Source organism: Hyperolius riggenbachi, chromosome 4 (assembly GCF_040937935.1).
Source record: "Hyperolius riggenbachi isolate aHypRig1 chromosome 4, aHypRig1.pri, whole genome shotgun sequence".
Taxonomy (NCBI): Eukaryota; Metazoa; Chordata; class Amphibia; order Anura; family Hyperoliidae; genus Hyperolius; species Hyperolius riggenbachi.
Window position 1 is genome coordinate 61781306 of NC_090649.1, and position 288358 is coordinate 62069663.

Genomic DNA, 288358 nt, shown 5'->3' on the forward strand with positions numbered 1-288358 from the left:
TGTCTCTAATACTTTTAGCCGCAGCCCCTCATCAAGCATGCAGATCAGGTGCTCTTACTGAAGTCAGACTGGTTTAGCTGCATGCTTGTTTCAGGTGTGTGATTCAGCCACTACTGCAGCCAAAGAGATCAGCAGGAAGCCAGGCAACTGGTATTGTTTAAAAGGAAACATCCATATTCCTCTCAGTTAAGGTTCCCTTTGAACTACCACCAAGCAAGAAAATAGACTAATTTTGACATTTATTTACCTACTTTTCTCCATTTCAATTGCAGGGTGTAAAAGTTATATTAAACAAAAGATACAAAATGATTTCCTAGGAGAAAAGTGAAAAAGTGAGTCCAGGGTGTGGATCCTAAACTACAACTGTGATAGTCTGATGTTTGTTATAAATAAAGCTCTACAGCTAAAAATAAAAACCTGAGACTTTTTTCTTTGCTACTAATGTTCTATTTATTATCCATAACACACATACAATTCATTATCTCATTAGTTTATTTTGCCTCAGATTTGCTTTAATCACAATGAATCATAAAGTTGTTTATTCAAGCTGTTATCAATAATACAGTTTATACATACATAAATAAAAAAAAAACGGGATAGTTTAATTTATGTTTACCTCACTAAAATCAACAATTACAGTGTACAGCTCGAATAAAATTGTTAAAGTGTACCTGAAGTGAAGAAAATATGTTCATAGGGATACGTACCTTGGGAGGGGGGAGCCTTTGGATCCGTGCATGCATGGCAATTTTATGAGGTGCGGCAGAGGGGAGATGGACATTATAGGAGGAAGAAGCCTTTAAGCATGCGTAGAGCGAACCCGCAGATTTTCTGTTTCCGTGTCATAGGATGACTTTGTGCAGAGTTCAATGAAATTCAAATCGGACAAACTGGGAGGAGGAACATTTGTCAATCTGGCCATTGAGTATATGCACAATGCCAAATATATACATGGGTATGCTTAAATTCATACCCAGAAACTCTGATCAGGGTCCCTATAAAAGATAAATGAGGTGACATGTGACATGATGAGATAGACATGTGTATGTACAGTGCTAAATACACAAATAACTATGCTGTTTATTTTTTTCTTTATCTGCCGGACTATAGTGTAACCATCATTGATAAGGAATTACAGCAAAAAAACTCTTTCCCAGCAGAAAATGGCTTCTGAGAGCAGGAAAGAGATAAAAAGGTTCAATAATTCATAGATTTTAGCTCTAGCATACGTCAATGTGTGTGTCATTGAGCAGAGACAATAAAACAGTAAAATGTAGATTTAAAAGCAATATAAAACTGTGGGATGTCTAAAAAAGGTCATGTTTAGGAGAAAAAGAATAGATACAATTGTTTATCTCATAAGTTTATTTTAACCTTGTGTTTCCTTTCAGCCTGGTACACACTTTCAATTATGATTGGCCAATCATTGCCCAATTCTAGTACCTCCATGTAGTATTAGGACCTGTTTCCAGATTGGATGCAGAAAAACGGACTCCAATGAATGCCTATGGGAAAATCTGCATCAGAAAAATCACATTTAGTGGAAAAAGGCCCATAGGCATTCATTGGAGTTTTTCTGCATCCATTCTGCATCCAATCTGCGTGTAGCGGAAACAGGCCCTTAGAGTTTACCTACACATCTTCTGACCCTCATACTACATGAAGATGCTCAAATTGTATAGCGATTGGCAAATAAAAATATATAGTGTCTACCAGGCTCTCAGTCCGGCCCAACCTCCATAGAAAAACACGTTGCTAGCCTAGGGGTGTGTCTGTATAGCATTGTTCCCCAAATTGTTGCCCGCTGCATCATTTCCCAGTCACCAATGATTGGCAATTATTGCATGTGTGTATTTAGCTTTAGAGATGATCTAATTAACATTTAAAGGATACTCGAAGTGACAAGTGAAATGATGAGATAGATATGGGTATGTACAGCGCCTAGCACGCAAATATAACTAGGCTGTGTTCCTTTTTTCTTTCTTTGCCTGAAAGAGTTAAATATCAGGTATGTAAGTGGCTGACTCAGTCCTGACTCAGGAAGTGACTATAGTGTGACCCTCACTCATAAGAAATTCCAACTATAAAACACTTTCCTAGCAGAAAATGGCTGCTGAGAGCAAGAAAGAGATAAAAAGGCACCCACTGAATGGAAGTTGCTAAGTCTAAGGCCCAGTGCACACCAAAATCTCTAGCAGATCCGCAAAATGCTAGAGGTTTTTGAAGCAGATTTTCAGAGTGATTCTAGACATGTTTAGAGAGGTTTTCTAAACATGCCTAGTGTTGTTTTTTTGAGCGTTTTTGTGTAGCAGATTTCATAAATTGTTACAGTAAAGCTGTTACTAAACAGCTTCTGTAAGAAAAACGCCTGGAAAACCGCTCTGATCTAGCGTTTTTCTAAGCGGTTTGAGCTTTTCCTATACTTTACATTCAGGCAGAAATGCATCTGCAAACTGCAAAAATGCTGCAAGTGCCACGTTTGCGGTTTGCTAAAAACCTCAAACCGCTGATGTGCACCATCCCATTGAGATACACTAGCCAAGCCTTTTCACAGGCAGCAGCGGTTTTGAAAACGCTACCAAAAACGCTTGGTGTGAACCAGCCCTGACAGCCAAAATAGTGTGCCAGTGAGTAGGCTGGCTGGTATCTTATCATCTTGGAAGTTTTATTTAGCAACTGCCATTCAGAAAATGCTTTTGAAAACATAGAAAACCCTGATAATCCTCCCATGAGGAGATGGAGTAGTCCAAAACATGTCAGTCCTGTCGCATTTTAGCAGCATAATTGTTTTTTTTCACTATAGTGGTCATTTAACCAAAACAACCATAACAATTTGTAGATTTGCTTTAGGGTAAAAAACAAACAAACAAACAAACGAAGCAACAAAAAAATATTTCAACTGACTGTTCTCACTAGTTGTATTGCGTTTAATTCATTACTCTTTCTGCCAATTAAGCATTCAGTCCATTTTCTGAACATCCAGAAGAAGAGCTTCCTCAGCCTCTTGTTTGAATAAATTAAAAAAATGGAATGCAAAATTGGAAACAAATTCCAAATCATGAACCATCCCAAAATGCCAACTGCATCCATATAAAATATGCATATCGAAGCAGTCAGGACTTGTAGGAGATAGTTCAGAAAACAGCAAAATGTGGCTTGTATCACATAGTAGATTGGCGTCAGTCGAATTGTTCCATTGTTGCTTGATCTTATGCTGCATACATGGCGCTGCAAAAAAGTAACTGAAAGTACAGTCGAAACTAGATGGGTAAAGAATGCTGAACTGTGCACCCAAGCATAATAATATACCACAAACAATAGACATTCATTCTTGATTTTATCATTAGTTAGGTCATCTGTTGAATTTTCAAACCTGAGGCTGGTTGCATTATTTATGTGAACGGTCAACAGAGTTTTGAATAGTGGGAAATTGATCATAGAAACAAAGAGAGCAGCTTCAAAAATAGAGAGCAGGGATGCAGCAATCATCAACAGTACAATCTTTTGGTTTACAAAGGTCTTTAGACGTTGAAAGAAGAGGTTGCCAAAGTTGGAGATCTTTAAGCAGCTGACAGCTGATATCAGAGCAGAAGAATGCACACACATGCAATCGGCTGCAACCTCGCTAAAAGCAAAGATGTAAAACCAAACAACTCGAGGGGAATTCCACAAGATGGCCAGCATTAGACCTGAAGACAGAAAAATCAGCCTGGAAATTCCAACAAAGGTGATGACATGGTGAAAAGCAGACAATGGTTTTCTTTTCATCCAATCAAAAATGCTTGAAACGGCCACAAATAAATGTGCCGAGAATCCTGCTAGGAAGAAAATCCCCATTGCAATGGGAAAAACCAGACCTCGGATGTCACTCTGTTCATTCACTAAGTTAGTCATTTCTACAGTTGTGTAAGTGAGAGACCTCGGGAAATGGACAAGAAGCTTACTGAGTTTATTCCATGAGTGACCTTATTATTTGACATCCAGTATTAAAATAAATAATGCAAATCTAAATGCAAAATACTGCTACTACCAATGTATATGCTAATCTCATGCAATAACCAGATAACATGCTTTGCATCGGGAAATTTAACTAACACTTGTCTCCAGTCAAAAGCTGAAATAATTTGTAAGTAGTAATGAATGTGCACACAGTTTCATTTTTTCGTGGCGATGCCTTTAGTATATGCATTTTGTTTTTTAGAGGATTTAAAGGAAACCTAAAAGTAATTGAAAAAAAGTCAGATTAACTTACCTGGGGCTTCTACTAGTCCCCTGAAGCCGCCCTGTGCCTGAGCCATGACAAAGCGAATCTCCAGTCCCCCGCAGTGACCCACTTTCATTTCCAGCAACTGAGCAAGTCGATGGCCACTGCATTAAAAGATAATCTAACCCTAAAATCCTGCCTACCAAAACCAGGATTGAAAGCTTTCATAAACAAATGTGCATTTATGATCGGTAAAAAGATTTACAGCATAAAATTTACTACCACAAAAAGTTGTAGAAGAACAACATTCAAACAGTTAAACACAGCACCCTGTTTTTCAGTGAAAAGCTCCTTGCTTCAGTGGGCAGCTTCTGGCCATATCCGAAGAGGTGATAACATTGTCTTTTGTTTACATTACTTTGTCATATGCATTTAGTAAACAATAAGCAAACTGCTGAAACTGAGCTGTACTGAGCTGAGAAGCAGAGAGAGCTGAGAAGTGATTACTAAATAGATTTTAATTCATAAATGCAGCAGCTATGCAATGAAATGCACAGGCAGCTTTCAGAGTAGATCAACTGTAATTTAACATTTTTAGACAGCCAATATTACTATTACTTGTGCACAAAATCACATATGATAATTGTATGGGTAATAAAAAGTAGGAAAATACATTTTTATTGAATGTTATGTCAGAGTTTTATCCCACCCAAAGAAAACTGAATGTTTATAGGATAAAATAAAACAAAAAATATCTTCTTTGTAAAAGTGCTAACCTATGTAAGTTTTTTTTTTTTTTTTTTTTTTTTTTTTTAACAAACCAACCAGCTTAAGAAAACCCAACCAATTTAGACAGACTTCATGAAACTTTTAGTGTCGGGTTTAGCATCTCATCATGGTTTGCAAAAAAAAAAAAAAAACACACATGGCAAAGGTGAAATGATGTGGAAATTTCCATTGTGGTTCATAACTTTGTAACTTTGTGCCTATTACTTTCATTTATTTGACTTAAAATCATGCAACCTTATCTACCTAATCTACATTTTGGAGAACGTCTAAGTGGGATGTGGGTAGGGATTAGTGTTGCTCATTACAACATCGTAATTACAGGTAACTGATAATTACGGGCTGACAGAGCCGGGACAAGGTCCTCAAGCACCCAAGGCTGAGACACCAAAGTGCGCCCCTCCATCCCTGCCACCCCAGCCATCACACACTGATTGCTATTAGACTAAGAGGTGCCACAGGGCCCACAACCTCCCCAACACATTAATATCTACTTATCTGGCTTGCAGTCACTGCTATGTATCCCCTTTTCTTATTTCTTTCTGCTTCAAACACAATTAGGAATGACAGCTGAATGAATTCTGCGCTACCTCCTACACTGCGCCCTGAGGCTGGAGCCTCTCCAGCCTATGCCTCGGCCCGGCCCTGCGGGCTGATTAAGCAATTACGGAGCCAGAATCATCATCCGTGATCAGCCACAATTACGGATGGTGATTCCGAATGCATCCGTAATTCTATCCGCATGATGTGACCTGTAATACGGGTTTATGAGCCGTAATTACGAGTGTCAATATACTGTATATATAATTAGTGGTTAAGAGCAAAGCCCCCGTACATGCCAGAAATACCAAATTTGCAGGGTAAGTTAAGGGGGACAGTGGGTGTAAGAAGAAAAAAACGTTTTTAATAGTTTTTGAGAAAATCAATTTTAAATTTCTTGAGCTGAAAGAGGGAAATGTTTTAATGGCTGCTGATTTTAGCAGTTAATAGCAAAGCCGCTGAATGTGCTAGAAACAATACATTTGCAGGATATGCTAAGAAAAAAAAGTGGGAACAAGAGGAAAAAATAAAAAAAAAACCTTATAGTTTTTGAGAAAACGGACAATACAGTTAGAGGGGAAAAAAAGTAGCAAATCACTGTTCTAAAATGACAGATAATGTATTAACATGTACAGTATATAAATGTATTTATCTTCAATATATTTGATATCGATTTGATTCGAAATTTCGCGTTACTATAATTACGCATGCGAAATTTGCTATTACGATGCGAAATTATGGTAGCGTAATTTCCATTAAAATCGTAATTGAAAATACCGTAAGCGTAATTTTCAACGCGTAATTTCGCGTTTTGTTCATAACGTAATTTCGCTTTAAACCATAACGTAATTTCGCGTTAAACCATAACGTAATTTCGCATTTCTTCGTAATTTCGCGAATTTCGTAATTACTTGTTAGCAGGGTTGCTCGCGAATTTTTGCCAAATTTTCGTCTGCATGGCGAATTTTGATGCGAAATATTACTACATGGCGAATTTTATATGCGAAATAGCATTCCGTAACGCGAAAACGAAGCGAAAATTAACGCTTACAGTAATATGGACTATCGCGAAATTACGTTATGTAACTACGCTTACAAACGGTTGCATGCAAGGCAAACGTAATTTCGCGATACCCACTGTAATGCGAAAATCACGCGAAAATTACGCTTATGCAGAATTTCGCGAAATCCTTCATTACGATTATGTACTTACGGCCATAATCATAATTACACTAATTATGCGAAATTTCGCGAAATCATAATTAAGTTATTACGCTCATCTCTAGATTTGACCCTTGCTTTTGGATAACGATGACGATTTGATTGCCGCCTGGATTGACCCTCGCTCCGAATAACGACTTTTTTTCTGCCGCCTGCCCTGCTATGGCTTCCAGCTCCCGTAGACGCCTCTCCCCACGAACCCTGATGCAGGAGTTTGATGACAGCGAGGATGAGCAGCTGTTTTTTTTCAGACTCAAGTGACAGCTATGTGGCGAACATATCATCTGACTCAGAGTCTGACAGCGATGACTTCACCGAAGAGGTTGAGAACATCCGCACATGGATTGTTATAGACCCTACCCAGAATAATCCTGCCTCCCCACGATTCCCATTTACAGGCAAACCCGGCCAAAAAGTTCCCTGTGACCCTAACCCCCTGGCCTATTTGAAACTTTTTTTGGACGAGGCCATAATCCAAAATATAGTGGAGGAGACCAACCGCTATGCGGAACAGCAGCCTGGTCCAATCAGGAGGTTTGCTAGGGGAAAAAGGTGGGTACCAGTCAACCAGGATGAGATGTGGCTATTCCTGGCCATCCTCATCCTCCAGGGAGTTGTGGGGAAACCCCGCCAGACAACATATTGGAGCACCAACCGACTGATTGCTACACCTTTTTTTGGGACTGTCATATCACAAAACAGATTTAGCCTCATCATGAAAAACCTGCATTTCATGAATAATGAGACCTTTGATGAGGCCACCCATCCTGCCCCAAAACTGTGGAAGATCTACGACCTATTTTAAATGGTCATTCGCAAATTTCAGTCCGTGTATGTTCCAGAACGAGACGTAAGCGTGGATGAGAGCCTAATGGCGTATAAGGGGAGACTTGCCTGGAAACAGTATATCTCTTCCAAGCGTGCCAGATTTGGAATAAAATCGTTCCTATTGTGCGAATCTAATTCCGGATATATTTGGAATGCCATTATCTATACTGGCAAAGGCACACAATTTGACTCCAGCTACAGCCAGTTTGGCCTTGCATCTGCCTCTGTCCTCTCCCTCATATCACTGCTTCTTGGTCAGGGATATTGCCTGACCACAGATAATTACTACACCTCCCCTGAACTATATGAATACCTCATCAGACACAAGACTGATGCATATGGCACTGTCCGGCCTAACCGTCGCGATCTGCCTTCAGCCTTTTCTGCTCAGAAGCTGAAGCCAGGGGAAATCGTGGCGTGGCAGAAGGGTAAGATGATGGCCCTCCACTGGAAAGACAAAAAAGATGTTGCACTTATGTCCACAGTGCATAACACTGACACTGCTGAAGCCAAGAATCGTGCTGGGAAGACAATCCAGAAACCCCAGGTCATTCTGGATTATAATCAGACAATGGGTGGGGTGGACCGTGCTGACCAGTGCATAACATTCTACCCCGTTGTGCGCAAACAGCAGCGCAAATATTATAAGAAAATCTTTAGACATCTGGTGGAGCAGTGTCTTTGGAACTCTTATGTCCTCTACAAGAAACAAAATGACAGGCCTCTTCCTCACTGTGACTACATTTTGAAGGTTTGTGAGGAAATATGCTTACAACATCAGAAACCACAAACTGAGGCAAATAGACCAGGACGTCGGGGCTCCTATGTCGTAAATCCAGTGCGACTCACAGGACGTCATTTTGTAGAGCACGTGCCACCCACCGAGCGCAAAGCAACACCTACCCGCATGTGCATGGTATGCTGCTCTAAGAGGGGGCCGAATGGAAAAAAATTGCGCAAGGAGACGCGCTTTTACTGCCCGGATTGCGATGTGGGACTTTGTGCTGTCCCTTGCTTTAAAATATTTCATACTCAGGAAGTGTATTGATGTTTCAATATTTTTTGTGCTGCAACTGCTGCTTAAAGAGAACCCGAGGTGGCTTTGTATAACGTTAGTGGGGCACAGAGGCTGGTTGGGCACACTAACACCAGCCTCTGTTGCCCCATGGTGTGTGTCAAAGACCCCCCTGCTCGCCGCTATACCCCCGCAATGCTGGCGACACGCAGCGTGTCGCCAGCACAATGTTTACCCTAGCGCTGTCTGTCAGCGCCGCTCCGCCGCCTCCTCCGCATCGCCGCTACCCGCCCTCGTCCCTTCCCTCACGCTGATTGGAGGGAAGGGACGAGGGCGGGTAGCGGCGATGCGGAGGAGGCGGGGGAGCGGCGCTGACAGACAGCGCTAGGGTAAACATTGTGCTGGCGACGCGCTGCGTGTCGCCAGCACTGCGGGAAGGATAGCGGCGAGCAGGGGGGTCTTTGACACACACCATGGGGCAACAGAGGCTGGTGTTAGTGTGCCCAACCAGCCTCTGTGCCCCACTAACGTTATACAAAGCCACCTCGGGTTCTCTTTAATCTGAATTAAGATGTTTTTTCTGTTTACGTAATGTTACTATTAAATGTTTTTTTTTTGCCATGATTTTAGTGTTTTATTATTTTATTATGCTTAGGATAAGCACCAAAACCTTGTTTGGTAATGATTTGGTAAGTTACAGGCCTGAAATATAAAAAAAAAATATTCAATGGAAAATCCCATAGACTTTTTTGGACAGAAATTAGGGGAGAATTGAAACGCCCAGGAGGTTAAAAAATGTTCGCATGTCAATATCCTCAGAAAAGTCCCACGCCAATATCATCTAATGCTGCGAACTTGATTGCAGATGTCCGCTGCTCCGTGCACCCGATGCCACACAACGCCGCTCTCCACACAACTCTAGCTATACTAAGTATAGGTGTCCCTTATGTGTTCTTCTGTATCCCTTATGTTTCCTCTATGTGTCCCTTATGTGCCATCTGGTGTCCCTTATGTGTCCTCCATGTGTTCCTTATGTGCCATCTGGTGTCTCTTATGTTCATTTGTGTCCCTTATGTTTCCTTCATGTGTCCTCCTGTGTCACTTATGTGTCCTCCATGTGTCCTCAGGTGTCCCTTATGTTTCCCCTGAAGTGCTATCCTGTGTCCCCTTATGTGTCCTCCTTCCTGTATCCCCTTCGGTCCCTCATGGGTCCCTGGTGCCAAACCTACTCCCCTCTCTCCTCGTCTATCTACAACCCCCCTCCTTTGTGTCTCCGCCCCCCCCCCCCTCCCAGTGTAAGTGTAGAAGTGATCGGGCAGCCACAGTCCATGCCCCCGGGGATTGCAGACATCCGTCTAGTGAAAGTCTTGTACTGATGACACAATCAGTACAAGACTTTCACTAAAGTCAGCCAGATGGATGAGAAGCAGGTCTGCATTTCTCGTGGGCACATAGACTAGATTAGCCCGATCATCACTTCTACACTTACACGGTGGGGCACGGAGACACAAGCAGGGGGGGGGGGTGCAGGCAGGGATTCCCCAACATAGCGGCGGATCGGTGGTTTGTATCGGCGAACGTCTGGAAGATGGGGATTCCCTGCCTTTGCCATATAAAAACCAGGGACTTTTTCACCCCATTTTTTGGGAGAAAAAGTATGTCATATACGGTTGAGAATACGGTAGTAAACAGAGATCGTCAAGGAGATGCAAATAATTTTGCGTTTATGCAGAATTATACAAATTGTGCATGCAAATGTATGTAGCTTGAAAATGGACCGATTTAATTTGACCTCAGCAGGATTTAAATGTTTTATGTTTAAGCTGCATATGTTTGCATACCAAATTTGTTCGATCTGACAATAATGTCAAAAACACCTGATCTGCTGCATGCTTGTTCAGGTTCTATGGCTAAAAAGTATTAGAGGCAGAGGATCAGCAGGATAGCCAGGCAACTGGTGTTGCTTATAAGCAAATAAACATGGCAACCTCCATATACCTCTCACTTCAATTGCCCTTTAAGTATAAATACACTAATGCATAAACAGGTTAATGATTTTGCCACATTTTTGGGGGGGAAAAAGAAATAAATCATATCCATTCACTTTTTACTTTCTCTAAATAAACATGCTCTACATTCACTATGTATGAAGACTATTTGCAAACCAGGTACCGGCAGCAGATGGTTTTGGAAAACAACCACAGTGGGTTGTTTGCATGCTGAAAAGAACTCGGCAGCTACTGTTTTAGGCTAAATTTGCATGCTGGGATCCTATCAGATGTGGAGTCTGATCAATCCAACTGCTTTATCTGAAATGAATGTAACACAGCAATCATAAGATCCTTGTGTCACAACTATTTTGTACTGGTAATTTCACACATCCGCCCATTTCTCTAAAGGTGTATCGTATTTTTCGGAATAGAAGACAATGTTCTTCCCCAAAACTGGGTGGAAAAATTGGGTGTGTCTTATATTCCCAAGAATATTGTGGCCCCCGGAATATACTTACTGTTGTGCTCCTCACCTCCCCGTCTTGCTCTGGTCATCCAAGGGCATTGCCATTCAGAATAATGCTTTTCAGGATCCCTGCTGCCACGCTCCCTTTCACCACAGCCTCTGTCTGTAGACTGCAGCAATGCGGTGTACACCGCTGCCACCACCATCCTCCCTGGTTCCAGCGTTCTCCTCAGCACTTCCTAGTTACAGTCCCTCAACTATGTGACCTGCAGTGCATGTGTGCCTCACATCGTGCGTGACCCCAGGGCACATGTCGCAGGTCATGCAGTAGAGGAACTGTAACCAGGAACTGCCGAGGAGGACAGTGTAACCAAGGAGGATGGCTGTGGCATGTGTACACCACATAGCTGAAATCTACAGATAGAGAATGTTGCCCTGAGGAGCAAGGCTGATGGAATCCTGAACACCTTCATCCTTAATATACTTACCGCTGTGCTCCTCTCCTCCTCCATCTCACTCTGCTCATTTGAGGGCGCTGTCTGAATAATACTCTTCAGGATGCCAGCCGCCACACTCCCCTTCTCTATCTGTAGACAGCAGCCTTCCAGTGTACAGGCGTCGCACCATCCACCCTGGTTAGTTTCCTCCTCTTCACTTCCTAGTTACAGTCCCTCTACTGTGTGACGCACGTCTGCCTCACATCACGTATGACCCAGGCCAGGACACGAGTGCTGCCGCAGGTCACACAGCAGAGGAGCTTCAACCAAGAAGGGCCGAGGAGGACGCTGTAATAAGGGAGGATGGTGGTGGTGGCGCGTGCATCCTGTATTGCTGCAGTCTACAGACAGTCTACAGACAGAGACTATGGTGTAGAGGAGCATGGTGGCTGGGATCCTGAACACCTTCATCCTCAATACCGGTGCACCTTTGGATGACCAGAACGAAACAGAGAAGGAGAGGATCAAGGCAGCAGAATCAGGTGAGATGTTTTATGCGTAATTAGTGAAGTGTAATGTAGAGCAGTTGGTGGTAGCAGTAGGGGTTAGTTAGTGAAGTGCAGTGTTGTGTAGTTGGTGGTGGCAGCAGGAGTTAGTGAAGTGTAGTTGATGGGAACAGTAGGAGTTACTGACTTGTAGTGCAGTGGAGCTAGGCTGCACTATCAAAAAACCTAGGTTTAGGTAGAGATGTCGCGAACCTCCGATTTTCGGTTCACAAACCCTGTTCGCGAACCTTCACGGAAGGTTCGGTTTGCGTAAAAGTTTGCGAACCGCAATAGACTTCAATGGGGAGGCAAACTTTGAAAAATAGAAAAAATTATGCTGGCCACAAAAGTGATGGAAAAGATGTTTCAAGGGGTCACATGGAGGGGGGCATGGCGGAGTGGGATACATGCCCAAAATCCCGGGGAAAAATCTGGATTTGACGCAAAGCAGCATTTTAAGGGCAGAAATCACATTGAATGCTAAATTGCAGGCCTAAAGTGCTTTCAAGACAAGACAAGACAAGACAAGACAAATAACATTTATATCGCGCTTTTCTCCTGGCGGACTCAAAGCGCCAGAGCAGCAGCCACTAGGGCGCGCTCTATAGGCAGCAGCAGTGTTAGGGAGACTTGCCAAAGGTCTCCTACTGAATAGGTGCTGGCTTACTGAACAGGCAGAGCCGAGATTCGAACCCTGGTCTCCCGTGTCAGAGGCAGAGCCCTTAACCATTACACCATCCAGCCATCTTGCATGGGTATACATCAATCAGGAAGTGTAATTAGAGTTCTGCTTGACACTGACACACCAAACTCACTGTGTAACGCACCGCAAACAGCTGTTTGCGTAGTGACGGCCGTGCTGGACTGGTGAGCACCGTGGCCAGAGTGTAGGCCGTGGCGTTTTTCAAGCACATATGGTCGCCGGGCTGTGGTAGCTCAATGATAGAACAACAGTGACTGTCCAGCTGATTAAATTTGGTCTGACCACAATGAAGCAACAACCTTATTATCTTTTGTGTGCCACCCCCACCCGAGACACTCAAATAGCCGGCGTTCATTGCTTCATTGTGATACGCAAGCCCCTTCACCGCGGCAAGGTAATGATCACGAAGGGGGATGGGCACATGTACATGGCTTTTGTTTTTTTGTTGCAACCGCCCGCAGTGCAGCCAGAAAAATTAGCCAGGCATGTACACGCACCAGAAAAATTAGTGTAGCGGCCGCTGCTAGCAATGGCCTTAAAAATTCAGGAATCCGCCTAGAGTCCTGGACCCTGTTGGTGGTGGCGGAGAAGGCAGTCAAGCGGCCTGCAGGCAGAGATGCTGTGTGTGGGGACTGACTTAGTCTTCGGTCGTGCAGTAGCCCTCCGTGATCCATTCCTCATTCATTTTGATAAAGGTCAGGTACTGAACACTGTCGTGACTTAGGCGACTTCTCTTCTCAGTAACTATGCCTCCAGCTGCACTGAAGGTCCTTTCTGACAGGACGCTTGCGGCAGGGCAAGAGAGAAGTTGTATGGCAAATTGGGACAGCTCTGGCCACAGGTCAAGCCTGCGCAACCAGTAGTGCAAGGGTTCATCGTCGCTTTTGGTGGAGGGTGGATCCAGAAGGACTATGGCGAGGAGTTGGACTAAAGAACGTCCGCATGTCCAACATCACCCTGAGATCGCTGGAGCGTCCTGTCCTTGCCCGCGTGGACTTGGGAGGAGGAGGGTTACTGCCAGTGGTACCTTGATTGCGTTGTGCAGCCACATCACCCTTAAACGCATTGTAAAGCATCATCAACAGCTTGTTCTGCAAGTGCTGCATCCTTTCGGCCTTCCGTTGAGTTGTTAACAGGTTCGCCACTTTGTGCCTGTACCGAGGGTCTAGTAGCGTGGCCGCCCAGTACAGGTCATTCTCCTTGAGTTTTTTGATACGGGGGTCCCTCAACAGGCTGGACAACATGAAAGAGGCCATCTGCACAAAGCTGGATGCAGATGTACTCTCCATCTCCTCTTGCTCTTCCTCAGTGATGGGACGCAACTCCTCTTCCTCCCCCCAGCCACGAACAATACCATGGGAACGTGGAGCAGCAGAAGCCCCCTGTGATGGCTGCCGCAGTTGTTCTCCTTCCACCGCCTCTTCCTCCTCCACAGAAACACCTTCCTCATCATCACCATCATCAGAGTCTGACTCCTCTCCTTCCCCACACGACTCCTCTTCTTCCTCCTCCTCCCCCCTCTGTGCTGCCGCAGGTGTTGTGGAAACATCGGGTTCGGATGTAAATCGCTCCCACGACTCCTGCTGCCATAACTCTCCACAGCTGTATCCACTCTACGCACGGCACGCTCCAGGAAGTAGGCGTAGGGGATCAAGTCGCTGATGGTGCCCTCATTGTGACTCACCAGTTTGGTCACCTCCTCAAAGGACTCCCTGACCCTGCATGCATTTCACATCAGTGTCCAGTTGTTGGGCCACAACATCCCCATCCTCCCAGATTGTGCCCTTGTACTGTAATGATACAGGTACTGGGTGACGGCTTTCTCCTGGTCTAGCAGGCGAGAGAACATCAGCAGGGTGGAATTCCAGCGAGTCGGGCTATCGCAAATCAGGCGTCTCACCGGCAAGTTGTTTCTATGTTGAATGTCTGCAATGCGTGCCATGGCCTTGTAAGAGCGCCTGAAATGCCCACACAACTTCCTGGCCTGCTTCAGGAGGACGTCCTCTAAGCCTGGGTACTTGGACACAAATCTTTGCACAACCAGATTCAGCACATGTGCCATGCAGGGTATGTGTGTCAGCTTTCCCAAATTCAATGCAGCAATGAGATTGCTGCCATTGTCACACACCACGTTGCCGATCTCAAGCTTGTGCGGGGTCAGCCATTGCTCCACCTGTTTGTTAAGAGCAGCCAGGAGAGCTGCTCCAGTGTGACTATCCGCTTTCAGGCAAGACATGTCTAACACTGCGTGACACCGTCGTACCTGGCATGCAGCATAGGCCCTGGGGTGCAGGGGCTGTGTAGCTGGAGAGGAGATCGCGGCACCAGCCAAGGAGGAGGAGGAGGAGGATGACGACAGCGAAGCGGTGATAGCAGGTGGAGAGGAGGTGGCTGGAGGCCTGCCTGCAAGCCGTGGAGGTGTGACAAGTCGGTCCGCTTCACAGCCACGTACTCCCTGCTTGCTGCCATCGGTCACCAGGTTGACCCAATGGGCTGTGTATGTAATGTAGTGGCCCTGCCCATACTTGGCAGACCAGGCATCCGTGGTCAGGTGGACCCTTGACCCAACGCTGTGTGCCAGAGATGACACCACTTGCCTCTCAACTGCACGGTAGAGTTTGGGTATGGCCTTTTGTGAAAAATAATTGCGGCCTGGTATCTTCCACTGCGGTGTACCAATGGCCACAAACTTACGGAAAGCCTCCGACTCCACCAGCTTGTATGGTAATAGCTGGCGAGCTAATAGTTCCACCATGCTGGGTACTGCTGTGGGCAGAGGAGAAGGAACCGCTGAAGGGAAGAGGCGGTGTGGAGGAGGGTGGCTGTGAAGGTGCAAGGGAGAAAGTGGATGAAGACGATGCACCTGAAGGAGGAAGAGGAGAAGGAGGGTGGCTTGTCTTTTGAGGGGTGCTGCTTTTCCTCAGGTGTTCTTGCTATAGCTGTTTGTGCCTTCTCTCCAGGTGCCTTCATAAGGCACTTGTCCCTACGTGAGAGTTGGCCTTTCCACGGCTCAATTTTTGCTGGCAGAGACAACAGATGGCTTTGCTCCGATCTGAGACACACACGTGAAAAAATTTCCAAACCGCTGAGCCCCCCTGGGGAGATGGCGCTACGGTGGCATCAGCAGCTGTCGTTGAAGGGCATGTTGGCTGGCTGGCCATAGCTGGCGATACATGGCGCCGGACACTGCCCCCAGCTGTTTCTGAGTACGAGCTCCCTCTGCTTCTATCATGGAGTTGTCTCCTCCTACTCCTCTCTGACTCCTCCTCTGAACTGTCCCCCTGGTCATCTCCTCTACCGGGAACACATGTAGTATCCGTATAATCATCATCATAATCCTTCTGGCCAGCTGCGCTTTCCTCAGACACCTCCTCAACTGCACCAACTTCAGGTGGTTCATCATCCCCCTCCTTCATACTATCGCCACCTAACTCAGACGTAGGAGGTGGTGTACCTGCGCCTTCTTGTTGTTGTTGCAGTAGTGGCTGGGAATCGGTGATATCACCACCAAATAACTCCTGCGAAGTGTCAAATGCAGCGGATGTGGTGCTTGTTGTAGCACTGGTGGCTGCGGGAGATGAGGCGTTCTGTGTTAAATACTCACGCACCTCCTCACGATTTTGGGAAGTGATGGCACGTGCCTTCTTCTGAGCACTGTATTTTGGGGCAGGTCCACATGAAATCACAGCAACACCACCTCGCACAGCCACAGACCTGCCGGTGCCTGGTGGCCTTCCTCTGGGTCTGCCTCTACCTCTTCCTCTACCTGGTTTGTCCATTTTGTCCATCTCGGGGGGATGCTAGGTATATGCAGTGAGGTGGGTTCACTCAACACAACAGGTAGTTGGATGCAGTGAGCTGGGTTTGCTGAACAATAAAGGTACTTAGATGCAGTGAGGTGGGTTCACTGAACACAACAGGTAGTAAGATGCAGTGAGCTGGGTTCACTGAACAATAAAGGTACTTAGATGCAGTGAGGTGGGTTCACTGAACACAACAGGTAGTAAGATGCAGTGAGCTGGGTTCACTGAACAATAAAGGTACTTAGATGCAGTGAGGTGGGTTAACTGAACACAACAGGTAGTTGGATGCAGTGAGGTGGGTTCACTGAACAGTAAAGGTACTTAGATGCAGTGAGCTGGTTTCACTGAACACAACAGGTAGTTAGATGCAGTGAGCTGGGTTTACTGAACAATAAAGGTACTTAGATGCAGTGAGGTGGGTTCACTGAACACAACAGGTAGTAAGATGCAGTGAGCTGGGTTCACTGAACAGTAAAGGTACTTAGATGCAGTGAGGTGGGTTCACTCAACACAACAGGTAGTAAGATGCAGTGAGCTGGGTTCACTGAACAGTAAAGGTACTTAGATGCAGTGAGGTGGGTTTACTCAACACAACAGATAGTTGGATGCAGTGAGCTGGGTTCACTGAACAGTAAAGGTACTTAGATGCAGTGAGGTGGGTTCACTCAACACAACAGGTAGGTTAGATGCAGTGAGCTGGGTTCACTCAACACAAAGCTAGGTATATGCAGTGATGAGGTGGGTTAAGTAAACACAACAGGTACTGGGGTATATGCAGTACTGGGTAGTACAATGTGCAGCTCGCTGTCACACACACAGGTAGTCACTGAATGTGCTGGGCTGCTGGCAGTGGCACACACAATATCAATAAGCAAGGCTGTGCATGCAACAAAAGTGTCAGTTTGACACACAGAAAAAAAAAATACAGGATGAGCTCTGAAAAGAGCTATTGAGGGGTGCTGTAAAAGCAATAATAATAATCCAGGAGCAAGCTAAGAAGCCAAGAACCTTACTAATCTGTCCCTAGAAGAACAAGTCTGCAGCAGCTGTCCCTACTCTCTTTCTAGCAGACACACGAGTGAGGCTAATGGCCGCCGGACCCTGCCTTATATAAGGGGGGGTGGGGTTCCAGGGCTTAGTGTAGCCTGAATGGCTACAATGTGCCTGCTGACTGTGATGCAGAGGGTCAAAGTTGACCCTTATAGTGCATTATGGGGCGAATCGAACTTCCGGAAAAGTTCGCCTGGTGCAGGCGAACGCAAACCACGGAAGTTCGCCTGGAACCGTTCGCCGGCGAACCGTTCGCTACACCTCTAGGTTTAGGTTATTTTTTTTTCTTCCTGATTTTTGCCCTCCAAACTTAGGCTCATCTTATATGCCAGAGCGTCTTATATTCCCCAAAACACAGTAATTCATGTTTTACTCTTCTCCAGACAATCAAGCCCCTTTTCAGATCACCTTTTCTTTTGAGAATACAGAGGCGCCAATAGGGTAAAATCCCAACAATAAAAAGTTTAAAATGCTTCGGAGGCAGTGGTGGGCTTACCTCCTATAAGCAGACACTGGAAACTGTCTATTCAAGCAAAAACATTTTATTGGTACACTCCAAAGGGGCTGCAACACATTCCACAGGCAAAAACCTGCTTCCTCAGGCAATAAAATATTGGCGTACACAACAGTATAAGGTCTGGGTAACACCTGTCGCCTCTGAGGCCTCTGAGGCACCAGGTGTTACCCAGACCTTATACTGTTGTGTACTCCGATATTTTATTGCCTGAGGAATCAGGTTTTTGCCTGTTAAAACGCATTGCAGCCCCTTTGGAGTGTACCAATAAAATCTCTTTGCTTGAATAGACAGTTTTCAGTATCTGCTTATAGGAGGTAAGCCCGCCACTGCCTCCGAAGCATTTTAAAACTTTTTATCGTTGTGATTTTCCCCTATTGGCGCCTCTGTATTCTCTATATTGCATTATTATCCACCCTTGGTGGAGGAGGATACCCTCTTTTTTCCTATCTGCAGAGGGTGACTTCTTAATCCTGAGTGGGGACAGGACAATCTCCTCACCTGCCTATGCGGTGGTTGCCTGCAGGTAGCCCTGGTTTGTGAGTATATCTATTGTACTATTTTCATTTATCCAACTCCTACAATGCTTACTACACTATATTGGGCTCTCGGCCTTTTTCTCTATATCTCTACACCCTTTTCTTTTGAGTTTTCTCCTAGGTAGTCTTTTTCCAACTTTATTAATAAAATGTTTTTTATCCACTTAAAGGGGGTTGCAACATCAAAAATTATTTTTGCCCTCAATAACTATGTATACTCCTTTAATTTTGTAAATGGGGTATGAATATGTCTCCCCCACATTTTTTTCCAACTCACCTATGCCTGTGCCATTGCTGAATTCACTGGCCTAGAAGGTTGTGGGTAAGCCTGATGGATCGTGGGGAAGATTTTTTTCTCCCTCCTCCTCCCCTCCTTTGCCATTTGAAAGTCTTGCAAGACTTCTGATGACATCAGCAGCTGCGAGCTTTCACAGTACATCATGACACGCAGAGACGGAGGAAGAAGGAGAACCAGCAGCAGCTTTTAGTCTATTGACCGCGCTGCAGCAGTGCTACAATCTCTGTGAGAGAGAGTGACAGGAGGAAGCCAGGGATGTTTGTACTACCCGTCCACCCTCCCGTCCCAGATCCACAATCGCTTCCTATTATGAGGATCTTCCCGTGGCAGCGCTAGCATACAGGCGGGGATGAGTTTCATATGTGTCTTATGACAGATGGCAATACATTGTAAGTGATCAGAGCTGTATACTGGCATGGCTATAATTCTGACATAACTGTGAAATGTAGCCGCACCACTATACAGCTGTGATCAGGGCCAGATTTACCATAAGGCATTGTAGGCACGTGCTTACAGGTGCCTGATGATGGAAAGGTGGCTCACTTCCCTCCCTGAGTGCCTCCTTCCTTCCCTATACAGAGTCCTGAGCTGAGTGTAAATGAGAGGCTACTTACCCGACTCTCAGCATTCCACTGACCAGATCTCCCTTTAGTCAGGGGCACCTCTAGCTACTTAGTATTAGCAGGGGCATTGCTAGCCCCAGAGATCAGTAGCACGTGCCCCGGATCTATTTTGGGGTGCCCCAGATGTCCACAAGGCAGAGTCAGGTAACAGGCGGCAGTACCCATCTCTGGCCACTTGTCTCTGCAGACATCTCTTCTGGACTTCTCTACTTAGTGTCTGAGAATGAATCAGTGTCTGATTCTTGGATGCTAGGGGGAGAATCAACAGCTACAGAGGATCTCTCCAGACGTAGAGAGTATATGGAGGAGATGAGTAGTTCCTCCAGCTGTGCTACTCTGCTGGGGAGGGGCTTCAGGGGGAGTAACAGTGAGGACACACACAATGATTCATGCTCCCTATGGAGGCTTTACAGCTTCCAGTATGTCACCACAACACCCAGTATATCCTATAGAAGCACCACAGCACCCAGTATGCCCCATTGAGACACTACAGCACCCAGCATGGAACCTCAGTGCCCAGCATGCATTTTTTGGGGGGCTTCAACCAACATTTTACTGGGCAGGCCTACTTAGACCTCTATTAAGTTCATGCAAATTTTGTTCCATTCATGACCACACCAGTGCATGACCACACCCATTTTTGGCTGGAGTGCCCAAAAGTGCCCAGTATCTCTTAGGATCCTAGCAACACCCCTGAGTATTAGGTAGCCAGAGGTACCCTCAATATTAAGGGGTACCTGTAGCTACCTAAACCGGGCAAGGGAAATAGGGGTGAGATGACAGATGGGCAAACCAGCACACTTCCTGTGCAGTTCGGCGGGGTTTGCAGGTCGACAGAGGGAGAAGTCTAAGATGCCAGGACATCTGTGCCTACAGGCTCCTGTGATGTAAATCCGGGCCTGGCTCTGATCAGTTAGGGCCAGAGCATGCCAAAAACCTCTTGCAGATCCTCAAAACGCTAGAGATTTGTGCAGCAGATTTTCAGAGCAGTTCTAGGCATGTTTAGAGAGGTTTTCTAAACATGCCTAGCGTTTTTTGGAGCATTTTTGTGTAGCAGATTTCATATATTGTTACAGTAAAAGCTGTTACTGAACAGCTTCTGTAACAAAAACGCCTGGAAAACCGCTCTGATCTAGCGTTTTTCAGAGCAGTTTTCAACTTTAACATTGAGGCAGAAATGCCTCAGAAATCTAAAAACTGTTGCAGTCCCCAAGTTTGCATTTGGGGAAAAAAAGAACTGCTCTGGTGTGCACCATCCCATTGACTACCATTAGCCAAGCGGTTTTCTATCCCCAAGTGTTTTTAAAAACGCTACAGAACCGCTCTGGTGTGCACCAGCCAGCCCTTACAATGGATTGCCATCTGTCATATGACACATATGAAACTCATCCCTGTCCTGCCGCAAGGAGACCCTCATAATCGGAAGCAATGGAGAATCTGGGATGGGAGGGTTGATGGTAGTGTGCGGGCGTTCCAGGCCTGCTTCTGTCTCTCTCAGGCCGGATCCATTAGCGCTTTTGGGAGTGTTTGCGTTTGATTCGTGCTTTTTAAAAATCGCTTCCATTCACTCTTATCAAAATTTTGGTAAAAATTGCAGCAATTTTTACCACAATTTTTACCGCAATTTTAATGAAAGTGAATGAGGTTTTTAAAAAGCACTCAGAAAGCGCTAATCAAACACTCCCAAAAGCGCTTATAGTGTGGATCCGGCCTAGATTGCTGCACTGCTCCAGCATCGTCAATACGCTAAAGACAGCTTCATCCTCCCTTTAGAAACTGTAGCCACACATATAGGGCCACCTGTCAAATTACACATATAAATATGGCCACCAAATAGCAGACATGATGGGGGTGGGGGTATTTATGTTGTGTGGTCTGAGGCTTGGGGAAGATTGTGGTGTAGGCTGGGAACACACTAAGAGCTCTTTCACACCAGAGCCCATATCCTGCATTTTGACGCAATGTCAATACTTTGCGTTAACCAAGGTTCACATCCGATGCTGCGTTTTGGTGTGCTGCGGTTCGACGCACCCGGGAGCTTTTAACCGTCCGGAGCTGGAGTTTTCCTGTCAGGGTGAATTATAACTACTGCTGCTAATCAGTCCACACCGCAGATCATAAAGCTTGCAGGAAATCGGCTTCTGCAAGCATTCTGTAATGTCAAAGAAGCCTTAGCAGAAATGCTAGCATTGTGGAAAACACAGCGTTTTCATTGGAAGTCAATGAGCCGCATTAAAAAACGCATATGCGTTTTGTATGCATTTTCTAACATGTGTTTTTAAAAACGCTGGTTTTGTTGCGTAGTTTTCAAAAACACAGATAATGAAAGTCAGTGGTAACGCAATGCAATACGTTTTATATGCGTTTAAATAAAACGTTTTTAGGATGCATTTCCGCTTCCTGTTGTCTTCCTAGTGATTTGCATAAAATGCTATATAAAAATGCATGGAAAATGCATGCAGAATGCATATGCGTTTTGTATATGCGAACCACAAACGCGTAAAAGCGCACGCAAAATGCTAGAAAACCGGATATGCAGAAAAAAACGGAACCACTAAAAATGCTCACACAAAAAATGCATTCCCATGCGCGAAAATAGTGGAAAAAAAAAACACCATAGAAAAAATACACCTTTATTTCCAAATGATATATTGTCACCATACTTTGTACTAGGGACATAATTAAAATCTTGTGATAACCAGAACAAATAGGCAGATAAAATGTGTGGGTTTTATGTACAGTAGCAGAGTTTATATAAAAATATAGGGGATGAAATTGGAGAAATAGTGTATTTTTTTTTCATTTTTTTCATCCCCCCCCCCCCTTTAAAATGCATAGAAGATAAAGTAATTACTGAAAACAAATATCAACCCCAAAAAGCCCAATTGATGGTGAAATAAACAAGACATAGATCATTTCATTGTGTTTAGTAGTGATTAAGCTATTGGGAAATGAAAGGGATGAGCACTGAAAGGTGAAAATCACTCTTGTCCGTTAGGGTAAAAACCCCTTTGGGGTGAAGTGGTTAAAGTGTATCCAAGGCGACGTGTGACATGATGAGATATAAACATGTGTATATACAGTACAAAACATAAATAACCAGGGTGTTTTACTTTTTTACTAATTTTACTGCCTGAAGGCGTTAATTTTTAGGCATGACAGCCCCTTTATTGTCAGTACCTTGTCGGGAATATAGTGTTACACATCACTGATAAGCAGATTAGAGCCATAACAGTTTTCCTGGCAGAATACAACTTCTGAGAACAGAAGGAGTTAAAAAGGCCAATAGTGTTTAATAGTAATAAAAACAACAACAGTGACAATTGTCATCATAATCATACCAAAAAATACCCATCTGGCCCCCAATAAATATATATTATATATATATTATATAGATTGTGGTGGTATGCATATACTAATAACTTTTCATTTATATATTCAGAAGAAACAGGTGGAGGTAAGTATCTGTTTCACTACAGATTTACTTTAAAGCTGTCCCTGGGGGCCCCTAGGGATGGTCGTAGTCGGCCAACTGCGCTACGCTGGAACTACGCGTCGTTTGACGCAATTACGCTTCGCCAAACTACGGCTTCGAAATCAAATATTCGCTTTGTATGCATTTCAAAGACTACGCGTTAAAATACGCAATTACGCCTAGTGCGAAGCGTAGTGTATGCGGATGCTTATGCCCATATGCAGAAAGTTTTACGCATAAATTCTTCTGTAAATCCTTAAACCGGGAACTCTTCTGTGCGTACATTCCCCTTTCCATTGCGTACATTTGTAAGCATACAATCGCATGCGGAAAAAAATAGACGCGAGTAACACATTCGTAGTTCACTACGCAATACACATGTTAACTACGCATACTGGGCGTACGCTTCGCGTAGCGGTACTTCGCTACATGTAAATTCGTAAGTGTAGTTTTGAAACTTCACCTACGAACTACGATGCGTAAATTCGCACTGGCGTACTTTCTGCTCATCCCTGGATTTATCCTCAAGGTATAGACATTCACAGATGTCCCTGGTTCAAGAAGTGAGGCAAAACAGGGCGTGTAGGAGCCCAGACAGCCATTAAAAAAAAAAAAAAAAAAAAACTGCCCAAACTGAATTAAACAGTTTTCTCTAGTTGAATTTACATTGAAAACTTTCCATAAAGGTTCTCAGTTGGCCTTATCAAGGTATGTCCAAAATATGGCAGAGTCAGCTAAAAAAAATTTCTGTTCTAAAATGAGTTAAGTAGTACAGGTATTTAAAGTAGACCTGAACGCTTGCGCAAGGTGCAAGGAAAACATCACGGAAATGCACCCTGTATGTATTTAAAGAGTTTCGCCTGTGTAATTCCCCCTTATTTGTGTCTAATCACTAGTTGTAATTTGATATCCCCCCACTTGTCACATGACTGTCTATGACAGATAAGCCCATTTAAAAGTACAGGCTGTAAACGATATGTCTGCTTCCATGAATCATGAGGTAAACTGTGAAACAGTGCAGATTCATTTTAGGATTTGTATCAGCTGTAACAAAGAAATGTTTTTTGTTTAAAAGTTATTATGCTGCTGTGTATCTTTTAGAGCAGAGAGGAGTTCTGAGTTCAGGTCCACTTTAAAATAAATCTAGTAAACTGTCTATAGTTTTAGCGCTGCAGTTTCCTTGGGTAGATATTCTAGATACAGTCAGGTACATGACACTGTGTAATTTGTCTCTGGTGGATCTCTGGACCAAGGTCTACGCTTGAGGATCTTTAGAACCTTCTCCTTTAGCTTGGCAGCTGTAAAGATAATAAAAAATGTGTGGAGAACTTGAAAGAAATTCCACAAGACATAAGCCAACATGGTGTTGAGTGCATAGTAATATTTAATGACTGCCAGGCTGGAGATGACATGGGCACCATTTAAGAAAAAACAAATAGTCATGTTTTTTATCGCATAATGGAAACCTGCTAGGCGGACAGGCGCCTCTGCATTTGATTTCATGTTCGCCATATGATGACAAACACTTTCTATAAAGAGAACAGTCCCAACCCCGTACAGGAGGAAAGGCAAAATACGCCCAAGCGCTATTAACAGATAACTATCGATGTGCAGATCAAGATTCTCAAAAGTGTTATAATCGTAAACATTAGTCCAGTTTCCGTTGCTGTTGGATTTGGTCGCCAGTACTAATAAAGTGAGTACAGAATAGCAGAATGAAAGCAACAGAATGGCAATAATCAGATGATTGGCTTTTTTGAAAACAATGTTTTTAACTTTTAGATAGTAGAGTTTTTGAGAGCTGCAAATCTTTAAGCAGACTATAATCCCGAGAAAGGCTGAAAACCAGATGTTGGACTGGGTGGAGGTTTCTGCAATTAAGTAAAGAATGATGTCCCTGATAACCATGTCCTGGTCGTCTTGGGGGAAAGTCACCACCAACATGTCAACCAGGCAAAAGGCCGCCAAAATCCCTCTCGCTGTGGCAATGATGGTGATCAACTGGTCAGGCAGGGTCATCGGTCTCTTCTTTAGCCAGTCCCTGACATTAACAACTAAAATAAAAATGTTCACTGAAAGTCCAATCAGGAAAAAAAGGACTATGGCACTTATGAGGCACAGGTCGCTCCAGTTATATTTTCCTTTCTGATACGAAACCATTGCTCTGTGGAGACCAGCCACTTGCTTTGGGAGGAAAGTGGAAAAGAGCTACAATGATACATTTCCTAAGGCTAAGGTTTCCAGTATTCAAATCTAGAATGCAAAGCTCAATGCAAAATACAGTAGAGTACATATTGAAATGTATACAAATGATTTAGAGGTGAGTGAATTTTGCACAACAGCGTATCAGAAAAGGTACCGTATTTCGGGAAAAAGAAGACACAAAAATATTTTTATCTTGATCCATCCATCTATGTCTCTATCCATGTCGTTAATTCTCTAACCAGCAAAGATCTACACACATAGCATTTTTTTGAACCTCCTGGCAGGATGCCCGATACTGTGTCAAGCAGGAAAATTTTGTTAAGGGCTTGTTTAATTTAAGGACTCTTTCGGGATTTTTTTTAAGCACTGGTGATTTTGAAAATCACTCTAAAAGCGCTTGTGCAATGATTCCCTATGAGAATGTTCACATATGAGTGGTTCGATTACGAGCTGCTCACCAAAGTGCTGCCTTACCATATTCTGAGTCATGACTGTGCACCTGATTGGCTGACTGGTGCCTGCTGGCCAGATAGAGGTAGGAAAATGCCTGAACTGGTAGTAAGCAATTGTGTGTGTTGCAGTTTGCATTCAGTTTGGAGGTGATGAAGTCCCTGGAGGTGAGAGAGCCAGGGCTCGCCCACATTTCCCTCTGGGAATCGGATGGTGGTTTGGGGGCCCCAGCAAGTGAGAGATGCTGGGGCCCCCAGCTGTTGTGCGAACCAGTGTTTGTGATTTTAAATTTCTGTTTTTGCAGCTACCAGGATGCGGTTGACAGGTGAGTGGTTAGGGAGGGGACTGTGTGGGAGATGCCTACATGCGGCGGTCCCTGTAAAATATGTAATCAATGATTACGTCCAACCAAGCCTCCCACCTGAATGCTAATTTGTGCAGATCCTGCTAGATCGGTATGGCAGGAAAAGGGTGTATGACTGTGCACCTTATTGGCTGACTGGCGCCTGCTGGCCAGATAGAGGTAGGAAAATGCCTGAACTGGTAGTAAGCAATTGTGTGTGTTGCAGTTTACCTTATGTCTTTGCTCAGAAATCCTTCTTGAGGGACACATCTATGTTTACGTATGCAAATAAATACATGAAAGTGTATGAGGAAAGTTTTGTGTACACAAACCACATTTTTCAAAAATATGCCAAAGTTTGGCTCAGATATATTGATGATATATTGTGTGTGTGAGCAGGGCCACGTTTGACCCTTGATGACTTTGTTTCTCATTTGCACCAACAATGCCAAGCTATCCATTTTATGGTTCATTGCGATCAATCTAACCTTAGTTTATTAGATACTATGGTGTACCTTGCCAACGGAAGATTACACACCGATTGATATACTAAGTCAAATAATCGCAATGCAATCTTATCATATTATAGCTTTCACCCCATCAACACTAAATGGGCAATCCCTAAAAGTCAATTCCAAGACAAAGCGCGTATAGTAGACAATGACGAGAGACCAGATTTGAGGAGATGTCAAACAAATGTGTTACAAGACGATATCCTGTGACATTAATTGACGAGGCACGCAGAAAGACAATTGGGACACAATCTCAGCGCAGAGGCAGGCAAATCAGAGATAATCGCATCCCTTTTTTTCACAATTTAATATATGGAGCGATTCCATAGGTTAAATAGTTAAAAAATATTGGCATATTTTATCTGATTCCTTTCCCTCTGTTGCCGAGTTTCAAAATGTACCTTTGCTCTCCTATAAACGGGCCCCTACTCTGCGTGACAGATTGGTTCACGCAGAAATGAGGACTCTTGTTAGCCCTCCTGATAGTCAAAGGAGAGGCAAAAGCACATTCCCTTGTCTCAACTGCGTGCACTACCATTCTATTATTAAGAGTCCCTTTTTTGTTCACTCATATACGGATAAGAGGTATGAGATTAAGTGGTGCTACAACTGCGACTCACAATATGTGATTTACTTATTGAAATATCCCTGTGGACTTATATATATGAGTCAGACTGCTACTAAATTTAAAATCAGATCATATGCCCACAAATCTGCTATTCAAAATCGTACAATTGAACAATCAGTTGCTGCACATTTTGCCACATGTGGTCACCAGGTCAGTCAGTTGCGCTGCCAGATCATAGGAGGTATTCCACCGATGAAAAGAGGTGGACATAAACTTAAAAAACTTCTATACAGATAAGCCTACTGGATCAGGACATTGAATTGCCTTGAACCCAGAGGTTTTAATCGTGAATATGATCTGGGACCACTTCTCTGATCTGGGTTACAACATGTCTGTATGTTTGTTTATTTCCTGTATGTCATCTGTGTGTCACTTCTTATAGTTACCCCTAATGTACCTCTTCTCTTTATTCATAGAGCATTGTGGATTATTGGTTACTACCGCATTGTGGATTATTGGTCTCGCTGATGCGAGCGCTGCATCCCCTCCTTTCCAAATGACGCTGCAAGACTTGTTCTTCCACTCCTACTCTGGCGGCCAAATGCGCCTGCTCTCCCCTTTAATTAGGGGTGGAGCTGTGCACAGATGGCTGTGGTTGGTGTGGCGGTGCGGTGGCGGGACTGTGGGGGGCGTGGCCCACACAGAAGAGCATTCTGTCTGTCCATTGACTCCTTACATTCCTGTGTAGTTCCCCATCAGGTCCGCCTGGTGTTTGAGGACCTGTGATTGGTGGACCTTATACATTGGTCCATGATTGGTTGTTGAAACGATAGGGGGGATATAAAAGATGGATATTTTAATGTACACTTCATACTGTCACCAACTTGAAAAAGGAGCGTCATGCTCTGAAACGTCGTTTCTCTTTGATAGCCTGATTGCTATGAAACAATAAAAGAGCATAATACTATTGGATGGCATACGGGGAGTACATTTATACACTAGGAGGGTAGTGGTGAATTCAGGGAGATCTGCCGATTCCTGAGAGATTTCATGCTGAAATTGATTGGAAATCATTCTGCGGTGTATGCGCAGCTGACAGATTTCTGTCTCTCTGATCAAATTTGATCAGAGAGAGATTTGTCTCTTGGTCGAATCTGCCCACCATCACCACCTGATGTATGGCTACCTTTACATTCATGTGAGTGCAGGTTGAGCAGCTGCAGCTTGCAAACCTTACAGTTTTTGTCATATTATTTTGTTTATATGTACAGATTTTATGTTTTCAAAGGTATTATCGTTTTATGCGTAAAAGGGCGTTTCTCCAGAGGGAGTGGCTAGGGTTGGGCACCACCAGGGGGAATGGTTAGGGCTAGGCACCACCGGGCGGAGTTTAGTTTTAGGCAACACCAGGGGGTGGTGGTTAGGGTAAGGCACTACCAGGGGGTGTTAGGGTTAGGCACCACCGAGGGGGGTAGTTTTTGGCACCACCAAGAGAGGGTTCAGTGTGAGGGTAGGGTTGGGTTAAGCTGTATCATTGAATTACGTGATGATATTTAGCGTTAATATCTTTTCGTTATTATTCCTCGTCTGTTTTTACAACTGTATTTATCGTTAACCAAGCTTGACAACAATGTTTATCATTATCAGATTTTGTTGTCCACCGACGCTCTTTTGTTATCAAGTCGGGCCCCTTTTTCACTGCGCCCTTTTTCATGCACGCCTTTTTTCCGATCTACAGAGAGCGACTTTATTAATTCTGAGTAGGGAAAGCTCTAATTCTCCCCACCTGCCTACATAATGGTTGCCTGAGTGGTAACCTTGGTTTGAGAGTATTGATTTATAGTTACATAATCATCTCCATTCTCCAGTACATACTACACTATATTGGGTTCTCAGTGTTTCCATTTGTATCGTATCCACGAGATGAACAACTTGATTGGTCCGCCTACTCCTGCTCCAAAGGGAGGGCAAGTCTGGGTGCAATGGCTTCAGGTGCCAGTAGTCATGGATCAAGTAAAGGTAGGGGAAGTGATGTATACCATAGAGGGTGCTGAGACCAATGGTAACGGGATAACCACTAGATCAGAAGAGTAAATAAATGGTCAGCACTCTAATCATAAATAACCTGTCTTTATTGCTGCATGGTAAACTATTGCCTAGCATCCCTTCCTGTGTGGCTCTTCTTGCCTTTTCCAATCCACTCAGTTTTCAGCTGTGATAGGCAGTATCCAGCTTGTCACCAAATTATCAGGGCATGTGCAGGCTCATTCCCTTTCAGTACCTCAATATAAGTAAATATGCCTTCATTACACAATAAAATTACATAAAAACTGACATGTTATATAAAAAAAAATGTTTAACCAGTTTCCCCACCACTACAGTATATCTACGTCAGCTGTGGCACCCTCCAAGCCACAGTGACTTAGGTATACTGACCTGCTTGAAGCCCTGTTGTGCACAACCGGGTGCACTTCAGAGCGTACCCCCCGGCACTGACAGCTGCCTTACTAATTGGAAAAAGGGAACATGTTCCCTTATAGCCAATTAGTGACCCCCTCACGCATGACCGATCACCGCTGTAGCCAACAGGGTGATCCTTCATCTCTCCCCCTCCGTGGTCGGATCGTTAAAAAAATGCCCCTGCAAGTTGAATATCTCACCTGAACTAGTTCCTGTGATCATCCTGCAGCTCCAGCCTCCATTTACCGCTCTTCACTCAGCCCTGTGACGCTTAATATCCGGGTCCCGACTTGATGACATCATCTAGCCGGGACCCGGGTGTTCGGTATCACAGGGCTGAATGGAAGCTGGGGCTGAAGGATGATCGCAGGAACCAGGTAAGGTGAGATATTCTGCAAAGGCATTTTTTTAACAATCTGGCCACGGGGGAGGGGGGGGGGGGGCTAAGTGTTAAGGGGGGCACATCTGGCTGCCCATAACAGAGGGTGGGGGTTCTAAATCTGGAGGGGGGGTTTAAATGATTATTGGGGCCCATCAGGGTAACGGGCAGGGGGATTTCATAATGGAGGGCACATCTGATGGTCCTGAGGGACATAACTTAACCACTTCACAACTGGGGGGTTTTACCCCTTCAGCATCCAAGCAATTTTCACCTTTCAGCTCCTTCCATTAATTTGCCAAAAACTTTATCTCTACTTTTCAGAATGAAATGTGTTAAATGTGTTTTTTTTAATCACTAAATTAGGCTTACTTTGGGTGGTACATTATGCCAAGAATTATTTTATTCTAAATGTTTTTTAATGGAAAAATAAGAAACATTTTTTGAAAAAAATACTTATTTTTCAGTTTTTGGCCATTATAATTTTTAAATAATGTATGCTACCGTAATTGAAATCGACATAATTTATTTGCCCATTTGTACCGGTTATTACACCATTTAAATGATGTACCTATCACAATGTCTGGCGCCGATATTTTATTAGGAAATAAAGATGCATTTTTTTCAGTTTTGCATCCATCACTAATAAAAAGCCCATAATTTATAAAGTAACAGTATTATACCCTCTTGACATACATATTAAAAAAAAGTTCAGTCCCTGTAAAAACTATTTATGCATTTTTTAGAATTGTAAATTTATTTTATTTTATTTTTTTACAAAAAAAAAAAAAATGTTGGTAACTATTGGGGAGTGTGGGAGGTAAGGGGTTAATTTAAAATGTAAAAACAGGTCTTTGCATTTAAAAAAAAAATGCTTTTAGATGTAGTTTTACTATTTGGCCACAAGATGGCCTCAGTCTTTTTTTTTATACATCCTGTAAGCAAAATATGTATGCTTACAGGAAGTGTACTGAGGATGGAAAACTTTTATTTATTAATATGATCGTGCAGCGACTCATAAAAAGCACAGATCATTGCTACGGGGACTTAGATCAATGATTAGGAATTGCTTTCCCATTCATTGATCTCCTGGCGGGCAGATGGCAATATAAACGAGCGCACAAATAAGCGGAAGCACGTACAGCAGTGGTAGCAGTGGGAGTATGTATATTTACTCCCCTGGGCGGTTAAATGAAGTCTGCAGGGGAGTAGATATACTGTACTGAAGCTGTGAAGTGGTTTTAATGTTGGGGGCACATATGGCTCTAATGGGATGGGGACGCTAATCCTGGGGACACATCTGGCTATAATGAGGAGTGCTTTATTGGGGCACGCAGCTGTCTATATATATGGGGGGTAGCAAATGCGGGGACATATCTGGCTATAATGGAGGCTGATATTGGGGGGCACATCTGGCTATACTGGGTGGGTCTGATACTTGGCACACATCTGGCTATCTATCCTTGGGGACTTAAAGGAATACTATCGATGTATGCATTTATTTTTAAATGCTGTATGTTGTAGCACACATTAGGGCAAGTACTAGGAGCAATTTGATTCCTCACACAGCTGTTCCTCTCAGCTGTAAAATCCTCCGTCAGTTTTGGCGTCAGTGTTGGATACAAATGTATCTAATACTGAGCTCCCAGAGGGCTAGACCATGTCTCTGCAAAGGGGAGTTGCTATCAACTCCTCAGTTTATAGTTCAATTATCACCTTGCTGAAAGAATCTTTTTGATATGGTGGTAAGGGGTTAAAGATTCTAGCAATGTGTGTTTAATATCTTTGCTTCTCTTGACTGATAAAGATACTAATAATGCTAATTGTAGACAGTGGTCTGCCCCTCTCAGCAGCTTGTAAAGTGGATGCAGCCTGGAGTGAATCACCTCAAGCAGGCAGCCAGTCTGAGTGTAAACACAGACTTGTGGTATAGCTAGTTATATTCCAGCAATATTCCAGCTCATTTAGTTACCTGTTACCACCTCAGATCAGCCTATTTCTCCTCATATCTGCTGCATGCTGTGAGTGACACCGTGAAATATATTTGTGAGCTGTGTGACAGAGTAACCAAGCAGCTTCAGGGTGACTCAAACTACTATAAGCTGTGTGAGAAATGAATTTTTAAGCAGGGATAGTGAGAGAGAGACCTGGGTGAAGAAATAAAGTGCCTCTAGCACTAGTGGTAATGTGTACACTAATATAGAGTATTAAAAAAAAAGTCGTTTCAATCGATAGTATTACTTTAATACTGATGGCATGTCTTTTACCTACAGTAGCACTTTTTATTTTTTACTAGAATTAAAGAAAACCTGAGAAATAATGCAATTTTAACGGTTTTCCCTCTTTTTTCCCGCTAAAATGCGCAGAAAAAAAAATCTCAGGACAAAATATCCCCCAAAGAAAGTCTAGTTTATCCTGAAAAAAACGATAATTTAGGTGTCGTGAGTAGGGATAAAGTTATTGCTGATTGAATAGGGACACAGCTAAAACGTCAAAACTGCTCTGGTCAATAAGGGGAAAACAAGGTCTGGAAGCTAAGTGGTTAATATCAAGACCATAGTCATGACATCACGCTGTGGGAAGAGTTTCACCACAATATCAGGCATACATATGAAATCGGCGCCGGGAGACTTGGGTGCAGGATACAGCCGGTATGGCTTATACTGCTGCTGCTGCACGAGTTCCCAGCGATGTTAATTACTATTCCCCCTCCAGGTCCACGTGGATGGTGGGGAATGAAGTAATTCGGCTTCCAGCTATAGCTGGAGGAAAAATTATAGTGTTTTAAAAGCAACTGCAGCTCCGTCTTCTGCCGAGGATTCCCAAAGACTTCCAAAGCCTCCCGCGTAGTGTTGAGTCGAAATTTTCGTAATTTCGTGTTTTCTTAATTACGGACACAAATTTTTCCACTACGACACGAATTTGTAATCTCGTAATTGCTATACAAACCATAATTTGTAATTCCGTAAGCGAAATTTAGGTTTCGTAATTTTGCGTTTCGTCACAAATTTGTGTGTAACGCGACATTTAGTAATTTCATGTTTTCTATAGAAACAAAGTTATTTTAGTTTCAAAAATGAACGTAATTCTGTTCCTAATAGTAATTATGCACATTTAGGTAATGACTAAACTCAGGAAAGTCACGCATCGATAGCACTTACTGATCGCAGTTACTGATAATGCAAAGGCACCTGCACGTGCTGTCGCTTTAAAAGTATCAGAAGGCTCTATCTGCAGCCACTTCTAAGACAGGTGCTCTTTGCCATGGTGCACTTAGCAGTCATGTTGAGACACTTGGCTTTCTGAGCCTTGCAATATCTTATAATACAAAGGCCCCTGCACGTGCTGTCACTTTAAATTTATCAGTAGGCTCTACCTACAGCCACTTCTAAGACAGGTGCTCTTTGTCAAGGTGCATTTAGCGGTCATGCATGCTGAGACACTTGGTTTTGGGCCTTGCAATATCTGATAATGCAAAGGTACCTGCATGTGCTGTTGCTTTAAATGTATCAGGAGGCTCTACCTGCAGCCACTTCTAAGACAGGTGCAAGAAAACACACACACTAAGTTTAACAATTTTTTTTTTACCTACCTTTTACTCTAGTTTCAATTGCTGAATGCCGAAAACATATTTTTAAATAAGATGAAAAATAATCGCCTGGGAAAAAACGTAGGAAAAAAGTTCATTAAGGCCGGTTGAACACCTAATAGCAGCGGTGCGAGTCAATAGAAATCAGCCTCCATGGGGTTGATTCACTATAACAAATAGCGCGCCTTATCAAAGTTACCATTCCTCATCAGAGTAGCATAGCGAGCGCTATGAACTTATGCCTGCTAATAATTGGCAATGACGAGAGCTCCACTCATCCTGCCCTGCAGTGTAATGTATTGCGAATGTAAAATCGCAATCACGATAAAAAAATAGTACTTGTGCAATCACTATAATACAATACAATACAATACAATAACATTTGTAAAGTGCTTTTCTCCCATAGGACTTAGTGCTGGAGCTAGCGATTGCTAGTGGAAAAGAGCCCTAAAGGACATTATCTCCGCACTTTAATTAGTCCAATAGGCTGCCTGTCACTTGACAAGAAACTTAACAGGCAGCCTATTGGCCAATCAAAGTGCAGTGATAATGTCCTTTAAAGTGATTGGACCCGCAGGGGCTCAGGGCAGGATGAGTGGAGCTCTCGTCATTGACAATTAGCAGGCAGTTTTTAGCGCTTGCTATGCTACTCTGATAAGGAATGCTAACTCTGATAAGGCATATTAACTCTGAAAAAGGCATGTTAACTCTGATAAGGCACGCTATTTGTTATAGTGAATAAACCTCATATGACTTTGCACCACGGTGCCACTACAAGGTCATATGCATAGTGCGGCCCCCAGCTAGTGATGGGCAGGAAGGACGCCACTGGGATTCCTGTCGGTCCACACATGCACGCCGAGTTGCATTGAGTTCCCATTGTGCACACTTACTGCGTTGTCCATTGACTTGCATTAATGTATGGCCCATGCGGTAGGCATGGATCATGTGGTAACGCACTGCAACCCTTACATCACCATTGCGGGAATTTGGGTACTTCTGGCACACCGAGTTGCATCTCGTGAACTGTGCAAGTCTCCATAAACTTCCATGGCCCTAGTGACAAACTGCGTGGGGAAACACTACCACAATGCAACGCAACCCATCTATTGTGCAAGGGGCCTGAATAAGGGCCTCTTATCTGCAGTGGTGTAGCTAAGGAGCTGTGGGCCCTGATGCAAGTTTTACATTGGGGCCCCCAAGCACTCTATACATAACAATTGATATGACACACCAAAACCTACCAATGGCAGCTACAGTGTCAGAGGTGCAAGAAGGGGATGGGGAACAGCTTGTTAATGATTACCACTATTCAATGTATCTATAGAAGTGATTATTACCAGCACAGGACCAATAGTGAGATAATATTGTGCTTGAGGGAGGACCCCACGGGGCCCCTCTGTCCCAAGGGCCCCGATGCGGTCGCGACCTCTGCAACCCCTATTGCTACGCCACTGCGTTTTTCTCCTAAATTATCTCTTATTATTAAAGAGAACCCGAGGTGGGAATTTATTATGTTAGTGGGGCACAGAGGCTGGTTGTGCACAGTAACACCAGCCTCTGTTGCCCCATGGTGTGCCTCCAGGACCCCCCTGCGCGCCGCTATACCCCCCGCAGTGCTGGCGACACGCAGCGTGTCGCAAGCACAATGTTTATCTAATCGCTGTCTGTCAGCGCCGCTCCCCCGCCTCCTCCACATCGGCGCTACCTGCCCGCGTCACTTCCCTCCTATCAGTGGGAGGGAAGGGACACGGGCGGGTAGCGCCGATAAGGAGGAGGCGGGGGAGCGGCGCTGACGGACAGCGCTTAGGTAAACATTGTCGACAGCACTGCGGGGGATATAGCGGTGAGCAGGGGGGTCCTGGAGGCACACCATGGGGCAACAGAGGCTGGTGATAGTGTGCACAACCAGCCTGTGCCCCACTAGCATAATAAATTCCCACCTCGGGTTCTCTTTAAATGAAAAGATTAAAAATAATTAAGGTGAGGTTATTTATGAGACTTATCCTAATATGTGTTTAGATTATTTATAAGACTTATCCTATTATGTGTTTAGATATATATATTTTTTTGTTTTGTTTTAATGTAATTAATATTTATTGACACAAAGCTCAAAAATCGCACACATACATACATAGATAGTATATATCAGTACAAAGTAAATCCTAAACAAAACAAAATAAAAAGCAACCCCCCCCCCATCCCCCAATAGTACCCCATACCTTCAAGAAACATCCACACCAGGGAACAGCATGACCCATATGCAAATCACTTTTTCTCCTCTGTTTTCTCCTAGGAGATATTTTCACACCTTGTAAATAAAATGCTTTTTAAACCACCATCAAGCAAGGAAATACTTAAAATAATTTTGATAGTAATTTGTCATCTACTTTTTGGGACTTTTTCAATTGCAAAGTGCTGAAAAATCAATTTAAAAAGAAGTTGAAAAATGATCTCCTAGGAGAAAACTCAGGTGAAAAAGTAAATTGCATATAAAAAAAAAAAAAAAAACATTTGTATAGCGCTTTTCTCCTGTCGGACTCAAAGCGCTCAAGAGCTGCAGCCACAGGGACGCGCTCAAGAGGCCACCCTGCAGTGTTAGGGAGTCTTGCCTTGAACTCCTTACTGAATAGGTACTTGACCTAGCCAGGATTCAAACCCTGGTCTCCCATGTCAAAGGCAGAGCCCTTAACCAGTACACTATTCAGCCACTGCATATGGGCCCATCTCTTTATAGTTATCCGGTGTGTAGATTATTTATGAGACTGGTTTTGCAAAACAACTTTTAGCCAGTTTAATGTAGAATTTTACTCATACTCAATATGTGTATGTCAAAATTAAAAGAAAAAAGGAAAGAAAAAAGAACATCCGCAAATAGTGTGTGTGAGCGTAGCAAGCAATTTCTGTGCCCAGCGCCAAACGCTAAATCTGGGTGCAGTCATGCAGCAATGCTATGCTGCGTGCCCCACATAACAGTAATTTGGGGGCTCCGGTGATCGCCAGACCCTGAATTACACCTCCCCTCCCAGTTGCTACAACTCAGAGGGGGAATAGTATTTAAAGCCATTTACCCTAGAAAAAGTTTTTAAAGCAATTTAAAGGCCACTTCCGTTTTTTCTATTCAGATATCCGAATTTGCCTAGATACCCCAGATACTGGGGTCGGATATCCGATTCGGATCAGAAAATTTTGAACTCTGATATCCGACCCGGATCGGATATCTAGGTATCCATATCCAATCCGGATTTTGAAAAGGGGTATCCGAGCAGCACTACTTATAATGTCCTATTTGTGTTACTAGATATGCACTTTAAGTACTACTCAAATAGTTTGGCTAGCTGTTTCTGTTTGGTCTCTAGGCTTGGCTCTGGAACATCATCCGCTACGGACGCAGCTAGTACATGGCTGGAGAATCTTCAGAAAATGTTCCCTAAGTTTATTTGTTCTGTAGATCAGATAAATGGAATGTAAAGTTGGAAACGTGTTCCAAATAGTAAAAAATGCAATAATGTCTAGGCAATAATAGTATTGTAAGACCACCACATTGGCGCTCATTAGCAGAACAAAGCACAACAGGCAGAAGCTCATGAACTTTATGGCTTCATAGTAAGTATCCAGACTGGCTGTGACATTAGCATTAGACTTCATCTTTTTTAGGTGAAGGAGAAGAGAGACAATGAGAAGAACTGTTGACGTGGAATATATAATCATCGGAACACTATTTCCCATTGCTACAAAAACATACACATGAATTTCCGGTGGTTTAAAAGTACCATTTGATGTAAGATTATGTGGTGGTGGAAGATTTACTTTTATATTATGGTCTATCCACATAAAGAGCGAGATATAACAAATGGATAGCAAGATGGACCCTAAAATCAGACGGACAACCTGTTTGGAGAGGGCGTTCTTCAGACGTAAGAACAAGGCATTGTGGAAGTTGGCGATTTTCATGCAAAAGACAACGGAAAACACAGTGGTGAGCCAAATGCTGGATAAGTTGCACGAGTTCACCATCAAATAGAAAAATATGCTCAGGGGGGAAAACATGAAATTTTGCACGAAGAGAATCAAACTCATCTCAGCCAAGGAGAAAATCAGCAAACATACTCTGACAAGTCCGAGCGAGAGCAAGATTTGGTCAATGGGAGTCAACAGTTTTCTCTTCAGACAGTCAAGAAGGTTCACCAAAATGATGAAAGACTGAGTTGTGAATCCTACCAAAAAGGCAAATATTGCCACAGCGATGAGGCACAGATATTGAATATCATCTGTTTTGTCCGAAGACCTGGCCATCTTTCCAGCTACGAAAACTATTTCTCCGCAGTCAGAGTTTGTTGCAATTGTTAACTTAGCAGAGTCTGAGAGTCCACATATTACACTGCTTGGATATATAATGCAAATTGCAATGGGAAAGAAAAATATGTGGCTGCTAATCTGTAGGCATTAAGCTTCTTAAAACGATTTTGCATTTGCCAAGAAAACGTTCCACATCAAGTACTGAACATTTTTGCATGAAAAGTCTACATTTAGCAGGTAGAATCTAAAACGAGAGACAAATAGACAAGAAATCTTCAATAAAGGGAAACTCCACATTCATTAAAACAATAATAATTGTGCATATTTCAGCTTTATGGAAACACAAATCCTTTTATAATTTAAAGTGTACCTGAGGTGATGAGAGACAAGATAACGTGTATGTGTATGCACAGTGCCATCAAGGCTGATTCTAGACATTTTTGGTTCCTGAAGCAATACATTGTGAGGGTGGTACTTACCTCAGTAAAGAGAAGCCTCTGGATAATGTAGAGGCTGAGACAGTGCAAAACAGTGCAGGGAAATTTTGGTGCACTATGCACCGCCATAGGTTGTAATGTGAGTTACGGCTATAGTAGCGGTCAGCAGTGGCAGCTCTAGGAATTTTTTTTTAGGGGGTGCTATGCAAGTGCAAGGCGAAAAAATGGGCATGGTCATGACCGGATAAGGGCGGGGTTAACTGTAATTTAAAGTGAACCCAGGGTGAGAGTGATATGGTGGCTGCCATATTTATTTCCTTTTAAACAATTCTAGTTGCCTGGCAGCCCTGCTGATCTATTGGCTGCAGTAGTGAACTGAATTACACCAGAAAAAGCATGCAGCTAATCTTGTCAGTTCTGACAATATTGTCAGAAACCCCTGACCTGCTGCATGTTTGTTCAGGGTCTATGGTTGAAAGAATTAGAGGCAGAGGACCAACACGGCAGCCAGGCAGCTGGTATTACTTAAAAGGAGATAAATATGGCAGCCTCAATATTATTCTCACCTCGGGTTCCCTTTAAAAGTGCAACGCAAAGACAGAGGGCCCAAATTTTGGTGACCCTTTCCCCAGAAAATTCACATAATTGTGCAGGTTTTCTCAAGAAAATTCACATAATTGTGCAGGTTTTCTCAAGAAAATACACGTAATGTGAGCAGATTTGAACAAAAAACACATTCAATGACCCCAATATGCACAATCGTTATCAGATATTACCCCAATATGCACAATCGTTATCAGATATGACCCCAATATGCACAATCATTATCAGATATGACCCCAATATGCACAATCGTTATCAGATATGACCCCAATATGCACAATCGTTATCAGATATGACCCCAATATGCACAATCGTTATCAGATATGACCCCAATATGCACAATCGTTATCAGATATGACCCCAATATGTACAATCGTTATCAGATACGACCCCAATATGCACAATCGTTATCAGATATGACCCCAATATACACAATCATTATCAGATATGACCCCAATATGCACAATCGTTATCAGATATGACCCCAATATGCACAACCGTTATCAGATATGACCCCAATATGCACAACCGTTATCAGATATGACCCCAATATGCACAATCTTTATCAGATCTGACCAAAATATGCACAATCCTTATCAGATCTGACTACAATCAGCAGCACCACCTGAAAAACCCATTTACTCACCTAGTCAGAAGACCTACGGTTCCGACCTCCTTCTCTTCCGACCTCCTTGTGGCGCGCAGCTCAGCTCCCACGATCCTCTTCCTTCCTGCAGCAGCCTGCATACGGCGAGCAGGGCTACAGGAAAATGGCCGCCCGAAGCCCTGCACTGCAGACTCCAAGTCTGCAGAGCAGGGCTTCGGGCGGCCATCTTACCGTAGCCCTGCCTGCTGCTCTGGGCTGCCGCTGTGAACTGACTCAGCGTCTCTTAGACGCCTGAAGTCAATTCACGCCAGGGGGTGCTTTGGGGGTTCTTGGACAAATTTAGGGGGTGCTTGAGCACCCCCCTGGCGTCGACACTGGTGGTCAGACAGTAGTTTGGGCACCGTCCGAAGATGGAACCCAAATTACTATAAAAGCAGTGGCCTGGAGGGGAAATAGTCCACTGGGACTTTTGCAGGAGCAGGGTGCGCCTGTTTTCGGCTTTGCCCTGCGCCAACATTTCCCAGTGCCCTTTTTGCATGTATGCTCCAGAGACTTCCTGCATCACTCTCAAGCTCACCATTCCCATATTGGAACCCTCAACAAGGGTTTGTTGAATAGGTTTGCATGGTTGCACTGCACTGGAACTGCTCGTGTATAGCTTTTACCTCCATACATAAGCAGTTCACGCTATGGGACTCGAGATCACTGCCACTGCCCAGGACCCCTTCTTCTTCACGGCCGCACTCCCTTCTGTGAACAAGACTGCCTGTGAAGAAGAGCGTCCATCACAGTGGTGGTGGTCTCGAGGAGGACGTTGGATGCCTCTGGAGGATCCAGAGACTTTCCTCTACTCAGGTAAACATCTAACTTTTCCTTTGTTTTGTTCCTGTTCTGAAGGATGAAACCCTCTATCAGAGATAGTGCAGTGGCAATTTGGGGCCCCCTTACAGCTCTTCCTATTCCCCTCCAATGGTTGCAGGGTTGCTCCCCTGCAGTTAAAGTGTACCCCAGCCAAAGCTCGGGTACAAAATTACACACTTACCTAAAGAGAGGGAAGCCTCAGGATCCTATTGAAGCTTCCCTCTCTATCCTAATTTTCCACGTCACTGAGCGCAGCCACCCAAACATTAGCGACAACGCACTTTCGCTTATCACATAGGGGTTGCGTAGCTCTTCTCCTTTTATGTGCAGTAAGCTGGAGCTGAGGACTCTGTGCTACTGCACATGCATGGCTCGCGTGTCTAGTGCACGCCCACATTACATAGTTACATAGTTATTTGGGTTGAAAAAAGACATATGTCCATCGAGTTCAACCAGAGAACAAAGTACAACACCAACACCAGCCTACTCCCTCACATCTTCCTGTTGATCCAGAGAAAGACAAAAAACCCTTACAAGGCATGGTCCAATTAGCCCCAAAAGGGAAAAAAAATCCTTCCCGACTCCAGATATCAATCAGATAAAATCCCTGGATCATCATCATTAGACATTACCTAGTAATTGTAGCCATGGATGTCTTTCAAAGCAAGGAAAGCATCTAAGCCCCTTTTAAAAGCAGGTATAGAGTTTGCCATAACTACTTCCTGTGGCAATGCATTCCACATCTTAATCACCCTTACTATAAAGAATAGTGTTGATCGAACAGTGTTCACCACTGTTCGTTATTCCCCGAATATAGGGGTGTTCGGATTCTGCTCGAACCCATCCGAGCACATCATGGTGCTCGGCCGAACAGCGGTGGGGGGCGCCCAGTTGGAGGGGTAGCAGGCAGGATGGGGTAATTGGGCAAAGCGGCGGGGAGGGGGGTCAGATCCCCCCCTCCCTCACCTGGGTCCCCGACCTCCGCTCCCCTCCAGCTTTAAAAAGTTAAGTAGCATCGCTACTATTAAGAGGTAATAGGCGGGGATCACTCACCTCTTCCGCATTCCACCACTGACGTCACTTCTTGCAATGCCGCCCACAGTATTGTAAGTGGACGGCGTTGCAGGAAGTGACCGCGGCATTGAGTACGATTATTTAACTTGTCGACGAGTACTCCGAAGTCCTTCTCCAAGTTTGATGTCCCCAACTGTATTCCATTTATTTTGTATGTTGCTAGACCATTGGTACGACCAAAATGCATGGCTTTACATTTTTCAACATTGAATTTCATCTGCCATGTATGTGCCCATATAGCCATCCTATCCAGATCCTGTTGCAATATGACACTATCTTCCTGAGAGTTGATGATTCTGCACAATTTTGTATCATCTGCAAAAATAGCAACATTGCTCACTACTGCATCTACTAGGTCATTAATAAATAAATTGAAGAGCACTGGACCCAGTACGGACCCCTGTGGGACCCCACTGCTAACAGTCTCCCATTTTTAGTATGATCCATTGACCACAACTCTTTGTTTTCTGTCCATGTAACGGTTGGTGTCAGCACACAGAGAGTATCTGATTATTGATGATCTGCAGTATCACCAATAATACAGAAGTATACCTGATTATTAGTGATCTGCAGAATCACCAATAATACAGATATGGCTAACCTCTGGACACGTAATAACGTGTAAGTGATTGGGTGCAACCGTAACTTTAATGGTAATGAAACCTCACCAGAGGGGCTGGTGAGGTATAAACAGTACACTGAGGGTGTACTAACGTATAACTTCCAGCAAACTGGAGAGACAAAACTGAAGAGGCCGAATCTCCTGAGGAGCGGGTGATTCAGATTATACTGCAGGTAATGAAGGCTAAACTATAGCCTAATAGAGCTTCTGAACCAGCGGAGCTCGTGCAGTAAAACCTCACCAGTGGCGAGGGCCCACTGGCAAGTAGGATGGTCAGACAGGCAAGGTACGGCAACAGAGAGGTAAGTATAGGTACCAAATCGTGAGACAAGAGAGAAAACGGTAAACAGGCAGAGGTTCAGCAACAGGAAGGTACGTATCGATACAGAATCGTGAGACAAGAGAGTAAACGGTAATCAGGCAGAGGTTCAGCAACAGGTAGGCAGATAGGCGAAAGTACAAAAGCGATCAGAGCAAAGAGTAGTCAGGGATAGCCAGAGTCAAACACAGGTAAATATACAAATACAATCCTAATCTAAGGTGTGACATCCTTGGTATCAACACCTGGGAAACTGGACTAAGGTCTGAGCGCTAACACGAATGTATTCACGACAGCAGACGAGGAGTAACTGAACACAAGCTCCTTATATGCTGAGAGCGCATCTGCAGCGCCACCCAGCCGCCCAGCCAATCTGTCCTCCACACCATACCCCTTCCAATGGACCAGATATTGCACAGAGTTCTGTACCAGCCGGGAATCCAAAATTTTCCCAACCTCGTACTCTGTCTGGCCCTCTACTACCACTGGGGGGGGGGGGGAATCCACATACACTGCTGGCTTCAATAAAGAGACATGGAATGATCTCCCACTTCTCATGCTGGCTGGGAGATCGATCACATAAGAGACATCATTGATCTTTTTGGCCACCGGATAAGGCCCTATGAACCTGAGACCCAACTTGGTGGATGGTTGTCTGAGTGCCAAATGTCTCGTTGACACCCACACCATGTCTCCAGGAGCAAAGTGCCACTCAATAGACCATCTCTTGTCGGCCTGTTTCTTCTGATACATTTTTCTTCACTTGTCCCCAAAGTTCCTTCAAAACCTTCTGCCAATCCTCCAGGGCTGGGAAGGGCGAGGAACACACCGGCAATGGGGAAAATTTAGGAGACCTTCCTGACACAACCTGAAAAGGGGACAAGCCCGTTGAAGAGCTTTCAGGTTGTTGTGAGCAAATTCTGCAAAGGGTAAAAACTTAACCCATTCAGTTTGCGCATCTGCCACATAGCATCTAAGGAATTGTTCCAGTGCCTGATTAACCCTTTCAGTCTGCCTGTCGGTGTATGGATGATACCCAGATGAAAAAGACAAGTTCATACCCAAACTACGGCAAAAGGCCCTCCAAAACTTCGATACAAATTGGACTCCTCTATCCAGTACCACATCATCCGGAATTCCAGGTAACCGGAAGATGTGTTGTATGAAGAGATCTGCTAACTCTTGAGCTGAAGGAAATCCTTTAAGAGGAACAAAATGGGCCATCTTGCTGAACCTGTCTATGATCACCCATATGACAGTCATACCCTCTGACCTGGGGAGTTCGCTGACAAAGTCCCTGGACAGGTGGGTCCATGGTTCACTTGGCATAGGCAAGGATTGTAGGGTACCCACTGGAGCCTGGCGAGAAGGTTTGCTCCTGGCACACACCACGCACTCTCTGACAAATTCTTTACAAGCAGAGGCCAATGAAGGCCACCAAACACACCTCGTGAGTAAATCCAGAGTGCGGGTAACCGCAGGGTGACCTACGTTCTTATGGGCATGGAACAGCAGCATGATCTGTAAACGGAACGGAAGTGGAACAAAGAGAACCCCCTCGGGTTTCCCTTCCGGGGTATCTAGCTGGTGAGTAGCTAATGTGGCTGCCCAATCCTCCCAGGTCTCAACGGCCGCTAGTACCACCTTGTGAGGTAAAATGCTCTCGGGAAGTGCGGGCTGAGCTGTCTCAGGCTCGAAACATCTGGAGAGAGCGTCGGCTTTGACGTTTTTAGAACCTGGAGTGTACGTGATAACAAATCTGAAACGCGAAAAGAATAAGGACCAGCGGGCCTGCCGAGGAGTAAGCCTCTTGGCCCCCTCAATGTACTCCAAGTTCTTATGGTCACTATATACAATAATGTTGTGTTCTGCACCTTCGAGCCAATGACGCCATTCTTGGAAGGCTAGCTTGATGGCCAGGAGTTCCCTGTTGCCCACATCGTAGTTTCTCTCAGCAGGGGAAAACCTGCGTGAAAAATAGGCACAAGGATGTGTCTTGCCCTGCAGACCCGAGCGCTGAGACAACACAGCCCCCACCCCGATTTCCGAGGCATCTACCTCTACCATGAAGGGAAGAGTGACATTGACATGTCTCAGTATGGGTGCAGAGCAAAATAGTTTTTTCAAGGCATTGAAGGCTGCCTGGGCCTCCAATGACCAATGATATGGGTCAGCCCCTTTCTTGGTAAGATTGGTAAGGGGGGCTACTACTGAAGAAAATCCCTTGATGAATCTCCGGTAGTAGTTGGCAAAACCGAAAAATCTCTGAAGTGCCTTCAAGCCCACCGGTTGAGGTCACTCCAAGACAGCAGAGACCTTTTCTGGTTCCATAGAGAGACCTGTAGTCGAAATAATATAACCCAGGAAAGGAATTTGAGTGACCTCAAAAAGACACTTTTCTAGTTTTGCATACAGTGAATTCTGTCTCAACTTCTCTAGAACAAACTTAACATGCCTACGATGCTCTCCCAGGTTTGGGGGCCCCGGCCTCCCCTCCCCGGCCGCTTTGGTGACTCTAGATAACCTCGGGCCGATCGCACGTCCCCGTGACGGCGACGAGGTTTGGAGAGAAAATCAGTATATCATCAAGATACACTAAGACAAACTTTCCCAGTACTTCCCTGAAGACCTCGTTTATTAACTCCTGGAAGATGGCTGGAGCGTTACACAACCCGAAGGGCATAACCAGGTACTCGTAATGCCCGTCGGGCGTGTTGAAGGCCGTCTTCCACTCGTCACTGTCCCTAATGCTGATCCGGTTGTATGCCCCACGTAAGTCTAATTTTGAAAAAATACTGGCATTGGTTATCTGAGCGAAAAGATCATCTATCAGAAGCAAAGGGTAGCGATTCTTTACAGCGATCTTGTTCAGACCTCTGTAGCTTATGCAATACACGGTCTAAGACCACCGTCTTTCTTTTGTACAAAAAAGAATCCGGCCCCGGGCGGTGATCGGGAAGGACGGATAAACCCCTTTGCCAGATTTTCTTTAATGTACTCCCGCATGGCTAGCTTCTCTGGCCCTGACAAATTATAGAGATGCCCTCTAGGGGGCATACAACCTGATCTTAAGTCTATGGGACAGTCAAAACTCCGATGTGGTGGGAGTTCATCCGCTGACCTAGGACAGAATACGTCAGAAAACTCAGCGTATTGTATCGGGACCCCTTTTACCTCTAGCGTGGTGGCACAGATAGCAATTTTCTCTAGACAATGGCTATGACAAAAAGATGACCAACTGAGTAACTGGCCAGATGCCCAGTCTAGCTGCGGGGAGTGGAGTTGCAGCCAGGGCATTCCGAGGACAATGGTGGAGGTTGCCATGCGTAGAACAAGGAACTGTAACTTTTCTTTGTGTAAAATGCCTATAGTGCAGGACAACATCGGAGTCTGAGAGAGAGGTTGTCTGTACTGTAATGGGGAATCATCAATAGTGGTAACCACTATTTGTCGATCCAAGAGATGTATTGGAATTCCCAGCCCCTTCACAAAGTCATAGTCAATAAAGTTGGCCGCGGACACTGAGTCTATGAAGGTCTGAGTGCAAGTGGTCAAATTCCCCCAAGAAATTGAACACGGGAGGAGTAATCGATTATTCTTATTTAGAGGTAACCTCTGCTCGTCTAGGGTATTACCTCTAACTACACCTAGACGGCAGCGTTTCCCGACTTCTTGGGGCAATTTTGAGCAATGTGGCCCTCCTCTGCACAATATAAACAAAGTCTCTCAGCTCTTCTGCGTTCTTTCTCGGCCCGTGTCAGCCGAGAATGTCCGATTTGCATCGGTTCATCAGTAGGTGGGGTAAGTGAGGAGGACGCATAAGAGAGTGCCCTTACTGCATTCCTTCCTCTTGATTGACGCTGATAACGTAACCGGCGGTCCACTTGCACCGCCAATGAAATAGCGTCATCGATGGACTTCGGTTCAGGATGTCTTAACATTAACTCAGAAACTGTGTCTGATAAGCCTGAAAGAAAGCAGTCTAACAAGGCATAAGACCCCCACTTAGATGACACAGCCCACTTTCTGAATTCTGCCGCATAAACCTCAACCGTATCTCGACCCTGTTTGAGAGTTTTGAGCTTCCTCTCAGCAGTGATCGAAGCATCGTCATAAATGATGGCCATTGCTTTAAAAAATTCCTGGACGGAAGTTAATGCCGCATCTTCAGACGGGAGACCATAAGCCCAGGTTTGTGAGTCCCCGGACAATAACGACTTTATAAATGTCACCCTCTGAGACTCGGTACCCGATAAGTTGGGTCTCAACTCAAAATAAGACAACACTCGGTTGCGAAAGTTCTGGAAGTCAGACCTGTGTCCTGAAAATTTCTCAGGTACTGACAAACGCAAATCTGTGACTGGAGGGGATTGCATTGTAGCAACAGCCGTCTGGAGGACCTGCACAGATCCAGACAGTTTAGTGATCTGGGTCTGTTGCGTATTAACCACATCGATGAGGTTATTTAATGAGGTGGTTAAGGCCTCAACCTGGCTGCGTAATGCATCAATAATATCGGGTCTGCTGTTCTGTAACGGTTGGTGTCAGCACACAGAGAGTATCTGATTATTGATGATCTGCAGTATCACCAATATTACAGAAGTATACCTGATTATTAGTGATCTGCAGAATCACCAATAATACACATATGGCTAACCTCTGGAACCTAATAAAGTGTAAGTGATTGGGTGCAACCATAACTTTAATGGTAATTATACCTCACCAGCCCCTCTGGTGAGGTTTCAACAGTACACTGAGGGTGTACTAACGTATAACTTCCAGCAAACTGGAGAGACAAAACTGAAGAGGCTGAATCTCCCGAGGAGTGGGTGATTCAGACTATACTGCAGGTAATGCAGGTAATGAAAGCTAAACTATAGCCTAATAGAGCTGCTGAACCAGCGGAGCTCGTGCAGTAAAACCTCACCAGTGGCGAGGGCCCACTGGCGAGTAGGATGGTCAGACAGGCAAGGTACGGCAACAGAGAGGTAAGTATCGGTACCAAATCGTGAGACAAGTAAGAAAACGGTAAACAGGCAGAGGTTCAGCAACAGGAAGGTACGTATCGATACAGAATCGTGAGACAAGAGAGTAAACGGGTCTGCTGTTCTGTAACGGTTGGTGTCAGCACACAGAGAGTATCTGATTATTGATGATCTGCAGTATCACCAATATTACAGAAGTATACCTGATTATTAGTGATCTGCAGAATCACCAATAATACAGATATGGCTAACCTCTGGAACCTAATAAAGTGTAAGTGATTGGGTGCAACCATAACTTTAATGGTAATTATACCTCACCAGCCCCTCTGGTGAGGTTTCAACAGTACACTGAGGGTGTACTAACGTATAACTTCCAGCAAACTAGAGAGACAAAACTGAAGAGGCTGAATCTCCCGAGGAGTGGGTGATTCAGACTATACTGCAGGTAATGCAGGTAATGAAAGCTAAACTATAGCCTAATAGAGCTGCTGAACCAGCGGAGCTCGTGCAGTAAAACCTCACCAGTGGCGAGGGCCCACTGGCGAGTAGGATGGTCAGACAGGCAAGGTACGGCAACAGAGAGGTAAGTATCGGTACCAAATCGTGAGACAAGTAAGAAAACGGTAAACAGGCAGAGGATCTGCAGTATCACCAAACTGCAGAGGATCTGCAGTATCACCAATATTACAGAAGTATACCTGATTATTAGTGATCTGCAGAATCACCAATAATACAGATATGGCTAACCTCTGGAACCTAATAAAGTGTAAGTGATTGGGTGCAACCATAACTTTAATGGTAATTATACCTCACCAGCCCCTCTGGTGAGGTTTCAACAGTACACTGAGGGTGTACTAACGTATAACAAACTGGAGAGACAAAACTGAAGAGGCTGAATCTCCCGAGGAGTGGGTGATTCAGACTATACTGCAGGTAATGCAGGTAATGAAAGCTAAACTATAGCCTAATAGAGCTGCTGAACCAGCAGAGCTCGTGCAGTAAAACCTCACCAGTGGCGAGGGCCCACTGGCGAGTAGGATGGTCAGACAGGCAAGGTACGGCAACAGAGAGGTAAGTATCGGTACCAAATCGTGAGACAAGTAAGAAAACGGTAAACAGGCAGAGGTTCAGCAACAGGAAGGTACGTATCGATACAGAATCGTGAGACAAGAGAGTAAACGGGTCTGCTGTTCTGTAACGGTTGGTGTCAGCACACAGAGAGTATCTGATTATTGATGATCTGCAGTATCACCAATATTACAGAAGTATACCTGATTATTAGTGATCTGCAGAATCACCAATAATACAGATATGGCTAACCTCTGGAACCTAATAAAGTGTAAGTGATTGGGTGCAACCATAACTTTAATGGTAATTATACCTCACCAGCCCCTCTGGTGAGGTTTCAACAGTACACTGAGGGTGTACTAACGTATAACTTCCAGCAAACTGGAGAGACAAAACTGAAGAGGCTGAATCTCCCGAGGAGTGGGTGATTCAGACTATACTGCAGGTAATGCAGGTAATGAAAGCTAAACTATAGCCTAATAGAGCTGCTGAACCAGCGGAGCTCGTGCAGTAAAACCTCACCAGTGGCGAGGGCCCACTGGCGAGTAGGATGGTCAGACAGGCAAGGTACGGCAACAGAGAGGTAAGTATCGGTACCAAATCGTGAGACAAGTAAGAAAACGGTAAACAGGCAGAGGTTCAGCAACAGGAAGGTACGTATCGATACAGAATCGTGAGACAAGAGAGTAAACGGTAATCAGGCAGAGGTTCAGCAACAGGTAGGCAGATAGGCGAAAGTACAAGAGCGATCAGAGCAAAGAGTAGTCAGGGATAGCCAGAGTCAAACACAGGTAAATATACAAATACAATCCTAATCTAAGGTGTGACGTCCTTGGTATCAACACCTGGGAAACTGGACTAAGGTCTGAGCGCTAACACGAATGTTTTCACGACAGCAGACAAGGAGCAACTGAACACAAGCTTCTTATATGCTGGGAGCGAATCTGCAGCGCCACCCAGCCGCCCAGCCAATCCAACAGCTTGTTGGAGTCAGCTGACCGGCAAGTCAGCTGACTCCCCATCTAGCTGCATAAAGGTCCTGCTGCCGGGCGCGCGCACGCGTAATGCGTGCCCTGTTTGCGGCCGAAGGACCTTTGTGTGACAGCAAGGCAGGGACCGCTGATACGTGGAGACGGCGTCCCTGCCGCTTTCCGCCGCGGCGGTATCCCCGCCGGCTGTTACAGTCCATTAGCCAGTTCCCTATCCATGCACACAGACTCTTCCCCAGTTCTTGAATCCTCAACTTTTGCACCAGACTTTTGTGGGGAACAGTGTTGAAGGCCTTTGCAAATTTTATACTATGAAGTCATGTATAGTATCTTTTAGTAACCCCTCAAATAGTTTGCATATAACTGATGTTAAGCTTACAGGTCTATAATTTCCTGGATCTGATTTTTTGCCCTTCTTAAATAATGGGAAAACATGGGCTGTACTCCAATCCACTGGGACTCTGCCAGTTGAAAGAGAGTCACAAAAGATAAGATAAAGGGGTTTATCTATAACTGAACTTAATTCCCTTAGGACCCGAGGATGCATGCCATCCGGGCCAGGTGCCTTGTCTGTTTTTAATTTATTTAGTCTTGCCTTCACTTCTTCCTGCGTTAAGTATTTAATATTACAGTTGGAAGATTGAGACTCTTCTGCCTCTGTAATTTGCAACAGTGATGTTTCCCTTGTGAAGGCAGAAGCAAAGAAAGCATTTAATAACTTGGTCTTACCTTGGTCATCCACCATTGAGTTTCCCCCTCATCCTTTAGGAGTCCTATACAGTCAACCTTTCTTTTTTTAGAGTTGATGTACTTGTAAAACTTTTTTTGGGTTAGATTTAATATCCCTAGTGATTTGATTTTCAGCTTCAGTCTTTGCCAGCTTAATTTCTTTTTTACAATTTTTATTGCACTCCTTATCATTGCTTAATGCAGCCTCGGTCCCCTCCTCTTTTAGGACCTTATAGGCATTATTTTTCCTCTTCATTTTATCTCTAACCTTTCTATTCATCCATAGAGGCCTTTTTTTATTCCTAGACATTTTGTTTCCACATGGGATATACATACTACAATATTGATTGAGAATAAGTTTAAATGCTTGCCATTTCCCTTCAGTGTCCTCCCCTTGTAGTACATTATCCCAGTTCACCAGACTTAGTGCCTGCCTGAGTTGATTAAACTTTGCTTTTCTAAAATGTATAGTTTTAGTGGTCCCGCTGCCCCGTGGCCTATCAGTCACCAGATCAAACGTTATCATGTTGTGATCACTATTTCCCAAATGTTCTTGAACCTGCACATTTGCTACATTATCTGGTCTATTAGAAATTATCAGATCCAGTAACACATTCCCCCTAGTTGGTTCCGTTACCATTTGAGTCAAGTAATTGTCCTGTAGTGATGCCAGAAATCTACTGCTTTTACCAAAATGGGTAGCCTCAATATCCCAGTTTATGTCTGGAAAGTTGAAGTCACCCATAACTATGACCTAATTTTTACTTGCAGCTTTTTCAATCTCCTTTAGTAATTGCAGTTCTGCAGCTTCATGAATATGAGGTGGCCTGTAGCATACCCCAATAAGAAATTGGCAACCTTTATTTCCACTATGAATATTTACCCAAAAAGACTCCACATCTTCACAATCTTCCTCCATCTCATCGTTGAGGACAGCTGTAAAATAATTCTTAACAAAGAGACAAACCCCTCCACCTTTTTTCCCTGTTCTATCCTAAACACATTGTATCCCTCTAAATTAGCTATCCAGTAATGGCTTTCATCCATCCATGTCTCGGTTATTCCCACAATGTCATAGCCTTTGTCATTCAGAATGAACTCTAGTTTGTCTATTTTATTTGCTAGGCTCCTAGCATTGGTTACCATGCACTTTATATTTTTACCACCACATTTACCAATTTTGTTTACATGAAATGGTCTACTTGAATTTTTACCAACCTCCTTAATCTTTACACTGTCCCCACCCCCCTCTCCTCCCCCCATAATGTTAGGCTCCCACTGTCTTTTTACCTTATCTTGTCTACATATTGAGACTTTATCCTCCCGCCTCCCCCAGATCCTGGTTTAAAATCTCCTCCAACCATTTAGCCATCTTCTCCCCCAATGCAGCTGCACCCTCCCCATTAAGGTGCAGCCCATCCCTGCTGTAGAACCTGTAGCCGACTGCTAAGTCTGCCCAGTTCTCCAGGAACCCAAACCCTTCCTTCCTACACCAATTTCTCAGCTACTTATTTAACTCCCTAAGCACTCTCTGTCTCTCAGATGTAGCATGTGGCACTAGCAGTATTTCAGAAAACACCACCTTGGAGGTCCCTGCTTTAAGTTTATCTCCAAGTACCTGAAAATCATTTTTGAGGACCTTCCATCTCCCACTAACTTTGTTATTGGTGCCAATGTGTACCCTCACAGCCGGGTTTTCCCCAGCCCCACCCAATAATCTGTAAATTCTTTCTGCTACATGCTGAACCCGAGCACCCGGGAGGCAACAGACTGTACGGCATTCACGGTTTCTTTGACAGATTACCCTATCTGTGCGCCTAATAATTGAATCCTCTACCACCAGTACCTGTCTAGCCTTAGCTGTACTTCTATTCCCTTTCTCGTTGCAGCAGTCTGCCCCTTGGTTGCTAAGGGACACATCCTGCTGCAGCATTGCTACTCCAGAATCATCCTCCCCAATATTGTGCAAACAAGCATACTTATTAGGGAGGGACAACTCGGGACTAGCCTCCCTGCCACTTTTTCCCCTACCCCTTCTAACTGTGACCCAACTAGCAGCTATCTCTGCTTCTTGCTCTGACTGTACTCCACCCACCTCATCTTCACTGGTTCCATCCAGTGTCTGGATCGTGAGATCCAAGCTCTTCTCCATGTTGTGTATGCTTCTCAGTGTTGCGAGATGCTTATTTAGCTCTGCGACTTCCGCCTCTAACTGAGCAACACGCACACACCCAGGGCAACAGTAAACACCCTCAATCTGCTGATCAGGGCATGCATACATGTTGCAGGATGTACACTGTACTGCATTCTCCAACATGATGATTTTTGTGTGGGGAAAATTACTTAAAGTAAACTGTGGTGGTAAAAGATGAAACTGGAGAGTCAGTGAAGCTGTGGAGTGAGAGTAGAAGGAGAGCAGCCCCGATCTTAAGGGTAGCCATGCTCAGCAATGGGGGACATCTGAGTAGAAAGGGAAACCTCACTAGAATCTTGAGGCTTCCTTCTCCTACGGTGAGTACCTGAATTTGATTCAGAGCTTTGGCTCGGTATTGCTTTAAGCCCCTGAGTGCCAGAATGAATCAAACGTACACTGCCTTGATGCCTGAAGACATCTGGAATGTATCGGAGTCATGTCCCTAGTGTCTAGTGTAGGAATCTGCCTGCAGTGGCTTTAATCATCTATATATATATATATATATATATATATATATATATATATTCTTACCAAGTATTCATGTAGTGTAGTTACCTGCTTAAAGGAAAGGTTCAAGCAAAAAAAGAAAATGAGTTTCACTTACCTGGGGCTTCTACCAGCCCCATGTAGCCATCCTGTGCCCTTGTAGTCACTCACTGCTGCTCCAGTCCCCCGCTGGCAGCTTTCTGACCTCGGAGGTCAGGGCCACATTGCATACATTTTTACGCATTCCAGCTAGTGCAGGAACAAAAATTTACGCGTTGCACCACTAACGCGTAAAAATGTATGCGTTAATGTTCCTGCACTAGCGGGAATGCGTAAAAATGTACGCAATTCGGCCCTGACCTCCGAGGTCAGAAAGCTCCCAGCGGGGGGACTGGAGCAGCAGTGAGTGACTACGAGGGCACAGGATGGCTGCATGGGGCTGGTAGAAGCCCCAGGTAAGTGAAACTCATTTTTTTTTTTTGCTTGGACCTTCCCTTTAAAAACGTATTTGTAGTTACAATGTATGTCTCTTATTTGCTCACGTTGACGTTGTGGTGTAAGCTGTAATGCAAAGTGCAAATACAAATACGAGGTTGTTTGGAAATTGTTTAGCTCCTGATATGAATTTGCATGCAGCTAGTACACTGAGCAAAATGTCCTCATATTTTCTTTGAATTACTTTGCATCTACCTCTCCCTGTGGTTTGTTATGTTGGAAAAAGGAAAGTGAGACATAAAAGACTAGAAGTAAGTAACAAAAATAATAATCATTATTTCAGGGAAAAAAAGTGTCTGTTTTACAAAGCTCAGCTCAAGATTATTACCTGAAATGTTATATCATTTGATTTTTTTTTTCGCATTTTCGCATAAAAAATCGATCTCAAGAAGATTTTCGATGATATTCTACTGCGATTATTTGCAAAAAACTGCAAACCACAGACAAATGATATTTTTACCATGAAAATATTTACAGTGAAAAGTGAAAACCCCAAAATCAATATTTTTACTGTCAAAAACACACAAAAAATATTATTGATGCCTTTTTATCTCAGAAATAGAATTCAACATTATTTTTGCAAAACTCAGAGAGACACTGAAGCAAAAATAAATAATAAATGATGATATAATGAATTGCTTGTGTAGTACTGATAATTACTAGAACATTAGTAGCAAAGAAAATATTCTCATATTTTTATTTTCAGTTATATAGTGTTTTTATAACTGTATCACTCTCTAATATTTGCAGTTTACACACTAATCAGCATTCTAAATGACTTTACAGAGCAGGACAGTGAACTTTTGAACTGTGCTCTGGAGAGAAAAAGAAAATACAGTGACTGGCAGTTGAGATAACAAGCTTCAGAAGACAGAGCTCTCTCTGACTTTGAAAGTCGTGGAGCTCAATGGCTCTTTTGCATAGATAACAAATGGAGTATCTTAACTATTCCTGTACTGGAAACAATATTAGACTATGTCTCTGCTCCTAATGTTTTATTTCTTAGTTGTACTACACATACAAATCATTATATCATTTTTTTTTTTTTTTTTTTCGTTTCAGTATCTCTTTAATGTGAAAAGAATATTGACATTTCTGCTCATCTCTATTTACCTACTTGTCCGTATGGAATCTTGTATGGGACTTATTAAAAGCTACAGTTTTACAAGATATTACTACTGTATATGCATTGTAAACCGTTATGAGTGATGTTCTTTGTACTTTTAGCATGTGCTGACCACCACAGTGCAAACCCAGTGTTTTGCAGCATACACTGTCCCCAGTTTGTGACCCATGTTTTCTAACAAGTAATGCTTATGATTATGATCCTGTGTTTTACAGTTTGCACTGTCCAACATTCTAAACCTGAGGTTTATAGCATGCACTGTCTACAGTGCAAACCCTGTATTTAAATTAACAGTATGCTGAGTCTTATTGCCATGCTTTTGATAACATGCACTGTCCACAGTTTTGATTAGTGTTGTTGCACATAGCATGTATTGTCCAAGGTTCTATGTATATATATATATATATATATATATATATATATATATATATATATATATATATATATATATATATATATTGCAAAAAGGGTGTGTGCATCAAACACCAAGTGAACCCTTATATACCTGGCTTTGCAGATAAGGCCTAATTAGCTTATTCATGAGACACTGCTCAAGCAAATCTGCATTCGCTTTCGCATGCCAGGACATGCAGGGTTTTGCCAACTAACTCACCGCAAAATTTTTGCCCTGCGGGGGATTAGTTTGCGCAGCATTTAGCACTTATCCAGGATCACCAAGTGGAGGCCCCCCCAGGATCCCAGGAAAAGGGGGGCCAACAGGGCACTCCAAGCACTCTCACTGCTTAGAGACTCTGTAGCCGCCCCCCGGCGCTGCCACTGCCCGCACTTCTTAACCTCCCCCCAGGGGGTCAGCTACAGAGTCTCTGAGCAGTGAGAGTGCTTGGAGTGCCCTGTTGACCCCCCTTTTCCTGGGATCCTGGGGGGGCCTTTACATGGCGATCCTGGATAAGTGCTAAATGCTGCGTAAACTAATCTCCCGCAGGGCAAACATTTTGCAGTGAGTTAGTTGGCAAAACCCTGCATATCCTGGCATGTGAAAGTGAATGCAGATTTGCTTGAGCAGTGTCTCATGAATAAGCTAATTAGGCCTTATCTGCAAAGCCAGGTATATAAGGGTTCACTTGGTGTTTGATGCACACACCCTTTTTGCAATACGTTTTCAGTTTCTTTCCTCTGGAAGCAGGGGGTGGATGACCCTCTTTACATGGGCTGTCTGCAGTCTGTTTCCTCATTGGGGTGTGGAGCTGTAGAGTCACCCTTGAGCTTTACTAGGCTTGGGGTGACCTATGCTTCACTCCCCCCCCTGTTGTAGTGCTCCAAAGTTGCGCACATTTGGCCTGGCATAATAATGCACTTGGATGCAATACGAAATAAGGTAGGTCCTATCCTTTGGGGGGTGGGTGCGGGCGGCCCTCCCTGGCGGTGGCAGAGCTTGGGGGGGGGGGGCTCCCCGCACTTCTTAACCTCCCCCCAGGGGAATGGCTACAGAGTCTCTGAGCAGTGAGAGTGCTTGGAGTGCCCTGTTGACCCCCCTTTTCCTGGAATCCTGGGATCCTGGGGGGGCCTCCACATGGCAATCCTGGATAAGTGCTAAATGCTGCGTAAACGAATCCCCCGCCGGGCAAAAATTTTGCGATGAGTTCAATGGCAAAACCCTGCATATCCTGGCATGCGAAAGCGCATGCAGATTTGCTTGAGCAGTGTCTCATGAATAAGCTAATTAGGCCTTATCTGCAAAGCCAGGTATATAAGGGTTCACTTGGTGTTTGATGCACACACCCTTTTTGCAATACTGTCCAAGGTTCTGACCCTGTGTGTTATAGCATGCACTGTCCAAGGTTCTGACCCTGTATTTTATAGCATGTACTGTCCAAGGTTCTGACCCTGTATTTTATAGCATGTACTGTCCAAGGTTCTGACCCTGTATTTTATAGCATGCACTGTCCAAGGTTCTGACCCTGTGTTTTATAGCATGTACTGTCCAAGGTTCTGACCCTGTATTTTATAGCATGCACTGTCCAAGGTTCTGACTCCGTGTTTTATAGCATGCACTGTCCAAGCTTCTGACTCTGTGTTTTATAGCATGCACTGTCCAAGGTTCTGACCCTGCATTTTATATCATGTACTGTCCAAGGTTCTGACCCTGCATTTTATAGCATGCACTGTCCAAGGTTCTGACCCTGTGTTTCATAGCATGTATTGTACAAGGTTCTGACCCTGTGTTTTATAGCATGCACTGTCCAAGGTTCTGACCCTGTGTTTTATAGCATGCACTGTCCAAGGTTCTGATCCTGTGTTTTATAGCATGCACTGTCCAAGGTTCTGACCCTGTGTTTTATAGCATGTACTGTCCAAGGTTCTGACCCTGTGTTGTATAGTATGTACTGTGCAAGGTTCTAACTAGTGATGTAGCGAACATGAAATTTTTGGTTTGCGAACCTCGAACGTGAATTTCAGCAAAAGGTTGGAAACAGGCAAACCTTTCAAATCACAAATAGACTTCAATGGGCAGGCACATTTAAAAACCTATAGGGCATGTTTCTGGCCACAAAAGTGATGCAGACGTTGTTTCAAAGGGCCTAAAACCTGGACTGTGACATGCCTGAGTGGGATCCATGGCAAAAGTCCCACCAAAAATTATGAATTAGACGCAGACTCGTGTTTTAATATCTAAAGGGCAAAAATCACAGTACATTCCTAAATGTGTGGAATTAAGTGCTTTAAAACATCCGCCGTACGTACATGGCGATAAGGTAGTTTATGGGTTATGCCAGTTCACACTGACAGACTAAACATTGTGTTTAACACACCACAAACAACCACAAACAGCTTTAGTGATAACGTCAAGTGATACCTCCACGACATAAATGTTAGTCTTCTCTATGGCAGTCTTTGTGTAGTGGTGTGTAGTGGTCTGTGCTTGTGCACTCGTTCACAGGATTGTGGTTTTCCAGCCCCTAAGGTCGGGCCGAGGTAGTTCAAAGACAGTTAAGTGACCAAAAAAAAACTGATTCTGCACTGAGGCCTTATACAGGGGGCAGTAGTGGATACTAGATGTCAGAAGTGGTGATAAAGGATTATTGGGTAATGGTTGGTGCACTACTAGGACCAGCAGACCTGTCTCCAACACCTAACATGTGCACTGGACACACAGGATTGCAATATAACAATAGCAATAAAAAGAAAAACAGCCAATCAGAAGGGTGAACTATTGTAGCACTAAGCACTGGCTGCACCTGTCTGCAACAGCTAAAGTGCACTGTGTGGACACACTGAACATCAATATCATGAGATCAAAACAGAGACTTTAGAAGGCTCTGGCCTTATGAAGATGGTGAATTGGTATTGTAGTAGCAATAAACTCCACTAGAGACACAGAACACAGGCCTAACTAACGGTTTCCCTATCTGCAGCACACTCTCCCTGATCTCCCTACCACAGAAGCCAAACACAGACTGCAAAATGGCTGCTGTTCTGGGTTCCTGATAGGTGGTGGTGGTGGGGTGGGAGGTCCAGGTGTGCGGGGGGGGGGGGGGTAGCTGATTGGCTGCCACGTGTCTGCTGACTATGGGGTGAGAGGTCAACGTTTGGCTTCATTATAATGTATGGGGGGGGGGGGGGGTTCTAACACGCCAGGTGTTCGACTGAGAGGGAAACACGAACACCCGTTGTTCGTCACAAACTATTCGCTGGCAGAATAGTCTGGGCCATCTCTAGTTCTGACCCTATGTTTCATAGCATGTACTGTCCAAGGTTCTGACTCTGTGTTGTAGGGCATGCACTGTCCAAGGTTCTGACTCTGTGTTGTATGGCATGCACTGTCCAAGGTTCTGACTCTGTGTTGTATGGCATACACTGTCCAAGGTTCTGATTCTGTGTTGTATGGCATACACTGTCCAAGGTTCTGACTCTGTGTTGTATGGCATGCACTGTCCAAGGTTCTCACTCTGAATTATATGGCATGCACTGTCCAAGGTTCTGACTCTGTGTTGTATGGCATACACTGTCCAAGGTTCTGACTCTATGTTGTATGGCATGCACTGTTCAAGGTTCTGACTCTGTGTTGTATGGCATGCACTGTCCAAGGTTCTGACTCTGTGTTGTATGGCATGCACTGTCCAAGGTTCTGACTCTGTGTTGTATGGCATGCACTGTCCAAGGTTCTGACTCTATGTTGTATGGCATGCACTGTTCAAGGTTCTGACTCTGTCTTGTATGGCATACACTGTCCAAGGTTCTGACTCTGTCTTGTATGGCATACACTGTCCAAGGTTCTGACTCTATGTTGTATGGCATGCACTGTCCAAGGTTCTGACTCCATTTTATAGCATGCACTGTCCAAGGTCCTGACCCTGTGATTTATAGCATGTACTGTCAAAGTTTCTGTTCCTCTGTTCTTTGGTAGGCACTCTCCAGGGTTCTAACCGTGTGTAATAGCATTTACTATCCAAGGTGCTCACCATGTTTTGTATAGCATGTGCTTTCCATGGTTGTAACCCTGTGTTCTATTGCATGCATTGTCCAAGGTTCTGACCCCTTTCTTCTAAGGCATACAATGTTCAAGGCCCAAACCCCTGTTTTATAGCATGTACTGTTTAATGTTTTGATCTGCTGTTCTTTGGCATGCACTCATCAGGGTTCTAACCCTTTGTTTAATAGCACGCACTGTGCAAGGTTCAGCATACACTTTGCACAGTTCTTTTCCTGGTATTTCTAGCATGGACTTTTCACATTTTTATCCTGTGTTTTATAGCAAGTATTATGTGCAGTTCTGTTCCTGTGCTTTATAGCATTTCACAGTTTTAGTCCTGCTCTTTATAGCATGATGCACATTCCACAGTTGTCACCCTGTATATTATTACTTGCACTGTTTGTAATGTCAATTACGTGTTTAATAGTATACACTGTCCACAGCTCTGGTTTTGTTCTATATAGCATGCACTGCCCAAAGTTGTGACCCTGCTCTTTATAGCATGCTCTTCCCATGTGACATTTTGTTTTAAAATGTACACTTTCCATCCAAACAAAAGAGAAGGATAGGTGCACAGGGCCAGCTAGTGCAGCATATTTGGAGTGTTCAAAGCCCAAGGAAAATTCTTCACCGTAAACCAGGACCTGATGAAGCACTCCACTTGAGTGAGAGCGAAACAACTGTCCACCTCCCTACATGCTTGACTCTCTCTCCTATGCGGCTGTGTTTTGTACAACTTGATTGATTTTAATGGTATTTAATAAATTGGCATTTTATTTGGAGGTGCCCAGCCGCTTTTTTCTACCTGGTTTATACTTACACTTTCCATATTCCGGGCCCTCTGTTTTACTATCCAGCACTGGCTGGATAGTGTACTGGTTAAGGGCTCTGCTTCAGACACAAGAGACTTGGGTTCGAATCTTGGCTTTTTCTTGCAGTAAGTTAGCACCTTTACAGTAAAGAGATTCCTAAACACTGCTACTGCCTACTGAGTAGGAAATGTTCATAATGAGCTAATTCTGATTACCTAAATCTTTGCAATTACGCCTATATGTAATTACGATTCGTAAATTCAATTGATTTCACAGTCATTCGTAATTTTGCGTACTATTTTGCATACTTTTTGTGTAATTTCTTGCCGACTTTAGCAGTGGATAGCAAAGCCCCCATGCATGCTATTGACACCAAAATTGCTGCATATGTTAAAGGGGAACTGTCGCAAAAATCTTAAAATTTAAAACACATACAAATAGGGAGTACATTGATATCATAGTAAAATGAGCCATAAATTACTTTTCTCCTATATTGCTGTGACTTACAGTAAGTAGTAAATGGGTAGAAAAAAACAACGTTTTGTAAAAATTAATACCTTTTAATGGCTAACTAATAGAGTTAAATGATGCAAGCTTTCTGGGATCTAGTCCCCTTCTTCAGGCATATTTCCAGATGGACTAGATCCCAGAGAGCTTGCATCATTTAACTCTATCAGTTAGCCATTAAAAGGTATTATTTTTTACAAAACATTGTTGTTTTCTACCTATATAATTTATTTGGCTAACACGGTACAGAAACTTTTTTGCTACAGTAAGTTGTAGAAATCTGACATGACCAACAGATTTTGGACTAGCCCAACTTCTCATAGGGAGGTTCTCAAGGTTTTTAAAAGCAGTGAATGGAAGTTGATCTGTCCAACTGCCAAAATATTGTACGGTGAGCAGGGACGCTGGCCAGCATCTTTGTATTAATCATTTTCAGGGAATGTCTTTATAAAGAATAAAGGCCATGCTGAGAATCTCCCATGAAGAGCTGGACTAGCCCAAAACCTGTCGGTAATGTCAGATTTCTACTACCTGCTGTAAGTGACAGCAGCATAGGAAAAAAAAGTAATTTATGGCTCATTTTACTCTGGGAGAAATACAGGTATACTTCTTATTTACATGTGTTTTAAATTTTAAGATTTTCGTGACAGTTCCTCTTTAAGGAGAATAGTGGGTACAAGGCAAAAACATTTTTTCCAAAAAGACTTTTTAGTTTTTGAAAAAATCGATTTTAAAAATGCAAAGAAAAAAATTGTTTATAAAACTGAAAAATTAAAGTTTAAAAACCATTTTCTTTGCATTCTTAAAATCAATGTTCTCAAAAACTACAAGGTCTTTTTGAAAAAAAAAAATGTCCACTTGTTCCCACTGTTCTCCTTAACATATGTAGCAATTTTGGTAGCAATAGCATGTATGTAAGAGCATGTATAGTAATATTATGAAATATTACTTTTACATACAAAATTAATTACAATTTTCTCTTAAATGTTGCATTACGATTATGATGCGTTATTGCAAAACTCCGGCCCACAACTGCTGCTTAGCATACACCTAGTGGCTGCAGCTCTTGTGCGTTGTGTCCAACAGAAGAAAAGCGCAATATTAATATTATTTGTCTTGTCTTGTTTCACATCATGCACTTTCCATAAATCTGATTCTGTGTTTTTTACTGTGCACTGTCTTCACTAGCCATTCCATGTATAGCTTGACCTGTGTATGGCATGCTTGACCTGCTCTGTTGTATGGCATGCTCTGTCCAGGGTTCTAACCCTGTGTTTAACAGCATGTACTGTCCAAGGTTCTGACCGTGTGTGATAGCATATACTGTCCAAGGTCCTGACCGTGTGTGATAGCATGTACTGTCCAAGGTTCTGACCATGTGTGATAGCATATACTGTCCAAGGTTCTGACTGTGTGTGATAGCATATACTGTCCAAGGTCCTGACCGTGTGTGATAGCATATACTGTCCAAGGTTCTGACCGTGTGTGATAGCATATACTGTCCAAGGTCCTGACCGTGTGTGATAGCATGTACTGTCCAAGGTTCTGACCGTGTGTGATAGCATATACTGTCCAAGGTTCTGACCGTGTGTGATAGCATATACTGTCCAAGGTCCTGACCATGTGTGATAGCATATACTACTGTCCAAGGTTCTGACCGTGTGTGATAGCATATACTGTCCAAGGTCCTGACCGTGTGTGATAGCATATACTGTCCAAGGTCCTGACCGTGTGTGATAGCATATACTACTGTCCAAGGTTCTGACCGTGTGTGATAGCATATACTGTCCAAGGTTCTGACTGTGTGTGATAGCATATGCTGTCCAAGGTTCTGACCCTATTTTGCAGGATGCAATTTCTGTTAAGAACATACCTTTTTTTCTGGTGCTGATCCTATTTTGTTATTAAGTGTCCCATCCAGAGTGCTAATCCTAAATTGTTGCAGGGTTCCCTGTCCAAAGTGCTGATACTATTATTTTATAGGATCTCCTGATCAGAATGCAAACCAAAAGGTATTTGGATTATTCAGGTTGGAGTGAGCATATGGGGTTCCATGCAATGCATTACTGCTGAATATGCAAACCACCGATTTGTTGTCCCTGAAAGCCAAAACACACCTCCAGAACCACTGGAATGCAATGATGTGTCAGCTAGAGATGGCCCGAACGGTTCGCCCGCAAATGGTTCCAGACAAACTTTAGGTGGTTCTCATTCGCTGGCGAAGGTGAACTTTTGCGGAAGTTCAATTCGCCCCGATAATGCTCCATTGAGCACAACTTTGACCCTCTACATCACAGTCAGAAGGCACATTCTCACCAAACAGACTACACACACCCCTGGAGTCCCACCCCCTCTTATAAAAGGCAAGGTTCTCCTGTCGTTTTACTCACTCGTCTGCCTACAGTAATTAGTTAAGGGACAGCTGCTGACAGACTCTGCAAGGGAGAGTTTAGTTAGGTTCTTGTAGGCTTGTTCCTAGCTGATTGGTATTCCTTGTACTTCTCTATCCTCCCTCCTCCCGGAGGGAGGAGGGTCATGTTTTCCAGGGAATTGTAGTATTTCAAAAGCCAGCTTACATACCTTGGCCGGGAATTGAACCCAGATCTGAGTGCATGGTAGGTAGCTCACTTCACCACTATACCACAACCATCACCATCACTACATGCTGAAGCAAGCCTAGCATGTACCATTATGATATATCCAAGAGAAAAATGAGCTTGCGTAAAGATTTGTAGTATGTCAAAAGCCAACTCACATGTAGTGTTGGTGGTGGTATAGTGGTGAAGAGAGCTACCTACCATACACTCAGACCTGGGTTCAATTCCCAGCCAAGGTATGTAAGCTGGCTTTTGAAATACTACAATTCCCTGGAAGACAAGACCCTCCTCCCTCCAGGAGGAGGGAGAACACTTCCTGATGTTGTAAAGCATTGTAGGCCTGCAATTGAACATTCAATGAGATTTCTGACCTTAACACTGCTTTGTGTTAAATCCAGATTTTTTCTGGGACTTTTGATGTGTATTTCACTTAACCATGTCTTCCTCCAGGTATTAGACCCCTTGAAACCTCTTTTCTATCATTTTTCTAGTCAGCAGAAATATTTAAAAAATTTTAAGTTCGCCTCCCCATTGAAGTCTATTGCGGTTCGCGAAAGTTCTCCCGAACCGAACCTTCCGCAAAAGTTCGCAAACCGATTTTCGGTTCGCGACATCTCTAGTGTCAGCTTGTTAATTGTACAAATCCACAATAATCCAACATGCATGCAGACAATTTCAGACCGGTTGGTTCTTGCACTCCAGCCGTTCTGGAGGTATGTTTTGGCTTTCTGGGCCAACAAAGGAACAGTTTGCATATTCAGCAGTGATGTATTGTGGGAAACAGGATATGCTCACTCCAACCTGAATAATCGCAAATACCTTTTGTTTTAAGTAGAGTTGGGCCGAACCTCCGATTTTAGGTTCGCGAACCTGGTTCGCGAACTTCCGCGGAAGGTTCGGTTCGCGTTAAAGTTCGCGAACCGCAATAGACTTCAATGGGGATGCGAACTTTGAAAAAAAAAATAATTATGCTGGCCACAAAAGTGATGGAAAAGATGTTTCAAGGGGTCTAACACCTGGAGGGGGGCATGGCGGAGTGGGATACATGCCAAAAGTCCCCGGGAAAAATCTGGATTTGACCCAAAGCAGCGTTTTAAGGGCAGAAATCACATTGAATGCTAAATGACAGGCCTAAAGTGCTTTCAAACATCTTGCATGTGTATACATCAATCAGGTAGTGTAAACAGAACAGGTATACAGTGGCGGGTTCACTAAACAGAACAGGTATACAGTGGCGGGTTCACTAAACAGAACAGGTATACAGTGGCGGGTTCACAGAACAGGTATGCAGTGGCAGGTTCACTGAACACAACAGGTATGCAGTGGCGGGTTCACTGAACAGGTATACAGTGGCGGGTCCACTGAACAGAACAGGTATGCAGTGGCGGGTTCACTAAACAGAACAGGTATACAGTGGCGGGTTCACTAAACAGAACAGGTATACAGTGGCGGGTTCACAGAACAGGTATGCAGTGGCAGGTTCACTGAACACAACAGGTATGCAGTGGCGGGTTCACTGAACAGGTATACAGTGGCGGGTCCACTGAACAGAACAGGTATGCAGTGGCGGGTTCACTGAACAGGTATGCAGTGGTGGGTTCACAGAACAGGTATGCAGTGGTGGGTTCAATGAACAGGTATACAGTGGCGGGTCCACTGAACAGAACAGGTATGCAGTGGCGGGTTCACTGAACAGGTATGCAGTGGTGGGTTCACAGCACAGGTATGCAGTGGTGGGTTCACAGCACAGGTATGCAGTGGTGGGTTCACAGCACAGGTATGCAGTGGTGGGTTCACAGAACAGGTATGCAGCCAGACAGGAACAAGTTAAGCCTAACTAATCTTTCCCTGAGAGACAGTCTGCAGCAGCTCGCCCTACTCTCACTAACGCAGGCAGCACACGAGTGACCGTAATGGCCGCCGCTGCCTGCCTTATATAAGGGGGGGTGGGGCTCCAGGGGCTAGTGTAGCCTAATTGGCTACACTGGGCCTGCTGACTGTGATGTAGAGGGTCAAAGTTGACCCTCCATGTGCATTATGGGGCGAACCGAACTTCCGCTAAGGTTCGCCTGCGGGACGCGAACGCGAACCACTGAAGTTCGCATGGAACCGTTCGCAGGCGAACCGTTCGGCCCAACTCTAGTTTTAAGAAGGCAAATTTCGGTTTTGCATAACATTTAAATAGGAGGGCTTTCTGTTAAGGTAGCCACTAACTGTCTAATTTCTAGTTAAAAATTGTTCGAACGATCAGACATTCTTTTGTGTGTTGTCAAAAATCTCCGTTGATGAGCACAATCGATTACAAATGATTATAAAAATAATCGTCCATTTGGATTTTGGTCAAATAAAAATTTGGATTTTCTTGTTGATTGTGATAGATAGGAAGCAAAGATTGGTTCATTGGTGGTGTAATGAACGATTTTTCTTCCGATCAGAATTATCTGATAGCTCGAAAGATTTTTCACTAGAAATTGGATCGTTAGTGGCCACCTATCACAACCAACTGGAAAATCCAAATTTTGGTTTGACCAAAATCAAATTGGACGACTATTTTTATAATCGTTCATAATCGATTGTGCCCATCAATGGAGATTATTTATAACCTATCCGATCAGAACTTCTGATCGCTCGAACGATTTTTTGCTAGAAATTGGACCATTAGTGGCCACCTTTACCCTGATCAGAATGATGATTGGGTTTTGCTACAGTGTACCTTGTTTAGAGTGCTGATCCTGTATTGATATAGTATGATACATAAAGAGAGGTGCTCCCAAAGTAATTAACCAGTGATATACGTATATCCAAGTGACTGCTGCTGATGTAAAGATGTGAATAGACAACTGAATATGTAATCACCAGAAAATGCAACCCTTAAAGAGGAACTCCAGCCTAAACAAACATACTGTCATTAAGTTACATTAGGTATGCTAATTAAAATAGATAGGTAATATAATCTCTTACCCACCCTGTTTTAAAAGAACAGGCAAATGTTTGATTTCATGAGGGCAGCCTTTTTGGTTGAAAGGAGGTGACAGGGAGCATGAGACACAGTTCCAACTGTCCTGTGTGCTGATCACCCCTCCCAGTTGCTAAGCAATGTGAATAACAACATAGGAAATCCCATCAGGCTTTGCACAGCATCAGGGGAAAAAAGCCCGTCCAGTTTTCTTTGATGGGTGGAGCTTAGCTAAAAATGCAGCTAAAATGATGCTTTGGTAAGAAAAACAAAGTTCTGATGCTGTGAAACTGTTAAAGAAACACCAAGCCTTTTCAGTTTTGCTGAGTAGATTTTTAGTCCGGAGGTTCACTTTAAGTACATATGCAATTCAGGGGAGGACTGGCCAGGGGGGAAAGGGGGAGATTTCCCCCCAGGCTGCCTCCCATTTAATGATTTAGGGCTGGTACAGTGCCTGCTGCATTCAGGTTTTTGTATAAAATTGGCCATACACTCGTTAGATTAGCAGCAGATAGATCATCAGATAGATTTCTAATCTATCTGATGTGTTTAGGAACATTTTTTACTAGAAACAGATTTCCAATAGATTTCAGTTTGAAATCTATTGAAAATCGATCTGATGGCATTTTTTTGCCATCAGATTTCCATTAGGGCCAATGCAAAACAGATCGACCTAGATTTTCCAGCTTGTCAGATCGATTGAAATCGATCGAAATCGGCCACAAATTGGTTGATTAGTCAATCGATTTGCAATCCACCAACCGATTGATCGGCCAAAAATCGGCTGAGTGTATGGGCCCCCTTAAGGCAATGTGAAACATTAGGCTGGCTGAGAGAAATAAAGGTGCAATTACGGAGCAATTAGAGGACGGGTAAGCTGGTAAATGTACACAGCAAGATGCAGAGCAGAGGCTTGCCTGCAGGGTCCATAGAAAAAAAAACTCTGTCTGCTTTCACACCATTATAGCTCCCAACTGTCCCTCTTTTGAAGGGAAAGTACCTCTATGGACATAAGTGTGTGTGTGGGGGGGGGGGGGGGAGAGTCTTGGGGAATTAATATGGCCATAAATCTGTTGTCTCGGCGATCAACCAACTCTTTCGATAATTACTATCGGATTGGGTGAAAATCAGTGCCGCCACAAGCATGCCCAATTGACGATTTGCCTGATTTTGGTCGGAAATTGGTTGAATCTGAGATGCTGGGAAATCTCAGGCCGATGTGGTTGATTTGGTGCGCAGCGGTAACGAAGTGCGATAATCACGTACGCCGGACACAATGGAAACCCTTTGCTGTCATCCATCCAAATGTATTATGTGATCCCCAGTGCCTGTGCAGTTATACTTTACCTGTCACACTGCCCTGGAAGTGTCCTTGCTGTATTTCCACATGGGCGCCCCACGTGACTACCAGCATGTAGCACGTGGGGTGCGTGTCTGACGTCATTTGGGCTGGGGCTGCCATGAAAACGGGCCTCTGGTTTGTGTTCCCCCCCAGGCTGAAAGGTCCCAGTCCTCCCCTGTATGTATTATACCTACAGCACAAAAAAAATGGTCACCAGACCAACACACATGAACAGCATTAAAATCCCATTTATTGATCACAAAGCCCATCATTTTGTTTTTATATAAAATAATGAATGTTTCTAATTGCTGGATGCAATAACATTGCAATGGAAATTAAGTAGAACTCTTTGCATTGGGTTCCGTTTGCATTGAATAGCTGTGCTGCAGAGATTGCAATACGAGAAACTCTCTAATGTTTTAAGACAAGGCCTGACAAATATTGTTCAATGGTTCAGCGGATCCAATAACTGGAGAACTCACATGTGCATAGTGATGATTGTAATATGCGAATTACGATCACGTAAAATTGTTGTGCCATACGTAATTACAATTTGGACATTCAACTGATTTCGTGTAGTCCATTCATAATGTTGCCTAATTTTCAAGGCAAAAATTTAATTTTTCAAAAAGATCTTGTAGTTTTTGAGAAAATCAATTTTAAGAATAAACAGGAAAAATGTGTTTTAAACTCAGAAAAATTACAGTTAAAAAAAAAAAACATTTTTCCATTTCATTTTTAAAATCGAGTTTCCTTGTTCCCACTTCCCACGACTCCCCTTAAAACACATAACATGTATGGTGATGATACCATGTATGGGGGCTTTGCTATTAACCGCTAAAATCAGCCCAAAATTATGCACAATTGTGAAATTATGGTTCCTGATTACATTTACAAATGAAATAAATTACGATTTTAGTAGGAGGTAGAGGAGATGGAACTCCAGCACTCTCAAGATTGCAGCAGGGGACTGGACTTGACCTTCCTTAGCATATGACTGAAGCAGTGTAATCCCCTTTAAGAGCGTGCATAGGCTGTGTGGCAATAGACAAACTTGTGTTGGAGGGAGAGACGAGGTGGAGCCAGCACTGCAGATAGGGTAATTTATTGAGTCAAATATAGCAGAGACACTTACAGTCAGCGAGATCAGATGCAAATGCGGGGAGGTGGGCGCCAGGTCTATGCCCCCCTGCGGACGTCCGTTTCGCGCAGCAAGCGCTTGTTCACCGCAATGGGGAAAGAGTTGGGGGCGGGCAGTTTCAGCGTGGGTTACATACCCACGTAGCGGCGGCACTTCCGCCTGCGTCAGCCTGCCACGCCCCCTGGTTTCTAGAGCAACCACTGACGCCCACCTCCTCCGTAAGGAGGACGGAGAGCGTCCATGTAACTAGGCAATGGGAGACCTATGCAGCGGCGCCACCCACCACACCAATCAGGGCCCAGCTCACGCGTCTAAAATGTAAACAAAACGTAGAAGCAATCAGTGCTGCGTTCACGTTTATAAATATTAGCTAACTGTATTAGAGGCATGTAGGACGCAAGAGCGCGGGCAGTGACAGGACGTGCTAGGGCACCGCAGCACAGGAACTCCATCCCAATGTTTTAGCACATTAAAACCAGCTGAACTGAAGCTAAAGGAGGGAGAGGGAAAAGGGAGAGAAAGGAAAGAGGGGGGGAGGGAAGGAAAGAAGGGGGGTGTGGAAACGGGGGGGAAAGAAAGAAAAGGGAAAAGGGGAAAAAGGAAAAGGTATAAGGGTGGGGGGGGGGGGGCGAAAGGGAAATGGAGAGAAGGGGAAAGGGAAGGAAGTGGGGAAGAAAGGGAGGGAGGGGGAGGGAGATGAAGGGACGGGGAGAGCAAGAGGAGCAGGGTAGGGAGGACAAGGAGCGGACGGAGGGAGATGCCTGAGGCATAAAGGAAGCGCAAGGAACAGCAAAAAGCCCAAAATAGTCCCCAAAGGAGGTAAGAAAAGTGCAGGGTCAAGTAGAACTGCACATGCATGCGCAGCAAAGACATGGGGGGCTGCGCAGGCATGTGCAACTACGAAGAGGAGGCTGGGGCATCGCGGCGGTCGAATCGTATCTCAAACGCGGCACTCGAACGGATGCTCACTGTGAATACATCTGTGAATGCCTGCGATTTGTGCTTACCCACAACTCCTTCTTGTTTAAGGAGAAGTGGTACCAACAGGTGTCAGGCACCGCCATGGGTACAGCGGTGGCCTGCACGTATGCAAACCTCTTCCTGGCTCGCTGGGAGGAGATTTGCGTGCACGGCAGTGACAACCCGTTTCGCGGGTGTCTGCGGAGGTGGTCGAGGTACGTGGACGACGTCCTGGTGTTCTGGTCAGGCACTGAACAGGAATTCTCTTCCTTCATGGATTACTTAAATCACAATCAGGTCAATATGAAATTTACATCAGAGCTGAGTACAAGTAACATCAATTTTCTTGATCTTGAGATCATGATTCAGGATGATCACCTGGTGACAAAGGGATATCGAAAAAGTACAGCCACAAACTCAATCTTACATAACGGAAGTTTTCATCCGCCCTGGGTGACGAAATCAATCCCCTATGGGCAATTCTTGCGGCTCAGGAGAAATAATAGTGAAGATCTGGAATATCTAAGACAGGCCGGAGAATTGAAGTCACGACTACAATCTAGAGGTTACGATCCCTCACTACTAGAGGAAGCTAAAGAAAGAGCCTTTAAAAGATCTAGGAGTGAGCTGGTCAAAAGAAAACGCCAATCTGGGGCCCCAAAGAATCATCCGGGCACCAATACAAAGCAGGTGTTCGTGTTTGAATACTCGCCAATGGCGAATATTATCAAAAAAACCATTCGTAAGAATTGGCATGTTTTACAGGGAGACCCACTCCTTGCAGATGTTACCATGATGCCTCCCCTGGTAACCTTCAGAAGAGCCCCCACGTTAGGTGACATGTTGACCAGCAGTGAGTATAAGAGATCACAACCAGCCAATTGGCTGAATACTCTTAAACAGCCAGGGAATTATCGCTGCGGCACATGTGGCATCTGTAACCAGATCCTCAAATATGGACCACAGACGTTGGGAGGCATACCAGTTAAGATCAAAGATGTCCTCTCATGTAGATCTAAATTTGTAGTCTACTGTCTACTATGTCCATGCAAGAGATTCTATATCGGCCAAACTACCCGAGAACTGCAGACTAGGATTAAGGAACACTTCCGTTCCCTTAAGTCCAAAGATAAGCATACAAGACTGATAGAGCATATGGCTGAGTGTCACAGGAGGGATCCCGACTGCTTACACTTTTTTGCTTTAGAAACCATACCCTTTACAACCAGAGGTGGTGACAGAGAACGTACTTTATTACAGCATGAGGCCCGCTGGATCATGCGAACAAATGCTCTTGGACCGCTTGGATTTAATGACAAAAATGAGCTAGCCTGTTTCTTGGAGAAATAATTCCTGAACGCTCTTTATGTTTGTTATGCTTTCTTTGCTCTCTCCACTTCCTCACCTGGGTCCCAGAATATGAAATATCAGGTGGGACTCATGTGAGACCTTTTACCTACACCCTTTGGGGTATCTTGATCTCCGGCTTTTTGGGTCTTCGGCCTCTATATGCCCCAGCCTCCTCTTCGTAGTTGCACATGCCTGCGCAGCCCCCCATGTCTTTGCTGCGCATGCATGTGCAGTTCTACTTGACCCTGCACTTTTCTTACCTCCTTTGGGGACTATTTTGGGCTTTTTGCTGTTCCTTGCGCTTCCTTTATGCCTCAGGCATCTCCCTCCGTCCGCTCCTTGTCCTCCCTACCCTGCTCCTCTTGCTCTCCCCGTCCCTTCATCTCCCTCCCCCTCCCTCCCTTTCTTCCCCACTTCCTTCCCTTTCCCCTTCTCTCCATTTCCCTTTCGCCCCCCCCCCCCCACCCTTATACCTTTTCCTTTTTCCCCTTTTCCCTTTTCTTTCTTTCCCCCCCGTTTCCACACCCCCCTTCTTTCCTTCCCTCCCCCCCTCTTTCCTTTCTCTCCCTTTTCCCTCTCCCTCCTTTAGCTTCAGTTCAGCTGGTTTTAATGTGCTAAAACATTGGGATGGAGTTCCTGTGCTGCGGTGCCCTAGCACGTCCTGTCACTGCCCGCGCTCTTGCGTCCTACATGCCTCTAATACAGTTAGCTAATATTTATAAACGTGAACGCAGCACTGATTGCTTCTACGTTTTGTTTACATTTTAGACGCGTGAGCTGGGCCCTGATTGGTGTGGTGGGTGGCGCCGCTGCATAGGTCTCCCATTGCCTAGTTACATGGACGCTCTCCGTCCTCCTTACGGAGGAGGTGGGCGTCAGTGGTTGCTCTAGAAACCAGGGGGCGTGGCAGGCTGACGCAGGCGGAAGTGCCGCCGCTACGTGGGTATGTAACCCACGCTGAAACTGCCCGCCCCCAACTCTTTCCCCATTGCGGTGAACAAGCGCTTGCTGCGCGAAACGGACGTCCGCAGGGGGGCATAGACCTGGCGCCCACCTCCCCGCATTTGCATCTGATCTCGCTGACTGTAAGTGTCTCTGCTATATTTGACTCAATAAATTACGATTTTACCCAAAATTTTGCATTATTATTTTGCATCATAATTGCTACTTACAATGCAAAATTATGAATGTGCAAAATTTGTGCTCATCGCTATGTGTGCATAATTGTTCTGACGCAGATCAACATCCGCATATAAAGCCTTAAAGTGGATCCGAGATGAAAAACTAACTACAACTAACTAACTTGTCTATATATCTTATCTAAAGTTTAGATCAGGCATGGGCAAACTTGGCCCTCCAGCTGTTAAGGAACTACAAATCCCACAATGCATTTGCCTTTATGAGTCATGACTGTGGCTATCAGACTCCTGCAATGCACTGTGGGACTTGTAGTTCCTTAATGGCTGGAGTGCCAAGTTTGCCCATGCCTGGTTTAGATAGTTTACATAGCAGATATAGCTGCAAACAGCTTCAAAAGTGTATGATTATTTATTCCTGTGATACAATGAGGGCAGCCATTTTCTGTCACAGGCTGAGGGCTGGAGATGCTATCAGCTTGCCTGTGTGTAAATTCAGTCCCCTCTCCTCCTCCCTCTTCCCCTCTGCCTCTGAAATAAAAGGCTAGTAACCTCCTCCTGCCCAGACTGAGCTCCCATAAGCCATTGCTACAGTGCCAAGGCACAAAAGGGGCTGTGGGCAAGGCTTGTTTAGTTTATATGGAATTAGAGTATTAAAATAAAACAAAAATAGTATTTGGCTTGAGGAATGCCCTATAAACTATATAAAATGAACACAATTATGCAATGAGTAAACGTTTATCTCGGATCCACTTTAGCAGATGTTTCCTAATTAAAGTTATAAACTGACCTGAGGAAGGGCTCCCCCCGAAACATGTTGTGTTTGTGCCTTTACATGCTTTGAATACAGCTTGTTGCTGAAGCCTTTTGTGTGCAGTCTCCATTTTTGAAGGTTATAAACTGCAACCCTGTGAGGATGTGGTCATCACTGACTAAAGGGGTCGTGTGTAAGCTCAGTCACTGGCTGCCAATCGGGGGAAGCCACATCAAGGGAAATGATCACTTAGAAAGATGTGATATAGTCACCAAATTATAGTAAGGTTTATCTACAGCTCAAGGGCTTAAAGAAAAACGGTGACCAAGAATTAAACTTCATCCCAATCAGTAGCTGATACCCCCTTTCCCATGAGAAATCTATTCCTTTTCACAAACGGATCATCAGGGGGCGCTGTATGGCTGATATTGTGGTGAAACCCCTCTCACAGGAAACTGTGAGGACCATGGTCCTGGCAGTTTCCTGTCTGTAAGCCTTGTTGCATTGTGGGAAATAACAGCTTTTTACAGCTGTTTCCAACTCAGTGCTGGTCGTAATGGAAAAATCTACGCTTACGGGTCATTACGCGTAATTCTACGCAATTACGCATTACGCAATTACGGTTACGGCGTACTAAATTATCTACAGGTCATCACTGTAATTACGCGTAAACTTATGCAGTTACGCGCAAGGATACCGTAATGTAGGCGGTTACGCTACGATGTTACGCGTAGTGCCGTAATACCCTTTAATGTGTATTTTTTGACGCATACGGACGATGTGTACGCAATAGCCGTCAATGTGACAGCTATTGCGTACACATCATTTGTATGCGTCAAAATGTACGCTTATATACTGAAGGGCGGGAGAAGATACTATTGGTTGCTTAGGATGTTGACTGATTGGCTACTCTTAGAAAAGGGGAGTTTTTACATTAGTAATTACGCGTAAAATGACGCGTAAGTCTTCGTAAAATTACGCATACCTAGCAATTACGATAGACAGCGTAATTACGATACCCCTTTTCTACTTACGCGTAAATAATTACGCGCAAGACCGTAAATTACGCGTAGCGCTTACGCGTAAATTTGCATTGAATTACGATGCGTAATTACGCTCATGCGTAATTTCGGCCCAGCACTGTTCCAACTGCCAAAAAAACAAGCAGCATCTCCTTCCACTGACATCACCTGCCAGCAGTAAAAATGTCCCCATGTAATAAATGTCAGAATGTAAATCAGGGAGAGGAAAACATTTTACAATGGACAAATACTGACTAAATAATTTTTATACATAATTTTGTAAAAATGACAAAAAAAAATGATTACATGATTTTCACTGGAGTTCCTCTTTAAAGGGACACTGTAGGGGGGTCGGGGGAAAATGAGTTGAACTTACCCAGGGCTTCTAATGGTCCCCCCCAGACATCCTGTGCCCGCACAGCCACTCACCGATGCTCCGGCCCCGCCTCCGGTTCACTTGTGGAATTTCAGACTTTAAAGTCTGAAAACCACTGCGCCTGCATTGCCATGTCCTCAATCCCACTGATGTCACCAGGAGCGTACGGCGCAGACACAGACCATACTGGGCCTGCGCAATATGCTCCTGGTGACATCAGCAGGATCGAGGACATGGCAACGCAGGCGCACTGGTTTTCAGACTTTAAAGTCTGAAATTCCAGAAGTGAACCAGAGCCGGGGCCGGAGTATCGGTGGGTGGCTGCGCGGGCACAGGATGTCTGCGGGGGACCATTAGAAGCCCCGGGTAAGTTCAACTCATTTTCCCCCGACCCCCCTACAGTGTCCTTTTAAGTCTTGCACCTCACTGTCAGTGTGGGGTCGAACGCAGTATCTAAAGTTCCTCTTCAATTCCTCCAAATTATGCTGATCCATACATAGGTCAATTTTGCCACTCGGCCTCCTTATTGGTCCTGTGGTTTGGTCAAATTTCAATGGAGGGAGGGCTGAGGCCAGGGAGTTCATGTAAGGCAAAAGTCACAAATACGATGGTACTTGAGTATAGAAGCAGTGAGTGTCTCTTAGATGGGCACCAGCTCACTGCCCCAGTAGGTATTGGCTTGTCCCTCTTTCTTCATCCTTGTGGGATCCTTGTTGTGCAGTAATTTACTTTAATTTCTGCTGCAAACACTTTGCAAAATGTAAGAAGAAATCTCCCAGAAATGAAGGGAAATTCACAATCTACTCGGATATTTCTGAATCAAGTACTTTATTAGGAGATTTAAAATTTACTCTGCTCCCCATATCAATGGCAATAGTATATTACTTTCTCTCCCAGTGATAATAGTCTTGGGGACAGGAAGATAAAAGAAATGTTCTGGCACAGAGACAGCAATAAAACTTCACTTTCTGACTGTGTATTGAGCTTCGAAGGCGGTGGACATAGGCCCGTGCAGGCCATGCAGCTGCACAGGTGCCCCATGTCCTCTAGGGCCCAAGATAATTGCTTGTGGTCCAGTCATACACAAATATAGAATGTGTGCTACATTATTACAGTTCCTAACAGGGGCGATGCTAGGATCCTTAGTGATCCGGGGCGTTTTTGGGCACTCTAGCCCAAAAAAATGGGTGTGGTGATGGGTGGAGACAAATTTATCTGAACTTAACAGTGGTCTACACACTTCCCCGAACAGCTTCTGTCATTGCTATGGCAACGATCGAACACAACGTCTGACTTCATTGACGTCATGACGTCATGCGCAGTCCCGATCCTCCCCATAGCGAGGCCTGGAGGCTATTGGAGAGGCTGCGCCATCGCGGGTTCCGGGGGGAGCTATGTATAAGGGCAGCGATCGGGGGGATCAGAGGGTGCCGGAAGCGATCGGGGTCAAATACTTGATAGCCAGCTGGAGAAATTTGGCAAGACTCTTTCTCAGCTTGGCCATCGCAAAGATCAAATAGACAGACTGCAGAATTGGAATGGAATCCAGAACTGTATAAATAAGTGCACTGCCCAGATCATGAAAGTAATAATAATATATAGTGGCTTGAGCTGCAGTGGCATGGATCATATAATAAGCAAAGGACACGGCTATGAATTTTAAAGCCATATAATAAGCACCCAAATGGACTGCAGTGTTGTTGTTGGCTTTTACGCTGCGAATGTGATGACACAAAGAAACGGCAAGAAACGTTGACGCCAAGGAGAATATAAGAAATGGCACTGCATTTCCAAACACGTATATTAATAAGAAAATTATATTCACTTTATAAGCATCAGTTTCACCTGCTGTTGCATTGAACGTTGAAATGATAAAATGGTTTTTCCAAAATTGAAGTGAAGCATAGCAGCCGGACAACAGCACAGAGACAAAAATTGAATGGTTAACCTTTTGTAACATAAACCTTTTAAGATGTGAGAAGCCCATGTAGAAGTTGGAGATCTTCATGCAGAAGATAACGGAGAGGAGGGTTGACAACCAAAAACTTAGCTGTTCACTAAAAACTACCACCACATCGATGGTGTACCGCACCGGGACCAGGTCCAGGCAGTCTTGGAAGAAAGTTGAAAGAACTGCATAGAAGAAAGACCCAGACTGGAGAATTATTCTGGTTATGCCCAAGCCAATGAGAATCCTGTCAGTAGGAGTTATTGCCCTTCCTTTGAGTCCATCCATCGCACTGACAGTTGTGATGAACACATAAATCATAATACCCACGATAAAAAAAATACATGCAAAAGCAATACTTATGCAATCTATAATGTAATTTTTTGCGAAAACGGTGGTAGTCATCATAATGAGTTATTGTGCTCAAGTCAAGGCAACAGAACTATATTACCGATGTATGATGCTACTCATGTGTTTACTGATTTTTGAGGTATTTAAATATGTATGCAAACTATGATTCAAAACATCAGAGGTTGTGCACACATGTACTAAGGTAATAATTAATTCATTTCATTCTTTTCGAAAGCCAAGTTTTATTAAGGCATATTAGGTGTGACATCAGTAATGGTTACAACAACATCCCTTATAGTAATAAAGCCATGGCCTAAATTAACAACAGAAATAAAAAAATCAAACGCAACTTAACACTGCGGTTAAAAATGGATAGCAATTTTAGATACTATATCAGATATTATCCATACTTTAATAGTAGTAATGTGTGTACTGCCACTCTGTGTACACGGCTCAGCCAGACTATATAGCATTGTTTACTGCCACTCTGTGTACACCGCTCAGCCAGACTATATAGCATTGTGTGTACTGCCACTCTGTGTACACCGCTCAGCCAGACTATATAGCATTGTGTGTACTGCCACTCTGTGTACACCGCTCGGCCAGACTATATAGCATTGTGTTTACTGCCACTCTGTGTACACCGCTCAGCCACACTATATAGCATTGTTTACTGCCACTCTGTGTACACTGCTCAGCCAGACTATATAGCATTGTGTGTACTGCCACTCTGTGTACACCGCTCAGCCAGACTATATTGCATTGTTTACTGCCACTCTGTGTACACCGCTCAGCCACACTATATAGCATTGTTTACTGCCACTCTGTGTACACCGCTCAGCCACACTATATAGCATTGTTTACTGCCACTCTGTGTACACCGCTCAGCCACACTATATAGCATTGTGTGTACTGCCACTCTGTGTACACCGCTCAGCCAGACTATATAGCATTGTGTTTACTGCCACTCTGTGTACACGGCTCAGCCAGACTATATAGCATTGTGTGTACTGCCACTCTGTGTACACCGCTCAGCCAGACTATATAGCATTGTTTACTGCCACTCTGTGTACACCGCTCAGCCACACTATATAGCATTGTGTGTACTGCCACTCTGTGTACACCGCTCAGCCAGACTATATAGCATTGTGTTTACAGCCACTCTGTGTACACGGCTCAGCTAGACTATATAGCATTGTGTGTACTGCCACTCTGTGTACACTGCTCAGCCAGACTATATAGCATTGTGTGTACTGCCACTCTGTGTTCACGGCTCAGCCACACTATATAGCATTGTTTACTGCCACTCTGTGTACACCGCTCAGCCAGACTATATGGCATTGTGTGTACTGCCACTCTGTGTACACCACTCAGCCAGACTATATAGCATTGTTTACTGCCACTCTGTGTACACGGCTCAGCCAGACTATATAGCATTGTTTACTGCCACTCTGTGTACACGGCTCAGCCACACTATATAGCATTGTTTACTGCCACTCTGTGTACACGGCTCAGCCAGACTATATAGCATTGTTTACTGCCACTCTGTGTACACGGCTCAGCCAGACTATATAGCATTGTTTACTGCCACTCTGTGTACACGGCTCAGCCACACTATATAGCATTGTTTACTGCCACTCTGTGTACACCGCTCAGCCAGACTATATAGCATTGTGTGTACTGCCACTCTGTGTACACCGCTCAGCCAGACTATATAGCATTGTTTACTGCCACTCTGTGTACACCGCTCAGCCAGACTATATAGCATTGTGTGTACTGCCACTCTGTGTACACCGCTCAGCCAGACTATATAGCATTGTGTGTACTGCCACTCTGTGTACACCGCTCAGCCAGACTATATAGCATTGTGTTTATTGCCACTCTGTGTACACCGCTCAGCCACACTATATAGCATTGTTTACTGCCACTCTGTGTACACCGCTCAGCCAGACTATATAGCATTGTGTGTACTGCCACTCTGTGTACACCACTCAGCCAGACTATATTGCATTGTTTACTGCCACTCTGTGTACACCGCTCAGCCACACTATATAGCATTGCTTACTGCCACTCTGTGTACACCGCTCAGCCACACTATATAGCATTGTTTACTGCCACTCTGTGTACACCGCTCAGCCACACTATATAGCATTGTTTACTGCCACTCTGTGTACACCACTCAGCCACACTATATAGCATTGTGTGTACTGCCACTCTGTGTACACCGCTCAGCCAGACTATATAGCATTGTGTTTACTGCCACTCTGTGTACACGGCTCATCCAGACTATATAGCATTGTGTGTACTGCCACTCTGTGTACACTGCTCAGCCAGACTATATAGCATTGTTTACTGCCACTTTGTGTACACCGCTCAGCCACACTATATAGCATTGTTTACTGCCACTCTGTGTACACCGCTCAGCCAGACTATATAGCATTGTGTGTACTGCCACTCTGTGTACACCATTTAGCCAGACTATATAGCATTGTTTACTGCCACTCTGTGTACACGGCTCAGCCAGACTATATAGCTTTGTTTACTGCCACTCTGTGTACACGGCTCAGCCACACTATATAGCATTGCTTACCGCCACTCTGTGTACACCGCTCAGCCAGACTATATAGCATTGTTTACTGCCACTCTGTGTACACGGCTCAGCCAGACTATATAGCATTGTTTACTGCCACTCTGTGTACACGGCTCAGCCACACTATATAGCATTGTTTACTGCCACTCTGTGTACACCGCTCAGCCAGACTATATAGCATTGTGTGTACTGCCACTCTGTGTACACCGCTCAGCCAGACTATATAGCATTGTTTACTGCCACTCTGTGTACACCGCTCAGCCAGACTATATAGCATTGTGTGTACTGCCACTCTGTGTACACCGCTCAGCCAGACTATATAGCATTGTGTGTACTGCCACTCTGTGTACACCGCTCAGCCTGACTATATAGCATTGTGTTTACTGCCACTCTGTGTACACCGCTCAGCCAGACTATATAGCATTGTTTACTGCCACTCTGTGTACACCGCTCAGCCAAACTATATAGCATTGTGTGTACTGCCACTCTGTGTACACCGCTCAGCCAGACTATATTGCATTGTATACTGCCACTCTGTGTACACCGCTCAGCCACACTATATAGCATTGTTTACTGCCACTCTGTGTACACCGCTCAGCCACACTATATAGCATTGTTTACTGCCACTCTGTGTACACCGCTCAGCCACACTATATAGCATTGTGTGTACTGCCACTCTGTGTACACGGCTCAGCCAGACTATATAGCATTGTGTGTACTGCCACTCTGTGTACACTGCTCAGCCAGACTATATAGCATTGTTTACTGCCACTCTGTGTACATGGCTCAGCCACACTATATAGCATTGTTTACTGCCACTCTGTGTACACCGCTCAGCCAGACTATATAGCATTGTGTGTACTGCCACTCTGTGTACACCGCTCAGCCAGACTATATAGCATTGTTTACTGCCACTCTGTGTACACGGCTCAGCCAGACTATATAGCATTGTTTACTGCCACTCTGTGTACACGGCTCAGCCAGACTATATAGCATTGTTTACTGCCACTCTGTGTACACCGCTCAGCCAGACTATATAGCATTGTTTACTGCCACTCTGTGTACACGGCTCAGCCACACTATATAGCATTGTTTACTGCCACTCTTTGTACACCGCTCAGCCAGACTATATAGCATTGTGTGTACTGCCACTCTGTGTACACGGCTCAGCAAGACTATATAGCATTGTTTACTGCCACTCTGTGTACACCGCTCAGCCAGACTATATAGCATTGTGTGTACTGCCATTCTGTGTACACCGCTCAGCCAGACTATACAGCATTGTGTGTACTGCCACTCTGTGTACACCGCTCAGCCAGACTATATAGCATTGTGTTTACTGCCACTCTGTGTACACCGCTCAGCCACACTATATAGCATTGCGTACTCTGCCAGTCAGTGTGTATATTGCTGGGATCAGTAATACTCCACTCACAGCCAACCACTATATGAGCTCACCATGAGTTCCTCAGAGACCTCCGCTGTGAGCAGCACTCCCAACAACAGCAACAGCCAACGCCCCACGCAACCTATAACATCCACCCCAGCAGCCAGTGGTCAGCAGCAGCCCTCCCCGGAGGAGAACGTTGTGTCCATCGGTCCTTCGCCAGAGCGATTAATGAGGGCTGCCATTGAGGAGATGATGGGGCCTGATGTGGAGGAGGAGGTCTGGCTCAGGCCAGCATCCCAAGTTAATGTTGAGGACGATGAGGGGTCTGTGTCTGGGGATGTTGGGGTGGCAGAGGTGGTGGGTGGGTCAGACTCAGGAGAAGAGTTGTATGATGAGGATGATGATCGGGACCATCTGTATGTGCCTCAGAGTCCGACCCCGGAAAACATGTTGTATCGTGTGTTTAGGTACTAAAATCTGCGTTCCCAGTAGTGTTGGGCGAACAGTGTTCGCCACTGTTCGGGTTCTGCAGAACATCACCCCGTTCGGGGTGACTATATAGCAGACTATATAGCATTGTGTTTACTGCCACTCTGTGTACACGGCTCAGCCACACTATATAGCATTGTGTTTACTGCCACTCTGTGTCTGCTGGGAACATTAGTACACCGCTCACCCGCCACTGTATAGCATTGTGCTCTGTGTCGCTGCTGGCAATAGTGGTACACCGCTCACCCACCACTGTATAGCATTTCTGTACTGCCACTGTACTGCTGCCAGTCAGCGTGTACTTTAAGGATAAGTGAAATGAGGAAGAAATCCGGTGAAAGAGGGAGGGGCAAGGGAAGACGTGTTTCCCCTGACGGTTCACGTACAGGCCACAGGGGAGCACCCAAGAAAACCCACTCAATACCGCCCATGTTGTCCAGGACAACCACCCTCACAGATCCAAAAGAACAGGACCAGATAATTACTTGGATGACCTCTCAAGCATCCAGCAGTGGGTTAAGCAGCACCAGCACATCACGCACGAGGTCCGAGTCCTCAGCCAGTTACAAGGATCCAGTGGGCACAAAGCTGACACAACCGGCAGCGACACCACGCACACAACTGCCAGATAACCAGACGACGTTGGAGTGAGCTGCGCAGAGGTTGTTCTGGGGAGCTCTACTCCACGGCGGCGGCCCCCCACAATGACATATGACGAGTTTGAGGAGATGGAAGAGGAGGGTATGGACAATGTGGACATAGACCCAGATTTTGTTTGTGAACGAGAACATCGCCGTCGTAGCAGCAGCACAGATGAGTCTGTTGAAGAACCCACTGCTGCACGAGTTCGCCTTGTGCCACAAGGTAGGCGGCGCGCAATTTCAGGCACCACAAGCGTGGAAGTTCAAGTGAGAGGCAAAAGAGGCGCAAACAGAAATCGCCAGCAAGGCAGGTGCTCCAAAGTCTGGGCTTTCTTTGAAGACTGCACTGAGGATGTTACCATGGCGATTTGCAAGGTGTGCAAGACCCGCCTGAGCAGGGGGAAAAGTATTAACAACCTCTCCACCACCAGCATTAGCCGTCACATGCTATCCAAACATCCCACTCTGTGGGCAAACTCGACAGGACAGGGTACCAGCAACACTGCCTCCCTTGGGTTCACCAGACTCACCACCAGACCCGCTTCAGCAGCAGCAGTAGCCCAGCCATTGCGTGGTTCACAACATTCACAAACATCAGACGACGCTGACACTGTCACTTTCCGGAGTAGTGCTCTTGAGGTCTCCCAGTGTTCATCAAACACAACAACCAACAGCCCTTCAGTGTGCAGCCCTACGGTTCAGTTGTCTGTCTCGGAGATGTTTGAGCGCAAGAGGAAATTGCCAGCAAATGACCCCCGGGCCGTGGCAGTAACAGCCAGCATAGCCAAGCTTCTGGCCTGCAAAATGCTGCCATATCGAGTGGTGGAGACAAACAGCTTCAAGGGCATGATGTCAGTGGCCATCCCACGTTACGTGGTTCCCAGCCGCTACCACTTTGCGCGCTCTGCAGTGCCTGAGTTGCATGAGCACGTGGTCAGCAAAATAACCCGAAGCTTGAAGAATGCCGTTGCCTGCAAGGTTCACTTCACCACTGACACCTGGACGAGTGCGTTCGGCCAGGGTCGATACATCTCCCTTACCGCGCACTGGGTGAACCTTGTGGAGCCTGGCAGCGATTCCTCACCTGCTACGGCGCGGGTGTTGCCCACGCCGCAAACAGCTGCACTGCCGTCCCTCCCACTGGATAACAACAGCAGCACCTACCTCTCTGACTCCTTCTCCTCCAATGCATCTCAAAGCTGTACCTCATCCGGAAACGCTAACCCAGCACCAGCAGCAGTAGGATCGTGGAAGCAGTGCAGCACAGCTGTTGGCATGCGTCAGCAAGCGTTGCTGAAGCTGATCTGCCTTGGGGATAAGCAGCACACAGGGGAGGAAATTTGGAGGGGAATAAAGGAACAGACGGATTTGTGGCTGGCACCGCTGGACCTGAAACCAGGCATGAAGCTAGACACCTGGCACGGACTGGCAATGTACGCAATAGAGGTGCTGGCTTGCCCGGCAGCCAGCGTTATGTCGGAACGCTGTTTCAGTGCTGCCGGAGGCATCGTCACAGATCGGCGTATCCGCCTCTCCACAGAAAATGCAGACCGTCTGACTCAAATTAAAATGAATCAATCCTGGATTGGAAACGACTACGCAACACTCCAGGACCCCAACCAAGTAACATGACCAATGAACATCTGGAATGGTTTAGCGTTTCCGGTCCCTGTTTATTGAACCTCTCATCTGTATTACATTTATGACTGCATGGCGGCAAAAAGCATTGCTGCTATATCCGCACGCTTTTTGTCCTCATGCAAGGCCTGTGTTGTTGTGTCTCAAAAAGCATGGCCTTCTCCTCCTGCGCCTGCTCCTGTTCCATCACGTGTGCTGCTGCTGCTGGGTTAGCATTGCCGGTCCCTGTTTATGGAACCTCTTATCTTTATTACATTTATGACTGCATGGCGGTACAAAGCATGCTATCCGCACGCTTCTTGTCCTCATGCAAGGCCTGGGTTGTTGTGTCTCAAAAAGCGTGGCCTTCTCCTCCTGCGCCTCCTCCTGTTCCATCACGTCTGCTGCTGCTGCTGCTGCTGGGTTAGCGTTGCCGGTGACGGTCCCTGTTTATGGAACCTCTTATCTTTATTACATTTATGACTGCATGGCGGTAAAAAGCATGCTATCCGCACGCTTCTTGTCCTCATGCAAGGCCTGGGTTGTTGTGTCTCACAAAGCGTGGCCTTCTCCTCCTGCACCTCCTCCTGCTCCATCACGTCTGCTGCTGCTGGGTTAGCATTGCCGCGTGGTCCCTGTTTATTGAACCACTTATCTTTATTACATTTATGACTGCATGGCGGTAAAAAGCATGCTATCCGCACGCTTCTTGTCCTCATGCAAGGCCTGGGTTGTTGTGTCTCAAAGCGTGGCCTTCTCCTCCTGCGCCTCCTCCTGTTCCATCACGTCTGCTGCTGCTGGGTTAGCGTTGCCGGCGCATGGTCCCTGTTTATTGAACCTCTTATCTTTATTACATTTATGACTGCATGGCGGTACAAAGCATGCTATCCTCACGCTTCTTGTCCTCATGCAAGACCTGGGTTGTTGTGTCTCACAAAGCGTAGCCTTCTCCTCCTGCGCCTCCTCCTCCTGTTCCATCAGGTGTGCTGCTGCTGGTGCTGGGTTAGTGTTACCGGTCCCTTTTCCTGGAACCTCTTCTCTGTATTACATTTATGACTGAATGGCGACAAAAAGCATGTTACCTGTGCAAAGAAACATGACATTTTCCACATTTAAAAGACAGTTTTTCCTTCGAAACTTTACAATCAATTTTCTCAAAAACTATAAGCTCTTTTTCAAAAAAAAATTTCCCTCTTGTTCCCACTCCCAAGGTGCACATACCCTGCTAATTTGGGGTATGTAGCATGTAAGGAAGCTTTACAAAGCACGAAAGTTGGGGTCCCCATTGACTTCCATTATGTTCGGAGTTCGACGCGAACACCCGAACATTGCGGCGCTATTCGGCGAATGTTCGCGAACCCGAACATCTAGGTGTTCGCCCAACACTAGCAGTATGCAGAATTTGCGGATGTGTTCTGTCCCAAGTCTGCAGACAAACTTCCCCCACACCAAAGTTTTGATTGCCCCATTGAGTTATGGTCAGGTTGTATGCCCCTAGGGGTCACTTGTATAACCTTTCTGGTCCTGAAAAGCTTGCTATGCAGGATTACATTAAGGAAAACCTGGCCAAAGGGTTTATCCGTCCTTCTAGGTCTCCGGCCGGAGCAGGGTTCTTTTTTGTTAAGAAAAAGGATGGTGGCCTTCGGCCTTGTATTGATTATCGGGGTTTGAACAAGATTACTGGTCCCAGGTGACTAATGCAAGTATCTTCTCTAAACTCAATTTGAGAGGGGCATACAACCTGGTACGCATAAGGGAGGGTGATGAATGGAAGACAGCGTTTAACACGCCCGACGGGCACTACGAGTACCTTGCATGCCCTTCGGGTTGTGTACCGCCCCTGCCGTTTTCCAGGAGTTGATCAATGAGGTGTTCAGAGAAGTCTTGGGAAAGTGCGTCCTGGTATATTTGGATGATATACTGATCTTCTCACCTAATCTGACTAAACATAGGGAACATGTAAAGTTTGTATTGGAAAAACTTAGGCAGCATTCCCTGTATGCTAAGTTAGAGAAATGTCTTTTTGAGGTGTCTGAAGTTCCATTTTTGGGGTATATCACTTCTAGCTCAGGTCTTTCCATGGACCCAGGAAAGGTCTCTGCCGTTCTGGAGTGGCCACAACCCGTGGGATTGAAAGCACTCCAGAGATTCATAGGCTTTGCCAACTATTATAGAAGATTTATCAAAGGATTCTCTTTTGAAGTAACACCCCTCACCAAGCTCACAAAGAAAGGGGCGGATACTTATAACTGGTCAGCAGAAGCACACTCTGCTTTTTCATCATTAAAGCAGCTGTTTTGTTCTGCCCCTATCTTGCGGCATGTGGATATCACTCTTCCCTTTATTGTGGAGGTGGATGCATCAGAGGTTGGGGTCGGGGCTGTACTGTCACAACACTCTGGTTATCAAGGCAGGTTGCACCCCTGTGCATTTTTCTCATGTAAGTTCTCCCCCGCTGAGAAAAATTACGATATTGGAAACAGGGAGCTTCTGGCCATTAAACTTGCATTTGAAGAATGGCGCCATTGGCTTGAGGGGGCAGAACATGTGATCACGGTCTATACTGATCATAAGAATTTGGAATATATAGAAGGGGCTAAGAGATTTAGTCCTCGACAGGCTCGCTGGTCCCTATTTTTCTCAAGATTCAGGTTCGCGATTACCTATATAAACCAGGTAGTAAAAATGTTAAAGCAGATGCTCTGTCTAGGTGTTTTGAGCCTGAAACGGCCCAGTCACCGGATCCTGAGAGCATTCTTCTAGAGAAGGTGGTCTTAGCGGCACAGACATGGGAAGATTGGTCCACCACTTTAGGCCCCTATCAACAAGATGTTCCCGAGGGGAAACCTGAGGTAATTCTATTTGTACCACTTCCCTTTTGCCTGCAGATATTGCAATTGTTTCATGCACATAAGAATGCAGGGCATCCCGGGGCTGCTCAGATACAGGATTTGCTTTCCTGATGTGTCTGGTGGCCATCTTTAGCTCTTGATTGTAAAGAGTTTGTGAAGGATTGTTCCATCTGTGCTAGGAACACGCCGTCCCATCAGGCTCCTGTGGGCACTCTGCAATCGTTGCCATTGCCTAAGGAGCCATGGACCCATTTGTCCATGGACTTTGTGGGGGAACTCCCCAGGTCCGAGGAAAAACCGTCATCTGGGTGGTAGTCGACAGGTTCAGCAAGATGGCTCATTTCATTCCTCTGGACGGATTCCCCTCTGCCCAAGAATTGACGGATCTCTTCATTCAGCACATTTTCCGGTTGCATGGCATCCCGGAGAATGTGGTGTCAGATAGGGGAGTTCAGTTTGTGTCCAGATTCTGGAGAGCCTTTTGTCATCATCTGGGGATGGACCTGTCATTTTCCTCCAGCTACCACCCACAGACCAACGGCCAAACTGAAAGGGTTAACCAGTCCTTAGAGCAATTCCTGAGATGCTATGTGGCTGATGCGCAATTGGAATGGGCGAAATTCTTACCATTCGCAGAATTTGCGCATAACAATTTGAAAAGTTCTTCTTCAGGCTTTTCTCCCTTTCAGGTGGTAACGGGGAGATCACCAAAGTTTTCCCCATTGTCAGTGGTTTCTTCTCCTTTTCCTGCTCTGGAGGATTGTCAGGGAGCATTAAAGGATATTTGGATTATGGTTAAAAGGAATTTGGAAAAGGCCTTTCAGACCCAGAAAAAGCAGGCAGATAAAAAGCGGTCAGTGGAATGGGAATTCCTGCCAGGAGATATGGTATGGGTTTCAACCCGGCATCTGGCCCTGAAACAGCCTTCAGCAAAGCTGGGCCCCAGGTTTATTGGCCCATACCCTGTTTCTAAAAAGGTTAATAATGTCTCTTATGTCATTTCTCTGCCACCCAGTATGAAAGGTGTAAAAACATTCCATGTGTCTCTGCCGGCTGTGCATGTGGATTCCTCCCCCCCCCCCTGTGGTGATTGATGGTGAACCTGAGATTGAACAGATTTTGGATTCTCGTCGGGTGCGTAACTCGATACAGTACCTTGTTCATTGGTTCAAGGGGTATGGGCCTGAGGAAAGGTCTTGGGTGCCGAGTTGTCGCATGCATGCTGAGGAACTTAGGAAAAAGTTTCATGAGTTGCATCCTGAGAAGCCATGCAGGACGTGTCCGGAGTCCACACCTCGAGGGGGAGGTACTGTAACAAACACGGAAGAGACGGCTGCGGTGAACAGTGATACTTCCGCCGCCGTCTCCATTTCTCTGCCTAACGATCTATCCGCTCCTCAGGCATCTAACATGCCAAGGAAGGGTTTGTCAGCAGCAAATAGGGTTGCATTGTCACGTGCGCGCGCACATAGACGAGACCTTTATGCGGGGAGGAGGCACGTCAGCTGAACAACTGGTCGGCTGATGTCAGAGGAGACGCTCGCCGCTCCTCATTGGTTGATGAGAGGGGGCGTGCCGGAGGGGTCTCCTCTGCTTCTTAAGCTTCCCTGAATAACTCTCAACTTTTCTGCTGTTGCGAATACTTCGTGTTAGCGCTCAGACCGTAGTTAGATCCGGTGTGCTTTGATCCGAGAGGAAACCGGGGATGTCAAACAGTGATAGGATTGTTTGATAGCCATAATTATAACTGTATATTGTATTATCTGTGTATGACTCTTGCTAGTTCTGACTAATCTTACTCTCAGTGATTCTGTACTTCTGCCCATCTGATCTTGTTGCCGACTCTGCCTGTTATGACCTTCCTGCCTTTGCCTTCTAACTTTGTACCGTATCTGCCAGCCTGTTGCCAACTAGCGCTGTGATTGGCCGAACGGGTCACGTGGTTCGGACCCGAACGCGCTCTGATTGGCCGAACGGGTCACGTGGTTCGGGTAAATAAATACCCGATCCACGTCATTTCTCCACCATTTGTCTGTGGGTTTAGCTTTGGGTAGGCAGGCAGGGTAGTTCTCTCTCCAGCCAGGCTAGCCAGGGTCCCCCCAGTCATTGTGTCACTGCTGGGAACAGTAGTACACCGCTCACCCACACTATATAGCATTGTGTTTACTGCCACTCTGTGTCTCTGCTGGGAACAGTAGTACACCGCTCACCCTGTATAGCATTGTGCTCTGTGTCGCTGCTGGGAATAGTAGTACACCGCTCACCCACCACTGTATAGCATTGTGTTTACTGCCACTCTGTGTCTCTGCTGGGAACAGTAGTACACTGCTCACCCACCACTGTATAGCATTGTGCTCTGTGTCGCTGCTGGGAACAGTAGTACACCGCTCACCCACCCACCACTGTATAGCATTGTGCTCTGTGTCGCTGCTGGGAATAGTAGTACACCGCTCATCCACCACTGTATAGCATTGTGCTCTGTGTCGCTGCTGGGAACAGTAGTACACCGCTCACCCACCACTGTATAGCATTGTGCTCTGTGTCGCTGCTGGGAACAGTAGTACACCGCTCACCCACCACTGTATAGCATTGTGCTCTGTGTCGCTGCTGGGAACAGTAGTACACCGCTCACCCACCACTGTATAGCATTGTGCTCTGTGTCGCTGCTGGGAACAGTAGTACACCGCTCACCCACCACTGTATAGCATTGTGCTCTGTGTCTCTGCTGGGAACAGTAGTACACCGCTCATCCACCACTGTATAGCATTGTGCTCTGTGTCGCTGCTGGGAACAGTAGTACACCGCTCACCCACACTATATAGCATTGTGTTTACTGCCACTCTGTGTCTCTGCTGGGAACAGTAGTACACCGCTCACCCACCACTGTATAGCATTGTGCTCTGTGTCGCTGCTGGGAATAGTAGTACACCGCTCACCCACACTATATAGCATTGTGTTTACTGCCACTCTGTGTCTCTGCTGGGAACAGTAGTACACCGCTCACCCACCACTGTATAGCATTGTGCTCTGTGTCGCTGCTGGGAATAGTAGTACACCGCTCACCCACCACTGTATAGCATTGTGCTCTGTGTCGCTGCTGGGAATAGTAGTACACCGCTCACCCGCCACTGTATAGCATTTCTGTACTGCCACTGTACTGCTGCCAGTCAGCGTGTACTTTAAGGATAAGTGAAATGAAGAAGAAATCCTGTGAAAGAGGGAGGGGCAAGGGAAGAGGTGTTTCCCCTGACGGTTCACGTACAGACCACAGTGGAGCACCGAAGAAAACCCACTCAATACCGCCCATGTTGTCCAGGAAATCAACCCTCACAAATCCTCCTGCGCCGCCCTCCTCCTGTTCCATCACGTGTGCTGCTGCTGGGTTAGCGTTACCGGTCCCTTTTCCTGGAACCTCTCCTCTGTATTACATTTATGACTGCATGCCGACAAAAAGCAAATTGCTATCCGCACGCTTCTTGTCCTCATGCAAGGCCTGGTTTGTTGTGTCTCAAAGCGTGGCCTTCTCCTCCTGCGCCGCCCTCCTCCTGTTCCATCACGTGTGCTGCTGCTGGGTTAGCGTTACCAGTCCCTTTTCCTGGAACCTCTTCTCTGTATTACATTTATGACTGCATGCCGACAAAAAGCAAATTGCTATCCGCACGCTTCTTGTCCGCATGCAAGGCCTGGGTTGTTGTGTCTCAAAGCGTGGCCTTCTCCTCCTGCGCCGCCCTCCTCCTGTTCCATCACGTGTGCTGCTGCTGGGTTAGCGTTACCGGTCCCTTTTCCTGGAACCTCTCCTCTGTATTACATTTATGACTGCATGCCGACAAAAAGCAAATTGCTATCCGCACGCTTCTTGTCCTCATGCAAGGCCTGGGTTGTTGTTTCTCAAAGCGTGGCCTTCTCCTCCTGCGCCGCCCTCCTCCTGTTCCATCACATGTGCTGCTGCTGGGTTAGCGTTACCGGTACCTTTTCCTGGAACCTCTCCTCTGTATTACATTTATGACTGCATGCCGACAAAAAGCAAATTGCTATCCGCACGCTTCTTGTCCGCATGCAAGGCCTGGGTTGTTGTGTCTAAAAGCGTGGCCTTCTCCTCCTGCGCCGCCCTCCTCCTGTTCCATCACGTGTGCTGCTGCTGGGTTAGCGTTACCGGTCCCTTTTCCTGGAACCTCTCATCTGTATTACATTTATGACTGCATGCCGACAAAAAGCAAATTGCTATCCGCACGCTTCTTGTCCGCATGCAAGGCCTGGGTTGTTGTGTCTCAAAGCGTGGCCTTCTCCTCCTGCGCCCCCCTCCTCCTGTTCCATCACGTGTGCTGCTGCTGGGTTAGCGTTACCGGTCCCTTTTCCTGGAACCTCTCATCTGTATTACATTTATGACTGCATGCCGACAAAAAGCAAATTTTTATCCGCACGCTTCTTGTCCACATGCAAGGCCTGGGTTGTTGTGTCTCAAAGCGTGGCCTTCTCCTCCTGCGCCGCCCTCCTCCTGTTCCATCACGTGTGCTGCTGCTGGGTTAGCGTTACCGGTCCCTTTTCCTGGAACCTCTCCTCTGTATTACATTTATGACTGCATGCCGACAAAAAGCAAATTGCTATCCGCACGCTTCTTGTCCGCATGCAAGGCCTGGGTTGTTGTGTCTAAAAGCGTAGCCTTCTCCTCCTGCGCCGCCCTCCTCCTGTTCCATCACGTGTGCTGCTGCTGGGTTAGCATTACCGGTCCCTTTTCCTGGAACCTCTCATCTGTATTACATTTATGACTGCATGCCGACAAAACGCAAATTGCTATCCGCACGCTTCTTGTCCGCATGCAAGGCCTGGGTTGTTGTGTCTCAAAGCGTGGCCTTCTCCTCCTGCGCCCCCCTCCTCCTGTTCCATCACGTGTGCTGCTGCTGGGTTAGCGTTACCGGTCCCTTTTCCTGGAACCTCTCATCTGTATTACATTTATGACTGCATGCCGACAAAAAGCATGTTACCTGTGCAAAGAAAACAGACATTTCCCGCATTTAAAAGACAGTTTTCCCTTTGAAACTTTAAAATCGATTTTCTCAAAAACTATAAGCTCTTTTTGCTAATTTTTTTTCCTCTTGTACCCACTCCCAAGGTGCACATACCCTGTAAATTTGGGGTATTTAGCATGTAAGGAGGCTTTAAAAAACACAAAAGTTCGGGTCCCCATTGACTTCCATTATGTTCGGAGTTCGGCTCGAACACCTGAACATCGCGGCCATGTTCGGCCTGTTCGGCCCGAACCCGAACATCTAGATGTTCACCCAACACTTTTGCCAACTCGTTTAGTCTGACCACTCTACTCTCACCAGAGGGCCCTAGTCTCTGGTGAGGGGTTTTGTACTGTTAGTGCCCACTAGCTCCTCTGGTGTGGCATAGCTGAACCGGTCAGTCCTACTGTTGCACCAAGCACTATACTTTGCTATCACATTAACTGTTGGTATACCTGTATTATTGGTGATTCTGCAGATCATCATATAATCAGGTATATATCTGCATTATAGGTGATACTGCAGATCACCTAATAATCAAAATCCAGTTCTTGCTGACACCAATCGTTACAAGGGATTCTGGAAATAATAACTCCAAGATATTTAAATGAGCTAACCCATTGTAATAGGAATGTTATTTGGTCTTGCATGGGGGAAAGATGTCTACTGGCATTAAATAAGATTTAGTCCAATTAATTTTTAGGCCAGCAAAGTGACCAAAGGTCGTAATTGTAGAAAGGGTAGTTTTAAGTGATTCGCCTGGGTCAGATAGGTACAGTAGCATGTCATCAGCATACATGCTTATTTTCTCATGTAAGTCATCTTTTTTCCATCCTCCAATCCCAGGATGCGATCTGATCAAGGCTGCTAAGGATTCTAAAGTAAGATCAAAAAGAAGAGGGGAAAGGGGGCATCCCTGTCGGGTTCCTCTTTGTAACTCAGAAGATTGTAACAGCCATCCGTGGAGCTGTCGTCATTGAGCCAATCAGAGGGCTCTCAGCAGAAGCCCTAGCAACCAATCACAGAGGGGAACTCTGGCCAGCCCCCCCCTGACCTCATTGAGCCAATCAGAGGGCTCCCAGACTAAGCCCTAGCACCCAATCACAGAAGGGAACCCTGGCCAGCCCCCCTGTATAATAAGGAGGGCTGGCATGATGAGACATATCGTCCTTGCTTGTGTGGCTGCTCACTGAGAGACATGCTCCAGTGCTGCTGGCTTAGCAAGTGCTGTATACAGTGATAAACCTAAAGCTTTTGAGTGCCAAACACCTTCCCTACACCTTGGTTCTATAGTTTTTTTAGCCAGCTAGCTTGTAATTGTTTGATTTCATTCACTCAGTTAGGTCCTGTCTGTGTCTGTGTGTGCTGCTTAGGGCTGATCGGAACAGCTGAATTCCGATTTCGTCGAAATTTCGTGTACCGCATGCGAAAACCGAGTTTCGTGTTCCGAATTTTCGTGTTCCGAGTGCATTTCTATTGAATTAAATAGTGTTAACTTCTGTGGTTAATTGTAAAGCCCTCGTACATGCTATCATTACCAAATTTGCCATGTTTATTAAGCAAATGAGTAGGAACATGGTAAAAAAAAAATTGTAAAAAAGAGCTTATAGATTTTGAGTAAATCGATTTCAAAGTTTCATAAGAAAAATGTTTTTTAAACTGTGTAAAATGACACTGCTGCAGAACAGGTTACTGCATTCTGAGTTCTGTATACATATTGTATACATTTCATGAAAACAGACAGCGTGGGGTCCCCCCTTCCAAGCCTCCTTAACCCCTTGTCCCCCATGCAGGCTGGGATAGCCAGAATGCGGAGTCCCGGCCACGTGGGGCTTCGCACCCTGAGCTATACCAGCCCGCATGGTCCATGGTATGGGGGGGCTCTGGAGGAGAGGGGCGGCAAACCTCCCCCTCTCCCCCAGAGCCCTTGTCCAATGCATGGACAAGGGGCTCTTCCCCACCTCCGGTGCCCCAGGAGGAGGTGGGGGGCGCCGACGTCCTGGGGGGTTCATGGTGCCATCCGGGGTTCCCCTTTAACAAGCGGACCCCGGAAGCCGCCCCCCTCCCTAGGAGAAATGAGTATAGGGGTACACGGTACCCCTTACCAATTTCAGCAGAGTTAAAAAAAGAAATAAAAACACGACAACGAAAAAAGTCCTTTATTGTTCTAAATTAACCAGGGATACTTACCTTGGGATAATCTCACGCCAGTAACCTCAGGAGTGGTCCCACACCAGTATCCTCTTAGGACATCTCCCCACCCTCCCACACTGTCGAACTCCCACCACTGAATGGTCACAGTCAGCCTCTGCATCTGTATAGCAAAGGCTGAGAACACGAAAATTTTGCCTTTAAAACAAGAAATTTCTGCAAACAGTGATGCAATCAAAATGGCCACTGGGAAATCCCCGATTGCTGGAGGCCACACTAGAGTGGTGAAACCAGTGATTTTTTACATAGATGGTGGGTCCAGGTGACCAGAGCAGGAGGTGCCCTAATCCCCTGGACCCACCCATTCATGTGAAATAACGCGTATTCTGACACTCTAAAGTGGCCTCCGAGGAACGGGGATTTCCCAGCAGCCATTTTGTTTATGACACTGTTTGCCGAAAATTCTTGTTTTAGCAAACAATTTTCGTGTTTCTAGCTTATGCAATACAGATTGCAGAGGCTGTCTACAGCCATTCATCCCCAGAAGTTCTGCAGGATCGGCAGGTGCGCGGGACCTCCTAAGAGAATAGAGGGGGGCACAGCACAGGAAGGTGGGAAAGTGGGCACAGAGCGGCCGAACGGTTCGCCTGCGAACGGTTCCATGCGAACTTCCGTGGTTCGCGTTCGCGTCCCGCAGGCGAACTTTTGCGGAAGTTCGGTTCGCCCCATAATTCACCATGAGGGTCAACTTTGACCCTCTACATCACAGTCAGAAGGCCCAGTGTAGCCAATTAGGCTACACTAGCCCCTGGAGCCACTCCCCCCCTACTAAAAGGCAGGCAGCGGCGACCATTACGGTCACTCGTGTGCCTGCATTAGTGAGAGTAGGGTGAGCTGCTGCACACTCTCTCTCATAGGGAAAGATTAGTTAGGCTTAGCTTGTCCCTGGCTGCATACCTGTTCTGTGAACCCACCACTGCATACCTGTACTGTGAACCCACCACTGCATACCTGTTCTGTGAACCCACCACTGCATACCTGTTCTGTGAACCCACCACTGCATACCTGTTCTGTGAACCCACCACTGCATACCTGTTCAGTGAACCCACCACTGCATACCTGTTCTGTGAACCCACCACTGCATACCTGTTCTGTGAACCCACCACTGCATACCTGTTCTGTGAACCCACCACTGCATACCTGTTCTGTGAACCCACCACTGCATACCTGTTCTGTGAACCCACCACTGCATACCTGTTCTGTGAACCCACCACTGCATACCTGTTCTGTGAACCCACCACTGCATACCTGTTCTGTGAACCCACCACTGCATACCTGTTCTGTGAACCCACCACTGCATACCTGTTCTGTGAACCCACCACTGCATACCTGTACTGTGAACCCACCACTGCATACCTGTTCTGTGAACCCACCACTGCATACCTGTACTGTGAACCCACCACTGCATACCTGTTCAGTGAACCTGCCACTGCATACCTGTACTGTTCAGTGAACCCGCCACTTCATACCTGTTCTGTTCAGTGAACCCGCCACTGTATACCTGTTCTGTTCAGTGAACCCGCCACTGCATACCTGTTCTGTTCAGTGAACCCGCCACTGTATACCTGTTCTGTTCAGTGAACCCGCCACTGCATACCTGTTCTGTTCAGTGAACCCGCCACTGTATACCTGTTCTGTTCAGTGAACAGTTTGGTGTGTCAGTGTGAAGCAGTACCTTAATTACACTACCTGATTGATGTATACACATGCAAGATGTTTTAAAGCACTTTAGGCCTGTCATTTAGCATTCAATATGATTTCTGCCCTTAAAACGCTGCTTTGCGTCAAATCCCGATCTTTCCCGGGGACTTTTGGCGTGTATCCCACTCCGCCATGCCCCCCTCCAGGTGTTAGACCCCTTGAAACATCTTTTCCATCACTTTTGTGGCCAGCATACATTTTTTTTTTCTTTCAAAGTTCGCATCCCCATTGAAGTCTATTGAGGTTCGCGAACTTTAACGCGAACCGAACCTTCCGCGAAAGTTCGTGAACCCGGATCGCGAACCTAAAATCGGAGGTTCGGCCCAACTCTATCCCTCACCTAGGGCCCCCCCTTGCGCACTCCCCCCCACCTCCAGAATTCCAGCCAGCCAGCGGAACGGCTTACCGAGAGCGATAGCTCTGTGTGCCGCTGGTCTGGTATTCTGCACTGACACTGTCCAATCACGCTCTCGCAGTACTTCCTGTGAGAGCGTAATTGGACAATGCAATGCAGGAGACCAGACCAGCAGCGGCACACAGAGCTCTTCTCTCGGTAAGTGATTCCCGCTCGCTGCCAAGTTTCCAAGTTTAGGTAGGCAGGTATATAGGTGTCCCCAGTATAGATATACCCAGGTCTATAGGTGTTCCCAGTTTAGGCAGGCAGGTCACCAGTTAGTGGGGGCCCCCATGCTGGAAGGGGGGGGCAGTGGGCACAGAGTGGCGGGGAGGAGTGGAAGCCTTCCCCCCTCCCTCACCTAGGGTCTCCCTTCCGTGCTCCCCCTCCAAAATTGCAGCCAGCAGCGGCAGCGAGCGGGAATCACTTACCGAGAGAAGAGCTCTGTGTGCCGCTGCTGGTCTGGTCTCCTGCATTGCATTGTCCAATTACGCTCTCACAGGAAGTACTGCGAGAGCGTGATTGGACAGTGTCAGTGCAGAATACCAGACTAGCGGCACACAGAGCTATCGCTCTCGGTAAGCCGTTCCGCTGGCTGGCTGGAATTCTGGAGGTGGGGGGGAGTGCGCAAGGGGGGGCCCTAGGTGAGGGAGGGGAGGCTTCCCCACTCCCCGCCGCTCTGTGCCCACTTTCCCACCTTCCTGCGCTGTGCCCCCCTCTATCCTCTTAGGAGGTCCCGCGCACCTGCCGATCCTGCAGAACTCCTGGGGATGAATGGCTGTAGACAGCCTCTGCAATCTGTATTGCATAAGCTAGAAACACGAAAATTGTTTGCTAAAACAAGAATTTTCGGCAAACAGTGTCATAAACAAAATGGCTGCTGGGGAAACCCGGTTCCCCGGAGGCCACCTCAGAGTGTCAGAATACGCGTTATTTCACATGAATGGGATTAGGGCACCTCCTGCTCTGGTCACCTGGACCCACCATCTATGTAAAAAATCACTGGTTTCGCCACTCTAGTGTGGCCTCCAGCGATCGGGGATTTCCCAGTGGCCATTTTGATTGCATCACTGTTTGCCGAAATTTCTTGTTTTAAAGGCAAAATTTTCGTGTTCTCAGCCTCTGCTATACAGATGCAGAGGCTGACTGTGACCATTCAGTGGTGGGAGTTCGTCAGTGTGGGAGGGTGGTGAGATGTCCTAAGAGGATACTGGCGTGGGACCACTCCTGAGATTACTGGCGTGAGATTATCCCAAGGTAAGTATCCCTGGTTAATTTAGAACAATAAAGGACTTTTTTCGTTGTCGTGTTTTTATTTCTTTTTTTAACTCTGCTGAAATGGGTAAGGGGTACCGTGTACCCCTATACTCATTTCTCCTGGGGAGGGGGGCGGCTTCTGGGGTCCGCTTGTTAAAGGGGAACCCCGGATGGCACCATGAACCCCCCAGGACGTCGGCGGCCCCCACCTCCTCCTGGGGCACCGGAGGTGGGGAAGAGCCCTTGTCCATGGATTGGACAAGGGCTCTGGGGGAGAGGGGGAGGTTGGCCGCCCCTCTCCTCAAGAGCCCCCCCATACCATGGACCATGCGGGCTGGTATAGCTCAGGGTGCGAAGCCCCACGTGGCCGGGACTCCGCATTCTGGCTATCCCAGCCTGCATGGGGGACAAGGGGTTAAGGAGGCTTGGGAGGGGGGACCCCACGCTGTCTGTTTTCATGAAATGTATACAATATGTATACAGAACTCGGAATGCAGTAACCTGTTCTGCAGCGGTGTCATTTTACACAGTTTAAAAAACATTTTTCCTATGAAACTTTAAAATCGATTTTTTTCAAAAACTATAAGGTTTTTTCACAATTTTTTTTACCATGTTCCTACTCATCTGCTTATCAATTGAAAGGATCCGCACCGTCTAAAAACGTAGAAATTTATTTAAAGCTCTTTAAAACATCATGGGCAAAATCTGAATGCGTTCCGGGTCACCATTGACGCATAGCGTTTCGGATACAATCCTTCCTCAGAATGGTTCCAGTACACACTGACATACTCACTCAAACCAAGCCCATTAAATATACAGATAGAGGACCTGATAGAAGACTACAACATGTCATGACAATTTGCATACATGCATATTCATAACAGCACAAGCCAATGAAAATCAATCTGATTCTGAATCAAACAGTACAACAAATCACTGTGCAGGAAGCAATCGAGCAGAGACTCACTTCCAGCCGATCAGACTCAGAGGGATTGCCTAAAAAGGTTTCTTGCATCAGAGGCACCTCCTCATGTGCCCCAAGATATGTTACCCCTTGAAAAAGGACAATCCCCCCTGTCACTCAGCCTATCCACAAGTCCCCCATGTCTACTCAGCCTATCAGCACATCGCCGCCAACGTCCGCTCCATAAGCCTACAGCCAAAAATTATGCATGGTTGTCCGCATGTACGCATGGATGCTGTAGACTGGTTTCTGATTGGAGCCAGTCGGTACGCATTGTGTTGTGGCGTTACGCGTAGTCTTTGAGGTGGACGTTGTAGGCGCTGTCTACATTGGTTAACCGCTGTCCATCCGTATATGCGGAGAACCATGCGTAATTTGTTAGCTACGTGTTGCGGACGTTGTAGGCACTGTTTTGATTGGTTCACCGCTGCTCATGCGTACATGCGGACAACCATGCGTAATTTTTGATGCGGACGCTGTAGGCGCTACGCTGATTGGCCACAGGCGGAACAGTCTTCCCAACAGACGCTTAAGGCGTCTTTTGGATTGGCTGCTGGCTGTAGGCTTATGGAGCGGACGTTGGCGGCGATGTGCTGATAGGCTGAGTAGACATGGGGGACTTGTGGATAGGCTGAGTGACAGGAGGGATTGTCCTTTTTCAAGGGTAATGCGGTGATTAGTCGGCAGAGCTTGGGATCAGCCGACACCGCTGTTTGGCATCTATGGCATGAGGACTGAAGCGTTTCTTTAGATGTGTTTTACATATCTTGGGGCGCATGAGGAGGTGCCTCTGATGCAAGAAACCTTTTTGGGCAATCCCTCTGAGTCTGATCGGCCGGAAGTGAGTCTCTGCTCGATTGCTTCCTGCACAGTGATTTGTTGTACTGTTTGTAAACATCAGATTGATTTTCATTGGCTTGTGCTGTTATGAATATGCATGTATGCAAATTGTCATGACATGTTGTAGTCTTCTATCAGGTCCTCTATGTGTATTTAATGGGCTTGGTTTGAGTGAGTATGTCAGTGTGTACTGGAACCATTCTGAGGAAGGATTGTATCCGAAACGCTATGCGTCAATGGTGACCCGGAACGCATTCAGATTTTGCCCATGATGTTTTAAAGAGCTTTAAATAAATGTCTACGTTTTTAGACGGTGCGGATCCTTTCAATTGATATGCAAGGTCCCTGTGACTCCAGGGGTGATCACAGCACGTCATAAATATTCCACCGGTGCAGATGCAAGTATACAATTTGATATCCTACTCATCTGCTTAACATACATGCCAAATTTGGTGATGATAGCATGTACGGGGGCTTTACAATTAACCATGGAATTTAGCACTATTGACTTCAATGTAAACGTGAATTCGGTACTCGGAATTGCCGAATTTTCGGGTTTCGAGAGCTTACTCGGAACTGCCAAATTCCGATGGCAAACTCGAAATTCGGAATCCGAGAGCTCAGCCCTAGTGCTGCTGTGCAGGCCAGCAGGACAGTATAGGTTAGGGAATATGATTACTGTGTTATTGTATAGTTAGTACTGCAGTTAGTTGTTAGAGTAGTACTGTGTTAGCTTACTACAGATTACTGCAGTGCTGCTGTGCTGAGCACCTCAGCAACACGCAGGGGAAGAGCTTTACAGACAAATTAAGCGGGCAAAAAATATGAAAACCCAAAGGACTCATTGAGGCCTGGCAGGGTGGTGGCTATTAAATCATAAATCCATCTCGCCTCCCTCTGTAAGAGGAGGCAATCGAAATTCCCTCCTCTAATGTTACTATGTACACAATCTAATCCAATGAAGTGGATGTGATCGGGATTGCCCCCTTGGGCGGTTTTGAAATGTCGAGCTACCGGAGTCATGACAGACAGGTCCTTTTTCTTCTTGCTCCGAATGCTGGTGATATGTTCACCGATTCTAGAGCGTAATTCACGTTTAGTTTTTCCAATGTAAAAGCTGTCAAGTGGCAGTGTTTAGAGCTGGGACCCGTGCCCCAAAAATGGCTACTCACCAAATGATCCCTTAATGAAGAGGCCTTACAAAATGTAAGGAGTAGTTTAGGGGGTAAATTAGGACCCAGGTGGAGGTCGTTGTGAAGAATGTGCCAGTTTTTTGTAATATGTGTAAAATCTCAGAATGTTCAATACAGAAACGAGTTACAAATCTTGAGACATCAAAGTGAGACTGTCTCTGAGGTGATGATTTGCAGTCCTGTTTGCAATGACGCACTCTTTCATAAGCCTTCTTCAAAGATCTGTCGCCATATCCCCTCTCCCTATGGTAAATCTAGATCGAAGTTGATTTGCTTCCTGTTGAAAAGTCCTTTCATCAGAGCAATTACACCGTATACAAAAATACTGACCCGTGGCGGGAATGCCCCTGATGGTATGTGATGGATGGAAACTGTCAGCTCTCAAAAGAGAGTTAGTTGCAGTACTCTTCCTATAGAGAGTTGTAGATATACCACCAGAGGCATCCACTGAAATCAGCAAATCGAGAAAGGGGATACTGCGGCATGAGGAATCAAAAGTAAAACGCAAATTGCGTTCATTGATGTTCAAAATCTCAATGAAGGCATTAAGGAGAGATGTGGTACCAGACCACAGTATGAGGATGTCATCTATGTACTTGTGCCACGACAGAACGTGGCACAGGTATATAGAGAGACTCTCATTAGAGAAAATCTACCTTTCCCACTCCTCCAGGTACAGGTTGGCATACGACGGGGCACACGTTGTCCCCATCGCTGCCCCCTGCACCTGGAGGTAGTGGGTCCCCTCAAACACAAAATAATTATTTGTCAATATATAGTGCACCCAGCACAAATCACGTCCCTAACTACTCTAGCATTGGGTGCTGAATCCTCCCCCATCCTTCGAAAAAGAGGTAAAAAGGCCCTGGGTAGTTTATTGTGTTTCATGTATTTTTTTTTGGTTTTCTTCAGAGGAACACAAGTGCTTGCTTATGAAGTTATCAGCTGAAATAATAATGATAATAATTCTAACATTTGTATAGTGTTTTCCTCTTGTCGAACCCAAAGCACTGCAGCCACTAAGGACATGCTCAGTAGGACTCCCTGTAGTCTTGGGGAGTCTTGCCCAAATACTACTTACTAAATAGGCACTAGCTCACTGAAAAGGAAGAGCCAAGATTTACATTATGGTCTCCTATGTCAGAGGTGTTCCTATAACCAGTACACTACCCAGCTACATAAGGCAAGACATTCTGGGCATTATATATATGTGAAATCAAGCCTACCCTTATGTAGTGTTGGGCGAACACCTAGATGTTCGGGTTCGCGAACGTTCGCCGAACATCGCCGCGATGTTCGGGTGTTCGACCCGAACTCCGAACATAATGGAAGTGAATGGGGACCCGAACTTTCGTGCTTTGTAAAGCTTCCTTACATGAAAGTCTATGGGGGATTTTACCAATTTTGGACCCCTGTAACTCTGGTTTGCAGAGATGTAGGGACCCCATCTTTGGAATCCAAGTCTAACAATATGTCTTCTACCTGCTTGAGACATTTCGTGAAATTCAGACGTTGCTAACGGCCATAGCTGAGATTTATGTACGTCACCATCACTACCATTGAAATAGCCCAAATAAACAGGTTTTTGTGACCCTAGGCTATGACCTCTTTGGCCTAGGGGCCAGAAACTCACCAGTCATGTTCCCCCTAAGGGTCCCTACAATGCTAGAAAATTTGGTACTGCTGAGCCATTGCCCTTTGAAAAGATGTGAGATTTTGGAAAGTGAAATAGGGAGGCAATGAAAGTCTATGGGGGATTTTACCAATTTTGGACCCCTGTAACTCTAGTTTGCAGAGATGTAGGGATCCCATCTTTGGAATCCAAGTCTAACAATATGTCTTCTACCTGCTAAGACATTTCGTGAAATTCAGATGTTGCTAACGGCCATGGCTGAGATTTATGTACGTCACCATCACTACCATTGAAATAGCCCAAATAAACAGGTTTTTGTGACCCTAGGCTATGACCTCTTCGGCCTAGGACTGCATTGAACGCAACCCACGCATTGTGCGCATTCTGGACAACACCAATTACTGGGTTTATACCCTTCTGGATCCACGGTACAAACACAATGTTCCAAAACTGCTTGAAGAAAGAGTCCGACAGGTCAAAATGGAAGAATACCAGCAGGCCCTTGTGGAGACTTTAAAGAGGAGATTGACATCCTCCCCCTCCTCTAGCCAGTTGTTCGCCGACAGACTCACTTCCGCAAACCCAGGACGACCAGGAGGGCAGCAAACAACACAAGCCGCAGCTAGTGCCCAAAAGGGAATGGTATCGGCAGTGTCCTTGGAGTGGGAACATTTTCTGACACCCATGCAGCAGCACACAGAACAGCAAGCGTGCAGATCCACCTCCAACACCGATCGCCTGGAGAAGATGGTCAAGGACTACATGTCAGATGGCATAGCTGTGTTGAACAATCCATCTGCACCCTTCAACTATTGGGTATCGAAGCTAGACACCTGGCGCAAACTGGCAATGTACGCAATAGAGGTGCTGGCTTGCCCGGCAGCCAGCGTTATGTCGGAACGCTGTTTCAGTGCTGCCGGAGGCATTGTCACAGATCGGCGTATCCGCCTCTCCACAGAAAATGCAGACCGTCTGACTCAAATTAAAATGAATCAATCCTGGATTGGAAACGACTACGCAACACTCCCGGACCCCAACCAAGTAACATGAACAATGAACATCTGTGATGGGTTAGCGTTTCCGTTCCCTGTTTATTGAACCTCTCATCTGTATTACATTTATGACTGCATGGTGACAAAACGCAAATTGCTATCCGCACGCTTCTTGTCCTCATGCAAGGCCTGGGTTGTTGTGTCTCAAAGCGTGGCCTTCTCCTCCTGCGCCACCCTCCTCCTGTTCCATCACGTGTGCTGCTGCTGGGTTAGCGTTACCGGTCCCTTTTCCTGGAACCTCTTATATGTATTACATTTATGACTGCATGCCGACAAAAAGCATGTTACCTGTGCAAAGAAAACAGACATTTCCCGCATTTAAAAGACAGTTTTCCCTTTGAAACTTTAAAATCGATTTTCTCAAAAACTATAAGCTCTTTTTGCTAAATTTTTTTCCTCTTGTACCCACTCCCAAGGTGCACATACCCTGTAAATTTGGGGTATGTAGCATATAAGGAGGTTTTACAAAGCACGAAAGTTCGGGTCCCTATTGACTTCCATTATGTTCGGAGTTCGGCTCGAACACCCGAACATCGCGGCCATGTTCGGCCCGAACATCTAGATGTTCGCCCAACACTACACGTAAACCGTTCGGCCAATCACAGCGCTAGCCGAACGTTCGGGTAACGTTCGGCCATGCGCTCTTAGTTCGGCCATATGGCCGAACAGTTTGGCCGAACACCATCAGGTGTTCGGCCGAACTCGAACATCACCCGAACAGGGTGATGTTCTGCAGAACCCGAACAGTGGTGAACACTGTTCGCCCAACACTACCCTTATGGCACTTTGTGACTATCACATTACTTGACAAAGACGCCATCTTTATCTTCAGGGTTGTAAAGAAGGTTGTGATTGAATGTACATGTAAGCCCCTCCTACTCAGACAGGCCATCAACCCCCAATCACTAATTTCAGATATTTCTTTCAATGTGAGAAAAGGTTATTTCCCTTACTCTTTTATTGGATCCCGTGACATTTTCTAAGTCACTTCATCCAGTCTAGGCAGCTACTAGGGTGCCAAAAGCAAACAGCTCTCTGGTAAGCAGCCTAGTCTGCCCTCTGGAGAGGACAATTGGGAAAAACTAGAGGAGTCTCACTGCAAACTCTTTGTTAATCTACAACAACAATTGGCTAAGGATTTTCTAGTATATCCAATCACAGGAGAGGAGGTAACAGGCATCAAGAAGCACCTGAACATACGCTTAACAGTCATCCAAAACAATTATTATTTATTGTATTTATAAAGTTCCAACATATTACGCAGCGCTGGACAATAAATAGGGGTACATACATTGCAGCAAGGGGTGACAGACAGAGAGGTAGCAAGTGATTATACAACATAGCACAAGGTTATACATGCAAACAGGGTATAAAATGCATTTTACAGAGACCCAGCAAATCGAGTCAGAGTTAGTCCATGAGAAGGGTGTAGTTGCTGGGGTAGCAAAATTAAGAAGCACACACTAAAGGATGGGGGGGGGGGGGGGCTGCCAAGGGCTTACAATCTAAAGGGTGGGGGAGGGACACATAAGGTAGGGTTGTGGAAAAGGTGGTTGACTGAGAGAATTAGAGTGTGGTAGATGCGGGGTATGCCATTTTAAAGAAATGTGTTTTGAGGGCGTGTTTGACAGTGTTGAAGGAAGGAGCGAGTCTGAGGGGAAGTGGAAGAGAGTTCCATAGGGCAGGGCCAGCTCTTGAGAAGTCTTGTAGGCATGCATGGGATTTAGAAATGCATCAGGAGGTCAGGTAGAGATCATTGGAGGACCTGAAGGGGGCAGGCAGGTATACATCTGTTGTAGCAACAAAATATCTCTGTTGGGTCTGGGTTTTTTTTTGTTTGTTTTTAATTATTAGTATTTTTTTTGTTTATAATTGCTGTTACTGTATATTCCTTTTGGATCACCCCTTACCCTATTATTTGTATTGTACAGAGTCACAACTCTCAGCAGCGCCCAGCTTGTATGTCTATTCAGAGATTACTGTACAAAGATGTGTCTCTGGATCATAGCTGATATCATTATGTCCAGAGAATTACAGTGGTTGGCCATGTTCACAGTGAAGGTTGCATTCCCTGTGACAGCAGAAAGGCAAATCAATGGATCACGACAGCGGCGCTGCATGTTATGTTCGCATTGCGTCCAGAGCAGTAACGCATTCAGTCAATAAAGGGTATACTTCACCACTTCTGTTGACATGGCAATGCACTGCATGCATGTGTTACCATGCCACAACCCATTATACTGAAATGCACTGGCCGCACTGTGAACTTCACATAGATGGTGCATTGCAGTGTGGTAGAAGCATCTGTTACACCGCACTACTGTGAACGCGGCCTTGGCATTTTTCTGTTTTTCATGGACTAATGCAATACTGGTTGTACTGTATTGCCCTGGGCGGGTACTACTTTATTATACTGGCTCTACTATAACCAGTTCGGCCTATCTGGACGAGTTTCCTCGTCCAGATAGGCACTGCTGTTTTCCCTGCGTGGTGCGCGCGATCGGGCGCGCGCCCTTGCGCGCCCCCGCCGCCCGCTGCTAGCCCCCCGATCAGTGAATGGGAATATAATTCCCATTCACCGATCTAACTTCCCCGCAGAAATACCGACGCTTTCTCTCCAGAGAGCGCGGTATTTCTGCCCCCAGGAAACTTTTCCCCAGCATTTTAGTTCCTGGATGCGAGATCGTTCGCATCCAGGACTTTTTTCACTGTGGTCATCTTGTGGCCAAATAGTAAACCGCACCCACATACATTTTTGATAAAAAAAATAATCTAATTTTACATTTAACCACTTCCCAACTGAGGGGTTTTACCCCTTGACCACCAGAGCAATTTTCACCTTTCAGCGCTCTTTCCATTCATTCGTCTATAACTTTATCATTACTTATCGCAATGAAATGAACTATATCTTGTTTTTTTCGCCACCAATTAGGCTTTCTTTAGGTGGGACATTATGCCAAGAATTATGTTATTCTAAATGTGTTTTAATGGGAAAATAGGAAAAAACGTGGGAAAAAAATATTGTTTTTCAGTTTTTGGCCTTTATAGTTTTTAAATAATGCATTCTACTGTAATTAAAACTCATGAAATGTATTTGCCCTTTTGTCCCGGTTATAAAACCATTTAAATGATGTCCCTATCACAATGTTTGGCGCCAATATTTTAATTGGAAATAAAGGTGCATTTTTTTCAGTTTTGCGTCCCTAATTACAAGCCCATAGTTTATAAAGTAACAGTGTTATACCCTCTTGACATAAATATTTAAAAAGTTCAGTCCCTAAGGTAACTATTTATGTATTTTTGTTTTAATTGTAATTTTTTTTTTTTAAATTACAAGAAAAAAATGTGGGCAGTGTGGGAGGTAAAGGGTTAATTTTGTGTGTTAAACTAATTAATTTCTATGTGAAAAATGTTTGGATGTAGTTTTACTATTTGGCCACAAGATGGCCACAGTAACATTTTGTTTATGCGACCTGCAAGCGTCCGGAAGGACGCTTGCAGGAAGTAGAAAGAGGCTGAGAACTTTTTTTTTTCCCCACAATGGTCGCGCTGCTCAGCTGAGCGGCAGCGGATCATTGCGGGGCTGAGATCAACGAACGGGAATGGATTTTCCCATTCATTGATCTCCGGGCGAGCGGGCGGCGGCGTGTTTACTAGCGGCGGGCGGCGTGTTTACGAGCGGGAGCGCGGACAGCGGCGGGAGTGCGGAAAGTACGTATTTCTCTGTCCGTGGGGGTTAAAGGATGGAAAAAGGGACGGAGAAATACGTACGCGCGGGGGTAAAGTGGTTAAAATTAGCAGTTTCCCTCCCACACCAAAAATTACCCACATACACTTTTTTATAAAAAAAAAAAAATACAATTAAAAAAAACAAAAACAACATAAATAGTTACCCAAGGGTATGAACTTTTTAATTATGCATGTCAGGAGAATATGTTATTATATTATTTAAAATTATAAGCTTATAAATAGGGATGGACGCAAATTGAAAAAATGCACCTTTATTTCTAAATGAAATATCGGCACCATAAATTGTGATAGGGACATAGTTTAAATGGTGTAAGAACCGGGACATATATGCAAATAAAATACATGTGTTTTAATTACAGTAGCGTATATTAATTTCAAACTATAATGGCCGAAACTGAGAAATAATGATTTTTTTCCGTTTTTTTCTTATTCTTCCTGTTAAAATGCATTTACAGTAAAGTGGCTCTTAGCAAAATGTACCCCCCAAAGAAAGCCTAATTGGTGGCAGAAAAAACAAGATATAGATCAATTCATTGTGATAAGTAGCAATAAAGTTATAGGCGAATGAATGGGAGGTGAACGTTGCTCGGATGCATGAGATTTTCGGCACTGCGGCGCTGAACCGGATATTACCCTGGTACTATTTTTTTTATACTGGTTCTACTATATTACCCGGGTACAACACTATTACATTGGCTGTACTATATTACCCTGGTGCTACTATATTATACTGACTTTGCTATGTTACTCTGGCACTTCCATATTATACTAGTTCTACTATAAAACCCTTTTACTACTTTATTATACTGGCACTACCATATTATACTGTTTCTACTACATTACCCTGGTACTACCATATTACACTGGCTCTACTATATTACCCTGGTACTACTACTATATAACCCTGATACTACCATACTCTACTGATTCTACTATATTACCCTCATACTACTATATAATAGTGGTCCTACTATATCATACTGGAACTACCATATTACCTTGGTACCCTGGCTGGTACTACCATATTACACTGGTTCTACTATATAATAAACCAGATACTACCACACTCTACTGATTCTACTATATTACCCTCATACTACTATATAATAGTGGTTCTACTATATCATCTGGGACTACTATTAGTGGTGCTCATCCAGATTCCGGATATCCGAACTACCTAGATAATCTGAATTTTTCCACTATCCGAATATTGAATAGCAATTTGGATAATTTTTAAAATTGACTATCTGGGCAAACTCGGATTTACCAACTTAAATCCGAAATCCGGGCGGATAGTTAGTTCAGATATCCGAGCAGGAGCCAAAATCACCTTCAATGGCAAAAATCCCTTTCGAAGAGAGAGAGAGAGAGAGAGAGAGAGAGAGAGAGAGAGAGAGAGAGAGAGAGAGATTTTTGACCTTCCAAAATGTTTTGGAAGCATTTTAATTTAAAGCCTACTTCCGGTTTTCTATTCGGATATCCGAATCTGACCGGATATTGGGTTCGGATATCCGATTCTACTCGGATACCCTAAAGTTCGGATGCGGATATCCGATTCGGTTCTGGAGATCTGGGTATCCGGAACCGAATCTACGCGGATTTTAAAAAGTGGTATCCGAGCACCCCTGACTACTGTATTACCTTGGTACCCTGGTACTACCATATTACACTGGTTCTACTATATAATAACCCAGATACTACCATACTCCTACTGATTCTACTATATTACCCTCATACTACTATATAATAGTGGTGCTACTATATCATACTGGGACTACCATATTACCTTGGTACCCTGGTACTACCATATTATTCTGCCTCTACTATATTACTCTGGTACTACCATATTGTACTGGCTTTACTATATTACCCTGGCACTACTATATTATACTGGTTCTACTATATTGCCTTGGTGCCCTATATTATAATGGTTCTGCTATATTGTACTGGTACTACCACATTATACAGGCACCACTAATGTACAAACTCCTTGCTCAGCTGGGATTCAAACCGTGGACCCAGCGTAGCAAGGCCAGAGTGCTAGCCATTATTATTAAATGAGCAGAGGAAGGAGGACAGCAGAGGTTAAATCTAACCACTGAGAAGCTGTCAATATATTATACAGGAGAAATGTTATCACTGTGTAAAGTACTATGCAATCATCATATGTTTATTTTGGTCTCCAGTGAGCCAGACAGCATTAGACGGCGTGATGCAAATTATAACGTTAACCACACGGCATACAAATATTTAGAAAGACGACTCATTTTGTTACTTGTCTGCTGTGTAGATATTATGAGGATAGTGTGGTTAAAATGTAAATCATGTACAGCGCTTGTGTCTCAAACATTCAGAGATTAAACAAATCCCAGGACAGAACATTTTCTACAGATTTGCAAAGTGTTTTACATGGAAAACGACACAAGTGGATGAGCTGAACTGAACCACTCACTGTATGAAACTTAAACTGCAATGAAAATAAAATATAAAAATTAAAAATATAAGGGCAATGGAAGCTATATATTAAAGCAAACCTGAGTTGAAAAAAGAAAAAAAACACCTTATGATATAATGCATTGTATGTTTAGTACGGATAATGAATAGAATATTAGTAGCAAAGAAAAAAGTCTTATATTATTATTTTCAGTTATATAGCTTTTTTAAATAACATTGCATTATTCTGTCACAGTTGCAGTTTTAAAACCCCACTCTGTCTTTCAAACTATAAAACAAAGCAGATGATCCTTTGAACTTTCCTGCAGTAATACCTTATCTCAGGCTTTCTATCACGGTTTCTTGCCTGTTTAAAGTAAACCCACGTGTGACAGTATTGTCAGAAACATCTGATCTGCTGCATGCTTGTTCAGGGTCTATGGCTGAAAGTATTAGAGGCAGAGGATCGGCAGGATAGCCAAGAAACTGGTATTGCTTCAAAAGAAATAAATATGGCAGCCTCCATATCACTTTCTCACCTCACGTTCACTTTAACCACTTCAGCCCGCAAGCGATTTTCACATATCAGCACTTCTCCCATTCATTTGCCAATAATTTTATTACTACTGATAACACCTAAATGATCTATATATTGTTTTTTTTTCAGGACAAATTAGGCTTTTAGTGGGGGACATTTTTGTTTAGTAATTACCTTATTTTCTATGTATTTTAAAGGGAAAATAAGGGAAGAAACAGAAAAAACAACACCATTTCTCCATTTACATCCATTATAGCTTTAGAATAAACTGTGCTAACTATAAGTAAACCCACAATTTGTATTTGATGATCAATCCTGGCTATTACAACACATTTTTTTTTGGTTTTTCATTGTACACTTTTGATGATTACAAAATCTTATTTGCAAAAATAATAGTAATGTACCCGCATGGCATATATATTTTAAAAACCAAGCTCCTAAGGTAACAGCATATGCATTTTCTATTTTTATTGTTTTATTCTGTCACTTTGTTTTCATTTTACAGGTCTTTTATTTTGGTAAAGAATATGCAAACATTGTATTGCTTTTGTTTCAGTTTGTCACTGAAAATATAATTCAAGACATGGGCCTCAACCCAAAAACACTCTAAAATCTATTCTACTATTTATTACAGTCAAAATGTCAAAGCTCTTTTGTATAGATAACAACTAAAATTGTATTGTTTTTTTTTAAATCTTGCAGTACTGGAAAACAATACGAGACTCTTTTCTTTGTAATTAATGTTCTATTTCTTAGCTGTACTACACATACAATTCATTATCACAGATGCTTATTTTTGCTTTAGGTTTGCTTTAAAAGGAAGAAAGAATATGAATTATAGTTATCCTTTTGAATTGTCAATTAAGGAGGAATCCAAACACCATAAGATCAACAGGTTTTCTTTTTTTATTACAGGCAATATTAAAATAAATGAATAATAGTGGTTTTATTTGTTTTAATATCAACTGTAATAAAAAAAAAAAAATACTTTCCTTAAAAACAGAGGCATGAGTACAAATTGTGGGGCCCCCCAGCTAAACTTTGATGGGGCCCCCATGTTCACTCCCTTTCCCGTGCCTACCTCTGGTGACCCTCACAGCCCGGGGTCAATCTTTCAAGGTAAAAAATGTAAACAGGTAGATTTGCGCCCACTCAATATAAAATGAATTCAATTGGCTGCAGTCAGTGATAAATGGGGTTACTCACACCCCCACCATTCAAGCATTCATAAAGTTTTAAAAATCACTCATGCGCCTATATATACCATCACATATACAGTTTTATTCAATTCATAAATTCAAATTCATATATATTACATTAATATGCAAGCAAACACTAGCCAACTTTCTCAGTCCCACCTCCCTATGGTAAACAGTCTGGCACACGCCACCACATATACCTATAGATTGATTCGCTGAGTAAACTTCGTTTTCTAGCATAAAATTGCAACAATCCCTATAGCACCTTTCCAATGTTAAAAAGTGTTTTTGCACCTTAAAAATGGCAATAATAGCCTTTCTTGTTCAAAAATTAATAAAATAAAAATAACGTCCTGTGAGCTCACAAAGGTATAATTCATAAATCCAACAGGAAAAAGTTCATGTTAAATAGCTTGGATCTCGTCTTGCAAAGCTTTAGGCATACAATTTCATATACATCCACCAGGAGTAAAGTGGCTAATTCCCGCATTCCTTGGTATGCAAATTAGATCTTGCAGGATTTTGTATAAGCAGATTGCATTTGCACAGACCTCTAGAAACAAATAGCGTCCTGCAGAACTTTACAAAAGCAGAACTTTTCAAAAACAGATAATGTCCTGGCTAATTCCGCATTCCTTGGTATGCAAATTAGATCTTGCAGGATTTTATATAGGCAGATTGCATTTGCACAGACCTCTAGAAACAAATAGCATCCTGCAGAACTTTACAAAAGCAGAACTTTTCAAAACTTTTCAAAAACAGATAACGTCCTGCAGACTTTTCAAACTTCTATTTCTTTGCATAACATTCAAGCAAAATAGCGTGCTGCGGGTCCAAAGGACAGTTCAAATAACTCACGCAGCTTAAGGGGTAGATAACTGATTCCTTTATGCTTACGGTTCCGCTATGTCTTCTGGCAGCATGAGCCCCGGCCGGTGGCTCCCGTGTTAACCTGACGTCTGCCGCGGATGTTAAGCACTTTGCTGAAAAATCGTTCCTCAGATTCAATCTGGAACTGTAGAGGTGACGTCACCACTCCGACAACCTAATGCCCTGGGCATTGAATCTGAGGAACGATTTTTCAGCAAAGTGCTTAACATCCGCGGCAGACGTCAGGTTAACACGGGAGCCACCGGCCGGGGCTCATGCTGCCAGAAGACATAGCGGAACCGTAAGCATAAAGGAATCAGTTATCTACCCCTTAACCTCCCTGGCGGTAAGCCCGTGCTGAGCACGGGCTATGCCGCCGGGAGGCACCGCTCAGGCCCCGCTGGGCCGATTTGCATAATTTTTTTTTTGCTACACGCAGCTAGCACTTTGCTAGCTGCGTGTAGCATCTGATCGCCGCCGCTACCCGCCGATCCGCCGCAATTCCTCTCGCCGCGGCCGCCCCCCCCCCCCAGACCCCGTGCGCTGCCTGGCCAATCAGTGCCAGGCAGCGCTATGGGGCAGATCGGAGTCCCCTCTGACGTCACGACGTCGATGACGTCGGTGACGTCATCCCGCCCGTCGCCATGGCGACGGGGGAAGCCCTCCAGGAGATCCCGTTCTTTGAACGGGATCTCCTGATCTCCGATCGCCGGCGGCGATCGGAGGGGCTGGGGGGATGCCGCTGAGCAGCGGCTATCATGTAGCGAGACTTTGTCTCGCTACATGAAAAAAAAAAAAAAAAAATTAAAAAAAAAGATTTGCTGCCCCCTGGCGGATTTTTTGCAAACCGCCAGGGGGGTTAAGCTGCGTGAGTTATTTGAACTGTCCTTTGGACCCGCAGCACGCTATTTTGCTTGAATGTTATGCAAAGAAATAGAAGTTTGAAAAGTCTGCAGGACGTTATCTGTTTTTGAAAAGTTTTGAAAAGTTCTGCTTTTGTAAAGTTCTGCAGGATGCTATTTGTTTCTAGAGGTCTGTGCAAATGCAATCTGCCTATATAAAATCCTGCAAGATCTAATTTGCATACCAAGGAATGCGGAATTAGCCAGGACATTATCTGTTTTTGAAAAGTTCTGCTTTTGTAAAGTTCTGCAGGACGCTATTTGTTTCTAGAGGTCTGTGCAAATGCAATCTGCTTATACAAAATCCTGCAAGATCTAATTTGCATACCAAGGAATGCGGGAATTAGCCACTTTACTCCTGGTGGATGTATATGAAATTGTATGCCTAAAGCTTTGCAAGACGAGATCCAAGCTATTTAACATGAACTTTTTCCTGTTGGATTTATGAATTATACCTTTGTGAGCTCACAGGACGTTATTTTTATTTTATTGATTTTTGAACAAGAAAGGCTATTATTGCCATTTTTAAGGTGCAAAAACACTTTTTAACATTGGAAAGGTGCTATAGGGATTGGTGCAATTTTATGCTAGAAAACAAAGTTTACTCAGCGAATCAATCTATAGGTATATGTTGTGGCGTGTGCCAGACTGTTTACCATAGGGAGGTGGGACTGAGAAAGTTGGCTAGTGTTTGCTTGCATATTAATGTAATATATATGAATTTGAATTTATGAATTGAATAAAACTGTATATGTGATGGTATATATAGGCGCATGAGTGATTTTTAAAACTTTATCAATCTTTCAAGGGTCAAAAAAGGAGTGTGGACATCATAACCTTCACACCCATACCAAGTGTAGCCACAAAAACATCTGATCTGAAGGTTGGATCCCTGTATAAAAGCAAGTGAAATAGTACTTTTGGCCCCCTTAAACCTCTGGGCCCCCCTGTAGCTGCTCCCCCTGTAGTTATGCCCATGCTTACAAAGCTGTGATGGTCTTATCAATTACCAAGCAGTTCTGATCTGCTGATCCTTGTCACATGACAAGTGTGAGCTCTTGAATCATACTGGCTTCTCTTTAGTGGGGTGAGCACCCAGCAACATACTGTATATATATTTACACACAGGAAGCGCCACGCCCTATTTCCTTAAATCTCTTCACAGATCCTCCCTTTGGGTGGCTGCATACCTGTGTTTTTAATACAAAAATATTTTGTGTCAAGGAGGCATGCTATTTAGTGAGCTCCCACTAAGTTTGTGACTGAAATGTACAAACCAATACAATTCTAGCAACTGTCCTCAGGAGAGATGACTTTTAAACCCCACTTGTGATGAGGAGAAGTTTTGCATAATCGAAATTTTGCAAAATCATAATGCAAAATGTCGGGAAACATCGTAATTATTTTCATATGTAAATGTAATCAGGAACCGTAATTTTGCATAAAACCCCCATAAATGCTATTGTCAAAAAAATGATTATGTACTGTATTTCAAGGGGAATAGTGGGAACAAGACAAAAAAACAACAAAAAAATGCATTTTAGAAATGCAAAGGAAAAATGGTTTTGTAACCTGTTATTTTTCTGAGTTTAAAATACATTTTTCCATTGCATTTTTAAAATACATTTTTGAAAAAAAAACTACAAGGTCTTTTTGAAAAAAAAATTACTTGTTTCCACCATTCCTTTCAAGTTTCAACATACATAGCAATTTTGGTGATGATTGCATGTACAGGGATTTGTTATTAATTTAACAACTACATTTGGCAAGAAATTACTCAAAAATTAACCCTCCCATCATTTGGTCCTGACGAAGCGCCATGCTATCAGTGCGAAAAAGCTGTCGACCCTGGGCCATTCTGTATATCCCTCTCTCTCCAATGTTCAGATAGGAATTGTTTGCCTATACACCTTCAATTGCCTTTGCATTTTATGGATTTTTGGAATAAAATGTTTTTTAACAGTGGATGTGCACTCTGCTCTTATCTCTAAATGAATTGCTGGTACAAGCTTTATCTCTGATTAGCACTCTGCTGTGATTTTTTTTCACCTATTCTCCTATCTACTACCTATTTGTACTAACCCCCACCATTGTCAAGCTAATGTTCTACTATATTATTATTAGTATGTATATGTATATGCTGCAGGAGGTGTCGCGTAAGGTATGGGACCTGGCGGTGGTCCCATGGTGGTGGATTTGGCGCTGCAGGAGGTGTCGCATAAGGTATGGGACCTGGCGGTGGTCCCATGGTGGTGGATTTGGTGCTGCAGGAGGTGTCGCATAAGCTTTGGGACCTGGCGGTGGTCCCATGGCGGTAATTTTGGTGCCGCAGGAGTTGTTGCATAAGCTTTGGGACCTGGCGCTGCTCCCATGGCGGTGGTATTGGTCCCGCAGGAGGTGTCGCGTAAGCTATGGGACCTATACAAAATGGTTGGGATAGGTGAGATAGCTAAGGAGCTGGTTGCTAACATAGGATTGATTGGTTTTTGTTAAGACTGTAATTGGTGCTGAAATAATTCCGATTTTCATGCAGAAATCCATTTGGGTGGTTTTTGTAAGCCTCTGATTGGTGCAGAAATTCCGATTTTCATGAAGAAATCCTGTTGTTCTCACTTTAAGATTCTTCTAGGGTCTTCCTTGTGATTGGTGTACAGAAATCCGCATTCTGCCGGAATTACGCATCGTTCCGCGGAATTTCTGCTATAGCAATTCCGTTCCAATGCGAAGGAACGGAACCACCATATTCCGTCCTGAATTGCAGAAAAGTTAATTCCGCGGAATATAGTGAGCATCCCTACACCCACCGCACACCCAGCCGCCCGCTCACACGCTGCCTGGCTCCCTAGCCCTGTCTCTGTCCCTGTCCTCCTGTCTCTAACACATGCGCAGTAGCAAAAAGCACGGACCCAGCTACACAGGGACAGCGTGACGAAGGGACACAGGGGTTTTATTATAGAGGATATATATTTATATATATATGTTACTCTCCAAGATAAAGTTAATTGTACACTTTATTCAACAGCACATTGCTCACCTGGGATTTATATGGAGAGCGTGAGCAAACTGTTCATAGTGCCAACATCAATGGTCATGCAGAATCGATAGCTGTTATCTATTATTTATGTAGTTAGTTTGACTTATTCCATATGATACGAGTCTAAAAATGCATCATATCAGTGTCTTGAGCGTGGTGGTGATTTCCTGCAATAGAATACCTACTGTATGTCAGTCAGTTGGTCAATGTCTACTTGTGGTACTACAATGTACTGTATAAATAAAACATAATAACATTTTTAAGCCCCATGTTGGGGAAGTTATTGACATTAATCTTTCACCATGTATTATGTATAAGATGCTGATACCGTCTTTTCCCGGAAATAAAACACTGTCTTATATTATTTTGTGCTCTAAAATATGTGCTAGGGCTTATTTTCCGGGGATGTCTTATATTTCTATTAGGAAGTGTCTCTCAGCAGAACATTTCCTGTTCCTGTGTACTGTGATGTTCATGGATTTGAAAGTATGGTACGGTACTGATCAGGCACCTGCCTTGTCATCCCTGCACATAGCTGATAACCTTGCTGTGTGCTGGGATGACAGGATCAGTGCCCAATTGGCACTGCACCACTGTGTCCCCACTTACTGGCTGCCTCTTCCTCCTCTCCAACTTCCGCTAGGGCTTATTTTCGGGATAGGGCTTATATTTCAAGCATGCTCAAAATTTCAGGTAGGGCTTATTTTCAGGGTAGGTCTTATTTTCAGGGAAAGAGGGTACTTTTTATTGACATTTCCAATAAAAAAAGAGTTTAAAAAAAAAATAGATAGACAATATATATAAGGCCTGGGACACACTTTGAGTGATTTTGTAATTTTGAGAATCGCCAGCGCTTTTAAAAACACTTTGCTAATGAAAGTGTATGGGGTTGAGCCCACTAAAGCAACTGCAATTTTGAAAATTGCAACCACAGGCCATGCAGCATTTTGTGAGTGTTTGGCTTTAATACATAGTATATGAGTTATCTTAATCGCCAGAAAACGTAGCTCAAATCGTTCCGAAAACGCTAACACAACCGCTAGCGATTATGTTTTGCTATTTCAATTGTGTCCCATCCCTAAAGGATGCATTATACAGGAAGTAAAAAATACACATATTAGGGTTAAATCATAAGCGTATACACAATCTATAAGTAACCCAATTTCAACCGTCAAAAAAATCAGAATTTAGACATTTATCTATATTCGGTATATACAGTGGCTTGCAAAAGTATTCGGCCCCCTTGAAGTTTTCCACATTTTGTCACATTACTGCTACAAACATGAATCAATTTTATTGGAATTCCACGTGAAAGACCAACACAAAGTGGTGTACACGTGAGAAGTGGAACGAAAATCATACATGATTCCAAACATTTTTTACACATACATAACTGCAAAGTGGGGTGTGCATAAATATTCAGCCCCCTGAGTCAATACTTTGTAGAACCACATTTTGCTGCAATTACAGCTGCCAGTCTTTTAGGGTATGTCTCTACCAGCTTTGCACATCTAGAGACTGAAATCCTTGCCCATTCTTCTTTGCAAAACAGCTCCAGCTCAGTCAGATTAGATGGACAGCGTTTGTGAACAGCAGTTTTCAGATCTTGCCGCAGATTCTCGATTGGATTTAGATCTGGTCTGGACTTTGACCGGGCCATTCTAACACATGAATATGTTTTGTTTTAAACCATTCCATTGTTGCCCTGGCTTTATGTTTAGGGTCATTGTCCTGCTGGAAGGTGAACCTCCGCCCCAGTCTCAAGTCTTTTGCAGACTCCAAGAGGTTTTCTTCCAAGATTGCCCCGTATTTGGCTCCATCCATCTTCCCATCAACTCTGACCAGCTTCCCTGTCCCTGCTGAAGAGAAGCACCCGCCCGAGCATGATGCTGCCACCACCATATTTGACAGTGGGGATGGTGTGTTCTGAGTGATTATTATTATTTATTTATAAAGCGCCAACATATTCCATGGCGCTGTACAATGTAAGAAAACAAACAAGGGATACATAATGATACAGACAATGATATACATGAAATATGAACACTGATACAAGATACAGCACTGCTGATTACAATTTGATTTAACATGATGACTAAAATGTATAAATGTCTAACAGTGTGCAAGCAATTAAATTAATAACATTCTATGACACAAAAGGGTGAGAGCCCTGCCCTTGCGAGCTTACAATCTAAAGGAATGGGGTGGAAACAAGAGGTGGGGAAGTATACAGTATATGTACAGGCAGTGCGTAATTAGGTTATTTAGTGGGTGCATGGCCTAAGCTAGAGAATATGCTTGTCGGAAAAGGTGGATTTTGAGGGAGCGTTTAAAGATTTCAAAGGTGGGAGAGTGGTGGATGTGTTGTGGAAGGGCATTCCAGAGGGGGGGGGTGAGACACGTGAGAAGTCTTGTACACGTGAATGTGAGGAGGTAATTGTAGAAGAGGATAGAAGAAGCTTGTGTGCAGATCTGAGATTGCGGTTGGGTTGGTATCTGGAGACTAGTGAGGAGATGTCCAGGGGAGAGAGATTGTGGAGAGCTTTGTAGGTTAGGGTTAAGAGTTTGAACTGAATCCTCTCATTAATTGGTAGCCAGTGAAGAGCTTGACAGAGAGGGTCAGCAGAGGAAGAGCGAGAGGAGAGATGAATGAGTCGAGCAGCAGAGTTCAGTACAGAATTGAGCGGTTAGTTGAAAGTCCACCAAGCAATATATTGCAATAGTCCAATCGAGATATAATAAGAGCATGTACTAACATTTTGGTTGTGTCATGGGAGAGAAAAGGTTGGATACGTGCTATGTTTTTCAGTTGGAAATGGCAGGAGCTGGTTAGGGAGTTAATGTGAGGAGTAAATGAGAGAGAAGAATCAAATATTACCCCGAAGCAACGTGCTTTGGGAACTGATGTTATAGACGTGTTGTTAACATTTATTGTAATATCAGGCAAAGGGGTGGACAGGGATGTTGGAAAGACTATTAGTTCAGTTTTATTCATATTAAGTTTTAAGAAGCGAAAGGGCATACAAGAGGAAATTTGCAGTGTTAGTTTTCCGCCACACATAGCGTTTTGCATTTTGGCCAAAAAGTTCCATTTTGGTCTCATCCGACCAGAGCACCTCCTTCCATGTTTGCTGTGTCCCCCACATGACTTGTGGCAAACTGCAAACAGGATTTCCTATGCTTTTCTGTTCACAATGGCTTTCTTCTTGCCACTCTTCTATAAAGGCCAACTTTGTGCAGTGCATGACTAATAGTTGTCCTATGGACAGATTCCCCCATCTGAGCTGTAGATCTCTGCAGCTCGTCCAGAGTCACCATGGGCCTCTTGACTGCATTTCTGATCAGCGCTCTCCTTGCTCGGCCTGTGAGATTAGGTGGATGGCCTTGTCTTGGTAGGTTTACAGTTGTGCCATACTCCTTCCATTTCCAAATGATTGTTTGAACAGTGCTCCTTGGGATGTTCAAGGCTTTAGAAATCTTTTTGTAGCCTAAGCCTGCTTTAAATTTCTCAATAATTTTATCCCTGATCTGTCTAGTGTGTTCTTTGGACTTCATGATGTTGTTGCTCCCAAGATTCTCTTAGACAACCTCTGAGACTGTCACAGAGCAGTTGTATTTGTACTGACATTAGATTACACACAGGTGCACTCTATTTAGTCATTAGCACTAATCAGGCAATGTCTATGGGCAACTGACTGCACTCAGACCAAAGGGGGATGAATAATTATGCACACCCCACTTTGCAGTTATTGATTTGTAAAAAAATGTTTGGAATCATGTATGATTTTCGTTCCACTTCTCACATGTACACCACTTTGTATTGGTCTTTCACGTGAAATTCCAATAAAATTGATTCATGTTTGTGGCAGTAATGTGACAAAATGTGGAAAACGTCAAGGGGGCCGAATACTTTTGCAAGCCACTGTATATATATTGTGCTCAGATTATGCAGAGAGAGGATAGTAGAGGTTAAAATAAGTACTGAAAGACTGTCACTAAAAGAAATATTATTGCAGTAAAAGTACTATGACACAACCATGTGTTTATTTTGGTCCCCAGTGAGCCAGACAGCATTAGAAGGCAAGATGCAAATTGTAACGCTAACCACACGGCATAGAAATATTTAGAAAGCCGATTCATTTTGAAACTTGTCTGCTGTGTAGATATTATGAGGATAGTGTGGTTAAAATGTAAATCATGTACAGCGCTTGTGTCTCAAACATTCAGAGATTAAACAAATCCCAGGACAGAACATCTTCCAAAGATTTGCAAAGTGTTTTACATGGAAAACGACACAAGTGGATGAGCTAACCTGAACCACTCACTGTATGAAACTTAAACTGCCACGACAATAAAATACAAAGATAAATAAATAAAAATAAAGGCAATGCAAGATATGTACTAAAGGGATGTACTTTCAGATGGGGAATTTGTCAGTTTAAAGTACCCCTGACATGGTTCCCCCCTCCCCTTAAATTTGTAATAGTATTTTACTATTGGTGTTGTGACTAAGTCACTGCACCATGCTCCCCCTCCAGTATTCCCTGTTTACCCTGCTCTGCTCAGTCATCGTCTTCGACTGAGGCAGAACGTTGATTATGAGTAGTGTTGGGCGAACACCTGGATGTTCGGGTTCGCGAACATTCGCCGAACATGGCCGCGATGTTCGGGTGTTCGCGCCGAACTCTGAACATAATGGAAGTCAATGGGGACCCGAACTTTCGTGCTTTGTAAAGCTTCCTTACATGCTACATACCCCAAATTTGCACGGTATGTGCACCTTGGGAGTGGGTACAAGAGGAAAAAAAATATTTGAAAAAGAGCTTATAGTTTTTGAGAAAATTGATTGTAAACTTTCAAAGGAAAAAATGTCTTTTAAATGCGGAAAATGTCATTTTTCTTTGCACAGGTAACATGCTTTTTGTCGCCATGCACTCATAAATGTAATACGGATAAGAGGTTCCAGGAAAATGGTGGGTGAGCGGTGTACTACTGTTCCCAGAAGCGACACAGAGCACAATGCTATACAGTGGTGGGTGAGCGGTGTACTACTATTCCCAGCAGCGACACAGAGCACAATGCTATACAGTGGTGGGTGAGCGGTGTACTACTATTCCCAGCAGCGACACAGAGCACAATGCTATACAGTGGTGGGTGAGCGGTGTACTACTATTCCCAGCAGCGACACAGAGCACAATGCTATACGGTGGTGGGTGAGCGGTGTACTACTATTCCCAGCAGCGACACAGAGCACAATGCTATACAGTTGTGGGTGAGCGGTGTACTACTATTCCCAGCAGCAACACAGAGCACAATGCTATACAGTGGTGGGTGAGCGGTGTACTACTGTTCCCAGCAGCGACACAGAGCACAATGCTATACAGTGGTGGGTGAGCGGTGTACTACTATTCCCAGTAGCGACACAGAGCACAATGCTATACAGTGGTGGGTGAGCGGTGTACTACTATTCCCAGCAGCAACACAGAGCACAATGCTATACAGTGGTGGGTGAGCGGTGTACTACTATTCCCAGCAGCGACACAGAGCACAATGCTATACAGTGGTGGGTGAGCGGTGTACTACTATTCCCAGCAGCGACACAGAGCACAATGCTATACAGTGGTGGGTGAGCGGTGTACTACTATTCCCAGCAGCGACACAGAGCACAATGCTATACAGTTGTGGGTGAGCGGTGTACTACTATTCCCAGCAGCGACACAGAGCACAATGCTATACAGTGGTGGGTGAGCGGTGTACTACTATTCCCAGCAGCGACACAGAGCACAATGCTATACAGTGGTGGGTGAGCGGTGTACTACTATTCCCAGCAGCGACACAGAGCACAATGCTATACAGTGGTGGGTGAGCGGTGTACTACTATTCCCAGCAGCAACACAGAGCACAATGCTATACAGTGGTGGGTGAGCGGTGTACTACTGTTCCCAGCAGCGACACAGAGCACAATGCTATACAGTGGTGGGTGAGCGGTGTACTACTATTCCCAGTAGCGACACAGAGCACAATGCTATACAGTGGTGGGTGAGCGGTGTACTACTATTCCCAGCAGCGACACAGAGCACAATGCTATACAGTGGCGGGTGAGCGGTGTACTACTGTTCCCAGCAGAGACACAGAGTGGCAGTAAACACAATGCTATACAGTGGTGGGTGAGCGGTGTACACAGAGTGGCAGTAAACACAATGCTATATAGTGTGGGTGAGCGGTGTACTACTGTTCCCAGCAGCGACACAATGACTGGGGGGACCCTGGCTAGCCTGGCTGGAGAGAGAACTACCCTGCCTGCCTACCCAAAGCTAAACCCACAGACAAATGGCGGAGAAATGACGTGGATCGGGTATTTATCTCCCCGAACCACGTGACCCGTTCGGCCAATCAGAGCGCGTTCGGGTCCGAACCACGTGACCCGTTCGGCCAATCACAGCGCTAGCCGAACGTTCGGGGAACGTTCGGCCATGCGCTCTTAGTACGGCCATATGGCCGAACGGTTTGGCCGAACACCATCAGAACTCGAACATCACCTGAACAGGGTGATGTTCTGCAGAACCCGAACAGTGGTGAACACTGTTCGCCCAACACTAATTATGAGCAGAGAGGAAGTGACCGTTCTTCCTCCCCACCGTGCGTCCTTAACTCTGCCCCCTACACCTGCCACTTTAGGTCCGTATATGTTTCAGTTTCATTGCACACAGCACGCAGGGGAGCTGCACTGTGTGCAGGCTTGTAATAATTGAGGTCGGAAGGATATTCAACCTCAATTATCACAAGCCCGCACACAGCGCAGTTACCCTGCGCACTGTGTGCAGTAAAACATACATGGATCTAAAGTGGCAGGTGGAGGGGGCAGAATTAAAGGCGCACTATAGCGAAAAATGGTTACATTTAAAATATGTGCAAACATATACAAATAAGAAGTACATTTTTTTCCAGATTAAAATGAGCCATAAATTACTTTTCTCCTATGTTGCTGTCACTTACAGTAGGTAGTAGAAATCTGACAGAAGTGACAGGTTTTGGACTAGTTCATCTCTTCATAGGGGAATTCTCAAGGATTTATTTATTTTCAAAAGCACTTAGTGAATGGCAGTTGCTCTGTCCAACTGCCAAACAACTGTGTAGCGAGCAGGCAGGGCTACCATAGGAAAAAATGGGCAATTGCCCCAGGGCCCCAAAGCCTGTAAGGGCCCCCAAGATGTCCCTCCGCCATCTTAACTGTTGCTACCCAGGGACTCTGGGATTCTCTGCTCTTCAATCTTGGTCTGGCATGCTGGCGCCACAGACAGCGACAAGTACAAACTACTAAGGGTCATCAAGTCAGCGGAGAGGATCATTGGAAGAAACCTCCCCTCACTTGCCACACTTCACAACACAAGGCTGCGATCTAGAGAACTGAGGATTGCAAACGACCTTTCCCACCCAGGCAACTGCTACTTCAATCTGCTCCCATTGGGCCGGAGGCTTCGGACCATCTCAACAAAGACCGCTAGACTAGAGTTGGGCCGAACGGTTCGCCTGCGAACAGTTCCATGCGAACTTCCGTGGTTCGCGTTCGCGTCCCGCAGGTGAACGTTTGCAGAAGTTCGGTTCGCCCCATAATGCACCATGGAGGGTCAACTTTGACCCTCTACATCACAGTCAGCAGGCCCAGTGTAGCCAATTAGGCTACACTAGCCCCTGGAGCCCCACCCCCCTTATATAAGGCAGGCAGCGGCGGCCATTACGGTCACTCGTGTGCCTGCATTAGTCAGAGTAGGGCGAGCTGCTGCAGACTGTCTCTCATAGGGAAAGATTAGTTAGGCTTGGCTTGTTCCTGGCTGCATACCTGTTCTGTTCAGTGAGCCCACCATACCTGCTCTGTTCAGTGAGCCCACCACTGCATACCTGTACTGTGAACCCACCACTGCATACCTGTTCAGTGAACCCACCACTGCATACCTGTTCAGTGAACCTGCCACTGCATACCTGTTCTGTGAACCCACCACTGCATACCTGTTCTGTGAACCCACCACTGCATACCTGTTCAGTGAACCCACCACTGCATACCTGTTGTGTTCAGTGAACCTGGCATTGCATACCGGTTCTGTTCAGTGGACCCGCCACTGTATACCTGTTCAGTGAACCCGCCACTGCATACATGTTGTGTTCAGTAGTGGTGCTCAGCAGAGCTCGAATATTCGAGTAGCTCGAATATTCGAGCTCTTTTTCAGCTATTCGAGCTCGGTATTCGAGCTCCGAATAGCTGGAGCTATTCGAATGGGCTATTCGAGTACACTCGAATAGCCCATTCACTATTCGAGCTATTCGAGCAAACCGGCGCTATTCGAGCTCGGTACCGAGCTCGAATAGCGTCATAGCCCAGATTGATGTGCTTAGAGCCAATCAGAGGGCTCCCAGGCCCTCTGACGGCAGCCAATCACAGAGGGGGACCCTGGCCAGCCCCTACCCTATAAATAGCGGCCGCCATGTTCGGGTTTTCCATGCTTGCCTGAGACTTGTACAGAGAGAGATCTGCTCCTTTGTGCTTTGGCTTAGCAAGTGCTCTATTGTGTTCATTTACCTAGCGTTTTTGCTCACCTACACCTGCCATATACACCTGTATTGTTGTTATTTAGATAGACATTGTATTTTAGTTAGTAGCTTGTGTGTTACATTAGAGACAGGCAGCTGCTGCAAGCTTACAGGTTTAGGCCTCAGGGGGGCCTTGCCTCTGTGGGCAGCTGTCCTCTGTTTATTTCTCTCATCATCTATACCAGTATTTCTGCTGTCCTTTACTAATAGTATTGTAGTTATACTGTACTAGGAGTAGGACACTCACTGACTGTCACTGTTTATAGGCTACTAGCTAGCTCCTGCGTGTGTGCACTCACTCACCGTCTGTGTGTACACACACTCTATTTCCTTCTGATTACTGATAGATTATTGTTAGTTGTACTTACTTACTACTTACTCTTACTGTACCCGTAGGGACACTCACTGTCACTGTTCATATAGGCTACTAGCTCCTGCGTGTGCGCACTCACTGTCTGAGTGTACACACACAACACACACTCTATTTCCTTCTGATCGCTGATTGATTATTGTAATTAGTTAGTTCTACTTACTGTTACTACTTACTCTTACTGTACTAGGAGTCTAGGACACTCAGTCACTGTGTTCATAGGCTACTAGCTCCTGCGTGCGTGCACTCACTGTCTGAGTGTACACACACCCACACTCCATTTCCTTCTGATCGCTGATTGATTATTGTTATTAGTTAGTTCTACTTACTGTTACTACTTACTTACTCTTACTGTACTAGGAGTCTAGGACACTCAGTCACTGTGTCCATAGGCTACTAGCTCCTGCGTGCGTGCACTCACTGTCTGAGTGTACACACACCACCCACACTCCATTTCCTTCTGATAGCTGATTGATTATTGTTATTAGTTAGTTCTACTACTTACTGTTACTACTTACTGTACTAGGAGTCTAGGACACTCAGTCACTGTGTCCATAGGCTACTAGCTCCTGCGTGCGTGCACTCACTGTCTGAGTGTACACACACCACCCACACTCCATTTCCTTCTGATCGCTGATTGATTATTGTTATTAGTTAGTTCTACTTACTGTTACTACTTACTCTTACTGTACTAGGAGTCTAGGACACTCAGTCACTGTGTCCATAGGCTACTAGCTCCTGCGTGCGTGCACTCACTGTCTGAGTGTACACACACCACCCACACTCCATTTCCTTCTGATCGCTGATTGATTATTGTTATTAGTTAGTTCTACTACTTACTGTTACTACTTACTGTACTAGGAGTCTAGGACACTCAGTCACTGTGTCCATAGGCTACTAGCTCCTGCGTGCGTGCACTCACTGTCTGAGTGTACACACACCACCCACACTCCATTTCCTTCTGATCGCTGATTGATTATTGTTATTAGTTAGTTCTACTACTTACTGTTACTACTTACTTACTCTTACTGTACTAGGAGTCTAGGACACCCAGTCACTGTGTCCATAGGCTACTAGCTCCTGCGTGCGTGCACTCACTGTCTGAGTGTACACACACCACCCACACTCCATTTCCTTCTGATCGCTGATTGATTATTGTTATTAGTTAGTTCTACTTACTGTTACTACTTACTTACTCTTACTGTACTAGGAGTCTAGGACACTCAGTCACTGTGTCCATAGGCTACTAGCTCCTGCGTGCGTGCACTCACTGTCTGAGTGTACACACACCACCCACACTCCATTTCCTTCTGATCGCTGATTGATTATTGTTATTAGTTAGTTCTACTACTTACTGTTACTACTTACTGTACTAGGAGTCTAGGACACTCAGTCACTGTGTCCATAGGCTACTAGCTCCTGCGTGCGTGCACTCACTGTCTGAGTGTACACACACCACCCACACTCCATTTCCTTCTGATCGCTGATTGATTATTGTTATTAGTTAGTTCTACTTACTGTTACTACTTACTTACTCTTACCGTACTAGGAGTCTAGGACACTCAGTCACTGTGTCCATAGGCTACTAGCTCCTGCGTGCGTGCACTCACTGTCTGAGTGTACACACACTAAATTTACTTGTGATTACTACTACTGATTATTGTAACTGCTAGTTGTACTTCCTGACTGTTAATACTTACTTACTGTACTAGGGGACACTCACTCAGTCACCTCACCAACCAACCCACTCCATTAAAGTACCCCACTTTTCACCCGCCCTTTTACAAAACTTTTGTCTATACGCCCAAAACATTGAAGATGTCTGGAAGTGGCAGCCAGCGCGGTTTGGGCAAGGGGAAGGGCAGCAAGGGAATCAGGAAGAGAGGGAGCAGCATTGTGGCAAGCCGCGGCCGCGGGCGCGCCACCATGCACAGTTCCGCAGCAGCAGCAGCAGCGTCAGTGGCTAACATTCCTCCCATAGCCACTGGCCGTGGACGCCTTGGGCGCCGCCCAGGAGGAGCATCTGCAACTCACGCTGCAGAGACACAGCAGCAGCAGCGTGTAGCACCTGCTCCCATTTTCCTCCAGCCGGGTCGGAAACGTCCCATTGAGGAAAAGGATGCAGACACTGTGGTGCAACTCATGACGGAGGATGAGCAGCCCGCCATCAGCTCTGCATCCGAGGCCTCCACCCTCACCACCACCACCACCACCACCCCTGTTCGCAGCAGCCGCCCAGCAGGGTCTGGGGAGGAGGCCAGTTCACCGTCAGTCGCCGACCTCTCATTCAGCACTCTTTTGACCCCAGGCATGATGAGTCAATTGAATGCTGTTGTTGGCGATTTGGAGGAGGAGATGCTGATGGGCACTTTGGGGGAGGAGGGATTGGACAGCAAGACTGTGGCGACAGTCAAGCGTCCCATCCATGCATCAGCAGAGGAGTTTGGGGGGTCATCATCAGAGCAGGACATGTTTCAGGAGGGGCATGATGATGATGACCCGGTGACAGACAGAGACTGGGTGCCAACACATCCAGAGGATGTCGTCCTCAGCAGCTCTGAGGAGGAGGAGGAGGATGCGGTTGTGGGCCTTGCAAGGAGGCGCATCATTGCAAGCATTGGCAGCGTCCCACAGCCTGCTGGTGTCTCAGGCTCAGCAGCAGCAGCAGCAGCATCAGCCAGTACCACCACCAGCCGCACCCAAGACCCCCCCCCCCCCCCCAACCACCACAGGGAAACAGGCAGCAGCGCTTCCATGCCGTAGGGGGATGTTTTTGTCACCAATCTGGCGGTTTTTCACCATGCCCACAGTGTACAGCAAGTACGCCACTTGCAACCACTGTCAGCGGAAGTTGAGCAGAGGTGCAGACCCCTTGAAGTTCAGCACCAGCTCGCTGATCAACCACCTTTCTGCGAAACACTTCCACCAGCATGAGGAGTTCCAGAGGCTGAAGGCATCTGGTGCTGGCAGTGGCACCAATCCCATCACTGCACAGCCTTCAGCAGCAGCAGCAGCAACAGCAGCCACCCGCCCTCCTGCTCCTCCAGCAGCACCAGCAGGAGTGCGGAAACGCCCTGCTCCTCCCCCCTCTGCAACTCCTGCCGCCGACACTGAGGCCTGTTCTGGCAGCCAGTCCTCATTGGCCTCCTCTGCTCCGTCTGCTGATTCCCGTGCCAGCAAAAAGGCACGCCAGAGCCTTTTGAGCGAGTCCTTCCAGGGGGTGGTTAGGGCTCTGCCTCCCAGCAGCCGTCGCGTGCGGCAGCTGAACGGCTTGCTGGCACGGGCCATGTGCTCCCAACTCCTGCCGTACACGCTCGTGCAGGAGGGGAGCGACATGCGGGCGCTGCTTGCTTGTGCAGCCCCAGACTGGCAGCTCCCCAGCAGACACTTCTTCGCCCGCAAGGCCATTCCTGCACTGCACCGCTTTGTGATGGCCAATGTGGAGCGAGGGCTGGAGCACGCGGTTGGTGAAAGGGTCCACGTCACCATGGACTCCTGGAGCAGCCGCTTCGGGACAGGCCGCTACCTGTCCTTCACTGTCCACTGGGTCAGCTTGGTGGAAGGGGGTGAGGATGGGAGAGCAGCAGCGGGCACAGCAGCAGCAGCAACACAGTGGGTGGTGCCACCCCGCAGGGTCAGGGGAACTGCAGCGGGTTCCTCCGATCCTCTGCCATCCTCCGCCACACCTGGCCAAACCCCCCGCCTCAGCAGCAGTGTGAAGGCCCGCCACTGCCAAGCGCTGCTGCACTTGGTCAGCCTTGGCAAGACCAAGCTGACGGCAGCCCACGTGTTGGCCAAACTCCAGGAGCAGGAGCGGATTTGGCTGACCCCCAGAGGCCTCAGAGTCGGAGAGGTGGTGTCCGACAATGGGGCCAATCTGGTTGCTGCCATAGACAGGGGAAACCTGACCCACATCCCCTGTCTTGCCCACGTGCTGAACCTGGTGGTGCAGAAGTTCCTGCGCACCTACCAGGGGATGGACGAGCTGCTGGAAACGGCAAGGAACGTTGTGCGTCACTTCCGGCGCTCGGCTGCAGCCTGTGCGAGCCTGGAAGACGTGCAAAAGGAGCTGGATCTGCCACGCCATCGGCTGATCATTGACGTTCCGACTCGCTGGAACTCCACCCTGGCGATGTTGGAGCGTCTGGTTGAACAGAAGCACGCTGTCAACCACTACCTTGCCCTGGCCACTGTTTCCGCAGCTCAGAGAAGGGACAAGACCAGCAACATCCCGTCCATCGTCCCCGATGATGACTGGAGGCACATGCAGCAGGTGTGCTTAGTGCTGGCTCCCTTCCTGCAGGCCACAAACATGGTGAGCAGGGACCATGCTATGGTCTGCGAGTGGGTGCCCCTGGTTTCTCTGCTGAACAGGGCACTCGATGCTTTGCTGGCACAGGGAGCGGCAGCCTTGGACCAGCAGGAGCGGCAAGCAGCTGCACAGTCCACCTCTGAGGGGGAGGAGGAGGAGGACTTGGTGGAGGTCCCTGACCTGGCTGCTGATGAGGGGGATCAGCGCAGTGCAGCTGAGTTGGTGCGGGGGTGGAGAGAGGATGAGGCAGCAGAGGAGGAGGATGAGGAGGACAGCACTGACGTCGATGTGCCAGCAGACGTGGCCCGCCTCTTCCCAATGGCAGCGCACATGCTGACGTGCCTGCGCAGGGACCCCAGGGTGATCCAGATGAAGCAGAGGGAGGACATCTGGATCAGCATGATGTTGGACCCACGCCTCAAGGGGAAGTTGAGCCAGTTCCTGCCGCCTGCAGGAGGAGACCCAGCGCAACAAATAAGGAGCTTGCAGCAGGCCCTTGTTGAGCGCTTGGAGGAAGCCTTCCCCCAGCCTTCCACCCCCACTGTCCAGCAGCCAGCACAGAGGCAGCAGCAGGTGCCTGCATCCAGCAGCAGCAAGCGCCCCACAGACCTGCTGTCTCTCAGCCACGAGCTCTACAGGACTGTAGAGGCTCCGGCAGCAGTGACTAGAGAGGAGATGCATGCAGCAGCATCCTCCTCCGGTCACAGCCAGCGCCTGACCCGCATGGTGGCTGACTACATGGGGTCCTACAGCGGGCTTGACAGCGATGCCCCTGTTGATCCCATGGAGTATTGGGTCAAGCGCATGGAGATCTGGAGCGAGCTGGCGCAGTACGCCCTGGAAGTGCTGTCCTGCCCCCCTTCCAGCGTGCTGTCCGAGCGCTGCTTCAGTGCAGCTGGTGGCGTGGTCACCGAGAAACGCTCACGTCTGTCTCACAAGTCTGTGGACAGACTGACGTTTCTCAAGATGAACCAGGCGTGGGTGGAAGGCGAGTTCCTGGCCCCTGTTGTCGGCGAGAGGGGGACATGAACTGGCTGCCGGAACTTAGTACCATCGTTAATGTGCCTTACCACCCTTTACCACCTCCTGGCTCCTGCTCACTAAGCCAGCCTGGTTCACTTTGACTATTACGTCGCCTGCAGCCACACATTTCACACCTACAGTGGGCTGCTGCTGTGTACTGCCCTTCTGCTGTCTGTCTGTGTTTCCCACTGCCAGGGTACACAGAATTACCGTCTGCTGCCACTCTGCCACCAGCTATTACGTCACAACAATAGCTGCTCACACTGCTCCTCCATTCCTCCTGCTGCTGCTGTCTGTCTGTGTTTCCCACTGCCAGGGTACACAGAATTACCTTCTGCTGCCACTCTGCCACCAGCTATTACGTCAAAACAATAGCTATATTGGTTGTAAAACCAAAACCAAAAAAAACCAATAAAAAAAAAAAAAGGTTTAATTTTTCTGAGGTGCCCGGGTTGAAAACTGTGTTGTCCCAGTTGTGTATTGGACACAATGTGGGCTGCACGACCGCTGTCTGGGACCTCCTGTTGTGTTTATTTACAGCCCTGGTATCACCGCTAGGTACCAGGGCTATTATGTCACGCTGCCTACCTGCTGCCACACTCACACTGCTCCTCCATTCCTCCTGCTGCTGCTGTCTGTCTGTGTTTCCCACTGCCAGGGTACACAGAATTACCGTCTGCTGCCACTCTGCCACCAGCTATTACGTCACAACAATAGCTGCTCACACTGCTCCTCCATTCCTCCTGCTGCTGCTGTCTGTCTGTGTTTCCCACTGCCAGGGTACACAGAATTACCTTCTGCTGCCACTCTGCCACCAGCTATTACGTCAAAACAATAGCTATATTGGTTGTAAAACCAAAACCAAAAAAAACCAATAAAAAAAAAAAAAGGTTTAATTTTTCTGAGGTGCCCGGGTTGAAAACTGTGTTGTCCCAGTTGTGTATTGGACACAATGTGGGCTGCACGACCGCTGTCTGGGACCTCCTGTTGTGTTTATTTACAGCCCTGGTATCACCGCTAGGTACCAGGGCTATTATGTCACGCTGCCTACCTGCTGCCACACTCACACTGCTCCTCCATTCCTCCTGCTGCTGCTGTCTGTCTGTGTTTCCCACTGCCAGGGTACACAGAATTACCGTCTGCTGCCACTCTGCCACCAGCTATTACGTCACAACAATAGCTGCTCACACTGCTCCTCCATTCCTCCTGCTGCTGCTGTCTGTCTGTGTTTCCCACTGCCAGGGTACACAGAATTACCTTCTGCTGCCACTCTGCCACCAGCTATTACGTCAAAACAATAGCTATATTGGTTGTAAAACCAAAACCAAAAAAAACCAATAAAAAAAAAAAAAGGTTTAATTTTTCTGAGGTGCCCGGGTTGAAAACTGTGTTGTCCCAGTTGTGTATTGGACACAATGTGGGCTGCACGACCGCTGTCTGGGACCTCCTGTTGTGTTTATTTACAGCCCTGGTATCACCGCTAGGTACCAGGGCTATTATGTCACGGCGAGCTGCCTGCCTCATTGACTGCCTGCTGCCACACACTCATCCTCCTCCTCCTGCTGCTGAATTTACCTCCTGCTGTCTTTGTGTTTCCACTGCCAGGGAGCACATACAATGGCGCTTCCAACATGCGTGCGCCCACCAGCTATTTGTTACGCTCAAAAATAGCTGCATTTCTTTAAAAAAAAATTTGAAAAGAGAAATACGTGAAGAAGAAGAAGAAGACGATATTGAAAAAGAAGGAGAAGGAGAAGATGAAGAAGAAGATGAAGAAGAAGATGAAGAAGAAGAAGATGAAGATGAAGAAGATGAAGATGAAGAAGAAGAAGAAGATGAAGAAGAAGAAGATGAAGAAGAAGATGAAGAAGATGAAGATGAAGAAGAAGAAGAAGATGATGAAGAAGATGAAGAAGAAGAAGAAGAAGATGAAGAAGAAGAAGATGAAGAAGAAGAAGATGAAGAAGAAGATGAAGAAGATGAAGAAGAAGATGAAGAAGATGAAGATGAAGAAGAAGAAGAAGATGATGAAGAAGATGAAGAAGAAGAAGAAGAAGATGAAGAAGATGAAGAAGAAGAAGAAGAAGATGAAGAAGAAGAAGAAGAAGATGAAGAAGATGAAGAAGATGAAGAAGATGAAGAAGAAGATGAAGATGAAGAAGATGAAGATGAAGAAGATGAAGATGAAGAAGATGAAGAAGATGAAGAAGAAGAAGAAGATGAAGAAGAAGAAGAAGAAGATGAAGAAGAAGATGAAGAAGATGAAGATGAAGAAGAAGAAGAAGATGATGAAGAAGAAGAAGAAGAAGAAGAAGAAGATCTAGAAGAAGATTAAGAAAGATAAAGAAGAAGAAGAACAAGTATATACAGTAACACTACACTACTGAACCAAATTAAGGACACAACTTCTCTTTCCACATTTTTTTTTAAAGGAACATCCCCACATAATCACTTGCTGTTGTTACTTGGAAAAAAAGATGTTTCTTGCATCATTCACCCTCAAAACAAGTGTTGGAAGCTATTTTGGGCCAATTCGAATAGTCAGCTCGAATAGTGAGCTCGAATACCGACTCGAATAGTGAGCTCGAAGTCCGAGGTCGAATCGAATAGTAAAAAATATTCGACTCGAATATTCGACTGACCTCGAATAATTTACTATTCGAATTCGACCAAATTCGAATTTTTAAAAGGGGTATTTGAGCACCACTGGTGTTCAGTGAACCCACCACTGTATATCTGTTCTGTTCAGTGAACCCGCCACTGCATACCTGTTGTGTTCAGTGAACCCGCCACTGTATACCTGTTCTATTCAGTGAACCCGCCACTGCATACCTGTTGTGTTCAGTGAACCCACCACTGTATACCTGTTCTGTTCAGTGAACCCGCCACTGCATAACTGTTGTGTTCAGTGAACCCGCCACTGTATACCTGTTCTGTTCAGTGAACCCGCCACTGCATACCTGTTGTGTTCAGTGAACCCGCCACTGTATACCTGTACTGTTCAGTGAACCCGCCACTGTATACCTGTTCTGTTCAGTGAACCCGCCACTGTATACCTGTTCTGTTCAGTGAACCTGCCACTGTATACCTGTTCAGTGAACCCGCCACTGCATACCTGTTGTGTTCAGTGAACCCACCACTGTATACCTGTTCTGTTCAGTGAACCCGCCACTGCATACCTGTTGTGTTCAGTGAACCCGCCACTGTATACCTGTACTGTTCAGTGAACCCGCCACTGCATACCTGTTCTGCTCAGTGAACCTGCCACTGTATACATGTTCTGTTCAGTGAACCCGCCACTGTATACCTGTTCAGTGAACCCGCCACTGCATACCTGTTGTGTTCAGTGAACCCGCCACTGTATACCTGTTCTGTTCAGTAAACCCGCCACTGTATACCTGTTCAGTGAACCCGCCACTGCATACCTGTTGTGTTCAGTGAACCCGCCACTGTATACCTGTACTGTTCAGTGAACCTGCCACTGCATACCTGTTCTGTTCAGTGAACCCACCGCATCAGTGCGCATACCAGTGCAGTTAAGTGAACCCACCTACCTACGTGAGTGCACGCAGTGTGATATACCACTCCGTGCATACCCGATATGGACAAAACAGGTAGAGGAAGAGGTAGTGCCAGAGCCAGAGGAAGGCCACCCGGCAGGTCTGCGCGAGGTTGTGTAAATGTAATTTCGTGTGGACCTGGCCCACAGTACAGTGCTCGGAAGAAGGCACGTCCCATCACCTCCCAAGATTGTCAGGACGTGGTTGAGTATTTAGCGACACAGAACATCTCATCTTGCTCAGCCACCAGCGCTACTACTAGCACCACTTCCACTGCATTTGACACTTCGCAAGAATTATTTAGTGTTGAAATTACTGCTGCACAGCCATTGTTGTTACAGTCAGATGAATTTTCACCTGCTCATATGTCTGAGTTACGCGGCAACACTATGGATGTAACGTGTAAGGAGGATGAAGGACCTACTGATGGTGCATGTTTGGATTTTTCTGAGGCAAGCGAAGCTGGGCAGGATGATTACGATGATGACGATGATAGGGATCCTCTGTATGTTCCCAATAGAGGAGATGAAGAGGGGGACAGTTCAGAGGGGGAGTCAGAGAGTAGTAGGAGGAGAGAAGTTGCTGAAAGAAGCTGGGGCAGCTCTTCGTCAGAAACAGCTGGTGGCAGTGTCCGGCACCATGTATCGCCACCTATGTACAGCCAGCCAACTTGCCCTTCAGCATCAGCTGCTGAGGTCCCCACAGTGCCCACATCCCAGGGTGGCTCAGCGGTGTGCAAATTTTTTAATGTGTGTGCCTCAGATCGGAGCAAAGCCATCTGTTCGCTCTGCCAACCAAAATTGAGCTGTGGAAAGGCCAACACTCACGTAGGGACAAGTGCCTTACGAAGGCACCTGGAGAAAAGACACAAACAGCAATGGGATGGCCACCTGAGCAAAAGCAGCAGCAGCACACAAAAGAAAAGTCACCCTCCTTCTCCTCTTCCTCCTTCAGGTGCATCATCTGCTTCTGCCGCTTTCTCCCTTCCACCTTCACAGGCACCCTCCTCCACTCCGCCTCTGCCCTTGAGCGCTTCCTGCTCCTCTGCCCACAGCAGCAGTCAGGTGTCCGTGAAGGAAATGTTTGAGCGGAAGAAGCCAATTTCGGCCAGTCACCCCCTTGCCCGGCGTCTGACAGCTGGCGTGGCGGAACTGTTAGCTCGCCAGCTGTTACCATACCGGCTGGTGGACTCTGAGGCCTTCCGTAAATTTGTGGCCATCGGAACACCGCAGTGGAAGATGCCAGGCCGCACTTATTTTTCGAGAAAGGCCATAACCCAACTGCACCGTGAAGTTGAGAGGCAAGTGGTGTCATCTCTTGCGAAGAGCGTTGGGTCAAGGGTCTACCTGACCACAGATGTCTGGTCTGCCAAGCACGGGCAGGGCTGCTACATTACGTACACAGCCCATTGGGTCAACCTGGTGGTGAACGATGGCAAGCAGGGCGCAGCGGACCAAATTGTGACACCTCCACGGCTTGCAGGCAGGCCTCCTGCCACCTCCTCTCCTCCTGCTACATGCTCCTCGCTGTCCTCCTCCTCCTTGGCTGAGTGGCAGTTCTCCTCTCCAGCTACACAGCCCCAGCTCCGCAGGGCCTATGCTGCATGCCAGGTACGACGGTGTCACGCCATCTTAGACATGTCTTGTCTCAAAGCGGAGAGTCACACTGGAGCAGCTCTTCTGGCTGCTCTTAAGAAACAGGTGGATGAGTAGCTGACCCCGCACCACCTGGAGATAGGCAACGTGGTGTGCGACAACGGCAGCAATCTGCTTGCCGCTTTGCATATGGGGAAGCTGACACACATACCCTGCATGGCACATGTCATGAATCTAGTTGTTCAAAGATTTGTGGCAAAGTACCCTGGCTTAGCGGCTGTCCTGAAGCAGGCCAGGAAGTTCTGTGGGCATTTGAGGCGGTCTTACACAGCCATGGCACGCTTTGCGGAAATTCAGCGGAAAAACAACATGCCGGTGAGACGCCTGATTTGCGATAGCCCGACTCGCTGGAATTCGACCATGCTCATGTTCTCCCGCCTGCTAGAACAGAAGAAAGCCGTCACCCACTACCTCTACAACTACAGTAGAATGAAACAGTCTGGGAAGATGGGGATGTTCTGGCCCGACAACTGGACACTGATGAAAAATGCATGCAGGCTCATGCGGCCATTTGAGGAGGTGACCAACCTGGTGAGCCGCAGTGAGGGCACCATCAGCGACTTAATTCCCTACGCTTACTTCTTGGAGCGTGCTGTGCGTAGAGTGGCGGATGAAGCTGTGAATGAGCATGACCAGGAACCGTTACGGCAGGAACAGGCATGGGACCAATTTTCATCAGACCCAGCTGTTTCCTCAACACCTGCGGCAGCACAGAGGGGGGAGGAGGAGGAAGAAGAGAAGTCGTGTGCAGAAGACGAGTCAGACTCAGAGGATGATGAGCAAGGTGTTTCTTTGGGGGAGGAGGAGGAGGAGGGGACGGCGGCAGGTGAACAACCGCAGCAGGCGTCGCAGGGGGCTTGTGCTGCTCAACCTTCCCGTGGTATTGTTCGCGGCTGGGGGGAGGAGGTTGACTTACGTGACGTCACTGAGGAAGAGCAAGAGGAGATGGAGGGTACTGGATCCGACTTTGTGCAGATGTCGGCTTTTATGCTGTCCTGCCTGTTGAGGGACCCCCGTATAAAAAACCTCAAGGGGAATGAGCTGTACTGGGTGGCCACACTACTAGACCCTCGGTACAGGCACAAAGTGGCGGACCTGTTACCAACTCACCTGAAGGTGGAAAGGATGCAGCACATGCAGAACCAGCTGTCAACTATGTTTTACAATGCCTTTAAGGGTGATGTGACAGGCAGCACAACGCCAGCAAGGTACCACTGCCACTAATCCTCCTCCCGTGTCCACGCAGTCAAAGACAGGACGCTCCAGCGATCTCATGGTGATGTCGGACATGCGGACGTTCTTTAGTCCAACGCCTCGCCGTAGCCCTTCCGGATCCACCCTCCACCAACGCCTGGAACGGCAGGTAGCCGACTACTTGGCCTTAAGTGTGGATGTAGACACTGCTGTGAACAGCGATGAGGAACCCTTGAACTACTGGGTGCGCAGGCTTGACCTGTGGCCAGAGCTGTCCCAATTTGCCATCCAACTTCTCTCCTGCCCTGCCGCAAGCGTCCTGTCAGAAAGGACCTTCAGCGCAGCTGGAGGCATTGTCACTGAGAAGAGAAGTCGCCTAAGTCACAAAAGTGTTAAGTACCTCACCTTTATCAAAATGAATGAGGCATGGATCCCGGAGGAGCTGCTGCCCCCCCCAAGACTAAGTCAGTCCCCGCACACACAGCATCTCTGCCTGCACGCCGTGTGACTGGCTGCCTGGCCTGCCCCAAGAAGACTAAGTCGCTCCCAGTCCCTCCACACAGCATGTCTGCCTGCAGGCCGCTTGACTACCTTCTCCGCCACCACCAACAGGGTCCGGGACTCCAGGCGGATTGCTGAATTTTTTAGGCCGCTGCTAGCAGCGGCCGCTGTAATAATTTTTCTGGTGCGTGTACATGACTGCCTAATTTTTCTGGCTGCACTGCGGGCAGCTGCAACAACAAAAGAAAAGGCATGTACATGCGCCCATTCTCCTTCGTGATCATTACCTTGCCGTGGTGAAGGGGCTTGCGTATCACAATGAAGCAATGACCGGCGCCTAGATGAGTGTCTCGGGGGGCACACAAAAGATAATAAGGTCGTTGCTTCATTGTGGTCAGACCAAATTTGATCAGCTGGACAGTCACTGTTCTGTCATTCAGCTACATCAGCCAGGCGACCATATGGGCTGTAAAGCCACCAAAACCTGCACTCTCGCCATGGTGCGCACCAGTCCAGCACGGCCGTCACTACACAAACAGCTGTTTGCGGTGCGTTACACGGTGAGTTTGGTGTGTCAGTGTAAAGCAGTACCTTAATTACACTACCTGATTGATGTATACACATGCAAGATGTTTTAAAGCACTTTAGGCCTGTCATTTAGCATTCAATGTGATTTCTGTCCTTAAAACGCTGCTTTGCGTCAAATCCAGATTTTTCCCGGGGACTTTTGGCGTGTATCCCATTTCACCATGCCCCCCTCCAGGTGTTAGACCCCTTGAAACATCTTTTCCATCACTTTTGTGGCCAGCAGAATCTTTTTTCCAAAGTTCGCCTCCCCATTGAAGTCTATTGCGGTTCGCGAACTTTTCCGCGAACCGAACGTTTCGGGGAAGTTCGCGAAACCCGGTTCGCGAACCTAAAATCGGAGGTTCGGCCCAACTCTACGCTAGGCACATGAACTCATTTTTCCCCGCGGCTGTTAGGCTCCTAAACTCCCTCCAAATACTTCCATCTGCACTCCCACCTCCCTCAACGAGCCACGCTCTGAGCTGTGACTCTGCAAATCGAGTTGTCCATGCCACAGGACTTATTGACTCTATGTAAGACTGGTCCTTTAGGTATCTTGTGTGCGGACAGGAACCAAAGGATGAACTGCTATGTCCCGTTATGTTATGTACGATCTATGTAGATGGTTATGCTGCTCCTCTGCTTGATGTCTTTTGCATGCTTGTGAACCTATGATATATGTCTTCCTCTTGAGCTATGTATTGTGCCAAATCCAATTCCGGGCATAACCCTGTTATGCTTGGCGAAATAAATGATTCTGATTTTGATTCTGATTCTGATTCTTTGGCGGAGTAGCGTCTCTTCTGTGCTGGCAGGCAGGTGAGACACTACACTGACATAGACACTGCAGAGGCCCCAGGGAGCACAGTTAAGTTGGCAGGTGATTGGGGGAGGATCAAGCCAGCTCAGGGGCCCAGGAGGGAAATTTGGCTGCAACAAAGGGCCCCTAATGACGCTTTTTGGTCGGGGGTGTCGTCTGTTGGAGGGCCCCCACCAGGCTAATTTTGCCCTAGGGCCCAATTGTTACTTGAACCAGCCCTGCGAGCAGGGAAGCTGTCCAGCATCATTGTTTAAATCCTTTTTAGGGAATAATTTGGTCCTGCAAACAAATACAATTTTACTTTATTTGGCTGCTGAAGGGCTAAACATTTTTTGAAACTTTTTTTTAAAATTCGAAGTGCTGCTGTTCTATTGACATTACTGATGAGCTTAGATTAAAGATCTGTAACATAAAAAGAAGAGCCTCTGGGGGCAACTTACCTTGTGAGGTGGAAGCCTCTACATGCTAAAAAAAAGCTTCCCACATTCTGCTCAGCCACCTGGATCCAGTTCTGGCTCCCCCGGACACAGAGCGGCAATAATATTTACAATTGCACCTGCGTATATACACAGTAGCAATTCTCTGCTCAGGCTCCAGCAGAAATAGCCGAGCCTGATTGGGTCCACTCTACGGCACAGGCACATAGGGCTTGCCACTGCACAGTAGAGCAGATCTGATCGGGCTCAGCTATTTCCACCGGAGCCCAATTGGAGAGCCACTAATGTGCATGTGCACACACCAGCATGCAGCAGACAACGAGATCCTTAGCAGGGCCGGAGCTACCATAGGAAAAAATGGGCAATTGCCCCAGGGCCCCAGAGCCTGTAGGGGCCCCAAAGGTGTCCCGCCCCCATCTTAACTGTTGCTCCCCAGGGACTCTGCAGAGTCTGTTAAGTTTTGGGGGAGGGTCAGCAGCCAGCTCAGGGACCCAGGAGGGAGATTTGACTGCAACAAAAGGCCTCTAATGACGCTTTTTGGTCGGGGGTATCTGTTGGGGGGCCCCCAGACTAATCTTGCCCTAGGGCCCAATTGTTACTTGAACCGGCCCTGATCCTTAGGGGTCACAGCACTGGATCCCCTATACTGAGTAGGAAGAGGGAAGCCTCTTTAAGATCTAAAGGCTTCCCCTTCGCAAGGTAAGTACCCCCCAGGGGCTTTTTTGTTACAGATTTTCTTTAAAGAGGAGCTTTAACCAAAGATTGAACTTCATTCCAATCAGTAGCTGAGACCCCCTTTGCAAATGAAAAATCTTTATCTTTTGATGAATACTGTAGATCATCAGGAGGGTCTGTATGGATGATAATGTGGTGAAACCCCTCCCAAAGTGTGATGTCATGACCATGGTCCTGACACTTTGCTGTCTGTGAACCCCATTGCACTGGACAATAACGGGCGGCTTTTATCCAACAAGCAATATCTCCCTGTGTGCATAGAACTCTCAGTAACAAACATTGGGCTCGATTCACAAAGCGGTGATAACCCAGTTATCACGCCTAAAAGACTTTAGGCGTGATAACCTTTGCACCACTGAGTTATCACCGATTTTTCCTGCTCTTCGCGCGAAGTTACCGTAGGGCTTAATGGGAGCTTCGCGCGAAGCGTCGGGTGCTGCGCGCGCACTTACGCGCGCGAGTTTCTTCTTATCATGCCTAAAGTGAGTTTAGGCGTGATAAGGGCCTTTTCACCAGCGTGCAAACACTTTGCACCGCTTTGTGAATCAAGCCCATTGTGTACAGATCCCCTGACAGAAATAAAGATGTCATCATCAACAGTGATAATGTAAATCAGGGAGAGGAAAGATTTTACAATGGGCAAACACTTACTAAATATTCTATAAATGAATATTGAAAATATTAGAAATGTTATTCATTATGTTATTTTCACTACACCTCCTCTTTAAGAGTACATGTATGTAAATATGTTATCTGATTACTTTGGCTAATTTTAATGTCACCACCTGACAAAGCCCTAATTGGTGGGCGATACATGCTGTGGAGGCTGGCCTTCCTCATGTTGCATGTTCACAGAAGTCACCTTAGAGGGCCACTGTTGGAGTGCCAAGTGCTGTGTCCCGCTCATATATGGGAGTACATTTGTGTGTTGCCAGTGCGAGATGCACAGCAGCAGTTAGATCTGAGCCGTGAGCGACACTTGAGACATTTATGAGGTGGCTTTGTGGATCGGTAGAGTGGTGAGAGCCCGTATGGGCAAGTGCTTTTTGCTACAATTTTGAAATATATAGGTATTGCGCTGCATTCGCAGAGTAACCTGCTCACTGGCACTATCACAGGCAACCGGCACTGCAGGACTTTGCCCTGTTGGTTTTTACAACTACATACTGCTCACAGGAGAGGGTCAGTGAAGCATTAATAACTATGCCACTTTTTCTACTCCTGTGAACCATCTGCTGACGTCAGCCTCTGAGTTAGGACTTTTGGCAGTCTTTTTACCTGTAGTAATAGGGTCAGTCAGCTGATGTATGTCTCCCAGTATGTGTGTGATGGTGATTAAGCACCCAGCTGCTTATTGGATTTACCAGACACGGTAGTGTAGGCCAGGCTGGCCTTCTGGTTTCATTGGGGGATCGGGCGGTTGTACTTCGCTGCTTTCTATGACCGTTTAACTGCTTGCCGACCACTCCACGCCATTTGGGGTGGATGCGGCAGTAGCCCCAGGACTGTTCAATGCCAACTGGCGTTAAGTCCTGGGGCGGGGTTTTGCAGGAGATTGCGTGCACCTATGTGCGCGCATCTCCACTTGTATGAATCTCCGCTCAATCATCAGTCTCCCAGCAGCGATCGCCGCTAGGAGACTGTTAGATGCCATCTATCTACAATGTACAGTGCTGTGATCTAAGGCAGCGCTGTACTGGGGACAGCTGTGTGACATGCCTGTCCCCCTGGGAGGCTCGGAGAGGGATTGGCTCTCATAGACTGATGTCTTTGAGAGCCGATCACTAAAAAATACCCAAATTTATGGAAAATAAATAAATAAATAATAAAATAAAATAAACCAACACCCCGACAGCAATCAGAGCCCACCTACAGAAAGCTCTGTTGAAGGGCAGAAAAAGGAGGGGGGGATGAATCACTTGCATGCTGAGTTATACGGCCCTGCAGCGAGGCTTTAACCTCCTTGGCGGTAACCCCGAACGTAGTTCGGGGTAAGCCGCGCAGGAGGTTTTCTCAGGCCCTGCTGGGCCAATTTGCTTAATTTTCTTTTTGCTGCACGCAGCTAACACTTTGCTAGCTGCGTCAGCACACCGATTGCCGCCTCCCCGCGCTCGATCGCCACTATCCGTCGCGCCCTGGGCTCGCTACATGATTTAAAAAAAACTGCTGCGCTGCCTCCTGGCGGAATTTTTTAGACCGCCAGGGGGGGTTAAAGCTACAGTGGCCTAAGTTGTAAAAAATAGCCTGTCACTAGAGGGGTGTAAGCTGACAGTCCTCAAGTGGTTAGTAAAAAAATTTTTTGTGTTTGGTAATTGCCTATTTCTTGTTGTTTTGTAATAATACTTGTGTCCTCACAGGTCTGCTCCCCTTTTTTGGGTGAACACATAGGCCATGATTAGCCTTTTCACCTGTTTTCCTCTCTTTTCACCTTGTCTGTGTTATATGTGTAAGCTCCCAAAGTGCAAAATATACAGTAATATGATTAAGGTAAGAAAACTTTATCATTACTTGTCACAACAAAATAGTCTATATCATGTTTTTTTTCACCACCAATTGGGCTTTTTTTGGGTGGTACATTATGCTAATAATTATTTTATTGTAAATGCATTTTAGCAGGAATAATAAAGAAAATTGGAAACATGGAAAATAAATCATTATTTCTCAGTTTTCGGCCAATATAGCTTTAAAATAAAACTTGCTACTGGGAATAAAACCCACGTATTTTATTTTACTGTTTGTCCCGGTTATTACAACATTTAAATGATGTCCCTAGTACAATGCATGGCGACAATATTTTATGTAGAATTAAAGGTGCATTTTGTGCAGTTTTGCATCTGTCACTAATTACAAGGCTTATTTAAATTCTTTAAGTTAAGCCACCATTTTAAACTCTTCTTGGATGCTTTATCACATCTTTAAAGGATACCCGAAGTGACATGTGACATGATGAGATAGACATGTGCATGCACAGTGCCTAACACACAAATAACTATGCTGTGTTCCTTTTTTTCTTTCTCTGCCTGAAATAGTTAAATATCAGGTATGTAAGTGGCTGACTCAGTCCTGACCCAGACAGGAAGTGACTACAGTGTGACCCTCACTGATAAGAAATTCCCCTTTTTATCTCTTTCTTGCTCTCAGAAGCCATTTTCTGCTAGGAAAGTGTTTTATAGTTGGAATTTCTTATCAGTGAAGGTCTCACTGTAGTCACTTCCTGTCCTGTCAGGACTGAGTCAGCCACTTACATACTTGGTTTTTAACTCTGTCAGACAGAGAAAGAAAAAAAGGAACACAGCATAGTTATTTGTGTGCTAGGCACTGTACATACACATGTCTATCTCATCATGTCACATGTCACATCGGGTATCTTTTAAAGCAGTAGGATTAGCCATATTATGCCAGGGGAAAAAACATATATAAGTAGATAAATACTTGATCTACTTACATAACACATGTATTGTACTGTCCATGTTTTAATTTCAGTGAATTTTATATAGTAAATGAAGAGAATTCTGTGCCTGGTGGGAACCATGTATTTTGCCCACAGTTTGAGGCTAAATACTTAGATATGCATTTATAGTTTTAAATACTTATGTCATTTCTTACCTTAACTTTTTTTCTTTTCCCCTCCAATCGCTGAATCACCTCATCCTTGCCTGTAAACAAAAGTGAGCAGGGGATCGTGTTTTAGCTTGGCAGCTATGGAGGTAAATAAAGGGAAGAGGAGGAATATATTATAGATAAAATGAACCCCCAGCATGCAACTGAATGGCAATGGCTATTAAAGGGCCAGTGCTCCTAAGGTATGTGATAACTCCAAACCATAACAGCAGAAAAAGTTTTGAAAGTTTTGAATGCAGGATTAGCATTTTTATCACATAATACACTAAGACCAGTATCTGTTGAATAAGTATAATATCAGAGACCTTGATACTACTTTCCTGTATGAATCCCTACCACCATTTTTCTTTGATTATTTTGAGGGGTCTAAAGTAATATGAGGAGACTTTTGTAACTAGAGACTCAACCAAGACTGTTATGTATCTTTATTATAACAATGAACAACTGGGTATTGTTGAAAAACAAGCTTGTATCTATAGTAATGATACAACAAAAGCAAGCAAATGACAAAAAGTTGTTTCAAAATTAACAAAAGCAAAAACCACACCAAAACAAACCAAACGCTGTAAGTAACTGTAAGTCCAGGGTTTATCCTGACCATCCTGGATTCCTAAATAAGCATAGTAGTACCATTTTTTGTTTCACGTGCCCAAGTATTTTTTAGATTATTTGTTTATGCCCCTTAACCTCCTTTTTGTCTTTTGACACTGTTCTTGGATAGTCATGACTTGCCACCTCCCCATGCCTTATGTTACTCAAAGTCAGTTCAAATGATAATGTGGGACAGAGAAACTTAAATGATCTAGCTTTAAAACATTTTCTATGTTTATTAAGATATCCTTCTATAGGTAGTAAGATAATCACAGCAAACCATATGATGAATGTCTGGAAAGTCTGCTCTGGTATTTCAGTGTGTATGATTGTAAAACTTTTATAGTTTTAGTTGGGACTTGAAGACCTTCTACTGGGCCAGCAGTAGTATAGAATTCTGGCCAACACATTCCTTAGATTGGTCGTTGTGTAGATCAGGTAAACTGAATGAAGCATTGGAGATAAGCACAAAAGCAAAATGTTCCAAGCAATGCCAAGTAAGTTGTAGCAAATCCCCACTAAAATATTGTTGTTGATAAATAAAGCACAGGTTATCAACGAAAATACTGTGAACTTTATAACTTTATTAAATATTGTCCATTGGGTTTTAACATTGTGTATGCTTTTCATTCTGTACATGTGAAGGCACAGGCATGCTATTAGAAGCACTGAAGATAAGAGGTAGATAAGGAACGGGACTGCATTCCACAGCACTAAGAAATAAAATCTCATCAGGTTTATAGGGCTTTGAGGAACTACACAGCTTTGACTTGAATTTTGATAACCTGTTACATTTATAAGCCACCATTGCAAAGACATGTAAACTATAGTAATTAGCACAAAGGAGCTGGTCACATGGAAAAACTTTTCTGATATTATTTTGTTCAGACGGAGGAAGAAAACATGGAAGGCACTGGAGACTTTTAAACAGAAGACAACGGAGAGAAGACTTGATAACCAGATGTTGGTGTAGTTGCAAAACATGCGAAAGTAGGACATAAATTTAAACAGCATACTAGAATTATTCAAGAAAATCATCCAAAACAAGTATATCAAGGAAAGGCATTGGAAGATCATTCTACATATTCCGAGGAGCGAAATAATCCGATCAGTGATGGTCATTGGTCTTCCATTCCGCCAGTTGGTGATATTCACCACTACAATAAAGGAATGTATTATCAATCCCATTATGGAAAAGAGTCCAACTCCAGCAATAAGACATAAATATTGGATTTCATAGTCTCTCTCCCCAGAAGAAGTCATCCCTCCCGAGAGGCCAGAGATCGGATAAAAGGTGGTAAATGGATGAGGCTAGTTTTCTAAATGCTGAATGTGTTGTGAAGTAAAATGCAAATGTTAATGAAACCACAAATAACTATTTATATCCATAAGAAATGAGAGTTATGTAAATATATTTTGCTATTATTTCCAGGTTTACCCAATATTTAGGAAAAGGTGGTTCTTCAGATTACACCATGCAATGTATGCCTTGGTATTGGCTTCCTAAAAATGGACAGAATACAAATAATTATTTACACAACATAATAACATAAAGATGAATACTAGAACACAATTAAAGCAGGCCTAAACTGTAATCTTCAAAGCAAACAATAGCCAGAATGACACTTACTATGACTGCAACCCTCTTTTTTAGCCTAATACAGCAATGACGTGTTAGTGCATCAAGCAGCAAGGATGTTATGTGGTAGCTCTGGAGTGTGCCAGAGTGGGGCTGGCATTATGAGTACTGTAATTGGCTCTCCACTCCGAGTCCTCCTCTTGTCACTCCTCCTCTCTGTGATAGGCTGACTCAGTGGCACAGTACCTCTCAGGCTACACTGATGGGGTGCTATAAGAGACAACTTCTACCAACATATGGCATGATCTCTTAACAGCCTTTAAACATCTTTTGAAACTTCAAGTTGGATTTCCTGCTTTTCTATTGGCATTACTTGTTCCAATTCCCTTCTTCTGAGTCAGCATCTATGACGATTACATAAGCTGCTATGTATATGGTGTGGGCAATTTTAAAATCTCTTCTTTCATTTCTGATGATGTCTCTAGTGTAAGTACTCACCTTCCCGCTTTCATTTGTTTGTTAAAAGACAAATAAATTATAATTCTAGCCAAAACAGCGTACAGGTCAAGGGAAGAAATAATAGGGAGATGTACGCAAAAATAAATAGCTAAATACTCATAATTATAAAAATACAAAATCTCTCCTGTTAACTAATAGACAAAACATGGTTATGATAATAGGTTCACATCAAGTTGAAAAACATGAGGGTGCCCTGAATCGGGAATAACCATCCCTAAAATACCCTTAATCCCCAAGTATAAGGCATAAATGAAGCAACATATATCACTAATAAGGGATCACTGTGTCACAGGAATGACACAGTCACAGGAGAAGATAGACCACAGACAAAGGGCGAACAAATGGGGAAAACCAATGTTGAGTGGGTAAGAAAGCAGCAATGCCCACGGGGTCTTTGAGACCTAGAGGATCCGTTCCCTTCATCTCGAAAATCCAGCGTGATTCTTTTTGGAAGAGGAGACGATCGTAGTTTTCCCCCCGATTGTGTTATGTATCCAGTCTAGACCCACAACACTGCTATATATAGATAGATAGCGCTCCACTCCACTCTAGATGCGTCAAAACAAAGAACCCCCCTCGGGGCTGCACTCACCTATGTGACCACTGCGAGACTGGTCAGTATACACTCTGTGATCCTCCTATGGCCGACTGCCCGGTCCCACTCGGATAGCTCCTCTCCGGATATTGGCTTTCCTGGTCCCTCCTTATGTGGATTCCTTGTAGTGTGCTCACCTCAAATAGAATGAGCCTCACATAGCATAACTCCGTTATATTAAAACAAGTTTTATTAAAATTTGGTACTCACAAACATATGCAGGTAGCAGCGCATAGAGTGTTTAAACGGGCTCTCCCCCGTGCCTCTCCGGATAGGCTCGCCGGGCGCTCCGTTAATCTCCGTTAGTCACTGCTGTAAAGTTTCCAGACCGTCCTGCCGGCTGCTAGCTCCTCCAGTACGCAAGCGTGGGTATGTAAATATTTTCACTAGTGCGACGTCCCCCCTAGGCCACACGCGTAGCATCATCTGTAGGGGGGACGTCGCACTAGTAAAAATATTTACATACTCACGCTTGCGTACGTGTTGTTATGCACATGCGCTCTGCATGCGGAAGTAATGCGCAGTGTACGCACAGGGAGTACAAGCGTCCACACGTATTTAAATAACCAGACGTCCTAAGGCTAGCCATGCCCCTGATGAGTCACGCGTACGTGACAAAACGCGTAGGGAGGAGCTAGCAGCCGGCAGGACGGTCTGGAAACTTGCTTAGAGATTTGTAGGGTGTCAAAAGCAACCTCACATACATTGGCTGGGAATCGAACCCAGGTCAACTGCTTAGAAGGCAGCTATGCTCACCACTATACCACCAACACTACATGCTGAAGCCTGCCTAGCATGTACCATTGTGAAATACCCAAGAGAAAAATGAGCTTCCTTAGGGATTTGTAGGATGTCAAAAGCAACCTCACATACATTGGCCGGGAATCGACCCCAGGCCAACTGCTTAGAAGGCAGCTATGCTTACCACTATACCACCAACACTACATGCTGAAGCCAGCCTAGCATGTACCATTGTGATATACCCAAGAGAAAAATTAGCTTGCTTAGGGATTTGTAGGATGTCAAAAGCAACCTCACATACATTGGCCAGGAATCGATCCCAGGTCAACCGCTTAGAAGGCAGCTATGCTCACCCCTATACCACCAACACTACATGCTGAAACCAGCCTAGCATGTACCATTGTGATATACCCAAGAGAAAAATGAGCTTGCTTATTTGCCTAATTTGCTAGATGAAAGCAGTGGGACACATGGTGATACTGCTTACAGGATCAATTCAAGACTTCAAAAAGATCATGTGCCCCCTGGATGATGCTGGTGTAACCAGGGCCGGCCCTAGACTATTTCCCGCCTGAGGCAAAAAAAAAATTTCCGCCGCCAACCCCCCCCCCCCCCGGTGGGGGGCGCGCTCTGGGGGGCCGCCGAGCTGGAGGGGTAGCTGGCAGGACGGGGGTATTGGGCCTAGCGGCGGGGAGGGGGGTCGGACCCCCCCCTCCCTCGCCTGGGTCCCCAGTGCTCCGCTCCCCTCCAGCCTTAAATACAAGCAGCCGCTATGTGTAAGAGGCACGGGCGGGTAGGACTCACCTCTTCCTCGTTCCAAGCGTGCGCTCCACTGACGTCACTTCCTGCAGGAAGTGACGTCAGTGGAGCGCACGCTTGGAACGAGGAAGAGGTGAGTCCTACCCGCCCGTGCCTCTTACACATAGCGGCTGCTTGTATTTAAGGCTGGAGGGGAGCGGAGCACGGGGGACCCAGGCGAGGGAGGGGGGGGTCCGACCCCCCTCCCCGCCGCTAGGCCCAATACCCCCATCCTGCCAGCTACCCCTCCAGCTCGGCGGCCGGCTCCCCGCACCCACGGATGGGCGGGTGCCGCCCCTGGAATTTTGCCGCCAGAGGCAAAAGTTTCACCCCGCCTCATGAGCGGGCCGGCCCTGGGTGTAACACACACAGCAAAGGACAGCAATTTGAAGTCTGGAAGATTCCAGGGCAAAGGTGGGAAGGATGAAAAGCTGGGTGGCCATGCAACCATTCCTGCTAACCTAAAGCTTACTTGTGTCTTACAACACATTGTCTTAAGACTGTACCAAATCCAATGCTCCAATATGGGGAAGCTTTTCTGTTTGCCCTCATTACACTTTCTCTTACAGGGCTATGGAAACCGTTTTGCCCATGCGATAAAGTGAGGTGCAAAAATGAAACCACTCTACTTACATTTGTATATAACCTTCATGTTTAAGAAGGGTACTTTAGTTGAAATAGTTACACTACTATTTATGTTACAGCAAGGCATAATGACACTTTCTCTTACGGGGCTATGGCAACCGGTTGGCCCATGTGGTAAAGCAAGGTGTAAAAACGAAAGTACCCCTAGTAGAGGATGGTTTCGATCCATTGACCTCTGGGTTATGGGCTCAGCACAGGGGAGGCACCAGGGGGGTGCTTGGGGGTGCTCAAGCACCCCCTAGAATTGTCCAAGCACCCGCAAAGCACCCCCTGGAGTGAACTGACTTCAGACGTCTAAAAGACGCCAAGTCAGTTGACACAGCGGCAGCACGGAGCAGCAGGCAGGGCTACGGTAAGATGGCCGCCCGAAGCCCTGTTCTGCAGACTGCGAGTCTGCAGTGCAGGGCTTCGGGCGGCCATTTTCCCGTAGCCCTGCTCTCAGCATGCAGGCAGGAAGTCTCGTGACGTCGGGAAGGAAGAGGATCGTGGGCGCGCGGGTGCTGCGCGCCACAAGGAGGTCGGGACAGGAGGTCGGGAAAGAAGAGGTCATCTGGCTGTAGGTGAGTAAATGGGTTTTTCTTTTCTTTTTCAGGTGGTGCTGATTGTGGTCAAAACTGCTGAGGAAGAATTGTGCATATTGGGGTCATATCTGCTACGGATTGTGCATATTGGGGTCATATCTGCTACGGATTGTGCATATTGGGGTCATTTCTGCTACCGATTGTGCATATTGGGGTCATATCTGCTACCGATTGTGCATATTGGGGTCATTTCTGCTACCAATTGTGCATATTGGGGTCATATCTGCTACCGATTGTGCATATTGGGGTCATATCTGCTACCGATTGTGCATATTGGGGTCATATCTGCTACGGATTGTGCATATTGGGGTCATATCTGCTGCGGATTGTGCATATTGGGGTCATATCTGTTGCGGATTGTGCATATTGGGGTCATATCTGCTACGGATTGTGCATATTGGGGTCATATCTGCTGCGGATTGTGCATATTGGGGTCATATCTGCTGCGGATTGTGCATATTGGGGTCATATCTGCTACCGATTGTGCATATTGGGGTCATATCTGCTACCGATTGTGCATATTGGGGTCATATCTGCTACCGATTGTCCATATTGGGGTCATATCTGCTACTGATTGTGCATATTGGGGTCATATCTGCTACCGATTGTGCGTATTGGGGTCATATCTGCTACGGATTGTGCATATTGGGGTCATATCTGCTACGGATTGTGCATATTGGGGTCATATCTGCTGCGGATTGTGCATATTGGGGTCATTTCTGCTACCGATTGTGCATATTGGGGTCATATCTGCTACCGATTGTGCATATTAGGGTCATATCTGCTACGGATTGTGCATATTGGGGTCATATCTGCTGCGGATTGTGCATATTGGGGTCATATCTGTTGCGGATTGTGCATATTGGGGTCATATCTGCTACGGATTGTGCATATTGGGGTCATATCTGCTGCGGATTGTGCATATTGGGGTCATATCTGCTGCGGATTGTGCATATTGGGGTCATATCTGCTACCGATTGTGCATATTGGGGTCATATCTGCTACCGATTGTGCATATTGGGGTCATATCTGCTACCGATTGTCCATATTGGGGTCATATCTGCTACTGATTGTGCATATTGGGGTCATATCTGCTACCGATTGTGCGTATTGGGGTCATATCTGCTACGGATTGTGCATATTGGGGTCATATCTGCTACGGATTGTGCATATTGGGGTCATATCTGCTGCGGATTGTGCATATTGGGGTCATATCTGTTGCGGATTGTGCATATTGGGGTCATATCTGTTGCGGATTGTGCATATTGGGGTCATATCTGCTACGGATTGTGCATATTGGGGTCATATCTGCTGCGGATTGTGCATATTGGGGTCATATCTGTTGCGGATTGTGCATATTGGGGTCATATCTGTTGCGGATTGTGCATATTGGGGTCATATCTGCTACGGATTGTGCATATTGGGGTCATATCTGCTGCGGATTGTGCATATTGGGGTCATATCTGTTGCGGATTGTGCATATTGGGGTCATATCTGCTACGGATTGTGCATATTGGGGTCATATCTGCTACGGATTGTGCATATTGGGGTCATATCTGCTGCGGATTGTGCATATTGGGGTCATATCTGTTGCGGATTGTGCATATTGGGGTCATATCTGCTGCGGATTGTGCATATTGGGGTCATATCTGCTGCGAATTGTGCATATTGGGGTCATATCTGCTGCGGATTGTGCATATTGGGGTCATATCTGCTACCGATTGTGCATATTGGGGTCATATCTGCTACTGATTGTGCATATTGGGGTCATATCTGCTACCGATTGTGCGTATTGGGGTCATATCTGCTACCGATTGTGCATATTGGGGTTATTGAACATGTTTTCTGTTCAAATCTGCTCACATTACGTGTATTTTCTTGAGAAAACCTGCACAATTATGTGAATTTTCTGGGGAAAGGGTCACCAAAACTTGGGCCCTCTGTCTTTGCGTTGCACTTTTAAAGGGAACCCGAGGTGAGAATAATATTGAGGCTGCCATATTTATCTCCTTTTAAGTAATACCAGCTGCCTGGCTGCCGTGTTGGTTCTCTGCCTCTAATTCTTTCAACCATAGACCCTGAACAAGCATGCAGCAGGTCAGGGGTTTCTGACAATATTGTCAGAACTGACAAGATTAGCTGCATGCTTGTTTCTGGTGTAATTCAGTTCACTACTACAGCCAAATAGATCAGCAGGGCTGCCAGGCAACTAGAATTGTTTAAAAGGAAATAAATATGGCAGCCACCATATCACTCTCACCCTGGGTTCACTTTAAATTAGAGCTAGCCCCGCCCTCATCCGGTCATGACCACGCCCATTTTTTTGGCGCGGCGCGCCGCAGGTTATAGCCACACCCATTTTTTGCCGCGGCCGTCAGCTCCCCCGGAAATTACTCCAGCACCTGCATAGCACCCCCTAAAAAACATTCCTGGAGCCGCCACTGGCTCAGCACGCTTCCGCTGCACCACTCTGCTGCTGTACAGCAGATACTTTGTTGTAGGAAAAAGTGAGTGAGACCGCTTAGCCGTACGGAAAAATGGGCACTCCTTTGCCTACTTCTTTCTGACCTGTAGGAAAAAGTGAGTGAGACCGCTTAGCCGTACGGAAAAATGGGCACTCCTTTGCCTACTTCTTTCTGACCTTTGTCATCATGAAAGGATCATAGAAATATATATAGAAATTTGATAGATACAGGTTTTGTTTAAAGTAGCGTTAAACTTCTTGGGCTGTCCCTGGGTGGGCTTGAACCACCAACCTTTCAGTTAACAGCTGAATGCACTAACCGATTATGCCTCAGAGACTGTGCATGCAGCTGCTGTTGAATTATTTCATGGGGATGTATGTGTGTCTTTTGTAGGGAGGAAGTAAGTCTACTCCAAGAAGTTTCAGCATGTAGCGTTGGTGGTATAGTGGTGAGCATAGCTGCCTTTCAAGAAGCTGACCTGGGTTTGATTCCTGGCCAATGTATGCGAGCTGGCTTTTGCCATCCTACAAATCCCTGGAAGACAAGATCCCTTTAAGACAAGACAAGACAAGGGAGGAGGGGGAGGAGGAGAAAAAATAGATCATAAGAACAAGATTAGCTCTCAAAAGAGCTGTTGTGGGGTGCTATTTTAAGAATCAGCCAGGAACAAGAGCCTAACTAATCTTTCCCTACGAGAGTCTGCCAGCAGCTTTCCCTAATTACTGCAGGGACACGAGTGACTGTAATGGCCGGCGCTGCCTACCTTATATAAGGGGGGGGGGGGGGCTCCAGGAGATTGTGTAGCCTGATTGGCTACAATGGGCCTGTGGACTGTGATGTAGAGGGTCAAAGTTGACCCTAATGGTGCTCTATGGGGGCGAACAGAACTTCCGGGAAAGTTTGCGATCGCATGCGAACGCGAACCACCCAAAGTTCGCCGGCGAACCATTCGGGCCATCTCTAATCAGGATAACCACGTTCTCTAAATTGATCTCGCAAGTTTCTTGATTCACTCTCAAAAGTGATGAGCTCAGAACAATTGTGCTTGATCCAGAGGTACTGCCCCACAGGAATACCCTGTACTGTGTGCTCATGATGAAAGCTATCAGCTCTCAAAAGATCATTCGTTTTCAGGCTGGGGTTGATCGATAAGGATGGAAACCGCCGTGACCTGTTCCGCAAATCCAGATCTTCCAAAGATGGCATAAATTGGCAAGAGCTTCAGATGTTCTGATCAGCCGTCAAATTTTGTGGTTGTGACTGTATATCCATAACAGAGGTGTTCCTGTGTAGTAATCACATCAGAATTTTGTGATAAAAAATATATAGGACAGTTATCACCTCAAAAGCATCAAAATTGTATGTAGGACAGAAACCAAGCCCCTTAGCCAATAAAGGCTGTATTGATGGAGAAATTACATCATCTGTAAGATTAACAATTTGTAAACTAGTACTCTGGAAAGCGTTTTCAGTCCCAGCAGGTGCCCACCCCGATCAATCCCACTTTGCCAAAAACGAGGACGAGGAGGAGCAGGGAAAAGGTTCGAGACCCTGGTCCAGATACCCGGATCCAGTTTTCCCCCACATGCTCCAACCGAGTCCTCAATTGATTGAGGATTGTTTTTCTTATGTTTCACGTTATTTTTCTTTTTGTTGTTCAGTTGAGATCTGGTATTATATATTTTAAGGCTATTAATAGTAGCAACTGAGTCGGTCAACACAGCAAAACTCACACTGCCAACTGAAGAATCTGACTCCTCAGTTCTGACCAGTCAATTTTTTTCTTTACCAGTGGGTGGTCTATTACCCTTCGGTTTATTATTTTTACACACAATTTGTGATATAGTTTTAGTAGCCGAATCATTCTAACTTACATCACTGAAATATTTTTAGCTTAGCTTGAAGAGAATCTGGCTCCCCCAGACACAGAGCGGCAATAATATTTAAAATTGCCGCTGCGCACATGCGCAGTAGTGGATCTCATTGCATTGTGGGAAATAACTGCTTTTATCCAACTGCCAAACAAGCAATATATCCCTGTGTGCAAAGAACTCTCAGTAACAAACATTCCGTACAGATCACCTGGCAGGACTAAAGATGTCACCACCTGTAATACATCTCAGAATGTAAATCAGGGAGAGGAAAGATTTTACACTGGGCAAACACTGACTAAATACTCTATAAATGAATTTTGTAAAAAATAAACAATGTTATTCATTATGTTATTTTCACTGCATCCGATCACATGTCCACAGGAATGCTGAGCGGAAGTTGCCTTAAAGAGACACTGAAGCGAAAAAAATATATATGATATAATGAATTGGTTGTGTACTATGAATAATTACTAGAAGATTAGCAGCAAAGAAAATATTCTCATATTTTTATTTTCAGGTATATAGTGTTTTTTCTAACATTGCATCATTCTATAATATGTGCAGATTACACAACACTCAGCATTCAAAATGATTCTTTCAGAGCAGTCTGTGAACTAATGACCTCTCCTCTGCCAGAGAAAAAGTAAATAGTTAAGGAACAGTTGAGATAATAAAAGTCAGAAAACAGCCCTCTCCAGGACTTTGAAAGTTGTAGAGATTAATGGCTTTTTTGTAAAGAGACAACAACTGGAGTTTCTTAACTCTTCCTGTACTGGAAACAATTAGACTTATGTATCTAATCTTACTGTTTTATTTCTTAGCTGTACTACACATACAAATCATAATATCATCATTTTTTTTCCGCTTCAGTGTATCTTTAAGGTGGCCACTAATAGTCCAATTTCTAGCGAAAAATCGTTTGAGCAATCAGAAATTCTGATCAGAAGAAAAATCGTTCACTACACCATCAACAAACCAATACTTGCTTTCTATCTATCAAAACCGATCAAGAAAATTCAAATTTTGGTTTGACAAAAATCCAGTCGGATGAGTTTTTTTTTAAATAATCGCTCATAATCGATTGCGCCCATCAACTGAGATTATTTTCAACCAATCCGATCAGAATTTCTGATTACTCGAATGATTTTTGCTAGAAATTGGACCGTTACATAGTTACATAGTTACATAGTTACATAGTTACTTTGGTTGAAAAAAGACATACGTCCATCGAGTTCAACCAGTACAAAGTACAACTCCAGCCTGCTCCCTCACATATCCCTGTTGATCCAGAGGAAGGCGAAAAAACCCTTACAAGGTAAAAATTCCTTCCCGACTCCAGCTGGCAATCAGATAAAATCCCTGGATTAACATCATTGGCATTACCTAGTAATTGTAGCCATGGATGTCATTCAACGCAAGGAAAGCATCTAAGCCCCCTTTAAATGCAGGTATAGAGTTTGCCATAACGACTTCCTGTGGCAATGCATTCCACATCTTAATCACTCTTACTGTAAAGAACCCTTTCCTAAATAAATGGCTAAAACGTTTTTCCTCCATGCGCAGATCATGTCCTCTAGTCCTTTGAGAAGGCCTAGGGACAAAAAGCTCATCCGCCAAGCTATTATATTGCCCTCTGATGTATTTATACATGTTAATTAGATCTCCTCTAAGGCGTCTTTTCTCTAGACTAAATAAACCCAGTTTATCTAACCTTTCTTGGTAAGTGAGACCTTCCATCCCACGTATCAATTTTGTTGCTCGTCTCTGCACCTGCTCTAAAACTGCAATATCTTTTTTGTAATGTGGTGCCCAGAACTGAATTCCATATTCCAGATGTGGCCTTACTAGAGAGTTAAACAGGGGCAATATTATGCTAGCATCTCGAGTTTTTATTTCCCTTTTAATGCATCCCAAAATTTTGTTAGCTTTAGCTGCAGCGGCTTGGCATTGAGTACGATTATTTAACTTGTTGTCGATGAGTACTCCTAAGTCCTTCTCCAAGTTTGATGTCCCCAACTGTATCCCATTTATTTTGTATGGTGTTAGACCATTGGTACGACCAAAATGCATGACTTTACATTTTTCAACATTGAATTTCGTTAGTGGCCACCTTTAGAGAGCCATTGTTGGAGTGCCAAGCGCTGTGTCCCGCTCAAATATGGGAGTACTGTTTTGTATTGCCGGTGCGAGATGCGCAGCGGCAGTTGGATCTGAGCCGCGATGTCTGAGACATTACTGGGATGGCTTTGTGGATCGGCAGAGTGGTGAAAGCCCGTATGGGCAAGTCATTTCTGCTACATCTTTGAAGTATATAGGTATTGCGCTGGATGCGCAGAGTAGCCTACTCAATGGCACTATCACAGGCAACCGGCGCTGCAGGACTTTGCTCAAATGCTCTGCTGGTTTTTACAACTACACACACTGCTCACAGGGGAGGGTCAGCGGAGCATTTATAACTATGACACTTTTTCTACTCCAGTGAACCATCTGCTGACGTCAACCTCTGAGTTAGGACTTTTGTCAGTCTTTTTCCCTGTAGTTATAGGGTCAATCAGCTGATGTATGTCTCTCGGTGTGTGTGTGTTGGTGATTAAGCAGCTGGCTGCTTGTTGGATTTACCAGACATGTTGGTGTAGGCTGCCATTCTAGCTTTATTGGGGGATTGGGGGGGGGGGGGGTTTACTTCGCTGTTTTCTATGGCCATTTAATAAATATTTTATTGTGTTTGGTAGATGCCCGAGTCTTGTTGTTTTGCAATAATACCTGTGTCCTCACATGTTTTCTCCCCTTTTAGGGTGAACACATAGCCTTATAATTTTTTTTTATTTTAGCACTCATACTGTGAATTTTGGTACTTAATTTTAAAGTGTACCTGAAGGCACAAAAAAGCAACAACAAAAACAACAACAACAACAAAAAACTAACAGTTATACCTACCTCTGTTCAGTGAAGCATCTGGATCAGTGTTCATACTTTTAGTCATAGCCCCCGAACCAGCATGCAGCAGACCAGATTTTTCTGACATTATTGTCAGATCTGACAAGATTAGCTGCATGCTTGTTTCTGGTGTTATTAGACACTACTGCAGCCAAAAATAACTTCAGAGATTCTGATACTACTTAGTTGTATGAATCACTACATAAAGAGATATTTGTAATAAGAGACCCAACCAAGAGTGGTATATATCTTTATTATAACAATAAACAGCTAGGTATTGTTGAAAAACAAGCTTTTATCCATAGTAATGATACAACAAAAGCAAACCTTAGATGACAAAAAGTTGTTTTAAAATTAACAAAAGCAAAACACCAAAACAAACCAAAAACTGTAAGTAAGTCCAGGGTTTATGCTGACCATTCTGGATCCCTAAATAAGCATAGCAGTACCATTTTTTTCACATGCCCCAGTACTTTTTAGATTATTTGATTATGCCCCTCAACCTCAGTTTTGTGTTTTGACACTGTTCTTGGATATTCATGATGACAATCCCACCTTAATAATAACTGGGTTTTAAAAGATCAGGTTGTAAAGAAAGCATCCTAAGAGGATGGGGGGTGGGGGGGGGGGGGGGGGAGGCGAGTTTACAAATATAATATCAGAGACTTTGATACTACTTTCCTGTATGAATCCCGACCACCATTTTTCTTAGATTTTTTGGGGGGAGAAAAGTAATATGAAGCAACATTTGTAACTAGAGACCCAACCAAAGGTGGTATGTATCTTTATTATAACAATGAACAGCTGGGTATTGTTGAAAAACAAGCTTTTATCTATAGTAATGATACAACAAAAGCAAACCTTATTAACAGCACACGATAAAATGTTGCTTTAAATTTTTAGAAAAAGCAAAAAACAAACAAAAACAAAAACTGTAAATCCAGGGTTGATTCTGACCATCCTGTATCCCTAAATAAGCATAGTAGTACCATTTTTTCCCCATGCCCCAGCACATTTTAGATCACTTAATTATGCCCCACAGCCCCATTTTTGTCTTCTAACACTGTTTCCATCTTGTCTGCTGACCCTGATAGCCATGACTTGCCACTCACTGCCCCCCCCCCCCCCCCCCCCTCTCCATCTCAAATTCAGTTCAAATGATAATATGGGACAGAGAAACTGAAATGATCTAGCTTTTAAAAATGTTCTATGCCCATTAAGATATTCTTCTATAGGGTCAAGATAATCTCAGCAAGCCATATGATAAATGTATGAAAAGTCTGCTCTGGCATGGCAGTGTGTATAATTGTAAAACAGTAAAGGTAGCCATACACCTGACGATATGTTCATATTCAACAAAGAGACAAATGTGTTTCTTGCCGAAGCTGCCCATATACTACAGGACAATTTGCATCCGAAATTTAGCATGAAATCTTCATGGAATCGGCTGAGCCCACCGCGTCCGCACCGCCGTTGCACCCCAATGTATAATGTGCCTGTCCCCCCATTCCAGTAATTTCATTTATACATTACCTGTCCCGTAGCAGCCTCCGTGTGGTGACCGTACAACTTGCCTAGTTCTAACAGTGCATACACGCTAACGGTGCATATCGTCTGACGTCAGGCACTATGTGCCGCTAGCGTGTATGCCGCCGAGGTGGACGGACACCACGTGGAGGCTGACACCAGTATAAATGCATCCGGGGGGCGGGGGGGGGGGGGCACAGTTATACATTGTAGCAGCAGCAGAGGGGGTTTTATCATTTCATCGCTCTTTCCAAAGTTGGCCGCAGTACCGCCGCACAACCAACCAACCATTTGATATCTTGCAGCAGGCACGATCGACAATGTGACCAATTGGTCGCTTTGTCGGTTGGGCATACACTTGGCGGCACTGATTTTCATCCAAGTCGACTATAATAATCAAATTGGATGGTTGATCATCCACCAAGTTGCCTGATGCATGGCCACCTCTATAGTTTTAGTTGGGATCTGAAGATCCTCTACTGTGTCGGCAGTAGTGTAGAATTCTGGACAACGCATTCCTTAGATTGGTTGTCGTGTAGATCAGGTAAACTGAATTAAGCATTGGAGATAAGCACAAAAGCAAAATGTTCCAAACATTATCAAGTGTGTTATAGCAAAATCCCACTACAATATTGTTTTTGACATATAAAGCAGAAGTTATCAAAGAGAAGATTGTGAACTTAATAACTTTATTAAATATGGTCCATTGGGTTTTACCATTGTTTGTGCTTCTCATTCTATACATATGAAGGCACAGGCAAGCAATTAGAAGCACTGAAGATAGGAAGTAGATAAGGAATGGGACTGCATTCCACAATACTAACAAATACAATTGTATTATAGAGCTATATGGAACTATACAGCTTTGAGTTGAATTTTGATAATCTTTTTCACTGCTGAGCCATCTCTGCAAAGACGTATAAACTACCGAGACAAGTACAGAGGAGCTGGTCACGTAGTAAAACCTTTCTGATATTATTCTGTTCAAACGGAGGAAGACAACATGGAAGGCGCTGGAGACTTTTAAACAGAAGACAACGGAGAGAAGGCTTGATAACCAGATGCTGGAGTAGTTGCAAAATATACGAAAGAAGGATATACCTTTAAACAGCGTACCAGAATTCTTCAAGAAAATCATCCCAAACAAGTTAATCAAGCAAAGGAATTGGAAGACCATTCTGAACATTCCGAGGAACATGAGAATCCGATTCGTGATGGTCATTGGTCTGCCATTCCACCAGTTGGTGATATTCACCACTGCAATAAAGGAATGTATTATCAATCCAATTATGAAAAAGAGTCCAACTCCAGCAATAAAACATAAATATTGGATTCCATAGGTTCTCTCCCCAGAAGAAGTCATCTCTTCCCAGAGGCCAGAGAACGGATAAAAGGTGTTATGGATGAAGCTAGTTTTCTAAATGCTGAATTTGTTGAAAAGTAAAATGCAAATATTATTGTAACCATGAAGAACTATTTATAACCATAAGAAATGAGCCTAATCTAAATATTTTTTGTTATTATTTCCAGTTTTACACAATGTTATATGAAAAGTTGTTCTTCGGACGATCCCATGCAATGCATGCCCTGGCCTTGGCTTCCTGAAATGGACAAAATTCAAATAATCATTTACACAACATAATAACAAAAGGATGAATACTAGAACACAATTAAAGCAGACTTAAACTTTTAAACTTCAAAGTGATAAAGAGCAAGAATGGCACTTACTATGACTAGTTGGCAAGTATGGTATTGCTAGTTTGAGCATAAAGAAGCGATGAACTACTTTGGCAGCTCTGGAATGTGCCAAACTTTCTATGCCACTGTATATACTGTATTTGGCACTCCACGCCTCCTTTGTGTATTCCTCCTCTCTGTGATAGGCTGACTTAGTGGCACAGTACCCGTCAGGCTACACCAATGGGGTGCTGTAATAGACAGCGTCTACCTGCATATGGCACAAGCTCTAAGCAGCTTTTAAACATTGTTTAAACTTCTTTCAAGTTTTATCTGCTGCCATTCTAATGATATAACCAGTTCCAATGTCATCGATGATAATTCCATTAGTTTCTCTATATATGGTGTGGACAATTTTAAAATTTCTTCTAGCATTTCTGATGCTGTCTCTAGTGTAGTTACCAACCTTACCACTTTCATTTATTTGTAAAAAGAAATTATATTTTTAACCAGCGGTTTCAGTGCACACACAGTTTATGAAATAGTTTTAGAAACTTCAGCAGAATCATTCTAACTTTATACTGGAACAAGTGTTGCTTAGTTTCAAGCAAACCTGAAAGAGAAAAAAAAAACTTATGATTTAATGAATTGTATGTATAGTATAACTAAATGAATAGAAATGAATAGAAAACATTATTAACTAGCAAAGCGAAGAGTCTCATATTTTTATTTTCAGTTATGTACCATATGTTTTGCACCATAAGATGCACTCCCCCCCCCCCCCCCCCCCCCCCCAGAAAAGAAGGGGAAAAAGATGATATGTCTTATGGTGTGAATGTACAAAAAGTAGGGATAATAAAAATTGCACCCTGCAGAAAGAAAACACAGAGACTGCAGGAGCCCAAATGGTGCAGTATGTCACAGTACCAGAAGTATGTAAAATATGCAGATGGATTATACTCACAACTGACCACTAGAAGCAGTTGGAGATGTATAACCCCGCCTCCACTCGGGTGACCAGACAGAGCTGGTGATGGTCGCACTCTTGATTAAAAAGCAAACCCGAAATGACCTGAGTTGGTCAAAGAGGGTTGATCCCCCTCCAAATGGAGGGTGAAGGCACAAAGTAAAGGGGAAAGAGGCGCCCAGAGAAGATAAAATGCGTTAAAAACAAGTAAAATGAAAAAAGTGAGGTGGCTTACCTCAATGAAGACAAATTCATGTTTTAATAGAATTTTATTTCACTGGCAACGTGTTTTGTGGGTGCATACCCACTTCCTCAGGCCAAATAGCAGTGCCTAATAGTGCTTGTAGCCACAAATAAGGCGTCTCTTAGTTAACCTCCCTGGCGGTATGATAAGTGCGGCTGCGCGGCCGTGGGAGGTTTTTTTTTCAAATTATTAATTTTTTTTAGCATGTAGCTAGCCTAGCGCTAGATACATGCTTCCCCCCTCTCTGCGGCGTCCCCCCCATACCCACCGATCGCCGCCGGCGCCGCTTGCCCATAAGGAAATCCCGTTCTGAACAGGATTTCCTCGAGGGCTTCCCCTGTCGCCATGGCGACGAACGGAGTGACGTCACAGAGAATCCCGATCCACCCCATAGCGCATAGGGCCTGTATCGCGGCGGGTAGTGGCGCATCGGCGGCGGGCGGCGGCGATTAGACCAAACATGCAGCTAGCAAAGTGCGTGTTTGAAAAAGAAATTATGTACATCGGCCCAGCAAGGCCTGAGCGGCACCCTCCAGCGGCTTACCCCGTGTCACGCACGGGGTTACCGCCAAGGAGGTTAAGGCACCTCCCAGTTTTTAACACATTTTATCTTCTCTTGGCGCCTCTTGCCTCTTTATCCTATGGTGTGAATGTGTCCATGCTGCGCTGCACTCATCACTCCGATGTGACAGGCTCTGATACATTCCCTCTCTCTCTTTGATATACAGCATTATGCAGAAAGTCATTGCTCTCATCCTGTTCCTCTAGCAGTGGCTCTGCTTAAGAATACACAAGCTCCGCTCCTCGCTACAATGTGACCTGTTACCGATCCCGCTCATTCCCTCTGACAAACATAGTGACATAGCGCAGAAAGCAGTCCTATTCACCCCCTTCCGAGGCAGCACTGCGTAGCAGTACATCAGTGGGTACTTTTCTCTGTATGTACATTTAAGGGTCCTCGTTTGATGCTCATCAACAGATTTGGATATTTTACCACCCAAGGCCCACTGTCAACAGCAACACCCCCCCAACCGCTCTGTCCTTTCCTTCTCCCATCATGTGTACTTCTTTTAACCAGTGCTCCTCCCATTCTGTGCTGTGCTTACGGGGAGCACAGCACAAGATGGGTGAAGCACAGGACCAGTGCTTCACTGCACGCTGATGTGGAGGCAGGGCGGCTGTGGACTGGGTTTGGGACTGCTGCAATTTACATTTGGCAGTTTAACTGCCTTAGTGTGCCAGCCCGCTGCCCGCCCCTTGCTTCCTAGTGGTGAGTAGAGCTGACATCAGTCACAGGTCACATCCAGTGATGAGTGAAAATGCCAATATTCTTTTCACATTTTTTTGTGAAAATAATGTTAAATGTGGTTTCTGAGTGAAAATGCCATTGAAAAAAAGTTTTGTTTTAAGTTTTTAGCAAATTTTGCAATAAAAATACTGAGTTTTTGTAGTACAAATTTTCGCTGTAAAAATATTGTTTTCTGCGCCCTTTGAGGGCCCGTTTCCACTCTCGCGGAAACGGCCGCGAATCCGCAGAGTTTCCCCGCAGGCAAATCGCGCGGGGAAACTCTGCCATAGGGGATAACGGCGTCGCCGGCCGAATCGCTTGCAGTAGCGATTCGGCCGGAAACCCCCACAGAATTCGCGGCGGAGGCTGCGATTCCCATGGCACGGCTGATGGGAATCGCCTGCGATCCCGCCCACCCGCTCAGTGCCGGCGTGCGTCTACGAGACGCACGCCGCCCTAGTGGAAACGAGCCCTCAGGTAAAATAACATTTTTTCTCAAGTTATTTTTGCAAACATTTTCTCAAAATAGAAAATAGCATCTTCAATGCGAAAATGGCTTTGGCGAAAATTTGCAAGCAACACTGGTCACATCGGAGTGAGGAGCGGCACTTGTGAATTTTTAAGCAGAGCTACTGCTAGAGGGACAGGGTGAGTACAATTGCTTCCTGCATAATGCTGTTTATCAGAGAGTGGGAGGAAGCATATCAGAGCCTGGTGAAAAATCGACCATGTTGCACGTTACTCAGGTCAAGTTTTCACCAGTATCATTCTCTGTTCCCATGTATGCCATCGTTACCAGGCCAGGTGAAACACAGCACACACACTTTGCACATACCCTGGACTATATTCAGTGTTAGGAGAGAGTGAAGGGTGTTGCAGGAATGTGGACCAGGAGCACAGTGTGTTGGGAAAGGTGGTCTATGTTATGGTCAGGAGCCTCTTATGGTCCGAAAAAAATAGTAGCTTTTTTTTTTATAACATTGCATCAGACTGTCACGGTTGCAATTTGAAAACCTCACTTTGTTTAGCTTCAAAAAAGCAGAAATAATGATCTCTTTGAACTTTCTTGCAGTAAAACCTTATGTCAAGCGGTGTCTCACTGTTTTTTGGCTGTTTAAGTGCTTCAAAAAACAGGATTGTATTACACTCAGTGGGTCAAATAGCTCAGAGAAGCTCTTTTGCATAGTTAACACCTGAAGTTTTTTAACTCTTCCTGTACTGGAAAACAATATGAGACTCTTTTCTTTGCTATTAATAGTCTATTTCTTAGCTGTACTGCACATTCGACTACACGACTACACATACAATTCATTATCTGATAATTGATTTATTTTTGCTTCAGGTTTGCTTTTAAGGGAACCTAAAGTAAATGAGAAAAGGCTTCTTCCAGCCCCCCTCAGCCACCCCATACCTGCACCATCCCTGAACGATTTTTCAGGTCAACTGAAGCACCCCTCTTTTGGCTGGGTGACTCGACAAGTCAATGACCACTGTGCAGGCATGTGTACTCGATTGTGCTCCCATCTGCGGAATCATTCTGCACATGGGCAGTAGAAATTTTCCCATACTGTGAATGAGCATAGCATCCCGCCCACATGAGCCGATCAGGTGGCGTGCAGACCAGGCCTGCACATCCAGAAGAAAGAGGGAGGCTGCAGAGGACTGGAATATTGCTCAGTGACGGCGTGGGCACAGGGCAGCTGCAGGAGGCTGGTAGAAGCTTTCGGTAAGTTAAACTGGCCTTTTTTAAATTTAATTTAGGTTCCCTTTAAAGGATACATAAGGGGAACCAAAGCAGTGCAGTGTTACTTACTTGGGGCGTCTTTCAGCACCTAGAAGTCTCTGTGTCCCTCATGGCAGTTCCTCTGTCACCCAGTCTTCTGCTGTCTTCTCCGCCACGAAACTTGTGCATGCGCAGAAGCCGCAGACCCAACTGGGTCGCCGACCACTACAAAGGGGACAGCAGAAAACTGGGTGACGGTGGAACTGCGGCAAGGAGCACACAGACTTATAGGGGATGGAAGATTCCCTAGGTAAGTAAAGCTGCATTGCTTTAGTTCCCCTCACGTACTCTTTAAGTATGTAAATATAACTGATTCCTTTAGCCAATGTACCTGAGAGCAAAATAACAAAAAGTTGGACACTTACCTCTGTTCAGGGAAGCCTCTGGATAATCTAAAGGCTTTTCCCATCCTCCTCTACACCACCGATCCAGCGTTGGGATCATCTGAACCTGTTTGACAAGGGCTTATTGAATAAGTGCACTGCAGTGTGCAGGCGCAAGACCTGTATAATTTTTTTTTCCTCCATCAGGGGTGGAGACAAATTTACATGAACTTAACAGTGGTCTAAGTAGGACTGCCCACCAAAATATTGAACAAAGCTCCCCTCTCCATCAATACAAAAAAAAATGTATGCTGGGTGCTGTGTGGTGCCATGATGGGTGCTGTGGTGCCATGTTGGGTGCTGTGGTGCCTCTATGGATCATATTGGGTGCTGTAGTGCCTTTATGGGGCATGATGTGTGTTCTAGTGACATACTGGAAGCTGTGGAGCTTCCATAGGGAGCATGCATTGTTGTGTGTGTCCTCACTGTTCCTCCCCCTAAACCCCTCTTGATAGTGTCAGTGGCCTAGCCTTCCCAGATACTGAACCACCCACACCCCCCAAATAAAACCCAATAAACACACGGACAGCCAGCTGGATTTAATAGGCCAGAGCAGCACGTTTATTAAACAATATTAGAACTAAAACAGATAACTTCAGAGAGCTGAGGTAAGGGGTCCGTATAATCACCTCTTGTAGAAATCCAGGATAACTGGCAAGCAGCCTGTAACCGGCCCCCACCGCAGTCACCGGCTCAGGGACAGCTGCTTGCCCACCGAGTCACTCTCACTTGTCGATAAACACCACAGGTAGAATTGCACCTGAGGCAAATCGCCCCAGAATTAATAACTTTTGGAGCCCTTACCCCTCCACCACGAACTGGCGTGACCCCTCATGCCAGAGAGGCCCACACCCTCAGCGCCCTCTGAATACCCTCTTCTATCCCTAACGCCCACAAATCCATTCCTATGTCATTCAAATGAACTCCATCCCTACTAAGTAGCAAATGGAGATCACTCTCTAGCTCGACGTGCCTGACCGCCACTCCCCCGTTCTGAGTCACAAATTTTGCCACCTCCTTATTTAGCTTGACTCTTGCTCTATTGACCTTCTGCACTGATCTAGCCCCCCTCCAAGAAGATCTGGCAATCACATCCGACCACACTAAAACCGTGGCCGGAAACTCCCTTCTCAGTCTAATAAAGTCAAATTTAATATCACGTATGATGCACCTAGTTGATTTTTTAGCCACATCGTTCCCTCCTACGTGCAACACCAACACATCTGGTGCCCTATCCCACTGAGCATACTTCCTGATTTCGGGCAGAACCCGAGCCCACAACATGCCAGGAAAACCCAGCCACCGGATCCGGACCTCCTGCCTCGGGAATCCTAGCTGGCGCCCCTCCGGGCGAACTGCAGCTCTTCGCGCCCCTCTAGAGACATAAGAATGCTCGAATATCCACACCAGGGCTGGTTGATCTGCAAAAACAAGAAAACAAAACAACAAAGGGGAGAAACGGACCAAAGAAAACCGGTCTCCATTAACATAACTACTTACATCAATTGCATTCTAACATAAGACTTGTATCTCATGGAGTCCCAACGGCCTATTCTTTTTACCACTTCCTCACTGAGCCCCCAACGCGACGCCTCTGTTGCTGCCCCGATGCGAAAAGAGTGAGGGGCAAATTTGCTGGGAAAACCCCCGCTTTAACAAGGCACTTACGCAAAACTGAAGAAAACTGAAAACAGGTAAGCGGCAACCGGGCCACGCGGGATAGAAAAACCGGGGAAAAGGCCGGCCTAAGCGGCAGAAAACGTAACACATTTTCCCTTGGGCAAAGTAAACCCCCAATTTTAAAAAGCATGACAATCTTACCCTTTCCCAAACGATCCGTTTTTTATTTCCTCAATATTATGGAAACCACTTCATCCTGAACTGATACATCCTCAGCGAGTATGCCCCCCACCTGAACTTTTGACCTGCTGACCAGTTCTCCCACCCGAAATGCACCAAAGAAAGCCAGCACAAATGCGGTGCTGAAAAGCACCACCTCCTGTTGGCAATAGCAAACTCCCTGCAGCGCCGCCACCAATTTTCCCAATATCTCGAATGAAACCGGGCGCCTGGAATCTCTCGCTATCGATCCGGCCCGGAATCCCTTCATAGCCTGCATCACCCTAAAATCCTTCATCACATCTCTTTGATTCCTAGATTTAAACATAAAAGCCAATGCCGCCAATTTTTTAGCCATGGCCGTAGCTGACGTGCCCTCCGCAAAAATTTTTCCTACTAAGTACAGGAGCAAGCACGAGCAATCTTCATCAGACGTACAATCGCCCACCTGAGCCACCAAAACGTCCCACGCCTTTCACACCGGCGCGTACGCTGCCCATGACGACTCCGACAATGATCTCTGAATCAGCAAGGAAATCATTTGAAAGGAATCGTCCACATCATTTCTGGACAAGGAACCCCACTCTCTTCCACTGTAGGAGCTGCCTTCCGAAACCTGTCCCACTGGAATCGAGAGAGGGCATCAGCAATGATGTTGTCAACCCCAGGCAAATGCACTGCAAAAATACTAATATTGAACTGCAAGCACAATAGGACCAACTGCCTCATTACTCAAATCACTGGCGGTGAGGAAGGCGAAAATTTATTTACGGCTAATACCACACCCATGTTGTCACAATTGAAACGTATGCGCTTGTTAGCCAAGCGCCGTCCCCATAATTGAATCGCCACAACAATAGGGAACAGTTCCAATAACACCATGTTGGACGTAAAGCCAGCCTGAACCCATGACGGATCCCATGGGGCCGAACACCACTCACCTGCCATGATAACCCCAAACCCGTGGGCACCGGAGGCATCAGTAAATAACTCAATCTCAAAGTTACTCACCTCCTCCTCCATCCAGAAGGCTCTACCGTTAAAGTCTTGCAAGAAGGTGAGCCACACCTTTAAGTCCTCCCTCATATCCGCCGTCAACCGAATGCGATGATGAGGGGAAACCGCACCAGCCATCGCGTTCGCCAAGTGTCTGCAGAAGATGCAACCCATTGGCATGATCCTACAGGCAAAATTCAATTTACCCAGCAGGGACTGGAGGTCCCGCAACGTGGTTTTCCGCCTACCTACCATTACCTGGATAGTAAGCCGAAGGTCACTGACCTTGTGTAATGGCAGGCTGCATTCCATGGTATCCGTATTGATTTGGATCCCCAGAAATTTTAACGACGTGGAAGGACCCTCCGTCTTGGAAAGGGCGAGAGGGATCCCAAAATCACTACAACCCTGATACATTGCATCTAACGCGGAAGAACAATCAGCCGAGGCCGCCGCACCCATGAACAAAAAATCATCCAGGTAATGTATAACCGAGCGGACCCTGGAAACTTCCTTTACCGCCCACTCCACAAAACAGCTGAACTTTTCAAAAAATGCACATGAGATAGAACAACCCATGGGAAGGCATAGGTCGACAAAATACTTTTCCTGCCAGTAAATTCCCAATAACCTAAAACTAGAAGGGTGCACTGGTAACAATCTGAAAGCCGACTCAATGTCGGTCTTGGCTAAGAGGGAACCCCGCCCCAACCTTCTCACCCATCTGAGCGCAACGTCGAATGACGTGTACACCACAGATATGTCTTGCTCCGCCAAACCGTCATTGACCGACGACCCTTTCGGAAAAGACAGGTGATGTATAAGGCGGAAGGACCCTGGTTCCTTCTTTGGGACAACACCCAGGGGAGAAACAATTAAGCCATCTATCGGGCAAAACTCAAACGGACCCACCATCCGTTCCGCCTTGATTTCCTTCCCTAGTTTAACTGACACGACCTCCAGCAATGCACATGCCGATTTCTAATTTCGATGGGGCCCATCACCCCACGATGCACATTGGCTGGGAATAACGAAGCCGTCCGTGAAACCCAGCCGCAAGAAATTAGCATCTTCCGTACGCGGGTACTTACATAGAAACGGCTCCATCCTTAGAACTCTCACCGGCGTCCTCCCTCTTGTTACCAGCCTCCGAAGTCCTTCCTCGTTTCTGTTTGCAGCACCTGGACACCGGGTGTGACCCTCCGCAGCCCGAGCACTCGTGCTTGAACCAGCAGGATGACCCAAACTTACATGTGGCGTCATTGAATTGCCAGAACAGCCCTTTTGTCCTGCTGACTGATTTTCCCGAAGACCCTGCACTTTCTTGGCCCCGAAAGGACTGCTGCCCGGAAGATGGGATCATCAGGCTCATCCACAATTCGATATCTTTATAGTTCCAGCACACCGAAGGGCAAACTGCCTTCCTCTGCCTGAATGCCTCATCGTATCTCAGCCAGGCGTCCCCTCCATACCTCCTATACGCCTCACCTATAGCATTCTGATTACAAAAGAGGGCTGAGCAACACTCCGGGTTCTTCTCTCCAATAACGCATGCCAGTATCTCAAAAGCCTGCAACCAATTCTGAAAGGTGCGCGGAATTAAACGATACCTGCGCCTTTCCTCCTCCTCTTTTTTGGATTCGGTAGATTTTACCTTATCCAAGTTGAGCTTGGCCAGGTGTAAAAGGGAGAAAATTTCAACAAACTCTCCCTTCCAAATTTTTTCGCGGACCTCTGCCTTTAAATGGACACCTAAGGGACCGCTGAGGCAAACATACATTTCTGCTTTTGACGCATCGGCCAGCCGTATAACCTCAGCCTCACCCGCCTTTTCCGTCTCCACTTCACCCTCACTGGTCTGCACAGCAACCTCAGAGCTTCCAGCCTCTCCTAGAGGCACTGTCACCCTGGCCTGCGCCTACTGCGCTGCGCCCCCCCCCCACAGCCCCCGGGGAACTAGGCACTCCGGCTATTGCCCCGCCGGGGATGGCGGACTGCCACTCAGGCAACTAGCAAACCACAGGTGCCTGTGCCTGCAATGGGCCCGTCCAAACCCCCGCTGGTGTAACTTGAACCGCTGGCGCCCCCCCCAGAAGAGACCTCATGCCTGCTAGGAATGATTCCAGAGCTGGGAGAATCCCGGCCTGCACATTGCCTGGCACCACCCCCGTGGCCTGCGCCCTCCCCACTTGCCATCCCATTCCCCTACTATCCGGCATACTATAAAAAACATTGCTGGCGTTGGCCTCACCTGGTGGCGCAGGGGGTGCGCCCTGCCCGACCGCTTGTCCGGATCCTGCTGAGATTCCTGGTGCTCCCATGGTCGCTGCTGCCGTGCTGCTGCCTCCTCCCGCATCACCACCGTGCTGTCCGATCCCCTGCCCTCCCTGGCTGGAGGGGGGCGCAACATTCTGTGCCTGGCTGTTCCCCGAGCTGCTCCCTGCCACCACGTCCTGGCTCCTGCTTCTGGTGGCCGGAGCGTTCCTCTGGGGTGAACTGCGGGCCACCGCCCCACTCTGCGATGAGACGGCGCCCGTGCGGCTGGAGCTGTCACCTCTTTTCTTTCTGGCCGCATGGGAGGCCTGCTGCGTAGCGGCCGCCGCTCCCGCCTTCTCCGCTGCCTTCCCCCGCCTGCCGCCGCTCGATCCTCCGGTCCTCTGGGATTCCCCTTGACCGAGCCCCCTGTGGAATACTTTTTAGCAGGGGGCGCCTGGGGATCCCGCGCTGGACTCCAGCTCCTCCTATGCGACCCTCCGGTCAGCTTGGGGCTGAGACGATTGGGCGGTCTGGATGCCCTCCGCCCGAGTTCCTCCTGCTGCCCGCTAGGGAAAGCAGACATGGCGGCGATCTGTCCGGCTACCCAGTCTGGTCCCCTGGAAGCCGACTCCTCTCTAATCCGGGTCACCAAGGCCTCAATCCCCTACATGATGCAGCAACAGGGTGCGTCCAGCAAGCTTCCTTTCCTAGGGCCTGACTGGCAAACTCCGCCCCCCCGCCTCCTATTCCAACCTCACACTACTCCCTGTAACCACCCCCTTATTCCATTAACCCTATCCTTCCCCTGCAGGCCACACTATCATGTGTGGCCTTCCAGACTGCGCTTTCCTAGGCTTTCAGGCCTGTTCTTTCCCAGCAGAGTAGCACAGCAGGAGGAACTACTAATCTCCTCCATCTAATCTCCAAGTCTGGAGGAATCTTCTGTAGCTGGCAATTCTCCCCCTAGCATCCAAGAATCAGACACTAAAAGCTCTAATGTCTGATTTGTCTCAGACACGAAGGGGAGAAACCCACAAGAGATGTCTGCAGAATTTGGAGATGGAGACCAAGTGTCCTGAGATGAGTACTTCTGCCCACTGCCTGACTCTGCGTGGGGGACGACTGCGGCACCCAAGAATAGATCCAGGGAACATGCCACTGAATTTTGGGGCTAGCAACTCCCGTCCTCCATGAATGAGAGGCTTTTCATGCTACTGTGCAGCCCGTCAGTGCTCCTGCTCATTGTTACCACCCTTGTTCACAGACAGGAGCGCAGCCGTGAAGATGAAGATAGTCTCGGCTGTGGGGGGGTCAGAGAGGATCAGAGAAGCCTCCGGAGGAAACAGAGGCTTCCCTCTACTGGGGGAAGTAAAGTATGCAACTTTTTTGGACATTTAAGTCACAGGTTTGCTTAACCTCCTTGCCGGTTATCCCGAGCTCAGCTCGGGGTAACCTGCGCAGGAGGATATCTCAGGCCCCGCTGGGCCGATTTGCATAATTTTTTTTTTGTTACAAGCAGCTAGCACTTTGCTAGCTGCTTGTAACTTCCGATCGCCGCCGCTCGCCGCCGATCCGCCGCAATCCGCCGCGCCGAGTCGCTCCCCCCCGCCTCAGAGCCCTGCGCTGCCTGGCCAATCAGTGCCAGGCAGCGTTGAGGGGCGGATCGGGATTCCCTACGTCATCCCGCCCCGTCGCCATGGCGACCGGGGAAGCCCTGCAGGAAATCCCGTTCTCAACGGGATTCCCTGCATACTCTGATCGCCGAAGGCGATCGGAGTGGGTAGGGGGATGCCGCCGCTTAGCGGCTATCATGTAGCGAGCCCTTGGCTCGCTACATGATTTTAAAAAAAAAAATTAAAAAATGTGCGGCGCTGCCTCCTTGCCGGATTTTTTAGACCGGCAAGGAGGGTAAAGTGCATCCTCAGAATCAATACCAGAAAAGGGGTGAAGTTTACAAGCCTCAAGATTTGGCTACTTCTAGCAAGAAGATAGAGTGTGGCAAGGAAAAGAAGATGTTGCACCTGATACTTTTTCTTATGTTCTGAATTTTAGCCAGAACAGATATAACATTCCTTAATGGTGTACATTAAAAAGAGGCACAAGTCTATTTTCTCAATGGGATGAGTACATCTAATAAAGATGCCTAGTAAAATTATACCAATATTGTACTATCACCACTATAATCCTATTCTCACACTAACCCTCCCAGGGACTTAACTACAAATCATGGGGCCCACCAGAAAAAACTTTGATGTGCCCACTGACAGGGTCGGACTGGGACACCAGGAAAGTTTCAGCCAGTGGCTCCACCACCTTTTGGGCTCCACCACCTTTTGGGCTCTACCACCTTTTGGGATCTCACATACATATGTACTCTAGAAATTATGCGCAGCACAATAGACTATGGCTATGGTAGGGAATAGAGTGTGAGCTATTCTGAGGACAGTCCATGATAGGGAGGTGGCCACATGCGGCACGCGCAGCCACACACACTGGAATATGGGCTTGGTCATGATGGGTCATGTGCAGACCCAAAAATACACAAAATAAGTATTGGTGTTATTCACAGAGAGTGGGTCTGACCAGATAAACTTTAGATAAAATAATCAAGCAATTACATGCCTGTGAGGAATCGTGGGGAAGCAGCCGCCTCTTCTCAGTGTGAGGCGGCTGCTTCCGTGAAGGGCATGGCAGAGCGCGGAAGAGCAGCCGCCTCTACTCAGCGTGAGGTGGCTGCTTCCGTGAAGGGCATGGCGGAGAGCGGAGAAACCGCCGCTTCAGACGCGGCGGTTTCTCCGCTCTCCGCCATGTCCTTCACGGAAGCAGCCACCTCACGCTGCGCATGGCCCTGTTGTGGATACACCGCAGAGCGGTGCTGGCATGGCTGGGACTCATAGTCCTCCTAGGTTCAGAATGACGCGCGTCCGCGCGGAAAGGCGGAACCTATATGGCAACCAGAAAAGGGTCAGCTGACCAAGCTGGTCAGCTGACAATTCTGTCTCTTCTCATTGGTCCAGCACTTAGGGAGGTGCTGGAGAGTGTAGCTGTATATATACTGCTGGTAGTTCAGTTGTTCCTTGTCTGGCGTTGCGATCACAACATGGTAGCACTCAGCCCTGAGTCAGATCCGAAAGTGTGCCGGGACCAGCTGGAGCTGTAATCCTACACTTAGTTAGATTCTATTGATAGTCTAAAGTACTAGTTTGATTGTGATTATCTGTTATGACCTTTTGCTTGCCAGACTATTCTTCTGAACTCTGATCCTGTACCTTGCCATTCTGATACTCTGCTGCCGAACCCCGGCTCGTCTTTACACTCTGCATTTGCCTCCTGATTTTGTACCTCGATATATCTGATACCCTGTTGCCGTACCCTGCCTGTACTTTAGACTCCGTCTCTGCCTTCCGAATCTGTACTTTATCTGTCCGTGTGTTTACGACCTGGCTTGTCCGACCTTGAAAACCGACCTTACTGTTAGAGGCGGTTCCCAGTCCTGGTAGTGACACTTCCTCTTGAGTGTCACTCTCGCTCTGTCGTTCCTTCTCTCAGCCTGACTCCTCCTCCCGGGAGAGTCCAGAAGGAATTGTGCAGTACTCCTAACTGCTCTGAGGCCCAGTCCTCTGAACATTACTGTTTGCACAAAACACTCTTACTATACTCAGGTGTCCAGAGGTTAGCTTATATATCTGATTATCGGTGATACTGCAGATCATCTATAATCTGGTATATATCTGTATTCCCTGTGATACTGCAGATCACCGGTAATCAGATCCTCTCTCTGTGTTACACCGATCGTTACAATGCCTCATGATAATTCATCAAGTAGTTGAATGTCGCTATGTAAAAATATTAAGTAGTCAAACGCCTCCAGATAAAATAATAAAGTAGCCAAATGCCTTACATAAATAGCCAGGTGCATTAAAATAAAATAATTTAGTAGCCAAATGGGCCCTGTATACATAAATTAAGTAGCCATGTTCCCCAGAAAACAGAATTAAGTAGCCATGTGCCCATATACATCAATATTAGTTAGTCAGTGCTGGCTGGGGGGGACTGGGTGCTTTCCTGGGTGCTACTTCCTGCAATGCTGGGTGGCTCTATTGAAGTTAGATATTGGATAGGATGCAGGGCCTGAGGCAAGTGTCATATGAAGGGCCTAGCACCTGAGTATAGCTGCCCCTAGTATTGGTAGCCAACTGTAGGTGTCCCCAGTATAAGTAGTTAGCTATAGGTGTTCCCAGTATAGGTAGCAAGTTATAGGTGTCCCCATTATAGGTAGTTAGCTATAGGCACCCCCAGTATAGATAGCAAGTTATAGGTGTCCTCAGTATAGATAGTTAGCTATAGGCGTCCCAAGTATAGGTAGTTAGCTACAGGTGTCTCCAGTATAGGTAGAAAGTTATAGATGTTACACTCTAGGAAAAAAAGTCACTTGGCACTCAGCTGGTTAAGCAAGGGGTAGAGCCAGCTACCTCCCGGTCTTTTTTAATGGGAGCCCCTTCAGGGTAGCTTTGGTGGGGTGATCCCTTTTATGGCATATGTTCATAATAAAATGTACAGCTTTTAACATAGGGCACTTAGAATGCAGTCTGGCTATGCCGTTGTGTCAGCGTATAATTAAGCACTTTATATAAGCACTGTTGCACTTTGTATTCACATAACATGTATTTTGTATGTTGTATTTTAGAGTGTTGTTTTAATATGGTCACGTTTCTATTGTGGTTAGATGCACACCACAAAATTGCACGCACAACTCACGTACACCTGGCCGCATAGCCTAACCTAGCAACACAATACAAGCTTGATGCTTGTCTCTCGCCGAGTCTCCGCCTCTTCACCCCCGACCTTCACTCCCAGGCACTCTACACCAATGGGGCAGCTTTGGAGGTGCAGCTTGGAGAGCTTATGTAGGAAGCCGCACAGCGCTGCCCCGTTTAGGACATACGCACGTGACCAAGCGCCAGACGGCGTGAAACGGCTGTAGTGCCGTCCACACATCCCCTGGTCACCTCTTCCCTATTCACCTTTGCACCTCCGTGGATCCAGGTTTGACAACTCTTGTTTCTTACGTCATATACGCTTGCTGTTGGCAGACTGTCCAAATAAAAGCATTTCAAGAGGAAGGTGCGCTGCTTCTCTTTCATGTACCAAAGTTATAGATGTCCCCAGTATAGGGAGCAAGTTATCGATTTCCCCAGTATAAGTAGTTAGCTATAAGTGACACCAGTATAGGTAATAAGGTATAGGTTCCCCCAGTATAGGGAGCCAGGTCTATAGGTGTCCCAGTTTAGGTAGCCAGGTCTATAGGTGTCCCCAATTAAGTTAGCCAGGTCTACGGGTGTACTCAGTATAGGTAGCCAGGTCTATATGTGTCCCCAGATTAGGTAGCCAGGTTTATAGGTGACCCCAGATTAGGTAGCCAGGTCCATAGGTGTCCCCAGTTTAGTTAGCCAGGTCTATAGGTGTCCTCAGTATAGGATGCCAGGTCTACAGGTGTACTCAGTATAGATAGCCAGGTCTATAGGTGTCCCCAGATTAGGTAGCCAGGTCTATAGGTGTCCCCAGATTAGGTAGCCAGGTCTATAGGTGTCCCCAGTTTAGTTAGCCAGATCTATAGGTGTCCTCAGTATAGGTAGCCAGGTCTACATGTGTCCTCAGTATAGATAGACAGGTCTATAGGTGTCCCCAGATTAGGTAGCCAGGTCTATAAATGTCCACCAGTTTAGTTAGTCAGGTCTATAGGTGTCCACATTTTAGTTAGACAGGTCTATAGGTGTCCTCAGTATAGGTAGCACATGGACACATAACATTAGCTCCCTTGTGCGATTGGTAAGATGCACTGTCTTTCCCAGGAGAGGAAGTTAGGATGTGTGCTCCTAATCCATTGATAGGTTTGATGCAATGAATGTGTTTGCATGTCTGCACTATGCATGTTACAGGGCCAGAGTTAGGACACCTATGTTTACCTGGGTACTTCTACGCAGTATAGGTGACTAAGCATAAGAATGCATTCTTCTGTGAACTAAAACCCTGGCTTTTAATTTAGCTGTAGGGATAACAGTTGTGCCTGGATGAGTAAATCTGTGAATGCATTTGTTTGAACATTTGCATGTGAGTGTGCGAAGGGTTAATTGATTTTTGCTGTTTCTAGCCACACCCCCTTCAGCACCTCCCTTTCCCTAATAATTTATTTAATGTCCTAACTAGAGGCGATGTGCCTGGATATATGTATGTTTATTCTTATCATTGACCCCTGTGGCTAGGGTCCAATTCGGTGCACTCCCCCCTTCCCCTGTATGTTTGTCAGCATGCAGACAGCTTATGCTGGTGTATGCGCATGGTGCACATGGACACATAACATTAGCTCCCTTGTGCGATTGGTAAGATGCACTGTCTTTCCCAGGAGAGGAAGTTAGGATGTGTGCTCCTAATCCATTGATAGGTTTGATGCAATGAATGTGTTTGCATGTCTGCACTATGCATGTTACAGGGCCAGAGTTAGGACACCTATGTTTACCTGGGTACTTCTACGCAGTATAGGTGACTAAGCATAAGAATGCATTCTTCTGTGAACTAAAACCCTGGCTTTTAATTTAGCTGTAGGGATAACAGTTGTGCCTGGATGAGTAAATCTGTGAATGCATTTGTTTGAACATTTGCATGTGAGTGTGCGAAGGGTTAATTGATTTTTGCTGTTTCTAGCCACACCCCCTTCAGCACCTCCCTTTCCCTAATAATTTATTTAATGTCCTAACTAGAGGCGATGTGCCTGGATATATGTATGTTTATTCTTATCATTGACCCCTGTGGCTAGGGTCCAATTCGGTGCACTCCCCCCTTCCCCTGTATGTTTGTCAGCATGCAGACAGCTTATGCTGGTGTATGCGCATGGTGCACATGGACACATAACATTAGCTCCCTTGTGCGATTGGTAAGATGCACTGTCTTTCCCAGGAGAGGAAGTTAGGATGTGTGCTCCTAATCCATTGATAGGTTTGATGCAATGAATGTGTTTGCATGTCTGCACTATGCATGTTACAGGGCCAGAGTTAGGACACCTATGTTTACCTGGGTACTTCTACGCAGTATAGGTGACTAAGCATAAGAATGCATTCTTCTGTGAACTAAAACCCTGGCTTTTAATTTAGCTGTAGGGATAACAGTTGTGCCTGGATGAGTAAATCTGTGAATGCATTTGTTTGAACATTTGCATGTGAGTGTGCGAAGGGTTAATTGATTTTTGCTGTTTCTAGCCACACCCCCTTCAGCACCTCCCTTTCCCTAATAATTTATTTAATGTCCTAACTAGAGGCGATGTGCCTGGATATATGTATGTTTATTCTTATCATTGACCCCTGTGGCTAGGGTCCAATTCGGTGCACTCCCCCCTTCCCCTGTATGTTTGTCAGCATGCAGACAGCTTATGCTGGTGTATGCGCATGGTGCACATGGACACATAACATTAGCTCCCTTGTGCGATTGGTAAGATGCACTGTCTTTCCCAGGAGAGGAAGTTAGGATGTGTGCTCCTAATCCATTGATAGGTTTGATGCAATGAATGTGTTTGCATGTCTGCACTATGCATGTTACAGGGCCAGAGTTAGGACACCTATGTTTACCTGGGTACTTCTACGCAGTATAGGTGACTAAGCATAAGAATGCATTCTTCTGTGAACTAAAACCCTGGCTTTTAATTTAGCTGTAGGGATAACAGTTGTGCCTGGATGAGTAAATCTGTGAATGCATTTGTTTGAACATTTGCATGTGAGTGTGCGAAGGGTTAATTGATTTTTTCAGTATAGGTAGCCAGGTCTATAGGTGTCCTCAGTATTGGTAGAAAGATCTATAGGTGTCCCCAATTTAGTTAGCCAGGTCTATAAATGTCCCCAGTTTAGTTAGCCAGGTCTATAGGTGTCCACAATTTAGTTAACCAGGTCTATAGGTGTCCTCAGTATAGGTAGACAGGTCTATAGGTGTCCTCAATATAGGTAGACAGGCCTATAGGTGTCCCCAATTAGTTAGCCAGTTCTACAGGGGGAACAGTGCAGGAAGGAGGAGTAGCGGCGGGCATAGAGCGGCGGGGAGGGGGGGCATTCCGCCCCCTCACCTGGGGCTCCCGCTTCCACACTTCCCCCTCCAGACCAAAATCAATGCATCGGCAGTGAGCTTGGGATAACTTACTTCTTCCTGGTTCCAACTCTGCGTGCCGCTGCTCTGGTCTTCTTTGTTGTCCAATCATGCTCTCACAGGAAGCACAGTGAGAGGGTGATTGGACAGCAGTTAGAGAAGACGAGACCAGAGCAGCGGCACGCAGAGCTTGAACCTGGAATTAGTACGTTTTTCCGAGCTCCCTGCCGCTGTGATACATTGATTCTGGTCTGGAGGGGGAAGCGTGGAAGGGGGGCCCAGGTAAGGGGGGGGAGAGACTGCCCCCCCTCCCCGCCGCTCTATGCCCGCGCTGTGCTCCTCCTTCCTGCGCTGTGCCCCATCCTGTTCCTGGCCATAGTGTTTGGGGCCCCCGGGGCCACTGACGTCACATGACGTCACCGCAATTAGAAGGCCGTGTAAAATTCCGAACCTCCGCCGGCCCTGTCCAACCCTGCCCCCTGAATGTTCACAACCCTTCCCGTGCTTCCCCTTGGTGACCCACACAACATGGGATCCATCATACAAGGTTAATAGAACAAGTGTGGCCATCAGGAGCTTCACACCCATAACAAAAACACCTGATCAGGAGTATCAGAGAAAGGGATGGTTAGAAGTTGGGGCCCTCCTCACTTCTGGACCCCACTGCAGTCACAGGGGCTGCTCTCCTCTAGTTACGCCCTTGAACCCTCCCCTATCTACGCCTAACACTAATCTCACTCTACTAGTACTAATCTTTCCCTTGACTATACCTGTCACCTTACCTACATAAGCCTGGTCCCCCGCTGCTCCACCGATTACCTGGTGCCTAACATATCCCCAGCTGCACCAATCACTTTTTACCTATTCACCATCACCATTGCCTATAACTGATCCTCCCTCGCTCCTCCTATAACTTGATGCCTAACTCCTCCCTACCCCTTCACACTCGGCTATATTATAGGTGATTTATTATTACCAATTCCCTGATGCTCCTTTAATAACCGTGTCAAATTTACACTCTCCCCGACATTCTGCTATAACATCACCAAGTGTCTATTACTGCCAGGGTTGCTCAGCAGGACCCCGAATGCGAAGTTCCCCCGAAAAATTCGGGTGTTTTTTGGGTTTGCCGCATGCAAACCCGAACCCGAATGCTGCGATCCGAGCCGAACCCGAATACAAAGCCTGCCGAATGTGCGCGCTCGAATTCGGCCAGATGGAGCTGTGGGTTCGGTTTCAGCTTCGGGATTCGGGGATGACGTGATTGGGCCAATCAGAAGTCCTCCTTCCGAGGACCTGGCAACCCTAGCAACCAATCAGAGGAGGGGAGCCTGGCCCTCCCCTCCCCTCCTCTATATAAGGCAGTGGCCATGTTGCGGAGCCACGCACTTGTGTGACTGCTGCTGGTACTGAGAGATTCTCCAGTGCTGTGCTGTGTCTGAGCAAGTGCTTTTCACTGCTAAACCTAGCGGTTTGCTTCCTAAACACTAGTGATGGGCAAACAGTGTTCGCCACTGTTCGGGTTCGCCTGGATTTTGGCCTGTTCGGGTTTGGTTTGGCACCCCCCGAACACCTCATGGTGTTCGGGAGGGTGCTCGGCCACACTGCCCGAACCCGAACGTGCCTTCTTTGTTCGGCCGAACACAGCCGTGTCCGACCGAACATAGCCCCCTATAGGGTCCCAGCATAAAGGGAGAGCATGCCCCGAGCGCACGCGGGGGCGGAAATGCCCCCCACCCCTCCCCGCTAAGCTCTCCCTTTTGCCGGTACCCTATAACATTAAATTTAAGCCCCCCAAAAGTACCTGAGGAGGAGGGCAGGAAGCGGGCAGCCGGAGATGCTAGGCGCTAGTACCATCTGGTACTTCCGCCCTCTCTTGACGCACTTCCTGTTTACATTTGAAGTCGCGTCAAGAGAGCGCAGAAGTACCGCGATGATGCGTACGAGGGTACGTGTCATCATGTAGATGACGTGTACCCTCGTTCGTGTCATTGCGGTACTTCTGCGCTAAACACCTCCTAAACTAAACACCTCCTAAACACATTTATTGTTGTCTTATATAGTTAGCTAGTATTTTGATTGTTTTTAGTCAGCTAGTGTATAGTGTATACTGTGCTAGGCTAGTGTTAGTCTGTGAGCAGGCTAGGCCTGCTAGCCTAGGTAGCCTTAGCCTACTACTAGCTTAGGTAGGTTAGGGATTCTAGTTAGTTGTGTACTAGTAGTATTAGTTTAGTTAATTATTACTGCTGTAGTCTGTTACTTTATTAGTTTCAGTACTGTGTTAGTTAGTTACTGACTGTGACAGGTCACCACCAGCATCCGTTGTGAGTGACCTGACCTGTGACTGTCTGTCAAGTGCCCGAGCCTATTGATTGATTGCGTCTGACCATGTGTGACCGATTGTTGTAATTGTCACCGACTGTCTGCCGCACGACTTACTTGTATCGTAGTACGCTAGGTGTTTCTTAGTTACCTGCGTGTGTGCATACTACTAGTGTCTACTACTATACAACTAGTCTACTAGTACCCGTTCACTTATATTTTTTTTCACTTTTACTGTGTGATTTTATTATCATCCGTAGTGTGTGTGATAAATAAGAGTTACAACACATACAGGCCACCACCAGTATCCATTGTGAGTGACCTGTGACTGTCTTTCGCCTGCCCGAGCCTATTGATTGATTGCGCCTGACCGTGTGTGACCATTTTTAATTGTCACCGACTGTCTGCCGCACGACTTACTTGTAGCGTAGTACGCTAGGTGTTTCTTAGTTACCTGCGTGCGTGCATACTACTAGTGTCTACTACTATACCACTAGTCTACTAGTACCCGTTCACTTATATTTTTTTTTCACTTTTACTGTGTGATTTTATTATCATCTGTAGTGTGTGTGATAAATAAGAGTTACAACACATACAGGCCACCACCAGCATCCGTTGTTGTGAGTGACCTATGACTGTCTGTCGCCTGCCCGAGCCTATTGATTGATTGCGTCTGACCATGTGTGACCATTTGTAATTGTCACCGACTGTCTGCCGCACGACTTACTTGTAGCGTAGTACGCTAGGTGTTTCTTAGTTACCTGCGTGCGTGCATACTACTAGTGTCTACTACTATACTACTAGTCTACTAGTACCCGTTCACTTATATATTTTTTTTCACTTTTACTGTGTGATTTTATTATCATCCGTAGTGTGTGTGATAAATAAGAGTTACAACACATACAGGCCACCACCAGCATCTGTTGTTGTGAGTGACCTGTGACTGTCTGTCGCCTGCCCGAGCCTATTGATTGATTGCGTCTGACCGTGTGTGAGCGATTGTAATTGTCACCGACTGTCTGCCGCACGACTTCCTTGTAGCGTAGTACGCTAGGTGTTTCTTAGCTACCTGCGTGCGTACTACTACTGCCTACTACTACTACTAGTCACCACCAAGTCACCACCAACACAGACTTTATTAAAGTTTACACTCTTTCCCACCCTCTTCTACTTATTTTTTTTACTGTATTTGTATAGTGCACAATGACTGGCAGAGGTAGAGGTAGAGGGCGAGGCACCACCAGGAGAGGAAGCGCCATTGCAGGAGCCACTGCCAGCAGCAGCAGGTCTGGGACTGGTCCGCCGCCAGCCACTGACCACAGGGAGGAGGGAGCAGAGGCGCATCAGCAGCGTGTTGCGCCCATCTTTGAGACGGGTCGTCGCCCACGGCCCATTGGGGAGAGTCAGGTGCAGGCTGTGGTGGAAATGATGGCGGGGCAGGAAGACACCTTTTCCAGCCAGGCCTCCAGCACCAGCGAGACTAGTGCCACCAGCACCAGCACTCCACCAGCGCTTGAGCCCATGGTCACGGTGACCCCATCGACCAGCCTGCCCTCAATGAGCACGCTCTTCTCCCCTGAGACTGTGACCATGTACAGGGATGTTTTGGAGAAGTATGAGTTGGAGATGATGGGGCCATCCAAGGAGGAGGAGGAGGAGTTTGAGGTGCAGAAGTTTGTTGTTGGCGCTGAGGAGGAGGGGCGTGATGCAGGGGATGTTGGGGTAGAGGAGTTGGTTGAGTCGAGCTCACAGGATTTGTTTGGGGTTGATGATGATGACTTGATAGATCCTTCCTATGTGCCACCAGTACCACCAGCACAGTTGGTTGAAGGCAGCTCGTCATCGGAGGAGGAGGCGTCTCTGGCGCAGAGGCGCGGCAGCAGCAAGGCGGCCAGCACAGGACGTGGAAGGCAGGAGCCACAGCCTGCTGCTTCAGTCGCTACCACCACCCGCAGCAAACCTCTAACTACAACCCAAAAGGCACAATCCTCCAAAGGCACCCAAAAACCCCAGCCCTCAAGCTCAAAGAGCAGGTTGAAGTCCCCAGTCTGGCGGTACTTCACCAAGTGCCCAGTGGACCCGACCCGTGCAATTTGCAACAGTTGCAATCTCAGTCTGAGCATAGGTCGCGATATCCACAAATTGAGTACCTCGTGCCTGCAGACCCACTTACAGAGCAGACATTTTGAGGACTTTAATGAGTTGGAGAAGCAGTGGTCAGAGCCAGACAGCCACTGCACAGATTTCAGCAGCAGCAGCAGCAGCCGACCCTCCTGCCCATCCAGCAGCAGCAGCAGCAGCTGCAGGAGCACAGCAGCAACTCACTCCCCCCCCCCGGGCAGCCAGTCCTCAGTGGCCTCATCAGCTCCCTCCACAGTGGCCTCCTCATCCTCCCGTGCAGGCAAACGCCACCAGACCCTGCTCAGCGAAGCATTCCCCGGTGGGACCAAGGTGCTGCCTCCCGCCCACAGGTGCATCCGGTTGCTGAACGGGTTGCTTGCCCGGGCCATGTGCTCCCAGCTCCTGCCATATTCCTTTGTGCAGGAGGGGAGTGACATCAGAGCGCTGCTGCAGGTTGGGATCCCGGAGTGGCAAGTCCCCAGCTGCCACTATTTCTCCCGCAGGGTGATCCCAGCACTGCACCGCTCTGCCATGGAGAATGTGGGCCGCGCGCTGGTCCACGCTGTCAGTGCGCGGATCCACATAACCATGGATTCCTGGAGCAGCCGGTTTGGGACAGAGCGCTATCTGTCCTTTACGGCCCACTGGGTCAGCGTGGTGGAAAGCCAGAGTGAGGAAGCAGCAGGTCCATCCCCCGTTGCAGCAGCACCAGTCGCCGACTACGTGGTGCCACCGCGCAGGGTCAGGGGAGAAGCAGCAGCTCCCACCGCCAAGCGATCCCGTCTCTCCAGCAGCGTGAAGGCCCGCCACTGCCAAGCGCAGCTGGAGATGAAAAGCCTGGGGAAGAACTCCTTGACGACATCCAACGTGCTCCGGTACCTCAGGGAGCAGGAGAGGACGTGGCTGACCCCCAGAGGCCTCACTGTGGGATTGGTGGTGTCCGACAATGCCGCCAACCTGCTGTCTGCCATCAGCAGTGGAGACTTGCTCCACGTCCCTTGCTTGGCCCACGTCCTGAACCTGGTGGTGCAAATGTTCATGCGCACCTACCTGGGGATGGAGGAGCTGTTAGAAGCGTCGCGGAAAATTGTGCGCACTTTCCACCGCTCAGCAGCTGCCGCAGCAAAACTGGCAGCAGGAGGGCCTGCCACGACACCGCCTCATCATAGATGTGCCAACTTGCTGGAACTCCACCCTGGCGATGTTGGAGCGGCTGGTTGAGCAGAGGAGGGCTGTCAACTGGTACATCTATGATGCCACTGTCGCCGGCACCGGCAGCAGAAGCAGCACCACACTTCAGCTCCTCACCAACGCGCAATGGGGGCAGATGCAGCAGGTCTGCTTGGTGTTGGCTCCCTTCCTGCAGGGAACCAACCTGGTGAGTGAACAACGGGCATCCCTCTGCCAGTGGGTGCCTTTTGTTTGTCTGCTGGACAGGGCACTTGGCGATTTGTATTGATTGTATCCAACACGCGCTGTCTAAAATTGCTGATAATTTATTCAAAATATATATACATATACTTATACAAAATACATTTGCAGAGTCGCATCTAAACCACAGTTGATTGATTGGTCAATTCCACCCACATTCATACCACATCCAAACACACACCTTAGAAGGGCCCTTCTAAAATTAAAAATATAGGTATAAAATATGATGCAAATAAAATGAGAAACAAGGTGATCCAATTAAATTGGGTTAAGAGTGGTTGCGGATATAGGGATCCTGTTACAACATCCCATCACAATAGTCCTATGTAAAAAGCCTCATATGTGGCAGATTCCACCCTATTGGACCTCTTAGAGCAGCGTTCCGTAATTTGGGGATTCAAGTATAGAGCCAGGTATATGCCAAGGAATGAGTCTTACTCACGGTTCACCACACCTATCTCTGTGCAGTCCTTTTAGATCCTATCGGCAGTCCTAGCCTCCACCACGATAGCGGGACCTTACGCTGTCAGCCGCTCACTTGCTCAATTCACGCTGGCTTCCCAGTGCGGTGCACGTCACTTCCGTGTACAAGTTACGGTGACTTACTAGCCGCACTTCCGCTCAGCTTGTTCTGTTCCGTATTGGTTGATGTGGGTGACGTCACCACTTCAAAGGACCTCTGGATCTTTGTTTACAGGTGTCCGCTATGCGCCTTTACGGTACACCCTTCGTCCACGGCTCCCACTGTATACCAATGTTCAGATAAAGAAGAGAAACCTCTACGCGTTTCTGCCATTAAACGATGGCCTTCTTCAGGAGGAATTTTTTGCTGATCTGGTGCTTCAGTCCTGATCACTACCTATATACTCATCCTCAGAACGTCCATTCCCCTTGTTAATGGGGTCATAGGTTGTAGTCCATAGGGCCATGTCTCATTTCAATTCAGAATTAGATTATACATTAGTAATATCCCAGTTTTTTCTATATCCACTCAGTCCCTCTAGTCATAATCCATATAGGAACAAATAATGCGAAGAACACAGGTTCTTTTCTTTAAAATTGAAAATAAAAATGAAAAATACAAATAAAAATAAAAAATAAAAATAAAACAAACGAAATGAAATCAATACCCATATTGACCACAGTCCTTCAAACATACACACACATTCTACTCACAGATAGTATTTCCCCCATTATTAATCAATAAGGGTTCAGTTACGGTGCCCATAATCCCGAGGGGAGTCTCCATATCCTCGTGATATTACATTCCAGAGATCAAGTCTTATGGTCCCCACCTTTGCCTCCAATTTCATTCAAAAAAAGCAAACATCTCCATTTCACTATTCAGACCCCTTGGCATAATTGTGTCCAACTGGAAAATCCACTTTGATTCATTACGTGACATTTTCTTTATGTAATCCCCCCTCTCCCACATTGTTTAATAACTTCAAGACCAAAGAATATTGTCCCCCTTATACTCCCCCCATGTTCCTCTCTATAATGTTTAGACAACGGGTGTCCTACACATTTCTTCTTTATATATTTGAAGTGTTCCCCCACCCTGCTTTGGAGAGATCTCTTTGTTCTCCCAATGTATCTCTTCTGACAGGGGCACTGGATGCAGTAAATGACCCCCTTCGTAGTACATGTTATAGGGTCCTTAGTTCTGTATTTCGCTGCATCCAGTGCCTCAACCTCTACTATTCTGCCCGGATTGCTTGTCCTCCTACAGTTCAGGCACATCCCACATCTAGTAAACCCCATTGCCCCCCTCCCCCCCACCATTGGTACCCTTATTCTCATTTGCCGCTGTTGCAATCGAGAGCCCCAAATTGGGTGCCTTTTTGAAGACAACCTTAGGGATACACGGTAGTTTGTCACCTATAATCTTGTCCTCCTTCAACACGTCCCAATGTTTGCGTATTATATTAGTAACTTTATTTGATTGGGTCGTGTATTGCAGGACAACACTGAAATCATTATGCTCCCATTTTTGTTCCAATCTTGGACCCAACAGACTGTCCCTCTCTTTCTGTCTAATTGATGTCCTGGACTCGTCAACATATTCCTCTGGATATCCCTTTTCTAAGAGACTGTCCACGAGTTGCTCCGCCTCCCGATCGTAGTCCACTATGTTGGTACAATTCCGGCGGAGTCTCGTGAACTGTCCCTTGGAGATATTGTTCAGCCATCTTGGTAGGTGGCAACTGGTGTACAGTATATAACTATTAACATCCACCGGTTTGTGGAATGTTCTCGTCTTCAGAGTGCCATCCTCCACATACAATTCTAGGTCCAGAAAACTCACAGTGAGTACACTAATTTCCACAGTGAATGCTAAGGATCTAAAAGGACTGCACAGAGATAGGTGTGGTGAACCGTGAGTAAGACTCATCCCTTGGCATATACCTGGCTCTATACTTGAATCCCCAAATTACGGAACGCTGCTCTAAGAGGTCCAATAGGGCGGAATCCGCCTCATATGAGGCTTTTTACATAGGACTATTGTGATGGGATGTTGTAACAGGATCCCTATATCCGCAACCACTCTTAACCCAATTTAATTGGATCACCTTGTTTCTCATTTTATTTGCATCATATTTTATACCTATATTTTTAATTTTAGAAGGGCCCTTCTAAGGTGTGTGTTTGGATGTGGTATGAATGTGGGTGGAATTGACCAATCAATCAACTGTGGTTTAGATGCGACTCTGCAAATGTATTTTGTATAAGTATATGTATATATATTTTGAATAAATTATCAGCAATTTTAGACAGCGCGTGTTGGATACAATCAATATAATCTTGCAATTTTGACTGAGTGTTTAAGGGACACCTCATTCCCACACGCTGCTTGATAGGCAGGGAAGTACTCTTAGCGCCTGGTGACAGAACTATATCACTTGGCAATTTGGTGGATTTGGGAGAGGAGGCCCTGAAGCAGCTGGAACAGCAGCCGCCTGCGCAGTCCACTGCTCCGCAGAAGTCCTTGGAGGAGGAGGAGTTGGAGGTGATGGACGTTGCTGCTGGGGGGGGAACATCGGAGCGCAGCAGCAGTGGTGCGAGGGTGGAGAGAGGAGGAAGAGTCTCAGGGGCAAGAGGAGGAGGAGGAGGACGCTGACCCTGATGTCTCTGTTAGACGGTCCACCCTGTTCCCCATGGCAGCGCACATGCTGCGATGACTGCGCACAGACCCCAGGGTCAAGCGGATGCAAGCGAGGGAGGACGCCTGCATCAGCATTATCCTGGACCCACGGCTGAGGGGGAGGTGGGATCAGTTTCTGCCTGCCAGAGACCGTGAGCAGCGAGCAAGGGAGTTGCAGGAGATCCTTGTTTGGCGACTGGAGGAAGCCTTCCCCCCGCCTTCCACTCCCTCTGTCCCTGTCCAGCAGCCAGCAGCACAGCAGCAGGTGCCTGCGGCCAGCAGCAGCGTCAGGCGCCCTGGAGACCTGCTGTCATTGACGCAGGCGTTCTACATGAAGGTACAGCAGCCGAGAGAGGAGGTGCGGGCAGCAGCCACCTTCAGTGAGAGTCACAGCCAGCGCATGATCCGGATGGTGGCCGACTACATGGGGTCCTTCAGTGGGCTTCACACCGGCAGCGAAGAGCCTGTGGACCCCATGGAGTACTGGGTGGAGCACTTGCACATCTGGAGGGAGCTTGCGCAGTACGCCCTGGAGGTATTGTCTTGCCCCCCTTCCAGCGTGCTGTCTAAAAGGTGCTTCAGTGCGGCCGGTGGCGTGGTCACCGAGAAGCGCTCTCGTCTGTCCACAGAGGGCGTGGACAGACTGATATTTTTGAAGATTAACCAGGCCTGGATAGAAGGCATGTTCCTGGCACCTGTTGTCGGCGAAAGGAAGACATGAGGTGCCTGCCTGGGAATTACAATACATTGCCTGCTGCCTGCCATACATGATGACTCCTCCTCCTCCTCCTGCTGGCCTGCTGCATTGATTTACCTATGAATTTATTTATGTATTTATTGTATTTCTACCTGACTCCTGCTGCTGCTGGCCTGCTGCATTGATTTACGGTTACCTATGAATTTATTTATGTATTTATTGTATTTCTACCTGACTCCTGCTGCTGCTGCTGGCCTGCTGCATTGATTTACCTATGAATTTATTTATGTATTTATTGTATTTCTACCTGACTCCTGCTGCTGCTGCTGGCCTGCTGCATTGATTTACCTATGAATTTATTAATGTATTTATTGTATTTCTACCTGACTCCTCCTGCTGCTGCTGGCCTGCTGCATTGATTTACGGTTACCTATGAATTTATTTATGTATTTATTGTATTTCTACCTGACTCCTGCTGCTGCTGCTGGCCTGCTGCATTGATTTACCTATGAATTTATTTATGTATTTATTGTATTTCTACCTGACTCCTCCTGCTGCTGCTGGTCTGCTGCATTGATTTACCTATGAATTTATTTATGTATTTATTGTATTTCTACCGGACTCCTGCTGCTGCTGCTGGGCTGCTGCATTTATTTACCTATGAATTTATTTATGTATTTATTGTATTTCTACCTGACTCCTCCTGCTGCTGCTGGCCTGCTGCATTGATTTACCTATGAATTTATTTATGTATTTATTGTATTTCTACCTGACTCCTGCTGCTGCTGCTGGCCTGCTGCATTGATTTACCTATGAATTTATTTTTGTATTTATTGTATTTCTACCTGACTCCTCCTGCTGCTGCTGGCCTGCTGCATTGATTTACCTATTAATTTATTTATGTATTTATTGTATTTATAAAGTCCACACTATGCATTGCCTGCTGTCAGTACCACACGTCACTCCTCCTCCTCCTGCTGCTGTTGTATTTATCCTGCTGCTGTCAGTGGTCCCACCGCCAGAGTCCACACTATGCATTGCCTGCTGTCAGTGCCACACGTCACTCCTCCTCCTCCTGCTGCTGTTGTATTTATCCTGCTGCTGTCAGTGGTCCCACCGCCAGGGTCCACACTATGCATTGCCTGCTGTCAGTGCCACACGTCACTCCACCTCCTCCTCCTGCTGCTGTTGTATTTATCCTCCTGCTGTCAGTGGTCCCACCGCCAGGGTCAACACAATACATTGCCTGCTGCAAGTGCCACACGTCACTTCTCCTCCTCCTGCTGCTGTATTTATCCTCCTGCTGCTGTATTTATCCTCCTGCTGTCAGTGGTCCCACCACCAGGGTCCACACAATGCATTGCCTGCTGCCAGTGCCACGCACACGTCACTCCTCCTCCTCCTCCTCCTCCTGCTGCTGCTGCTGTTGTATTTATCCTCCTGCTGTCAGTGGTCCCACCGCCAGGGTCAACACAACACATTGCCTGCTGCCAGTGCCACACGTCACTCCTCCTCCTGCTGCTGCTGTATTTATCCTCCTGCTGCTGTATTTATCCTCCTGCTGTCAGGGTCCACACAATGCATTGCCTGCGGCCAGTGCCACACGTCACGTTTTTAGTTTTGTTTTTTTAAGTACACCTATTTCAATGTGAATTCCCTTTAAAAAAAAACACACAAAAAAACCCCGAATTCGCGAACAAGAATTTTTACCGAATTTTGAGCCGTAACCCCGAACCGAATATGAATTCGAACCGAATTTTGTGGTCGAAGTGAATTCGAATTCGAATGTCATGCGGACCCGAATTCGAATGTACCCGAACCGAATTTTGGTACATCTGAGCATGCCTGATTACTGCGCCATCACCACTGTGCCAATAACCAAAGTTATTCTATAATGTGTGTGTGTGTGTATGTGTGTGTGTGTGTGTGTGTGTGTGTGTGTGTGTGTGTGTGTGTGTGTGTGTGTGTGTGTGTGTGTGTGTGTGTGTGTGTGTGTGTGTGTAGTGTGTGTGTGTGTGTGTGTGTGTGTGTGTGTGTAGTGTGTGTGTGTGTGTGTGCGTGTGCGTGCGCGTGCAGCTTTTTTTACGCAATTTGCAAAATAGCATGTAATTTTTTTTTTTTATTTCACATTGCCATTATGGGGTGTTCAGTATAGAATTCTGAGGGGAAAAATGAAATCAATTAATTTTGGAAGAAAGTCTGTAACATAACATGTGGAAAAAGTGATGCGTTCTGAATATTTTCCAGATACACTGTGGATTCCCTGGTGGTCTAGTGGTCCCAGAGTAAACACAGAGCTACATGCCACAGTGGGTTTTGAGATAAAACCCTAACCAACTCCAGAGCCAGTGTCTCGATTTCCAGTAGGAGAACTGGGTAGTAGACAGCTGGTGGCTGCTACTGATGATGGACATGATATCCAGCCCTGGGGAAGGTGTGGCTCTATTTTAAATCCCACCACTGCTCAAAGCTCTGCTTATACTTTGAGAGCAAAGGAGGTAGGCTCTAGGAGAGTGAGGATCCACTTGGCAGATCACTTCGTCCTAGTGATGGCCAAGAACTTTGTTCTGCCCACTCACCCAACATGCCATTACAACCAGAAATGGATTAAGATGAAATAGGCCTTAGGCAAGTCAAACAAGTTATAGATTAGAATTATGAATATAGGGACAACATTAATGGAAAGCACGAATACAGCCATACACATATAGATTACTGCCCAATGTGGCTAACAGATCAATCCCTCTTTGATCTGAATCTGATCAGAGAGGGATTAGATCCCCCCATACACGGCACACAGATTTTCAATACATTTCACAATGAAATCATTGAAAACTGTTGAACTGCAGTATTGCACTGTTCGATGCAATGCAACAATAGGACCGTCGATCTACTGCCACTCCCCTGTCATGTCCACTCGACCGAAATTTACCATACGGTCCGATAGTAAATTTTTCTTTATTCTTTCCACAAACCAATCAAAATTACGATCGATTCAGCTCATTAGTAACCACAGCCAGGAGAGAAGGGGGAGAGGGAAGAGCAGGATTATCCACAAGGCAACCAAGGCAGTTGCCTGGGACCCAGTGGGTATCAGGGGGCCCAAACCACACTTTGTCTGACCCTTCTTCCATCTTATATTACCAAAAAGAAGATAAGTAGGAGTCTAAGCTACTATCTTGCCTACTACCTTGCTTAGGGCCCTATTTCTTCTTAATCTATCTCTGAGATGTGCCCACACAAGCAAGTAAAGCAACAGTAGAGTGTCCTGCAGAACCAGAGAGCTTCTGTGCTACATCTGCATTTTGTACAACAGTCCTTTCTAACACTAATCGTGGCCGGACCCCAGACTCCTCGGGCCCCATACTGCAGGGCTGGTTGTGATGCTCTGACAGCAGCACTAGGAGGAGGGGTCTTCTTCAAAAACAGGAAAGCTAACAGAAAATAATTTCTCTGATGTACCACTCAACCACCGTACAGAAGCAACACATCATACAACAGAGATAAAGCTAACACATACAATTCTGTTTTCTTTTTAATATATTTTATTTTATTTTAAATACAACACACTTTTTAAAAATAAAATGTAGCATGCTACATGTTCAACAGATAGAAGTAGATGCCAGGAGAAAGGTCTGCTATAAATATGAAGTCATGGAAAAACATTACATCCTTTAATGGTACATTTCTCGATCATTAAAAAAAACGTATATGCTATACACAAATATCATTGCTGCAAAACCCCTTCTGAAACTTGATGTAGAAAACCATTTCTCGATTGCATTCTGCAGCTGGCATTCTGGAACTGACCATATACTCAAATTCTCCTTTATGGGCCTGAATTTTGATCTCTTTCTGAAGCACGGATTGTACCAAACAGAAGGTAAGTTTATAGTCCAAGTCAATTCAGGGACGGTTCTAGACTTTTTGCTGCCTAAGGCAAACTTGTGAGGCTGCATTAACCCCCCAAAAATTGGAATGATCGCACAGCACCCGACAATTTGCACGGCACATTATAGCTACGGTGAACCCCAAAAAAACACCCTCAGTATAACTAGGCAGCCAGGTATAGGTGCCCCCAGTATTGGTAGCTAGGTGCAGTTGCCCCCAGTATAGGATAGCCAGGTACATTTGCCCCCAGAATAGGTTGGCCAGGCACTCTCGTAACTTCCTGTTTCTGCCTGGTGCTGTCCCCAGACTTCTGCCCCCTGAGGAAGTCGCCTCACTTGGCATCATGGGTGTACCGGGCCTGAGTCAAATGGCTGTGCATATTTACTGGGTTGATAGGAACTATGGGGTTGATTCAGCCTGGTTTTGGTAAATGTGCTGATCCCCTCATTACATTCCCCACAAGCAAGCGGTGCGACCAGTCTCCCCCGGAAATTCAGTCAGATAGTGTGGCCAGTGTATTCTGATTCCCAGCCTCTTTTAATTATGCAGAGTGTTGTAGAAAAAGCGCAATTATCTGGTTGTTGGGCCCTCTTTCTTTCTTGGACTGTGCCTCTTTCTATATCACATGACGTGCATTGAGAGCATATGAGGAGACCCTGCAGTACAGTTAGAAGAGGCACAGTGCAGAAGAGGAGAGGATGTCATGCTGGACCAGGTAATTACACTTCTGCTGATGCGCCATTCTGTGTATTGGCGTAGCTGGTGCTCCCCCTAAATGTTGCTGCCAGAATCCAATAATGCAAGTGGCTTCATGGTAGGGCCGGCCCTGGGTTGATTCACAAAATGTATTTTTTAGGATTCTTTTGTCCTTATCTGTCTGATCTCATGAATCTTCTCTCCTTATTTATTTTACCCTTGATGATTCTCTTCGCATCTGTTTAATCTTATAGATAATTTCCCACTCATCTGTTTATCTCATCAATTATCTCTCCTTACTGTGGGATGGACAAATAAGTAAGGTGAGATCATTAATGAGAAAGGTTTAGAGAATGATTCCCTTTGTTGGCACGCTTCAACTCCGGTAATCACATGAAGAGGGTATTCTATGACCCTGACACCCATTAAAGGACCACTATCGCAAAAAAGAAGTAGGCAGTTGAAATCTGACAGAGCTAACAGGTTTTGGGCCAGTCCATCTCCTCATGGGGGATTCTCAGGGCTTTTTTTGTTTTCAACAGCATTTCCTGAACAGCAGTTTAACTGCCAAAATAGTAAGATACCAGCCAGCCTCCCTACTCCCTTGCACACTATTTTGTCAGACTTTGCAACTGCTGTTCAGACAATGCTGTTGAAAACAAAGAGAACCCCTCCCCCCGAGAATCCCCTATGAGGAGGTGGACTGATCCAAAACCTGTCGGTGCTGTCAGATTTTAACTTCCTACTTTTTTTTGTGATCGTGGTCCTTTAACTTCTTGGCGGTGTGGACGAGCTCACCTTGTCCATGACCGCCGCTGTGCACCTACTGGGCCGATTTGCACATTTTTAAAAAAAAAAAACACAGCTAGCAGTGTGCTAGCTGTGTGTTTTACGCGCTCGCCGCCGATCCGCCGCGTAACAGCCCCCCCCCCCCCCCCCGGGGACCCCTGCGCAGCCTGGCCAATCAGTGCCAGGCAGCGCTGAGTGGTGGATCGGGACTCCCTGTGACGTCACGGCATCGGTGACGTCATCGCGATCATCGCCATGGCGATGGGGGAAGCCCTAAAGGAAATCCCGTTCAGAATGGGATTTCCTGGTGGGTTTGATCGCCAACGGCGATTGGAAGGGTGGGAGGGATGCAGCAGGGAGGGGGGAATCATGTAGCTAGTGCTAGGCTAGCTACATGATTTAAAAAAAAAAATAAAAAAATACTGCTGCACAGCCACCCTGGCGATCTTAAATGAATTAAGCAATATTAAGCATCTTATATAAATATATATTCATATATATTATATATATTTATAAGCAAACACAACAAATTCATTTTTTTTATTTTTAACTAAAAGCCTTTTTTTATTTTTATTTTTTTTAAATCTGCGAGATTCTTTTGTGTACATTTTTTCCCAATCTACGGGTCCATTGAATTTCTGGAGTTGGTTCCAGAACCTTGTCTGCAAAACAAAATCTTCTGTGTTTGCTTAAACAACCAAGAAAACCGATTCTTAAGTCTCTTCACCATACAGATCAGGAAAATGGCATGAAGGATTGGAAGAATATTTAAAGCCACATAAACCCATGCGATGCTGCAGAGAGTAGAATAGGAGGATGGCTCGATACTTGTGTAAACATGTAACACACAGCTCAAGAATGAGATGATCAGAACCAGCATAGCCCTGTAGTAGGCATCCAGTTGGCCTGTTTCAGTACGTTTCATTTTGTGCACATGAAGTGACAAAGAGATAACGAGAGGGACAGCTGCAGTCAGGTAGATGAACAACGGTGTTATATTTAAAATAAAAAAAAGTTGAACTTTTTTGTGGGCGAAACCCAAAATATACAATGGTACATCATAATCCGTAGTGTTGCCAGCAACTTTAGCATTACTTAACCAGACTATCAACATGGCTTGATTCACGGATATAAATGCAGAACCCGCTATCAGATGGAGGACTCTTCTTGAAATGATGGTCCTCAGACTTTGGAAGAAGCTGTTTTGAAAGTTGGAGATCTTCAAGCACAAAACTAGAGACAGAAGAGTCAAAAACCACATACTTGAGTAGTTGGAGGCAAGCCTGATAAAACGAGAAACAATGCCTAGAGCAATCGCCTTTTTCACTTCCAGTGTTAAAGTGTGGTCAAGGCATCCCGAGAGAAAGATAATCCTCGATATGCCGAGAGAGGTGATAATTTGGTCAGTCGGTCCCAATGGTCTTCCTTTTATCTGGTCAACAATATTCCCAATTACGACAAGTAAATGGATTGTTAAACCAGCTATAAAAAGCAGAGCGGTTGCAGCAACAAGGGCTGCAAATTGAACAGCTAAAGCCATTTGACCTAAATGTGTTTTCATATAGGCAACACAAAAATGTCACGGATGTAATAAGTAGTCTCTTCATGTCAGTGCGTCAATGTAAATGGTCATGCAAATATTTACATGTTTTAGGTTTATGCAAAAAAGGACCGAGGAGATTAAATTTTATTAAGCCACAGTTCCTGCAGCTGTTCACATGATGATGAGGACAAGTTTTTTTTTCTCTTGTTTTAAATTCAACACCAGAAAATAAATACTATTGTTTTGGATAGTTTCATAGAATAGATTTTTTTGGGGGGTTTTATTACTGATCTTTATCCACTATCTTTGAGATTTTCTTTAACTTATTGTCTCAGAAAAAGCAATGAATAAAGCTTTTTTTGTAGAGTAGGGAAGAGTTACATTCCATTTTGGGCAGCATGGTGGAATAGTGGATAGCACTCTTTAATAAAAAAGGATATTGTAATGAAGTCCAGGATAGTGCTGTGTGAATCCCACCCCTATCTCCCAACTACTAAATTATTCAATCATCACAAAAACATTTTTTCTAACCATTAGCCTAAAAACCCAACATGTTTCCACTTCAGGTAAGGCTTTGTCAGGGGTGCTGTACAGAGGACAGTAAATCGAGTGATAAAGTGCTAGTGCATTACAGACAACAAATACAGTATTACATTGTAACATCATTAGGTAGGGCAACAGCGTAGCAGCCTGCATGTGTTCTTCTCTTGGACCCCAGTACTTATCTATGTTCATAGTAGTTGTTGTTGTTTTGTTTTTGTTTTTAATCTTACTTATTGAATCTTGTTATCTTGCTATACGTTGATTCATGTCTTCCCCAGGCTGCTTGAAAAGACACTGTCCTCAGAATCCTTCCTTTTTGGGGTCTACTAATGCTCAAACACCAGCACTAACTATATTTGCAGATATATCTGGGTGCTTGAGCTGGGTAATGCCAGTGCAGCAGCAAAATAAGCTAAGCCCCTCAGCATTGAGAGGGCACCAGTCAATATGGAGAAAATAGTGTTGCAAGCAAGCTAAAAAGGTTTTTCAAGCAAGATGAAATAAGAATTCAATCAAGTCAGACAACTGAATGGAAAGCTCTCAATGGGCGGGAACAACACGTAGGTGGGCGGGGTCACACCTAGTGTTGGGCGAACAGTGTTCGCCACTGTTCGGGTTCTGCAGAACATCACCCTGTTCGGGTGATGTTCGAGTTCGACCAAACACCTGATGGTGTTCGGCCAAACCGTTCGGCCATATGGCCGAACTAAGAGCGCATGGCCGAACGTTCGGCTAGTGCTGTGATTGGCCAAACGGGTCACGTGGTTCGGACCCGAACGCGCTCTGATTGGCCGAACGGGTCACGTGGTTCGGGTAAATAAATACCCAATCCACGTCATTTCTCCGCCAATTGTCTGTGGGTTTATCTTTAGGTAGGCAGGCAGGGTAGTTCTCTCTCCAGCCAGGCTAGCCAGGGTCCCCCCAGTCATTGTGTCGCTGCTGGGAACAGTAGTACACCGCTCACCCACACTATATAGCATTGTGTTTACTGCCACTCTGTGTACACCGCTCACCCGCCACTGTATAGCATTGTGCTCTGTGTCGCTGCTGGGAATAGTAGTACACCGCTCACCCACCACTGTATAGCATTGTGCTCTGTGTCGCTGCTGGGAACAGTAATACACCGCTCACCCACCACTGTATAGCATTGTGCTCTGTGTCACTGCTGGGAATAGTAGTACACCCCCGCTCACCCACCACTGTATAGCATTGTGCTCTGTGTTGCTGCTGGGAATAGTAGTACACCACTCACCCACCACTGTATAGCATTGTGCTCTGTGTCGCTGCTGGGAATAGTAGTACACCGCTCACCCACCACTGTATAGCATTGTGCTCTGTGTCGCTGCTGGGAACAGTAGTACACCGCTCACCCACCACTGTATAGCATTGTGCTCTGTGACGCTGCTGGGAATAGTAGTACACCGCTCACCCACCACTGTATAGCATTGTGCTCTGTGTCGCTGCTGGGAACAGTAGTACACCGCTCACCCACCACTGTATAGCATTGTGTTTACTGCCACTCTGTGTCTCTTCTGGGAACAGTAGTACACCGCTCACCCGCCACTGTATAGCATTGTGCTCTGTGTCGCTGCTGGGAATAGTAGTACACCGCTCACCCACCACTGTATAGCATTGTGCTCTGTGTCGCTGCTGGGAACAGTAGGACACCGCTCACCCACCACTGTATAGCATTGTGCTCTGTGTCGCTGCTGGGAACAGTAGTACACCGCTCACCCACCACTGTATAGCATTGTGCTCTGTGTCGCTGCTGGGAATAGTAGTACACCGCTCACCCACCACTGTATAGCATTGTGCTCTGTGTCGCTGCTGGGAACAGTAGTACACCGCTCACCCACCACTGTATAGCATTGTGCTCTGTGTCGCTGCTGGGAACAGTAGTACACCGCTCACCCACCACTGTATAGCATTGTGCTCTGTGTCGCTGCTGGGAATAGTAGTACACCGCTCACCCACCACTGTATAGCATTGTGCTCTGTGTCGCTGCTGGGAACAGTAGTACACCACTCACCCACCACTGTATAGCATTGTGCTCTGTGTCGCTGCTGGGAATAGTAGTTCAAGAGGGCGTGAAACCGTTAGCGTTACCGGTCCCTTTTCCTGGAACCTCTTATCTGTATTACATTTATGACTGCATGGCGACAAAAAGCATGTTACCTGTGCAAAGAAAAATGACATTTTCCGCATTTAAAAGACATTTTTTCCTTTGAAACTTTACAATCAATTTTCTCAAAAACTATAAGCTCTTTTTCAAATATTTTTTTTCCTCTTGTACCCACTCCCAAGGTGCACATACCCTATAAATTTGGGGTAGGTAGCATGTAAGGAGGCTTTACAAAGCACGAAAGTTCGGGTCCCGAATGACTTCCATTATGTTCGGAGTTCAGCTCGAACACCCGAACATCGCGGCCATGTTCGGCCTGTTCGGCCCGAACCCGAACATCTAGATGTTCGCCCAACACTAGTCACACCCCACAAAACTGGTGAACGCTCCCATTGTTCCATCTGTAATTGTCACAAGAGAATCAGAAGGCAAACTTTAGACCAGTGTGAGTTCCCCGCACAGCTTGGGTGACTGGCAACTTTGTGCATGCACCAACTGCTTCAGAAGGAATGGATTGGATCCAATCCCCACCCTGTGGATTTGGTACCAGTACTAGTGTGGATGTATTTGGGAAAGATTGTGTGTCTGTGAGGTGGCATGTTTGGGAGTGCTCCAGAGTATTTTTTTTTTTTTTTTTTTAGCCGATCCCGGAACGACGCAGTTCAAGTCTATGTCCAGCAGGTGGTGCTGCGGCTCTGACTGGACATAGACTCTACGTCCCAGTAAATCACGTTTCCCCACCGAACTCGCCACTCTACACCCGCCGCAATTCGCTCACTCTGCCGTCTATAAGGCGGCAGAGCTCGGTGAGCTGGTCAGAAGCTGCTTTCATTGGCTCTAGTGTTGGGCGAACATCTAGATGTTCGGGTTTGGGCCGAACAGGCCGAACATGGCCGCGATGTTCGGGTGTTCGACCCGAACTCCGAACATAATGGAAGTCAATGGGGACCCGAACTTTTGTGCTTTGTAAAGCCTCCTTACATGCTACATACCCCAAATTTACAGGGTATGTGCACCTTGGGAGTGGGTACAAGAGGAAAAAAAAATTAGCAAAAAGAGCTTATAGTTTTTGAGAAAATCGATTTTAAAGTTTCAAAGGGAAAACTGTCTTTTAAATGCGGGAAATGTCTGTTTTCTTTGCACAGGTAGCATGCTTTTTGTCGGCATGCAGTCATAAATGTAATACATATAAGAGGTTCCAGGAAAAGGGACCGGTAACGCTAACCCAGCAGCAGCACACGTGATGGAACAGGGGGAGGGTGGCGCAGGAGGAGAAGGCCACGCTTTGAGACACAACAACCCAGGCCTTGCATGAGGACAAGAAGCGTGCGGATAGCAATTTGCATTTTGTCGCCATGCAGTCATAAATGTAATACAGATGAGAGGTTCAATAAACAGGGACCGGAAACGCTAACCCATCACAGATGTTCATTGTTTATGTTACTTGGTTGGGGTCCGGGAGTGTTGCATAGTCGTTTCCAATCCAGGATTGATTCATTTTAATTTGAGTCAGACGGTCTGCATTTTCTGTGGAGAGGCGGATACGCCGCCGATCTGTGACGATGCCTCCGGCAGCACTGAAACAGCGTTCCGACATAACGCTGGCTGCCGGGCAAGCCAGCACCTCTATTGCGTACATTGCCAGTTTGTGCCAGGTGTCTAGCTTCGATACCCAATAGTTGAAGGGTGCAGATGGATTGTTCAACACAGCTACGCCATCTGACATGTAGTCCTTGACTATCTTCTCCAGGCGATCGGTGTTGGAGGTGGATCTGCACGCTTGCTGTTCTGTGTGCTGCTGCATGGGTGTCAGAAAATTTTCCCACTCCAAGGACACTGCCGATACCATTCCCTTTTGGGCACTAGCTGCGGCTTGTGTTGTTTGCTGCCCTTCTGGTCGTCCTGGGTTTGCGGAAGTCAGTCTGTCGGTGTACAACTGGCTAGAGGAGGGGGAGGATGTCAATCTCCTCTCTAAAGTCTCCACAAGGGCCTGCTGGTATTCTTCCATTTTGACCTGTCTGGCTCTTTCTTCAAGCAGTTTTGGAACATTGTGTTTGTACCGTGGATCCAGAAGGGTATAAACCCAGTAATTGGTGTTGTCCAGAATGCGCACAATGCGTGGGTCGCGTTCAATGCAGTCCTAGGCCGAAGAGGTCATAGCCTAGGGTCACAAAACCTGTTTATTTGGTCAATTTCAATGGTGGCGAGTCTGACGTACATAAATCGCAGCAATGGCCGTTAGCAACGTCTGAATCTCACGAAATGTCTCATGCAGGTAGAAGACATATTGTTAGACTTGGGCTCCAAAGATGGGTTCCCTACATCTCTGCAAACCAGAGTTACAGGGCTCCAAATTTGGTAAAATCCCCCATAGGCTTTCATTGGGCCTCCTATTTACAGTTCCAAAATCTCACATCTTTTCAAAGGGCAATTACTCAGCCGTGGCAAATTTTCTAGCATTGTAGGGACCCTTAGGGGGAACATGACTGGTGAGTTTCGGGCCCCTAGGCCAAAGAGGTCATAGCCTAGGGTCACAAAAACCTGTTTATTTGGGCTATTTCAATGGTAGTGATGGTGACGTACATAAATCGCAGCAATGGCCGTTAGCAAAGTCTGAATCTCACGAAATGTCTCATGCAGGTAGAAGACATATTGTTAGACTTGGATTCCAAAGATGGGGTCCCTACATCTCTGCAAACCAGAGTTACAGGGGTCCAAAATTGGTAAAATCCCCCATAGGCTTTCATTGGGCCTCCTATTTACAGTTCCAAAATCTCACACCATTTCAAAGGGCAATGGCTCAGCAGTGGCAAAACTCACCAGTCATGATCCCCCTAAGGGTCCCTACAATGCTAGAAAATTTGGTACTGCTGAGCCATTGCCCTTTGAAAAGATGTGAGATTTTGGAAAGTGAAATAGGGAGGCAATGAAATCCTATGGGGGATTTTACCAATTTTGGACCCCTGTAACTCTGGTTTGCAGAGATGTAGGGACCCCATCTTTGGAATCCAAGTCTAACAATATGTCTTCTACCTGCATGAGACATTTCGTGAGATTCAGACTTTGCTAACGGCCATTGCTGCGATTTATGTACGTCACCATCACTACCATTGAAATAGCCCAAATAAACAGGTTTTTGTGACCCTAGGCTATGACCTCTTCGGCCTAGGGGCCCGAAACTCACCAGTCATGTTCCCCTAAGGGTCCCTACAATGCTAGAAAATTTGGTACTGCTGAGCCATTGCCCTTTGAAAAGATGTGAGATTTTGGAAAGTGAAATAGGGAGGCAATGAAAGTCTGATGCCTAACCTTAAAGGAGTTATCAGGCTTTTTTTTTTTTTATGAAAATAAGTGCTACTTACCCAGGGCTCGTCCAGCCCCAAGCTCCCAGCATGTCCCTTGCCGCAGCTCTGCAGTCAGCTGTTCGCTGCCGCTGCCTCCCAGCCCCCGGCGATGACGTCAGGCCGACTGCGCCTGTGCGAGCGGCGCTGTCAATCACCGCCACATGGACCAGAGCGTACTGTGCCGACGCAGAACTACTGCGCCTGCGCAGTACACTCCGGTCCACGTGGCGGTGATTGACAGTGCTGCTCGCACAGGCGCAGTACAGGCCGACATCTAGGTCGGACTGGTGCCATCGCCGGGGACTGGGAGGCAGCGAATGGCTGACTGCAGAGCTGCGGCGAGGGACATGCTGGGAGCGTGGGGCTGGAGGAAGCCCCGGGTAAGTAGCACTTATTTCATTAAAAATGCCTGATAACTCCTTTAAACAACCCCCCCACCACACACACACACACACACACACACACACACACACACACACACAAACCTACCTACCTGGTGATGCCTAACCCCACTCCTGCCCACCCACCATACAAACTACTTGTCTGACACCTACCCCCCCCTCCAACTACCTGTTTGACAGTGCCTAACTGCCTGCCTCCCCCCTCCCCTGCCGCCAATCACACCACAAGAAGAAAAAACGTCCCCCCTCAGGCCAGGGTCAGAATGGGGATGATTATCACACAAAAAAAAACTCAGAGGGCACTGGCCTGAGCAGAGAATTGAATTTGACAGCAGTAGCAGGCAGGCAGCAAAGTGTGAGTAACTCAGTGACAAGAAGGGAGAAGAAGTACAGAAACAAAATGTATAAAAAACACCTTCTCCTCTGGCAACCTGGACCCAACCTCCTCTATCCTCCTGTCTCCTCAGTCCTACACCTCCTCCTCCTCCACAGCAGCAAGCAGCTATAGGTGGCATCTCCGACTCCCAGCCCCCAGAGTGTCCGACTCCTCCAGCCAGGACAGCCAGCCAGCCACTTGTAGCCGCAGCTCCAGGCTCCCAGCCCCCCTAGCACAGAAAGCTGAAGAGTGAGACAGCTCACTCAGACGACACCTCAGGCACAGCAGCACAGGGGAGGACTGTGTCCGACTCCTCCAGCCAGCCACTCGTAGCCGCAGCTCCAGGCCCCCAGCCCCCCCAGCACAGAAAGCTGAAGAGTGAGACAGCTCACTTCGACGACACCTCAGGCACAGCAGCACAGGGGAGGACTGTGTCCGACTCCTCCAGCTAGCCACTCGTAGCCACAGCTCCAGGCCCCCAGCCCCCCAGCACAGAAAGCTGAAGAGTGAGACAGCTCACTCCGACGACACCTCAGGCACAGCAGCACAGGGGAGGACTGTGTCCGACTCCTCCAGCCAGCCACTCGTAGCCGCAGCTCCAGGCCCCCAGCCCCCCCAGCACAGAAAGCTGAAGAGCGAGACAGCTCACTCCGACGACACCTCAGGCACAGCAGCACAGGGGAGGACTGTGTCCGACTCCTCCAGCCAGCCACTCGTAGCCGCAGCTCCAGGCCCCCAGCCCCCCCAGCACAGAAAGCAGAAGAGTGAGACAGCTCACTCCGACGACACCTCAGGCACAGCAGCACAGGGGAGGACTGTGTCCGACTCCTCCAGCCAGCCACTCGTAGCCGCAGCTCCAGGCCCCCAGCCCCCCCAGCACAGAAAGCTGAAGAGTGAGACAGCTCACTCCGATGACACCGCAGGCACAGCAGCACGTTGCGGGCGGCAATGGCTCCAGGCGGGGGGCGGAGTCAAGCAGGGTCAATCCATCGGGCCGGAGACGACCTAAGCTATTTGTGTCCTTGCGCCGCTCACATCCACCGCAGGCGCAGCCACGCACAAGGGCACACCACGGCCGGCCGCCTCAGCCCCTTCTCTGATTGGATACTTCAACTTGCCGGGAAATATCGTGTGAGGTTGCGATCCCCACTGCGAACCTGTCACCTGTGGTATGCCTGCGGCTGCTGCGTATAGCAGCGGCCGGCCCTAATTACTTAAGATTCGGGCGGCCCGGGGGGCAATTGCCCCCCGTCCCCCTGGGCCAGTCCTCCCCTGATATGGCCGAACAGTTTGGCCGAACACCATCAGGTGTTCGGCCGAACCCGAACATCACCCGAACAGGGTGATGTTCTGCAGAACCCGAACAGTGGCGAACACTGTTCGCCCAACACTAATTGGCTCCTGGCCCTGTCATCACTGTAAACCAAACCCATTGGCTTACATTGATTGACAGGGTCAGGAGCCAATGAAAGCGGCTCCTGACTAGAGGTGTAGTGAACGGTTCGCCGGCGAACGGTTCCAGGCGAACATTGGTGGTTCGCGTTCGCCTGCGCCAGGCGAACTTTTCCGGAAGTTCGATTCGCCCCATAATGCACTATGAGGGTCAACTTTGACCCTCTGCATCACAGTCAGCAGGCACATTGTAGCCATTCAGGCTACACTAAGCCCTGGAGCCCCCCCCCTCCCCTTTATATAAGGCAGGCTGTGGCGGCCATTAGCCTCACTCGTGTGCCTGCTAGAGACAGACTAGTAGGGACAGCTGCTGCAGACTTGTTCTTCTAGGGACAGATTAGTTAGGTTCTTGGCTGCTTAGCTTGCTCCTGGCTTATTATTAGTGCTTTTACAGCACCCCTCAATAGCTCTTTTCAGAGCTCATCCTGTATTTTTTTTTTTTTTTACTGTGTGTCAAACTGACACTTTTGTTGCATGCACAGCCTTGCTAATTGATAGTGTGTGTGCCACTGCCAGCAGCCCAGCACATTCAGTGACTACCTGTGTGTGTGACAGGGAGCTGCACATTGTACTACCCAGTACTGCATATACCCAGTACCTGTTGTGTTTACTTAAAGAGGAACTCCAGTGAAAATAATTTAATAAAAAAAAGTGCTTCATTTTTACAATAATTATGTATAAATGATTTAGTCAGTGTTTGCTCATTGTAAAATCTTTCCTCTCCCAGATTCACATTCTGACATGTATTACATGGTGACATTGTTACTGTGGGCAAGTTATGTAGCTGTTTCTAGCTGCTCTGGCTGTTACAGACAGCTTTAAACAGCCATTTCCTGTCTGTGAACATTGTTACATTGTGGCAGTTTGCCCAGAGTACCGCGGTATTCAGAGCCTCTTGTGGGAGGGCTTTCAGCACAAAATTAGTCACACAGCGCCCCCTGATGGTCTGTTTGTGAAAATCATTCTATTTCTCATGTAAAAGGAGGTATCAGCTACTGATTGGGATAAAGTTCAATTCTTGGTTGGAGTTTATCTTTAACCCACCTCCAGGTGGACTTTGGGTATGACTAGAATATTAGAACCTGTAAATCTGAGATTGGTACGCAGCTGCAACATCTCTTTCATGTACTCAGGGCCCAGATTATGTAGTGATTTAAGTGTAATTTCTGCCAGATTTACCTGAAGCATTTTGTTTTACTATTCATGGCTTGATTTACACATATGCCTGCATAATCACATTGCAGAAACTGAATGTTCATACACCGCGATTTCACTTAGCTAGTTTGCATACTTTTCACCATCGGGACATTAACCATTTAATTACTGTTTTAACTCTTTCTCATTAGGGTTAGAGATGTCGCGAACGGTTCGCCTGCGAACGGTTACAGGCGAACTTTGGTGGTTCACGTTCGCCTGCACCATGCGAACTTTTGCGGAAGTTTGATTCGCCCCATAATGCACTATGAGGGTCAACTTTGACCCTCTGCATCACAGTCAGCAGGCACATTGTAGCCATTCAGGCTACACTAAGCCCTGGAGCCCCACCCCCCCTTATATAAGGCAGACTGCGGCAGCCATTAGCCTCACTCGTGTGTAGTGGTGCTCAAATACCCCTTTTCAAAATTCGAGTTAGGTCGAATTCGAATAGTAAATTATTCGAGATCAGTCGAATATTCGAATCGAATAATTTTTACTATTCGATTCGACCTCGGAATTCGAGCTCACTATTCGAGTCGGTATTCGAGCTCATTATTCGAGCTGACTATTCGAAATGGCCTTAAATAGCTTCCAACACTTGTTTTGAGGGTGAATGAAAGGTCTTGTACCGCCTACAGCTGATAAAGAATACTGCTGCCAGACTGCTAACCAACCAACCCCGTCACTGCCACATAATGCCAGTCCTGCATTCCCTTCACTAGCTACCTATAGAATGGAGGGTCCTATTCAAGATCGGCCTACTGACATTTAAATCCCTGAATAATCTAGGCCCTGGATACTTGACAGATATGTTACAGCTGCGTAGCAATCCCCGCATTCTCAGATCCACAGGTTCTAATAATCTAGTCATACCCAGAGTCCACTTGGAAACTTTTGGTCCCAGAGCCTTCTGTCATGCTGCCCCTATGTTTTGGAACTCCTTACCTCAACAGATCAGGACAGCCCCATCCCTGGATGTGTTTAAATCCAGACTGAAAACCCACCTGTTCAGTCTGGCATTTGCAGAAATATAACTTTTGTTGTGTGAATACTTCATCCTACTAACTACTGAATCTGAGAGAGCCTAAGCGCTTTGAGTCCTATGGGAGAAAAGCGCTATAGAAATGTTATTGTATTGTATTGTATTGTATAAGAAACCTCTTTTTTTCCAAGTAACAACAGCAAGTGATTATGTGGGGACGTTCCTTTAAAAAAAAAAAGTTGAAAAGAGAAGTTGTGTCCAGAAATTTGTTCAGTACTGTATATACTTCTTCTTCTTCTTCTTTATCTTCTATATCTTCTTCTTCTTCTTCTTCTATATCTTCTTCTTCTATATCTTCTTCTTCTATATCTTCTTCTATATCTTCTTCTTCTTTTATATTGTCTTCTTCTTCTTCTTCTTCATCTTCTTTATCATCATCTTCTTCTTCTTCATCTTCTTTTTCTTCATCTTCTTCATCTTCTTCTTCATCTTCTTCTTCATCTTCTTCATCTTCTTCTTCATCTTCTTCATCTTCTTCATCTTCTTCTTCTTCTTCTTCTACATCTACTTCATCTTCAACTTCTTCATCTTCTTCTTCTTCTTCATCTTCTTCATCATCTTCATCTTCTTCATCTTCTTCATCTTCTTCTTCTTCATCATCTTCATCTTCTTCTTCATCTTCTTCTTCTTCATCATCTTCATCTTCTTCTTCTTCATCTTCTTCATCTTCTTCATCTTCATCTTCTTCATCTTCTTCTTCTTCTTCTTCATCTTCTTCATCTTCTTCTTCATCTTCTTCTTCTTCATCATCATCTTCTTCTTCTTCATCTTCTTCATCTTCATCTTCTTCATCTTCTTCATCTTCTTCTTCTTCATCATCTTCATCTTCTTCTTCATCTTCTTCTTCTTCATCATCTTCATCTTCTTCTTCTTCATCTTCTTCTTCTTCATCTTCTTCTTCTTCATCTTCTTCATCTTCATCTTCTTCATCTTCTTCTTCTTCATCTTCTTCTTCTTCATCTTCTTCTCCTTCTTCTTCTTCTTCTTCTTCTTCTTCATCTTCTTCTTCTTCTTCTTCATCTTCTTCTTCTTCATCTTCTTCATCTTCTTCTATATCGTCTTCTTCTTCACTTATTTCTCTTTTCAAATTTTTTTTTTTAAAGAAATGCAGCTATTTTTGAGCGTAACAAATAGCTGGTGGCGCACACATGTTGGAAGCGCCATTGTATGTGCTCCCTGGCAGTGGAAACACACAGACAGCAGGAGGTAAATTCAGCAGCAGGAGGAGGAGGATGAGTGTGTGGCAGCAGGCAGTCAATGAGGCAGGCAGTGTGACATAATAGCCCTGGTACCTAGCGGTGATACCAGGGCTGTAAATAAACACAGCAGGCAGGAGGTCCCAGACAGCGGTCGTGCAGCCCACATTGTGTCCAATACACAACTGGGACAACACAGTTTTCAACCCGGGCACCTCAGAAAAATTAAACCTTTTTTTTTTTTTTTTTTTATGGTTTTGTAGTTTTGGTTTTACAACCAATTACACAGATATAGCTATTTTTTGACGTAATAGCTGGTGGCAGAGTGGCAGCAGAAGGTAAATCTGTGTACCCTGGCGTTGGGAAACACAGACAGACAGACAGCAGCAGCAGCAGCAGGAGGAATGGAGGAGTAATGTGAGCAGCTATTGTTTGACGTAATAGCTGGTGGCAGAGTGGCAGCAGAAGGTAAATCTGTGTACCCTGGCGTTGGGAAACACAGACAGACAGACAGCAGCAGCAGCAGCAGGAGGAATGGAGGAGTAATGTGAGCAGCTATTGTTTGACGTAATAGCTGGTGGCAGAGTGGCAGCAGAAGGTAAATCTGTGTACCCTGGCGTTGGGAAACACAGACAGACAGCAGCATCAGCAGGAGGAATGGAGGAGTAGTGTGAGTGTGGCAGCAGGCAGGCAGCGTGACATAATAGCCCTGGTACCTAGCGGTGATACCAGGGCTGTAAATAAACACAGCAGGCAGGAGGTCCCAGACAGCGGTCGTGCAGCCCACATTGTGTCCAATACACAACTGGGACAACACAGTTTTCAACCCGGGCACCTCAGAAAAATTAAACCTTTTTTTTTTTTAATGGTTTTTTGGTTTTGTTTGTAAAACAAATTACACAGATATATAGCTATTGTTTGACGTAATAGCTGGTGGCAGAGTGGCAGCAGAATGTAATTCTGTGTACCCTGGCAGTGGGAAACACAGACCGACAGCAGCAGCAGCAGGAGGAATGGAGGAGTAATGTGAGCAGCTATTGTTTGACGTAATAGCTGGTGGCAGTGTGGCAGCAGAAGGTAATTCTGTGTACCCTGGCAGTGGGAAACACAGACAGACAGCAGCAGCAGGAGGAATGGAGGAGTAGTGTGAGTGTGGCAGCAGGCAGGCAGCGTGACATAATAGCCCTGGTACCTAGCGGTGATACCAGGCCGTAAATGAACACAACAGGAGGTCCCAGACAGCGGTCGTGCAGCCCACATCGTGTCCAATACACAACTGGGACAACACAGTTTTCAACCCGGGCACCTCAGAAAAATTAAACCTTTTTTTTTTTAATGGTTTTTTGGTTTTGTTTGTAAAACAAATTACACAGATATATAGCTATTGTTTGACGTAATAGCTGGTGGCATAGTGGCAGCAGAAGGTAAATCTGTGTACCCTGGCAGTGGGAAACACAGACAGACAGCAGAAGGGCAGTACACAGCAGCCCACTGTAGGTGTAAAATGTGTGGCTGCAGGCGACGTAATAGTCAAAGTGAACCAGGCTGGCTTAGTGAGCAGGAGCCAGGAGGTGGTAAAGGGTGGTAAGGCACATTAACGATGGTTCTTAGCCAGTTCATGTCCCCCTCTCGCCGACAACAGGGGCCAGGAACTCGCCTTCCACCCACGCCTGGTTCATCTTGAGAAACGTCAGTCTGTCCACAGACTTGTGAGACAGACGTGAGCGTTTCTCGGTGACCACACCACCAGCTGCACTGAAGCAGCGCTCGGACAGCACGCTGGAAGGGGGGCAGGACAGCACTTCCAGGGCGTACTGCGCCAGCTCGCTCCAGATCTCCAGGCGCTTGACCCAATACTCCATGGGATCAACAGGGGCATCGCTGTCAAGCCCGCTGTAGGACCCCATGTAGTCAGCCACCATGCGGGTCAGGCGCTGGCTGTGACCGGTGGAGGATGCTGCTGCATGCACCTCCTCTCTAGTCACTGCTGCCGGAGCCTCTACAGTCCTGTAGAGCTCGTGGCTGAGAGACAGCAGGTCTGTGGGGCGCTTGCTGCTGGATGCAGGCACCTGCTGCTGCCTCTGTGCTGGCTGCTGGACAGTGGGGGTGGAAGGCTGGGGGAAGGCTTCCTCCAAGCGCTCAACAAGGGCCTGCTGCAAGCTCCTTATTTGTTGCGCTGGGTCTCCTCCTACAGGCGGCAGGAACTGGCTCAACTTCCCCTTGAGGCGTGGGTCCAACATCATGCTGATCCAGATGTCCTCCCTCTGCTTCATCTGGATCACCCTGGGGTCTCTGCGCAGGCACGTCAGCATGTGCGCTGCCATTGGGAAGAGGCGGGCCACGTCTGCTGGCACATCGACGGCAGTGCTGCTGTCCTCATCCTCCTCCTCTGCCTCGTCAGCCTCATCCTCTCTCCACCCCCGCACCAACTCAGCTGCACTGTGCTGCTCCCCCTCATCAGCAGCAAGGTCAGGGACCTCCACCAAGTCCTCCTCCTCCTCCCCCTCAGAGGTGGACTGTGCAGCTGCTTGCCGCTCCTGCTGGTCCAAGGCTGCCGCTCCCTGTTCCAGCAAAGCATCGAGGGCCCTGTTCAGCAGACAAACCAGGGGCACCCACTCGCAGACCATAGCATGGTCCCTGCTCACCATGTTAGTGGCCTGCAGAAAGGGAGCCAGCACTAAGCACACCTGCTGCATGTGCCTCCAGTCATCATCGGGGACGATGGACGGGATGTTGCTGGTCTTGTCCCTTCTCTGAGCGGCGGAAACAGTGGCCAGGGCAAGGTACTGTTTGACAGCGCGCTTCTGTTCAACCAGACGCTCCAACATCGCCAGGGTGGAGTTCCAGCGAGTCGGAACGTCAAGGATCAGCCGATGGCGTGGCAGATCCAGCTCCTTTTGCACGTCTTCCAGGCTCGCACAGGCTGCAGCCGAGCGCCGGAAGTGACGCACAACGTTCCTTGCCGTTTCCAGCAGTTCGCCCATCCCCTGGTAGGTGCGCAAGAACTTCTGCACCACCAGGTTCAGCACGTGGGCAAGACAGGGGATGTGGGTCAGGTTTCCCCTGTCTATTGCGGCAACCAGATTGGCCCCATTGTCGGCCACCACCTCTCCGACTCTGAGGCCTCTGGGGGTCAGCCAAATCCTCTCCTGCTCCTGGAGTTTGGCCAACACATGGGTTGCCGTCAGCTTGGTCTTCCCAAGGCTGACCAAGTGCAGCAGCGCTTGGCAGTGGCGGGCCTTCACGCTGCTGCTGAGGCGGAGGGTTTGGCCAGGTGTGCCTGAGGATGGCAGAGGATCGGAGGAACCTGCTGCAGTTCCCCTGACCCTGCGGGGTGGCACCACCCACTGTGTTGCTGCTGCTGCTGTGCCCGCTGCTGCTCTCCCATCCTCACCCCCTTCCACCAAGCTGACCCAGTGGACAGTGAAGGACAGGTAGCGGCCTGTCCCGAAGCGGCTGCTCCAGGAGTCCATGGTGACGTGGACCCTTTCACCAACCGCGTGCTCCAGCCCTCGCTCCACATTGGCCATCACAAAGCGGTGCAGTGCAGGAATGGCCTTGCGGGAGAAAAAGTGTCTGCTGGGGAGCTGCCAGTCTGGGGCTGCGCAAGCAAGCAGCGCACGAATGTCGCTCCCCTCCTGCACGGGCGTGTACGGCAGGAGTTGGGAGCACATGGCCCGTGCCAGCAAGCTGTTCAGCTGCCGCACGCGACGGCTGCTGGGAGGCAGAGCCCTAACCACCCCCTGGAAGGACTCGCTCAAAAGGCTCTGGCGTGGCCTTTTGCTGGCACGGGAATCAGCAGACACAGCGGAGGAGGCCACTGAGGACTGGCTGCCAGAACAGGCCTCAGTGTCGGCGGCAGGAGTTGCAGAGGGGGGAGGAGCAGTGCGTTTCCGCACTCCTGCTGGTGCTGCTGGAGGAGCAGGAGGGCGGGTGGCTGCTGTTGCTGCTGCTGCTGAAGGCTGTGCAGTGATGGGTGTGGTGCCACTGCCAGCACCAGATGCCTTCAGCCTCTGGAACTCCTGATGCTGGTGGAAATGTTTCGCAGCAAGGTGGTTGATGAGCGAGCTGGTGCAGAACTTTAAGGGGTCTGCACCTCTGCTCAACTTCCGCTGACAGTGGTTGCAAGTGGCGTACTTGCTGTACACTGTGGGCATGGTGAAAAAGCGCCAGATTGGTGACAGAAACATCCCCCTACGGCATGGAAGCGCTGCTGCCTGTCTCCCTGTGGTGGTTTGGGGGGGGGCTTGGGGGGCTTGGGTGCGGCTGGTGGTGGTACTGGCAGATGCTGCTGCTGCTGCTGCTGAGCCTGAGACACCAGCAGGCTGTGGGACCTGCCTACTGCTGCTGCCAATGCTTGCAATGATGCGCCTCCTTGCAAGGCCCACAAGAGCATCCTCCTCCTCCTCCTCAGAGCTGCTGAGGACGACATCCCCTGGAGGTGGTGGCACCCAGTCTCTGTCTGTCACCGGGTCATCAACATCCTCCCCCTCCTGAAACATGTCCTGCTGGGATGAGGACCCCCCAAACTCCTCTCCTGATGCATGGATGGGCTGCTTGACTGTCGCCACAGTCTTGCTGTCCAATCCCTCATCCCCCAAAGTGCCCATCAGCATCTCCTCCTCAAGATCGCCAACAACAGCAGACAATTTACTCATGATGCCTGGGGTCAAAAGACTGCTGAATGACAGGTCGGCGAGTGACGGTGAACTGGCCTCCTCCCCAGACCCTGCTGGGCGGCTGCTGCGAACAGGGGTGGTGGTGGTGGTGGTGAGGGTGGAGGCCTCAGATGCAGAGCTGATGGCGGGCTGCTCATCCTCCGTCATGAGTTGCACCACAGTGTCTGCATGCTTTTCCTCAATGGGACGTTTCCGACCCGGCTGGAGGAAAATCGGAGCAGGTGCTACACGCTGCTGCTGCTGTGTCTCTGCAGCATGAGTTGCAGATGCTCCTGCTGGGCGGCGCCCAAGGCGTCCACGGCCAGTGGCTATGGGAGGAATGTTAGCCACTGACGCTGCTGCTGCTGCTGCGGAACTGTGCATGGTGGCGCGCCCGCGCCCGCGGCTTGCCACAATGCTGCTCCCTCTCCTCCTGATTCCCTTGCTGCCCTTCCCCTTGCCCAAACCGCGCTGGCTGCCACTTCCAGACATCTTCGATGTTTTGGGCGTATAGACAAAAGTTTTTTAAAAGGGCGGGTGAAAAGTGGGGTACTTTAATGGAGTGGGTTGGTGGGTGAGGTGACTGAGTGAGTGTCCCTAGTACAGTAAGTAAGTAGTAACAGTCAGGAAGTACAACTAGCAGTTACAACTTACAATAATCAGTAGTAATCACAAGTAAATTTAGTGTGTGTACACTACAGACAGTGAGTGCACGCACGCGCAAACACGCGCAGGAGCTAGCCTATGAACAGTGACTGAGTGAGTGTCCCTAGTACAGTAAGTAAGTAAGTAGTAACAGTCAGTAAGTACAACTAACTAATTACAATAATCAATCAGTTATCAGAAGGAAATAGAGTGTGTGTAGTGTGTACACAGACAGTGAGTGCACACACGCAGGAGCTAGTAGCCTATGAACAGTGACTGAGTGTCCTAGACTCCTAGTACAGTAAGTAGTAACAGTAAGTACAACTAACTAATTACAATAATCAATCAGTTATCAGAAGGAAATAGAGTGTGTGTAGTGTGTACACAGACAGTGAGTGCACACACGCAGGAGCTAGTAGCCTATGAACAGTGACTGAGTGTCCTAGACTCCTAGTACAGTAAGTAGTAACAGTAAGTACAACTAACTAATTACAATAATCAATCAGTTATCAGAAGGAAATAGAGTGTGTGTAGTGTGTACACAGACAGTGAGTGCACACACGCAGGAGCTAGTAGCCTATGAACAGTGACTGAGTGTCCTAGACTCCTAGTACAGTAAGTAGTAACAGTAAGTACAACTAACTAATTACAATAATCAATCAGTTATCAGAAGGAAATAGAGTGTGTGTAGTGTGTACACAGACAGTGAGTGCACACACGCAGGAGCTAGTAGCCTATGAACAGTGACTGAGTGTCCTAGACTCCTAGTACAGTAAGTAGTAACAGTAAGTACAACTAACTAATTACAATAATCAATCAGTTATCAGAAGGAAATAGAGTGTGTGTAGTGTGTACACAGACAGTGAGTGCACACACGCAGGAGCTAGTAGCCTATGAACAGTGACTGAGTGTTCTAGACTCCTAGTACAGTAAGTAGTAACAGTAAGTACAACTAACTAATTACAATAATCAATCAGTTATCAGAAGGAAATAGAGTGTGTGTAGTGTGTACACAGACAGTTAGTGCACACACGCAGGAGCTAGTAGCCTATGAACAGTGACTGAGTGTCCGAGACTCCTAGTACAGTAAGTAGTAACAGTGAGTACAACTAACTAATTACAATATTCAATTACAATAATCAATCAGTTATCAGAACTTGGAAATAGAGTGTGTGTAGTGTGTACACAGACAGTGAGTGCACACACGCAGGAGCAGCTAGTAGCCTATGAACAGTGACAGTGAGTGTCCTAGTACAGTTACAGTATATAACTACAATACTAATACAATCAGTAGTAAAGGACAGCAGAAATACTGGTATAGATGAGAGAAATAAACAGAGGACAGGAGGACAGCTGCCCACACAGGCAGGCCCTGAGGCCTAAAGCTGTAAGCCTGCAGCAGCTGGCCTGTCTCTATGTAACACAAAAGCTACTAACTAAAATACAATGTCTAACTAACTAACAACAATATAGGTGTGTATAGGAGGTGTATGTGAGCAAAAACGCTAGGTAAATGACCACAATAAAGCTCTTGCTAAGCCAAAGCACAAAGGAGCAACTCTCTCTCTATGCAAGTCTCAGGCAAGGACGGAGAAACGTAACATGGCGGCCGCTATTTATAGGGTAGGGGCTGGCCAGGGTCCCCCTCTGTGATTGGCTGCCGTCAGAGGGCCTGGGAGCCCTCTGATTGGCTCTAAGGACATCAATCTGGGCTATGACGCTATTCGAGCTCGGTACCGAGCTCGAATAGCGCCGTTTGCTCGAATAGCTCGAATAGTGAATGGGCTATTAGAGTGTACGCGAATAGCCCATTCGAATAGCTGCAGCTATTCGGAGCTCGAATACCGAGCTCGAATAGCTGAAAAAGAGCTCGAATATTCGAGCTACTCGAATATTCGAGCTCTGCTGAGCACCACTGCTCGTGTGCCTGCTAGAGACAGAGTAGGGACAGCTGCTGCAGACTTGTTCTTCTAGGGACAGATTAGTTAGGTCCTTGGCTGCTTAGCTTGCTCCTGGCTTATTATTATTGCTTTTACAGCACCCCTCAATAGCTCTTTTCAGAGCTCATCCTGTATTTTTTTTTTTTTTTACTGTGTGTCAAACTGACACTTTTGTTGCATGCACAGCCTTGCTAATTGATAGTGTGTGTGCCACTGCCAGCAGCCCAGCACATTCAGTGACTGACTACCTGTGTGTGTGTGACAGGGAGCTGCACATTGTACTACCCAGTACTGCATATGCCCAGTACCTGTTGTGTTTACTTAACCCACCTCATCACTGCATATACCTAGCTTTGTGTTGAGTGAACCCAGCTCACTGCATCTAACTACCTGTTGTGTTGAGTGAACCCACCTCACTGCATCTAAGTACCTTTACTGTTCAGTGAACCCAGCTCACTGCATCCAACTACCTGTTGTGTTGAGTGAACACACCTCACTGCATTTAAGTACCTTTACTGTTTAGTGAACCCAGCTCACTGCATCCTACTACCTGTTGTGTTGAGTGAACCCACCTCACTGCATCTAAGTACCTTTATTGTTCAGTGAACTCAGCTCACTGCATCTTACTACCTGTTGTGTTCAGTGAACCCACCTCACTGCATCTAAGTACCTTTATTGTTCAGTGAACCCAGCTCACTGCATCTTACTACCTGTTGTGTTCAGTGAAACCAGCTCACTGCATCTAAGTACCTTTACTGTTCAGTGAACCCACCTCACTGCATCCAACTACCTGTTGTGTTCAGTGAACCCAGCTCACTGCATCTAAGTACCTTTATTGTTCAGTGAACCCAGCTCACTGCATCTTACTACCTGTTGTGTTCAGTGAACCCACCTCACTGCATCTAAGTACCTTTATTGTTCAGTGAACCCAGCTCACTGCATCTTACTACCTGTTGTGTTCAGTGAACCCACCTCACTGCATCTAAGTACCTTTATTGTTCAGTGAACCCAGCTCACTGCATCTTACTACCTGTTGTGTTCAGTGAACCCACCTCACTGCATCTAAGTACCTTTATTGTTCAGTGAACCCAGATCACTGCATCTTACTACCTGTTGTGTTCAGTGAACCTACCTCACTGCATCTAAGTACCTTTATTGTTCAGTGAACCCAGCTCACTACATCTTACTACCTGTTGTGTTCAGTGAACCCACCTCACTGCATCTAAGTACCTTTATTGTTCAGTGAACCCAGCTCACTGAATCTTACTACCTGTTGTGTTCAGTGAACCCACCTCACTGCATCTAAGCACCTTTATTGTTCAGTGAACCCAGCTCACTGCATCCAACTACCTGTTGTGTTCAGTGAACCCACCTCACTGCATATACCTAGCATCCCCCCGAGATGGACAAAATGGACAAACCAGGTATAGGAAGAGGTAGAGGCAGACCCAGAGGAAGGCCACCAGGCACCGGCAGGTCTGTGCGAGGTGGTGTTGCTGTGATTTCGTGCGGACCTGGCCCAAAATACAGTGCTCAGAAGAAGGCACGTGCCATCACTTCCCAAAATCGTGAGGAGGTGCTTGAGTATTTAACACAGAACACCTCATCTCCCGCAGCCACCAGCGCTACAACAAGCACCACATCCGCTGCATTTGACACTCCGCAGGAGTTATTCGGTGGTGGTGGTGAAATCACCGATTCCCAGCCACTACTGCAACAAGAAGAAGAAGGCGCAGGTACACCACCTCCTACGTCTGAGTTAGGTGGCGATAGTATGGAGTAGGGGGATGATGAACCACCTGAAGTTGGTGCAGTTGAGGAGGTGTCTGAGGAAAGCGCAGCTGGCCAGGAGGATTATGATGATGATTATACAGATACTACATATGTTCCCGGTAGAGGAGATGAGCAGGGGGACAGTTCAGAGGAGGAGTCAGAGAGGAGTAGGAGGAGACGACTCCATGATAGAAGCAGAGGGAGCTCGTATTCAGAAACAGCAGGGGGCAGTGTCCGGCACCATGTATCGCCAGCTATGGCCAGCCAGCCAACATGCCCTTCAACGTCAGCTGCTGATGCCACCATAGCACCATCACCCCAGGGGGGCTCAGCGGTTTTTGAATTTTTTTCATGTGTGTGTCTCAGATCGGAGTAAAGCCATCTGTTGTCTCTGCCAGCAAAAATTGAGCCGTGGAAAGGCCAACACTCACGCAGTGACAAGTGCCTTACGAAGGCACCTGGAGAAAAGGCACAAACAGCTATGGCAAGAACACCTGAGGAAAAGCAGCACCCCTCAAAAGACAAGCCACCCTCCTTCTCCTCTTCCTCCTTCAGGTGCATCATCTTCATCCACTTTCTCCCTTGCACCTTCACAGCCACCCTCCTCCACACCGCCTCTTCCCTTCAGCAGTTCCATCGCCTCTGCCCACAGCTGTACCCAGCTGTCTGTGAAGGAAGAATTTGAGCGTAAGAAGCAAATGTCTGCCAGTCCCCTCTTGCCCGGCGTCTGACAGCTGGCGTAGCGGAACTATTAGCTCGCCAGCTATTACCATACAAGCTGGTGGAGTCGGAGGCTTTCCGTACGTTTTTGGCCATTGGTACACCGCAGTGGAAGATACCAGGCCGCAATTATTTTTCACAAAATGCCATACCCAAACTCTACCGTGCAGTTGAGAGGCAAGTGGTGTCATCTCTGGCACACAGCGTTGGGTCAAAGGTCCACCTGACCATGGATGCCTGGTCTGCCAAGCACGGGCAGGGCCACTACATTGCATACATAGCCCATTGGGTCAACCTGGTGACCGATGGCAGCAAGCAGGGAGTACGTGGCTGCGCAGCGGACCGACTTGTCACACCTCCACGGCTTGCAGGCAGGCCTCCAGCCACCTCCTCTCCACCTGCTATCACCGCTTCACTGTCATCATCCTCCTCCTCCTCCTCCTTGGCTGGTGCCGCGATCTCCTCTCCAGCTACACAGCCCCAGCACCCCAGGGCCTATGCTGCATGCCAGGTACGACTGTGTCACGCAGTGTTAGACATGTCTTGCCTGAAAGCGGAGAGTCACACTGGAGCAGCTCTCCTGGCTGCTCTTAACAAACAGGTGGAGCAATGGCTGACCCCGCACAAGCTTGAGATCGGCAACGTGGTGTGTGACAACGGCAGCAATCTCATTGCTGCGTTGAATTAGGGAAAGCTGACACACATACCCTGCATGGCACATGTGCTGAATCTGGTCGTGCAAAGATTTGTGTCCAAGTACCCAGGCTTAGAGGACGTCCTGAAGCAGGCCAGGAAGTTGTGTGGGCATTTCAGGCGCTCTTACAAGGCCATGGCACGCTTTGTGGACATTCAGCGTAGAAACAACTTGCTGTTGAGACGTCTGATTTGCGATAGCCCGACTCGCTGGAATTCCACCCTGCTGATGTTCTCTCGCCTGCTAGACCAGGAGAAAGCCGTCACCCAGTACCTGTATCATTACAGTACAAGGACACAATCTGGGAGGATGGGGATGTTGTGGCCCAACAACTGGACACTGATGCGAAATGCATGCAGGGTCATGGAGCCCTTTGAGGAGGTGACCAAACTGGTGAGTCGCGCTGAGGGCACCATCAGCGACTTGATCCCCTACGCCTACTTCCTGGAGCGTGCCGTGCGTAGAGTGGTGGATACAGCTGTGGAGGAGCGTGAACAAGAAGAGTTACGGCAGCAGGAGTCGTGGGAGCCATTTACACACAAACCCGATGTTTCCACAACACCTGCGGCAGCACAGAGGGGGGAGGAGGAGGAGGAGGAAGAAGAGGAGTCGTGTGGGGAAGGAGAGGAGTCAGACTCTGATGATGGTGATGATGAGGAAGGTGTTTCTGTGGAGGAGGAAGAGGCGGCGGAAGGAGAACAACCGCGGCAGCCATCACAGGGGGCTTCTGCTGCTCCACGTTCCCGTGGTATTGTTCGTGGCTGTGGGGAGGAAGAGGAGTTGCGTCCCATCACTGAGGAAGAGCAAGAGGAGATGGAGAGTACGTCTGCATCCAGCTTTGTGCAGATGACCTCTTTCATGTTATCCAGCCTGTTGAGGGACCCCCGTATCAAAAAACTCAAGGCGAATGACCTGTACTGGGTGGCCACGCTACTAGACCCTCGGTACAGGCACAAAGTGGCGGACCTGTTAACAACTCAACAGAAGGCCGAAAGGATGCAGCACTTGCAGAACAAGCTGTCGATGATGCTTTACAATGCGTTTAAGGGTGATGTGGCTGCACAACGCAATCAAGGTACCTCTGGCAGTAACCCTCCTCCTCCCAAGTCCACGCAGGCAAGGGCAGGACGCTCCAGCGATCTCAGGGCCGCCCCCCGGCCGTCTCTATATCGCCAATCCTCATCTGCATCCCTTCCCTCCAATTGGTGGGGAGGGAAGGGATACAGGTGGGGAGCGGCGATATAGAGGAGGCAGAGGAGCGGCAGAGAGTGACAGTGTGGTTGTAAACAGCTTGCTACCGACACGCTGCGTGTCGCTAGCATGCCGGTTTGATGTATGGGGTACAGCAGAGCGCAGGGGGGGCCTGGGGGGAGAAAGTAATAGCAACAGAGGCTGGGTATTATAGGATTCTAAAAACCCACCTCGGGTTCTCTTTAACCTCCCTGCCGTTCTAATTTTCTGCTGCGCACGGCAGCGGGAGGTTTTTTTTTTTGCTATTTTTTTTTCTTTCGCATGTAGCTAGCCTAGCGTTAGCTGCATGCTTCCCCCCTCCCTTTGCTATCCCTCCCACCCCTCCGATCCCCTCCGGCGCTCTTACTCAACAGGAAATCCCGTTCTGAACGGGATTTCCTGTATGGGCTTCCCGCGTTGCCATGGCGACGATTGGACTGACGTCATCGACATCATTGACGTCATGACGTCAGACGGAATCCCGATCCACCCCTCAGCACTGCCTTGCACTGATTAGCCAGGCTGCGCAAGGGGACTGGAGGGGGGCGGCACAGCGTGGCGGGTAGCGGCGGATCGGATTGGGATAACAGGCAAAGAGGTTAAGGGGACAGAGACGGCTGGTATGGAAGTGGTTAATATTGTTAAGGTATACATACTGTATCTTGTTATTGAATAAAAAATGCCTTTTCACTTTTCTAAACCCTATTGAGTGATGTCACTTATCAAATTAATTATTGCGTAATCTTGGTGTGATGTTACTCCTGCATATTTGACAGTGACTAGGTATTATACTGCATATTTGACAGTGACTAGGTATTATAAACTAGAGTGACCATATTTTTGTGGGTCCAACCTGGGACGGGGGGGGGGGGGGCGTGGGGGGGGGGACGAAAAGTGGGAAGGAGTGAGGAGCACGCAGCGGCGAAGACTGGGGGAGGGGGGCTGCGGCGCGCGCAGCGCGGCGCGCCGAAAAAATGGGCGTGGCCATGACATTGTATGGGCGGAGCTAACGTAATGATGTAACAGCGAGGCATAAGAAAGCAGTGTTTACGCCATGATGTGGACAAACGAGACTTTGTATCATGGGTGTGCAGAAACTGTGTGATGCTAATAGTATACCGTAACCACAAAGCAGCAAACATAGCCATCTATGACCATTAAATAATAAATGCAGTAACAGTTACCCCGGACACCAGAAAATAAACGCAATAGGCAACATGTCAGTATAAAATAAATGCAATGCGGGCAAACATGTCAGTACAAAATAAACGCAATGCGGGCAACATGTCAGTACAAAATAAACGCACTGCGGGCAAACATTTCACCAGAAAAGAAACGCACTGCGGCCAAACATTTCACCAGAAAAGAAACGCACTGCGGGCAAACATTTCACCAGAAAAGAAACGCACTGCGGCCAAACATTTCACCAGAAAAGAAACGCACTGCGGGCAAACATTTCACCAGAAAAGAAACGCACTGCGGCCAAACATTTCACCAGAAAAGAAACGCAATGCGGGCAAACATTTCGCCAGAAAAGAAACGCACTGCGGGCAAACATTTCGCCAGAAAAGAAACGCAATGCGGGCAAACATTTCGCCAGAAAAGAAACGCACTGCGGGCAAACATTTCGCCAGAAAAGAAACGCACTGCGGGCAAACATTTCGCCAGAAAAGAAACGCACTGCGGCCAAACATTTCACCAGAAAAGAAACGCAATGCGGCAAACATTTCGCCAGAAAAGAAACGCACTGCGGCAAACATTTCGCCAGAAAAGAAACAATGCGGGCAAACATTTCACCTGGAAAAGAAACAATGCGGGCAAACATTTCACCTGGAAAAGAAACAATGCGGGCAAACATTTCACCTGGAAAAGAAACAATGCGGGCAAACATTTCACCTGGAAAAGAAACAATGCGGGCAAACATTTCACCTGGAAAAGAAACAATGCGGGCAAACATTTCACCTGGAAAAGAAACAATGCGGGCAAACATTTCACCTGGAAAAGAAACAATGCGGGCAAACATTTCACCTGGAAAAGAAAGCATTTACTCACCTGGCAGAAGTGTCCGGCCTCTGGCGCGCTGCTCCGTCCCGGGACCGTCTTCCTCCTCCTGCTCTTCTCTCCCGCGCTGACAGGGCTATGGCAAGATGGCGCCCGAAGCCCTGTACTAGTGACACAAATAGGTCTCCAGTACAGGGCTTCGGCAGCCATCTTGCCGTAGCCCTGCTCGCCTGCCGGTGTCGGAAACAGACACCGGAAGAGGAGGCTGGAGCGGGGCTGCGGGCAATGAACTGGCACGGCGTCTATAGACGCCGCTGCCAGTTCATTGAGGAGAGAGTGGCCAGAGTCCCGAGGCCGGGACGTCCCGCTGCTGAAAGCGGGACGTTTCCCGGGACCTCATTAAGCCTGGGACAGCGGACCCCGAATCCGGGACGTGTCCCGGGCAATCCGGGACGTCTGGTCACTCTATATAAACGTGTGGTTAAGGCATGCAGTTTTCTTGTTGTTGGAAACGACACTGTTCACAGCAACCCTACTTTTTAGGGTCAACTGATGCTCACCCACCAGCCCTGACTATCTTTGAAGATATGCTTGGATGATTGAGATAAGTAATGCCAGTGCAGAAAAATAAAAAAAAAGGCCTCAACATTAAAAGGATTGCAGTTAGTACGGTGCTGCAAGCAAGCTGACAAGATTCTTCAAGCGAGATGAAAGAAGACTTCAATCAACATAGACAACTGAAAGGGACTTTGCAAGTGCACCACAACATACACAGCAAGCGCATAGACAAAAAGTGTGTGTTTTCCTGTGCAACTTGAAACTTTTAGTAGCTAAAAGGCCTTAACCCATGGATAGCATGAGAATAAGTCACAAAATAAAGGAATTAACAGTTTAAAATAAAATACAGTGGGTTGCAAAAGTATTCGGCCCCCTTGAAGTTTTCCACATTTTGTCACATTACTGCCACAAACATGAATCAATTTTATCGGAATTCCACATGAAAGACCAATACAGAGTGGTGTACATGTGAGAAGTGGATCAAAAATCATACATCATTCCAAACATGTTTTACAAATAAATAACTGCAAAGTGGGGTGTGCGTAATTATTCGGCCCCCTGAGTCAATACTTTGTAGAACCACCTTTTGCTGCAATTACAGCTGCCAGTCTTTTAGGGTATGTCTCTACCAGCTTTGCACATCTAGAGACTAAAATACTTGCCCATTCTTCTATGCAAAACAGCTCCAGCTCAGTCAGATTAGATGGACAGCGTTTGTGAACAGCAGTTTTCAGATCTTGCCACAGATTCTCGATTGGATTTAGATCTGGACTTTGACTGGGCCATTCTAACACATAGATATGTTTTGTTTTAAACCATTCCATTGTTGCCCTGGCTTTATGTTTAGGGTCATTGTCCTGCTGGAAGGTGAACCTCCGCCTCAGTCTCAAGTCTTTTGCAGTCTCCAAGAGGTTTTCTTCCAAGTTTGCCCTGTATTTGGCTCCATCCATCTTCCCATCAACTCTGACCAGCTTCCCTGTTTCTGCTGAAGAGATGCATGATGCTGCCACCACCATATTTGACAGTGGGGATGGTGTGTTCAGAGTGATGTGCAGTGTTAGTATTCCGCCACACATAGCATTTTGCATTTTGGTGAAAAAGTTCCATTTTGGTCTCATCTGACCAGAGCACCTTCTTCCACATGGTTGCTGTGTCCCCCACATGGCTTGTGGCAAACTGCAAACGGGACTTCTTATGCTTTCTGTTAACAATGCCTTTCTTCTTGCCACTCTTCCATAAAGGCCAACTGTGTACAGTGCATGACTAATAGTTGTCCTATGGACAGAGTCTTCCACCTGAGCTGTAGATCTCTGCAGCTCGTCCAGAGTCACCATGGGCCTCTTGACTGCATTTCTGATCAGCGCTCTCCTTGTTCGGCCTGTGAGTTTAGGTGGATGGCCTTGTCTTGGTAGGTTTACAGTTGTGCCATACTCCTTCCATTTCTGAATGTCCGCTTGAACAGTGCTCCATGGGATGTTCAAGGCTTTGGAAATCTTTTTGTAGCCTAAGCCTGCTTTAAATTTTTCAATAATTTGATCCCTGACCTGTCTTGTGTGTTCTCTGGACTTCACGGTGTTGTTGCTCCCAATATTCTCTTAGACAACCTCTGAGGCCCTCACAGAGCAGCTGTATTTGTACTGACATTAGATTACACACAGGTGCACTCTATTTAGTCATTAGCACTCATCAGGCAATGTCTATAGGCAACTGACTGCACTCAGATCAAAGGGGGCCGAATAATTATGCACACACCACTTTGCAGTTATTTATTTGTAAAAAATGTTTGGAATCATGTATGATTTTCGTTCCACTTCTCATGTGTACACCACTTTGTGTTGGTCTTTCATGTGGAATTCCAATAAAATTGATTCATGTTTGTGGCAGTAATATGACAAAAAGTGGAAAACTTCAAGGGGGCCGAATACTTTTGCAACCCACTGTAAATAAAAACTAATAGCCACATGAGTAATAAGTAAAAAAGGCAAAACTACTTTTCAATTTTCCTTTAGTACCTGGAAATGTATTTTATTGGTTCAAGAAAGAAAAAAATATCTACTTTTCCTCCTCTTCACATCAACCTTATTGTGGTATATTAACACAACACGCATACACATCTGTGTACATGTTTTCCTCCAAAATGTGATGACCAATAGATTACAGTATTTTTCTAACTAAAATGCACTTATTGTCTCTCAAAAATGCGGGGGGGGGGGGGGGGGAATCAGTGTGTCTTAAGGTGCCCATACATTGTACAATTTTTCATTTTTCTTGGATTAGATAATTTAGTTTGATTATTCCGTTGGATCGAATATAAAGATTGTTCCAGCATGTCTGATCAGATCTTTCTAGAAAAAATGGGATAATCGTTTGAATTTCCTGATTTAAAAACATTTTTTTGACTTTCATTTGATTCGATCATTTAGATCGAATAAATGGGAAAATCTAACATTTGTATTGTATCGTTTATAGGCACCATAATAGTGTGAAGATACAACCAGGCATCCCAACACAATCTCTTACCTATCCAGAGGTGCTCACCCAGTTCTTTGTCCATCTCCAGCCGCTGTATACAGACACCTCCCTCCTCCCCACCCACACCTCACCACTCCCTGCCCATACATTTCAATAGAGGATATTAATTACTGTAAAAATACCACTCAACAATATGTACATTACTCTGAGGACACTTTATTTGTCTCTGTCTTTTCAGCGTGTACTCCTATTTATTATTGCCTGAAGAAGTGACAATATACCCACGAAACGCGTTGCCAGTTGTTTCTAGGAGTATGTGAATAAATTGTGACTACCTCAATCGACAGTGTCATGTCTGTTTTGGAGTGGCTGGTCCACCACCGCCTCCTGAACATTTTAAACGATTTTAGCATATTTTATCCTTGTGGCGCCTCTATACATCTTTACAAAGCTGTATACAGACAATTCTGCTGCTCGTCCTCTGCCCTTCCTGCCTCACTGGTGCCCTCTCGCTGTGCACGTCAAGTGTGAAGGAGCTGCGCCTCTTCCTGTGCTCCATGTACGCCCTGGTGTGCATCACACTGGAGTGCCAAATTTGCAAGTAGAAGATCAGTATATTTTCCAATATTGTGCATTTTTAAATTCGAAATTATGATAGTAAAATATTGGTAAATTATACCGGTATTTTACTACAACTAACCCTAACCCTATTCTCACACAGAAACCAAGCTCTAAATCGCCACCCATGCCTAACCTTAACAGACTTCCCCCTCCATACCTAATCTTAAAGACTCCCCCCCCCCCCCCCCCCCCAGACCTAACCTTAACAGACTCCCCCTCCATACCTAACCATGAAAACCATCCCATGCCTAACCTTAAGACTCAGCCCCATGCCAAACCTTAAAACCCACCCCGTGGAAGCCTAACCTGTAGTGTAGTGAAGGGTAGCTGGTGAGGCAGGAGGGTTTAGTGCAGTGTAGTGAAGTGTAGCTGGTGGGACAGCGAGGGTCAGTGTAGTGTAGTGTAGTGTAGCTGGTGAGGCAGGAGGGGTTAGTGCAGTGTAGCTGGTGGGGCAGCAGGAGTTAGTGTAGTGTAGTGTAGTGTAACTGGTGGGGCTGCAGAGTTAGTGTAGTGTAGTGAAGGGTAGCTGGTGAGGCAGGAGGGGTTAGTGCAGTGTAGTGAAGGGTAGCTGGTGGGACAGTGAGGGTCAGTGTAGTGTAGTGTAGTGTAGCTGGTGAGGCAGGAGGGGTTAGTGCAGTGTAGCTGGTGGGGCAGCAGGAGTTAGTGTAGTGTAGTGTAGTGTAGTGTAACTGGTGGGGCTGCAGGGTTAGTGCAGTGTAGTGAAGTGTAGCTGGTGGGACAGCGAGGGTCAGTGTAGTGTAGTCTAGTGTAGCTTGTGAGGCAGGAGGGGTTAGTGCAGTGTAGTGCAGTGTAGCTGGTGGGGCAGCAGGAGTTAGTGTAGTGTAGTGTAACTGGTGGGGCTGCAGGGTTAGTGTAGTGTAGTGAAGGGTAGCTGGTGAGGCAGGAGGGGTTAGTGCAGTGTAGTGTAGTGTAGCTGGTGGGGCAGCAGGGGTTAGTGTGTAGTGTAGTGCAGTGTAGCTGGTGATGCTCCTGCACCATGGGCACACTAGGCTTACTACATTTTTTCTCATGATTCTTCCCCTTGGTCTGAAAAATACGGTAATAATCAGGGGCGAAAACTATAAATCATGGGTCCTCCAAGAACAATTTTGATGGGGCCCCCCAATGTTCACACTCTCTCCCTTGCCATATTCTAGTGACCCTCACAGCCTGGGGGCCCATCTTGAAAGGGTGATAAAACAAGTGTGACCATCATAATCTTTACACCCAAAACAAGTATAGCCACAAAAACACTTGATCTGAAGGATGGACCCCTTTATCGGAAGTTAAGTAGTAGTTGGAGGAGCCTCCTTACAGCTCGGGGTTGCATTTACTGTTTCCCTGAAGTGACGTTCCTGGTCATAACTTTTTCATTCTGTGTTTTGCCAGTCACAGTTGGCTTTCTCAAGTGACAGTCTAGAATGAATCCCTCATTGCTTGCATCTGACTAGAGGTGGCCTGAACAGTTTGCCGGCGAGCAGTATTCTGCGAACAACGGCTGTTCGCATTCGCGGCGAATAGCGAATATTTGGTGTGTTTGATTCAACCCGTATACATCATCAGTGAGCTAAACTTTGACCCCTTACTTCACAGTCAGCAGACACATGGCGGCCAATCAGCTAGCACCCCCTCCTGGACCCCCACCCCCCTATCAAAAAGCAGTTGCGGTGGCCATATTGGATTCATTCTCTACTGGCTGCTGACTGTTAGTGAAAGCACGGTCAGACTTGCTGCAGATAGGTAGGGATAGGTAAGTGGTAAGTGGAACCATAGGCTGCAGATAGGTAAGTGGAACTTAAAACAAATAAATAAATAAAGTTTGGGCCCATTTCCATTCACACAAATTTGTTGTGTTTCCCTGCATGCACATTTGGATGGGGTAAAGCAGCCTATTGAAATCAATAGGCTGTTGTCCGATGCATGCAGGGGAATAAAAAAATTGGATGGCATTCTTCATTTTTCTGCATTGCCCATCTGAGTCCCTATACTGGGCATGGCACGAATAGAGGGATTTGGACACATGTAACATCACAGCTGTGCCGGCATCAGGTCTCCGATGCATGTTGTGACACAGTTGAAACGGTACGTTAATGTTTTGAACAGAGCATTTATTTTCCTGTTACATGCTAGGTGCAGCCATGTAAGGGGCGTGGCTTGCATCATGTTGTACCAACTTCACGCAGAGTTATGGGAAAGGCCTCATCCCAAGCTAACAGCTTTTTGAGTATCATCTAAACAGCAACATTGCCTTATGGTTTGTGACAGCAAAGCCTGCAATCCCACTGTAAAAAAAGTTATGGGGTCATCATCTCTCCCGTGTGACCAAGTGTGACACCTCCCCCTCACCAAAATAATTAGAAAACAACTTATTTGAACAAGCTTCTTTTTTTTAGCATTTGATATGCTTTCTTATGGTCATCTTTTTGAAACTGACTCAGGACTTTTCTTTTTACTTAACCCCTTCCTGATGCCTAATGCTGATAAGCATTGGGATGGTGGCAGCCCCTGGATCGCCTAACACCGATCGTCATAAAGAGTGTTGTACAGAGATTAGCGGAGATCGCGTCCGCCGATTCGTACACATCCCCGCCTTAGTTATGGAGCTCCACTTTGTAAACAGCTTGTTAGCTCACGATCGTGGCTAGCAGGCTTTATACAGCGCTGCAATCTATGCGCATCGCTGTAAGGGGACAGCTTAGTGACAAAGCTGTCCCCTCGAGTGGCCCACAATGTAATCCCCTCCCATAAGGTGGCCATACACTGGTCGATCTGCCATCAGATTCGACCAACAGATAGATCCCTCTCTGATCGTATGGCTGCCTTTACTGCAAACAGATTGTGAATCGATTTCAGCATGAAATCGATTCACCATCTGTGAAGCTGCTGCTGCCGCCACCGCCCGCCAGCTATACATTACCTGCTCCGGCCGGCGCGAGTTCCCCTGGTCTCCGCTGTCTCTTCTCCGCTGGGTTCTGGACCGGCTGGCATCACTTCACGTCTGGGGAAGTTTAAACAGTAAAGGGCGCTCTACTATTTAAACTTCCTGCCGGGACAGGAAGTAGCCAGCTGGAACCCGGAAGAGACATCGGAGAGAGCGGGGACTCACGCCGCGGAGCAGGTAATGTATTGCCGCTAGCGTCGGTCGTCGGGCATTTGAACGCCACTATCGACGCACTCCCGACCCACCGGCGACCGAGGGAAATTTTCCGCACAGATGGAAAGACGGGAATTGTCGAGAACGATCGATTTTGGACGGAAATCGATCGTTCTGTCAGTGTTTGTGCGACGATTTCACAGCCGATTCGATCACAGTGATCGAATCGGCTGTATATCAGCGTAAAAATCGATAAGTGTATGGGCCCCTTTAGGCTGATGATGCCTATGAAAGGTGATTACTGATTGGATTTGGGGAGGGAGGGAGGGGGGTGGGATGTAACACCGCAGGTGAGTAAATGTAATTGCTGGATGAGCCTGACTCTTCGTTCCTAGCTAGTTTATGTGTGGATCATGAGTCTGGCTCATCCTTAACGCTAGGGAGGTTAATAATTAAAAGCTAGGTGGTGACAGAGACACTTCTCTTTATCTGGTCTTCACATGGTTTCATCCACCTGACACAGTAAAACAGTAAAAATGTAAATGACAGCACACAAAGGTTGTAAATGAGGGTATAATTTACTTTTTATTGTGCAGAAAAAGTTGTAAAAATACACACAGACATAAATGGACTCATTTATGATATAAACAATACAAACATGAATGTAAGCAATATAAACTTGCAAACCAGCCCAAGTGCTGTCAGCTCTGTTAAAGAGTCTGTCTGCAAACCTAGTGTGAACTCAAGCTGAAATGATAATTACAGATATTATAATTATGCTAAAGCAATCCCAATAATCGATAATAAAATTCATGACTGATTTTGCACCTTGAAACCCCCTGGATGCAAATATCTGCTCCACCCCTTCTTACTGATTGCAAGAACGGGCATTATCTTTTTTCCTCCTGAAGTCACATAGTGGTTACATACAGGATCTTCTCAAAAAATTAGCATATTGTGATAAAGTTCATTATTTTCTGTAATGTACTGATAAACATTAGACTTTCATATATTTTAGATTCAAATACACACAACTGAAGTAGTTCAAGCCTTTTATTGTTTTAATATTGATGATTTTGGCGTACAGCTCATGAAAACCCAAATTTCCTATCTCAAAAAATTAGCATATTTCATCCGAACAATAAAAGAAAAGTGTTTTTAAAACAAAAAAAGTCAACCTTCAAATAATTATGTTCAGTTATGCACTCAATACTTGGTCGGGAATCCTTTTGCAGAAATGACTGCTTCAATGCGGCGTGGCATGGAGGCAATCAGCCTGTGGCACTGCTCAGGTGTTATGGAGGCCCAGGATGCTTCGATAGCGGCCTTAAGCTCATCCAGAGTGTTGGGTCTTGAGTCTCTCAACTGTCTCTTCACAATATCCCACAGATTCTCTATGGGGTTCAGGTCAGGAGAGTTGGCAGGCCAATTGAGCACAGTAATACCATGTTCAGTAAACCATTTACCAGTGGTTTTGGCACTGTGAGCAAGTGCCAGGTTGTGCTGAAAATGAAATCTTCATCTCCATAAAGCTTTTCAACAGATGGAAGCATGAACCCACTTTTGAACCAGAAACAGCGGCAGAGGCGCCTGACCTGGGCTACAGAGAAGCAGCACTGGACTGTTGCTCAGTGGTCCAAAGTACTTTTTTTTTGGATGAAAGCAACTTTTACATGTTATTTGAAAACCAAGTGCCAGAGTCTGGAGGAAGACTGGGGAGAGGGAAATGCCAAAATGCCTGAAGTCCAGTGTCAAGTACCCACAGTCAGTGATGGTCTGGTGTGCCATGTCAGCTGCTGGTGTTGGTCCACTGTATTTTATCAAGGGCAGGGTCAATGCAGATACCTATTAGGAGATTTTGGAGCACTTCATGCTTCCATCTGCTGAAAAGCTTTATGGAGATGAAGATTTCATTTTTCAGCACGACCTGGCACCTGCTCACAGTGCCAAAACCACTGGTAAATGGTTTACTGACCATGGTATTACAGTGCATAATTGGCCTGCCAACTCTCCTGACCTGAACCCCATAGAGAATCTGTGGGATATTGTGAAGAGAATGTTGAGAGACGCAAGACCCAACACTCTGGATGAGCTTAAGGCTGCTATCGAAGCATCCTGGGCCTCCATAACACCTGAGCAGTGCCACAGGCTGATTGCCTCCATACCACGCCGCATTGAAGCAGTCATTTCTGCAAAAGGATTCCCGACCAAGTATTGAGTGCATAGCTGAACATAATTATTTGAAGGTTGACTTTTTTTGTTTTAAAAACACTTTTCTTTTATTGGTCGGATGAAATATGCTAATATTTTGAGATAGGAAATTTGGGTTTTCATGAGCTGTATGCCAAAATCATCAATATTAAAACAATAAAAGGCTTGAACTACTTCAGTTGTGTGTATTTGAATCTAAAATATATGAAAGTCTAATGTTTATCAGTACATTACATAAAATAATGAACTTTATCACAATATGCTAATTTTTTGAGAAGATCCTGTAGTTACATAGTTGGGTTAAAAAAAGACATACGTCCATCGAGTTCAACCAGCAAATAAGGTACAACACTAGTCTGCACCCTCACATACGTCAGTTGATCCAGAGGAAGGTGAAAAACCTTTACAAGGCTTGGACCAATTAGCCCTAAAAGGGGAAAGAAATTCCTTCCCAATTCCAGTTGGCAATCTGATAAAGTCCCTGGATCAACACCTCCGGGAATTCAATACAGCAGTAATTATGGTTATCTCAATCTGTTCTGCAGAGCCAGTATCAGAACCTCTACTGTTCTGCAACCAGTTGAATCCAAGATGGACAATGCGAAGGAAACAATTCCTTAACTTTGCTGTTGTGTAAATCAAGTAGATGGAGTGTAGCATTAAAAGGGCATTCCAACCAATAAACATTAGATTCATGATGGCCAAATCCCTACAATATGCCAAAAACATATTTATTGTGATAAATGAAGCACAAGTAAGGAAAGATACAATTGTGAACTGTATTGTCTTGGTGTAGCTTTCGTTGTTGCGTTTTTGTCTACAGTCTCTCATCCTGGTCACATGAGAATATAGGAACCCAATAAGAAGAAGCGACGATACAAGAGCAATAAAACATGGAATGATATTCCAACACAGACGCAAACTTATTAACTCATCGCCTTGAAAATTATCCGTGTAATTTTTACGATTTTTGACTGAAAAAACAGGAAATATCAAATACAAATATGCTAAAGTGATACAGACTGACAATACAGTGGATGCAACGATCAGACGGATGATCCTCTGTGACATGATGGCCTTTAAACGTAACAAGTAAACAGTGTGGAAGTTGGAGATCTTCACATATAGGACAATGGAAAGAAGAGTTGAAAGCCAGATGTTGGATAAGACAGAGGTTTCCCCCATCATAAAAATTAGTATCCTAAACAACAAAGGAGATCTTATTAAGGTGAACCATACTAACATGCGTAAGAGGGAAGCCAGGTGAAAGAAGATCCGTGACACCCCTATGGAGCTGATCACATGGTCAGTAGCCATCATTGTCCTTCCCTTCAACTGGTCTGTGACATTTCCAGCCACAATAAATACTTGTACACATAGGCCTAGCATGATGAATGTGCCAGATAACACCATGTCTCTCACATATCGGTACTCTTCAGATTTTTTCATCTCTACGGTGAAGAACAAGATCAGTCTAGACAAGTAATAATATGCAACATTCGCAGCACTGATAAAAGTACTACTGAATATACTTCTAGCTGAATGTATAATGCAAATCACAATGCAAATTCATTGCCTGTGTCTACTGTATATTTGCACAACTGAAAGCGATGAGGGTAAATTTGACTAAAGTGTCCAACCTATGGAAATTGGCAAAAGAAAATCAGAATCTTCTCTGCTTGCTAGAAAGCTTGTCATCTTTCATCTTATTATAAATCCCTCTCTGAATGGGTATTTATATAAATTCCTCTTACTCAATGAGTATTTACCAACTATTTAAAGAGAGCCTGAGGTGAACCTCTGGTCAAAAATCAAACACCTACCTAAGGAGAGGGAAGTCTCTGGACCCTCCAATACCATCCGCCGGGCTTTCCCCGCTGCCCAGCAGTGGTGGGCCAAAATTTTGCATATGAGAAATTTTGCATCAAAATTCGCAATTACGCATCGTAATCGTAATGCGACATTTCAGAGAAAATCGTATTGAATTTCGTATGTAATAGTAGTATTTCATAATTTTGTGTAATTTTCGCTTAATTTCACATCATTTTGTGCCGACTTTAGCAGTTAATAGCAAAGCCACCATACATGCTATTGCTACCAAAATTGCTACATATGTTAAGGAGAACAGTGGGTTCAAGTAAAAAAAAAAAATCAAACAGACCTTGTAGTTTTTCAGAAAATTGATTTAAAAAATGCAAAGAAAAATGGTTTTTAAACTGTCGTTTTTCAGAGTTTAAAAAAAATATATTTTTCTTTGCATTTCTAAAATTGATTTTCTCAAAAACTACAGGGTCTTTTTGGAAAATTCTGTTTTTGACTTGTACCCACTGTTCTCCTTAACATATGTAGCAATAGCATGTATGGGGGCTTTGGTATTCACTGCTAAAGTCGGCATAAAAAAATTACATGAAAATTACACAACATTTTATGCAAAATTACGAATGACTATGCAAAATCAATTGAATCAATTAAATTACGTATGTAGGTGTAATTGCGAACATTTTCTTGAAATTTTGCGTAATCATAATTAGCTCATTACGATCATCACTACTGCCCAGGACTCTCCTACACATTGCAACCATGCTCCTCTTTATGCACGACTGTGGCTTTGCTAAATCCAGACCTATGCAGTAGCTTTCCCTGGCATATTGTGCAGGTGCATAGACACTCTACGGCCATGATCATGCTTGAGGGAGGAAGAGCAATGTTGAGATCTTGTAGATTTGTAGATTCATTTGGAGGGGTCCACATTCTGCAATGGTGGACCAGAGAATGGCATGGGAAGCCTCTTATGGATTGAGAGGCTTCCCTCTTCCTAGGTGTTTTACTTTTGATCCAAGGTTCGACTCCGGTGTCCGATACACCTTAAATCTCAAGTTCAGGCATGTATTTTATCAATGCATTTAGTAAGATATTATAATATGTACAGTGTGTGTGTAGCCCCGTTTCTATGGTCGTGTGGGTCGTGGGCAGGGTAACCAACCGGGGAGCAGTGAGGTAGTAAGGTGCATTGAAGGAGGGGGAGCAGCGGCACAATAGGACTCAGTCATGGGGAGGGGTCCCAACTCCTCTCTCTCCTTGGGTCCCCCTCCTTGCTCCCCTCTCCATTGGTGAAGTGTCCGGCAGCGGCGGGAGGTGGGGGAGGGGTGTTAGCAATACATCACCGTTAGTGTACATCGCTGCTCAAAAGAAGCAGTGGAACTACTACTTCCTTCCTGTGAGCAGCAATGTGCACAGAGCAGCCAGCTGCAGTGAACATCGCCTGGAGCTAGTGTTGGGCGAACACCTAGATGTTCGGGTTCGCGAACGTTCGCCGAACATCGCCGCGATGTTCGGGTGTTCGACCCGAACTCCGAACATAATGGAAGTCAATGGGGACCCGAACTTTCGTGCTTTGTAAAGCTTCCTTACATGCTACATACACCAAATTTGCAGGGTATGTGCACCTTGGGAGTGGGTACAAGAGGAAAAAAAAATTAGCAAAAAGAGCTTATAGTTTTTGAGAAAATCGATTTTAAAGTTTCAAAGGGAAAACTGTCTTTTAAATGCGGGAAATGTCATGTTTCTTTGCACAGGTAACATGCTTTTTGTTGGCATGCAGTCATAAATGTAATACATATAAGAGGTTCCAGGAAAAGGGACCGGTAACGCTAACCCAGCAGCAGCACACATGATGGAACAGGAGGAGGGTGGCGCAGGAGGAGAAGGCCACGCTTTGAGACACAACAACCCAGGCCTTGCATGAGGACAAGAAGCGTGCGGATAGCAATTTGCATTTTGTCGCCATGCAGTCATAAATGTAATACAGATGAGAGGTTCAATAAACAGGGACCGGAAACGCTAACCCATCACAGATGTTCATTGTTCATGTTACTTGGTTGGGGTCCGGGAGTGTTGCGTAGTCGTTTCCAATCCAGGATTGATTCATTTTAATTTGAGTCCGACGGTCTGCATTTTCTGTGGAGAGGCGGATACGCTGATCTGTGACGATGCCTCCGGCAGCACTAAAACAGCGTTCCGACATAACGCTGGCTGCCGGGCAAGCCAGCACCTCTATTGCGTACATTGCCAGTTTGTGCCAGGTGTCTAGCTTCGATACCCAATAGTTGAAGGGTGCAGATGGATTGTTCAACACAGCTATGCCATCTGACATGTAGTCCTTGACCATCTTCTCCAGGCGATCGGTGTTGGAGGTGGATCTGCACGCTTGCTGTTCTGTGTGCTGCTGCATGGGTGTCAGAAAATGTTCCCACTCCAAGGACACTGCCGATACCATTCCCTTTTGGGCACTAGCTGCGGCTTGTGTTGTTTGCTGCCCTCCTGGTCGTCCTGGGTTTGCGGAAGTCAGTCTGTCGGCATACAACTGGCTAGAGGAGGGGGAGGATGTCAATCTCCTCTTTAAAGTCTCCACAAGGGCCTGCTGGTATTCTTCCATTTTGACCTGTCGGACTCTTTCTTCAAGCAGTTTTGGAACATTGTGTTTGTACCGTGGATCCAGAAGGGTATAAACCCAGTAATTGGTGTTGTCCAGAATGCGCACAATGCGTGGGTCGCGTTCAATGCAGTCCTAGGCCGAAGAGGTCATAGCCTAGGGTCACAAAAACCTGTTTATTTGGGCTATTTCAATGGTAGTGATGGTGACGTACATAAATCTCAGCTATGGCCGTCAGCAATGTCTGAATTTCACAAAATGTCTCATGCAGGTAGAAGACATATTGTTAGACTTGGATTCCAAAGATGGGGTCCCTACATCTCTGCAAACCAGAGTTACAGGGGTCCAAAATCGGTTGCCTCTGCTCCCTCCTCCACTGCATTGCGTCAGCCTGCGGGGGGGGGGGGGGGGGGGGTTGGTAGGAGTGGTGGCGCTTGGAGTGCATCGTGGGAGGCGAAAGGGACAACGTCATTCAGGTATGATTGCCCCCCCCCCCCCCCCACACACACACACACACACACACACACACACACACACACACACACAGCTGTACTGGGAGATATCCGGATAGCAACTATTCGGGTATCTCCCGGATCGGATTTGAGCATCACTGCTCATAACTGATGCCACCACAAGTCTTACAGTGACAGCAGTTAGGCAGTGTATGTACAGTATCGGGGGTGCATGTCTTGTCCTGGACCAATAGAAATGTTCTGCTGTAAACTCAATAATTAAAGTTTCCACCACAGTCTTATTTGAATGGAAATTAAGGGTCTAAAGTCTGGTACACACTTTCAATCATGATTGGCCAATCACTGACAAATTTTAACACCCCAATATAGTGTGAGGGTTTCCCTACACAATCTGTTCATAGTAATCAATATCTGTTGACCTTCATACTACATGCAAGGGGTAAAAATGGTCAGTGATTGACCAATCATAATCTAAAATGTATTCCAGGCTATGCAATGCATATACACATCCAATTTTTGTTTGGCCAATCAAGACCAACAGGTTTTGAATATCATGAACAGATTGTGTAGTTAAACTCTCATACTACATGGAAGTGGTAAAAAAAATTAGTTAATTAAAATTGGATGCATGTACCAGGCTAAAGCCTTGTACTCACTTTCAGTTACAACTGGCCAATTATGGAGCAACGCTACCGCCTCCATGTAGTTTGAGGGCTTACCTACAGAATCTGCTCATAGTATTCAATATCTGGTTAGTGGTCAACAGATATTGGGCCCAGTCCAATTCAATTTTTACCTGTAGGTTTTCTCCTAGGTGATATTTTTACATTTATCAATAAAATACATTTTAATTTACCAGCAAGTAGAGATGGCCCAAACAGTTTGCCGGCGGGCAGTATTCTGCGAACAATGGCCAGTTCGCCATTCGCATTGAACACACTTTTTTTTTTAATTAAACTGCGTTCACGTTTTTTCTTATAGAATTAAATAGCAGTCGAGTGGCCACCGACTTTAGCGGTTAATAGCAAAGCCCCCTTACATGCTAGAAACACCAAATTTGCAGGGTATATGGATAAGGACAGTGGGTACAAGAGAAAAAACATTTTCAAAGAGACCTTATAGTTTTATAGTTTTTGAGAAAATTGATTTTTAAATTTCATAGGAAAAAGTATACATTTAAATGCGGTAAATGACAGATAATGTAGCAAACCTAACAGTAGTATACATTTACATATATCAAAAGAAAGAGCAATGAATTTCATGAAGGGGTTTACAGAGTGGTCCATAATCAGTGCACACGGACCCTCTGAAAATGCCTCTGGAGCTGCAACGCTTTGGTCAGGGATCGTTATACAGCAGCAATATGGCTGTATAAAGTTCCTTGGCAACTTTTCATATTTTTTTAAACTTTTTTTTTATGTTCAGAGTGTGGGAAATAAAAAAAAAATGATGTGGGGTCCCCCCTCCCAAGCCTCTTTAACCCCTTGTCCCCCACGCAGGCTGGGTTAGCCAGAATGCAGAGCCCTGGTCGAGTGGGGCTTCGCACCCTAAGCTATACCAGCCCACATGGTCCATGGTATGGGGGGCTCCTGGGGGGAGAGGTGGCCAAGCCTCCCTCTCCCCCCAAGCCTTTGTTCAATCCATGGACAAGGGGCTCATCCCCATGTCCGGTGCCCCAGGAGAAGGTGGGGAGGGCTCTCATGGGGGCATCCGGTAGTCCCCTTTAAAAATGGGACCCCCAAATGCCCACCTTCTTCCCAGGAGAAATGAGTATAGGGGTACTTTTTACCCCTTACCTATCTCCACAAATAGTTACATGAAATAAAAACACAGCAACGATCTGAAATAAAAACACAGCATTTGTTATTAATCTTAATTAACCAGAAATACTTACCTGTACCTTTAAAAATAAGTTCCCACGCCAATATTCTAGAAAAAGGTCCCACGCCAATATCCTCTAATTTAGGCATGGGCAAACTTGGCCCTCCAGCTGTTAAGGAACTACAAGTCCCACAATGTATTGCAGGAGTCTGACAGCCACAGTCATGACTCATAAAGGCAAATGCATTGTGGGACTTGTAGTTCTGTAACAGCTGTAGGGCCGAGTTTGCCCATGCCTGGGCTAACTTGTAACTTCATCAAAACGATCTGGCACCTCCAAGGTGAATCTTTATTATTTCCATATAAAAGATATAGCCAATGTTTCGGAGTCACGTAGGACCCCTCTGTCAAGGAACAATTTGCTCAAGGGCAAATATCTGTAAACAAGCTCCTATAGGGTTAATGAAAGTATGACTTCTCTAGACACTCACATGCAGCAAAGCAATGTGTACTCAGCGGGTGGCAGCAGCACTACGCCAGCAACAGCTGGAGCCCAAATTACATGGGGAATAAAAGAATTAGGTTATCAGTAGGGGAATAGTTTAACAATAGGTAGGAGAATAGCTAGAGCAAGGTGAGCTGTGTTTCAGCTTCATCCTGCACCCAAATTTCCCCACGCAATTTTTACATTGTGTTGAGCTCAAATTTGGCATAATCATAATTTTGCACCAAAATTCACCATTATTATAATCCAAAATGTAAAATGTTCAATCCTTCGCCCTTTTTTACTTTTACTTGGCAGATGCAGCAATGTAAGGGGTGTGGCTTGCATCCTGTTGTTCTGCCTTCAGGCAGAGTTATAGGAAAGGCCTCAGCCAAAGCTCAGTGCTTTTTGAGTATCATCTAAACAGCAACATGGACTTATGGGTAACTACAAACCCTGCTGTCCCACTGTAAAAATATTATGGGGTCCCAATCCATAGGTCATCATCAGGGCCAGGCCGAGGCAGAGGCGAGAGAGGCTCCAACCTCAGGGCACAGTGTAGGAGGGGGTGCCCAACTCACTCAGCTATCATTCTCCTATTGTGTTTGAAGCAGAGAGAAATAAGAAAAGGGGATACATGGCAGTGACTGCAAGCCAGATAACTAGAGATTAGGGTGTTGGGGGGCTGGGGTGCCTCTTAGTCTAATAGCAATCAGTGTGTGACAGCTGGAGTGGGAGGGATGGAGGGGCACACTTTGGTGTCACTGCCTTGGGTGCTGGAGGACCTTGTCCCGCCTCTAGTCATCATCCTCACCCCTGTAAACCAGTGTGACACCTCCCCCTCGACAAATAATAAGAAAACACCTATGCTTGTTTTTTGTAGCATTGGAAGGACTTTCTTATGGACATATGTTGGAAACTGACACAGGGGACATTTTTATTTAAAGGGAACCTGAAGTGAGAGATAAATGGAGGCTCCCATATTTATTTTCGTTTGAACAATACCAGTTGCCTGGCTGTCCTGCACACGCTCTGCCTTTAATACTTTTTAGCCATAGACCCTGAACAGGCCTGCAGGTTTCTGACTGATGTTTGTTTGAGGCTAGAAACCCACTAGGAGTGATTTCTAATCGCTAGTGATTTGAAAAAGCTCTTGCTAATGCAATGCTATGGGGATTTTTATAAAATCACATCGCTCAAGTGGGATCACACCCATAGCATTACATTAGCAAGAGCGTTTCAAATCACAAATCGTTCAGAAAATCGCTCCTAGTAGGTTTCTGGCCTTAGGTTGGTGAGTCAGACACTACTGGTGCAAAAAAAAAAAAAAAACACCAGCAGGAGGGCTGCAGGTATTGTTAAATAAAAAAACCAGGGCCGGTGCAGTATCTGTGGACAGGCACAGGTTGAAGGCTGGTGCACACCAGAGCGGTTTTGAAGTGTTTTTTTTAAACGCTTGCAGGGGGAAAACTGCTTGGCTAATAAAAGTGAATAGGGTGGTGCACACCAGAGCGGCTCGATTTTTCCACAAACGCAAACTCGGGGGCTGCAGCATTTTTTAGATTTCTGAGGCGTTTCTGCCTCAATGTTACAGTATAGGAAAGTGGAAAACTGCTCTAAAAAACACTAGATCAGAGCGGTTTTCCTGGCGTTTATGTTACAGGAGCTGTTCAGTAACAGCTTTACTGTAACAATATTTGACATCTGTTACACAAAAACGCTCCAAAAAATGCTAAGCATGTTAGAAAACCTCTCTAAACATGTCTAGAATCGCTCTGAAATCTGCTTCAAAAACCTCTAGCGTTTTGCAGATCTGCTAGAGGTTTTTGGTGTGCACTGGGCCTGAGACACCAGAATATCTGCAGACATCCTGCAGCTCCCAGCACTGCCCCCTTTTTTTCCCTGCTACAGTTGACTTTGGATGTAGCAGCAGCGTGTGTACAGAGCATGGAGCAGCAACGTGTGTACAAAGCATGGCGCAGCAGTGTGTGTACAGAGCATTTAGCAGCAGTGTGTGTACAGAGCATGGAGCAACAACATGTGTACAGTGCATGGGGCAGCATTGTGTGTACAGAGCATGGAGCAGAAGTGTGTGTACAGAGCATTTAGCAGCAGTGTGTGTACAGAGCATGGAGCAGCAGTGTGTGCACAGAGCATGGAACAGCAGTGTGTGTACAGAGCATGGAGCAGAAGTGTGTGTACAGAGCATTTAGCAGCAGTGTGTGTACAGAGCATGGAGCAGCAGTGTGTGCACAGAGCGTGAATCAGCATTGTGTGTACAGAGCATGAAGCAGAAGCGTGTGTCTAGAGCATGTAGCAGTAGTGTGTGTACAGAGTGTGGAGCAGCAGTGTATGTACAGAGCATGGAACATCAGTGTGTGTACAGAGCATGAAGCAGCAGTGTGTGTACAGAGCATGGAGTAGCAGTGTGTGTACAGAGCATGGAGCAGCAACATCTGTACAGAGCATGGCGCAGCAGTGTGTGTGCACAGCATGGAGTAGCAGTGTGTGTATAGAGCATGGAGCAGCAGTGTGTGTACAGAGTGTGTACAGAGCATGGAGCAGCAGTGTGTGTACAGAGCATGGAGCAGCAGCGTGTGTACAGAGCATGGAGCAGCAGTGTGTGTACAGAGTATGGAGCAGCAATGTAAGTACAAAGCATGAAGCAGCAGTGTGTGTACAGAGCATGGAGTAGCAGTGTGTGTACAGAGCATGGAGCAGCAGCATGTGTACAGAGCATGGAGCAGCAGTGTGTGTACAGAGCATGGAGCAGCAGTGTGTCTACAGAGCATGGAGCAGCAGTGTGTGTACAGAGCATGGAGCAGCAGTGTGTGTACAGAGCATGGAGCAGCTCTGGGGAACTTAGCAGAGTCAGGTATGAGCACAGCCCTGTACCTGTTTGAATGGTTTGCTTTCCCCTCCATTACAAATGTCGTCTGTCCTCATTAGTATCTGTATCGAAACTGCTCCTGATCGATCCCGTTGTCGATCAGGAGCAGATTGGACATTTAGGAAATAATTGTCAGATACTGTCAGTAGGACGGGTTATTGCATTATGTGTACCCAGCGTGATGTCCTAACATATTATTATACTGTATAGTGTGTGGCTGAGGGAGACCTTTCAGGAATTCCCCCCTTGAAAATCCTGGGTTTGCCCCTGCATGACCATCAGTGTGCCTATAGTGTTTTTACACCTAAAGTTTTGCCTAGCTGCACTGGAACTTAAAGCAAACCTGGGGCTAACCTAACAGAGAAAAAAAAAAAAGATACCTACCTATGAAGAGGGAAGCCTCTGGCACCACCGCTGCCCAGGATCCTCTTAAAGCTCACATCCAACCTCCCACTGTGCATGAGCATCGTTGTGCTGGATGAGCAGCTCTGGCCTACTGCGCAGGGGCAGCCGTACTTCCCCCGGCACAGTACACAGCGGGGAGCGCAGCCACAATAACATACCCGGCAAGCTATTGTCTGATATGTTTGGGGATCTGTGCACGGCAATAGGGGTCTCCAGGAGGACACAGGACACTTCAGGAGGATCCAGAGACTTTTCTCTTAATAGGTGTCTTCTTAGACCTCTAGAACACAAATGCTAGTTATTAATAATTAATATTAATTTTATTATGGTCTATACATGGTCTCATTCACTTGACACAGTATGACAGTAAAAATTGTAATGACTGCACACAAAGGTTGGAAATGATGGTATAATTTACTTTTTACTCTGCATAAAAAGTTGTAACAATGCAAACATATTTTGGACTCATTTATTATATAAACAATAGCAATTGTAGCAATTTCTTAGGTGAGGTTTTTTTTTCTGTTTTCACAGCTTAAAGAGAATCTGTATTGTTAAAATCGCACAAAAGTAAACATACCAGTGCGTTAGGGGACATCTCCTATTACCCTCTGTCACAATTTCGCCGCTCCCCGCCGCATTAAAAGTGGTTAAAAACAGTTTTAAAAAGTTTGTTTATAAACAAACAAAATGGACACCAAAACAGGAAGTAGGTTGATGTACAGTATGTCCACGCATAGAAAATACATCCATACACAAGCAGGCTGTATACAGCCTTCCTTTTGAATCTCAAGAGATCATTTGTGTGTTTCTTTCCCCCTGCAGCTATCTTCCACTGAAGTGTCAGGCTGTTTCTTCCTGCAGAGTGCAGACAGCTCTGCCTGTATGTAATTCCTCAGTATGTGAAAGCCCAGCCAGCTCAGAGGAGGATTTATCCAGCTTGTAAAAGATAATAGAGCAGAGAGAAGCTGCCCTAATCTAAATAACACACAGGCAGTGTGCAGAGAGGGGCCTGGAGGGGGGAGATGCATCACAGAACCACAACACTGAAGAACTTGGCAGCCTTCCAGACACAGGCTGACAAGTCTGACAAGAGAGAGATAAGTTGATTTATTACAGAGACGGTGATAGTAGAACGTGCTGCAGTAAGCCAGAACACCTTAGAATAGCTTTTGGAACTTGTAGGATGATAAAAAACAGGATGCAATTTTTGTTACGGAGTCTCTTTAAAGAGAATCTGTACTGTCTGATTTGTACAATAAAAAACATACCAATAGAGTCACTGTGATCTCCTGGAACCCTCTTTGCCATTTCCACTCTTTCCCGCCACAATCCTGGCTTTTAATTGCCAGTTTTAGGCAGTGTTTACAAACAAAAAACATGGCCACCAACCAGGAAGTGATGTTTGTATATATATATATATATATATATATATATATATATATATATATATATATATATATATATATATATATATATATATATATATATATACATATACATATATCATGTTACAGTATACTACAAGTTTTTATTACATAGTGAATTATCTGCACTCCAGTCTGGGATTATCACAGTTTCTCAGCATGGGCAGCTCCCTCCCCCCTCAGACAAGCTGAAATTGAGAGCAAAGACCCTGTCTGTGATTAATAAACAAAGCACACACACAGAGCCTGCAGGGGGCATAACTTCTCCCTATCACAGCAGAGGCGGTGCATTCTTCTCTGGGTCGACAAGCTTGACAACGAAAAGAAGATTAGATATATTACAAAGACAGTGCAACTAGAAAAGGCTGCAGTAATCCAGAGCACATTAGAACAGGTATAGGCACTTATAAGATAGAAGAAATGAGGCTGACAATTTTGTTAAAGAGTCTCTTTAAGGATGGCTTCTTTCACCTGCATGGAAAGCTCCTTTGACCACATGTTGTCTGTTCATAGCAAGATCTTGAACAGGCAAGCACCACACTTCAAATCAACTCTAGGCCAGGCCTTCCATCTGCTTAACCCTTTGCCGACTGCTCCACGCCAAGTGGCATGAAGTCCTGGGGGCGTGTTTTCCAGGAGATTGCATGTGCCGATGCACGCTCTTCTTGAATGACTCCACTCCGTCATCAGTCTCCTAGCAGTGATCATCGCTAGGAGACTGTTAATTGTACATCTACATCTGCGATCTATGGCAGCACTGTACTAAGGACAGCCACGTTACTCGGCTGTCCCCTGGGGAGGCACAGGAGCGATCGACTCTCAAAGGCTGATCATAGGCTGATGCGTATGACAGCCGATCACGGTGGTTGGCTGGTGAGGAGAGGGAGGGAGGGAAAAAATTAAACAAACAGTGACATTTAGTAAAAAAAAAACAAAAAACAAATAAATATATAAATAAATAAACAAACATGTCAGCAGGGATCAGAGCCCACCAACAGAAAGCTCTGTTGGCGGGCAATAAAAAGGGTGGGTATCACTTGTGTAATGACATGTACGGCTCTGCAGCGAACACTTAAAGCTGCAGAGCCCTAATTAGTAAAAAATAGCCTGGTGACTAAGGGAAGGGTAAGCCTATGATCCTGAACAATTCAATTTCTAATGATAGCGCACAGTAGGATAGAAGAGGTCTATACCCCAAGAAAACCCCCGTTCCCTCCTGAGGACTATTTTAACACTTTAAAAAAATCTCAAACTGATGTCACAATTCTTAATTTATAGATAGTTCATATAAAAGTCTTTCAATTCTGTGTGCGCTTCCAAATAGGCGTCAGTTCCACCTCAGTCACAAAGTTCCAATATAGTGGGTAGCGCTCCAGATCACAGCTAGCGTTCAACATTAAAAGTAATCAGTAGTACATTCCACATGGTATAAACCCCCCCCCCCCCGTCAGTTGACCACTATTAGACTGGTCATAGATCGCTCGTGTGATATCCTGAACCGCCTTTGCTCCAGTTGCTCGTCCTTCTCCACCAATCAGGCTCTTGTTATCCCTTCTGCGTTATGTGCAACTCATCAGATAATAAACTCACATAGTACAGCTCCGTAAAACTTAAATGGCTTTTCATTCTAAAATGCACTCACAAGCGTTTTTGGGTAAACAGCGCACAGAGTTTGTGAACGGGCTCTCCCCCATGCCTCCCAGACAGGCCAGCAGGATACACCACGCCACCGCCACTAGTTTCCCTTAACCTTGGGTATCACAGATCCTGGGATGTTTAGGGAAACTTGCGGCGGTGGCATGGTGTATCTATGTGAGTTTATTGCACATAATGCAGAAGGGATAACAAGAGCCTGATTGGTGGAGAAGGACGAGCAACTGGAGCGCAGGCGGTGCAGGATATCACACGAGCGATCTATGACCAGTCTAATAGTGGTCAACTGACGGGGTGAGTGTGATACCATGTGGAATGTACTGCTGATTACTTTTAATGTTGAATGCTAGCTGTGATCTGGAGCGCTACCCACTATATTGGAACTTTATGATCCTGAACAGTTTAATTGATAATTACATGACAACAAACGTGCCCACACCAAGGGATTGTGTTAAAAAAATGCTTTAGTTGCCTCAATTTTTTATACAATCTTTTTGTTCACCCCACTGAGTTATAGGATACCGGAAGTGACATGTGACATGATGAGATAGACATGGGTATGTACAGTGCCTAGCACACAAATAACTATGCTGTGTTTCTTTTTTTCTTTCTCTGCCTGAAAGAGTTAAATATCAGGTATGCAAGTGGCTGACTCAGTCCTGACTCAGACAGTAAGTGACTACAGTGTGACTCTCACTGATAAGAGATTCTAACAATAAAACACTTTCCTAGCAGAAAATTGCTTCTGAGAGCAGGAAAGAGATAAACAGGGTCAATGGTTAATTTTTTTTAGCTCTGGCATACTTCAATGAATGTGTCATTGAGCAAAAACAATAAAACAGTTAAAACTTAAAAAGTAGATTTAAACATAAAATAAAACGGTGGAGTATGTTAAAAAGTCAATTTTAGGAGAAGGAAGAGAGATACAATTGTTTATTTAATTTGTTTATTTTCGCTTCGGGTGTGCTTTAAAGCTGAAGGTCAGCACTTCAACTGCATCTGAGTTGTTTTGTTTACAATTCATTGTAGTAAGGTACAGAACTAAAATTAGGAAAAAAAAAAGTTCTCTGTCAAATATTTATGGACCTAACTGTACAGATTAGTAACCTACAGAAATGCAATGTACTTATCCAACCAAGTGAAAACAAATATGTGTGAACGGGTCCTTAGGAAAAGCTTTGTATGTCTGTTGATTAAGGGCCCTTCCACACCAAGTTCGTTGTGTTGCGTCGCAACAGACAATATCGCAACAGGATGCAATGATATTCTTATGGGCTTTTACATTGAGTGGGGTATGTGGTGGGTTCCGATGCAGTAATGCACAGCATTCTGTACATTACCCGGGTAATGCATTAGCTTACAGTGGCAGTGAAGCATACTTACAGTGCACTGTATGCTTTACTGTACAGTTTCACCGCAATGCTGCTGCATGGTGCAACTTTTTGATCATTTCGCAATGCCACCTGCACAGTGTGAAAGAGCCCTTAGTGTTGTCTGTTCTATTAACCATTTTAGTCATGCAGACGTGAGCTAAAGTCCCCTGTGCCAATCCGTACATGTCCGCCGGGAATAAACACTGTTTTTGTTCAAAAACAGTGTTTATTTTTTAAATGGTGCTGCCGCACTATCTACCGCCGCAATTTCTGCCGGTTTCCGCTGCCCGGTCGTTAAATTTATGAATGGAAACAATGTTTCCATCCATAAACTCCCCGCCGCCACTGGGATCGGAGGCTTCCGTTGGAAGCCTACGTCACTTCCCTGGTTACAATGTAGTGATACATTGTATCCCAATTAGTGTATATTGTACGCTAATGGGATTTTTGCTCAGAAGGGACATCTTGTGGTTAAATAGTAAAACACACCTACTGACTTTGGGCAATAAAAATAAATGATTATTTATGTCAAGAGGACATATAATTAATAAATAATGGGCTAAAAATTAGTGAGGGATGTAAACCTTAAAAAATGCACCTTTATTTCCAAATAAAATATTGTCACCATACATTACACTAGGGGTATAATTGTAACAATGAAATAACCGGGACAAATGGCCAAATAAAATGTGTGGATTTTAATTATGGTAGCATTAATTATTTTAAAACTATAATGGCTGAAAACTTAAAAATAATGATTTTTTTTCCATTTTTTCTTATTATTCCCATTATAATGCATTTAGAATAAAATAATTCTTGGCATCATTTACCACCCAAAGAAAGCCTAATTGGTGGCGGAAAAAACAAGGTATAGATCATTTTGCTGTGATAAGTAGTGATAAAGTTATTGGGGAATGAAAGGGAGAAGTGCTGACAGGTGAAAATTCCTCTCGTCCATAAGGTGAAAAATCCCCGCGGGCTGAAATGGTTAAATGGCCCAGCAGCAGACCTAGCGTGAACTCGAGCTAGGATAATTTCAGATATATTAATATGTTAAAGCAATTCCAATGAATGATAATAACATTTGTGTCTGATTTGGCTCTCTTAAAATCCCTGTCTGCAAATATCGGCTCCATCCCTGCTTACAGATTGCAGGAACAGGAACAACAGTCTTTTTTTCCTCCTGAAGTCACATTATGGTTACATAGTTACATAGTTAGTTGGGTTAAAAAAAAAGACATACAAAATAAATGGGATACAGTTGGGGACATCAAACTTGGAGAAGGACTTAGGAGTACTCATTGACAAGTTAAATAATCGTACTCAATGCCAAACCGCTGCAGCTAAAGCTAACAAAATGTTGGGATGCATTAAAAGGGAAATAAAAACTCGAGATGCTAGCATAATATTGCCTCTGTTTAACTCTCTAGTAAGGCCACATCTAAAATATGGAATTCAGTTCTGGGCACCACATTACAAAAAAGATATTGCAGTTTTAGAGCAGGTGCAGAGACGAGCAACAAAATTGATACGTGGGATGGAAGGTCTCACTTACCAAGAAAGGTTAGATAAACTGGGTTTATTTAGTCTAGAGAAAAGACGCCTTAGAGGGGATCTAATTAACATGTATAAATACATCAGAGGGCAATATAATAGCTTGGCAGATGAGCTTTTTGTCCCTAGGCCTTCTCAAAGGACTAGAGGACATGATCTGCGCATGGAGGAAAAACGTTTTAGCAATTTATTTAGGAAAGGGTTCTTTACAGTAAGAGTGATTAAGATGTGGAATGCATTGCCACAGGAAGTCGTTATGGCAAACTCTATACCTGCATTTAAAGGGGGCTTAGATGCTTTCCTTGCGTTGAAAGACATCCATGGCTACAATTATTAGGTAATGTCTAGTGATGTTAAACCAGGGATTTTATCTGATTGCCACCTGGAGTCGGGAAGGAATTTTTCCCTTTTGGGGCTAATTGGACCATGCCTTGTAAGGGTTTTTTTGCCTTCCTCTGGATCAACAGGGATAGGTGAGGGAGCAGGCTGGTGTTGTACTTTATACTGGTTGAACACGATGGACGTATGTCTTTTTTCAACCAAAATAACTATGTAACTATATCCATCGAGTTCGAACCAGAAAATAAGGTACAACACTCGTCTGCACCTTTACATATCCCTGTTGTTGCAGAGGAAAGCAAAAAAACTTTAGGCCTCATTCGCATTGTGTTGTGCTTGCAGGTTTTTTTTTCTCTTTCAAATCGCTCTGCTTTGCGTGTTATAAGTGCTTTTATAAGCGCTTTAGCAGAGCAATTACTTAAATCCCTTCCTGATGTCAGTCAGGAAGGGATTACTTTGCCCCCAGGAATGAATAAATACAATGGGCTCGATTCACAAAGCAGTGCTGCTAACCCAGTTAGCATGCCTAAAAGACTTTAGGCGTGATAACCATTGCACCACGCTGGTGAAAAGCCAGTTTAGGTGTGATAAGTTTAGGCACGATAAGTTTAGGCGTGATAAGTTTAGATAAGTTTACATTGCGCGCAATGTCCCGCAGGCAAAGCAGCGCCATTAAACTCTATGCGAAGTGCAGAAGACTTTGCTAGCGCAAAACTTTTGATCAGCTGTGCACTGCGGTGCTTAAACTTATCACGCCTAAACTTATCACGCCTAAACTTATCATGCCTAAACTTATCACGCCTAAACCAAGTTTAGGCGTGATAAGGGGCTTTTCACCAGCGTGCTAACAGTTTGCACCGCTTTGTGAATCAAGCCTAATGTATTTTGTCATTAAAGCACTGTGGAAATCGCTATACAAAGCGCTTTTCCAAGCACTTTGCGATTTCCCTATACCTTCCATTCATGGCAAATCGCCCTGAAAATGGTACATGCAGCGCTTTTGTCAGTGGCAAGCAAACGGAACGCCCCAATGAGAACTATCTCATTGGAAAGCATAGTGTAAGTGCTTTAAGGTACCTCCACTCTTTAGGGCAGCCCCCTCTTTAAACATCTTCAAGAAGGCCCTCAAAACTCACCTTTTCACTCTGGGCTACCTCCCTCACATGTGCTCTAAACCCACAGCTGAACTCTGGTCCTCTACCTTTCGTGTCCCTACTTCTCCCTCTAGATTGTAAGCCTTTGAGCAGGGTCCTCCTCCTTTTGTGTCCTACCTGATCATGCACCTGCATTACTGTGCACCCATGCTATGCATTTGAGTGAACTCAACTTGCCTAATCTCCATGCTCCCATCCAAGGACTAAGCATTACCTTGTACTCATACTGTGCTGCGTGAGCTGGTTTTCTTGTATTTCTGTATTGTCATATTGCTGTATGTCACGCCTAAATATTGTCTGTAACCTTAACTAATGTCCAGTGCTGCGTAATATGTTGGCACTTTATAAATACAATAAATAAATAAATAAGGACGGTTTGTACAAATCGCCTGCGCTTAAAAAAATACAAAAACCGCCTGTGTGAAATTAACGCTAGTGTGAAAATAACGAGCCCTTACAAGGCATGGACCAATTAGCCCTAAAAAGGAAAAAAATCCTTCCCAACTCCAGGTGGCAATCAGATAAAATCCCTGCATTAACACCTCCGGGAATTACCTAGTAATTATGGTTATCTCAATCTGTTCTACAGAGCCAGTATCAGAACCTCTACTGTTCTGCAACCAGTTGAATCCAAGATGGACAATGCGAAGGAAGCAATTCCTTAACTTTGCTGTTGTGTAAATCAAGTAGATGGAGTGTAGCATTAAAATGGCATTCCAACCGATAAACATTAGGATCATGCTGGCCAAATCATTACAATATGTCCACAAGATATTTATTATGATAAATAAAGCACAAGTAAGGAAAGATACAATAGTGAACTTTATTGTCTTGGTGTAGCTTTCGGTGTTGCCTTTTTGTCTACAGTCTCTCATCCTGGTCATGTGAGAATAAAGGAACCAAATAAGAAGAAGCGACGATACAAAGACAACAAAAAATGGAATGATATTCCAACACAGATGCAAACTTATTATCTCAACGTCTTGAAAATTATCCGTGACATTCTTCCGAATTTCAACTGAAAAGTCAGAAAATATCAAATACAAATATGCTAAAGTGATAACCATGGACAAGACAATGGATGCAATGATCAGCTGGATGATCCTCTGTGACATGATGGACTTTAAACGTAACAAGAAAACAGTGTGGAAGTTGGAGATCTTCACAAATAGGACAATGGAAAGAAGCGTTGACAGCCATATGTTGGATAAGACCGCAGTTTCCCCGATTATAAAAACTGGTATCCCAAACAATAGAGGAGGATTTTCCAAGAGGAACACTTCTAACAAGCGTAAGAGGGAACCCAGGTGAACAAAGACCCTTGATATCCCTATGGAGCTGATCACATGGTCAGTAGCCATCATTGTCCTTCCCTTCAACTGGTCTGTGACATTACCAGCCACAATAAATACTTGTACACATAGGCCTACCATGATGAATGTTCCAGTTAAAGCCACGTCTCTCAAATATCGGTACTCCTCAGATACTTCCATCTCTCCGGTGAAGAACAAGATCAGCCTGGACGAGTGATAATATGCAATATTCACAGCACTGTTACTATTCCTAGCTGAATGTATAAGGCAAATCACAATGCAAATTCATTGCCTGTGTCTATCTTTACACAAATGAAAGAGATGAGGGTAAATTTGACTAAAGTGACCAACCTATGGAAATTGGCAACAGAAAATCCGGTAGTGTTAGGAAAATATTTGCAGTTTGGGCAGGAAACCAAAATCTTCTCTGCTTGCAACCCCCCCCCCCCCAAAAAAAAACCCTTATCTCTCATCTCATTGTACATCCCTCTCTCTGTGTACATATTAGGACACCGCTGATGAGCTAGGTGTGAGCCGAATGACAGCTGCTGCTGCTCATATCCCCGGTGGTGTTAAATATTATTACCCCTAGGAGGGAGATTTAATTTGGTGACTGACAACCACCAGAAAACTTAATTACCCTTATGCGTCCTGCGCATTATAGCATTGCTGCTATTGCGGCGCCTAGGTTTGGCGCTCAGTGCTAAGCACCATGTGCCGAAACAACTTGCTATGTTCTCTGTTACTGCATATTTACCCCCTGTATAAAGAGAACCAGAGGTGAACTTCAGGTTAAAAATCAAATACCTACCTAAAGAGAGGGAAGCTTCTGGATCCTCCCATGCCATCTCCTGGACTACTGATGCTGCCCAGGACCCTCCTGCTTATTGCAACTATGCTCCTATTTATGCACAACTGTGGCTGTGTTGAATCCAGCGAGGTTGGCCAGACCTACGCAGTTGCTTACTCTGACATACTCCTCATATAGAGCCCTGCTTGCACAGATACAGTATGGCCATTGTCATGCTTGAAAAGGAGCACTGCCATTATCTTGGAATCCAACAAGGGTTATGGATGGTACCCCCCCCAAAAAAAAAACCCCCCTTTGAAAAGCGCTTGGCTTATGTATTTGTATGGGATGGATCACACACCAGAGCTATGTCATTTTTTCCCAAAAGCAAACATGGGTCCTGCAGCATTTTTTAGGTGATTAGGCCTCAATGTTAGGGCTAGTGCACACCAAAATTGCTATTGCAATTGCTAGCGTCTTGCGATTTGCAATATAATTTTTGTGAAGCGATTTTCAGACTGATCATTGAATGAATGAGCGTGTTTGCTCATTCATTCAAGCTGAGTCGCTCCAAAAAATGCTGCATGCAGCGCATTTGTGATTTTAGAAAAATCACAATGCGGCTGTGAGAACACTTTTATGGGGTTTCAGTTGCCAAGCGCTTTTCAAAGCGCTGGGGATCTGAAAAGTGCTCACAAGCGCTCATGGTGTGCACCAGCCCTATAGTATAGGAAAAGATGAAAACCACTCTAAAAAATGCTAGAACAGCGATTTTCCTAGTGTTTTTTTCTTTTTTTTAAAAGCTGATAATTTCCAGGTCAAAGTGTGAAAGAAGAATAATCCCCAGGAGGGCTCTCCGAGCTTAATCACGAGTAATCACGATTCATTATTTGTGATTCAAATGAGGTGTAATTACAGCAGGTGTGCAGCAGGGAATGGAAGGGTTATTTACCCATAATTCCATCGTCTGCCCCCTGCGTCCTGAGAGTCCGTGCTGTTAGACGGCTTGTGTTCCAAGCCTTGCTGCCGTCACTTCCTTATTTCGGCTTGAAGGAGGAAGTGACGGCAGCAAGGCTTGGAACACGAGCCGTCTAACAGCTCGGACTCTCAGGATGCAGGGCGGACGGTGGAATTATGGGTAAATAACCCTTCCATTCCCTGCTGCACACCTGCTGTAATTACACCTCATTTGAATCACGAGAAATCACTCGTGATTACTCGTGATTAAGCTCGAAGATCACCCCTGATAATTCCCACACAAGACGTTTCAAAAATCGCTAGGCATAAATAGAACTTGCCAGGCACATGCCTGGAATCACTTTTAAAAATTGCTTCAAAAAACGTTAGGTGTTTGCGATTATGCCTGCGATTTTTGCTGTGCACTAGCCCTTTGTTGGATGCTTTTGGCGAATCCACACTCAGCAATGCTGGACCAGAGGATGGTCTGGGAAGCCTCTATAGGATGGAGAGGCTTCCCTCTTCTTAGGTAAGTATTTTACTTTTGACCAAAGGTTCGCCTTGGGTAAACTTTTTCAAGTTCAGGTATGTATTTTAACAATTCATTTAGTAAGGTATAATAATATGTATAGTGTGTGCGTGTTAACACCTGCTGCTTTTGAGTTTTTATTACAAGTTACCTGGAGGCGGACGCAGTAGATTACAAGTCCTTATCCCCTCACAGCCAAACCACTTCCCTTTTCTTCCTTAGGTTATGTACTCCTTCAGTTACTGTCACCTGCAGGGATGAGTACTTGATCTCTTGGGCAGAAGTTCGGGGCACGGTGTACAGATGTTTATCTAACTAGTGGGCTAGCAAAACATTTTGCTGCTCTGGAGGGGAGTAAGAGGGATGCTGCAGGGCACAACGAAGCATCTTCTGGTGGGCAGGCTTAGCAGGAGAACAATATGCTCAGGGTCAGTCAGGGGTGAAATGTCGCCAAAGGTCCAGCATATTAGATATTTAGGTGAGGTTGGGGGCTATCATACACACACTAGATTATCACCAGTGATGAGCAAAAATTCCAATATTCTTTTTGTATTCATTTGTGCAAAAATAATGCTAAATTCAATTTTACATTTTTCCCGCTTAATGCAAATTACTGCAGTAAAAATATTGATTTTTCACGGTAAAATGTCTTGCGGTAAAAATATAGTTTTTCTGCGCTGTCGTGCTTTTCACCAATTTTTTTTTTTTTAAATATAAATTTTTTCGTGTTTTTATGGTAAAATATTGATTTTTCACAAAATACAAGATTTTTTTTGTGAGAATTTACCGAAATTGAAAATTTTTGATGCAAAAATAACTTTGATAAAAACTTGCAAGCAACACTGATTATCAATCATTCAAAGAGGCCTTAATCGGCTGCCTCGGCAGAGTTTAATCTAGTGTGTGTACATAGCTTTACATGGCACTTATAACTGATTCCACCTTAAGACTTAAAGCGGATCTAAGATGAAAAACTAATTATAACAATTAACTTGTCTATATATCCTTATCTAAATTTTAGATAATTTACACAGCAAATATACAGCTTCAATAGTGTATGATTTTTAATTCCTGTGATACAATTAGAGCGGCAATGTTCTGTTTGTCACATTACACACAGGCAAGCTGATCTGTATCTCCAGCCCTCAGCCTGTGAAAACTTCACTCCTCCCTCCTCCCCTATGCCTCTGAAATCTCTAGCTAGTAACCTCCTCCTTCCCAGACTGAGCTCCCATAAGCCCTTGCTACATGGGTCTGAGAGTGCCAATGCACTGGAGAAGCTGTGGGCAAGGCTTGTTTAGTTTATAGGGAATTAGAGTAGTAAAACAAAAGCAAAAACGTATTTAGCTTGAGGAATGCCCTATAAACTATATGAAAGGAACACAATTATGCAATGAGTAAAAGTTTATCTCGGATCCGCTTTAACCACTTGAGGACCCACCCTTTACCCCCCTTAAGGACCAGCGTTATTTTTTGTGATCTGTGCTGGGTGGGCTCTGCAGCCCCCAGCACAGATCAGGTTTCATGCAGAGCGATCAGATCACCCCCCTTATTTCCCCCCTATGGGGATGGTGTGCAGGGGGGGTCTGATCGCTCTGGTGGGCAGGCTAGTTGCGGGGGGGGCACCTCAAAGCCCCCCTCCGCGGCGAAATTCCCCCCTCCCTCTCCTACCTGTCCCCTCCCCGGTGATCCGGGCTGCACAGGACGCTATCCGTCCTGTGCAGCCAGTGACAGGACGTCCCCTGTCACATGGCGGCGATCCCCGGCCGCTGATTGGCCGGGGATCGCCGATCTGCCTTACGGCGCTGCTGCGCAGCAGCGCCGTACAATGTAAACAAAGCGGATTATTTCCGCTTGTGTTTACATTTAGCCTGCGAGCCGCCATCGGCGGCCCGCAGGCTATTCACGGAGCCCCCCGCCGTGAATTGACAGGAAGCAGCCGCTCGCGCGAGCGGCTGCTTCCTGATTAATCAGCCTGCAGCTGGCGACGCAGTACTGCATCGCTGGTCCTGCAGCTGCCACTTTGCCGACGCACGGTATAAGCGTGGGGTCGGCAAGTGGTTAAAGTGACAGCAGTTAGGCAATGTATGTACAGTATTAAGGGTGCATGTCTTGTCCTGGACCAATGGAAATGTTCTGCTGTAAATTCAATAATTGTAGTTTCTCCCCCACAGACTTATTTGAATCAAAATTAAGGGTCTAAAGCCTGGTACACACTTTCAATTATAATTGGCTAATCACTGACATAGTTTACCACCTCCATGTAGTATGAGGGTTTACCTACATAATCTGCTCATAGTAATCAATATCTGTTGACCCTCATACTACATGGAAATGGTAAAAATGGTCAGTGATTGGCCAATCATAATAACATAGAGATGGTTATGTTGGTTAGTGATTGGCCAATCTTAATTAAAAAAAGGTGGAACTACACTGGAGCAAGTTGTGCGACGCCCCTCCCTGCCTCCAGAATCACTGTGCCCCCCAAACTCAAACACTCTACTATCTCGCTACACCAATGATAAAGGTCCACAATTTTTAATTTCTTTTGTAGTTGTGCAAATCATTGTAAGACTTTTTTTTTATTTTATTTTTAAATGAATGCAAAAAAAATATCCATAAATTGCTAAATCAAGTTATGAAAATGAGGACATTCAAAAACAAAACAAAAGCAAGTTGAAGCATGTTGGGATACATTTATTGTAGACCAATAAAAGCAGATGCAAACATTTTCTATTTCCTTTGTAGCTTGATTATTTGTTTTACATTTACATTCAAATTTAATTTTAGTCACATACTGTACGTCTGATTCACACTTCTCTCACAGGGTTAATAAAGTTTAAAAAAATCAGTTCAACTTACCTGGGGCTTTTTGCATCCCCCCCCCCCCACCCCCCCCCCCACACACACACACAAGTAGTGGTGCTCAGCAGAGCTCGAATATTCGAGTAGCTCGAATATTCGAGCTCTTTTTCAGCTATTCGAGCTCGGTATTCGAGCTCTGAATAGCTGGAGCTATTCGAATGGGCTATCCGAGTACACTCGAATAGCCCATTCACTATTCGAGCTATTCGAGCAAACCGGCGCTATTCGAGCTCGGTACCGAGCTCGAATAGCGTCATAGCCCAGATTGATGTCCTTAGAGCCAATCAGAGGGCTCCCAGGCCCTCTGACGGCAGCCAATCACAGAGGGGGACCCTGGCCAGCCCCTACCCTATAAATAGCGGCCGCCATTTTAGGTTTTTCCATGCTTGCCTGAGACTTGTACAGAGAGAGAGTTGCTCCTTTGTGCTTTGGCTTAGCAAGTGCTCTATTGTGGTCATTTACCTAGCGTTTTTGCTCACCTACACCTGCCATATACACCTATATTGTTGTTAGTTAGATAGACATTGTATTTTAGTTAGTAGCTTGTGTGTTACATTAGAGAACTGCAGGCAGCTGCTGCAAGCTTACAGGTTTAGGCCTCAGGGGGGCCTTGCCTCTGTGGGCAGCTGTCCTCTGTTTATTTCTCTCATCTATACCAGTATTTCTGCTGTCCTTTACTAATAGTATTGTAGTTATACTGTACTAGGAGTAGGACACTCACTGACTGTCACTGTTTATAGGCTACTAGCTAGCTCCTGCGTGTGTGCACTCACTCACTGTCTGTGTGTACACACACTCTATTTCCTTCTGATTACTGATTGATTATTGTTAGTTGTACTTACTTACTACTTACTCTTACTGTACCCGTAGGGACACTCACTGTCACTGTTCATATAGGCTACTAGCTCCTGCGTGTGCGCACTCACTGTCTGAGTGTACACACACAACACACACTCTATTTCCTTCTGATCGCTGATTGATTATTGTAATTAGTTAGTTCTACTTACTGTTATTACTTACTCTTACTGTACTAGGAGTCTAGGACACTCAGTCACTGTGTTCATAGGCTACTAGCTCCTGCGTGCGTGCACTCACTGTCTGAGTGTACACACACCCACACTCCATTTCCTTCTGATCGCTGATTGATTATTGTAATTAGTTAGTTCTACTTACTGTTATTACTTACTCTTACTGTACTAGGAGTCTAGGACACTCAGTCACTGTGTTCATAGGCTACTAGCTCCTGCCTGCGTGCACTCACTGTCTGAGTGTACACACACCCACACTCCATTTCCTTCTGATCGCTGATTGATTATTGTAATTAGTTAGTTCTACTTACTGGTGTTACTACTTACTCTTACTGTACTAGGAGTCTAGGACACTCAGTCACTGTGTTCATAGGCTACTAGCTCCTGCGTGCGTGCACTCACTGTCTGAGTGTACACACACCCACACTCCATTTCCTTCTGATCGCTGATTGATTATTGTAATTAGTTAGTTCTACTTACTGTTACTACTTACTCTTACTGTACTAGGAGTCTAGGACACTCAGTCACTGTGTTCATAGGCTACTAGCTCCTGCCTGCGTGCACTCACTGTCTGAGTGTACACACACCCACACTCCATTTCCTTCTGATCGCTGATTGATTATTGTAATTAGTTAGTTCTACTTACTGTTACTACTTACTCTTACTGTACTAGGAGTCTAGGACACTCAGTCACTGTGTTCATAGGCTACTAGCTCCTGCCTGCGTGCACTCACTGTCTGAGTGTACACACACCCACACTCCATTTCCTTCTGATCGCTGATTGATTATTGTAATTAGTTAGTTCTACTTACTGTTACTACTTACTCTTACTGTACTAGGAGTCTAGGACACTCAGTCACTGTGTTCATAGGCTACTAGCTCCTGCGTGCGTGCACTCACTGTCTGAGTGTACACACACCCACACTCCATTTCCTTCTGATCGCTGATTGATTATTGTAATTAGTTAGTTCTACTTACTGGTGTTACTACTTACTCTTACTGTACTAGGAGTCTAGGACACTCAGTCACTGTGTTCATAGGCTACTAGCTCCTGCGTGCGTGCACTCACTGTCTGAGTGTACACACACCCACACTCCATTTCCTTCTGATCGCTGATTGATTATTGTAATTAGTTAGTTCTACTTACTGTTATTACTTACTCTTACTGTACTAGGAGTCTAGGACACTCAGTCACTGTGTTCATAGGCTACTAGCTCCTGCGTGCGTGCACTCACTGTCTGAGTGTACACACACCCACACTCCATTTCCTTCTGATCGCTGATTGATTATTGTAATTAGTTAGTTCTACTTACTGTTATTACTTACTCTTACTGTACTAGGAGTCTAGGACACTCAGTCACTGTGTTCATAGGCTACTAGCTCCTGCGTGCGTGCACTCACTGTCTGAGTGTACACACACCCACACTCCATTTCCTTCTGATCGCTGATTGATTATTGTAATTAGTTAGTTCTACTTACTGGTGTTACTACTTACTCTTACTGTACTAGGAGTCTAGGACACTCAGTCACTGTGTTCATAGGCTACTAGCTCCTGCGTGCGTGCACTCACTGTCTGAGTGTACACACACCCACACTCCATTTCCTTCTGATCGCTGATTGATTATTGTAATTAGTTAGTTCTACTTACTGTTATTACTTACTCTTACTGTACTAGGAGTCTAGGACACTCAGTCACTGTGTTCATAGGCTACTAGCTCCTGCGTGCGTGCACTCACTGTCTGAGTGTACACACACCCACACTCCATTTCCTTCTGATCGCTGATTGATTATTGTAATTAGTTAGTTCTACTTACTGGTGTTACTACTTACTCTTACTGTACTAGGAGTCTAGGACACTCAGTCACTGTGTTCATAGGCTACTAGCTCCTGCGTGCGTGCACTCACTGTCTGAGTGTACACACACCCACACTCCATTTCCTTCTGATCGCAGATTGATTATTGTAATTAGTTAGTTCTACTTACTGTTATTACTTACTCTTACTGTACTAGGAGTCTAGGACACTCAGTCACTGTGTTCATAGGCTACTAGCTCCTGCCTGCGTGCACTCACTGTCTGAGTGTACACACACCCACACTCCATTTCCTTCTGATCGCTGATTGATTATTGTAATTAGTTAGTTCTACTTACTGTTACTACTTACTCTTACTGTACTAGGAGTCTAGGACACTCAGTCACTGTGTTCATAGGCTACTAGCTCCTGCCTGCGTGCACTCACTGTCTGAGTGTACACACACCCACACTCCATTTCCTTCTGATCGCTGATTGATTATTGTAATTAGTTAGTTCTACTTACTGTTACTACTTACTCTTACTGTACTAGGAGTCTAGGACACTCAGTCACTGTGTTCATAGGCTACTAGCTCCTGCCTGCGTGCACTCACTGTCTGAGTGTACACACACCCACACTCCATTTCCTTCTGATCGCTGATTGATTATTGTAATTAGTTAGTTCTACTTACTGTTACTACTTACTCTTACTGTACTAGGAGTCTAGGACACTCAGTCACTGTGTTCATAGGCTACTAGCTCCTGCCTGCGTGCACTCACTGTCTGAGTGTACACACACCCACACTCCATTTCCTTCTGATCGCTGATTGATTATTGTAATTAGTTAGTTCTACTTACTGTTACTACTTAAGCAGCCCATACACTCAGCCGATTTTCTGGACGATCGATCGATCGCGGTCGATCGATCGATCGATCGATCGCAAATCGGTTGGCCGATCGACCGATCGACGGCCGATTTCGATCGATTTCGATGGATTTCCATCGAACTAGCAGGGTGGAAAATTTAGGTCGATCTGATGAGATTGCTTATCAGTTTGCATTGGCCTTAATGGAAATCTGATGGCAAAAAAATGCCATCAGATCGAATTTCAACAGATTTCAAACTGAAATCTGTTGGAATTCTATCCTGGTAAAAAATGTTCTAAAAACGCATCAGATAGATCATCAGATGCATTTCTTATCTGTCTGCTGCCAATCTGACGAGTGTATGGGCACCTTTACTCTTACTGTACTAGGAGTCTAGGACACTCAGTCACTGTGTTCATAGGCTACTAGCTCCTGCCTGCGTGCACTCACTGTCTGAGTGTACACACACCCACACTCCATTTCCTTCTGATCGCTGATTGATTATTGTAATTAGTTAGTTCTACTTACTGTTACTACTTACTCTTACTGTACTAGGAGTCTAGGACACTCAGTCACTGTGTTCATAGGCTACTAGCTCCTGCCTGCGTGCACTCACTGTCTGAGTGTACACACACCCACACTCCATTTCCTTCTGATCGCTGATTGATTATTGTAATTAGTTAGTTCTACTTACTGTTACTACTTACTCTTACTGTACTAGGAGTCTAGGACACTCAGTCACTGTGTTCATAGGCTACTAGCTCCTGCCTGCGTGCACTCACTGTCTGAGTGTACACACACCCACACTCCATTTCCTTCTGATCGCTGATTGATTATTGTAATTAGTTAGTTCTACTTACTGTTACTACTTACTCTTACTGTACTAGGAGTCTAGGACACTCAGTCACTGTGTTCATAGGCTACTAGCTCCTGCCTGCGTGCACTCACTGTCTGAGTGTACACACACCCACACTCCATTTCCTTCTGATCGCTGATTGATTATTGTAATTAGTTAGTTCTACTTACTGTTACTACTTACTCTTACTGTACTAGGAGTCTAGGACACTCAGTCACTGTGTTCATAGGCTACTAGCTCCTGCCTGCGTGCACTCACTGTCTGAGTGTACACACACCCACACTCCATTTCCTTCTGATCGCTGATTGATTATTGTAATTAGTTAGTTCTACTTACTGTTACTACTTACTCTTACTGTACTAGGAGTCTAGGACACTCAGTCACTGTGTTCATAGGCTACTAGCTCCTGCCTGCGTGCACTCACTGTCTGAGTGTACACACACCCACACTCCATTTCCTTCTGATCGCTGATTGATTATTGTAATTAGTTAGTTCTACTTACTGTTACTACTTACTCTTACTGTACTAGGAGTCTAGGACACTCAGTCACTGTGTTCATAGGCTACTAGCTCCTGCCTGCGTGCACTCACTGTCTGAGTGTACACACACCCACACTCCATTTCCTTCTGATCGCTGATTGATTATTGTAATTAGTTAGTTCTACTTACTGGTGTTACTACTTACTCTTACTGTACTAGGAGTCTAGGACACTCAGTCACTGTGTTCATAGGCTACTAGCTCCTGCCTGCGTGCACTCACTGTCTGAGTGTACACACACTAAATTTACTTGTGATTACTACTGATTATTGTAACTGCTAGTTGTACTTCCTGACTGTTACTACTTACTTACTGTACTAGGGGACACTCACTCAGTCACCTCACCAACCAACCCACTCCATTAAAGTACCCCACTTTTCACCCGCCCTTTTAAAAAACTTTTGTCTATACGCCCAAAACATTGAAGATGTCTGGAAGTGGCAGCCAGCGCGGTTTGGGCAAGGGGAAGGGCAGCAAGGGAATCAGGAGGAGAGGGAGCAGCATTGTGGCAAGCCGCGGCCGCGGGCGCGCCACCATGCACAGTTCCGCAGCAGCAGCAGCAGCGTCAGTGGCTAACATTCCTCCCATAGCCACTGGCCGTGGACGCCTTGGGCGCCGCCCAGCAGGAGCATCTGCAACTCACGCTGCAGAGACACAGCAGCAGCAGCGTGTAGCACCTGCTCCGATTTTCCTCCAGCCGGGTCGGAAACGTCCCATTGAGGAAAAGGATGCAGACACTGTGGTGCAACTCATGACGGAGGATGAGCAGCCCGCCATCAGCTCTGCATCCGAGGCCTCCACCCTCACCACCACCACCACCACCACCACCCCTGTTCGCAGCAGCCGCCCAGCAGGGTCTGGGGAGGAGGCCAGTTCACCGTCAGTCGCCGACCTGTCATTCAGCACTCTTTTGACCCCAGGCATGATGAGTCAATTGTCTGCTGTTGTTGGCGATTTTGAGGAGGAGATGCTGATGGGCACTTTGGGGGATGAGGGATTGGACAGCAAGACTGTGGCGACAGTCAAGCAGCCCATCCATGCATCAGGAGAGGAGTTTGGGGGGTCATCATCCCAGCAGGACATGTTTCAGGAGGGGGAGGATGATGGTGATGACCCGGTGACAGACAGAGACTGGGTGCCACCACCTCCAGGGGATGTCGTCCTCAGCAGCTCGGAGGAGGAGGAGGATGCGCTTGTGGGCCTTGCAAGGAGGCGCATCATTGCAAGCATTGGCAGCGTCCCACAGCCTGCTGGTGTCTCAGGCTCAGCAGCAGCAGCAGCAGCATCAGCCAGTACCACCACCAGCCGCACCCAAGCCCCCCCCCCAACCACCACAGGGAGACAGGCAGCAGCGCTTCCATGCCGTAGGGGGATGTTTCTGTCACCAATCTGGCGCTTTTTCACCATGCCCACTGTGTACAGCAAGTACGCCACTTGCAACCACTGTCAGCGGAAGTTGAGCAGAGGTGCAGACCCCTTAAAGTTCAGCACCAGCTCGCTCATCAACCACCTTGCGGCTAAACATTTCCACCAGCATGAGGAGTTCCAGAGGCTGAAGGCATCTGGTGCTGGCAGTGGCACCACACCCATCACTGCACAGCCTTCAGCAGCAGCAGCAGCAACAGCAGCCACCCGCCCTCCTGCTCCTCCAGCAGCACCAGCAGGAGTGCGGAAACGCACTGCTCCTCCCCCCTCTGCAACTCCTGCCGCCGACACTGAGGCCTGTTCTGGCAGCCAGTCCTCAGTGGCCTCCTCCGCTGTGTCTGCTGATTCCCGTGTCAGCAAAAGGCCACGCCAGAGCCTTTTGAGCGAGTCCTTCCAGGGGGTGGTTAGGGCTCTGCCTCCCAGCAGCCATCGCGTGCGGCAGCTGAACGGCTTGCTGGCACGGGCCATGTGCTCCCAACTCCTGCCGTACACGCTCGTGCAGGAGGGGAGCGACATGCGGGCGCTGCTTGCTTGCGCAGCCCCAGACTGGCAGCTCCCCAGCAGACACTTCTTCGCCCGCAAGGCCATTCCTGCACTGCACCGCTTTGTGATGGCCAATGTGGAGCGAGGGCTGGAGCACGCGGTTGGTGAAAGGGTCCACGTCACCATGGACTCCTGGAGCAGCCGCTTCGGGACAGGCCGCTACCTGTCCTTCACTGTCCACTGGGTCAGCTTGGTGGAAGGGGGTGAGGATGGGAGAGCAGCAGCGGGCACAGCAGCAGCAGCAGCAACACAGTGGGTGGTGCCACCCCGCAGGGTCAGGGGAACTGCAGCGGGTTCCTCCGATCCTCTGCCATCCTCCGCCACACCTGGCCAAACCCCCCGCCTCAGCAGCAGCGTGAAGGCCCGCCACTGCCAAGCGCTGCTGCACTTGGTCAGCCTTGGCAAGACCAAGCTGACGGCAGCCCACGTGTTGGCCAAACTCCAGGAGCAGGAGAGGATTTGGCTGACCCCCAGAGGCCTCAGAGTCGGAGAGGTGGTGTCCGACAATGGGGCCAATCTGGTTGCTGCCATAGACAGGGGAAGCCTGACCCACATCCCCTGTCTTGCCCACGTGCTGAACCTGGTGGTGCAGAAGTTCCTGCGCACCTACCAGGGGATGGGCGAACTGCTGGAAACGGCAAGGAATGTTGTGCGTCACTTCCGGCGCTCGGCTGCAGCCTGTGCGAGCCTGGAAGACGTGCAAAAGGAGCTGGATCTGCCACGCCATCGGCTGATCATTGACGTTCCGACTCGCTGGAACTCCACCCTGGCGATGTTGGAGCGTCTGGTTGAACAGAGGCACGCTGTCAACCAGTACCTTGCCCTGGCCACTGTTTCCGCAGCTCAGAGAAGGGACAAGACCAGCAACATCCCGTCCATCGTCCCCGATGATGACTGGAGGCACATGCAGCAGGTGTGCTTTGTGCTGGCTCCCTTCCTGCAGGCCACAAACATGGTGAGCAGGGACCATGCTATGGTCTGCGAGTGGGTGCCCCTGGTTTCTCTGCTGAACAGGGCCCTCGATGCTTTGCTGGAACAGGGAGCGGCAGCCTTGGACCAGCAGGAGCGGCAACCAGCTGCGCAGTCCACCTCTGAGGGGGAGGAGGAGGAGGACTTGGTGGAGGTCCCTGACCTGGCTGCTGATGAGGGGGATCAGCACAGCGCAGCTGAGTTGGTGCGGGGGTGGAGAGAGGATGAGGCGGCAGAGGAGGAGGATGAGGACAGCACTGACGTCGATGTGCCAGCAGACGTGGCCCGCCTCTTCCCAATGGCAGCGCACATGCTGACGTGCCTGCGCAGGGACCCCAGGGTGATCCAGATGAAGCAGAGGGAGGACATCTGGATCAGCATGATGTTGGACCCACGCCTCAAGGGGAAGTTGAGCCAGTTCCTGCCGCCTGCAGGAGGAGACCCAGCGCAACAAATAAGGAGCTTGCAGCAGGCCCTTGTTGAGCGCTTGGAGGAAGCCTTCCCCCAGCCTTCCACCCCCACTGTCCAGCAGCCAGCACAGAGGCAGCAGCAGGTGCCTGCATCCAGCAGCAGCAAGCGCCCCACAGACCTGCTGTCTCTCAGCCACGAGCTCTACAGGACTGTAGAGGCTCCGGCAGCAGTGACTAGAGAGGAGATGCATGCAGCAGCATCCTCCTCCGGTCACAGCCAGCGCCTGACCCGCATGGTGGCTGACTACATGGGGTCGTACAGCGGGCTTGACAGCGATGCCCCTGTTGATCCCATGGAGTATTGGGTCAAGCGCATGGAGATCTGGAGCGAGCTAGCGCAGTACGCCCTGGAAGTGCTGTCCTGCCCCCCTTCCAGCGTGCTGTCCGAGCGCTGCTTCAGTGCAGCTGGTGGCGTGGTCACCGAGAAACGCTCACGTCTGTCTCACAAGTCTGTGGGCAGACTGACGTTTCTGAAGATGAACCAGGCGTGGGTGGAAGGCGAGTTCCTGGCCCCTGTTGTCGGCGAGAGGGGGACATGAACTGGCTGCCGGAACCATCGTTAATGTGCCTTACCACCCTTTACCACCTCCTGGCTCCTGCTCACTAAGCCAGCCTGGTTCACTTTGACTATTACGTCGCCTGCAGCCACACATTTTACACCTACAGTGGGCTGCTGTGTACTGCCCTTCTGCTGTCTGTCTGTGTTTCCCACTGCCAGGGTACACAGAATTACCTTCTTCTGCTGCCACTCTGCCACCAGCTATTACGTCAAACAATAGCTATATTGGTTGCAAAACCAAAACCAAACAAACCATTAAAAAAAAAAAAGGTTTAATTTTTCTGAGGTGCCCGGGTTGAAAACTGTGTTGTTCCAGTTGTGTATTGGACACAATGTGGGCTGCACGACCGCTGTCTGGGACCTCCTGTTGTGTTTATTTACAGCCCTGGTATCACCGCTAGGTACCAGGGCTATTATGTCACGCTGCCTACCTGCTGCCACACTCACACTGCTCCTCCATACCTCCTCCTGCTGCTGCTGCTGCTGTCTGTCTGTGTTTCCCACTGCCAGGGTACACAGATGATTTACCTTCTGCTGCCACTCTGCCACCAGCTATTACGTCAAACAATAGCTGCTCGCCTACTCCTCCATTCCTCCTCCTGCTGCTGCTGTCTGTCTGTGTTTCCCACTGCCAGGGTACACAGAATTACCTTCTTCTGCTGCCACTCTGCCACCAGCTATTACGTCAAAAAATAGCTAAATTGGTTGTAAAACCAAAAACCAAAAAACCATAAAAAAAAAGGTTTAATTTTTCTGAGGTGCCCGGGTTGAAAACTGTGTTGTCCCAGTTGTGTATTGGACACAATGTGGGCTGCACGACCGCTGTCTGGGACCTCCTGTTGTATTTATTTACGGCCTGGTATCACCGCTAGGTACCAGGGCTATTATGTCACGCTGCCTACCTGCTGCCACACTCACACTACTCCTCCATTCCTCCTGCTGCTGCTGTCTGTCTGTGTTTCCCACTGCCAGGGTACACAGAATTACCTTCTGCTGCCACACTGCCACCAGCTATTACGTCAAACAATAGCTGCTCACATAATTACTCCTCCATTCCTCCTCCTGCTGCTGCTGCTGTCTGTCTGTGTTTCCCACCGCCAGGGTACACAGATTTACCTTCTGCTGCCACTCTGCCACCAGCTATTACGTCAAAAAATAGCTATATATCTGTGTAATTGGTTGTAAAACCAAAACTACAAAACCATTACAAAAAAAGGTTTAATTTTTCTGAGGTGCCCGGGTTGAAAACTGTGTTGTCCCAGTTGTGTATTGGACACAATGTGGGCTGCACGACCGCTGTCTGGGACCTCCTGTTGTATTTATTTACGGCCTGGTATCACCGCTAGGTACCAGGGCTATTATGTCACGCTGCCTACCTGCTGCCACACTCACACTACTCCTCCATTCCTCCTGCTGCTGCTTTCTGTCTGTGTTTCCCACTGCCAGGGTACACAGAATTACCTTCTGCTGCCACACTGCAGTGCCACCAGCTAATACGTCAAACAATAGCTGCTCACATAATTACTCCTCCATTCTTCCTCCTGCTGCTGCTGCTGTCTGTCTGTGTTTCCCACCGCCAGGGTACACAGATTTACCTTCTGCTGCCACTCTGCCACCAGCTATTACGTCAAACAATAGCTATATATCTGTGTAATTGGTTGTAAAACCAAAAACCAAAAAACCATAAAAAAAAAAAGGTTTAATTTTTCTGAGGTGCCCGGGTTGAAAACTGTGTTGTCCCAGTTGTGTATTGGACACAATGTGGGCTGCACGACCGCTGTCTGGGACCTCCTGTTGTGTTTATTTACAGCCCTGGTATCACCGCTAGGTACCAGGGCTATTATGTCACGCTGCCTACCTGCTGCCACACTCACACTACTCCTCCATTCCTCCTGCTGCTGCTGTCTGTCTGTGTTTCCCACTGCCAGGGTACACAGAATTACCTTCTGCTGCCACACTGCCACCAGCTATTACGTCAAACAATAGCTGCTCACATAATTACTCCTCCATTCCTCCTCCTGCTGCTGCTGCTGTCTGTCTGTGTTTCCCACCGCCAGGGTACACAGATTTACCTTCTGCTGCCACTCTGCCACCAGCTATTACGTCAAAAAATAGCTATATATCTGTGTAATTGGTTGTAAAACCAAAACTACGAAACCATTACAAAAAAAGGTTTAATTTTTCTGAGGTGCCCGGGTTGAAAACTGTGTTGTCCCAGTTGTGTATTGGACACAATGTAGGCTGCACGACCGCTGTCTGGGACCTCCTGTTGTGTTTATTTACAGCCCTGGTATCACCGCTAGGTACCAGGGCTATTATGTCACGCTGCCTTCCTCATTGACTGCATGCTGCCACACACTCATCCTCCTCCTCCTGCTGCTGAATTTACCTCCTGCTGTCTGTGTGTTTCCACTGCCAGGGAGCACATACAATGGCGCTTCCAACATGCGTGCGCCACCAGCTATTTGTTGTTACGCTCAAAAATAGCTGCATTTCTTTAAAAAAAAAATGAAAAGAGAAATAAGTGAAGAAGAAGACGATATAGAAGAAGATGAAGAAGAAGAAGATGAAGAAGAAGAAGAAGAAGATGAAGAAGATGAAGAAGATGAAGAAGAAGATGAAGAAGATGAAGAAGAAGATGAAGAAGATGAAGATGAAGAAGATGAAGAAGAAGATGAAGAAGATGAAGATGAAGAAGATGAAGAAGAAGATGAAGAAGATGAAGATGAAGAAGATGAAGAAGATGAAGAAGAAGATGAAGAAGATGAAGATGAAGAAGAAGAAGAAGAAGAAGAAGAAGAAGAAGATGAAGAAGATGAAGAAGAAGATGAAGAAGATGAAGAAGAAGATGAAGAAGATGAAGATGAAGAAGATGAAGAAGAAGATGAAGAAGATGAAGATGAAGAAGATGAAGAAGAAGATGAAGAAGATGAAGATGAAGAAGATGAAGAAGATGAAGAAGAAGATGAAGAAGATGAAGATGAAGAAGATGAAGATGAAGAAGATGAAGAAGATGAAGAAGAAGATGAAGAAGATGAAGATGAAGAAGATGAAGAAGATGAAGAAGAAGATGAAGAAGATGAAGATGAAGAAGATGAAGAAGATGAAGAAGAAGATGAAGAAGATGAAGATGAAGAAGATGAAGAAGATGAAGAAGAAGATGAAGAAGATGAAGATGAAGAAGATGAAGATGAAGAAGATGAAGATGAAGAAGATGAAGAAGAAGAAGAAGAAGATGAAGAAGAAGAAGATGAAGAAGAAGAAGAAGATATAGAAGATAAAGAAGAAGAAGAAGAAGAAGAAGTATATACAGTACTGAACAAAATTCTGGACACAACTTCTCTTTTCACCTTTTTTTTTTTAAAGGAACATCCCCACATAATCACTTGCTGTTGTTACTTGGAAAAAAATATGTTTCTTGCATCATTCACCCTCAAAACAAGTGTTGGGAAGCTATTTAAGGCCAATTCGAATAGTCAGCTCGAATAATGAGCTCGAATACCGACTCGAATAGTGAGCTCGAAGTCCGAGGTCGAATCGAATAGTAAAATTTATTCGACTCGAATATTCGACTGACCTCGAATAATTTACTATTCGAATTCGACCAAACTCGAATTTTAAAAAGGGGTATTTGAGCACCACTGCACACAAGTATTCTGTTCGTGCACTGTCCTTCCGAGCCCCTCCAGTGAGCAGTGGCAACCCTCTCAAAGCTGGCCGGTCCAGGCTACATGCATGCCATGCACGGGGAGACAGGGAGGAGGTGTGTGGCCAGCAGGGCTGGGCCAAGACAGAGGCAAGAGAGGCTCCAGCCTGAAGACTCCGCAATCATTCCCCTATTGTGTTTGAAGCAGAGAGAAATAAGAAAAGGGGATACATGGCAGTGACTGCAAGCCAGATAACTAGAGATTAGGGTGTTGGAGGGGTTGGGGGCCCTGGGGCATCCCTCAGTCTAATAGCAATCAGTGTGTGACGGCTGGGGTGGGAGGGATGGGGGGCACACTTTGGAGTCTCAGCCTTGGGAGCTGGAGGTCCTTGCCCCGGCTCTGGTGGCCGGCCAGCTTTGCACTGGTCACAGCTGCTGGCCGGAGGGTCTCTGAAGGACATTGTGGGCACAAGATGACACCAGGGGTCTGCAGGAAGCCCCACATAAGTTAAACTGTTTTTTTTTTTTTTTTTTTTTAGAATTTCGGCTTGCATGCAAGTTTAGTGCAAATTGTATACAGCTTGAAATTGGGCCAATCGAATGCTGATTTTGACTAATTGAAAGCTGCATTTGATTTGCATTCAATTTAAATGCAAGACAGGATTATTGGCGTCTCATTAGCAATTTCTAATAAAGATATTACATGATCCTAGGCTACTGGTAGCAATATGGCTTTTTCATATTTTAAAAGGCTATATGTGCAATGTGTTGATAGTGTACTGTTTAAAGCAGATCTGAACTCAGAACTTCCTCTCTGCTCTAAAAGATAAGCAACAGCATAATAACCTTTAAAGAAAATGATTTCTTTGTAACAGCTGATACAAATCCTGCAATAAATCTGCACTGTTTCTTATTCCTGTTTTATGGAAGCAGACATATTGTTAACCTCCTGTGATCTCCAGTAAGCTTATCTGCCATCTCTGCCATGGCAGTCAGGTGACACAGGGGAGAGATCAAATCACAACTTCTGATTAGACACAAATGAGGGGGAATTAGACAGGCTAAACTCTCTAAATACATACAGGGAGCATGTCTGTCCTGTGCAAGAGTTCAGGTCCACTTTAAGGGCTCTGCCTCCAACATAGGCGACCAGGGTTCAATGCTCAGCTCTTCCTGTTTAGTAAACCAGCATCTATTCAGTAAGGAGTCCTTGGGCAAGACTCCCTAACACTGCTAATGGTATCGGTTGAAAAGGGCACCTGAGCTGCCTGTATGAAAAGGGTGCCGCCATAGACATCAATGTTATTTCTGGAACTATGGGCTACACGGTGTAGAAAAGGGCGCCAGAGTTTTGATATAGGCTACAAGCGGGCTCCCCTTTGTAGCCCATATTTTTTCAGCTACAAGGTTTTCGGCTACAGTAGGGCGCCCCTTTGTAGCCTATATTATTGCCTTTTTTTTTGTAGCCGAAGTTTTGATATGGGCTACAAGCGCTGGAAGCCAAATTACTTAATTCCCCCACTATCCATGGCGGCCTGGAGGGGGAATAGTAATTAACACATCCCGGAGTCTTTTTGTACTTTTTTTTGTAGTCAAAGTTTTTATATGGGCTACACCAGGCGCCTTTTTTGTAGCTGAAGTTTTTATATGGGCTACACCAGGCGCCTTTTTTGTAGCTGAAGTTTTTATATGGGCTACACCAGGCGCCTTTTTTGTAGCCAAAGTTTTTATATGGGCTACACCAAGCGTGTTTTTTGTAGCCGAAGTTGGTATATATGGGCTACACCAGGCGCCTTTTTTGTAGCCGAAGTTTTTATATGGGCTACACCAGGCGTGTTTTTTGTAGCCGAAGTTGGTATATATGGGCTCCATCAGGTGCCCTATTTTACAGGCGCCCTTTTCATAGAAACCCCTGCTAATGCCTATAGATCACACCCTAGTGACTGCAGTTCTGGCACTGAGTCCACCAGAAGAAAAGTGTGGTTTAAATGTTCTGTGTCTTGTTTATTTAAGAACTAATATCACGAAAAATATTAGAATTTAAAATACATGTGTACACATATTTATAATAAGTCCATTTCCACCTAATTAAAATGCACTCTACATGACATTTCTCCTATGTTGCTGTCAATTACTGTAGGCAGTAAAAAAATCTAACAGGTCTGACAGGTTTTGGGCTAGTCCATGTCCTCGTGGGGGATTCTCTGTGTTTTCTTTATTTTTTATAAAAGCAATCCATGGAAATTATCTATATTAAGATGTTGGCTGGCCTGACTATTTTGGCAGTTGGAGTGGGAACCTCCCATTCAATTAGTGCTTTTGAAAATAAAGAAAACACTGAGAATCCACCATGAGAATATACTGCCTACTGTAAGTGACAGGGACATAGGAAAAAGTCATTTATAGTGCATTTTAATCTGGAAAAAATGTACCGCTTTATACACATGTATTTTAAACTTTACAATTTTTCACAATAGTGGTCCTTTTGGACCAATGGTAGGAAAATTGGAGGAAAGGCAGAGCAGTTTCTCAGAGCAACCAGTAAGGTTATGACTGGTAAAGGATACAAGATTTTGATTGGTAGTTCTGGGACAAGACAGATAAGGCGCCCACAATTTGTAGCCCACCATAGGTTGTAATGTGAATTACAGTTATAGTGGTGGTCACTGGTCACTCAAAAATTACGAAGAGAACTGTGCAATTTGGGTGCCGTTAAAAGCTGGTGCACAAATTACATGGGGAATAAGAGAATTAGATTATCAGTAGGGAAATAGTTTTAAAAATAGGCAGTGAGCTGCGTTTCAGCTTCACCCTGCACCCAAATTTCCCCACCTACGCCATTTTTACGCTGTATTGAGCTCATATTTTGCATAATCACAATTTCACATCAAAATTCACTATTATTGTAATCCAAAATGTAAAATGTTAAAGTCTGTGCCCATCTGGTTTCAGTGGGGCTTTCAGTGATCAATACACTCAGGGCATGTGGGAAAAATTAGAATCCAGGTGGTTCCTGACTTACGAACACCCAGTTGATGAACGACCCGCTGATGCGAACAGCTCGACGATTGGCCCCGCCCGTCATGATAATGTTATTATCGGGTGTTGTGCTGCGGTGAGTTGAAATGCTGTATATTGATAAATAGATGTCATATGTGTGTGGGGAGGTGCTAATATGCTTACTGCACCTCCCATGTCCCAGCGTCACCCTCCCTCACTCAGCAAAAGCAGGTTGGCGACCAGGGCCGGATTTAGGCCAAGGCTACCTAGGCCATGGCCTAGGGCACCACAGAAGCAGGGGCACCAAAGCAGCAGGCTAAACTGGTGCAGCATTTGCAAGCTTGCAAATGCTGCAATGCAGGGAGATCAGGCGAGCGCCTGGCCGTGGTACTTTGCTGCTAGCCGCCTGCGCAGCAGCCATTTTGCTCTATGTGCACGCTTGCATTGTGGCCAGCGGCTATGGACTTGGGGAAGAGGAAACTTCTGCACTGGAGACGAGTGGAGAAATGAGTGACACTGATGGCTGCTACGGTGTGAAGGTGAGCTGGCTACCAATACTAAAAGGTGGGGGTGTGGGAAAAGGAGGGATTAAGGGAGTCATCTGGCTACCTATACTGGAGTGAAAGGGGGAGGGGTCATCTGGCTACATATACTAGAGGGAAGGGGGAGGGGTCATCCCGCCACCTATACTGAAGGGGGTGGCTGGTGACAGTGGCCTAGGGCGGTAAAGAGTACAAATCCAGGCCTGTTGGCGCCCTCTGACCTGGACATACTGTATTGCACTATGCATGTGCAGTATGTCAGGTCGTGCCTTGTGACTACACTACCCGCTTGTGCACTTAGAAGGAGATGAGCGGAGAGAGTGCAGTCACAAGGCCCCGACCTAACATATTGTGCATTCGCAATGCAATACAGTATGTTCGGGTCAGCGGAAATTGAGTCCACAGCTGCTGCTGAAGAGGTAAAGGGGTATAGGGCAGGGAGGGGCAGAGGCAGGGGTACAGAGGGGGATAAATAGGTACAGAGGGGGACAGAAAGGCAAAAAGAGAGGAAAGAAAGAGAAAGAAGGAGACAGAGAGGCATACAGGGAAAACAAGGACAAACAGGCATAGAGGAGGACAGAGAGACACAGGGGGACAATGGAGGCAAAGTGGGGCATACAGGAAGCACAGGGGATACAGGTGGAACAGAGTTCCGACTTAAGAATGGATTCAGGTTAAGAACCAACCTAAAGTCCCTATCTCTTAAATCAGAATAAAACTTGCGCTGCCTCACAGTTCACTAGACAAAAGTCCCCAAATTGCACCAACATGCACCGCGAAAGTTCGGTTCACGCAAATTTTCGCAAACCGCAATAGACTTCAATGGAGAGTCGAACTTGGAAATTTAGAAAAAATTATGGTGGACAGAAAAATAATGGAAAAGATGTTTCAAACAGTATAAAACCTGGACAGAGACATGGTTGAGTGGGATACACTTCAAAAGTCTCAATAAAAAACCTAGATCTGATACAAACCACTATTTTAAGGTCAGAAATAGCATTGACTGTTGAATTGCAGGCCTACACTGCTTTACAACATCAGGAAGTGTGATCCTCCTCCTCCTCCTCCAGAGGAGGGTCTTGTCTTCCAGGGAATTGTAGGATTTCAAAAGCCAGCTTACATACATTGGCCAGGAACCGAACCCAGGTCTAGTGCTTGGTAGGCAGCTCTCCTTACCACTATACCCCCACCAACACTACATGCTGAAGCCAGCCTAGCATGTACCATTATGATATATCCAAGAGAAAAATGAGCTTGCTTAGGGATTTGTAGGATGTCAAAAGCCAACTCACATACATTGGCCAGGAATCAAACCCAGGTCAACTACTTGGAGAGCAGCTATGCTCACCACTTTTCCACCATGGCCGGCATAGCCTCTTAAGAGAAAGTGTCATTAGGGCTTTGCTGTAACATAGATTGTAGTGTAACTATTTCAACTAATGTACCCTTCTTAAACTTAAAGATTGTATACAAATGTAAGCAGACTGCATAGTGGCGCAGCAGAAGTGTGCTGGGCCCATAACCCAAAGGTTGATGGATCAAAACCAACCTCTGCTTGGCATGTTTGTATTTTTGCACCTCACTATATCGCATGCTCAAAACGGTTTCTATAGCCCTGTAAGAGAAAGTGTAATAAGGGCCCTGCCTTAACATAGATATTACGGTAGCTAAGACTACTCCTGGGCCTTTCTTGTATGTAGTTGAAGAGATGAGTGAAATATGACGAGAGAGAGAGAGAGAGAGAGAGAGAGAGAGAGAGAGAAGAGAGAGAGAGAGAGAGAGAGAGAGAGAGAGAGAGAGAGAGAGAGAGAGAGAGAGAGAGAGAGAGAGAGAGAGAGAGAGAGAGAGAGAACACCCCTGTTCATCACATAGACTATAAAGCCACAGGAATCTTCCACCAACTATGGCCCGTGTAGTGTCTTTAACACTTTCACCACCTTCTTGTGTTCCACCACCTCTAGGGACTGCTCTCACCTTAAGTTATGGCTGCCTAGACCCGACAGACAGCTCACACAGCATGAGACTCCAAAATCACAGGCTTTCCTATTCCTCATATGCGTGCAACACAATTCAAAAATAAAAAAATAAAAACAATCATTGCATAGGCTGTTTTAAAATTAGTATGGAGGGATACCACTGCCAAATATTATCACTGTGCTATATTAGTGGGGACCACCGTCTTAATAATTGTGCCCCCGACACCTCCAATGACCTTGCTCACCTTATATCTCAGCTAATCCAGCCACAGACAGCTTCAAGCGTTTATATGCATGATTCTATTGTGCCCAGTGAATCCTCTGTTGGCATTGCAATCTCCCTCCACATCAGCCAAAAACAGCCCACTGCAACTGAATAGACTTATATAGTGTAAAACCTTTAATTAAATGAAACCTGTAATGAAAAAAAGTTTCCCTGGGGGGTACTCACCTCAGTAGGGGGAAGCCTCTGCACCGTATCAAGGCTTCCCCCGTCCTCCTGTGTCCCATGGCGGTCTTGCTGCAGCCCACGGAACGCACAGGCGTCAATTTGTCAGGCTGTGCAATATTTACCTTTTCTGGCTCCAGCGGGGGCACTGTTGTGGCTCTTCCATGGAGGTAGGCGAAAATAGCCGATCTCCGTCAGGTCCGCTCTACTGCGCAGTTGCAGGAGACTTGTGCCTGCGCAGTAGAGCGGCCCAATGGAGATCGTCTATTTTCGCCTATCTCTGTGCAGAGAGCAGATACTGTGCCTGAGCTGAAGCCAAGGAGGTAAATATTTACATCGCCACCGCTTCGGGAGGATTTTTGCCGCCGCCGTGGGACCGAGGAGGATGAGGGAAGCCTTCCCCCACCCAAGGTGAATACATCCCATAGGAGGTTTTTTCATTACAGATTTTCTTTCAGAACAGTAAAAATGGTAGCGCTACTCAGAAACATTAGAAGTATCAAGCTTATCATGAAAATCCGAGGACGTCTCCTCAGTACACTGCCACACGTCCTGCCTGCTAAGCCACTCCCTACGCGTTTCATCTAACCACTCATCAGGGGCTCTATCTCTACAGTTCTTATCTCGTCCATTAACTGGGGCCTACCTGTACTGCCTTGAAATGTATTCCTACATTAAAATAATCAGTCAAGATCAATCAGAACTCAAGTGATACAGTGTATGTCTATTACTGGTATACAAAAAAGTGTGGTTTATGATTGTGGATGGATGGAAGAGCCTGGCTCACAAGTGTATGCAAAGTTGTACAGAGGCGCCAGTAGGATAAAAGACTCTAAAAACGTTAAAATATTCGGGCTGCGGTGGTGGACCAGCCAGCCTAAAACAGACACATGTACCGTCAATATGATGCAATAACAATTTATTCATAGACTCCAAACAAGGGTTGCAACGCGTTTCGCAGGCAAAATCCCGCTTCCTCAGGCAATAAACAACTGGAGTGATACACAGTATGGAGTCAAGGGAGAGCTTGGCACCTCTGTTAGAGGTGCCAAGCTCTCCCTTGACTCCATACTGTGTATTACTTCAGTTGTTTATTGCCTGTGGAAGCAAGATTTTGCCTGTGAAACGCGTTGCAACCCTTGTTTGGAGTATATGAATAAATTGTTATTGCATCAGATTGACGGTACACATGTCTGTTTTGGGCTGGCTGGTCCACCACCGCAGCCCGAATATTTTAACATTTTTAGTGTCTTTTATCCTACTGGCGCCTCTGTACAACTTTGCATATCCAGAAGTCCACCCTTGGTGGAAGGGTGACACACCCTTATTTTCTCCTGTCCACAGAGAGTGACATCTTAATCCTGAGTGGGGACAGGCTTGTTCTCCCCACCTGCCTCTTCAGTGGTTGCCTTTGAGGTAACCCTGGTTTGTAAGTATAATATTTACGCTTCATATTACTATTTTCCCCTTGTCCAGTACATACTACACTATATTGGGCTCTCGGTCTTTATCCTTTTATATTCTGGCTCACAACCATCAGCTAAACCCGACTGGTTTCTTCCTGGATTACATAGAGTATTGACCACCTGCAGACAAGAGAAGAACCAGTGAGACTAGACCGGCACAGAAACATACATGCATATGACCATATGGTATGGTCATAGGATTCGGTCAGTAAGATCTTTTTATTAGCGGTGTGGTGTAGTGATGATCGTAATATGCTAATTACTGTTACGCAAAATTTCACGTAAATGTTCACAATTACAACTATATGTAATTATGGTTTGGTCATTCAACTGATATTGTGTAATCCATAGCAATTTCGAGTTATTTTCATGTAATTTCATGCCGAATTTAGAGGTTGATAGCAAAGCCCTCCATGCTATAATCAATAAAATTGCTACTAATATTAAGAAGAAGGGTGGGAATAAGGCAATAAATATTTTTTTTTCCAAAAGACCTTGTAGTTTTTGAGAAAATTGATTTGAAAAAAAAATGCAAAGGAAAATGGTTTATAAACTTGAAAAAATTACAGATTAAAAACCATTTTTAAAACAGATTTTCTTAAAAACTTTTTTAAAAATGATTTTTTTTTTTGCCATTTTTCCACATTACCCTCAACAAACATATTTTGTTAATTATGATTATAGCATATATGGGAGCTTTGCTGTTAACCACTAAATGTGGCACATAAAAAAAAAGCAAAATACCGAAATTATGGTTTGAAATTAGGATTATGCAAATGATTTATGCTCATCACTTAAGTGGTGATGGCAAGATTCCTGAGAGGAGAAACCTTGATAGAAGACGCACCTTCTTTATTTGGACTTTTATTGTAAATAGTGGGCTGTTCTTTGAGCAACATATATGTCAGCAGCTGGAAAGTATTTGGACTGGATTGAGTTGTGTTTTGAGCACTGACATTCGGGTTGTTGTATTGTATCATATATTTGTATCAGCTTTAACTTTTTGTCCTGAAATTAAAACTTTTATTGTCACAGAGATATCCTCTCCACCGGATCATTGGAGCCAGAGCCAGAACTTCTTCTGGTGAATAAACAGTTGAGGGCAACAAGGACAGTCCTACTGATGCAGGTCCTCAACTTGGTTGTTACATAAATCAAGTAGACAGAATGTAGCAATGGAGAACAATTCCACATAGCAATCAGTACAGACCAATCAACAAGCTCAGGACAATAAGCGTCAATAATATTGATGATGACAAAGGAAGCAAAACTAAGCATAGTGACGACGGTAAACCTGATCGTCTTCTTGTAGGTCTCCGTGTTGCTTCCATTTCTTCTGCAATCTCTCATCTTGCTCATGTGAGAACTAAGGAAACTAATTAACAAAACTGGAGACATGAGGATGAGGAAAAAGGGAAACATATTCCACAACAAATGAATGGCTGGTATTTGATCATATTCTAGGTTTCTTAAAATGTAATCTGTGGTTGAATTATTTGGTGCGGAAATGAAGATAAAAAGGAGATACAATGATGAGTAGCTGCATGACACGAGCACCAGTGCAGAGATAACGTAGATGGTCCTGTGTGATAGGATGGTCTTCAGGCTGAGGGAGAAGGTGCTGTTGATGTTGGAAAGCTTCACATAAAAGAAGAGGGAGAGCAGGGTGGACAACCAGATATTGGACAATATCGTGGTTTCCACAATGAAGAAAACATAGGCCCTATAAATAACTGAAGGATGCTCAAATAAAAGCCTATGTATGAGACATAAAAAGAAAGCTAAATGAAAAAAGCACCGTGATATTGCTAAGGAAGTGATGATTTGATCGGCAGCTGTTGTCGACCTTTCTCTCAGCCAGTCAACGACATTCACGGCCACAATAAATATTTGTATAAGCATTCCAGATACATATAATGTCCCTTCTACAGTTGCTTTAATTAGAACTTGCATAGTTTGTCAACAATCCCTTTATCCCTCCAATTGCTCAGTGATAGACGGGATCTGTGTGCAAAATATATGATTAACTAGTCTTGCATAGGGACATAATTACTCTGAACCAGTGATGCAAATGGCAATGCAAATTCACAGCTTATGACCATCTTTACACAAATGAAGGAGGTATGAAAACATTTGACTAAAAGAGTGAGGCAACAAAAATGACAACATACTTTTTATAAGTATTTAAAGTCCAAGGCCAGGCAGAAAAAGAAGCTAAAATTTAAAAGATATGTCAAGTACTGTTGATGTGTTTTGTTTTGTTGTTTTAATCCCAGACTTAAACCACCTCCATCCTACTTCTGCACAAAAAAAGAGCAGCGGTGAACCTATGGCAAAAAAAAAATGATACTTACCTAAGAAGAGGGAAGACTCTGGATCCTCCTGCTGTCCAGGACCCTGTTGAAGATCGCAACCAAGGACGGATCTAGGGGGGGGGGAGCGGGTATCTTGCCCCAGGCGCAATTTGTTGAATTCTTAAAAAGGCGGCAAAATGAATGGCAGTTTAGGCGGCAAAACCTGACCTTGCCCCAGGCGCAACTTGGTCGTGCTCCGCCCCTGATCGCAACCCCACTGCTCTTTATGCACATGGGAAACCGTTCTGCACCGATGCGAGTAGCGCAGAGCTGCTTGTGCCGGCTTTGCTTTTGCAGGCGCAGTATGGCTGTGCTTGTGCATGAATAGGAACATACCACCTCTGGATCTCCTCCACACGGCTAGGATGAGGAAGAGGGCCACCAGGATCTCCTGCGACCCCTCCCACCCTGGCAGCCGCTTCTTTGAGCCTCTCCCATCCGGTCGGCGCTTCCAAACCATCCAATCCAAAACCACCAGGCGCAGGAACTCCTTCTTCCCCCAGGCTGTTCTACTGCTCAAGAACACTGACGCCTTACTATTCCCTCCTAACCCGCAATCAGCATGCTTGCCCCAGGTGCTGCTCTCCTGCCTTAATGTCTGCATCCAACTCTCACTAGCACAATGATGTCATCGTACTTGTTAAGGCTGCTTGGACTCCGTCAAGGTTATCTTACTAACGCAGCAGCATGTATAATGGTAGAAATTGCAGACGTAAAATGTACTGTTAATCCTTTTAGTTTAGTCTGTGTATTCGTATATGTATTTTTAGCCATATATGTAAGATAGACAACTGTTGACGTGTATTTTGCCTTTGCCATGTATATCACAAGCAATTCCGAGTACTGTACCCCCGCACTTGGCGAATAAATCCATCTTGTATCTTGAATCTAGTCACTTAAAGAGAGTCTAAAGCCAAAATAATTTGCTGTTTTTATTGCCCAGTTATGTTAAGCAGTAAGAACATTGCTGATTTGCTCTAACAGCACGGCAGAACAATGTAGTTAGACCCAAAATCCGGGGGGTAAAATTCCACAACTTTTTAGGTTGTGAATTTTGCTGTCTAGGGAGGCAGAGCTTTGCGCTGTAGCTCTGCCTCCAGTCCAGTCAATCTCTACGGATCACTGTTTCTCCCCGCCCCTCTGAGAGCCGGTTCACATTGAAGTACGTTCCGCTCCGATGAGCGAAACGCAGCAGCGGCAGCAATGCTTTCCCAATGGGAAAGTTCACATTGCTCCGTTCCATTCCCTGCGTTCCGCTCATCGGAGCGGACGTTCCCGACATGTTGGGACTTGCGTTCCCGCTCTGCTCACCGGAACGGAAGCGGATGCGGAACGTACTTCAATGTGAACCGGCTCTCAGTCTTCTTTCACTGAGAGGGGCGGGGAGGGGCGGCGATCGGTGGAGATTGACTGGATTGGAGGCAGAGCTACAGCACAAAGCTCTTCCTCCTTTAGGAAGCGAAGGCAGAATTGTGCCCCAGGGATTTCAGGATCATTCTGCCATGCTGTTGCGTCAAATCAGCTATGGTCTTATTGCTTAACATAACTGGGCAATAAAAAAAGCAAATTATTCTTGTCGGATATTTTCCGAGGGCCGTGTGGCAGTGGTGGGGGCCAGGAGGACATGGGAAAACCCTCCAGAGGCTTCACTCTTTTTAGATAAGTATGTGTTTTGGGGGGGGGGGTGGGACTCAAGTACACGTGAAAGAAACCACCTTTGACATAGGAGAGCAAGTTCTAAGTCCTGGCTAGAGAAAGGAACTAATGCTCACGAGTGGTATAATGAGTGCATTTAGTGGCTGCAGCTCTCTCAAGCACTTAGAAAGCTATAGGAGAAAAGCACTGTAGAAGAGTTTATGTTTACATCACAACACATAAAACTCAATCATATGACCCTGTGGCAGAGTGCACCTAGAGGGTCATATCGGTGAGTGGCGGCGCAGGCACAGGATGTCTGCGGGGGAACATTAGAAGCCCCGGGTAAGTTCAACTAATTTTCCCCCGACCCCCCTACAGTATTCCTTTAAGTTATGGGCACCTTTATTGGTTCTTTAGTGGTTAAAGACACAGGAATTCAGGGCTGATTAGGGATTGTGCAAGTCAATATGTTTACACTTAAAGGACACTTTGGGGACGGTTTTACATCTATCTTTTGTGTTGCGGTGGGGATGCAATGCTCCTGCCGCATCACTCCCCAGCCTATGAAGGGGACACCTGTGTCACACGGCTGTCCCCAGTACAGCGCTGCCTTAGATCGCAGCACTGTACGGGGTAATTAGACTCCGAGCGACAATCACCGCTGTGAGACTGAAGGCTCCGCTCCACTCCGTCTACCAAGCGGAGATGCACGCCTGGCGATCTCCTGTTAGCTCCATAGAAGGCCGTTTACGCCAATCGGCATGGAGCTGTCCTGGGGCTGTCGCCGCGTACACACCAATCGTGGAGCGATCGGCAAGAAGTTAAATAATGTTGATTGCCTGGCTGTCCTGTTGATCCTCTGCCTCTAATACCTTTAGGCATAGACCCTGAACAAGCGTGTACAGTAGAACAGGTGATTGACTTAAAGAGGAACTATAGTGAAAAGGGGAAACAATAAATTAATACATTGCAAAGGGTGGAAGTTAAAAAATAGAAGAGAGATCAATAAATGATTGATATTTGCTGTGTAATTTGTTCATATTGACCCACAAACGGCCCGCACATCATCATCTTTACTACTGACTGACATGAGGGCACCAACTACTATTACCACACCCCGTAACAATGCGATAGGCTAAAAGGTTGTTTTTCTATCGATATAGGTTATGTTGCAATACACTCAGGGCATATTCACAGTGGGAATTGTATTGTAATGGGACGTTAAAGTCGCAACACAGCATTACAGCGCAACACGAAAAAAGGTGGTAACGTACATTAAAGCTGCATTCCCGTGGCATACAGTGCAGCTTACAGGCAATGAAAAGTTTGCCTCTCTGTCTCCGTTAATGTTTGCGTTTAGAGGTAATGCACTGCAAGCAGTGAGTTACCATAATGCAACTTTTACAACGTGATGTTAACGTCGCACTGTGAATTTTGCATAGGCTTAACATGACAGCGCGGTAACCTGCGTTATAATGACTTTACAACGCAGGACAATAACGTCCCACTGTGAATGCAACCTCAAACATATTAAACCTAAGATGGCTTTAAACATAAAACAGACAAGCAGCAATATACCCTAATTAGAGATGTCGCGAACCTCCGATTTTCGGTTCGCGAACTTCCGCGGAAGGTTCGGTTCGCGTAAAAGTTCACGAACCGCAATAGACTTCAATGGGGAGGCGAACTTTGCAAAGTAGAAAAAATTATGCTTGCCGTAAAAGTGATGGAAAAGATGTTTCAAGCGGTCTAACAAATGGAGGGAGGCATGGCGGAGTGGGATACATGCCCAAAGTCCCGGGGAAAAATCTGGATTTGATGCAAAGCAGCGTTTTAAGGGCAGAAATCACATTGAATGCTAAATTGCAGGCCTAAAGTGCTTTAAAACATCTTGCATGGGTATACATCAATCAGGGAGTGTAATTAGAGTTCTGCTTCACACTGACACACCAAACTCACTGTGTAACGCACCGCAAACAGCTGTTTGCGTAGTGACGGCCGTGCTGGACTGGTACGCACCGTGGCCAGAGTGTAGGCCGTGGCGGTTTTCAAGCCCATATGGTCGCCGGGCTGTGGTAGCTCAATGATGGAACAACAGTGACTGTCCAGCTGATCAAATTTGGTCTGACCACAATGAAGCAATGACCTTATTATCTTTTGTGTGCCACCCCCATCCGAGACACTCAAATAGCCGGCGGTCATTGCTTCATTGTGATACGCAAGCCCCTTCACCGTGGCAAGGTAAAGATCATGAAGGGGGATGGGCACATGTACATGCCTTTTGTTTATTTGTTGCAGCCGCCCGCAGTGCAGCCAGAAAAATTAGGCAGGCATGTACACGCACCAGAAAAATTAGTGTAGCGGCCGCTGCTAGCAACGGCCTAAAAAATTCAGGAATCCGCCTAGAGTCCTGGACCCTGTTGGTGGTGGCGGAGAAGGCAAGCGGCCTGCAGGCAGAGATGCTGTGTGTGGAGACTGACTTAGTCTTCGGTCGTGCAGTAGCCCTCCGTGATCCATTCCTCATTCATGTTGATAAAGGTGAGGTACTGAACACTGTCGTGACTTAGGCGACTTCTCTTCTCAGTGACTATGCCTCCAGCTGCACTGAAGGTCCTTTCTGACAGGACGTTTGTGGCAGGGCAAGAGAGAATTTGTATGGCAAATTGGGACAGCTCTGGCCACAGGTCAAGCCTGCGCAACCAGTAGTCCAAGGGTTCATCGTCGCTTTTCGCAGTGTCTACATCCACACTCCAGGCCAGGTAGTCGGCTACCTGCCGTTCCAGGCGTTGGTGGAGGGTGGATCCGCAAGGACTATGGCGAGGAGTTGGACTAAAGAATGTCCGCATGTCCGACATCACCCTGAGATCGCTGGAGCGTCCTGTCCTTGCCAGCGTGGACTTGGGAGGAGGAGGGTTACTGCCAGTGGTACCTTGATTGCGTTGTGCTGCCACATCACCCTTAAACGCATTGTAAAGTATCTTCGACAGCTTGTTCTGCAAGTGCTGCATTCTTTCCGCCTTCTGTTGAGTTGGTAACAGGTCCGCCACTTTGTGCCTGTACCGAGGGTCTAGTAGCGTGGCCACCCAGTACAGGTCATTCGCCTTGAGTTTTTTGATACGGGGGTCCCTCAACAGGCTGGACAACATGAAAGAGGCCATCTGCACAAAGCTGGATGCAGACGTACTCTCCATATCCTCTTGCTCTTCCTCAGTGACGGGACGCAACTCCTCTCTTCCTACCCCAGCCACGAACAATACCACGGGAACATGGAGCAGCAGAAGCCCCCTGTGACAGCTGCCGCGGTTGTTCTTCTTCCGCCGCCTCTTCCTCCTCCACAGAAACACCTTCCTCATCACCATCATCAGAGTCTGACTCCTCTCCTTACCCACACGACTCCTCTTCTTCCTCCTCCTCCTCCTCCCCCTCTGTGCTGCCGCAGGTGTTCGGATGTAAATCGCTCCCACGACTCCTGCTGCCATAACTGTTCTTGTTCATGCTCCTCCACAGCTGTATCCACCACTCTATGCACGGCACGCTCCAGGAAGTAGGCATAGGGGATCAAGTCGCTGATGGTGCCCTCAGCGCGACTCACCAGTTTGGTCACCTCCTCAAAGGGCTCCATGACCCTGCATGCATTTCACATCAGTGTCCAGTTGTTGGGCCACAACATCCCCATCCTCCCAGATTGTGTCTTTGTACTGTAATTATACAGGTACTGGGTGATGGCTTTCTCCTGGTCTAGCAGGTGAGAGAACATCAGCAGGGTGGAATTCCAGCGAGTCGGGCTATCGCAAATCAGGCGTCTCGCCGGCAAGTTGTTTCTACGCTGAATGTCCGCAAAGCGTGCCATGGCCGTGTAAGAGCGCCTGAAATGCCCACACAACTTCCTGGCCTGCTTCAGGACGTCCTCTAAGCCTGGGTACTTGGACACAAATCTTTGCACGACCAGATTCAGCACAAGTGCCATGCAGGGTACATGTGTCAGCTTTCCCAAATTCAACGCAGAAATGAGATTGCTGCCGTTGTCACACATCACGTTGCCGATCTCAAGCTTGTGCGGGGTCAGCCATTGCTCCACCTGTTTGTTAAGAGCAGCCAGGAGAGCTGCTCCAGTGTGCCTCTCCGCTTTCAGGCAAGACATGTCTAACACTGCGTGACACCGTCGTACCTGGCATGCAGCATAGGCCCTGGGGTGCTGGGGCTGTGTAAATGGAGAGGAGATCGCGGGACCAGCCAAGGAGGAGGAGGAGGATGACGACAGCGAAGAGGTGGTAACAGGTGGAGTGGAGGTTGCTGGAGGCCTTCCTGCAAGCCGTGGAGGTGTGACAAGTTCCGCCACGCCAGCTGTCAGATGCTGGGCAAGAGGGTGACTGGCAGACATTTGCTTCTTACGCTCAAATACTTCCTTCACGGACAGCTGGGTACAGCTGTGGGCAGAGGAGAAGGAACCGCTGAAGGGAAGAGGCGGTGTGTAGGAGGGTGGCTGTGAAGGTGCAAGGGAGAAAGCGGATGAAGACGATGCACCTGAAGGAGGAAGAGGAGAAGGAGGGAGGCTTGTCTTTTGGGTGCTGCTTTTCCTCAGGTGTTCTTGCCATAGCTGTTTGTGCCTTCTCTCCAGGTGCCTTCGTAAGGCACTTGTCCCTACGTGAGAGTTGGCCTTTCCACGGCTCAATTTTTGCTGGCAGAGACAACCGATGGCTTTGCTCCGATTTGAGACACACATGTTAAAAAAATTCCAAATTGCTGAGCCCCCCTGGGGTGATGGCGCTACGGTGGCATCAGCAGCTGACGTTGAAGGGCATGTTGGCTGGCTGTCCATAGCTGGCGATACATGGCACCGGACACTGCCCCCTGCTGTTTCTGAGTACGAGCTCCCTCTGCTTCTATCATGGAGTCGTCTCCTCCTACTCCTCTCTGACTCCCCCTCTAAACTGTCCCCCTGGTCATCTCCTCTACCGGGAACATACGTGGCATCCATATAATCGTCATCATAATCCTCCTGCCCAGCTTCGCTTTCCTCAGACACCTCCTCAACTGCACCAACTTCAGGTAGTTCATCATCCCCCTCCTCACACGTTACATCCATACTATCTTCCCTAGAAGAACAAGTCTGCAGCAGCTGTCCCTAGTCTGTCTCTAGCAGGCACACGAGTGAGTGTAATGGCCGCCGGAGCCTGCCTTATATAAGGGGGGGTGGGGCTCCAGGGCTTAGTGTAGCCTGAATGGCTACAATGTGCCTGCTGACTGTGATGCAGAGGGTCAAAGTTGACCCTCATAGTGCATTATGGGGCGAATCGAACTTCCGCAAAAGTTTGCCTGGTGCAGGCGAACGCGAACCACCAAAGTTCGCCTGGAACCGTTCGCAGGCGAACCGTTCGCGACATCTCTAACCCTAATGAGAAAGAGTTAAAACAGTAATTAAATGGTTAATGTCCCGATGGTGAAAAGTATGCAAACTAGCTAAGTGAAACCGCGGTGGATGAACATTCAGTTTCTGCAATGTGATTATGCAGGCATATGTGTAAATCAAGCCATGAATAGTAAAACAAAATGCTTCAGGTAAATCTGGCAGAAATTACACTTAAATCACTACATAATCTGGGCCCTGAGTACATGAAAGAGATGTTGCAGCTGCGTACCAATCTCAGATTTACAGGTTCTAATATTCTAGTCATACCCAAAGTCCACCTGGACACCTTTGGTTCCAGAGCCTTCTGTCATGCTGTTCCTACATTATGGAACTCCTTACCTCATCAGGTTAGGATGAGAGATGGCCCGAACTGTTCGCCGGCGAGCAGTAGTCTGCGAACATCGGTATTCATGGCGATCAGCGAACATTTGACGTGTCCGATTCGCCCCCTATACATTATCATTGAGCTAAACTTTGACCCCTTACCTCACAGTCAGCAGACACATGGCAGCCAATCAGCTAGCACCCCCTCCTGGACCCCCCTATCAAAAATCAGTTGCAATGGCCATATTGGATTAATTCTCTGCTGGCTGCAGTGTTAGTGAGAGCGGTGTTCTGTCTCGAATTCCCGCTTTATGTGTGAGGCATACTCCAGAAGACCCAGTCTGTATAGCAGTATAACTCCACACTGATTTAGAAACCTCCACAGGCAGTTTACTCGATGAAATAATGACTCCAAGTATAATCTGTAGTATCTTTACTTGCGTTGAAAGCATACAAAGATGTTTTTTAGAGCATATTCATAGGTAAAAATATGATGCGACTACAAGCACAGCAGGATCTCCTCACTAACTGAACTCAACTGTTGCAGAAACATCTAGACAAGGCTGTTGAGCAGGGAGTTACAGTTGGGAAATGCTAAATGACTAAATCTTGCAGGGGGACTGGAATATACTAATACAAAGAATATAAATAATGTTAAATAACATTAAAGGAGGCTGTTGTGACAGCACACTCCCCGCTTGGTATCGGTAGATACCACTATATATAATACAATTTAACATTGAAAACTATAAGTATAATTAAGACTTGTAGAGAAGAGAGAAAACATAAAACATAAACATTAATTCTTGAATGCAGATCTTTGAAGAATCTTCCATCACTGGAGAAAGGATGTAACTCAGTAGACTCGAAGGCATATCAGGCTGTTCCCTTGGATCGAGTAGATAAGACATCTTCATTTGAAGGCAAGAGTAAGACTGTCTCCGTGATGGGTCTAAACAAAGTCTTAACACTACCATTTCTTGCTGTCTTCACTTTCACCTTGCGAACCTTTCCATCATCACTAGTGATTGCCTTTATAAAGTGATCATTCATATCGGGTTTGTTCTTCAGAATTTTTTTAAGTGAAGTTAGCCTAGAAATAGCTTGTTTCTTGTTATTTGGAAGTCTAATTCTTGGTGAACGAAATGGTAAAGGAGCTACCCAACTGTTAGTTTCATCCTTGAAGAATTCATTATTCAAGATGTTTATGAACTCTTTATCCTCAATGGAAGGAACTGTCTTATTGTCATCACGAGTTATTTGGAATATAGTGTCACCAAAGTCTTGATGAGAACTGAAGTCTTTAAGTCTTTAAACTGAAACTCTCCTGAACTTGAAAGTTAAAAGGATGTTTAAGTGAATGAAAGGTGCATTCAGATTCTCTGATGCTGGTCTTGCATGAGAACACATCATAAGACTCTTGAAATGTATTTAAGTAAACATCTCCTATTATGACCCATCCAAAATCTAATTTCTGTGCATAAGGGGCATCATTTGGTCCATTGCATTGTTGTCACACCTTATGGACTCTTGGGATATCTCTGCCTAAAAGAAGGAGAATCTTTGCATCATCATCAAGCGGTGGAATGTAACTGGCTATGTGTTTCATATGAGGATGAAAAAGAGCCGCTTCTGGTGTAGGGATCTCTTCTCGATTGTTTGGCAACTGATCACATTCGATAAGTGTTGGAAGTGAAAATTCTGTGTTTCCATACTCAGATGCTACCACAAAACCATGTGCTCTTCTTCCAGATACCTTAACCAGGCCTGAGCAAGTTCGTAAAGTATAGGGCCATGTTTCTCCTTGAATATTGAACACGTTGAAGAATTCTGGACTTGCTAATGAACGATTGCTCTGGTCGTCAAGGATAGCATACATCTTCACTGCGCTCTGTGGTCGTCCTTCTGGATATACCTTGACCAGACATATTTTACTGCATGACTTTCTGTGGAATCCTTCTTCACATACCTCAGTACATTTTGTGGATACCGATGCTGTCATTTCCTCAGTACTCTCCCCGCCATAACTTGGTGTGGTCTTTGAGGCTTGAGCAGTTTGAAGCACTTCTTTGGGAGAACTAGGATGATAAGCCGTTATGTGTTTATCACTGTTGCAGTCAAAACATTTGACAGGAACTTTACAGTCTTTAGCAAAGTGGTCTGTAGATGCACAACATCTATAACAAATATCGTGTTCTCTGAGGAAAGATTTGCGCTCTTCAAAGGGCATTTGTTTAAACACACGACAATTTCTAAGAGGGTGTGGCTTGTTATGAATAGAACATTGATACCTAGGATCATTTTCCTTGACTTGCTGTGGTTTAAAATCAGAGTCTTGAGAACTTGAGAAGATTCCAGTATTCTTGACATAGATAGAGTTCCGTGAGTCCTTAAACTTGCCTTGAGTATCGCAATTTAAAGATGTTGAAGGAAGAACTGTAGTATCAAAAAATAAAAAGCTTGGGTCATTCTTTACAGTAGCTATGTCTCTAATGAATTTGGAGAAAAAAGAAAAAGGTGGAAAGGATACTTTATAGTCCTGTTTATATTTAGATCCTTTCTTTGCCCATTCACTCTGAATATTCGGTGGCAACTTCTGTACAATTGGGTTTACACCATGAGCTGTATCCAAGTAGACAAGACCTGGAAGGTGTGGGTCTGCCTTGGCTCTTTCTACTTCAAGAATAAGGTCGCTTAATTCTTGAAACTTGTGGTTGTCCTTGTTAGACAGTTTTGGGAAGTTTCGAAGTCTCTTGAATAAAGCAAGCTCAATAGCTTCAGAACATCCATAAACTCTCTCTAATCTCTCCCAAACTATGTTAAGACCCGTTGCTGGATCATCGCAATGAACAGATTTCAGTCTTTTAACTTGTTCTGATGACTGCGGTCCCAACCATTTGATAAGTAGGTCAAGTTCTCCTATAGGTTCAATCTCCAGGTTCTGGATTATAGTCTTGAATGTAGCTCGCCAACCTCTGTAGTTTTCTGGTTGATCATCAAATTTCGTTAGTCCAGAGTTAAGAAGCTCTCGGCGAATCATATACTTGCCAACTTCTTCCATTTCAGACTTTTCTGATTTTATTTCTGTACGTGGAAATGCGTCACCACTGCAGACAGTATGTGGCTTGTGCTGTTCCAGTGGTGATGTAGAGAATGGAGATGCAGATGCGTTTACTCCAGGCGAGGGTTTGATCTGTGTGATGTTTGGAGCATGGGAGCTTGAAAAAGACTGTGTTATGAGATTCATGGGATTTGTTCCAATTGGTTGTGATATTTCTTTGTGATTATATCTTGCTGAGGTCTGACAAGGTGTATAGATTTGTTCTCTTGGACTTGTAGTGTTGGACAGCATAGTAGAATCCTTCAAAGGTACAGTGTTAAACTGAGATTCATGTTTTAACGATATGCATTCTGGCTGCTTACTTGCTGAACAGGTAGGTGCAGAGACTTCAGCTGTATGTAGGGGAGTATATCCATTGTTCTGGTTCAGAACAAATTGCAAAGTTCGTTTAGCAGGATCGTCAGCAGACTTTAGGTTAGGGTAATTCATTCCTTCTTCCTCTTCCACAGCTTGTTCGAAGACCTTTAACCTTGCTAGAGCTGCTGCTTCTTCTCTTTTCTTTTGCAGAAGTTCTAACTGGGCCTCTGTCTCTGCCTGTACACGTGTTGCTTCTGCCTGTGCTTCTGCCTGCACACGTGTTGCTTCTGCCTGTGCTTCTGCCTGCACACGTGTTGCTTCTGCCTGTGCTTCCGCCTGTTTGCGTGCTGCGTCCGCCTGTTTGCGTGCTGCGTCCGCTTTAAGAGTCGATTCTTGTTCAAAGCAATAAGATTGTGCTTTCGCAGCCTCTGCTTCTGCACGGGCTTTGACTAACTGAATGCTTAATGCTGACCTCTGGGAGAGTGACTGCAGCGATTTGCTTGATCTAGTAAATCTGTGAGAGGTTGCTTACACTGACGGTTTTTTTGAGTGTCTAGAAGAAATAGAGGTACAGGATGTAGTTTCGATCAAATTTGCTATCCTATTCTCTAACTGTAACTTCGCTTCCATAAACGCAACATGTCTCTGTTGATCAGCAGTGGTAAAGTCGATCAACTCTTTTGACGCTTGTTCTGTACTAACTTGTGATAGAAAGGAAGAATATTTTTCAGAGAGTTTCCTGTAATTTTCATATGTCTTCTTAAGTCTTGTAAGTGCATTGTTTAATTGCTCTCCATTACTGCCAGTCTTCTCAATATCAGATATGTGTTGCAGCATTTTTATCCACAATTCAGACAGACTATGGAACATTCTTTCACTTTCTGCTTCATACCTCTCTCTTGCCTTTAGAGAAAGATGTATTGACCGCCTTGGTCTCTCAGGTAGTACAACATGTTTATCTGAATCATCTTGACCGAGCATTAATTCATCTTCCATGTTAATAGAATGCATAGAAATAGACATGCTCTATGGTTGCAGATATGATGCTTATGAATCTTATCACTGGGTGATTTTTTTTTTATTTTATTTTTTTTAAACTTAATAGCGATAGTCCCAAACAGAAGAAATGAACAATTTCTGAAGCAGTCTGTACTCACTGTATTCACTGTAGGAAGGCAGACAAGCAATTCTTGTACTTTTTCTTTATCGTATTGCAGATCAGTCCTTTACTGATGAAATGACAGGAAATCCCATTACCTTCTTGCAGATATCATATTTTTACTGTTCTGTTTCGAATTCCCGCTTTATGTGTGAGGCATACTCCAGAAGACCCAGTCTGTATAGCAGTATAACTCCACACTGATTTAGAAACCTCCACAGGCAGTTTACTCGATGAAATAATGACTCCAAGTATAATCTGTAGTATCTTTACTTGCGTTGAAAGCATACAAAGATGTTTTTTAGAGCATATTCATAGGTAAAAATATGATGCGACTACAAGCACAGCAGGATCTCCTCACTAACTGAACTCAACTGTTGCAGAAACATCTAGACAAGGCTGTTGAGCAGGGAGTTACAGTTGGGAAATGCTAAATGACTAAATCTTGCAGGGGGACTGGAATATACTAATACAAAGAATATAAATAATGTTAAATAACATTAAAGGAGGCTGTTGTGACAGCACAAGCGGGGTCAGACTTGCTGCAGATAGGTAGGAAAAGCATTAGCTAGGCTTGTGTTCTTGTTTCTCACTTGCTGTGAAAACACCCCAAACAGCTCTTTTGAGGGCTAGCACATCAGTCTCCTGTGTTTTTTTTTTTTTTGTGTGTGTGTGTGTGACACTCTACAGCCCACTGACACCCAGAGCTGTGTGCACACTACTGCTGTTGCCTCATTAAGTTTCAGGCACAGAACCACTCCAGTGCATTATTATTTCACTGTATTCTGATCGTACTATTGCATTTCTCTGTGTGAGACACTCCACAGCCCACTGACACCCAGAGCTCTGCATATGTGATTCCTGCCCTTTAGGGATTAAAACCCGACTTTGCATCAACTCCGTAATTTGTGGTGAGACTTTTGGCATGGATCCCCCTCTGCCATGCCCCTGTCCGGGTGTTAGACCCCTTGAAACAACTTTTTCATCACTTTTGTGGCCGCAAACAGTATTTGTAGGTTTTAAAATTCACCTGCCCATTGAAGTCAATGGCGGTTTGCCAGATTTGCCTGTTCACAAACATTTTCGGAAGTTCGCGTTCACCGTTCACGAACAGAAAATTCTATGTTTGTGATATCTCTAATCAGGAGTCAGGACAGCTCCATCTCTGGACGTGTTTTAATCCAGACTGAAAACCCACCTGTTCATTCTGGCATTTGCAGAAATATAATTTTATTGTGTAAATGCTTTAGCCTACTACCAGTTACTGAATCTGAGAGAGCCTAAGAACTTTGAGTCCTATGGGAGGAAAGCACTATAGAAATGTTATTGTTAATTTCAAACCAAAAGCCCGACAGAAGTGCCCAGTGTCCACATATATACAGTAGCTGGTCAAAGGCAATTGCCATGTTGTGGAGCATATTGCTATTGTAGAAAGTGCAAATGCTTGCAAGCAGTAATGAAAACAGGCTGACATATGACCAGATCCATTACTCTGCTGATCCGCTGCTAATAAGGCTAGGCTCATACCGGGCCATTGCGTTGCACATCCAGCAAAAGCAGGGTTGCCACACAATGGAGGGAAAAGTCACATTTTGTGTTATGCCTGCAGGGTGATGCATACAGCTTAGTATAGAGTACCTAGAATGTATGCTTCACTGCAACTGTAACAGTAACAATTATATTTTTATAGCGCTTTTCTCCCTGGGGACTCAAAGCGCTGTGACCCTGCATTATACAGTCTCAAAGGCTCGGGAAAAGAGGTGAGTTTTTAGCCTTTTTTTAAGCTGTCCAGAGAAGGAGCCTCTCGTACTGATTGTGGAAGTGAGTTACATAGAGTAGGGGCTGCATAGGAAAAGGCCCGAGCACCAAATGTTAAGTGTATCCTGGGAATAACCAGCTTCATCTTGTTGGCAGAGCGGAGGCTGCGTGGAGGGGCATAAAGTTCCAATAGATCCGCTATGTATTTGGGTCCCATGTGGTTTAGGGCCTTGAATGTCAGCACTGCAGGCAGATCTTACAATTGATTCTTTATTTTACTGGCAACCAGTGAAGAGTTTGCAGTACTGGGGTGATGTGTGA

At 45.9% G+C, this 288358-nt stretch overlaps 1 protein-coding gene and 1 non-coding gene across 2 annotated transcripts; both read right to left on the reverse strand.

Moving 5' to 3' along the window:
* Positions 1 to 75243: 75243 nt before the first annotated feature.
* On the reverse strand, positions 75244 to 76059 carry LOC137504657 (taste receptor type 2 member 38-like). Its single transcript, XM_068233241.1, has one exon. It carries the CDS (start codon positions 76057 to 76059, stop codon positions 75244 to 75246), a length of 816 nt encoding a protein of 271 aa, XP_068089342.1.
* A 69985-nt stretch (positions 76060 to 146044) lies between these two features.
* TRNAR-UCU (transfer RNA arginine (anticodon UCU)) lies at positions 146045 to 146116 on the reverse strand. Its single transcript has one exon. It is a non-coding gene; the product is annotated as a tRNA-Arg (tRNA).
* Positions 146117 to 288358: the final 142242 nt, after the last annotated feature.

Excerpts from the sequence above, each read along its gene's own strand:
- LOC137504657 (XM_068233241.1), bottom strand. The coding sequence starts at position 76,059 with ATGGATGGACTCAAAGGAAGGGCAATAACTCCTACTGACAGGATTCTC.